The sequence below is a fragment of the Erithacus rubecula genome (assembly GCF_903797595.1).
Source record: "Erithacus rubecula genome assembly, chromosome: 10".
NCBI classification, from domain to species: domain Eukaryota; kingdom Metazoa; phylum Chordata; class Aves; order Passeriformes; family Muscicapidae; genus Erithacus; species Erithacus rubecula.
Genome location: NC_136662.1, coordinates 13041877 through 13254335, shown reverse-complemented (window position 1 = coordinate 13254335; position 212459 = coordinate 13041877). Strand labels below are relative to the sequence as shown.

General features: G+C 38.4%; 4 protein-coding genes across 12 annotated transcripts; 2 read left to right on the top strand and 2 right to left on the bottom strand.

The window, feature by feature from the left end:
* Positions 1 to 29636: 29636 nt before the first annotated feature.
* On the bottom strand, positions 29637 to 45499 carry ODF2L (outer dense fiber of sperm tails 2 like). 5 transcript variants are annotated; one of them, XM_079313418.1, is made up of 17 exons: positions 45114 to 45210; positions 44903 to 44984; positions 44398 to 44517; positions 43056 to 43118; positions 42753 to 42824; positions 41335 to 41451; positions 38999 to 39184; positions 37579 to 37688; positions 36382 to 36517; positions 35717 to 35827; positions 34428 to 34532; positions 33793 to 33939; positions 33208 to 33264; positions 31772 to 31857; positions 31525 to 31687; positions 30478 to 30603; positions 29637 to 29814 (listed from the first exon to the last, which is right to left on the bottom strand). In XM_079313418.1, the coding sequence occupies exons 3-17, from the start codon at positions 44503 to 44505 to the stop codon at positions 29686 to 29688; spliced, it is 1716 nt and encodes a 571-aa protein (XP_079169544.1). In that variant the 5' UTR covers positions 44506 to 44517; positions 44903 to 44984; positions 45114 to 45210; the 3' UTR covers positions 29637 to 29685. The 5 variants fall into 5 exon arrangements, with proteins under 5 accessions (XP_079169544.1, XP_079169545.1, XP_079169547.1 ...); XM_079313419.1 differs by lacking the exons at positions 44903 to 44984; positions 45114 to 45210 and adding an exon at positions 45420 to 45499; XM_079313421.1 differs by lacking the exon at positions 34428 to 34532.
* Positions 45500 to 52440: 6941 nt separating this feature from the next.
* SH3GLB1 (SH3 domain containing GRB2 like, endophilin B1) lies at positions 52441 to 75004 on the top strand. 3 transcript variants are annotated; one of them, XM_079313441.1, is made up of 10 exons: positions 52441 to 52633; positions 55359 to 55500; positions 58039 to 58167; positions 59859 to 59992; positions 60303 to 60395; positions 62362 to 62400; positions 67736 to 67825; positions 68262 to 68362; positions 73313 to 73544; positions 74532 to 75004. In XM_079313441.1, exons 1-10 carry the CDS (start codon positions 52562 to 52564, stop codon positions 74637 to 74639), a joined length of 1140 nt encoding a protein of 379 aa, XP_079169567.1. In that variant the 5' UTR covers positions 52441 to 52561; the 3' UTR covers positions 74640 to 75004. The 3 variants fall into 3 exon arrangements, with proteins under 3 accessions (XP_079169567.1, XP_079169568.1, XP_079169569.1); XM_079313443.1 differs by lacking the exon at positions 52441 to 52633 and adding an exon at positions 52962 to 53080; XM_079313442.1 differs by lacking the exon at positions 62362 to 62400 and having other exon boundaries at positions 52443 to 52633.
* A 13392-nt stretch (positions 75005 to 88396) lies between these two features.
* SELENOF (selenoprotein F) lies at positions 88397 to 111313 on the bottom strand. The gene is made up of 5 exons (XM_079313307.1): positions 110945 to 111313; positions 109409 to 109576; positions 98616 to 98679; positions 91037 to 91086; positions 88397 to 89385 (listed from the first exon to the last, which is right to left on the bottom strand). The coding sequence occupies exons 1-5, from the start codon at positions 111131 to 111133 to the stop codon at positions 89254 to 89256; spliced, it is 603 nt and encodes a 200-aa protein (XP_079169433.1). The 5' UTR covers positions 111134 to 111313; the 3' UTR covers positions 88397 to 89253.
* Positions 111314 to 111627: 314 nt separating this feature from the next.
* On the top strand, positions 111628 to 190507 carry HS2ST1 (heparan sulfate 2-O-sulfotransferase 1). Of its 3 annotated transcripts, none has more exons than XM_079313300.1 (7): positions 111628 to 112010; positions 165683 to 165921; positions 170924 to 171009; positions 174479 to 174617; positions 177757 to 177854; positions 178935 to 179092; positions 190361 to 190507. In XM_079313300.1, the coding sequence occupies exons 1-7, from the start codon at positions 111887 to 111889 to the stop codon at positions 190429 to 190431; spliced, it is 915 nt and encodes a 304-aa protein (XP_079169426.1). In that variant the 5' UTR covers positions 111628 to 111886; the 3' UTR covers positions 190432 to 190507. The 3 variants fall into 3 exon arrangements, with proteins under 3 accessions (XP_079169426.1, XP_079169424.1, XP_079169425.1); XM_079313298.1 differs by lacking the exon at positions 190361 to 190507 and adding an exon at positions 180616 to 182898 and having other exon boundaries at positions 111630 to 112010; XM_079313299.1 differs by lacking the exons at positions 111628 to 112010; positions 190361 to 190507 and adding exons at positions 118275 to 118345; positions 180616 to 182898.
* The last annotated feature ends 21952 nt before the right edge of the window (positions 190508 to 212459 follow it).

Below are 212459 nucleotides of genomic sequence, written 5' to 3'. Positions count from 1 at the left end.
GGTTTTTTGGCTGTGGGGAGACACAGGCCAGGTGAAGGGCTACCTGTGCCTCATTTCACACAGCTCACACATCACTGAATCATGTATTCTAAAAAAGGGTCAGGAATGTGCCAGGCATGCTCCTTCTCCCCTTCCCTGTGCCCCTCCACCTGGAAGCTCTTGCACTCCTGTTTGTTGAGAAGCAAACTCAGTTGCTTTCCTCCCATAGTAGGACCCTGCCGAGCAGCTTCTCTTCCAAGCTTCATAGCAAAAATCAGTGTTAGTTCTATTATAATACTTGCTTCTTCCAAGTGTTCTTACAGTCTAATAAGAAAAGTGACTATGTTTAAAGCTATCAGATTACATGTGTTTATTTCCAGAGCTGTATGTAGCAGCCTGTATACTTACACACACCTAAGACGTAGCTCCAAACCTATTAGCACTTATTGCAACACAGTGATGCTGGAAGTTTCATTTTCTATGGCAAATGTCCCAAGATCTCATCTTTCCCCTTCTGCTATCTCCTGCTTGTCCACAGCGTATCCCAAATTTATCATCTTTCCAAGTAAACTCAGGGATTACTGAAATACAAAATTAATTCTTCCGAGATATCACTCCTCACCTTTCTGATACGATTACAAGATTTCCTTCTGTCTGTTTACTCCTTTTCAGGCAGCTTTTTCCTCCTTTCATGATCTGACTTGCTCATCTGTCACTCCAGATTACAGCTGTTGAGTTCCAGCCATGCTTTGGTGCACAAAGCAGGAGCTACTCTTGAACAGGGTAAGAGAAGAGGAAAATGGTTCCTATCTGTGATTCGCCTTCCAGAAAATATACAGCAGAGTGCAAGGGTTTTGCTAGAGCCTGAAAATAAAGGGAAAACAAGGAATTTGAAGGAAAATGTGTGAAATTGGAATGTGAGGGCTTTGTATTGGAGACTGAACTTTATCCCCCTGGAATTGGGATACCTTTGAATTGAGTAGGAGCAAAATGGGACCCACACAAGTTTCCTGGTACTGTCCCAAAATTAGAAATTTTTGGCGAAAGGTCCATGCTGCTGTTGAGTTCTTTTTGGAGAGTGGATTTTCTCTGCACACCACAATATATGGTGTTAGGCTACGTACCAGAACTGCTGGAACCTAGTTCAGCAAAATTTTTTAGAATTCTCTCTGGCAGCCAAAAAAATAAAGTTTAACACAATGCTCTGGTTAAAGAAAATTGCTAAGTTATCAAATGTGATTAAGAAATACAAGAAATGGAAAGGATTACAGCATGTCTTTGGCAACAATTGGCTAAAATTGAAGAAAGGAGGGCTCCAGGTCTGAAACCATTAGACTTGCCTATTAGTAGAAAATTAAAGTAATTGTTATGACCAGCATTTGTCCTCTCTCTCTAGTTATGCCTGTTAACCTTCTGAGAGGTTTGAATATGCCAAAAATCTGGAAATGCCTTCAAAGAGCACAGCTGATGACTACTTGGATTAATCTTATTCCTTCTAATTTCCAACCAAGAAACTAAAGAGAAAATTAACATCAATTTACATTCTGAAGCATTTGGAATGGAAAGGATTTTCCTGCCTTGGAGACACAAAAACCTGTGATGGGAAGGAGCTGAGAGAGGAAAGGAGAGATTCTGTGGGTACAGAGGTCCTGGCTCACAGAAAAGAAAAATGGCGTAGTAGAGTCAGGACTGACAAAAAATGCCAAACCACAAATAACTAAATAGACTAGTGAGATTCCTTAAGATACTTAGTTAAAGCAAACAAGAGAATATATTCAGCCAGGAGCAAGAAATAGGAGAGAGTCTTAGTGAACCACAAGACAGGGTAGAGACCACAAGACTACAGCAGCTCGAGCTGAAAGGTGTCTCACTAAAGCCAAGATACTTGCAATTGCTTACAAGGCCAGGTATTATCCATTTTGGAAAGTCACTGCTATAGCACCATGAAGCATAAAAACTCACATGGAGAGAGCTCAAACGGGCAACTGAAGTGAAGCCTGTTAGAGGAATAACCACACACAGTCTCTGAAAAGCTGTGACGTCTTGTCCCAGTGATGGCACATAGTATGCCATACCAAGAATGCAGAGAAGCCTAGCCAAACACACAAGAAACATTAGAGAGGAGCCTCAGAAGCAGTTATTAGAAAAGTAATAAGGGAACACAAAGTACAAGAGCAAGAATGAGTGTAACTAGGGGATCATGGGAACAGCTTACCAAATGAGGAGACTCTAATTACCAAACAGGCCAAACTACCAAGAGAGAAACACAGTAAATTTCCATGTTAGAGGGTCTCTGGAGCCTAAGAACAACCAGTGAAACTAAAACCATGAGAAGTTAGAGAAAACCCAGTGACTGTCATTTTTGGTTAATCTTTATCCCATCATGGAGTGTTTTGCCATCCAGGCAGGAAGTGGAGACACCCACTCCTAGAGGCGTGAAGATGTGTGAGACGTGAGGTATTTTCTGGGATACTCATTGAACTGAAAAACCCCTTGTAGGCAAAGTCCATAAACATGACTGAGTTTGATTCCTTCCATCACTACTGTGTTGTGCTGAGAGAAACACAGAGCAAGACAGGCCTCAGTGGGTGTGTTAAAGGAGCATTTCCCCACCAGTATGGTGGCTGTAACCTCCTGCCATGGGCATTTGAAAACCTTGGCAGGGTCTCCTGCATCAGGGCTTCCTCAGTCTCCCCAAAGATTCCTGCCCATAGCAGGAGCCTTCCCCAAAGCATCATGGCTTTCTTGGTCAAGGTATAAATCTTGCTGTATCCATCACAAAAAGGAAGCAAAAGACTACTTTTGCAAAAGAATAAAATCAGTAGTTGGCTGAGGTAAAAAACCCCACAAGCTTATAGCACCCAAAGGCACTTAACCTCATTGGTAGTGCTCTGTAGTTCCATTTCACACTGGAAGGATGGGTCAAAAAACCCTTTGAGACATGGTATAGGACAACTTTCTGCAGGCTAAAATCTACAGGTATTTCCTGAAAATTTTCTCTGCAAAATAAAACCAGCCACACTCATCTGCTCTCAGCAAAATCTCATCAGCACTAAAAATTGCTCACACATCTGGAAGAACCAGCGCAGTCATCTGAGAATTATTTCATTCCCAAGCCACAGAGAGCCCTGCATTAGGCCAGTGCTTTTTGAAGACATTCCCTTCGTTCTGTCAGCAGCTATGGGAGATGCTTCATTCTACAGTTCATCAGTCCTAGAAAAGTCTTTCCTGATCATATCTGCTTCCAGACCTGTGGCTGCATGGGTTCTCACACTGCTGCCCTGCAGCCAACAATGTGTGTTCCTTCTGCAATAATTTAAATACAGTATTAGCTTGCTCCTGCTAAATTTGCTCCTGGCAACTGCAAGGGGTGTTTGCAGAAGCCTTGGACCTCTGCCTTCTCACCTGATGAGAGGTGAGATACCAATGCTTGGTGGCTTAACCCCATGTTAAATTTTGCCTTGGAATAAGAAGGCTTGTTCCCACATTAGAAATCTTATCAGAATTTTCTCACCAATTATAAAAGCAGAAAATTCCATGATAGTCCTGTTTATGATCTTGAAAATGATACAAAATATAATTGTTTGAGACAGTCCATTTCCCCTGCTCGGATTTTGGAACTGAGGAATATCATCATACCTTGAACAATTTGAACTCCATCTTCTGGAAGTAAAAAATTTAATGAAGACATAAATAATTTGACCACTTTCACCTAGTTGGCTCGACCATTTACAATAAATTGTAAATGTAAATTGCTCTGATGTCCCAGAAAGTTTCGTCCAGCCTCCCACCAATTCTTTCTAGTGGTTTTTAACTATCCTGAGTTTTTTAACACACAGCCTACCTAAATCTTGTGGAACAATGGAGTAATTTAAAGCCAACAACAATTGTTGATTACATTGAAGAAAACAGGAGATTCCAGGCTATTTCTAGGCAGGTGTTTACATTATCAATGAAAGCAGAAATTGTAGTACTTCCCACTTCTGATGTCTCCCACATGAGTAAGTCATCATTGGACTTCTTCAGTACTCTTTAACTCCCAATAAAGGAAAAAAATGTGACTTATTGTTGTCTGGTTTCTTGGAATCTCTGGATTAAAAAAAGCCAGAAATACAAAATGTCAATAACAATATGGTATTTTTGTATGAGAAACATTTAACTTTCAAATCAAGAATTTTAGAGCAGGCATGTATAATAGCAGGGAAAAAATTATACAGAGAAAGATTTTAGGTTAATTGCTTTTTCTGAAATACCAGAGAGATGAAGATGTGGAGTCCAAGACCAAAATACATTGGCACTAACTTCAATGCTGGTATTTTTACAATAGTTATATAATTAATTTTCATAAATCCTTAACAGCTGTACCACCAATATAGCATAGTACTTTTAATAGGCTGTTTCATCACTTTATTTTTAGAGATGAATGTGTTCCTCAGTGTTTTAAAATTGATAAGTGAGGACGAACTACTGTTGCAGGAAAGTAAAGGATTATGTCTTTCACCAGGCACAGAACTATTTCAGATAACTCTTCCCTCTGCTCCTCCCCACTCATGTCATAGTCAAGAAACTGAATACAATCCTCCTATAAACACTTATTAAAAAAGAAAAATTAGAAAAAATATTAATACATCTGAGAGAATAGACTTATTTTTTCTGCTGGTTTCGAAGAAGTTCATTAAGCCAGATGTACTTGGAATATTCTTATTACTGAGAGCCATAAAATCCTCATGGTTGTTTAGTTATCCAGTGTTGGCTTAGACATAATCAAATGTTGAACAACAGATGAGTAACTGCATCATGTTGACCCAAACACACATGCAACTGCTTAGTGAATTAACTTCTTCAAAGCTGAGAAGTTCAGAACTTGTCAAAGGACCGGCATTAATTTTTGTTTGCAGCCTCACATTGCACACTGGAGTCCTTACAGGGTCCTGGATTGCTTCTTTCAGGCCTCCAACCTTCTTCTGGTGCTCCAGGTCTTCCAGATGTGTGTTCCGCCCTAGGACCTCCAGGAAGTGTAGGGGGGACTCCTGCAGCATCTCTCCTGGATGCAGCTGAGCTGCTGCTCTCTGAAAGGCTCCTGGCTTGTGTGGGTTGTAGTGGCAAGGCAAGAGACAGCAGGCTGGCACAACCACCTGGTGCACCACCAGACTTCAGTTTTCCTTGAAACCTTACCTCAGCCTCCATTTCAGCCACAGTACACTCTACCTCTCTTCAGAAACTACTGAGGCTTCTTAAAGTTTTTTGAACTATCCAGCCTAGACAGCCATTCATGAATATCAAAATGTAAACATCTCTAAAACCAATAAGAGAGAAAAACAAAGTCTACACTTCATTATTTTTCTATCTTAGTGTTTGGGGATTGCCTTATCTTGAGTACTTATGGCAATAGAATGTGCATAAGAAAAATAGCATTTATAGTTATCAGATGTTCAGCTTTAACATGGTCAGCCAACATGTAAGCTGACTGCACTTTTCCAAAGATAAATAATCTCTCTTAATAGCACATTTGTAATGATTGAATGTTATGTATGCAAATGCAAAAGCATTCTTATTTATCTGTTGGAAAAAGTATTTTAATAAAAATTCTCAACAAAATTAATATTTTTGCAACTCAGAAATTATTTCTATAGTTTAAAGACACATTAAGTTGGGAAAATACCACTAAATGTTTTTTTCAGTATTTACACCGTTCTTGTAGTGACCCCAGGCTTAAGGAAGTAATTTTCTAATCAATAATATTTTTACAAGTTTTAAAACAAGTTTTACTTGCTTGTTTTTGTTTGGAGTTTTGGGGTTTTTGTCATTTACTGTTAAATTTGGGTCAGTTCATTTGGAGTGCTCATAGAGCCTAAAAAACTGTGTTTTTTAAAGCAGGCTCCTGAACAAAGAATGATAATCAAAATACGTTCAATCTTTTTAACAAAAAAAACCTAATAAATCAATAAAAGCCTTTCTTAAACCCATTTGGATATTTCAGTAACACTTCTTTATATGAGCATGACTTCCATTTTCACAAATATCATCTATACCAGGTCCAGTTTACTTTTGCAAAGTGCCAGCAATTGTCAAATGCACCCAGGGGTTTTATGTTGTGACATGGAAGAAGAGCATTTCACAAGTGCCTCTGACAGTCAGCTCCAGCTCTCTCTCCTCTTAAAGGAGACATCTTCTTCTCTTTGGAGGATGGAAAAAATTTTGAATACCTTTGGTTTAACAAGTCCAGGAGTAAGACTTGCTTTTGGGCTTCATGTGGATTGCTGGAAGAAATGCCATGCACTAGCTGCTGCCAGGCAAACACACTCTTGTCCTACACACAGAACTGGAAAAGATGTGTTAATCCAAATAAATGAAGGGATGCATTAAGATCACTATTTTATTATCCTCATGATACTTTTGAGGAAATGCTGCTGCCAGCAGGAGCACTAAAAGTCTGATCCCTCTCAGACCATCATCAAGAAGAATCCAAGTGGCACCAAAGTGCCCAGTTTTGGGCCCCTTACTTCAAGACAGACATTGAGGGGTTGGAGGCTTCAGAGAAGAGCAATGGGGCTGGGGAAGGGCCTGAGGCACAGGTATCATGAAGAGCAGCTGAGGAAGCTGGGGTGTTTATACTGGAGAAAAGGAGGCTCAGGGGGAACCTCATTGCCCTCTACAACTGCCTGGAAGGAAGATGTCATGAAGTGGTCATGGTCTTCTACCATGTCCCAAGTGGAAGCATAAGGGGAAATGGCCTGAAGTTGCACTGGGAGAAGTTCAGATTGGATATTAGAATAAAATTTTTCACTGAGAGCTGTTAGGGGCTAGGCACTGAAATAAATTGCCCAAGGAGATAGTGGGGGTCACTATCTCTGGAAGCATTATTTCACTTAAAATTCTGACAAGAAGAAAAATCATTTTGCATATCTGCAGGTAACATATTATTCCAGATCTGTAAATAAATTTAACAGAATAGTTATCAGAGAAAAAATTACTAGGACTGACAGTTTCTTCCTTGTTGATGTTAGGGGATTTATTTTCCATTCTTTCCTATGCCTCTCCAGTTCAGCTGCTTTCCTCATTTGACAGTCTTCCATAAAGATGCTGAAGAAAATGATATCACAAGGCATTTGGAAGAGGGAATGTTTACAAAGCATATAAATAGACTGTGCTGTATCCAGAATAATTAGCTGTAAGCAAAGTAATAAAAAATGTGGACAATTTACAAGTATGCCAGATGATTGAAAACCCAACGTTTACTCAGATGTTAGGGATAAGTTGCATGATATAAGCACATAGGATAAATGCCACTGCATAATCTGAGGGGGAAAAAGTAAGCAATGACTCCATCAGGTCTAAATGAATGTAATACATCTGAAATATCGACCAAGCCAGATGTTAATTTAATTCATGACCCTAAAAATGCATTTCTGCAATTTTATGCACAATGTGCAATGCAGGATGCATTTTCCAGACTATTTGCTGAAAATTGAATGATTCTGAAATAAGAGTTTAAAAGGCTTAGAATTTTTCAGAATTTTGCCATTGCAATCATAGCTTCTGGGGAGAATTATTTAGAAAAAGAAGAACAGTAAGCATTGAAAGTATATCTCATTTCTATTGTGTAAGCAGCCAGTTCTTGGTGAAAAACCCTGTCCCTCCTTGCCCCCTGCTGTTATGTTTTAAAAATTAATGCAAAGCTCCATCAGATCAATGTTTATTCCAGACAGGGAGTTTTGGCTGAGCTGCATCTAATGTCCTTGGTATGTTTTAAGTAGCAGTAGTATCAGAATGAATCATCTGCTTTGGTAATACCATATTATATTGCTGTCTCTTGTAATGTGCAACAAGGGAACTTTTAGGAATTCACTCTTCAGTTTGGGAGATAATTACCTGTACTCATGGTGTGATGTGTGACTGCAGTCCAGTAAACAGTGGCAAACTTGAACTTACACACTCCATATACACACCTCCTTGATTTACCTCCTATAGCCTAAAATATTAACTAAGCCTCTCACCTCATGTTTCCCAGAATAACAGAACACAGAAACAACCCTTAATGGAATAATTTAAACCATTTTGTTTTAACAAGGGTCTCAATGCACGATAGTGGAGCCTGCAGCACTTTCTAGCCATTTTCTAGGCTGAGGAGCCGGATGAAGTGGACCCAGTTCAGGGGGTACATCATCATGTTATCCTCCAGCCTTCAGCAGCACTTGGTAATTTCTAAACAGAGATTTAAATGCATGCAAAACATAACAGATGCTCTTGGTTGCCATAAAGTGTGGTGATCACCTCAAACTGAATGGCTTACTGGGCCATTGAGATCCCTTCTACTCTCAGAAATGCACTTTTTGCAGAGGCACATTCAGAGCTTGAGGCAAGTCTGGCAGCTGGAGATAGCTGCTAGCTGTGCTGTCAGTCTCTGCCCTGAACTGCTCACTCCAGTCAGGCACTGCCAGTAACATTGTGCTCTCAATGAGACGCAAGATTCCTCTCCTGCAGGAACCATTCTCCCCAGTAATAAGATCAGATAAATATAGCACAGCAGTCTGGCCTCTTGCAGCCTTTACAAATCTCTAGTATAGTAGCATGAAGTTTCTTAACACAAGACTGCTTCCTTTCCAGTCTGTTGTATAATTCCAAGTATTGTAAATTCAAAAAGCTCAGTGGATGGGTGGCACTTCAAATTGCATTGGGCATTTTTTCTTTGTCCTGTCAGTATTTAAAATCTGAAGAGACTATCCTCTCAAACAACACCAGCTGTGTTAGTGACATTTTAGTTGTCAATTATTTGATTGACATTTCTAACACCACACTGGAGTCCACAGCACAGGCTTGCTATCATCTGCCTGAGCTCACACATACAAAAGTTTGGCAAACAGCAGCATACTATACACTGATGATATTCCTGCCCAATTTTAAAACAAAACCAGGAACAGTCTACTAACAGGGAGGTATTTCGTTTTCCCATTTAACTCAGCTATACCTCCTGACCATGTCCCAAGAACTCCAGGAAACTCCATTCTTCTGTATTTCGCTTCTGCATGTGCCTTGTCCCTTTTCCTGCTCTTTTCCTCTCCATTTGTGCCCCGTGAAGCTGCAGTCAGTGTTTGGCACTTTTGTTCGGTGTTCTGCTTTCATTGACAGCTGTGCTTCCCTGTGTTTCCTGTAAGGGGAAGAGCAAACCCAGGGGTAATTAGGGAGCCAAACACTGCTGCACTCCCAACAGCAAGCCATAGAGCTCGGTCTTGTACGTGGCTTTGTTTGTAACTAATGTGGTTCTCAGGCAATAACCTTATTGAAACACTTTGATAACCTCTCCCAAAAGATTTCAGCATGATTGGCAAAGGTTTCCTTGGCAAGCCAAATCAGTATTTTATCTCTTGGCTGTATATAAGTATGGACTTATTTTCCATGCTGATTTTTCCCCTCTCCCACTCATGCATAACCATCTGCCATAAGGTTTCATCAATAAATACTAGGCTATATCACTGTATATAGGAATTTAAAACAGGAAGTTAAAAGAATATAATATAATATAATTTAATATAATTTTTGGTAATATAATTTAATTAAAATTTATTGGACGTACGTGCTACCCAACGTCATTCAGAGGTTCAAGCATGCCACAGCTAACTCACAGGGAATTATGACATAATGTTTAAAACATTTTCTTCAACCATCATATTGGGGGGGAAAAAAAAAATCTCACCCTTCCCCCAGTGAGCATACATAGAGCAGTTCAGCCAGCTGGATTATAGCTGCACAAACTGCTTTCAAAGTGTTAGAAACAGCTCTCTCCGTTTGCTGGTTCTCATGACAGATGATAAAATAGCTTTATCCTGCCCTTGTATTGTGGTTTTTATCATTTTTCCAAGATGTTCTGATGTTTGTTAAATTACTTATATATTGTTAGCTGATGGTGTAATTTACCTCATGAACTGTTATCATCAATTGTATGAAAGTCTTGAATTTCTTTCCCAACAGCAGGTAATGACATCTCACACCAGGGCTTGGTTTTGGTCTGCTTCCCTTTGTCAAATTTTCAGTTTTAATTTGCCTTGACTTCCTAAATGTACTACAGTAGGAATTCACAGTGAGAGAAATAACAAATCATTTAGAAATTTTCCACCAGAGAAGTTGGATACTGTTTCATAAATAAAGGAGTAAAATAAGTACTTACAAATAAGTACATTGTAGGGGATTAGTTTTGGTGTCTCAGTAGAGCAAGTGAAGCCATGCTCTGGAATGACATTCAGAAGTACAGCTCATACTTTCCATGTCTTATCTTTAAGAAGAGTGGTTAAGAAACCTTCATTTTCCCATTAAAAATGATATACTTATGAGTTCTTTGTTTCATATTCATACAGTATTTCAGCATCCTTAACTGAGAGAAAAATGCTGTCAGCTGTTGCTCCAGTTCCTGGTAAACACCAAGGCTGAAATTCCTTATCCTGTTTTACTTGATGTTTAATCAAGCTGAGCAAGTACATTCTCTTTTCTATAGAATTTCTACTTGCAAAAAGCAAAACCAATTATTTTTAAATATACAAATATATAAGGAAAATATTGCAGTCTATGTTAGTCTTCCCAAAGTGACAGATTTTAACTTGTTTTCTGCAGAGGCATCTCACAGGGACACAACTCTACCAGTCTCAAGTAAAATATTTACAATAAGGAGCAAAGGCCCATGAGGAGAGTGAGACTTTCCACTTTTTTTTTATTTTATTCAACCTCAATAAAACCAAGCAGACAATTGCTTTCCTTTGAGCCATCATGACTGAAGCAATATGCCAATATGTTATCAGCATCCACACCACCACACAGCATCATCTAGAACACATTTCAGGGCAAGAAGAGTCACAGATAATTTTTGTGTGATATTTGTGTGCCTGTGACAGGAAAAAAAATAAAAAAACCCTAAAAAACCATGGGGGGGAAATAGTACAAAGATGCTGCTTAAAAAGCTTTTTTGGGGACATCTTGCAGATCATCTAAGTATACATATTTACTGAAAAGATACTTTTCCTTCTCTGATTTTTCAGGTACTAAGACAAGATTTTATAGATGTTATGGTTAAACGTGACAGCTTTAGAGAACAGTTAACTCCACTGTTGGGTGTTACTCTGTACTAGAATAACTTTTCTGACCCTTTTATAGTCCTGTCATACAAGTGAAGAAAACATTTAGGAGTATGCTTGCCCCAAACCTTTGGAAGTTTAGTTTATAGACTCCACAGCTTCATATAAATTACTTAAATCCTTTTGAATCTGGAGGAAGATACATGCTTGACATGGAAGTTGCAGTCTTTTATGTATTTAGGGCATGTTAGACTATCAATCTCTTAATGGAGAAGGAGAGTTTCTCACCCTGAACACCATGCTATGCTTTTTCAGGGAGAAAGAAATGCAGGCAGTTTATTTCCAGGACCTTTCCAGGGCTGCCTTATGTGATGATCCACGGACTGATGGACTACACTCAGTAGCCTCCAGAGTGACTGGGTCTAAACCAGGACCTATTCTTCTCTGAACATTAAAGTTGCTTGTGGAAAAAAACATAAAGAAAACTCCACTAAGCCCAAAATAACTGAGTCTTTAAAGATTTAGGGGTACTTCAGGCTGACATAATATTGGGAATGAAAAAACTCATAGTGTCAGTCTGTCATACCTTATTATGGACTAAAGTGGGTGAGACAGATTTGGTGGGGGGTTTCCAATGCCAGTCTCAGCAGAATCCTATCATGCCATCCTCAGGCTAACACTGTCAATGAGTCCAACATCACCACCAGCACAGCAGTTCTTCAAATTCAGTGGCACAAGTCCTACCTGAAGGGCTGCTTTACCTTCCCCAGCACATTCTCCATTTGATCTGACCAAGCACCAAGAAGCTGTGCTGAAGCCTATTTTTACTGTTAGTTTCAAACCTCACTGCAATGGAGATGGCACACAGCATCTACAACAGCATCAGTCCTGATGGCAGAGGCACTTCAGACTCTGCAGACAGGTTGCAGGGCTGGTTCAGTGGACAATGTTCCCTTTGGACAGTAGAGTGAAAGGCAAATGCAATTGAAAATGCAGTCACTACTGAGGTCAGCTGCTTATAGTTCTCATGTACAATCAATCAATTCTGTCTTCACTTAAATTTGTTTTCCACTAACTGCGCCAATTTTCATGATGCTATCCTGGATTTACACTAATGAGAAGAATAGAACCAGACCTGCTAAATTCCCTGAAAGTTGTTCTCATTTTGGTTTTGGCTTTTTTCAGCTCCTCTAATAACAAGACATGTGACAGACTTACTCAGTAACACTTCTTCAGCCAACTACTGACAGTAACAAGAATAATTGAAGGAAGTATTACTGTTCTTCACAAAATATTTGTAAATGAACAAAAATTCTTTACATCTGGCATTTTCATTTAACAGCAGGTACTTTTCATAATTTTCTAGGATATTATGTCCATAAGAGATGGGTATTAAACGATCCAACAAAAACAGTTGAGATCTAAAATGCATATTAAATACTGATGTCTGGCTTGGGACTGGGACAGAACTGAACTGGTGACAAAGCAAAGAAACCATCTCCCAAGATGCTGCATAGTAAAAAACAGCATTAATTCATTTTCCATCTCATTTTCCATTCTGATTCAACAACCTTTTTGAAATGAGTGAATGTATCTCCTTGATGACTTTTCCAGCCTTGTTTTACAAGAGGAAATGGAAAAGACTGTGGTTGATGCATTAAAAACAAGGGGAAAGCTATGTCAGCTTTGTCATGTTTCCTCTTAATTCTAGACAAGGTTGAACTCTTTTTTGTAGGAAGCTTATCAGAATGGGCAATTATTTCAAATATTCTGGAAATTAACAGTGTGTGGCTGGTGACCTTTGATGGCAAAAACTGGTCAAAGGGCCAGATACAATAGGAAGCTTGTAATAGCAAACATTGTAATTGACAAAGTTATTAATTTCTACTGGTTTATGTTTTTGAGAGGTCTCTCCCCTTTTATGCTTCTTAAAACCAGGATAAACTCTATGTGTCCTTCACTGTTATAAACACAACTTCCACAAGAAGCTTCCCTGCTGGGGAGGATGGACATGGCTGCAGTGACTGCATTTCACAACAGGGCCATTACTCTCAGACATTGGTACTCTGAAGGGTTTCCATTTCTGCCAGTCCCCCAGCACTGCTTTAGTAGAAAACATCATCACTCAGGCTTCAAATTCCCTTTTGCATTCATGTAAAGCAGCTTTACCATAAACTAGAATCAGCCCCAGATGTCTTTACAGGAAATACTACATGAGAAAGAATGCATGGTGCTACAAAGATAGAAACCTTTTCTCTCTCTATCCATTTTCAAACCTGAAATTTTCCTTAGACGTAAAAAGACACATATAATTAAGGACATTGAGCTGGCTGTAGGGATGCAAATTTGTAGCCCTGCTCTAAATTAGGCCATTGAAGCAGAAGTGGTAAGACAGACCACTAATCAAGGAGGAAACCACTTATAGCAGGAAGGAGGGGATACGTCTGCCCCTAGATCATGAAGCAGCCTTGCACCTGCAATGCCCCCATTTCACAAGTGACACATTCTCTCCTTCTGAGCATTGCCACATTTTTTGCCTGGAACATGTCTTCACCCAAATGCCCTTGGCGAGGGTTGGGTGACAGGAAGAAACCCCTTCTGAATTTAGATAGTGTGATCAGGAGCTACTGTATGGCTGAAATGTCATATTCACAGCTTCCCAGCACTTGCAGTGAGGACATCCCAGATGGGTTCTAGGTTTAAGTGTACAAGGCTTCCCTGGGTTCATTCTGGAGTTTCAGAGTTGAGAAAGCTTTCTCTTTTACATAAAAGCCTATACCATGCAGCTCTTAAACATGTAGTTTATAATGTTGGATGGAAATATACTTTGAGCTATCAATTTATAAGTATAATAGAATAATATTATATTTATAAATAAATATAGAAAAAAAAAGAGTAGAGAGGAAACAAATAAGGTTCAAAGCCCCTATTCATTGTGCAATAGCAACTGCATTCAACCACCACTAAAAACTGCAGGATGAAGCACATTCATTTCTCCCCAAAAAGACAGAAACAACCCTAACCTCATTCTACAACAAATCAACTTTGTTCCAATGTATTGTCCATACTAAGCAGGACACTCCAGCCACAACACATTATAACAGCCTTACTTATACGTCCCTCCTTAGAGACACACCCAAAATAGCTCCCCAGAACCAGCAGTCACCCATGCAAAGAGCAGCAGTTCTACAAGAAAACATCTCATTAACCTCCCCCAGCAAAAAGGGGGGGTGCTTGGGCCTGGAGGATATATAGGAACACCAGGTGATTGTTTGGGGATGATCCTTGTAATTGGAGAAAGTACATCTCAGCTGGAGCCTTGTATGGAAGGCCATCCTGTATTTAATCATCAGTCTGTGTTTTATATTTTTCATATCTATGTTATTTATGTTTTTCTGGCTTATTGGACAGCAAGCCACATACAAAAAAGAGAGAGAGTACAGGTGTCATCAAAACCACATCACCTTCAAAAATTGCTGATATGGAGTTAAAGTTTTTACCCAAGCCGTCAGCTTCCCTTTCCCCATCTGGCTTTTTTGGAGGGGGAAGAATAGATATATTTATATTTCTTTTGAACTTCTAAATCAAACTGGAAGGAGTTCAAGTGCCTGAGAGCAATTTATTGTGAATGCTGGGGGACAGGAAATTTGCATACACATTCCTGTTAATATGAGTAAGCAAGAAAAGGAGGCACGAGCTCCACCTCTGGGTAAAGTATGTCCACCTTTATGCTAGAGTGATTTATGTGGTAAAACCATTTGCCTGTAAGCATCTTTTCAAGTAGAGTCAACCAGTGTTAGTAAACCAGCTATTTAGAGAGATTGCTTATACTCTTGTGTAAGCAGATGCAGCTCACTGTCTGTCCATGTCAGAGAGACCCTGTACCAATGGTGAACATGGGTCATTGTAAATGGCACCTTTCAAAGTAGGTTCAGAACTAAACCCAGTAGTGGGCACCACCATGTATCTTCCAAAATGATATATGACATTGCTGGTTTCCTGTGGCCTGCAAAAATCAAAATGCTTCTCTAAAATGTGGTGCACTTTACTTTGCTAAATGACAGCAAAACAAGGTTTTGCGCCATGTTCTCCAGTCCTGGGTTTGCTTAGTTAAACCAGATCTGGGGCTAAAATAGGACAATTGGTTGATAACCCAGGTTTGTCTCACTAGAGGTGACATTATTACTCAAAATGTAATTTACTGAGAATATTTCTGAACTGACAAGCCACCGTGTAGTGCCCAGAAAAGCCTGAAATACATGCTGTACATAGGAAGCTGTTCCCAAGCTTTTTTTCCTGGATGTTTTTGTGCTTGTAAACTGAAAGAACAAGAGATTATTCCATGCTGGGATGTTACCAACTTCACCAGACAAGTTGTGAACCATAACAGTGCAAACCCTCCTCCCTGTGCCTCCCACCCTGGGGTCTGGCATCTGCTGTGTCTACTGACTGCCCTGGGGGATGTCTTTCCAGCCAGATGCCTCTGAGCTTTACACCTTGTGTATATGACTTCCAGCTACAGACTTGATAATATCTAAACACCCACTTTTCACCTCTTCAGGTGAAATGGGTTAAGTCCATATGTTCAGCTTTTATTTCTCCACATTCTAGAGCACATAAATCCACACCAGATGTGCGTGAGAGGGGATGAACTCCTGTCAGGCAGAGAAAAGCTGCCTCAGAGCCTGGCTTTACATCTGCAGCTGCTTCTGAGGATGCTTTTGCAGGGGTTGGTACCAGCTGGTGATTCCATTCATGGGGCCCTGGGGGAGCAGCTCAGTGTCCAGACGTGATCAAGGGCTGACCACCATTTTCACATTTCAACACGGAGGACCTGAGAGCATCCTTCCTAAATATGATACTCAAAGGTGTGTTTCACTGCAGGCTGTGCCCTTTGGGATTCAGACTACTAGAATTAACATACCAGTAAATTTAAAAAGCCAAATACTTTTTGGAGATGGAAGTCATATGAATCTTTTAACCCAAGTGAAAAACACATCACAGTCTTGCCTTGACAAGACTCACATGGTAATTTCATGTACCATTCTGCTCTCAGCAATTATTAATTCATAATTGATCATTTTTTTAAGCTCTTCTTTTTCTCTTCATAGATTTTTCTCTCCCTTTACAGGGTACAAAATTCTTAAGGAATTCCTTCTGCTGTAAAGATTTTTTTTTTGTCAAGGGAGTATGTTTCTTTTATTTCCAGAACATTATATACAGATATATTGCCAAGCACTCGATTTTTTTCACGATAGGTAATAGCTTTAAAAAAAACCAAAACTGCTTCAGACTTAAAATTAAGTCTTTGAAACCAGTAAGAACATGAACAGGAGGTCACTTATGCTGTTAGAGAGATGTTACTAATACCAAATGGTTGGCAAAGATTCCACAAAAAATGTTCCCTAAGCATAGTAAATTTTAATTATAATTTTGCTGAAAATTGAATATATTTAGATAAAATGCCCAGTGGAGGTAATGGTTCTGCTTACCACAGGATACACTTAATCAAACAAAAGCACTCCAGAAACACTCTTAAAGTGCCTTTATTTGACTGAATCCATCTGGGAGCTCCACATATGTTAGGAATAAGATTTGCAGTTAATTGGCAAAACCTTTAAAGGTTTGAGAAAGGTTCTTCTGTACAGGAGGACATAATCCACATCCACAGAAAGTTATATTTGACTCACAGACACAGCTCCATCTTGAAGATGATCTACTATTGTCAGCAGAGCTGGAGCTGAGGTATCTTCAGCTGTCACACAACCCATTTGCTTGAAGCCTTTCAGGACTGAGGCTGCTCCTCCTGCACGTGAGGACATGCAAGAAGTGTCACTGCCAAGGAACCCCTCACAGCAGCCGAGTCACTTTTCTTACATGGAACTTCTAAACAAAACAAGCTCTTAGTAAAATAACATTTACTGGAGCCATCAGCTTATCCTAAGGACAGCAGAAATTTGCTAAATAGCTCTAACCCAAGAGGATGTTTATAGTTTAAGATTTGTTTAGCACTTATGGTACGATTTGTGCCATATGTTCTCTTCCTTAGAGTTTTCCACACAAAACATTTTTATTAGATGTGGAGCACAAGGAACTTGCACATCTTCCCACTTCACCACAGCAGCATCATCCTTCCAGGGATGTAAGCAAGTAGCATGTCCCTTGAGTTTTTTATCTGGTCTCTGTCAGTAGAGGAAAGTTGTACCTGAAGAGCCTGAACTATGGAAACCTGATCTGATAGAATGGAGAATGCATAGAATATGGAACATGATTGGGTTTTCCATGACAGTCTGTATTCATACTGGGAGAAAAACTCCTTTGGAAACTGTTTCCAGCAGATAGCCTGGGATACTCAGTAAAAAGCAGGATGCTTTATGTTATGAATCCTCCTGAAATTGAAGCAGCAGTGGTGCAGGAGTGAGTGTAACTGGTCATGATTACTCTGAAGTGAAGGGCTGAAGCTGTCAGTCACTATGGATGGGTTTTTACATTCTACTGAGCCTTCTTGAAGGACTGAGTGTTAATGGTTTGGCATGCAGTGGAAAATCAGAGAGTAAGCCACAAAGGCACAGGGAAAAAAAAAGATCTGAAATGAAATAATGTCAGATTGACCAAGGAACTGCTTTTCTTCCATTTCTGAGTGAGATTTCACTCCCACAGTACAGCAAGTACTTAAAAATCCTTCTTGTGTCTGAAGAAAGGCTTTTCCTTTACTGACAGAGGTATATTTGTGCTGGTCCTTTCTATTAGTTAATGCATTATCAAGAGGCATCCATGCAGGGAAAATAATGGGGAACTGAGGGTTTTTACACCAGCAGAATTTTTAATAATAATCCTGTAGGATATTTTCAAAACAATTGTGAGTACAGAAGCTGCACTTCTGGTTCACTGGGGGGAATAACAGGGCAGCAATTAGATTTGAAAAGTCAGAGTGAGTAAATCAGACATACAATTCAGAACAAACAAACGTGGAAATATTTTGCTATTTTTCTGATGTGGTTTTCAGACTACCCCCATGGGTTGATTATTGGATTGATCCCACTTAATGGCAAAAGTTTATACACAATTTCTCTTGTTTTGCTATTGTACCTGATGATTTTTTGCCATTCAGCAAGTAAAGAAGTGGCCCTTGTGAGGGCCAGGCTTGCAATGTTCCACTACACATTTCTGCTTACACTTTTTCTGAACCTGCCATTGCTATTTATGCATCCTGTCTTTGTGCAGAACCTGCTCCATCCACACCCTTCTCCACCAGAAAGAAATGGGAGACTGTTTGGAAGGGCTTTGCTTTATTTCAGATATCACTGACCATAATCAGTAGATAAGAAAGAGCACCTTTACTCTGGTGAAATGGAGTCAGCAGTGTTTGGCTCAAAGCACAGTTCAGCAACAAACTTGATAACTGTTATTCCTTTTAATTCTAGCCTATTCCTAACACCCTCTTGAAAGTGTACGTATATTTTTTGAGCAACTTCACTAAAAATAGATCAAGGGTGCTAATTTGGCTGTAAACATAATGCATCTGGCATATTTGAAGTAAGTTGTTTAATGATTTCACTGAAATCAAAGCAGCTTACTAATTGTTAATTAAGCATCTTCATTTGGTGAGTCACAGCCTGTAGAATTAAAACTGTGAATAGTAAAATGAAAGAAACACAAAAGAGTTTCTTTTGATCTGGAGATTTTCCCCAGAATGAAATCACAAATGCTTCATTGTGTTTCATAAACTGATGGAAGTCCAAAGCAAACATGGCACACACATTGATTGTCCTTATTAGATAAAATATCAATTATTCAATCAGATATAGTTAGTGGCTATGGTAATTCCATAAGAGCGCAAAAGTGAATAAAAACAGTAAGTATGGTAATCATACATAGTGACAAAAATGTTTAGACTTTCTTTGGAGCACAATTACTACTAGTAGAAAATAAAATTCACCATTTTACTATGCAAAGTCAGAAACAAAATATCTCTACTTACCAGGGCATAGCAGCAAATCCCATTATTGACTGCATTTCCAATCAGGCTGCAAAATCTGCCTGCAGAGAGGAGCTGGGGACTCAGGAACAAAGCAAAGCACCTGCACAGACCCTGATGGGATGGGGTCCCTTGGGATCCCATGCTTCAAGTGCAGAAACCATGCATGGCCGGGGTCCTGCTGCCACACTGCTCAAACTCTGAGACCTGAGAGAAATGAGTAAATAACAAGGAATTAGTCAGCATTATATTTCATTTGATGTAAATTTATATCCTTCATTGCTCATATACATCTTTAAAAACTGGGTGCTGCTGAAAATGCCTGCCAGTTTTGTAGTAGAGAATTTGCAAAAGCTCTTAAAAACGTAACACATAGATGAGTGTTGCTTTGAATACTAGTCCTAAATGGAGACCCTACTTCTCCCCCAATTATTTGATATAGTTGTATTCTCTGGACTTTTTGGGAGGATTTTTTTTCACATCAACCTTCTTTATTTTATACAGGGGGAAAAATGTGAATGAGCTCTGAATATATATATATATATATATATATATATATATATATAAAACTCCATATGATGGTTAAAGGAAATCTGTAGGAACCACACATTGATGTTAAGCATACAATTTTTTTAAATTAGCATCTGGTAAAAATGAATATGACACAAATCACATATAGTCTGAATTAGATTTACTTACTGCAGGAAAGGTATTGATATATAGTGTAATGCAGAACGGAGAATAACCAGGGTTTTTCCATTCATCTTGAGACCTTGTTACAGCTTCCAAACTTTTCACAGGTGAGACTTGTCATGGCCATTTTTGCAACCGCTAATATCACAAGTTGTTAATAATATGGAACAATAATTTGATTGGATGCTGTGATACAGCAGCCTAAAGAGTTTAATTGTGGTACCCGTAGGAGAGAAACTGGGGCATTTTGAAGAGACCCACTGACGCAAGCACATGGCTGAAGATGCCATAGAAACCTTCCCCAAGCATGCAATTTCTTAAGAAAAGTTGCGCCATTATAACATTTTCCAAGGTATAAACTGAATCTGGTGTATGTGCATTGCATGTCCACTGAACATCTAACACATGCCTATGATTAGAAAATGCAACGATTCCTCAAAATTTGGGCTTGGAAATGGGAAGGAAGTGACCAAGGTTCTGAGTTCAGCCAGGTGCTTAGTATTTATTTTTGAGGGCTGATTCTTGGTCTTACTGACTTCAATGAACTCTTTGTGACTGAAAAAGAGAAGATAGATATTTCCACTTTGTCTGGTTTTCTCTGGTTTCCAGGCCCTCCAGCCCTGAACATCTATTTGAAATTGTGAGGATAGCAAAGAAGCTTTTCAGATTCAAGCAAACTGTGCTTCCTTGAGAAAAACTTCCCAACCACCACTGATGATGCAAGAACAGAATATCCTGTGCCAAGGAAGACCAAAGGGATGCTCAAATGCTTCCAGCTTTTTTTGATCCTCAAGGCAGGAAGAAAGGCTTGGGTTTTTTGCTTACCATGGCTGGCTGCGCCTGGGGCACAGAGCATGTCTTTGGTGGGGCAGGACAGTTTCTCAAGGGTGAAACAGAGTTCATCAGGGAAATGAATGTTCATGTCTCTCCAGCACTTTTTCTGGACACAATTTTCTGGTCTTTTTGCAACATTCTTGTACCTTTTATTCAACTTGATGCCCTGGTAGGAAAGATATAGATATATGTGTTTGAGCTGCTAATACCGAAAACTGCCTTAGATGTAATTTTGCTAAAATTAGGATCAGTTCAGTGCAAGCATGACTTTACAAGGGTTCTTTGTCTGATGCATGAAACATAAGTAATGTCAAAGCTAATAGAAGCAAATGAGCAAAGTCTAATGTACAGTGAGGATTTAAGAACAATAAAGTAGAATAACAAGGAAGTAATTTCTTCCAGGGTATTGGCTATGAGTCTGGGATTTTCTGTGTTCCTTATGTAAAGTTTTACTGTTCAACAAAGTAAAATTTTTGTCTAATTTTACCAACTCAAATCATTGCCTCCTCTCCTTTATAAGATCAATATACTCAATAAGAATGGTTTCAGCTAATGAGTTCAATATAATTCAAAGGCTATTCAACATTCTTTTTCTTGAGCAGATGCTCCAATGGGTCTACCCCAATTCATCATTTGGTTTCACTGAGTTTAAGATTATGTTAAGAACTACAACTGCCCTGATTATTTGTTTAAAGAAATCCAATTATAGCCTCTTTGAATGTTTTAGTACCTAGAGAATAAAACAGCTGTCAGCAATATGTTCTTCTGCGTGGCTTTCAAATGAACACTCAGTCCTGTTGTAATTTTAGAAATACAGCCACAGTCAATTGTCACCCGCAGACAGGTGTGTAGTCCAAATATAAATTTTATGTTTACCAGTACATATGCAAATTAAATATGAAAACAGAAATACTAAATTTTACACAGTGAAACAGTAAGAGCTCTAAAATTAATATCAAGTGCCTTGACACTGTCAGATGGTTACCAGGTGCCTTACCCTATGAATTTCTCATTATTAAGGGCATATATAAGAAACACGATTTGTCGTGCAATATGTCACTGAAATTGCCAAATACAGACACTGGATTATGCAGGGTAAAATTTGTCATGCTGGACAGATTTATGGATATTTTTTGTCCCATGGGTTCTGTGAGCACTTAATACAGACATTTTGAAGTGAGTAAGCTAAGGATCCCTGAACAGGGTCACTGAGTAAAAAAGTGACACCTCTGTATATGTTTGGGTTGAATAGATCCACAATTGTCTATAGTTCTGAATAAAATGAAGTCTCAGCTTCAGAGAACAGGTTTTTTATTTTGCATACAGAGAGAAGAAAAGTATCTGGTAAAGTCCTGGCCATGTTGATGTCAGTGGCAAAACCCCTATAGAGTTTAAATAAACGCCTGTCCACTGACTCTAAAAGTAACTATCATAATGTTAAAAAAGGTTTTAGATAGAAACTGAGCATAGTAGTAGGAGTTACCTCATTTAATATAACACATTGTGTGAAATAAAACTTCCTTTTGTCTTTGTTTCTGCTTAACTAGCAATAATGTCAGAGGATGTGTGGAAGAAATGGTGTAGAACTTCCAAGTAAAGATACTGAAGTACCCATTGAGTCTCTTTTCTCATGAAATAATGCAAAAACATTGTTTTTAAAGAAGGATGGGAGGGTAGGTTGAGGAATAAAACCAAACGTTCTAAGATATTTCTGTATGAGAGTATGATTTCATTTAGCCAGGAATAGTGGGCATGCCAGACAAAAGGAGTGGATTTTGACATGAGGGCACAATAGCTGCAACCACAAACATCCACACTCTCACTTTGCTCGCCGCCCCCTTTTTTAAAGAAGTTTTTGTCCACGCCTGGGATTCATTACATGTCTGCACATTTCTGATCCAGCACACTCGTTATACAAATGTGGGGCTGGGAATCACCACCATGTGTGCTTCCATCTTTAAGCACTGGAAATATTTTCCAGTCACAGTGGCTGGGAGCACCTTCCATGAGCAACACCATCAAAAGCTGTGGCAGAGACAGAATAAACACAGCAGTTTACTGATAGCAGTTGATTGCTTTGAAGGAAATGCCTGGGACGGGTAGTGACCCAGAAACCTCTGTTATTGGCCTATGATTTTTAATTTAATAAAATTTTGATAAGGCCAAGTTAATCTTGAGTAATGTACTGGTATGGAAACAATCTAGTTCAAAGGATGATTAATCTGTTCCAGTGTGATAAATGTTAAGCAAGGATAATTAATTCCAGATTTTTAGATTCAAGAACTTAAGCTTCTGCATGGCTAATCAAATACATAAAATGGTAAGATAATGCAGGAAGTCTGATCACATCTCACATGCCCCACCAGAAGCCTCATCTATCATAAAAGAAATAATCTTACTCTTGAAGCAAATTGACAGGACAGTCAGACATTGCACCTAAAACTGTCCACATCCAGCCATTCATTCAAAGCATACTGGTAGAACATTCACCTCAGAAGGACTTCTGTAATTCATGTGTTCTTTCGCACAACTTTGCAAATGTATATGAGTCTTCATTTTGGTCTCTGGTTGGAAGTAATCAAAAAACTAGATCAAAGTAGATATCAAATCATCAAAACCTGGAACCAAACCTGGCAATGTTGGACACAACTCTAAATAATTAATCCATGTTTAGTGTACAGTTCTTAGATGCATCTCTTCATATTTTGGGGAAGTGAAGCCTGCCATGCAAAATGAATTATGAGGCTCACTACTATAAATCAATAATTATCCTGGAGGTAATAGCTACACTAAAGTACACTTTGCCCATATCTAAGTAAATGATACTCTGAAACTAATAAGATTTTAAAGTGTAAGGTTTTGGAAAAGAAGAATAGGAAAACTCTGAAAGTTTAGGATGATCCTAAATATGTAAGGAGATTGGTAAAGAATACACTGTGCAGGGGCAGTTGCTGCTGTCATCTACATGTAAGATCTGGGCTACTTGGGTTGAGGCAAAGAGGAAAATTATCACCTGAGAATAATTACTGAGTTCACCCTGAGGAATTTTTTGGCATGATTGCCTTGTTTCTGATACTTGATTGGCCAAATTACAACTGTCACTGAAATGTGCCATTTTTGAGAAAAATTAAATGGTTGCTTGAAACAAACTCTTCACTGTAGAGTCATATAATGCCTATGAAGTACATCATCCAGAGTTTCTGAAACTTCCACAGCTGATGGAAATAGCAACATATAGAGCAAAGACAAAATTAAAGTGAGCAACAAGTTTTGGGGCTATATTACATCTTCACTTGGAACAGACTATTCAGGTATTAGACTCTCATGTGTGCAAAGGTGACTCTAACATAACTCCAATCTGGCTTCCAAAACAGGTTTTAGAAAAATATTTAAAACTGATTTTTTTTTGGCCTGGAAAAAATTTAGAAGGAAGGAATCCACTTCAAGAGTTCCCATGTTGTTCAAAGCAAAACACATCACCAATGTGTCCTTTAGAAACTATGGAGAGGAATTAGACCAGGTAATGTGAGTTTCCTAAAAGGTTCCTATTTTAACACAAAATTGTAGTTCATTAAATACAGTGGCAAGACAAAGAGAAATTAAAGATTTTCTCTTCATCATTTAAAGCCAGATGTAACGCTAAGAACTGTAAAATTATTTGTCTGCTAGAAGGAGGCTTGTTTTATAAAATTTGCTCTTTTCCCAGACATTAACTTTGGTTAACCTGAGTCAGAAGAGCTAAAACCTAGCAAGCAGAATTTTATGAAAATTAGGAATTGCAGTTGGTACTACTGTCCTCGGTATCCTTAGCAGATGGAAGTAGTGCTTATGGGCACTAAGTTCATGAGTGGGACCATGCCAAGAATGCTGTCTGCAAACAGTACCCAGGAGGATTCAAAGAACATCTAGCACTACACAGCAGTAGTTTTTGTTTCTGTTGCGGGGATTTATTTCTTTCTGTTGAGTTTCTTTTTTGTTTAGATCTTGGGATGATGGGTCTATTAGAAACATGTCACTAGAAGACAAGATTTTCCCTCCATTTTTTTATGTGCACAATGAAAGAGAAATCCATAGGGCTGCCACCTCTGAATGCTCCTGTCTGGGGGAAGCTCCCATGAAATACAAGCATGCAAAGAAATACAGAAATGTCTAGTCCTGCATCACACATGCTTCATAATAGGTTGGTGCTTGACTGTAACTGCATTGAGTTGCTAAAGATTGGAATTGAGACAGTAAATGTCAGAACAATATTTGAACACTCAGAGAACTTGAACTCTATTCTTGTCTGTTCATAAATATCCATTTGAAGTTTCTCCTGAACCACAATCTTAATAAAACCAGACTTAGTAGAAGGAGGAAATTTATTTGAAATGGAAAGAAAATTGATATTTTTTCCACTCTCACAAGGGATTTCACAAATACTTGAAAGATCCTAAATTTGGCTCTTTCTTTAGATTTCTCCAGATTTTTTCCTCTAGAAAGAGAGTGAAATGTTGATACAAACCAGTTTGTGTTTTTTAATATACTGATTTTCTCAAGGAGAGAGAAGAAGGGGAAATGTTACTATGGAGGAGCAGCAAACGTCCTGAGAACAACCTGAAATGCCAACTTAGCATTTTTGCACTTCAAAAACGTCTTTGACTTTTATAAACAGCCATGATGTTAAAATTGAGGCTGTTAAAAATACATGGTTTACTTCAGTAGTTTATAATTCACAGTGGCATTTAGTGGGTGGAGCTGTAAATTAGTAAGTGGACTGTTGCCACAGCAGAGTAGGCTGCTGCTCTGCAAAGGAGAAGCTTTGCTAAGAATAGGAATGTGGTCACGATGATAATGAACAAGGGCTCTACATGCTTGAAACGCTGATGGGAGATTGGGAGATGGTTGTTGGATGTTTAACAGCTGCTCTAGAAATTAGATGTTATCAAAGATCTGTTTGAAAGATTGAACTGGGTGAAAAGCATGCCAAACTTAACCAGTAAGACCTGGTTTCAATTTTTAGTGGCAGTACCAAAAGGCAGAATGGCATATTAAATATTTGTGTTGTCGATAAATTGGAAGGTACAGTTTTATAGCCAACAAGATACTACATTTATTCTGCTGCAATAGGGAGGCAGGATTGCAGCAGTCTCTACACATGAAAGGACCTTTTCCCTATTGCTCTCAAATTAAATAGATTAATATGCCAAGAAAGCATTTCAGTATGTTAATCAGGTATTTGATCTGGTCTGTCAAATACTCAAAGAAAAAAGCCAGTTACTTCCTGGAAACTATATTTATGTTCCAAATAAACCCAGTTTTTTAAGGGCACTAGATTTGTCTGAGGGATGATGATATACTTACCGCTAGGATGATTTGCCTTTGGACTCTTGGTAGTTGTAACAGCCTTATGAAAGGCTGAAAACCAACAGCATTATACCAGAAATACTGAGTGAAGGGTGCTGATATTTATGGATGGCAATATAAAACATGCCACCTTCAACTTTTGGGAACTTTACTTCTTAGTGACAGCTGATGTATGATTGCTGTTCAGGCAGAAGAAGACAGGAAAATATTCTGAACCTAAATGCATGACCTGCTTGACTGCAATAATTTCATGGTTTTGATTGCTTAAATTTCCATTTGGTGGGCAGCAACAGAATACTCTCAATTTTCTGGCCTTAAGGTATGTGTTTGAGCTATGTCAGCCTTATAGTGATCCACAGGAAACTTTCACTGAAGAGCAAAAAAGAAAATCCGTATGAAATCATTGTGTCTACTTCTCATGCTGCACAACTCTTTGCTCTGGGGCTCTGCTTTGATCCCTGTTTGTGCTGGCCAGCTCCAGGCCCCCCAGAGCAGAAAGGGCTGCACACAGATGTCACACTCCAAACAGCCCATCAGCAGAGGAAACCAGGTCACTTCTTCTCATGGAAGATCATCAACAAAGTGATTTTGTCACAAAAGGTCTAGTCTGGCTGTTTTCTGAGTCAGAATACAGGACGCGTTTCTAGCAGAAGACATTTTGGGCTGCAGTCCTTCCCTAAACTTTCTCAGGTAGCCAAATGTGAAATCCATTCACTAATATATAGAAAAAAGAATTTATTGAAAAGATTGCTGGGCAAGTAACCTATCACATTCCACTGAGGACTCATCCATTAGGAACTCGGTGATAGCTGTGTATTTTCTATAAAGATGTCCTTAGGGAGCGATGTGTTTTGTACAAAATAACTGAATATCTCCACTCTTACTGGAAAGACTTAATCTTACAGGAGAATTTATTGCAGCTTTTATGGCATAGGCAGGAAACAGAAAAATATCTTTTATCAAAATTAAGCGACTGATAAACTAATTAGCCAACAGAATTAAAGGGTTAGGGTCCCAAGTAGCCCTAAGACTTATGCTCTTTTGTTTAAATTCTGTATTCACACACATTAACAAATCTAAAGCATATAAGATTGGAGTAGGGAGTAGGGAATCCAGGTCAGCTCTTCAAGATCTGCCAGTTTCAGGACTCTACATGCTTACAATTTAACCTAATTAAAACCATGAACTTATAATTGAATATGGAGATGTATTGGCTAGAAAACGAATCTGTCACAATCTCAAATCACTTCATTTATTATAACTCTGAAATCCTGTGCCCACTACGAAATGTGTGCAGCACAGTATCCCACACTGACAAAGGGGCACCCTATAGATTTGAATATGGTGTCATCTTTAAAATGTGATTTTGAAAGCTACTAGGAACAGTGGGATTTGTTTCCCAGAGCCTGACTCTTCCTGCTCAGCTGATGCCTTCCTGGCCAGCAGTAGCACATTACTGATGAGGAGCTTTGAGCACACTCACCCTAACAGGTTGTTAACTCCTGGCTACCTCCTGTGTGTGCACACCAGTCAAGAGCTGAAGTATCCTTTTAAATCGTGCATATCCTCCTGGCAGAGTGTCTCTTCACTCAGCTATCAATGACTGAACAAACTGATTTAAAAGCAGATCCATAGACATCACACTTAAGAAATCCCTGGAAAACTCCACAGCATTAAAAAAAAGTAAATAAAAATGAACATGTGCAGCAAATAAAGCAATATGCAGATATGGGGGAATATTGTAACACTGCAGATGGCTTTGATTTGATTTACAAGAACACTTGGCATCAGTTCAGCCATGGATTCTCTTACCTTGGATCATACTGAGCCAGCTTCTGTGAAAAATTACTACAAAATCCTTTCAAAATTGAAAAATTCTATGACACACACAATGTACATTTGACTGTGTACTTTAGTAAGCCTACAGTAAAAATGGCTTCTTATTAAGAAATCTAAATAAACTGGGATATAGAATGCAGTGTTTTAATCTTTTTTTCTTTCTCTGCTTTGTTCTTAACCTGCAAAAATCTTGTTCTTCTGGAAGACCTCATCACTGAAAACATGGTCAAACTTCTTTGCAGGATCTCTAGGTTTCACTGCTCTCCTGGCCGAGGACTTTCTCCAGAGAAGAAGAGAAACATTCCTGCTTGCCCTGAAAGAACAATATCTGACTAAAAATATAATCACAAAAGCAATCACAACATGGACCAGGAACTTTGGGTTTCATACTTTTTTTGTCCATACTTACAGCAGGAAGATGTTTCATCTAACTGTACTTGAAAACTGCAGCAGTGTATTCAGCTTTTTTGTTTTTTCAAATGGCAAAATCACATTGACAAAAAGACTGAGAGGTGAGATGCTGAAAACATCATCCTTACCAAAGGCTTCTAAAATTGTCTAGAGATGACAACACCCCCAAAACCAGGCATAATTAGTCTATTTCTTATTATGAAATGGTGTCACTTTGCTATGTGATGTAGACAGTAAAAATAAACTGCTTTAAAGAAAAACAGTAGAACCCCAAAATGAAGTCAGATGAGTACAGCTGTATTCAAAAAATTTGTCCAGCACACATTTGTGTTCTGCAAAATGAACAAGGCAAGAACTAATTTAGCTATACATTAAATAGTTACTAAAATACAAGCATCAATCTCAAGTAAATACCAGATCCTTCAGTATTTAGACAAAGTTTTATTATTTTCTTTGCTAGAAAGAAATAATTCACAATAACTATTCACAAAATAATTTTTTAAATGGAAAATATATGATAAGGTAACACCAAATCAAAAAGGAACTGAGTAAAAACAAATTATCTTTGTGACGATCAGCCCTATTTCTAAGGTAATGGAGAACCATAAAAAGAAACAAAAGCAAACTAAAAAGGAAAAAAAGCCAAAATCTAATTTCTTGGATAATAAAAATATAGCCTGGAATCAAGTTACTGTACATCCTTGCATCATGTCCCAATGCAAAGTTTAGCAGTATGAGCTTTGGAAAACCACTCATGCACTGGACTGAACAATTTATTTCTGAACCCTTTCCTTCATACATGAGAACTTTCAAAAAGGTTTTGATATTTTATAGTTAGCACAATCAGAACTAAATGGATCCAAATATTAATGCAAACCCCCTAAATTTAAAATAAATATTTGCTACCCACGTGTCATATAGAATAAACAACAATTTTATTTTTAAAAAGTGCACAGAAGCAGATCATTAACATCAATATTTGTTAAGCATTTGCAAAAAACGAAAGTCTATATACAATATATTACTAGCAACCAACAATGAAATACAATGGCTATTGTCTATGTATAAACAAACATATGTTTTTGGTCAAAAAACATGCATTACTAAAGCATTGTAAATCACATGTATTTAACCAAATGTACTATTTTAAAAAGACATATCATAGCATATATCTACAAAACTAATTAGAATTTAGAACTGAAACTAAATTCAGGACTCAGGTAAGATTTTATAGCCCAGGACATTCAGAGACCAATTTTGTGTGCACAGCCCGCACATGCACACCGGCTGCTGCTGACGTGCACTCGGCCTTTGCACTGCCGTGGGTAACAAATGGTTAATACAAGGAATATCAGCTCCATTCCTCACTGTGATCAGCCAGGAGGATATATGGTAATGACTGACCTGCTTCTCCTGCCCACAACAGATGTTTTCCTAGGAAAGAATTAACATTATGGAACTTAACCTGTCAAAATAGCTTTTGCCTCCAAGATTGGGAGCCAATCTTGACAAGTTTCTTTGCTGTAAAATAGATTAAAGAATTCAGTCAAACATTGTTATATATGCATCTTTCAAAAACTGCACATAATTCTGGATGCTCTGAGTCTTGTTCTCTGATTTCTGTAGGCTGTTCTCCAGTTGTTTCAAACGTACTTCATGATCCTTCTCATTCTAATGAAAAAAGAGAAATGCATAGAAAATTAGAAACAAAATATAAATCAATCAAAATAATAATCTAAGACACAAATTACCTAATTTTTTATAGCTTTATTTACCTGTAAAAGTTTTCAGAAGCTCCACAAAAGCAAAGGTGCTAAAAAAGGCCTCAAAAGATTGAAGATTTCATTTATGTTCAGTAAGGACCAAACTGGACATGTGTGGATAGACTTAAAATCAAAAAAAGGCCTACAATAATTTATAAAAATAGTAAATTCAGATTACTGTCATTAACTCAGGAAAAAAAAAGAAGGTATCACTACATCATTATGGGATTCTTATGCATATAATCAAATGTAGATATTCTTCCTGAACACAATTGATCTGAGGGAAATTGCAGCTTCATACTTTGTTTTAAATTTTTGTCTTGCTGCAAATACTGTACTGATTAAGACTTGTAAACTCAATACTATTCAAGTGACTTAGTTAGCCTGGACATCTGTTAGTTTGATGGGAAATGTCAATGTACAAAGTATATTATCAAGGTAAATTAATTTACTGTTTTGGAAAGTGTGCATTAACTGTATTAGTAATGCATTTTCAGTAAATGGAACTTGTTTTTGTAAATGATGACAAGGTAAGTGATTTGTTAAATCAATAACAGCACTATTTACTCACCTGGTGAAATAAGCAGAGGAGTTGGTTTTTTTCTTCTTGCATCTTTCTCACTTCAGCTTCAAGAAGTAGCAGTTTTGTCTCAAAGGCTTGCTCTTTGTATGACATTTTTTTCTGTTCTTCAGTTACCTATGAAAGTTGTGAGAGAAAGGGTATATATGTTATATATATATATATACACATATAATATATATTTATAAATTATATATAATACATATACATTTACTCTTAAACCCAAATCAGTTCCTCTTCTTATCTCTTAAGATTAATAGCTCCATTTGCTATTCTTTCATCTAATACTTATTTCCCATGCCCAGGGCTTAAATGAACCTTAAAATATTCTGGCTAAATTTGAAGGCTGTTTCAAATTGAAAAAAAATGCAACAAGGAGAACACTTTTCAGCTTATTTTCAAGTCAAAATTTTAGCTTTTTCAAAACCAAAGAAATATCCACAGGCAGTATTGTGAAAAATCATATGGTTATTTCTACATTATTAATCTGAAATTACAACTTCATACATTTTTTCTGATTAAACTAATACAATTCACTACAATCTAAATTCCTGCATTTCCTCTTGAATTTGATTAACTGTTTGCACAATTTCTACAAATGACAAAATTCAGCTTAATATAGAAAGAATGCAAACTCTTCCTCTAAAAAGAGGACTTCAACACCAACGTGGTGTTGTGGGCTTTTATAAGAAAGAAAATAAAAGGTAAGATTAAGCTTTTGTACAGAAAATTTTTGCTGTATGTGTGGGATTTAATATAAGGTGGTTAAAGAATTTTGATTTGTCATTTAAAAAAATAAAAAGATAATAAAATGTTGGTCAATTGAAACTTGTTATTTATTTCCATAGGATCCAAACTTGACAAAGAAATTGAATTGTTCCATCCATATTTAAAACATGCAGAAATTCGCAGTAACTTTTTTGTGTTTCTCCCTACATGCAAAATAGTCTCATCCCATAATTTTTCTCAAGCTCATTTTTAATGTTATTAAATAGAAAATAGCAAACAAGATTAAGAGATGTATTAAATCACCAATACCATTTTTCTCCCTTCTTCCAAAGCAGCTTTAAGTTGTGTGGTTAATGCATTATATTCTGCCATTTTCTCTTCAAACTGCAATTTACTGCTCTGAAGACTCTCATTTTCTTTTCTAAGCTGATAAGCAAGTTCTTCATTCTGATGTTTCGTCTCTCCTAATTGCCTTTACACAAAACAGATCGGTGCATTATAACTCACTATTGCAGAAAAGTGAACGAATTAATTTGGATTAGATTTTTCTAGTTACCTTTGAAGATCTTCATATTTCTTTTGAATGTTCCAGATCTCTTCTTCTAAGCAAAGATTGCCAGGGGAAGATACACTGCAGTTATCCTGTGAAAATGTCAATTTGTTCTCTAGTTGAAGAGGCTTTATACAGGATCTTACTGGCGTAAAGTAACCCTGTCTATTAAAAGCCATCAAAAATTTTAACTGTAATTTCAGAAAAATACAATGCTTATTCAGACAAATGCTATGCTATAATCAAGTAAACGTTATCTTGTATTATTTTACCTTGTATAATTATCATAAATTAGTAAAATACAGGCAAAGTTGGTGACCAAAATTTTTTGTGAACATTTTAAGGCTGAAAACCTGCTATGTAAAAAAGACTTAAAAAACTCCATGTGATGCTCAAGCAGGCTCCCTCACACTACAGTCACAGGAAGCACAAAAATAACACTGTATATTCATACAGGTAACATAGGAGAACAGTGCAGCACTGGCAAAGAATTTCAGAAAGGAGAGAATATCAAAAAGACAATCAAGTCCATGAGAAGAGATATATCAACAGCAGAAGATGAGGGAAGCAAGAAGATGGTTTTCTCCTGCCCAGCATCCAGAGTGCTAAACTTTCACATTTTCCTTCAAATCTCAGTAGTAATGAGATTACTGCTGCTTCTACCACCCATCGACAGCATGTTAGCAATAAACAGACACCAACAGCCTGTGGGTGCCATCATTCAAAGTGGTGACCACCACCATTTATTGGAGCACAATGAATGAACAATGAATGAACATTCAATGAACATTCAATGAACTACACTGGACCACAACTAGTCCCATCAGCAACTTGAGCTAATCTGCCTGATCGTGTTCATCAGAATTACAGGCTGTTCATGTAGCAGATTGGTAATAGCAGAAATCAGTCCAGCTGAACCCAGGAGAGGTTTTCTGCAGAGAGAGCAATTGCTTCAAAATGAATTTTCCTAAATTCTGGTCTGAAGGTCAAGAGTAAAGGACATCTATCACCAAGACTTAATGATGAAATTCAACTGCTGTTCCACCAGACTAGTGATTATATTCCCAATTATTTTGCTATACTTAGGGTCTTCTGCACTTTTTCAGGAAAACATGTAGTTAGATTAAAATTGCATACATCATTTTATAAGTATAAATTTTGCACCTCAAAATTAATTAATTAATTATTGCTTAAGTACTTGAAGATTTAAGAGTTTATGAACATTTCTGGAAGAATCAGAAATCAAGAGCAATTTATATTACGTTTTATATAAAGTCTACAGGAACACAGACATTCACTCAGTAGTTTTCCTACTGACACAGCAGGATGATTAAGCCCCTTTCCCACCCTACTAACTTAAAAACTTTTGATATTTGTGCTCTTCTAACTTTAAAGCACATTAAAAACAAGACAAAAAACAATAACAAAAATCCCAAACCTACCCTGCCATTGAAATTGACATCAGAGAAAAAACGAGTCAAGAAAAATCCATTTCCAGGCTTTAGAGAAAATACAAGTATTAATGTTAAATACAATTTAAAATTGCAATTATCCTACTAAAGTATTTTTTTAAAATACTTAATCAACTAAAACATTGCAATAATTAATATGTTATACATCATCAAGAATATAATTTATCTGATTAAATATTTTATGGCTTATAAATTAGCCATTAAAAGCAAAACTAATGTAGAATTGAATTATTCTACTAGATATAAACAATATCTGGACTTGCATTTATTTCCAGGCAAAAATTCTGCAACACATCTCAGGACATCAGTATTCAAAAAGATCAAGAATATACTCATTCTAAAAGTAACAAGTTTTGCCACATAATAAATTCACATAAATACAGTTGGCAACAGTTTTATTTGCATTGTGCTGTTTCCACAGAAGTTTTTATTTATGAAGAAAATAACAAAGGAAATCTCACCACTGTCACAAACGCCAATAGTAAAAAATGTCCCAGAGACTTTTTTCCACATAATTTTCACATTTATCTTTAGAAATCATCATGTTCTAATCACCTGAAGCTCCAGCTCCCTAAGGGTTTTGCATTTCCGTGCACAGATCCTTTCCCAGAACAGAAGCTTTTGCTGATTTTCCTCAGCTGCTTTCAGCAAGTCACAAACATGTTCTAACTCCTTTAACTCAGCCTCCATTTTGGCCCTCACCTGCATAGTAGCATCACAGGAGAAAAATGTAAGTGGAAAATCCTAAATTAATTATTTTCATACTTATTGGATTTTTATGTAGGTAGTAAAGCTAAAATTTTATACAAGTTACATATCACCTATTTTATAAAATGCTGACAAAGATACAAGTTCTGTTCTGATGCTTAAGAATGTGCTGTGTTCCATTGTTCAGCTCCATCTGCTGAAAAATGTATAACTCATCCCTGTATGGAGTCTCAATTTTAACTTAGTTTAAAAAAAAAACACTTATAGTAGGTTTGCTTCCATATACAACTTTCACAACTGTTCTGTCAAAAAGATAAAAAACACCAAAAAACACCAGCTTTAGACAGCAGTCAGGAAAACTCTCAGAAATCTAAAACCAAGAGACAGTACCTTCTGGCTTCTAATAAGATCACAAAAATGTAGAAAAGATCTGTATCCTACAGAATTTTTTTGGAAACATTCTTCATTACTGCAAACCTTACCTTATCTGCTTCTAAGTGTTTGTATTCTCTTATTTTTTTGTTTTCATTTAAGACTGCTTCATATCTGTATTTCAAGTCTTCTACTGCAATTTGTATTTTTTGTACCTAGGACAACATACATTTTTCACATACATTTGCAAGGCCCTTAGTTTAAATGTAGAAAAGATAGAATAATTAGTATGAAGCTTAAAGTAAAATATTTGACTTCTAAATGGTATCTCAAAGTTTGTCATAATTTGAAGTTATTTTCATTATCCTACTTGTCACAGCAAGTACAAGTTACCAGGTAAAGAGCAGTGTCATATCAGCAGTGTGTTATCAACAATGGAGAATGAGCTGTAGAAGCACAACTCCTCTCACACCTCTCTCCCCACATAACAACTATCACTGACACCTCCATTTGGAGTCACTACAGCTCTGAGCTAGAGAATTTGTCCACTCACTGCTTCAGGCTGGCTGTTACCTGGAGCTACATCTACCATCTTAAATCAGGCAGCAGCTCTAGTTGTGATGATGCATTCCAAAGACAAGACTCTCTGGCTCTACTCTAAATTTTGTATCGTGTCCTTCTTTTCTCTTGTCAGTGATTTAAAAAAAAGAAGTAAGTAATGAATATCAGTGAAAGAGTGTTTAAACTGTAGCAGAAAAAGACACATTTGAATCAATGTTCTAAATTTTCTGTGTGAATAAAGCCAAATTTAAAAAAATGAATTGATAAAAAGTCCATTTTAAGTTTGGTTTGTTTCACTGGTATTTATATGTGGACTTACCTACTGAACTAAAAGAACTTGTATGACACTATATAGAGTTTATAACCCTAAACCTAACCCTAACCCTAATATATATTTCTTGAATTAACTTGAATTTCTTGAACTTACTTGAATACTGATATGCTCTTAGGAACATGAAGATAAAATATGGCAAGGTAGAGGCAAAATATCAGTATATCCACTGAAGACATCAGACTCAAACTTTTAAAATATCTAGTTTACTGAGTCACTAACCCACTTTTCAGGAAGCAAATCTTGTCAAAGCAAGCTTGCAGTTGTTGGCTTCAATGAACTTCAAGTGGGATTCACACAATTCAGTACAGATAATGTGTACTTGTAACCGTGTGAAGAGTACTCTTTGATATGGAGCACTTTCTTCTTTCATACTCAATATTACTAAAGTATTATAATCCCCATAACAACAAAACAGGTTTCTTACAAAAAAAACCTGTATAATTTCCTCAGCATAGCTTACAGATTTAAAAATCGTACTTGAAGATTTCAAAGATGGTCAATCACCTCATTTTTACGCTGTTCCACAAGGTTTTCCTGCAGCTTTGCTTTTTCTTGCAGATGTAGCAACTCATATTCCACAGACAGTGTCCTTTTCTCCAATGTAGTAAGGAAAGCCTTGTCCAAAAATAGAAAATATAAAAATTTTAAAAGTGATACCAAAATAACACCTTCTACAATAAGACATTACAAGCGAGTGACTTGCTGGCACTAGGAAAAATGATGTAAGTATTTTTCCTGTCAAACAAAAATGATAATCCATAACTGATTTCTCAGCTCATGAGAACACTTGTATCAGAAGAGAAATACAATAAAAAACCAGTAAACTCTTTCAAAATTGAAATTAATGATTGAGGTGAGCTCATTTCTTTAATTTGAAAGTTTAACAATCATAGAAGAACAATTTCTACTTAAGCACTTATGCAGTTATTGACAGTAAAATAAACAGCATCCTGATTAAGCAGATATATCATCAGACAACCCTGTTCCTAGCCATAAATTTCCCCTGGAAAATTTTCAATATGTCATTTGTTCTTACTGTTATAAATAGATGGCTAACTTTATTCTTCAGGTCTGGGGTCTCTAGACAGAAGGTCCAAAGAGAATTAACGTGGTTGTTTCATTAATGTATGAGAAATGTAGAGCCATTCAGTAATGATTTATAATCTCACCTCTAATTTTTTGTTTTCAAGATGAATCTTTTCATTTTCAGAGTTAACAGAATTTAGCTTTCCAAGAATTTCCACTTGTGAATTTCTTCTCCATTCCTCCCTTCTTTCCATGTCTTCCATCAGGCCTTTGATCCGCCTTGTTAGACAGGCAAGAAGTTCTCTATAATACACAATGCTTCCAAAACTCTCTCTATGAACACTAAATTGAACCTTAATACATTCTCCTTCATTGTATATGTATATATATATGTATGTGCATATTTATATAAAAGGGGGAATGCATTTACGCATCCAAAGAAAGGATTATCTACTTATATTCTGAAGTAAACTCTCTGTAAGAGGAGAGTTTCTACTCCATGGAAGGGGTCTTATCTCAATTATAGAACACCAAATTATACTTCCAAATGAACTATGCATATGCACACAAAATGTAATTATATTGAATTTATAGAGCATATCGCATAATGTTCTACTAAGAACACCACTTAGCTACTTTAGGAACTTTACTTCCCATTACTAAAAGCAGAAAACTATGTTATGCCACTTTTTTTGCCTTTTTTTAGTTAATAAAGTTCACAAAATTTGTTTTGCTGTTTAGTCAGTCACACACTGCTTAGTAGAACAAGTCTGGTTAGAATGGCACATTTCAAGCAAAGACTTGTATTTTCAGCTGAAATGAAAACAGCAAAAACCATCTGGAAGCTTCCTTAAATGAGTGAATTTTTGGAAGGACATGTGAGAGGAACCCTTCTCTATCCTCTACTGAGGTGGGACATTAGTGGAACTGAAAAAATTTGGCCATCACTAATCTGAAGTAGGACCTAGAAGAGAAAGAACCTTTTTCTATTCTGTAAATACAAGGGTTAACACTCAAGTTGTTGAATCAGTTATTGAATAAGTGCTTATGGGGATGCTGCATAGAAGCTGCCAGCAAGTTCAGGCTAATCAGAAGTATGCAGGAAAAAGAATGTTTCTTACTGGCAAAGGGGAATAAAGCTTTTAAGGAACTGAAATGCAACAGAGAGGAGGCTAAAAATCTTAAATTTGTTCTTATTTCCAACTTCCAAACTCTGCTCAGGATTTAAAAATATTAATAAACTCAATTTCATTGTCAACACTGAGTATTGCACTATTAAATATCAGCACTCTGTGACTACAGAAATAAAATAAAAAAAAAAGATCAACAGTCCAACTTACTTCTCAAGGTCTTCTACTTGAACTTCTAACATTGTCTTTTCTTCAACTATTCTATCGTGCTGGCTTTTCCAGACATCAGAGGCTGACAGTATCTCACACAGTTTTACTTCCTAGAGGTTGCAGAAATTATGTATTATGTAACAAAAGAATGCCACTGAAGAATGCCATTAATTCTACACATTTTTCTGAGCACAAGAGCTATTTAATATAAAATGGTTTTATTGGATCTCTCTTGTACAAATCAATATAAATCTTCTCTCATCTCAAAATAAAATCAACAAAATTACCCACATTTTTAAAAAATCTAAGTACAGACTTATTTTCAAGGCAGAGACATAGTTATACACTGGTACTATATATCAACTGTAGAATATAACATTGCAAAATTTAAGATGACAATCTTTTCTTACCAAAAAAATATCTTCAATACATCTCAACTACATATAAATTACATAAATTAATAAAAAAATAAAATTGTACCAAGATATTTTAAGAATTAAAAACACTAGCTTAGTAAGAAATTAAACATTAGGTAAAATCCCTTAAATGAATATAGATAATTAACCAATACATGCTATCTTGAAAGTACACCAGGTTTTCAACAAGGAGGAAAACAAATGTGACTACAAAACATCATAAGTTCAGGAGGTAGTTGCTGTCCCTCTGAACTGCTAATTTTAGTTAAAGATCCACTACTGCCTTCTCACAAAGATCTGACAATATCATTATTAATCATCTCCTGGTACACTAAGAGGCAAAATATATCTTTAATATTGACATATCCAAAATGATTACAGCACATCTAAGAGTGTGAAAACATATTCTTCTTAAGAAATCCAAATAGGGCAATAAGCACAGTTCTGATGCACCTGGCCTTTTTTGACCAACTACAAACTATTGTTAGTCAAAGCAAGATTCTAAGGAACAACTTGGATTAAGGAAGAGTTTTATGCTTGGATTTTGAAAAGGTTCAGAGAAAACAGCTTAGAAAGAGAAAGCTAAGTAACCACATGAGACATTAAATATTAATAAGTAAAGAAAACAGTTCAAACTTCAGTCATGGATTCTCAGTTAGTACACTATATTTCTGAGATAGTCAATGTTTTTCCATAGAGGACTAACAGAAAGACCAGGAGAGGTTTAACCAAAAGCTGATAACTCTCCTCTTATTTCCTACAGCTTAAAATGTGCAACTTTAATGTTGTGCAATGAGTTAAGACAATCACTAAATTTTAACAAGACAAAGGCAGTTAATAGTAACAGCTCTCATGACACCTACAGCAACCTTTTCTTTAACAAATGAGCAACAAAACAAAAGGCATACAAGCACAATATAAAAAAAAATTTGTTTTCCACACGTGAAAGTCTTTCAGTTGTTCAAACAATACAACACAACATTGCTGACAGCATAGTCACTTACATGTTCTCTTATTTTAGAGGTTACATCTTTCACAGCTTCTTCTAAGTGTTGAGCTCTTTGCTTCTGGGACCTTACTGCTTTTTCCAGGGCAATTTTCTTTTGCTCGCTTGCTTCCTTTAAGGCTAACTTCTGGCGCTTGTATTCACCAATTTGACATTTCCACTCTGCTAGTTTATTTTCTAGAGTCTGCAGCACAAATAAAATTAACCCTTCAAATTCTATACCTTACAGATAATTTTGTGCTATAAAATAATCAGGAAAAGCTGTTACATTTATAATCTGTTTCCATATAATCTTGGTATCTCAAATCTTGTGGTTGATAAAAGGAGCTAGTTAAATGCAACAGTAGACAAGAAAAATACAGAGAGAAAGTAATTACAAAGATGAAAATAAGAGGTTGAGAAGGTGCAGGAGCAGGTAGGAGTAGGGGAAAAGACAGCAATCTCACCATGTCTGTTGTATTTTTCATCTATATACCACACAAATATGAATGGAACATAACAGCAAACACTAAAACACTAAGTTAAGAGCAATACCAGACTTTGATTCAAGGAAAATCTCAGATCCACTTATCAAAAATGACCAAGCTACCAACAGACAACTAGTTTCATGAAGACAAGTATAAATCCTGTTCATATCTCTTACTATTCTTCCATCAAACTCCAGCAATGTAGGTAAGACAGCAGTGTCAACTTTCTTAGTACAGTGATAAATATTCTATTTGTAGGAATGATTAATACATTTGTTTCCTTCCTTTTAGACTAGGTCTGACATTACATTATGTACCACTAGTTACCTAGTGAATATGTGAATGTGTCAGACTTCTTCAAGATACTCATTGCCAGTTGCTGTAAAGTATGCATGTTATGCAAGAGGGGATATCTCTCAGTACAGGTCGTGCTAATGGCCCCCAAATTTTTCCACAATCAAAGCAAAATGTATGTGGTTTTCCAAGTGAAAGATGGTGTCAGGTACTGGGCTTCACCAAAAAGCAGAAATACGTCTTCAAAAAAAAAAAAAAAAAAAAAAAAGGAAATTCCAAAAAACACCCAAATATGTAAAAAGTGATTTTCCTATATAAATGCTTACCTAATAAACAAAGATGTGACTTGAGGTGGTGGATAAATACCTCCAATAAACACAGCAAACAGAAAATTTCAGTCTATGTATGGATGTCTTTAACAGTTGGTCTAAGTAGACAGCTGCTATCCCCGATTCTAACCACAGGAGGTCAGAATCACACTAAGAATAAATACTTTGGGCATTAGTCAGTGGCTGAGATAAATTCAAGTTGAGAACTAATTTCATAGGAGTAATGCTAAGCTTTTGCAAGCTTTTGCCTAGTTATTAACAATATCATCTCCAGGATTTAAGCTAGCAAATGACTTCAGCAATTTCTGAAAGTGAACAAAGCTTTTAAATAGAGTTTGAATGGCAATACAGCTGTATATCAAGTTATTTTATCTAATGAAAATGTTGTTGGAATTCTTTAATTGTACTAGGTAGAACAAGCTAGCAACTTTTATTTAGAAGACAACATGAGACATTTGCGAAGACATAGATGTGATTTGAAATTGCCTTGATATAGGTTAGGTAACAATCAAATTATTCAATTATCAGGGGACATGTGATAGTAAAAAAGTTTGGAAATTAGAAATGCATTGTTTTCAGCCAACGTTTTCTCATTCATGCCTATATTCTTGACAAGTTTCGTGTACTGTGTTCTGAGGCCATATACAGCTCCAGCCTTTCACACATGACCTCCTCCTTGCCTTTTTTAAAGCCAGTAACTGACTCAAATGCCCAAATTTAACCTGTGCTTTTTAGAACAGAAAATGGAAATAATTTAACCTTCCTTAAGCAAAGTGAGATTAGGCACTAGCGTTAAGTGTTTCACTTCCAGTCAGTGTTAAGAGACTTATCGATTCTTCACAGACAATAAGAAGAAACAGGGTGTGGTTGTCACTGTTCCCTTAGAACAGAACCATAGACACACTTGCCTATCTCTTGGCCATATGGAGACTGTCTTATAGGCAGTGCAGTTAAGTGAGTGCAAACACTTCTATGCGTGTTTCACTTTGTTTCACCAGAACTTTGAAGTTCTACTGTGCCACACCAGAAGTGTGCACAAGGTGAGAAAAGAAGAAAAACCCAAACATCCTTTCAATTAAAATACTGTAGTCAAGCAGATCTTGCAAAACATAAATACTTACAATTTTAACTGGTTTGGATTTTTCCTTTACCAATAATTTGTTTTCAAAACAGGCCACAGCAAGGCTTTACTTTTTTTTTGCTTTTCTCCCAATAAACTGAAACATAAGTAAAAATATTTTGACCTGTATTTTCACTTTTAATTCATCATTTTCTGCTTCTTTTCTTTTAATCTGACACTGCAAGTGAGCTTGTACTTCCTGTACTGATCTTGACAGGTGGTTTCCTTTCTGTACGTTGATCTAAGAAAAATAAACAAAACCACAAATTTGTTGGACTATGCTGTACTACACTCTCTGTATTTTTTCTAGTATGCTGTAGTTTCTAACTAAAATTTGAGTGTCCTCAAAACCTAGAAAAGATAAAACATGGTCTACAAGTATAATCACAAGCAGTAACTTTCTACTAACTATATTAATGTTAAACAAAAATCACCAACTTAAAGCAATTTATATGTAATTATTGTATCATATTTATTCTGAGTTTAAGTAGCAGGAATAAGGCCTGGAAGCATGAGCTCAGATGTCCAGGCTAAGCAAAGGCATTCAGCTAGCAGGATGACTAACACTAAGCCACACTGATCAGCTGTGCTCTGACTAATTAGACCTGAACTGACCTTCATTAAATTCCAAAGACCATCACCTCCTATTAGAACTATTGATACATTTAATTCAAACTGTAATTTTGGGGGGCAAGTAAATCATAAGGGAATAGGAAACTTATGTCACCAGAATTCAGGTCAGATGATTCTATGAAATTTCCTTCAACTTGATTACTTTGTCTCATTCTAAATAAGAAGTAAGAAGGTAGAAAAGAATCATATCATCAGTAGAGACTGAAATAGACTAAAAGAATGTACCAGTAGAAGTGTTCATTCTAGATTATCATTAAGAAAGGCAGATTCAGTCAAGTATTGATGAAAATGCCATTTATTGAAATTAATGTAAAAAGGAACAAGGGGATAGCATAGAAAATTATTTATCCTTTCAGACATTAGGCACCCTAAATTGTTCAACATTAGGTAGTCTCTTGTCAGGGTATGGTATGCCACATAGATCCATCAACATTGAAGTCTGCTGGCATTGGGGTCTTCAGAATTTTTATTGGCTTTTCTGTTCAGCTTTTCTATTCTTAAGCAAAAAGATGTTTCCATGAAAACGTGCTCCTTCACTTCAAGATAAAGACAAGGACATAACAAGAGCCCTCACAGCTCCTTTATTTTGATCAGCTGGTTAAGTTTATCCAGCAGCCAAGTGATATGTTCATTATTCCTTATAAGTACTTTCTCCCCAGAATATTGGAAATCGATAAATGAAAAGTTAAAAGCCATCTTAGGACATTAGTGTTAGGGATAACTGTGTCCTTAGTTGGTTTGATTACACTTCTGATGATTTTAAGATAATTCTGTAGGAAACACCTTTCAGGATTTCACTTTTTTCCACAGGTCTTTGAAATAATTGTTTTATTCAAAATTTCTATTTTTTTGATCAGGAACCTAGTATGTTGGAAGAAAATACATGTTCCAATGGAAGTGGTCACTCACTTTTTCACACTGAAGCATGGATGAAAGTTCCTTAATCTGTTTCTCCTTTTCAAGTATTTTTTTCCTGAGATTCTTTATGGGGAAAAAAAAAGAACAAAGAAATTCTTCTAATGTCTGTGTACAACAAAGCATCAGTAATGCACAATGATGAACATTTCAGAAGTAAAACTAAGATTCCACTTTGTGGTAAATCACAAATACTCTAACTTCGCTACTCTTACTGGAAATTGTATGACTCTAAGATAGTAGCCAATTTCAGATATTCAGCATAGAACAAAGAGAATAAAATTTTAATTTACTTACAGTATTCTGAATTTCAATTTCACTTAGCTCCTGCATCCAAGTGTCGATGTTTTTACTGTTTAACTGCAACATAGGAAACATTAAAAATTTCTTCTGATTATAACAGATTTTGTATTTTTTTGTGGTTTTAAATTGGTTACATATAGTTTGCTACATTTTCAAACCTGGCATGCATGACTAGTAAAGCTCACATACTCACAAGCTACTTAGTTGGTGGTTAAAACCCTAAAGATTCAATTTAGGATAAAAGCCTGTGATATCACAGGATGTGTCCTCAGTTTGCTCACAGAACATACCTAATCCCCAAGGGAAAGGCAGACTACTCCAGAGAAGGTGAAGGAGAAGACCTGCCCAGAATCCAATGTTGCTGTTTTTCACAGCAGACAGTTTGGAGGCAGCAATGGCTTTCCTCTTTTCCCAGTTTGGAAAAGCTTCTCACCAGCTGCTCAAGGAAATGATGCTGCCCATGCCATGGCAAGTCCAGAGCCATATCACACCTGATGCCTAAATGAATCACATCCCCCCAGTTCCTTATCAGGCACCAGGAACTCGTTATTACCATCACCCCTTCTCCAAACACCTCTCTCCTGCCTCTGCCCTGGTGCTCCAGCATGACTGATGCCTTCACCAAGCACAAAGCTATCTGTTTGCTCCACTCCATGCTCCACTGACTACTCATTATTTTTTCAGAAGTGGATTGTGTTGCCTTCTCCACCCACCAGGACCCATTTCCCCTGTGCTCAGCCTGTGCCAGGTGCATCTCCATCAAAAAGGATTTGTCAGACTAAGAGTTTCAGTTCTTACACCCATATTGCCCTTCATACAATTGAGAAAATGAGTAACAAATTTAGGAAGTTCCCATCTTAAATGATCACTCACTGAATCAGAATGCAGATTGCTCCAATTGTTATCTTAAGGCAAATGAGTATAGTCAAACATCTAAGGTTTTTTTATTTTATATATGTGTATGTGTGTCTTGTTTTTATTCCAGGATTAGATATCCTGGCAGACCTCAACTTGTGTAAAACAGTGCAACTCTCTGTAGTTTTTTCCTGGATATTCAATCCAGTTCTTGAATTAAATTACTTCTAAGTGAAAACAGCACCTTGGAAGATTAAACATTATATTTCATTTATCATAGTCAATCAATATACGCAGAAAATATCAAATAAGAATTTTGCCATAGTTTCGTTATGCTGTTGCTAGGTCCAGCACTGTCACTTTGCTGTTTTTTGAAATATCACCTACTTCAGATCTATAACTAGGAAGCGTATATTTAACTTTGTAAACAAAACAAATACGGTTTTAAAAATCAGGCCTAACAGGAAGAGAATGAACTTGCCTCAACAGTGTGAAGAAGAATAAATTTTTCCTGAAGATCAAAGTCCAATGAAGGAGCAGTACAGTCATGCACAGGTAAAGATACGGATGAGTTTGATGATGATGACATTTGGATTTAATGCTGTGTAACAAGACAGTATATGTTAACACATATTGGTGTTCCACAAATCAATAAATTAAACATTGCTGGCATGACAGGGTGTTCCCACTACAGTGTGACTAGGACTGGATCAAGTAAACCCCAGTCACAGCAGAGATGCAACACAGCAAATGTGCCTGAAATTTCCACAAGAATTCACAACTTGCAATCGCTTAGCACTGAATTCACAAATACGATGCGCAGAAAGCAAAGCCTTTCACAGCAGCAAAGTGAATAACTCGAAGTACAAAGTAAAGTTCGCAGCTGCTATTTCCCATTTTCACGCTCTCCAGCACAGAGCGGGAGGCTCAGGGGCACAGGTCACTCAGCGCCAGCCCTCGCCCCGGGCCCACACTCGGGCTCTCACCTCTCACGGCCCCTGCGCCCGCTGCCGGCGGCTCCCGCCCCTGGGGAGGGCTCCTGTCCCTCAGCGCCGCTCCGGTGGGGCACTGTCCCCTCAGCACAGCTCAGCACTGTCCCCTCAGTATCGCTCCTGCACTGTCCCCTCAGCACCGCTCCAGTGGGGCACTGTCCCCTCAGCACAGCTCAGCACTGTCCCCTCAGCACCGCTCCAGCACTGTCCCCTCAGCACCGCTCCAGTGGGGCACTGTCCCCTCAGCACCGCTCCAGTGGAGCACTGTCCCCTCAGCGCCGCTCCAGCACTGTCCCCTCAGCACCGCTCCGGCACTGTCCCCTCAGCACCGCTCCAGTGGAGCACTGTCCCCTCAGCACAGCTCAGCACTGTCCCCTCAGCACCGCTCCAGCATTGTCCCCTCAGCACAGCTCCAGTGGGGCACTGTCCCCTCAGCACCGCTCCGGCACTGTCCCCTCAGCACAGCTCCAGTGGGGCACTTCTCCTCCGCACCGCTCCCGCCGATCCCCACCTGCGCCCGTCGCTCCTCGCCGCCGGGAGCCGTCGCCGGAGCAACGCGCCGCTGCCGTTACCGTTACCGTTGCCGCTGCCGCTGCCGTTGCCGTTGCCGCTGCCGTTACAGTTGCCGCTGCCTCTGCCGTTGCCGTTGCCGTTGCCGTTGCCGTTGCCGGTGCCGTTACCGTTGCCGTTGCCGTTGCCGTTGCCGTTGCCGTTGCCGGTGCCGTTACCGTTGCCGGTGCCGTTGCCGTTACCGTTGCCGTTGCCGTTGCCGTTGCCGTTGCCGTTACCGTTGCCGCTGCCGTTGCCGTTGCCGTTGCCGGTGCCGTTGCCGTTACCGTGGCCGTTGCCGTTGCCGTTGCCGTTGCCGGTGCCGTTGCCGCTGCCGTGCCTGCCCCTCTCGCGTGGTGCCCTCCCCGGGCCGGCCTTGCCGCTCTGTCCTTACTCGCCCGTGAGCACCCAACAGGTTACTGCCAGATCCAGATGAACAAGAAACCTGGAGACCTCCGGGGAGCTCTAGATCCCCCGGATGATTTCTTTCTGGGTATTTCCATTAATTTTAATTATTTTTTTTCTGAGGTTAGACACTAAGTATTCATGTAACCTGACCGTACGTGATGTTGTTTTGGCAATACATTGTCAAACACTGTAGGAAAGCCACATATTTTTAAATAATCACATTCACATGAGGTGACAATTCACAGAATATCTAAGACACTGCTACAGATGTATGGAAAGATCACTTTCAGATCATAAATTGTGGAAAACTGAGTGATCATGAGATACAAATATGATCATTTGTACGGGTGCATATGTAGATAAACATACACTCATACATAATGATCTTGCACATTTTGTTTAAAAAAATCATACTGATAGAAATGTTACTTTTAGTATTCTGAGTAATAGCAGTGTCAGTAGCTTACATTAAAAAAAGCTTGACAGAAATGAAATTAAAATCAAGCATATCCTTTGGCATCCTTTGTAAACATGCCAGTGTGTATTTTCTTCTGTTGCTGGCAATGGAATTTCAGAGAGCAGTTACCCACTTAATAAACTCTGGAGAATATTATCTAGCCATGTGTGCCTGGTAATAAAAATGAAATACTAAATCTCAACCTTTTAAATTCAAGTAGTCATGAAATCACTTCATTATCCATTCTGGAGTGAGTGCCCGATTGTACCTGAATTCCAAAGGAGATTTTGTCTTTGCATGTGCAAAAGGCTTTGTTCTGTATAGGACCCGTAGCCTCGAACTGAGAATTCAGCTTCTCTGTCAAACCTTTGCTTCAGCACCACAGTTATGAGGAGTGGCTTTAGTGCAGAATAGCCACATCAGACAAAATTCTTAATTATAGCTGCTCAGAACTTGCTATAAGATTGGCTTATTTTAAAAAAAAAGCAATAAATTTTTGGAATTTTCAAAAAATCTGGTCATAGTTTATAAAATAATGCAAGCACTATCCAGCAGTGAGGGTTAATTAGCATGATAATTAGCATTGCACTCTTTACCTCCTAAACAAAGAATGGATTACAAGTTTCAGTCCTTAAAACCACATTTTAATGACAGTGGCACAATCCATAGAGTGGAAAATAATTAAAGGAAATAGAACACGCAGTTCCTCAATGACATAATTACAGGCCTTGTTAAAAGAGATGTGCTTGAGAGAATCTTCTTTAGATATCACAGGAGCACTGCTGTGTTTGTCACAGTCCATGACTTCATCTGCTCTAAAGGTATAATTGAGCCTTTCACTTCCATGTCAGAAATTCATGACTCCAGTGTATTTCTTTGTCCATTGCTTAATTTTAGCAATAGCCTGCTATTCTGAAAGCTGCAGATTTGCTGTGACCCTGTTAATACTGTTTCTTCCCCATCCTTGTATGTACTACACTGCTTGGTGTAGTACTGATCAGATTTAGTTTCTCCAGCAATCCTTAGACATTGGCTGCCTTATACAGAAGTGGACACACAGTAGAGACAAAGTACTGTGTTCATCAAAGTTCATTTTCACAAGCAATAATCAATGTTGTAAATGCAGTTCATATCAAAGCCAGAATAGTTGTCACATTTTAGAGGACAAAGACTTCTTTGGAGAAAAGAGATGAAGCTTTCTTTGCTAGTACCAGTTCCCTCTAATTGCTTTTAGGTCAGTGTATGCCCTTACTATCAGAAATATCTCCTTTTGTTTCCTCCTGATAAGTCTTGTTATTCCATAAAGGAGTTCTGCTGCATACAAATTCTTTGACAGGAACTACATCACACAATCAGAATAAATAGGTCGTTGTAGCATTGTTTCTGTAATTATTTCCCAGAGTTCTGTAAAAATATGACATTACATCCCTGTGATCCCGGACAACTCACCAATTACTCTGGGACACTCAGTCACACCTGTCTAGCAAGCAGAGCTGCAGTCTCTTGTGTGGAGGCACTGACATCTAGTGGGCTCCAACTACATTTCCAGTTTTTCCAAATGTTCCAAAAATCTGTCATAGCATCTCTTTTTGAGATGCTATGACATTGATATAAATGGATATTTTAAAGTACAATAAAATATTAATAGTTGGAGGTAGAATTTATAAATTAAGGCTGACTCTTACTATAGTAGCAGGAGGAAGATTTGTTTTAATTAGGAGCTCACGTTCTCTGAGCTCTGTCCATAGCAAAAGCTCTGGAGTCAGATCAAGTAATGTAGGATTGAACAGTTCCCCAAACACCTCTGCAAAAGACAGACAAAATTTGCTCTGTATGCTTTCTGACAAGCAGGTGTAAAATGCCAGGGCAGGGCCTTTGATTTCCATGATTATGTTCACACGTGTACATATGTATGTAGGGTCAAAAGCTATGCGGGCTGCAGTCCCAGTTGCCAACACAACTGCCACATGCCAGGTTAAGCTAGCAAGAAAAGATGTGATAGTTGATGTCAAAACCATAAAAGCTGTGTTCTCAGTATGGTCTTCCTAATGCTCTTAAAATAATTCCAGTTTCCAGCTTCCTATAAAGACTTTATGATGTTCCATGAAGAAGGTAAGTTTAATTATTCCTATGCCATAAGCAGAGAAACTGTGGAGTACCATGTGATGAAACTACTTTCTCACAGTCACTACTAGGGAAGTAGCAAAGCTGCAAATATACCTCCAGTTACTAAACTACCATTGCACAGTAAAAGCAAGAAGCCCAAGAAGTGTATTTCTATTTCCACAGGGGCCACTTCCTCCAAGTATAATATAGCCAATTCCTTCTAAGACAGACAGCTGAGATGTGGGACTAAATTATTATCCTTCCTGCTCCAGAAAAGAACAAAGACCATGAAAACAACATATGATACACCTAGCCCAGTTCCCTGAAATATCAAGACTTTTGCCTACTGAATGTTTGGCAGTTGCTGTATGCAGTCCTAGTACAACTCCAGTCTGAGTGTTTAGGGGAAGGACTGCAACAGCTGCCACAAGGACCACTGGAAGGGTGAACTAATGTGAAAAGGAGCATTAATTCTCCTTCACATCACTGTAGTTTCTGGGCGGAAGTGTGCTGTTGAGAACAGCTGCTTTCTGCTTCTGTCAAATCCAGTCCCCACATTTTTCATGAAAGCCTGATTGTACACAGGCCAGGCAGCTGGCACTACTGATTTTATAATCTTTGCCTGGTTATTATTAAGCTAAGCTTACAGTTGTTAATGTTGGCAAAGAATCTATAGACTCACACACAAACAAAAGCCCTTACCTATTTTAGTAAAACAAGTTTCAATTATTAAATAGAGATTCTGCTCCTTTTATTTTTATGTCTTTTCAACATACCAATAAATGGTAAATCAAATTTACACACCTTTATCTGGAAAATCTGGTTCCAGGATTGCTACTGTTCTTCAAAGTAATAACTGGAGTTCTGCAGGGTTGTGACTGGTGCCAGTTGTGACTTTGCCAGAACTCTTAATTTCCCAAGCTGCATTAAATTATTACATAAATATGTTAAGAATTGATTAAAAATATATTATACAAATATATGCTTCAGTTACATAATCATGAGTGGGAAGAGAAGTCGTGTATATGCACACAGTGACACAAGATGTGACCCTCAGTGTATTATAGAATTTAATAGCTGTGAATTCCAACATTGGCACTACATTATTGGTATCAGATATGCTACCAGAATTTGTTTCAGTGTTTTCACAGGATTTAAACTGACTTATGAAGGCATTTATAGGATGCCAAAAAATTTCCAGAGTTTGACCTGAACAGTATGTAGTAGGCCTACAGCACATAAAGGAAGAGAACGTCAAGAAAGGGAGAAATTCAGTAGTGTTTTAAGAGCAATAAAATACTGTGGATTTTAGAAAGCATGGAGTTCCAGGTTGTGATCCATTAAATGAATTTATTTACACATATTACATTAAAGACAAAATGAAAAAAAAATTACCTGAACTAGAGTTTTATATTAAATATATAATGCAGTATAAAAGGTCCTCCTCTTGAATAAATGTAGTAATCACCAGATGAAGTGTTACTTTCTCCCTCTCACTCACATTCTGAGTGCTTGACTCATAAAAAGGGGAAGGATGTTAAAAGTGAGAACTGAAACACCAGATCCTGTGCCCCACACATGCCAAGCAGCCCATCTGCTAGTGGTGGAAATAGTGGCTACTGAAGGCATTCTCCTAAGAAGTACTACCACTCTGGGGCTCCTCAGAAAAGCAGCAACTAAAAGTAGGTTTTCCAAACCATACAACATCACTCTAACCCACGGGGTCTTAAAGGTTGGGAGTCTTGTTCCTCTTACATCCAGCCATTTTCTGATGGAAAAGCAATACCAAGGAAGTCAGACAATGTAACAGAAAGCAGCAGTTTCCTCTCTGGCAGGCGAGGCTCACATGTCAGGGGCGGCAGCAGCTGCAAGCTTCAGGGAACTAGCAGCATGCTGATTTGGGAAGAGTTGGACTGGCTTGATGGCTGTGCATTCCAGCCTGAAAATACACACAGTCAGGGCATTACTGGGGTACATCACTTCTGCTGCAAGCTCAGGCACCACTGCTTTCAGTGGCTGGGCATCTTTCTGTGGAAATCCATCAACATGCACTGCTGGAACTTGGCACCAATGGAAGTTATGAAGTGAAATTATTGTATCTGTAGATTCAAACTTAAAAGTTTTGATGTTGATGTCTTTTCACATATGCCAAATTGGTATCACAGTTAATTATAATCAGCACTTACATGACTGTAATTGGTTTTCATGAGGCAATATAGTACTGGGCCTTGAAAGAGAGACCTGTGGGACTTCTATATACCAGTAACACTAATTTTAGGAAAGGGAAACCTCTTATATGCAAACACTTTTACCCATGTATAAGCAAGACAATACAAGCTGAAAAAGGTGAATTGATTCAAGAAAAGGAAACACATACGCACAATAGCTTTCAGGCCCTGTTCTTATAAAAGGTACAATAGGAACTTTGCACAGCCTGGGTTTTGTTTTGGTTTTAATTCCTGGAATCTGACCAGAATGTAAGCAAGATTACTTTGATTGTTAGTTATTTCCCTTCTCTGGAATACACCTCTTGTCATAATGCCATAGGATTTCCTCTGACTTTATCAAATTCAGCCACACATTACTTACTATTTGGATTATGAAATAAATTACTTAACCGAACAACCAGGATAATTTGCAAGCTGGGTGTGTTAAGTTGTAGCCAATGATGCCACAATGTAAATATTTCTAATTCCTGGACTTGTCAAAGGTCCTTTCTTCTTGAACATTCAAAAATCATGATGACACATGGTAAAATAATGGAAATTATTAAAAGTAGCGACTATTTTCTCCTAATTTGCTTGATTGCTACTATTGGATTTTGCTACTGTACTCAAGGTTTTCAAAAACTCTTTGTGATTTTTTGGTGCTGATGCCTATTTGCATCCTAGTAGATGTTTACCCAAATATTTAAAAAAAAAAAACATGTAGTGACCCGGCCCCGCAGCAGCCGCAGCAGCAGCATTGGGGCCGCCGATAATGCCCGCGGCTGTCCGGGGTGAAAATTCTGCCGGGGCACCACAGCCAACCCTGCCAGCCCACCCCGCCCGCCGTCCCCTCACGCCGGCACGGGGCGCGCCGGGGCAGGAGACGGACCGGGGCAGAGCGGGGCCGGGGCGGGGCGGGGCCGGGGCAGAGCGGGGCTGGGCCGGGGCGGGGCAGAGCGGGGCAGGGCGGGGCGGGGTCGGGGCAGGGCCGGGGCAGAGCGGGGCCGGAGCGGGGCGGGGCCGGAGCGGGGCCGGAGCGGGGCGGGGCCGGGGCAGAGCGGGGCCAGAGCGGGGCCGGAGCGGGGCGGGGCCGGAGCGGGGCGGGGCCGGAGCGGGGCAGAGCGGGGCCGGAACGGGGCGGGGCCGGGGCAGAGCGGGGCCAGAGCGGGGCCAGAGCGGGGCCGGAGCGGGGCGGGGCCGGGGCAGAGCGGGGCCGGAGCGGGGCGGGGCCGGGGCAGAGCGGGGCCAGAGCGGGGCCAGAGCGGGGCCGGAGCGGGGCGGGGCCGGGGCAGAGCGGGGCCGGAGCGGGGCGGGGCCGGGGCAGAGCGGGGCCAGAGCGGGGCCAGAGCGGGGCCGGAGCGGGGCGGGGCCGGGGCAGAGCGGGGCCGGGCGGGGCCGGGGCAGAGCGGGGCCGGAGCGGGGCGGGGCCGGAGCGGGGCGGGGCCGGGGCAGAGCGGGGCCGGAGCGGGGAGGGACCGGGGCGGGGCGGGGCCGGGGCAGAGCGGGGCCGGAGCGGGGCGGGGCCGGGGCAGAGCGAGGCGGGGCAGAGCGGGGCCGGGGCGAGGCGGGGCAGAGCGGGGCCGGGCGGGGCCGGGGCAGAGCGGGGCCGGAGCGGGGCGGGGCCGGAGCGGGGCGGGGCCGGGGCAGAGCGGGCCGGGGCGGGGCGGGGCCGGGGCAGAGCGGGGCGGGGCGGGGCCGGGGCAGAGCGGGCCGGGGCGGGGCGGGGCCGGGGCAGAGCGGGGCGGGGCGGGGCGGCCGCCGGCGCCGCTCATCCGGCCGATCCGGGCCCTGGGCTGACGCCGCGGCCCCGCCAATCCGCTGCGGCCGGGCCCGGCCCGGCACCGCCCCCGGCGGCTCCCACAGGGACGGGCCGGAGCGGCCGCCGCCGCCGCGGGTGTCCGGGCTGAGTCAGCGCCCCCGCCCAAGATGAACATCATGGATTTCAATGTGAAGAAGCTGGCGGCTGACGCGGGCACCTTCCTGAGCCGCGCCGTGCAGGTACGGACCGCCCGCCCCTGCCGGGGCCTCGCCGGGACGGGGCTCTGCCGGGGCGGAGGCCGCGGGTGGCTCCGCTGGGCCGCCGCCGGGCCCGGCGCTGGCCGCTGGGCGCTGGCCGCTGGCCGGGGCGCTCGGCTCCGCCCCGGGGGCCGGGAGGGGCCGGGCCCGCCGCGGGCTGCCCGCTCGGAGGAGCGCCGGGCCCGGCTGTGCCGGGGGGCGAGGCCGGAGCGCTGGCCGGGCCGGGCGGCGATGGGCTGCAGCGGGAAGGCTCCTCCGGCCGCGGGCTGGGCAGGGAGGGGCGGCGGCTCGCCGGGCGGGGGGCTGGCGGGGCTGAGACAGACCAAGGTCGGACGGGCACAGAGGGGAGAAGGCGCCGGCACTGGGGGCACGAGGTGCGCAGGCATCAGCCGCCGGGACACACGGACTTTGTGCGTGCGAGGGACAAAGGTGTGTCTCGCCTGAAATGAGCATCTGAATTTTACTGGCTGATGGAAGCGTGTTCATATCGCTGCCTGATCGGTAAAAGTCGAGCTCTGATGTGACACATGAAAGTCCGATATGCTTGTGCTTAGGCTGTTTGGTTTGTTTTACCTTTAGTATCGTTTTTAAGCTTGTTTGATAGCCCATTGTTTCCTATTTGGTTTTCCCCTTTCTTCGCAGTAAGGGCACTATAGCTGTCTTTTGTTCCGTAGCGCTTGTCTCCTTTCCTTATATAATCAAACTTGAACAGATTTCCCGTATGGAGATGGGCATCCAAGCAGTATATAGTAATCCACTTTGGTTTCTTACGAGTTCTCACTGAGTCATAGTCAGGTTTGGAATGTGGTAAGCATTGTTATCTGGTCTGACCCAGTCAGATGTATTGCCTTAAATCTCAATATTCAAGCAGAACCAATGATCAGCAGCACAGCAGAGCTCTGAAAATGCAAACTCATCAAAAAATATTGTTCCAATTTAAATGAACTTAAAGCAGTCATTGTGGTTTCTCTTTATGATGGAGGCATTTCCATGCTTCCCCCACTACTCCTGGCTTCTTCCCCATCTATATGCTTCCCAGACTGATTCTTCCTTACCAACCTCCACTTTGTTTTCTTGTTGGACAAGGGAAAAAAAAAGTCATGCAGTTTCACCCTTCCTTGTAAAATTTTGTGATGGGACCTTGTGATTTCATTTAAATGTGTATGTGAAATCTAACGTCGTGGTCTTCACTAAGCAATCTTCACACTCCTGAGAGATTTATGGAAATATCGGAAATATTAATAATTTTATATACAAATACTCTAGTCTGTAATTAGTAAAAAAATACTTCCAGACCTGTTTTTACTGTATTGTAAAAGTCTGTGAGGTTTTTGAGAACACCGGGCATAGTTTTAAAAGCCTTTTAAACAGCAGTAGTGGTACAGCCATGAATAATTTACCTTCTTCCCTATATGGCAGCTGAACTTTCTCATGACTGCAGTTTGCTTTTATGTAGAACTGCAAATGCCAGAAGCATTTATCAAGATGTGCATGCTATCAAAGTTGGTTAATTTACATGTGACGGAAATTAAAACTAACTTGGACAATGCAATTTGCTTCTATTGTATTTTGTTTCTTACTGGCCGCCAAAAAACTTGTTAAGGATGAAATTGGACAATCAGAATTCTTCCAGTCCCATCAAGTTCCTAATTGGTAAATTTGTTAGTGACTTACATCATAAGTTAGATTCTCCTGAGAATGCCTGACTTTGAGCAGTGTGCTGTCAAGGGATGAGGTCATCATGTTGGGAGGAACTACTGCTCTGGGAGAGGCAGGCAGAGCCCTCCCTTCCGGCTGTGCTTGGTTCCTGGTGGGAAATGTGGAGCTTCTCCCTGTCTGGGATTGAAAAACAAACTGCTTGGAGATTAGTAAGACGTGGCATGAGTTTTGGATCAAGTGAAATGAATCATCTGATGGATTTATTTAGCTAAATGAAGGGAAATTGTACTTCATGGTCACTGGAATCACGGCTTGGGTGAGAATAGCAGAGGTCATCTTACTGTTTCTGTGAGGTGTTCCAGGATTCTAAAGTATTTATTGGACACTGACATGTCCTATTGTGAAAAGCAAAACACTCCCCACCCCCAAAGATGTATATTTTACAACATTCCAAGAAAGTTTGTTACAGCTTTTAATCCTTGTCGTTAGAAGCTTTAATGTCTAATTTTAATTTAAATCTTCTTATTGAAGTTTAAACTCCCTATTTTTGTCCTGTTTTCTCTGGACAGGACATATTTTTAAATATATTCAAGGTAGCTGCAATGGCAATCTGTTTTGTCTTCAGGTTTTACATGAGGATAATTGACAAACAATTACAAAATATACAAGATTGAAGTAATCTTTTAATTAATTACCTCTGGACTTTCATTTTGGTTAATGTTTTAAAGCACACTGTCCAAAATTGGACAAAATGCTTCATGTGGGAATTCTCAGTACCAAGTTTAGCAGAGAATTTCTTCATAATGTTATAAATTATCTTTTGCATCTTTGTCTGATTAATGTCCTCCTGCCCCCTTTTTTTACTGATAGTATGGATGTGTTGGTGAACTTAATAGCTTTCAAATTTGTCCTTAGATTTTTAGTGATGACTGGGGAATAGTTATATCTTTAAAAACAAAATCTTCAAACTAATATAAGTGACTATTTTAAATTTGTCCTGGAAAATTATTTCTATGAACTGAATATTTTTAACCTGACTAACTTGCAGTTCACAGAAGAAAAGCTTGGTCAGGCAGAGAAGACTGAACTGGATGCTCATCTGGAGAACCTTCTCAGCAAAGCAGAATGCACTAAATTGTGGACAGAAAAAATAATGAAGCAAACAGAAGTATTATTGCAGCCAAATCCAAGTAAGGAGTCCTTCAGGTTTTTGTTTTCAACTTTTGAATTAATAGATATGCCAGTGTAAATATTTACTGCAATAGCTATTTCATAAGTAATGACTAAATACAGCAGTTTTAAAATTTGAAGGCTGCAGTTATGGAAAGTACATTTTGAAGAGCTGGTAAGAATTGGAGACACTGCCAATTGCTGGTACTTCCTGAACCTTTCAAATGGAGAAAACTTTATACAGAGCTTTTTAAACTCTCATACTGGTTCTATACTCTGCTCAGTCTCAGATTGGTTTTTTGAATTGTTTACTATTTAATTGAATTTCCAATTCTAATTGCAGATATCTTGGATAGTTGTAAGAACTCTTAAAGTTTTTCGTGGGGTAGATACTGTGGCTCAAGAAACTTCATTACTGTTTCATTATTTAAACTCTCTGCACAATACAAATCAGTTTGAAGCAGGCAAGATTAACTAAAATACCTGTCTTTAACAATTCTATTACTGAAGAATTAGCACCCTACGTAAGCAATAGAAAAAGGTCAAATATGATTTAATCATTGTTGAGTCTCTTACTATAGCAGTAACAGGAAAAAAACACAGGCAGAAGAAATGAAGTTTTATTGTATGTTAATTTTACTTGTTTCTGAAATTGCTGCCATGAGTAGTAATGTTGAAGGGATCAATTTCAGACTCATCCTACAGTTGTGCTAGAGTTTGGAGCTATAGGAATTTGCTTAGTGTATAGATCTAGATTTTAAGTCAAGACCTGGTATCTAGTCAGTGGGTAAACTTCACTGAAAAAATCTAAACCTCCTTTAGGTTTGCTGAAATGATAATTTTATAAAACTGCTACTACCTCTGCACTGAAAACATAAATGCTCTCCTTGTGATGACATACTGAGCTAGGACTTATTACTAAAGGTAAATCATACACTGCTAACACTTCTCTAAGTAGATAAATTCTTTATTACAGAGATGTTTGAAATATTACTTTGGAAGCGTGTTGCATCTTTTAGTTCCATAAAAACAGTATTTCAAAAATAAACCAACTAATAATGTGGGAAAGGTTTAGTAGAACTTGCAGAATATTCTATCTCAAATTTCTGCTTTTGTCAATGCCAGAGGAAATAGTTGTCTTTTTCATTTAATTCAGTATTTGTAATATCTCTTGGACTTTTTCTGAAACTTGTAAGCTTCAAATATTGAAGCACTGGCTGGAGGCTAGTGGAAATGTATAAAGAAGTTTCAGTAGAAGGATGATATATGGTAGTGTCTCAGTTCTGCTCACCAATCCATTTTCTGATGGCTAAAAATACTCAGTATTGAGCAATGATCTTTTTGAATGTAACTTCAGCTGTTAGCTGGCCTACTTGGGAAAAGGGTCACATGCTGCAGAGAGCTGCTTTTGGTGGTTGTTAATGGAGTGACTCTGTCTGGGGGAGGAAAAATCACTTTCAGTCCCATTCATAATTGCACCTATAGATCATGCCTGTGTAATAGTCCAATAATTTTAGATTACTTTCCAGTTCTTTTGTGATCTAGTAAAAAATATATATTATGGCTTGAGTAAAAAAGAACAACAAATCACTTTTAATTATTTTTGATTCACTCTTGTTCCTGGGGAATGCACTAGTACCCCTAATGGTCTGTCTTAGATTAATTTTTGTGACCTTCATGAGAGAGTAGTTATTTAGTCCACTGCTGTTAAAACTTGTCTAATTAACAGGAGCAGTTAAAGTGGCAGGTTTGTTCACTGGACAGCTTCTTTGTAGTTGTCTGTACTGTAAATAAAGCCAGCTAGGTGGGAAATGAAAGCAGTTGGTCAGAGAAAACAGGTATTTTATCAGAGGAGTTTGCTTTTTCAAGTACAGAGTCCCTGTTCAGGTGTGTGATGCCTTTCCACCTAAAAGCTCCCTGTGGCTTAGTACTATGATAGATGGGTAGTAATGCTCACATAGTCTCAGCAGGTTTTTCTGATCATTTTATTGCTCAGACTAATAAAATAGAGAAACACAAAGTGAAACATTTTCTAATTACTTTTAATGATTTCTTTCAGAGTGTTTCTAGGGAGCATGGGGCATGGGAAAGAAGATATAATTTCTGGGGCTGTTGAACTTTCAGACTGTCTTAATAGGGAAATTAGAGTAGTTGTCAAACTTCCCACTGCTAATTGTAGTGAACAATTTTCACCTTTTTTCTGGAGGAGTAACAAAATACTGTTTTTTTTTTTTTTAAGGAGAAGTGTTCTGTCTTCTCTTACTGAGAAGACTTCTGATCAAAATTCTGAAAAGCTGTATAACTATGCTAATGGAGAAAAAAAGTATAAATTTTCACTTTTTCAGATGGCTTTAGGGAACACTTGAACATGGCACAGCAAACATGGAACATGGTCAGTTTACAAGAACAGGATCTCCAGCTTAACATTGTTCACTTAATGTTGAGTTTAATGGCTGGATATTGAAATTCTTTTTTTGTGTTCCTGTTTCTTCTTTGTTTGTTTCTCTTCCTAACTTGTGCTTTGAATGACAGTAATTGTGTCAAATAAATATTTTTAGATGCCAGAATAGAAGAATTTGTCTATGAGAAGCTGGACCGCAAAGCACCGAGTCGCATGAATAATCCAGAGTTACTAGGCCAGTACATGATTGATGCTGGCAATGAATTTGGCCCAGGAACAGCCTATGGTAAGAAGTGAAAAAATACAGATACAGGCTTTTTAACAATATAAAATTATATTTCTTGTCTTCCTCTAGATAAAGCAGTTTAATAACATGTATATCAGTTTGAGTTGACTTGCTATATAACTGAGCATTGGGAGATCAATGATGAGGTTTCTGTCCAAATCTGGAAATGAACTTGTTGTTGGGATGGTATCCATCTTCATGGATAGATAATTATCTTGCCAGAGCAACTACTTTTGGAATTTAGTTTCCCTGTTAAAGGAACACATCTGCATATATGATAGTCTTTACTGATTTTATTAGTTGTTTGGAGTGAAAATGTTACCTGAAATTGACTTCTGTAGTAAGAAACTTCTCTAACTGTACAGTGTTCCTGCTTTCCTTAATTTATAATAAGGATAGCAGTGTGGAACACAGTCTAGATGTTATTCCTCCTCTAGAAAATTTATATACCTGTAACAGGATGGTTGGGGGTATTACCTCTAATATTTTTACACTGCTGTTAATTTAAAAGTCTCAGTCTGTTGTTCTCTACAACTCTTAAAGTTGCCGATACAAATTCAGCTGTTAATTCAATTTAAACAACTGAAAAATGCAGGTGTCTGTATATGTTGTGTATGCAAAGTCTGATAGTTCACTCTCTTGAAGTCTTTCTTCAAAATTACTGTGGGAGGGAAAATTTGTTCTGTGAAGAATCAGTTCCTTTATATCTGCAAATAATGATGTTCCTTTTCAAAAAAGGAAAACCCAATTAAATGAAAGTAAATGTTTCATTAAATTCTTATGCCAAAATCTGTAATGACAAGCTTTGTTCCTCTGACTTGTGTGATTTTATCTATCTGTGGCCTTCCTTCTGATCATCAGCCACAGGTCTTACTTTTTAACATCCAACAAAGTTGCACTTAGAGGCACACAGTCCCTTGAGTTGCAGCATTTTTTGAATTCAGGCAAATAAGATAAAATGTTTGCATATAGATACACAGTTAGGATTTCATGTAATGTCATAAAGTCTTAGTTTTCTGAAAACTTAGTGTCCTTTCTAACTAGGCAGTGTCAGGCTGTTGAAGTTGCTTTTAATATACAAATTTCAGTTCCAATACTTGCAACTAAATTTCAAAGTATTGCTCAGTTAATGTACAAATGCATATTTAGAAGTTTGAGTAGATGGGGGCGAGGAAAAGCACATTCTTTTCCAATATCTTAATAAGCTTTTTCCTTCCTACCAGCTATTCCTGTCTTAAGAATGTTATATAGGAGAGGAAGTTGTTGGATTAAAATAAGTAGGTATGATATCCAGTTCTGAAGTAGGTGTTCACTGTGGAGTTGCCATTATTAGTGCCATTTCTACAATGTGGTCTCATTGAGATCTTGCCTCAGCCTGCGATTTTTCATAATAAAAATGGTTTGGCTTGTTGTTTGTGTGGTTGTTTATTTTGGTGTGGGGCATTTGTTTGGTTTTTTTTTTTTGTTTTTTTTTTTTTTTTTTTTTGGTTTTGGGTTTGGAATGGTTTTTGTTGGGTGGTGGGGGGGTGTCTGAGTTTGTTGCACATTTTTTTGCTTTCTTTTGAAGGCCCTTTTCATGGCATTGGGTTTTTTTTTTTTTCATACTGCTGGCCTAAACTTTCCTGACTGTAGCAACCTGTTTTGTTAACCTCCTGCCTGAAAAATATGATTAACGTATTTTTCCCTTGCAGGAAATGCACTCATTAAATGTGGAGAAACACAAAAGCGAATTGGGGCAGCAGACAGAGAACTAATTCAAACTTCTGCTATAAACTTTCTCACTCCCCTAAGAAACTTTATTGAAGGAGACTACAAAACTATTACTGTAAGTTGAATTGTACATTTTTCAGAATTTCACGTCAATTGTAACTGTCAGTCTTGAAAATATAGTAGTTTTTTCCCAAGATAAAAACAAAGTAATGATGAAAACACTTGTTTGGTAACTATTGTTCTAAGAGAAGTATGCATATTGAGTATAAACTGTGTGAGAATAATTAGGATCTAATTCTGATTCTCTCTTCAACTGAAGAACTTTTTTTGTACATGATACTTCATTAAAAGCATTTCCAAGTAGACAGTCTTCTGCTTGAGAGTGTGTGTACCCATTCTCACAGACTAACCTGACTCACTTTCAGAAAGAACGTAAACTGTTACAAAATAAAAGACTGGATTTGGATGCTGCAAAAACCAGACTGAAGAAGGCAAAAGTTGCTGAAGCTCGAGCTGCAGTAAGTAGAGTTTTTTCAGTTGGTCCATAACTTTCAGACTTATTAAAACATATTTATCGACTTGACTGCTTGGTTATGTTTCCAGTCCTGGCTTCTTACCCTGGTTGTTTTTCTAGGTACTTTTGTAAGAAATGCCTTAGTGGGACACAAGGAAACAGAAGTGAGTTACTGATCAAGGTGTTAGTCTTCTACTTTTAATATTCCATCAAGTTTGCCTTATTCTCTTCTTGATTTGTAGTAGATGAGCCTATTCTGGCAAAAATTTATTGATACAACCTACCAATATGGGTGTAAATACAAATACTTGAATCTCTGCACATGTTGAAGTGTGTGTATAATTGCTTTCAACTGATGAACCTATCTGTACTTAACTTGCCTATGTCAAAAATATTTGTGGCTTCTCTTTATGTATTGCTATTTTACACCACCAAACACAGGTGAGACTCTTCAACTCACATGACATAACCATTCTGATTCTCTCAAAAAATGCTTATTCAAGGAGCTTAAATTGAAAAAAGTTACTGCTTTTTAAACTCTTAAAATGCCCATAGTGCAGGAATGGACTGTTGACTGTGTGTAGTTTCTTCAGGGTATATTTACAATATTTTCATAGCTATATTTTGATTGCATTCCTAAAGGTTAACAGCTAATGATAGACAATGATATCTGCTATAAGGGTTAATGCAGTAAGGGTCACACAAATTAAGAAATCCAGACAATTCAAATACACAGGGACAGTGTACATGATGGAGAGGCAGAAGGACAGTCAGGTTCTGCTGGCTTTTCCAAGTGGCTGTTTTTCCTGAAGGATCTGAGAGACATCATCTTGAGCTTTGAAGTGTGTTGCATCTTTGGGATCGTGGTCCATCTAAAAACCAACATAATCTCTACCTGACAGATCTGCCCTTGTGTGTCAGCCCATGTCATGCACACTGTCCCTCTGTATTTAAGCCATCTGTATTTTTAAGTCTATGCATGCATTTTCTCTTATGTAAATTCTATGCAAAAACTTCTCTATTTGTCAAGCTTTCTTAATCTGTAAGACTAACAATGGACACCAAATAGTTCAATTTAGAAGCAATGGATAAAGGAGCATTGGATAGTAAACTATTCCTTTGCTTGACTTTGTTCGGAGTTAAGTTAAAAAAAAAGTGTTTTTATTATTAATTTCATTTGTGGTGTAGTAGCAGGTATGTATCTTATTTTCTAAAGCAGTGCAAAGACCATTAGGAATTGTTCCCCTTGAGCCTGTTATTAAAATTATATATGTATATATATTATACTGAAGTTTTAATTCCATCACCAATGCAATCATTCAGAGCTTGGTGCCAATTGCTACTACTTCTTGATCCTGAGTATTCATACAGAAAGTATGCAGTTTTATGCACATAATTTAGTGCTGGAAGAGCATGAAACTCTAAACCTCTTCGCTATTTTGCCTGTACTTTAATGTTAATTACAGTTTGACAGCAGTGTGCATGCTTAAGAAGTATCAGATTGTAGAATTCCAGCAGAAATAACAAAATTGCAGCTCTTCTTTATCCTCTGCAATATAGAAGTGAAAACTAACCTGGATGTAGGTGTGATGCAAATGGGTCACATTCTGCTGGCTCCCTTATTTATGAAGGAAGAAGGGCTGGACTGATAGGTTAGTAAAGTGTGTATTGAGGTACAGTGCAGATTATGCTTTACTATTTTCTGTGACAAGTTAAAGTAATAAATTTTATCTATATGTGATTACATATTTTTATAATTGGAGAAATCATTTCAGAATTGTTTTCCTGTGCTTACTGTACAACTGAAACAGCTTAGTTCAGTGTTTAAAATCAAAATTGAAACTGCTTTATTTATCTATATTCACTTCACAGTCTTAGCTTAAACTTGCAGTGCCTTGTGCTGATAATCTCTTTACATGCTATATTCACATTGTTGTAACTTGCTTTTGTTTTTTATCTATACACTTAAGCAACTAAACACCTCTCAGCCTGAAGAGAATAACATTATGGTAAATGTCTCTTACATGCTCAACTTGCTGCATGTAAAATGGCTAAAGGTTTGTTGGCCTCCTGTGTTCATTCATTTTCCTGTCAAATGTTTCCTCTTGCTATCCAGCTCATTTTGGTCTTGTTTCAGATGTTTTTCCATTCTAAAATGAATTGGTGTAATGCACTAAATACACTTATGTCAGTACAGCATTGGATGTTACTTTTATCAGGTTATTTCTGATAAATTGAAATATGCAGTATTATAGCCTAATTTATGTGATTTTATGAACGTAAACTTAGGGTACAAAGGAGTTACTTTTTCACTTCTGAAATTAGTTTCAACTATTGGAGGGAAGGAATTATTAACTTTTCCTATCTTCTTAATATGATTACATGTGCATTATGTGAAGTAGCCCCGAATACGTAGAAATTATTCCCTTCAAGCAGTGTGTTACAAAGAACTGCAACTGAACAATGTCACAGAAGTTAATGGCTTAACTTAAGAGTTAGCATGTATCCTAAACTTGTTGCTACGACTCCCTAGTGCATCTGGTTTTAGCACCATAGTTGTGAAAGTGGAAGAGAAAGGGATTAATTAGTTGTGTACAACATAGACTGTTCTGTCCAGCCTGTTTTGGTTGGGGTTTGGATCTGCACAGCATATTGGGTCTCATCTCAATTTAGTGTTCAGATTTCTCAGCTGTGATCAGATTAAAAAGGAGCAAATAAACTTATTTGTTACAGTTTTCTCCTACAACCTTTATACACATTTCTTCCTACCCCTGATTGTGTCATCTTAAAATGGCAGGAGATGAAGGTTAAAGAAGAGCCACATTGCAAGAGGGAATTGAAAGAGCAAGCTGAAGTAATTAACTTTTAGTCTAAATCCCTTGCAGTTCTATAAATTTGCTGTGCTGCTTGCTGCTACTCTTAATACTCAACTTGAGATACCTCTGTAGCATTTTTAATTAAATTTAGGTTTCAGTCAAAGTGCAAAATAGAAAACTGGTAATGAAATTAGCAAGAGAAAGCATTTATCTGTTTTAGTGTGAAAATGAGAATAGCTTTCCATAGTTTTCCATTATAACACATTAAGGTAGCTTAAATTCCTCCTAAGGTAATTTAGTTTGTCTGATTCATGTCATTTTTTAGAGTAGTTATGTCTTGTGTTGTAATAGCTTGTTTTAAGTAGATTCTTGCAATTTCTGAGTTCTACAAGTCATCACATTCTCTTCAGTATCTAACTTATTTCATAGATGTAATGCTGTCCATATTCATAATAGATTCATTGTATATGAAAGGCTCTGGGCAACTGACTTGTAGCACTCCTCAAATCCCTGTAAAGTTCTGGGGACAGAAAAGTACTTAAAAGCCAAAGTGTGATTACATACTGTAATGGAGTACCACTGATGTCTTAAGTCTGTATGTTTTTATTTTTGCCTCCCCCACTCTTAATGCTGACTAGATATGGGCTGAGGAAGTGACAAAAGTAAGTAAACAATTTTAAAATTGCAGAATTCTGCAATCATAACTTGTGCTGGTCTGTAATAAATGATATTACATGTTGTTGATTTCAGTCTGATGCTGGCAGCCTGATGCATTACATCAGAATACACTGGGCCCCTCCAGGGCCTTTTAGGTTTTAGTGGTGAAACAATGCCCCAGGCTTGTTTTGTAGTAAGCTGTTTCTGGCTGTCACTTAGTTCCACTACCATATGATTCTCATGGGGCAAGATACAATTGACAACTGCAGGACTTCTCTGAAAATTTACTGGTATGGTGTCTTGTTACAAACAAGCTTATTTGAAAATTCTCGGAAATATTTGGGTCTAGAATTCTAAACTCTTCTGAAAACACTGATCTTCAAGTTTTACTCAGAACATGGAATATCTCACCTTTCTCCCCAGTGTCACTAGATCTTCAGCAGCCCTGGAAGCTAGTTTGTAAGCTTAGCATTAGCCTTGTCTGTCATGCCATCCTTTGCCCAGAGACAAACTCAGAGGAGCTAATGGAATGTTAGGCAGTAGCTGCTGTGATGCCTTGAGAAAAGCTGTTCTTAGCCTCACTGGCTCTGGGAAACCAGTATTGGCAGCAGGCTCTGAGGAGATGCACTAAGAAATCCTTCCTTCCCTGTTAGCACATTTCTGTAGAGGAGGGGTAATTAAAATTAGGTCAAGAGAAGGATAGCAGGGGCTTTGGACTATGGTTTTTAATGGGAATTAGCTAGGCAGCTGTGGGACCTGTAGGGAGAAGCTGGGATATGCAGCTTCAAGTGAAGTCTTGGGAGTTGTGGGAATTGCTCTTCCTACTTACTTTGAGTTATGGTGTACATCATAATTGTGTGAGGACACACCTGCACAGGTGAGGATGAGTGTGAGTTCAGAGGGAAGGAGGCATTTAAAGTAAAAGGAGGGTTAACTGTAAAAGGAAGGTGAGTTCAATTTTGATCCCAAAGCTTGAGAACTATTTTATTAATTAAGTAAAGTGACATTTGAAAGCAGGAAACCTGTCTGCTGGTCCTATATTGGGGAAAATGGCAGGGAAAGAATATTGCTGTAATGAAAACTAATCTTGAAGCTATTTGCTTTTCAGAGACAAGGGCAAGCAATGTTAAGGGTAGTGAAATTTAACAGATTATGTGTTGTAGTATTTCTTCTTTCCAAAGTGCTTAACCATAGCATAAAGAAGACAAAAAACTTTAGCTCTTGTAATAAATTATTTAATTCAACATCTCCTTTTTTGTTTAGTATATAAATAGCAGAGACTATTGAGAACAAACTATAACATTATGTACAGCTAATAGAGCAGTAATCCATCCACATTTCTAAAGGCAATCTGTCCTTCTGTATTTGAGAGTCAGAGGAGGAGATTCAGAAATGTCTTCAATTTAAATATAAGCTTCCCAGCAAAGGTTTCAGACCATCCAGTTATCTGTGTCTCAAAGGGTTGTATATTTCTGGTTAGAATAAAAGATGTGCATGGTGACAATGCCAAACTTTCTTCAGCTTAGCTTCCTCTAACTCTGCATCTCAGAAGGAATATTAAATACCAGGTGCAGCTATATATCCACTACCAGTGTTTTACTAGAAGCATGTCTAGTAAAAGAGCATTAAGAAAGTGATTTTATTTCATATGCTTTTATGGGCATTGTCCCTTTGCTGCAGGATTGCACAGTACTTCTAAGAGGTCCTGTACTCCTGTGTGAAATCTGGGGAGATTATTTGCATATGAATACTCAGATTCAAAACCTGGGGTGTCATATTCTTTGGTTGCAGAGCAGGTGCCATTTTGAGGGGTCTTCATGAGACATACCTAGTGAGGCCTTTTAATGATCCTAAAAACACAATTCAACTGCAGCTAGGAAGTTTAGTCTTGTATTTTTGAGCTCTTCACTGTTTAGAAACAAAGGTGACCAGGCCATAAACTTCCCAGATTAAAATTCACCTGGTTTTCACCTTTACCACAAGGTGTAGAGTAGATACACTGTCCTGCTACTATTTACCTAGCAAAATAGGGATGGGCAAAACTGATCAAAGACATCATCACATAATTCAGTTCATGTACATCTCTAAAACCAGTACATTGGGCTTTTGTAAATACATTTTAAGTCACTCTGTACAGGCTAAGTCAATATGTGTTACCACATTACCTGTTTTTTTTTTTTTTTTACAGAAAGTAGTTGATTTGCTAGAATGTTGTTGAAACAAATATAATTATTCTAATGTATATGTCCCCTTCTTGTAAGTTCTTGTTCTCCTGTAATTATTTACCTGACAGGGAGACAGAAACATATTACAACTGCTGACTTCAGAGAAGTGAGAGACAAAAGTATTTCTCTCCAGATAAATTATTTACTTATTGCTTTGATGTTTTTTTTTTAAAGAAAATTAAGATGTTACATTTCTTCCCCTCTTGGCTATCAGATTAGCTTTTTTCATCTGTTTGTTCTTACATTTCTCCCAAAGACTGACAGATGGATTTAACTGACACTAATTCAAATTTAATCAGAAAATTCCAAGCAAAGATTCTTTCCTCAACAAACTTTGAAGACCTAATTAGTTTGAAACTTGATACAAACACTGCTATCTCAGTTTTGAGTAAGAAGCACACAATTGTCTCTAGGTACTTCTGCACTGTTTAATTACTGTGTAAGCCCTTGCAGCTGCAGTGACTTCAGATGGAAAAATATTTCTTAGAAAATCATTCTTCTGTGCTGTTTTCTGAGGATCCATGTGGCTTTTCATACTGATTAACATTAGCTGAATGCAAGAGCAGAATGTTTGAAAACACATGAAATGCTTTTGAAACCAGTGCTTTACTGGTACCACCTCATTAATTTTCCTGAAAATATCTTTCCTTCTTTGTTGAGAATAGTATTTGCTGCATCTTGAACTTAATGAAGATTTTTGCCCTTGGGTTTGTTTTTAGAAATAAGACACTAAATGACTATAAGCATTGAGGCAAATTAATCCAGATTCTAGGCTGAGGGCATTCTGTGTTGAAACAATCAATCTTAGAGCATTTATTCTGTATATGTGTGTTTAGTGTTCCTTTTTTTCTTTCCCCCCCCTCCCCCCAAAAGTATTCTGAACTAATTTTGTCTGTGCTAGACTGAAGTAATTTAAAACTAGTGACAATGATAACTTATTTAAAAATTGTTGGGAGCTATATGTAACGGAATAAATTTGAATTCTTGAAATACGAAACTTGTATTACATAATTTTAATAGAAATTTTACTCTAACTGTAGCACCAAGTGTTGAAATGTTTTGTATAGTTCAGACTTATTTATTTTCAAAGACTCCTTGATTACAAGCTCCAGTAATAGTTGTAGTTTGGTGGTCAGTATAAGACATGAAATGATGAGACATTCTGGTAAAACTTCACATCAAATATTTATTTATAGCTGATTGCTGTGCAATTACCTGGCAAAAAATACCCTGAATTATTTCATCAGAGACCTGTTAAGTTGATGTATAGAAGAAAATTCCATTATTCTTGGCTGCCACTGGTATGCTAACCAAACCCCTGATGCAGATATGGTTGTGCCAATCAACTCTTGGTTTGTTACTGGGAGAGGTGGGGTGGTACTGCTGGCAAAGAAATGCCTTTATTTTGCATATGTAGTAGGTGTCTGATAATAAATCTGCTTGCTGTGTACACAGTACCTCAACATTTCTGAACCCAGAATGCAATTACTTTTTACCTGGTAAAGATCTGCAAAGAAAAAGCTCATTTCAAACACCTGGCTTGTGATTCATGTCCTGTATGAGCAGTGCTGCACCAAGTGGGACTGCTGCAGTGGGCAGGGGCACAGAGCACTGTACCAGTACCTGATGTGCATTCTTACTTCTAGTCTGAACAGGAGGTGAGAATTACTCAGAGTGAGTTTGACCGTCAAGCAGAGATTACCAGGCTGCTGCTGGAAGGAATCAGCAGCACACATGTGAGTACCCAAAAGGTGTCCAGGGGGAAAGTCACTGTCAGAGCACCTTCTAAAAATAGCCCCACTTGGGAACTGTGGTCTGTGAGGTTTCACTTCAGTGCATTAAAGCATCAAACCACAAAGGTTATGTTTTAATTCTAATGTAATATCCTCTGAATTTAACTTTACTTTTCCATTAACCTTCAGAATGCAAGAGCTTTCATTTTCATTCTTTATACTCAGCTTGCCATTCATCAGATCAATTGAGTGTTGAAACCACAAAAATGTTTACTCAAGTATATTATTTTTTCTGCCATTTTATCCTGTTTACCCAGTAAGTGCAGGCACTTTGCCTATCTGGTGTTTATCCCTATTGGCACCTGAGGAGGTGCCTGCTCTTTCCAATGCAGATGGTGCCCTGTTAGACTGAACCCTGGATTTCTTTGCTGTGTTACAGGCACATCATCTCCGCTGTCTGAATGACTTTGTTGAGGCCCAGATGACCTATTATGCACAATGTTACCAGTATATGTTGGATCTCCAGAAACAACTTGGAAGGTAGTAATACTCTATAAATTTCAGGAAAAAGTATAATAAATGATTATGAATAGTAGGAAATTTTATATTGATATAATAGTGATAAACACACAGACATGCTGGACTGAAAGAAAATGTATCTGTTCTTAGGTAATTGATATGTAATTACCCAGTGCAACTACTTCCCTAAGCCTACACACAGCACTAATGCTTTTTGAGAGTTGACCTACTGAGATTTTATATATTGTGTAATTGAGGAAGGTGAGCTCTTGGTAGCCTCATTTAATGTGACAAAAAGGAATTTCTAGAGATTTATTAGTAATCATTCACTTGTCTTATGCTTCATGCTACTAAACACTGTGCAATGTGGGAGAAGTTTTTATACTTCCAATAAATTCCTGTTGCTCCTTAATTTGGTACAGGTCATTGTCTGATTTTCTGATGAAGGCCTGTTCTCCACTCTTAGCTGAGTTGCCAGCATAGATACTGTATAGGGAGAAATTACTTCATTCTGTCTATTATCCAGAGCACACACAGTGGAATGAGCAAGTTTGTCTTGTTTTACTGTTTCATAGTTTTAGCATTTTTAAAGCAAGAGAAGAAACTGACATTAATTTGTGCTCTTAATCCTTTTGGGATGATTAGTGGGAATGTAGAGAGATCTACATTCTTATTGTTAATAAAGATTCTTTATTCTAATTCTTCACAAATCACCCTTTCTTAGAGTTACACAGTTCATGTTATTTACATGAGTGTATGCACTCTGAAGAATTGTCTATACTTAGAATTTTACTGTAGTGTCTGTTCTAGGTAACTGTCTCTGAGGTATCTCTGTTTATGTTTTCTCTGACAAGGAAATAAAAACAAAAGTGTTCTTGAGTCTCATCCTTTTCCTGACTTGCAACTTCCTGTGGTGTTTGATTTCCTCAGTTTGTTTAAATGTGTAGTTTAAAGACCTTTTTTTTAATCTTGAGACAGACTTTAAACTACTAAACTGTAGTTTAAAGTATTTAAAACTTCAGTCTAAAAAAAAAAAAGCTACATCTTTGAAGTTACATCCCCATTCAATACATTCCAGATATTCAACTATAAAATGTGGCAGCACATAAATACACCTTGTGGAATTGAAAGCTTGAAAACAAACATTTACGGTATTACAGAAAAACAACCTAGGAATTAAAGGAAATACAGTTACATAACTGTTTTGAGAGGATATTTTTAAATGTGTGCTCTTATCCTAGCATGTTTATCATACTGAAAGCCTTAAATGTAATACCTTATTCTAAAGAAGAATGTGTTCCTCCTTAAATTCTGTTTTAGGATTTATAGCTTGTCCAGGAACTGCAGTTTTTGTTTAAAATTTGTGTAAACTGCCACCAGGTATTTAAAAAGTGTATTTGAAGAAAATAGTGCCTTTAGGAAAAGAGATGGATGTGGCTGTGATCTGATTAGTATTTTTAATAAAATTACTATGACTGGTAGAAGACCAAAAGCACAGAAGCTTTGCAAAATTCTAAATACCTGTAACAGTGAAATGAAGTTTCTAACTAAAATAGTTAGGGTATAGAGTTTTGGGTGTGTATTTTCTTCCTTGTAGAAGGAAATGCCACTGAAGTATAACAGAGAGCACTGGGACAGGGTCTCAGGCTGTGCTCCTTGCTTTGGCAGTGTCTCCATTTATAGGGATGTGGTGTGTAGCCCTTGCATTAAAGAAGCAGGTGAGTAGGGTTTGTGTTCTGTGCTCCTGAGGTTATGTGGGCATCAACAGACCAAATAAACAACTTGGGCAGCTCAGCCAGATTTTGTTTGTGTCTGCCAGTGCTGTGTTGGTTAACACATAGTGCTGAGTTACACAGCTTTTCACACATCTAAGAACAGTATTGTGCAATATTCTCTTATGAAAGCCAAGAACTGTGAAGGGCTGAGTTTCCTTCTGAGGCTGTTGATTCACCAGAGGCATTCAGACTCCAAGTGAGATCAGTTTGTTACTTGAAACAGAAACCTGGTTCTCAGAGGAGATGCATATTATGTTTTACCTGGGTCAGAATCTGGGGTGTAAACCTATTCCTGGTTCCAAAGCTGAGCATTGATCTTCCTCATGTACACTCCAGAGACAGCTGTAAGGAAGGTGGGTGTACCTTCCCAACAGGTGGGGGGAAAACTTGTACTCAATTCTCTTTAGATAAATAGACATGTTTTTATGGATGTTTCTCTTCAAGGCAGCACCAGCTGCTTATCTCTCTACTGCCTTCCCCTCCTGTGAGGCTGGATTGATTCTTTAAATCAAGTCTCCCTTTTTTATTTTCAGTTACTTAGAATGAACTAAACAAATGCATTTCAAATATTCTGGTGCTCTGGCTGTTTTTTTTTCTTCCTGATAACTGCTTTTGCTCTGAAGTTTCTCAGCTTCCCTGACAGACAAATGTAAGCTGTGGCATAATTTTTTTTCAGGTTATCTATTCCTAGTATTTTACTCTACAAGCTGTGAAATTCCTGTTACTCAAGCATTCAAAATAAAAACCCCTGAACCAGACAACCTCTGTAGAGCTGAAACCTTCCAGTAAAGTGCCTTACATATGGCTTTGCAAAAGGAGTGAGACTTAATGCCCCACTGATTGACAGAGTGGTTATAAAGTTTTGGCTTTCTGTTCCACTGACTATACAAACCAGTGACCCTTTGAACTGAGCAGAATGACTTACAGGTAATTACTGTGTTAACTGAGAACAGGTTTAGCAGTATATTAAACAGTCATTTAGCAATATTGAGAAACAGCTGATTGTCATTTAAAATTAAATTACTCTGGTTGAATGCCAGCTAATCAAGTAATAAATACATCATGAGGCACAGCTGAGTTGTACCTACAGAAATGTGGGGTCTGGTTTTGGTTCCTTTTGTTGTTCTTGTCTGATTTGTTCAGGGAACATGATGAACTAGTTTGAAAAACTAATCTAGCAAATGAAGAAAAAAAAATTGGTGGAGTTGCACTGTCTTGTTGGTGAGTTAACCAGCTCTTTATGGTCAAATGGGATCAATGTAAACCAGAGGGGGAAGTGGGACTTCCTCCTTTGCACAGTAGTAGTAAGCTGCTACCTAAATTCAGAACAGTTTCCTGAAAGTCTTCCCAATTTTGCCATGCATTTTGGTCTGTCAAGGGGCTAGTGGTGTCCTTCATGTTATACTGCTCTTTCCTTTCAGTCAGATACAATTGTGGCTGCAAGGTGAACATGTTTTAAAAGCTATTCTCATGGAAAGTTAGCAACCTTCCTGATTTTTGGTTAGTTCAGACTATTGAATTAAAAGCAGCAGATTGCTAGATCTGACTCAAATGGACATTTGTGCAAAAAAGGGGTAAAGGAATGGGTCCATCCTGTTTGGTGGCACTGTGCATTTAACAGGCTAAGTATAGTGTGAACCTGGAACCTTGTGTGCAGGACTGCTGCTGCTGTTGCAGACATAGGCTGCATTGTTTCCATTATTGTCACATGAACCAATAATAGTTGCTGCATTGTTGAGTTTAGTTTTTACCTGCATCAGCTCCATAAAACAGCTCCTCTTTTGATCAAATGAGCACCAGTAATGCTGTAGATGTGGTTATACTGATCTGGATTTACACAGGTAGATTTGCCACTGAACTGCACCTTCAGAAAGAATCTGACTGGGGAGCAGAGGTGGGAAGAGATGAGATGAGCTATTTTCTCATGGGTCCGCATGTGTGGCATAGATAGATCTTCCCTATGTCAAAAGAGCAGGCAAAAAGGAGTAGAGAGGTAATATGCCCATATCCCAGATGTTAATGAAAAAACATCTGTGTAGAAGGACTGATGAGGGAAATTCATGTAGGAATTCACTGGTCAAAAGAATGGAGGGAAATGCAGCTATAGTTCCAGGTCATTATGACTCAGTCTAACTCCTAGTTGCTGGCCCTTTTTTACTGCTCAGCTCTGTGACTTTTAAAAAATTTATTGACCTACTCTTAAGGTAGAATTGAGATGGATGCTAGAACCAAATAAGGCAGCAAAGGGTCAAGAAATTGTTACATCAGCTGATAAAGGAGTGAGTTTAGTCTGCCATGGAACTGCATCCCAGAATGTAGGACAGAGTGACATGAGACATTCTCAGAGCTCATCGTTGCTGGCCCATTCCTCCTACTCTACTGCCCCAAAATCTCTTGCTGCTTTGCTCTCCTTTTTGCTCCTTCCATTTTTCAGTCATGTTATTTTATGCTTTCCCTTGTATCTGCTCTGTCACTCATAACAGTTTTTGTGACTGAGCTCATTAACTAAGTAGGAGATTATAGACTTTTTTTCCCCTCTTTTTCAGTCAGGTTAATGAGTTTAATTGACTTCATGGGAGCGCCTGGCAAGCACTACAGCTGGCACTGAGCAAGTAGCAGCCTGACCTAGAAATGAGGAGCTTAAGTTGACATAAGTTAATTTTTAGTGCAAAAAATATTTTTTGCTTTACAGCATGAAGTTAGCTGAATCAATGAACTGATTTAGATTGCAGAAATAGTTGTGTGATTTTGCTTGCTTTCAGAGGGAGGCTGTGGTTTTAAGTTGTATTATATTTCCCTGATCTGGTTCGTCAGCACAATCTTTTGTGTAACCACATAATTGAGGAATGAGCAGGAGGAGGTGGAGGCTACTTTTCCTGGCAGAGCTGTCAAAAGAAATGTTTAACAAAGTACAGTCTGAATTAAGTTTGACCAACAGTGCTTTTTTGGTTTTGCCTTTAAGAGACAAATATCCAGGGTTTTTTAAGGTGGCAGTATTTCTTTTAAATTACCTTGATTTGATTTATGCTGCTTATCAGGAACAAGTATCTTTGTATCTCAGTTCTGTTCTCATACTGCTGTCTACTGGTGTTTATTGCTGATAAAAATAAGAATGCTAATTTAGGCATGGGAACATGTATAATGCCCTGTGTAAAATAGATTCACTCAGAAATCTTTTTTTATTCTTCTCTCACAGCTTTCCATCTACTTTCCTCTCTAACAACAATCAGGCTTCCACAACTCCTGTGCAGAGTGTTTCTTCTCCCTCAGTCTTGGCCTCAGCCTCTGCTTCATTGCCTTCAGTAAGCAATTCAATGGTTACTTCAGGCCTCAGTGAACTGAAGTCATCAAGTGGCAGCAGAAAAGCAAGAGTTCTCTATGATTATGATGCTGCAAACAGCAGTGAATTATCTCTACTTGCAGATGAGGTAAGATTTTCTATGCACCTTAATCACTTGAAAGTAAAATGGGAATGCTTGTGAGTAGCCAGTTCAAATAATGCTACATCAAAAAGTCTGTGTAGTTGATTTTTTAAATTAAATTTCAATAATACCCTTGGAGCATTGTCCTGTGCCTATATATCCTAATATTCTGTAGTGAGGGTCAACATCTGTGACACCATCTCAGCTTGCAAGAACATTTGCAAGATAGTCAAGATGCAGTTCTGCTTTCTACTTTCCAGCACACCTTTAGCACTGTTATCAATATGATTAGTCTTTCAAAACATTGAATATTGCAATTTAGGAAGGATATGAAAATACAACTACTTCTTGCTTTGATGGTGAAGGTTGTGCTGTGTTTATTCCTGTTCCAGTTCAGATGCAGTCATAAGTCAGAGAGTCTGTACAAAGCAGATGGAGATAGATGATGAAGCACAGTGCTGGAACAGAGTTCCACCTGGTAAAGTGAATGTAGCTTAATACTGAAGAAGAAAATAAAAAAAAAAAGAAGTCAGGATTTTTGGGTTTTTAAATGTTCATTACTTCAGTATTTTTATTTGACTTTTTTCTTATCTAGAGTGACTTAGAATCTGTGGGCTCAGATTTTCTGTAAAGATGTAGCACAACACCATCTGTCTTTCTATCATGCACTCCTCAGAAGTTTCTTTTAGATTGCCTGTTAAGGCTAAGGATAGATACACTAGATTTAAAGATAAAGCATAATAGAAAATAAACAGTAATGAATAGAGTTCCAACAGAAAAAAAGTACTTTAAAATATGACATGTCTATTCCTTTCCATGGACCAGTGAAATAATTTTTTTGAGCATTAGACTATGTCCCACGGATGCTCATATTAAATGCTCTGTTTAACCTGGTTAATCTCAATTCCAAGACACTGGAAATCACATGAAGACAGATATGAACTCTCTTCCCTGCAAACAAAGTTTATAACAACGTGTTTCTCTTTTTTGTAGGTGATAACAGTGTACAGTATCCCTGGCATGGATTCAGACTGGCTGATGGGTGAAAGGGGAAATCAGAAAGGCAAAGTGCCTATTACTTATTTAGAACTGCTAAACTAAAAGGTTGGCCTGAATAGAGACTGTCAATTATGGCAACAACATATTTATATACAATTAACATTATGTAAGCAGGTTTATGTGTCTTCCATGTTATTGTCTTGAGGGACAAATACCAGCCATTAAAAACTGGCTTTTCTGCCAGCATGGTTGCACGGTCAATACTCTATTCAAACTTAATGTGTTTAAAGCTTTTACTTCATGTGCCAAGAACGTTTCCTACAGATTTGTTTCTACTGAAGTTTTCACTAATACAAGCTTCTACTTTTGAGTAATCTAGATTGAAAGCAGGAGGTACTGTTTTCTACTGAAATTTTTCATTAATGGCAAAGCTTTTCTTCACATGAAATAAACTTATTGTGAACTGATGCAGGTGTAATGCATGTTATTTGAATAACTAAAACCAAATGTGAAGCATAAACCATGTGATTCTGTTCCCAACATCAGTGGAGCTCAGACGTGTTGAATGTCTTGTGCATTTAGTCACCTCTGAAAACTTAAGGCAAGTTGCCAGTATGCTGAGATTCTAAGCTGCACCAAGGTGGATTGGCACAAAGTAGGGACATACATTCTGACTTGCTTTTAACCTTGCCTTATATTTTTTTCCTTTAATTGCTTTCCAGAGAATAGTCTAATTCAGTTTGATTAGTAATTATAAAAATTCTTTCATCTGCAAATCAGCCTTTATGTTAAATTGAGCACTGCATTTTGCTAACCAAATATGCACTGTCTCCCTACATTTCAGTAGTTGTATAGATGAACATACAATTGTTCAGATTATAGGTTGTAATGAAGTTCTGCATACCCACTTCTTATGCAGCAGTTTATTGTCATGTTCTAATTGGATTCAATTAGTGATAGGCATTTTGCTTTGCCAGACAATCTCCTTTCAGTGTAGGAATGAAAAAAGTTTCCAGTCTAAAAATGGCTTTATCAAAGGTAATATTATTTATATATAAAAAAAAATTCCTAAACACTTCACCCTTTAGCATTTCATAAGTAACAGATTTTTAAGGCTGTAAGATGGTTTAAAAAGTGTAGTTGAGGGGAATCTTCCTTTCTTTTAGTTTCAGTATATTTAGTTAGTTGTGTTGGACTTGTAGAAGGAAACTCTGTCCATCAAGAAGGAAATTCTCCTTGCAGATGATGCAGTGTTAGCAGAAGTCCACTTTAGCTGTGAGGGGACACTGCTACCCATGCTTAGCTAACTGCTTCTGAGCAGCAACTTCGTTTGCAGTGACATTTCCTTAACACATTTTTAACATTGTCATTACAAGCACATCATGATGAAACATTCAGCAGTAGAAATTACTTCAGTGGGATGGATAACTATATTATTTTAGGTCTTACGGCTGTTTAATTAAAAACTGATGATTTTTATTTTTAATTTCACTTCCAAAAATATTCTTTTATTTTTTGAGTGCAGAAGTTGCATTAAAACAAATATATCACATTGTTTCCTTCTTGGGGTAACTACCAAGAAAATCCCAAATTTATTCTATTAAATGCCAGTATTAGAGAGAACAATAATAATAGCTACTGCTGAAGTAAAAATGCTCATGAATCATTCATGATGAAGTGAATAAAAATAATAGGAAGATAAAACCCTACAGTTGAGAAGCAAAAAGACTGAACCATTTAACCACAGGTTGATCTTCTGCAGTCCTCTCTAGTGTGACCTGCTATCAAGTATGTTTAAATTAAAATTAATGTTGGTCATTTGACTTAATTTGTGGAATATTCAAGATAATTTTTAAAAATGGCTCTTTGCTATACTGGACTGTTTACTTCGTATTTAAGTGAAATAAAATGTTACAGAGCAGCATTTTAAATTATGATGGCAATTTAGTGAAATCTGAGTAGTACATCTACGTGAAGGCAACATTTGGCAGCAGTCAAAATTACTTTTTGTTATATGTCAACAGCATAAGCTGTGTGTGAGAGAAATTGAAGCTGATTATCTAAAAAAGCTGAAAATCCATATTCTCAGCTCTCTCTGTTTTTGCTTAATTTCAGCCCAAATGTAATGCAAGTAAAGAAACTTGTTACTGTTTTCTCAAACTCACCTATTTTGAGATTCCCTGTTGTAGCCTGAGAAGGGGAGCTAGTAGAACAGTGCTTGTTTGCACTTGTGTTACACTGGATAGAACTTTACTGCAGGTAGTCCCAGAACTCACTCTGTGTGTCACTTTGTTGGCAACATTCAATTGAATAAAAGTTTTTGGTTTTGTTTGCTGATCAAAGATTTTTGCAACAAATATGATGGTAACTGATTTTGGCTTTGGGTCTCTCGTTTCTTTGGTTAAATTCCCTGTTTTCTTAGAACAAGCTTTACTGGTTGAAAGAAAGGAGAAAAAGTAAACCAGGCCACAAAAATCCTGTGTGAAAGTTGTAGACATTTATGAAATCAGATTTCAAACACAGAAAAAACATACAGAATATGCATTACCTTACATTTAATAACTGGTTTGGCAAGATAAGTGCATTCAGAATGGATACCTCAGGATGTGTGCAGGCAGGGGATAAATGCTTCCATGACTGTTCAGTGTATGCATTTTTTTCTGTATCCACTGACATTTTACTTCATTGTAACTAATGCTAAGATTTTGAACAGTTTCAAGTAGAATTATCATCACATTTATATTCTGTAACAAACCTGAGTGAGTCTTCATCACAGCTTATCAGTTTTTGTGGCAGATGGGATAATATACATCATTAATGCCAGTAAATTAATACTTTTAGAAAACTACATGCTAGTTGTATATATTTTCTGCCATAGCTGCTGGTTTTTAGTGTTTTCTTAGGCAGGCAAAGCTTGAAAATTAACTCTTACTGATTCTGAACAGAAATTCTGATATGGACCTATTGCAAACAGTGAGATTTTTATAATTTTTCTTACTTCTGTTTCTTTCTAAAGTAGTAGTATATCTTGGAGCAAAATTCTCTACCATATGGAAATTCTGACCACAGGTAAACCCATCAGTATGTAGTGTCTAATTGAGACACATGGGTGTAGGAAGGTGGAGGATGGAAAAAAATATCTGTGGAGTGTGTGACTGTGCAAAGATACTGAATTTAGCATAGAGCTCTGCCCAAACTAATTAGTCTTCTGAAATGCAAGCATAATTAGCTCACAAACAGCAGTGTGTTAGTACAGTTCTGTTGCTGCTGGGATTGGAGCTGGCATCTCTGATCTCATACACAGTACAGGAATTACTGTGCTGCCACAGTGTCACCAGTGCAGGTACCAATTCTCTGAATGTTATGGAAGTTGTAGGAAAGTATAGAGTTAAGACCATATATTCTAGTTGTCAGGATATTTTCAAAGACCACTCTAAGGAGAATGTCTTTCTTCTTACAATGCAGATGCTGTAGCAGCAGACCAAAGCATATGAAGATTGAAAAATATGAAATTTAATCACTGTAGGTGCTCTGCTAAAATGATTTGGGAAAATTGCTTACAAGCTGTTAGTCAAAGATCAGCAAGTCCATGTCCAACAGAAGCTACCAAAAGATGGTTGTGATGTTTTGGGAAGGGAAACAAAGTGGAAAATGCCCAAATGTGAAACCTAAAGGTATTTTGACAAAACTATGCAAATAATTGGATTTGATGTATATGCTTAGCATGGGGCTTACAGTGTGTAACAAATGAAAATGTGTAAGCGTGTTCTAAACATTGGCAGAGTGATCTAGATTAAATATTTACATGTGGTAGTTGTAGCTTGATTTTTTTCTTTTCATGCAGGTAGCTGTACAATTGAGCTCTAAGTTTGGCCACAAACTTAGTCATCTTCATTATTGCATTTTATTGTATTGTTCTCAGCAGAAGAAACATAGATGAAGTTCCACTTTTAAATCTGGCCCAGGGAAAAAGGTAACATTAAAACTGCTTTGATTTTGATATCAATAACACATTTAATCTGGGAATTAATTGTACATTGTTAGATTAAATGAGCAATTAGTTTGATTAATGATTTGAATAATGGCCTCTTGGATCTGAACTCAGTATTTGAAGAATTGTGCAAGAGTTACCTGAGGTATATTCTAGGAGCCTAGGTGCAACAGTACATAGATAAATAATTAATTTACTCTATAGTGGTTCAAAATAACTAGCAATACAAAACCTCAGTGTTCTACAAAATGTGGGGTCTCATGTGTTATATCTGGGCTTTCCAGTCTCCTCCTAAAAGAATGCTTTCTACCAAGCAGCTTCATCAAAGTTCAGTCTGGGACTTTGACAAATGGTTTTTGCTCATCCTTAATACTTGCACCAGTGCATACATTGAGCCACTTTAAAGATCAATAATAATTTTAATATTCAATGACAATGATTTTTACTATGGTCTCAGTCATGCCACAAAATAAACATAGGAAGTATGACATATGCAGCTACTTTGTTAGAGAATAATGATCTTTATTGCTTGGTTTCTGTGACAAGTTTCTGCTGTCAGCAGTCTCTCTGTGGCTTTTTGACTTGACAACACCACAAAGTCATCATGATGTTCCCTTTCAGGCACAGGCCTTTGAGAATTTTTGCTGACTCCAACAAGTACCAGTGCTAAATACAAAGCACTATGAAGGTATCCCAGCAGAACCCATGGGGATATGGGTTACTTTGTGAGGGTTTAGTTTTCTTCAGGAATCATTATATCTTCCAGTATTAAGATACTATGCTAAAATTTGAGGTTTAATATGACAAGAACTCTCCTTTGTATAGAACCTTTGTAGCATAATGCCAGTAATCACTGAAAGATACATTTAAGTTACAATATATTAACACTAAATTAGGGGCATGCTTTTAGATCAGTGGTGGCCAACGTCTCAGGTTCTAGGAATTAGTCTGGCCACAACATCTCATTTGTCTTAAAATAATTCTCCTGATTTTATTTGTATCTGGTGGTACTGAATATAGAGATGCCTTGAATTTATATTTTGTTTGTCTTCCTTTTTTATCTTGTTCACAAGGCTGACTCTTGCTATGAAATTGGCCATCGAGGCTTTCAGAATACTTCCCCCCTGAAATGAACCCAAGTATTTAGGAATAAATAAGTAGCTCCAAAAGGCAGGGATTGCTAATTCCTAAAGAGTCCAGTATTGGAAGAAAGCCTGAGTAGACTCTGTTGGAGATTTTTTATAGAAGGCACATATACCAGTCAGAGATATGGGACTGATACATTTCTTCTTGCAGTGTGTACAAAGTACTCCACTGGTCCAGGATATAGTCTCCTACATGTATACAGGTCTGTAGGTCAAACATAGAGGAAAAAATAATTTCTCCTTTGTTGTGGATTAAAGGGCTCCTGTCAGCTTTGGTGAGGGCTGAACAGGCCTGGTAGTCCACTGATAGTCTCTCTTTATTCATGAATGCAACATCATAACACAATCATTTATACATGATGACTTTAAAAAGCAAATTGGGCAGGATTGGCCTCGTCTTGTATTTTGTACAGTAAATATGTGGATGCTTTAAATTTTATGAGAAGCTGACATTGGCTTTGTGATTGTTACAACATACCAAGGACATATTGCAACTCAGAAAACAGAAGAACAAATATAAAACTTGTCAGGACCTGAGCTATGTCAGTACTATGTACACACCTTGTCTGGGATTTCAGAATCAAAGGTACTCACTGTAAAAAATGTTGGTACTGATGTCCACATAATGCCATCAGTATTGACTTCAATAGCTGAACTGTGCCTCATCCTACCTTGAAAGCTGGGAGGGCTCATAAACTGGCCTTGTGAAATGCATCTTTGGTCTGGGCTTTAGCCAGGGACTGCAGTCCTGCCAAGTTGTAGGGGAGCAGCAATAGGCTACTTCTTACTGCTTGCATTTTAGAAGGCCCAAAAATTCCCCACTTCAGTGTTGTACACAGGAAGGCACTTGTGACAATCCACAAAGATGAAAGGCTTATGAAGAAATGTTTTTTATTCAAAAGACATCATATTACTTCTCTGACTCAAATTTGTGGCAGGAGTCCTGTAAGTAATTTTTATGTTTCCACCTAGAATGAACAGGCATAAATATTCCCATTTGTATTCAGTGCAAAATACTTGAGCACAGACTTTCAGTTCCCCAGAAGTGTAGACTGAAATTGTCAATGGAAGGTAGTGAATCTGTGTGAAAATCTTCAGTGCAATGTGTTATCTTTTAATCCCTCTTTCAGAATTTGTGGAGTTTCTCCACCTAACCATGCAACTTCACATGAGACTTAGAGCAAAAGCATTTCATGTTTAAATGTCTTATCAGTAGTTATGTTGGTGGCTTCCCCTATTCCAATTCAAAGCTAGTCTTTCAGAGGGTCAGGTAGTCATCTGGTCTGAAATAAATACTTCTGGGAAAGGGAGTAGGCCTATCAAGCCCCATGAATTTCTGGAATCTTGTGTAACAAGAACTCCTGTGAGAGTTTGTACCCTATAAGAGGTGATGGGAAATTAGTCACTACCTCTGGCACTGTGGCTGCAAGTGCTGTCTAAACAAGGACTGCAGAATTGGGCAGCCTTATTTTCCATGGAACTACCAAAGGTATGTATTTATTTAGGCTCATAGTACTGAGTCCTGTGAGGCTGGTGTTGAATCCCTGTGTCTCAGACCTCCTTGAAACTCTTAGTTTTTTTCTTCCATTTCATTCACCTTAAGAATTTATGAACTGCTGAAAATCCTTGCTAAACTTGGCCTGCAGCCCAATCCTGATTCATTTTCTTTGAGCAGAATTGCTAGCTGTGTTCTAATATAATGGGCTGTAATCAATTAATCACACAGCTATTAATGAAGTACAAGGCAGTACACTGCAAGCTTGTTAGTTTGGCCATGCAGATTTGTGTTTGGGGAAGATGCAAAGAACATCAGTCAAGCTGACAGCCTCAGTTGTCTTCTGTGCTGCTACCCTTAGCATTGAACTGTGACAAGGAGCATTCAGGGTGGCATCTGAGGGTGGGAAACCCCTCCAAGCTGGGTAACTTGATGAATTCTGTAGCTTAGCTGAGGGAGCAGCAAGAGAATGTACCATGAAGGCAAACACTGAACTACTGTATGAATGTTACAACTTTTTAAAATAGTTTCCAGAAGTAAATGACAGGAAATACATTGCAATTAATACATACATGCAATTAATCATCTGAACTTTGTCTTCCTGAGAGCACAGAATTGTTTTATAAATTTTTTAAAAACATGAAATAGATGTTTGATGTGAGCAATTAAGGAAAGCTGTTTGGAATTGCAAAATTAATTAAAGCTTCAAAATGTCTTTACACAGTTATAGACAGAAGCAAAAGTACTGGAAATGGAGTAATGAGGGAGGAAATTGTTTCCTCATACAAGACAAGAAATCTTCCAGTTTTACTTCTGAATGAAATTGCTTTTAATTTTAGATGCTGAACAGTGATATTTGTATACTTTGGGAGTCTCACAAAAACAGGGAGGTTTTGTATATTAGAAGTCTTGAAAATGTTCAAATGCCCTTTTTGGAGATTTTGGGGAGTTATGTTTTATGTATCTTTGGAAAAGGGAAGGGCACATGTCACTAACTGAGGCTTAATTTCATGTTTCCTCACATCAACCTTTATAGGCCTTCTAGTGGGAAAAGCATTGATATTTCTCCATTGAGAATATTGAGCATCTAGGAGAATTTCTTGGTGTCTAATCCTGTTCCCTGTGCAGAGAAATAGTTCATTATTTTCACTTTAATGCCTCCATATTGCTGATTGTAAACTTCCCTTACAAAGGTGAGTGTCATTGTCTGTGTTTACCTGAGAGAATGTGCAGCAGAAATGGGGGATGATTCATCATCTTAGTGATCTGGTGATTGAAGCTCCTGTTTCCTGATGGTTGTGCCTTAATCATATCCTCCTGTAGAGGCTGGCTTGGGCAGGACCTCTCAAGGGTTCTGCTCACATTTTGTATTAATAGCAAGAAGAAAAAATTACTTTAGATAGAATTTTTTCTTATTGGAATGAAAAGAGACCCTAATATTACTTTTTAACTTTCCCAAACTTTCATTTTGCTCTGTTGTTTTCTTTAGCACAGTTATGAGAAGGTCTGGCAGCCACTCAAGGGAATACAGAAATAAACAGAGTCTAACGTGGATCAGATCAAACACGTTTTTGCCCTGTGCTAATAGAATCACTGCTGGTTTCAATAAGGATTTTCTTTGCCTTGTCACTTTTTTAGATCTTTAGATTTTAATATTAAGATACTTAGGCCAGAGTATTTCACTCCAAAGCAGGATGCAGTGACTGTAGTGTGTCAGGTGAAGGTACCCTAAGGTAACTGAGGCTACCCTAAGGCTTTTGCAAGTCACACTTGGCTGACCTCAGGCCAGTGCTGCTCCCCAGGGCTGGCACTGCTCATCACCAAGCCTGAAATTTCCCTGCCCACATGTGCCACAGGAGACCTTTCGTTAGACGAGCAGATTCTTCTGTCCTCCAGCTTCCCAGACAGGCTCAAACCCTGCCAATATTCATGAGCAAGAAGGTAAGAGCTTGTAGGGCTGTGGATGGTGGGAAATTACTGATTAGAAAATGGAAATCCAACCTCCAGCTGTCAGTGTGCAGCAGAAACCCTGTGGCTCAAGTTGCAATCCCAGCTGGGGCCATTAGGTAGCATGTTTTCACTAATATGCTGAGAAGTTTGGTGAAGTCACTGGTAACAAGGGAAGGACCTAAAGCTTTCCAATGATTATATTAATCCTATAGAAAAGTGTAGATCACACATTTTTTTGTTCTCCTTTTTTAAAATTTTATAATTTAAAGACATGGCTAAGAATAAATAGTGTTCAGCTAAATTTGGCATTAACAAGGAAACTGTTTAGAGATGAGGGGAGGCTGGTTGTGTGTGACTTCTTGGATAGGTGTGATGGGAAGCTTACTGCCTTCTACAGTATTGTACAGTTGGCTGGAGACCAATTTAAGATTGGGTGCCAAATGACTTTTGAGCAGATGTGCACACAGCTTCATTTAATCCTCACAGTGACTTTGATCACTGTGTATGAGGCTTCTCTAGATCACACATGGCCAGACACTTTCTGGCCCAGCAGCCCCTTTTCTAGCCCTATTGCTTCTCTGGCTGCAGAGGAATGGAGCAGTGGCATTAGTGTCTGTACTCCACTGAACTGCTCTCAGCTTATGCAAAATCCTGTACATTTTGAAGCTAACCTTTACTTGCTCCAGTTTAAAAGAATGCTGATGTCTCTGTTCTTTGCACTTGCAAGGGACAGCATTACCAGTCTGAGTCCAGCAGACCTTTAAATATGCCTTTGTGAGTGGGCTGGTTGTACCTCTAGATTATGTGTATTTGTAAGGTGGAATTAAATGCCAGCTGCCTTGCAGAAGTAAACATCTGGGGAAAGATAAGTGGAGAACAGTGTTATTTTAGCCACTCTGGCCCGGCTACCAAGTGCTGAGTCTGTGTCAATGGCAATTACTGTAGCAGGTTCCAATCAATCCTGCAGCAAATATCATTAACAAACATGCTAAATATACTTTTAAAGCCTCACAGGAGGATCCTGAACAATTGTGCCCTTCCTTATATGTGTATCTGAAGGGATCAGGCAAAATTCTTTGTCAAATGGTTGTGCTCAGGGAAGGGAGTCTTGGGCTGTGGAGCTGGGAAGGGAGTTTGATTGCCTGCATTAGTGTTTTGTGTGCTTTTGATGGGAACCTCACACTTGTCCTTGCTTAGTGTGCATTGGTTTGTGGCACTGTGCTCTTAGTAGGTGGTCCAGATTCCTTTATTTTGAAATGAAAGCGAACATAGGACAAGGAAATTCACCTTATTTAATTTAAAAGACATAAAGTTAAGGAAAGCCCACTCTTACATCCACTTTCTGATGTGACTGTGTCTCTGAGATGCCCTTAGGAACACTTCAGTGCAATCCTGACACAGATTCCCACCCTCTGCTGCAGTGGGGACCAGTCCCTTTGCAGAGCTCAGTGCTGAGGCAGGATGGCACAGCCAGGATGTCCCTGGGCATTGGAGCATGGAGAACAGCTGTGCTCTCCCTTCACACCTCACACACCTCCTCGGGTGGCTGGCACGTGTCCCCAGCTGTTTGACAGCAGTAAGTGCATTGCATGGTGGCAGGACCTGCCTTTTGTTCCAGTGATGCAGAAATGGATCTGTCAGGCTGATTTCTTGGCCTGGCAAATCTGTTTTGAGGGCTGGTGACAGCTGCCATGCTTTTCTTCAGGAAACCTGAATCTTTGCCACCAGGATTAGCAAGTAAAAGCTCTGTTTTGGTTTAGTTTCTCTGCATTTGCTGTTCTGGTGGGCTGTTACCTCTGGTGTGACAGGAATGGGAACCAGTACCAGCTCCAAAGGAAGCTGCTGCTCTGGGGTCAGAGGTCCAGGCTGAGCTGGGGGGTCATGTCCCCATGTCCTGTGGCCAGTGACACACCTCTGGCTACTGCATGCAACCAGGAAAATCAGGTGGACATTTTTTGTCACAGTCCCTTCAGCAACCTTTTGGGCAGGTCAAAGGTGGCACTTGGCCCCTGGGCCTTGCTGTATGTGGTGTCTCCACAGGGCCAAGTGTCCTGTGTGAGGAAAGGCTGGCCAGGCTCCCAGGGAGGCGTGTGCCACCGGGCCCTGGAGCTGGGAAGTGACAGGTCATAAAACTTGATACTGTGTGACCGACACAGATAATCTACTAAAGCATTAGCCAGACTCCACTCTGGAGACACAGCTGCTTCAGCTGGGGCACGCCTGGCTGAGCATGGCTGTGGCAGCATGGATGTGGGTGTTTCCTTACCGACGAGAGTGGAGGGAAGCTGTGGCTTGTTATCTTATTCCAGCTCTGCTGTCAGACCCAAGAGGGGAAAAAACCAAGTTGGCATTGTTAGAAATCACAGTGTGACTGGAAACTCCACAGGTTGGAGTCTGCCTGCACTGAGTACAGAGGCTCTGAGGTGTTTCACCACAAACCACCTAAAGCTGTTGCTTGAAAATGTGTCTGTCATCAAGACCTTTCCTTAACAAAGATCAGTGCTTTCTAGAAACTGGGCCAGATGGCCTAAAATCTAGAGTAACACTGAGAAACCAGGTCATTGAATGTAGGGGAGAAAGGCAGAGCAAAAATATTATCAAATGATACTGCTCTCTGCTTATCCTCCTGCACCAAACATCTGTGTTTGCCCATGGGATTTCCTAGTCAGGAACACTAGCCAAGAGATAGGTTTGATAGACATCCTGCCTTGAAATTACACATATTCTGCAGCAGGAAAAGTGGAAATTTTACTGTGCCCATATTTAGGATGAGGAATGCTTTAGTCTGTCCTGCAAGTCTCACATTAATTTTTAAGGGGGAGACAGAAAGGTGCCTAAGTAACCTAGTTAAATCCATCTTCACAAGATCATTGTCAAGAGAACATCCTGAATATCTTTCCTGATTCTCCTCCCCATCCTACTGTGGAAAGGGAATGAGCAGGAGGCCATGTGGTTACTTTAGCTGCCAGCTGGGGTTAAACCATGACAGCTAGAGAGCAGACAAAATGGACTTTTCGTTTACTATCTGTTTTTGTTCTATCTGTATGCTGAAACAATATAACAAATACAGAGTGGAATTCTTGCTTTCTTCCCATGATTTTAATGTCTGCTGGAAGGTTTCCCTTGGGTCTGAAATACAATCATGACATTCAGGTTCACATTACAGGAATTTATGACTAAACAAGTACCCAGGAAATCCTTCCGAGTGGCTTTGAACACTATGCTTCAACTTCCTCTACATATCATATATATGTGTAAAATGGAGTGTACCACACACTTTATTCTTAAAAACACAGATATACTCTCCTGCAAAAAGCTTGGCTTTTTCCTTCTTAAAAGACAGGAGTAGTAGATGGACAGTTCATGTTCCAACTCAGTCATGCATGCTTGCTGCTTTTGTTTGTCCTTTCATTAACTCTCAAGATTTGGCACAACAACAGCATTATATAAGATTAAATAATTCTTACATAAGTCTGAGTGAATGCCTTTCATGAACTACTGGGTGCTTATCATGGCTATAAGTAAAAATGAATCACTTCCTTTTTAAACTGGAGCTTTCAACCTTGTATTCTGTGTGGTTAATTGCCACAAACGAAAATAACCTTTTGAGCTCTATGAATTTTCACAGCTGCAGACTGGAGAAAAAAAACCTCTCACCAATAAATAGAAACTTAAGAATTTCCAAAAGAAATTATTCCCCACTCTAATTGCCTCTTTTAGCACAAAGCCCATCTCATTTATGCCAGAATGTTAAATGTTCCTAACACGTCTGTAGAGCCAAGAACCTGAGTATCATCTAAAGGACAGAATGGGAAAGAATAAATGCAGGACAGTATGAATTCCACACTTTAGAACAGCATGGAGCACAGCCAACAGGTCAGGAAATGTAGGTAATTAGCTTTTGCTAAAAGCTGCAGATTGAGTAGGATCAGGGCTCAGCAGTCCAGTAACAGAATCAGGGAGAACTCTGAACTTGTCCCCATATATAGGAAATTACAGGAATGTGCATGCTTTTGAGCTATGGGAATATGAATATGGGAATATGAATATGCTTTTGAGCTATGGGAATATGAATCCAAGGCCAGATTAGTATGTGGAATAGGAATCAGCAAATCAGAAACCTAGGAGGAAACTGGGAGAAAAGCTTATTTCCAGTGTCCTTAATAGAAATACTTGGGAACTAGTACTAGAAACGGTCAAAATTGCAGAAACAGCACTGAGACACAAAACTCAGTTATGCTGGAGAAGAAATTTTTTGGCCTGTCATCCTTCTCCACCCTGGGGAAGTCATCTCCTGGTATAAGAGTTCCTTGCTTCTCTGAAAGACAAGAGCAGCTGTGAAGGATCTGGTGTAGAAAGACAAAATCTGTGTAGTGAAGTACTGGCTGGCAGTAGGAAGACATGGAAATAAAAGGGAGGCTGAAGGTCAGAAAGCCTGGCTGTCATGTTAAGGAGGAAAGAAATGAGGAAAGCAAAGAGAATCATTTGATAGATATCACATGAAGCAAACAATCTCACTGATGAATGGTAAAGAGTACCTAAAGCTGGAGAGAACAAGGTTAGAACATTCTGCTAAAACAATGTGGTAAGTCATTCTGTGGTATTGAAGAAACTGAAATCCCTTGTTGGCAAACACAGGAATGGCAAGTATTGAATATAGTCAGTATATTAAAACATCAGTGGATGGCAGCATTTTTTACTACCAGAATACAGGGGTTGTCATGACACATGTTTTGGTTGTAGCTCATCTGCTGACTAACACATCACATGTCCCAAGAACAAATCCATGTTTGACTCTGGTAAGGCAGCACAAGCTGCAAAGACATGAACTTTTTATGTGCAGATCTGTTTCTCCAAAACAGTGGCAACCACTATTGTAGCTGTCTCACACTGAGTCATCTGGAATATCAGGAGCATATTCACAAGAATAGGAGTCAGCTGCACACACACTCTGTGAGTTTATAAGAATATTTTGGGAATTAAAGCTCCAAAGGCTATGCCTGAAGAATCCCTTTAGTGCATTACTTCTGATAGTTCAGTATGGTTGCAGTCCCAGGTTTATTGTTCTGCTGTGAAGCTGATGATTTCTTCTCAAAAGCTGGGAATAAAGTCTGTAAATTACAGAGAAATTTTTGGACATATAAAACTATATATGAGGACATAAACTGGGTACCACTTCAGGTCATAGCACAACACCCATCCAACCCAAATCTGGTAAGCATGAAGTAATTGCAGGGAACACTTATTGGCTAATTAGACTTCAAAAAAAACCCCCACATTATTATTGATTACCATATTTATTGACTCTAAGTGGAAAAAACCCAACAAGTCTTAATGGATTTGACTCATTACCATACATACTGTCTATATTCCCTGTTCACATAAATTTCAGCTGAGAAAGAAAAATATACATTTTAAAAGAACAGTTTCTAAATTAATTTCATAAACAAACTTCCAATAAACTTTTGAAAGTTGGAAGGAAAGCTTTTTCAAGAGTTACAGCTCATGTTTTCTGAAGTGAAAACACTTAATGTAAAGCACACCTGACATCTGACTTCATACACCTCAGAGGTTTTCTATGTAGTCTTCACTAAAGTGTACTTACTAAATGTTTCACAGTATCAGGGCATGAGCTCCTCCATCAGCTTTCAAACCTGTGAATTAGGTACTCACTGTAAACAAGGCTTCTATAAAAGGACAGTTCAATACAAATATAAGAGGGCATTAGTAGCCAAGTTTCTTTGGGAGATAGACTGCATTTGGTTCTAACTTCCTTAAGAAAGCAGCAGACAAAAAGCATGGTAATAACTTCTATTATTTGAAGCTCTTCAGTTTTAAGAGCATTTCTAAAAACAGACCTGATTATAACAAACTGAGATTTGCATAATTAACTTTGAAACAAAGCATTCTTAGTGATAAATGCATTAAGAGCTGAAAAATTGTTAAGCTATTGTTTGTCAGCTTGTCAGATATGTGTGCTGAAACTTTCCTTCTAATTACAAGATGTTTAGTACAGCACAACAGATATTTTAAAACTAACACAGATGCTGGAATGTTTCTTCAATTGTAGTGCACTTTGTCTGAGAAGATTACCATGACAAAATATGAAAAGGAAAGAGGACAGAAAGCAATGATTTACAGACGTTCTAATTTTTCACTTAGAAATTCTTCCACACTATCTGTATTCCACTTGAGGATGCTCAGCTCTTCTGCAATGTTCCCACTGTCGTCCAGCAGCTTCAGTACAGGGTCAGAGCCACGCACATACTGGGGGAAAGAAGAAAAGTCAGTTACCTTGGCTGGCAAATGATTCTCCATACTAACACTGCCCCTGTTCTCAAGTGATTTACATCAGTTCAGACTTCTGACTTGCATTTAATGTCAGAGAGAGGAAAGCAGAGGAACAAGTCAAATGAAGGGGGGTGGGTGTCAGAAACACCACCTTGCTCTCCTTGGTGCACCACAGCAGTTAATGCACATGCAGAGGGCAATGCCATTGGCCTGGCTTTGAAGGAGGGTATTTACTCCAAGTGTTTTAAGTTACCAAAGCTAGATTTTTGATATCAATGATTTTTCTTATATGATCAACCTTTTACCATTTTAGAAATTCTGGATCCCTTTAACAGGTCAAAGTTCTACTATCAATTTCTAATTTAATCACATTTTTTCTTGCTGTGTTGTATCTGTTCCTACTGTGCTTTGCTGGTGACATAATTCTTCAGTACTTCTTAAACTCACTAAGTCCCAAAATTAGTAATGCAAATAAAAGCTTATAACAGTATCAGAAAGCTTTGACCGTTTAAGTTTATGGGAAGATTTCCCCAGGAGTATTCCACTTGGCTCAGCTGAGATAACCTAGTTGGTTTTACTTAATGAAGCTAGTGGCAACTCTATTGAGTTTTCCAAAAGTCTTATGAAATAAACAGATTCATTTGCACTTTTTTTTTTCTTGTAGTACTTGATACCAATTGTAGTCTAGACTGCTTTGATGTTCAATAAATCTAAAAAGTTTAAAAAAAAAGAAACAGACATACAGAAGGAGAGAAAGCTTTTGAAAGAAACTGGAGGACACAGACATGAATGCGTGAGACAGACAGAGGGAAATCTGTTTTACAGAGAATCTGCTGTTGAGAAGACAAATCACTTATTGCAGCCATGCATAGCTATGAAGTGATTCCAGATGGTGCCATTTGGGCAATAAGATGGGAACACAAGATGTGAGAATCAAGATGTGCATCTTAGAAGTACACTTGAAGTTCACACAGGATTTTAAGAGAAAGGTGAAGTCTTAGATTAGATCTAGAAACCAAAGAATTGTTGCAACTTAAGGCAGAGCAGTTTATGCAACTTTGCATACATGCAAGTCATAAGAAAAAAACATTCAGTATATGCATTTCTATAAAGCTGGATGTCTGAAGTATATAGAGAAAAAACAGCACAATAGAACACAGCAAAGCAATTCTGAGAGGGAGAAGAAAAATCCTAGAATCACTGAATGCATGGAAATGGCAGCTCCACAAGATAACTAAGGGAGAACAAAACAGGAGAAAAAGAAACTATGACAGAATAGCTTGAGCAAATCCAAGATATCTATAAAGTAAGAACAGAATATAAACATTCCTCAGATTCTTTTCCCATCTGCTATAATAATAATTTTTTCTTGGATTAAAACCAACCAACCAACCAACAACAAAATAACCCAAAACCTCATAATCACCAAACAATTAGTACAAGTTACTGAGCAGTAAATAAATCAGTATTACTAGTAGGAACTTGCAGTGATTCACACTAGCAATGCAAATATATGTCCTCTACTAAAGGATTACTCGATCAGCATATGGGGAACAATCAACAGGATTGTCTCCACCAAACCTAGTTCTTCTCAACATCACAAACAAAAAGTTAAGCTACTACTTACCTTGATTTGCAGTCCCCTGAAGAGTTTTGGCTTATCACTCCTGACAAAAGCTACAATTTGGAGAAAAGAAAGAAAATAAAATTCCTCTCTAATTGCATAAAGTAGATTTACGTCAAATTAGTATTCCACAAATTATTTTTAAAAAATGATGCTTTAGAAGATACTTTAATGTTAAAATCTTAATACCTTCACAAAATTAATAATACTGAACTTATTCTGCCAGAGGAACACCTGCTTTTGCTGGTAATCCAAAGAAGAATTCTATCTGCTTGGATTTGCCTTGAGCTCTAGTACAACTGTGTAAGGCAGTTTCTGTGCAGGCTCAGCTGACAGCCTTCAGCAGACTGGCCCATATGCTGCTGCTAGGAACGTGAGGAAAAGCGTTGGAGCCATCCAAATGTGTCTGAGGATCAGCCTGTGAGGAGGCTGGGTGTGACACCCCATCAGCACACTCCACACTGCAGCTCTGGGGACAGCGCACACAGCACGCTGTGGGAGAGGTGCTCTGGGGAACAGCATGGCCAGTGCTGCCTTGCAGAGATGAAAACCAGCAGGAAAACAAGCTAGAAAACAGGAAGAGAAGCTCGTATTTCCTCCTCTCTTGCAGTCCTGAAGGCAGTGCCAAGGCTCTCTGGGCTGTCAGGCAGCCACAGGAGAGGAGGCCAGGTGGGGTGAGCTGCTGCTGCTGCTGCACCCCTCTCACTTGCAGCAGGGCCAGCACAGCCCAGGCCCTGCATTAACCTCAGCTCTGAACAGACAACATGAGGTATGACAGGACTAAGTGTGAGCATAATCTACTTCCAAGCACTTCACCCTAATGAATGTCTGAGTTCTAGAAATATTAAAAATTTATTTAGAAAATAACGGTCCTCATTCCTCCTTTTCACAGTCAGGTTGTGCTAAAAGCTGAATTTAGTGACATGAAGTGGATTCAGGATGCTCCCGTGGTACAGCAGTAGCATCTCCCCAAGGATGAACCCTGTCAGTACAGACTGACTCCTACAAAAGTGCCAGCTGCATTGCAAAGCTGCTTTTTCAAGGTTAGACAACAATGAATCTCTCACAAATTGCAGTGCATCCAACTGGTGCATGGAGATGAGTGCAACCTCAGGACTAATATTTCATACTGCTTGACAAAGTGTGTGCTCTCCTCAGTAATTGCAGAGATATCCCCTGGCAACTTTATACCTATCTTTACATTACTGCAGACAGTTACCTTAACACTTTCTCAGCACGGTTATACAGAATGCACTTATTTTCTTCCCTCTTTCACCAAGCTCCCAGTACAGATAGAAATCATACGCACTGCTTGCTGCACCACCTACTACACAATATAAACGAGGTAAAAAAAATACCAACAGCCCATGGAGCTGCCAGATGTATCAGGCCCCTGAAGAAAATGAGACTTGTCTTTATTCCTTCTACAGGACTATGCACTTATACCATATTGCAAGATGTGTATAACAATTATAAATAGCACAAAATCACCAGTATTTGCTCCACATACTGCAGTTCGATTCTGATTTAAACTGAAAGACGTATTTTAAACTTCAGTGTTTCCCATGCCCTTGTGGCATGTTGTCTTGGCTGTCATCAAAAGTAACACGCAAAAAAGCAGCAAAGACATTTCTTTTTCTTTGTTAAGTCCACAGACTGTTGAAGTGTTTCTGGAGGAATTTTTCCACATTTTTCTTCAACTTAAATCTAAAGCTTTAATCGGTCTCTAGGGCTTTATATAAAAAGAAGCTTGTAAGAAGCAGTCAGTACAGTGAGTAACTAATTGCACAATTGTAAGAGAGCATAGTAAAATGGATAAAGTTTCTAAAGCAAATCTGAACTCTGGAACTTGACTGTAATAAAAAATTGCCTTTGGGAAGGACCTCAGGTTACAGCATTTAAGCTTGTAACAGGTGTGAGGATTTGTTACTTGAGTGACAAATGAAAGTTTATTTGGACACAAGAGACTTCTCTGGCTGCAGTGCTGGATGAACAAGTGGGAACAGCATTAGGTGGAAGGAGAAATTATTCTACAGGCAGCATTACATTCTGCCACATTAAAAGTAGCTATTACACACTTGTATCAATGTCAAATATCTAAATCTTCTGAAAGCTGAAGCACTACAGAACATTTTTTCTGAAATTTTAGACAGCTGGAACAAAATTAGTTTCTGTTATGGATATTTATTTCTAATGCTGATCACAGCGACTTTCTGCATCACTCACTTGAATTTGCAATGCAACAAAGAAAAACACTCAATGTACAAATAACTTAATTTGTATATTCTGAATTTTGGAAGCTAAAATGGGAAACTCAAATACTGACATGAATTAAAAACACAGATTATCCCATCAAACACTTTTTTTTCCTTTCCACAAAATGAGTCCTTGAGTTGAATTAGCAGCCTTTGAAATGATGGGGTTAGGAAGTCAGATGCAGCTACAGTGCACATTTAGGGGCATATGACTGCTTGCTTACCAAGGGATGTAGTGCATGTACTCCACCTTCACATTGCTCCAACAATTTCCCCTCTATACCTGACATCAACATTGCTTCTTACAGTCCTATATTTAAATGGTCCTTGCACATCATCTCTACACCATTATTTAGTAGTTTGGTGTTTAATGTTAAATCCTATCCAAGCTATCTCCCCATTTTATTCCTTCTGTAGCAGCTTTAGGAATTTTACACCACAGAGAAACAAACCTTTCTCTAACCTATCTGTGGGTGAGCAGGAGACATTTTCCACCGTGACTTGTGTAAGATGAACTCTGAGCTTGTGCCATGACACCAGGTTCTGGTGGATTAAACACTGGACCAGAAGTCAGAGCTGACCTCCAGACAGCTTTGCAAAATCACTTCACCTTGTACTCTGAAAAACCATGAGCAGTACCAAAGCAATTCTGTTGGAATGCACTCCTGAAGAGAAGGCAGGATTGCCCCACAATCAACTACAGCTACAAGGTCAGAGAAGGATCAAGTGTGTACGAGCATTTTAAAGCCTGGCCCCCACTAAATGGTGCTTTTAAAGAGCTAAAAGCAGCCCTTACCTATGAACACAGAACAATGGAAAACTCTCTGCTATTGTTAAAATGTCCATTTGTTTCCATACAAAACATAGAGGTGTAATAAGGAAGTCTGTGAAAACAAGTTTGTTGGAATTCAATCCCAGAGCCCTAAGTAGAGACTGCAGGAATCTAAGAACTGTGTCCAAAAGGGCAAGTCTGTGTATCTGCACACACACACCTGCACTGTCCTCTGAGGTGCAGCAGGACAGCAGAAGAGAACTTCTGACCCAACATGAAACATCTCCCCAAGCAGAACAAACACAGAACACAACTCTGTTTATTCTGAGTTAACTTGAATAAACAGAAAGCAAGTGCAATATCACTTCAGATAACCTAAAGGGTAATCTGCTTTCTTGGCTGTGAATTACCAGACACAAGCTGTCTGAAAAGAAGGAATTTTACTGGAGACACAAGTTTGTGTGTAATGTTGCAAAATTTTACATTAAAAAAGGCACAAAGGATTTGACCATACAGACTTGACCATTTTGTACCTGAAATGAACTTGCATTAAAAAAAAAAAATTACTGAGGCATTGCCAATTATCAAGTGTTAAATCCATGAAAAAGAAAAGAAACCAAAACAAAAGGTAGAGTAAGAGAGGGACATTTTATGAAGATGGGAAATTCCACATTTAAATGCCACCAATAGCAGATCATTGCTAAGACAATTGGCAATATTTGCTAAAAATGTGAATATGTAAATCACTGGGCAAGATAAAAGCATTAATGCCTTCCCTCAGATATTTGTTTTAGGGACAAATACATGCTCTGCAATTTTGAAGATGGTATGAGTTTGCTTCAAAAGTTACCATGAAAGCTGAGCAAAAAGACTGAAATACAGCACACACCAAGCACTTATTTACATTTTAATGACTGTAGCTCTGTACCTTTTGGGGACTTCAGTTTGAGATAAAAATTTAAATTTAAGAATTCATATGGCAGATCAGTAACTACTATTTGTAGTCTCTTAATCAAGTTACAATGCAGCTGTTCATGATTTTATAAAAAGCACCACATGCTTTCAGAAATGAATCCAAGACAGAGCTCCAATCAAGCCTGAAGAAACTTCAAAAAATCCCAAAGACAGGATATTTTGTCTAAGCAGCTGGGCAAGAGACATTTCTGAAACTGAAGGGAAGTATTGTTTTATTTTGTGCCTCATCTGTTCACCAAAGATTATGAGAAAGCAATGCATGTCTCCCACTACAGTATCTCTATTTCTTAGCTAGAGTTTTAGTAATGCTTTTATCTGTGCAAGATTTAAGGTTAATATAATTTTCTAACTTTCTTTTGTCAGTTTTTATGAATTACAGATTAAAATAACTAGGAAATGAGTGATCTTACCTCATACAATACAATCCCATAAGAAATTACATTTGACTAGCTAAAAGACTCCCCTTAACTTGGAGAACTTGTGGTGTAACAGTGCTGACTGACTCTGAAATCAGAAAATTTAATGTAGTTGCACACTGCATGAGTTCAAGGACCTTGTTTCTAGAACAGATTTGCTGGGAGCACATCCATTTCTTAACTCACAAGGAGAGATGAAAATTATTTTATTAAAAAAAAAAAGAAATGAGAGAAATATGAAAGGAATGTTCAATGAAAAAACCCAGTCTAATTCAGTTTTTAAACAAACTGGAAAGAATGTAGGAGTCTAAACACCAATCTCCTATCTCATGGTGAACAAAACACAGCTGCCACTGAAAAGTCAACTTAAAACAAATATGCCAGATTAATCACTGATCCAGCTAATTCATTATTCTATTCCAGAGCCTGTTTTATGGACATCAGCCAAAAACCATCACTGTGTTACCTGGTATATTAAGATATTGCTTCATCTATGAATCTTGTCACTTAGGTTTTTAATATTCTACTTTGATGGAATGCTTTTAAATGACAAATATTTAAGAGCAGTTTTATACAGAACAATTTCAAAATATATGTAATATACAGGAATTAAATTTACAGTACAGCATTTATAATAAAGCAATTCATTTTTAAGGGAAACTTACCAGTAAGAATATTTCAGTAATGAATTTAAAAGGGGCATACAGAAATGTGGTCTGTTATCAGACTTCTCACAAGAAACTGTATCTGAGAAACCTAACAGGCATCTTTGGCCACTTTCACAGAAGTCAAATTTAATAGTTTGGTGTAACACTAAATAACATCTAGTTTGGTGTGACACAAACAACAACACCCAGTTGAAGACTGATAATCTTGCTGAAGAACAGACTTTTCCAACCTTTTGCTAAGGACTAGATTTTTGTCATCACTTCTTAGTCCTTTGCTTTCTGAGTATATACAAATATATTCTATATGTAAGCATTCTCACTTTCAGGCACACAGGTATATTGAGCAACTGTTTATAGCTAAAGATTATATAACCAGTAATTTTGAAAGAAACTTAAATAGAGAACAACTGAGCAACCACAGCTTCTTCCAACTGTGTAACTTCTACAAACTTTTATTGATTAAACTGATTTCAATCCTTAACTATTTTAATATGTGAATCTCATAATAAAAAATCCAACCACAACAAAAAAACCAACAAAACAACATTGTTAATCCTCTAGCCAAATATAACATAATCCAGATGTAGCCTGAGACACATCAAGTCTGTGGGACTAGCCAAGTGACAAAACAATTTACACAGCTACTTAAAGGTCAAGATTTCCAGTACCATAGAGGAGTAACATACACTAATCCATGTAATTCTAATATATACACAGCCCTGCAATTAACAATGCCATTTTGTGTATACTCTGGGGAGAAAAAACAAACACATCTAAACAAACTCTAACAAAACCCTCACAGAAGCTATGGAAAAGGATTCAGTTATTTGTGATGAGACACTGTCAGTGAGGCTACACAGTTCAATGAAGCCTACAAAGACACTGCTTCAAAAGCAGCAGCATCACCTTCAGGCAACCTAACTTCCATAGCAAATGTCCACATGAAAAGATGAAATAAAAACACTTCTTGAATGTAAATGTCTTAAGATAGAGACATTAAATATTGTTTCTGTTAAAAGTTAAAATACAGGAGAAAATCTGAGTATACTGAGATTAATATTAGTGTGAAAACAAATACAGGCTGAAAGAATATACTCCAGTGCTTTTAAAAATTTCTAAGTATGCTTCTAACACATATCCCATCTTCCAACCTCTTCTAATACCCTAGCTGTAAATTTGGTTAAGTTTAGATTGAGTAGCTGCAGAAATTGGTGATGAGAATGCAAAAGAGAAATTTAAGTGCACTACTCAGTTCTTACAGTACCAAATCAAAACTGGTGGTCAAAATAGATATCCTTTTTAAAAAACAATGAAATCTATCCAGCCACTTTAAAAAGTAAGAGATATGATTAATGGAATGTAAATATTTGAGGAGGTTTAGATAACCAAGAATTGAAAGGAAAAGAAACTAGTCATAATTTTCAAGTTTTCCTTTTGCACCATTCCAAGTCTTTGGAACACGTTTCAAAGTGTGCACACAGAAGGAATAGAGAGCCATTCCCTTCAAGACCTACACATGAAGATAACTGAGGACATGATGCAGGCTGGAGTCAGGCTAAGAGGTTAATTTTTCCTTCAAACCTATGGCTCAAATGAAATCTTAACCGTTAAAAATCCAGAACCATAAAGCAGCTGAGTGAATGGGCAACAACAGTTGGGAATGTTTATGTTTGTTAAATTTGAAAGCCACGGAGATAATATGGACTCCTGTGCTAAGGAGGTTAATCTCCTCAAGTCCCTCAAGTAGGACAAATCATATAAAGAATTCTCATTTTGACATTTTAAACAGTGGAAAAGAGCTTTGCTCTGGCCTTGCAGTCATCCAACTCAGCTGTGAGGGCAGAGGTGGCAGGAAAGGATATAATGCAGGACAGCACATGTAAATTGTAACCTGATTTAAAACCCCTTTTTTCCCCACTGTTTGTCAGCCAGCTTTCAAACAGGGAGGTATTAATACTTCTGACAGTAGATGGAGGCATGCAGTTTGTGCAATTTTAAATTCTAAAGCTAGATTAGTACTTATGTCCAACTATGCCCAAAATACAGTATTAGGGAGCATGGTATTAGGGTCCTCAATACAGAAAAAAACCCCAAAATAACCATAGTACTGCTACCACCTAAGCTCTTCCCTAATTTATAAGGAAGTCCCGTCTGAAATTTCTCAGAGATTCTTTTCCTGCAGCTTCCTCCCACCAGACACTGATGATACTGATTTTTCTTTCACACTACTGTATTCCATTCCTGCTAGTTGACTGTCATTATCCACTGATAAAACAATTATATGGCAGGATCTGTGAAAATAAAATCGTTCCATAAGTCCACAATATAATTTCATCTATCAGTTACTGGAGACCAGTTTATGAGCCTCAGGTCAATGCAACTTTACTGATATAATATACTGAATTTATGACTACTTGTAATGTACTTAAAAGTACCTTCTGTCATTCAGCTGTGACAGTATTTCATATTTCAAGGAATACTAGTGGCTTTACTTACCCTGGACTTGAGGGAACCTTCCCAATTTTCATCCACATACTTCTAGGACAGCTCCTGCATAAAGCTGTAATAATAAACAGATGTCATTAATGACAAAAATAATCTAAATTACTGGTTTATTTATAGTGTCTTATCTGTTGAGCTATTTTTCTCTGAGGAGACAATATGCTACTCTGTTGATACTAATTACAAGTAAGATCCTAGACAGAATCACAGATCCAGACCAGTTTCTGATTATGCAACAACTGACCATGCACTCAAGATACATGATAATTTTCATTCATTGTACTAAAAATGTAAAAACAACAAAAAAAAGGATCATTTGAGACATACTGTAAGCAAAGTTTAATTTTAAAAAATGCAATTGGACATTAGAATGGGAATTATGGATTAGTAACAGGAAAACTATTTCTTCCTTCCCAAATATACTAACAAAATCTGATTAAATGAAATTTTAGTTTCCACTTTAAACCTAACTTGGACAGTGAAATACTGATAATAAAGATAAGGCAGTGACTTTAAATTTCCTATTTGGGCTATTGGTTGATTTAATTAATTGTGTTTACAGAAAGAGGATAGATCACATTAACAGGCCTTAGGTGAAGTAATATGTACAGGATGGGCTAACTTGGATACTTGCACTTAGATATCAATCACTTCTATCAGTTAGGCAAGATACCCAGATTCAGTCTTCTTAAAATACAAGTTAATTTCAATTTTATATAATATCTAAATTTAAAAACCCTCCATCTAATTATCTTGCATACTGTCATATTTTTAGACTATTCTGTGATTTTATTTTTGCAACATGCAAATGATTCTATAGTTTGCTGAATCTTAAATAATTTAACAACAGATTTTCCAGCTACTAAAATAGAACTTCATACTCCAAAGTTAGGCCTTTTAATATTGCACATAGTATATATACTGTGTATATAATACTGCATACCAAATCACATCCTTCTAAGCCTTAAGCCCCACTGTTTATAGATAAGCAGAGAGAATGAGCTTAATTTTTAAAATTTTAATTTAATTCATTACCTTCCATAGACAATTAAAACCTCTGCTTTCATGTTCTTTTAGACAGTGTTTTCATAACAAATGTGCAAGTCTGGGTACAGAAAAATATAACTTTACTGAAATTACATAAATTCATACTTCACTTAAAATATGAACTGTGAACACAAGTAATTTAAACTAACCTTCATGAACCACTCTGAAAAAGCAAACCACACATGATATGACAGAAATCTTGAAGACAGTTTTATTAACATTCTGTCACCTATCATATGGAGGCATTATAGACAGCCAGAAATATATGTTCATCTTTGAGTATTCCAATTCTGACTCGGGGCCAGCTCAGTATTTGCTGAAATACTATGAATTAGAACACAAGAAATACTCTAATCATCCACAGGGAAATTACAACTTCTCTCTTGGCGTCAACTAATCAATAATCATTACTTCCATGGGAAACTGAAAAGAGAATGTTACACTGCATTATCTGTGCAGAATAGTATCTCAGAAATTTGCTTAACTACAGATACATTTTCAACTAAACATTGCATTTAAGATAAAAACCTAAGACTAGACTGCTAAAACCCAGAAATACTATGAAACAATACTCAAGAGACCATAAATACCAGACTTATAAAAAGCTTTTTCACCACCCAAATTAAGGTTTTAATTAAAAAAGGCAGTGATAAACACCTCAGATACTAACTTCCATAATTAAAATTCCTCTGGAATTAAAACATGAAGTAATTACAAAGATGGGGGAAACATGGTACAGGGGTTCATAAACTTCACTTACCTTGTCTCTCTGTCATTTAAAAAAATGCTCAACAGTTCTATTGGCAATCCTAGATTTAGATAATCCTTTACACACTCACTAACCCACTGAACATTTATACTGATTTCTCTGATACTCACAGCTATCTGCATTTTTATATCAAGAAATCAGTATAAAGAAATAGACAAAGGAATAAACAGCTATCTAGCTAGTTAATTAGCTATTTTATGTAAGTCTATCATAAGCTAAGTACACTCACATTTAAGACAACAGTAAAAGCATTTTTGAATTCTCATAACTGCAAATTATTCTTAGTACGTTTTTCCTTCCGAACAAGAATTTTTATGGCACAAGACCACTGTAGGAATCTAAAACATGTATGACATTTTCTAACTACTCATTACTCCCAGCTTGTAACTTCTGGCCAATTTCTGATAGAAATTTAACAAAGAAAACAGCTCAATCACTGATGTCTCAATTTTGAGCTTGTAATTCTGCCATAATTGAAACCCAACTGTTCTGGTACAAAAAGGTTTAGATTCATGCTGGGACAAACAGCTGCTTTCTCAATGGCTAGACCACAAAAAAAGAAGAATCAACTGGCTTCATTTATAACCCTAAACAAAGGTGTCTTTTGCAAAAAACCCAGGTTTATTTGCATCACTTGGCCTACCACAAAAGCCTAGTTGTTAATATCTACCATTTCATTGTGTCCAGAGCAGATGTTCTCCAAATTTCCTTGTGAAGGCAGTCACTGTGTTCAAGTATTCATAAGAATGACATGTATCATTCAGCATGGAGGCACACAAACATCTCGAGTCAGTTCATTACACAATGCTTAACTCATGAGCCAGTTCATTCTAAAGTAATGCTTCACTTGTTTTAGTGCTCATGAAAGTGAGTTTAGTACTAGAAGCAATGAAATAGACATCCTAAACTATTAGTGGTATCCATGTTAACATCCAAAACAAGTGCTGATTCATGTCTGCATCTCTATAAGGAGCTTAACTTTTTTTACAACATTCTAATAGCATGTTTTCTAAGGCTACTGTGACAATATCTGAATTTTTCCCTCATCTTTTCCAAAGCACCAACTTGAGTTCAGTTTTATTCAAAGGTTTTTGGAAAGCATCTGAAACTCTTGTAGCAGTTCATACTCATGAAATCAGGACAGCTCTTCACAAGTAAAAAGAGACAAACCACATTATTGGTTATGTCTGCTTTAATTATGAAAGAGGATGCTAATTAAAGTAGAATAACACCTTTTTGCATAAGAATTGTGCTAGTTAAAAATATGCACTGTAAAAATAAGTAACTTTAACTTTCATGAAAGAAAACATTTCATCTGCTATTAGGAAGAGAACTGAAGCAATTTCTGCAAGACACAATTCCAGTGGTGCTTCATTTATACATTGATATGGTATTGTTACCACAGTTACTCATGGTGAATACTCCAGGAGAAAAGTGACACTCCTGCTACATAACCAGGAATGTTTACAACCAAACAGGAATTCAGACCAAACTGAATTGCAAGAAGTGGTATTGAACAGAGATTGCTCCTTGGTGGCAATAAAATTATGTTAGATCAAAGGTCACAAAAAAAGTTTAATAAAATTCAGCAAGTTATACCTAATTTTACTTCCATGACATTTATATTTTGCATGCTGCTTTCTTCTAACTATTGATTGGGGTGACCCTGCCTGACACAGGTTACAAAGTGTCATCCAGGCTGGATTTGTTCAGCTGTTTGTAATCAGCTGTCAGTACCAGCATATCTTAAAACATGAAATAAAACAGGCTGTTAAGGCAGAGCCACAAAAGTCAATAGCTACTTTAGGGTACCTGGATTCTCTCTGATATATCCATACTGTCCTCTCCAAATATCAAACAATTTCTAAAATATCATTAAGTTCTGAGAACAAGCAGAAAAGCAAACTTATGACTACAGCTAAACCTCTAGAATTCTCACTTGCCTCAGGTACAAGATTATCTTCCACTAAATCTTTAGTAACAACTCTTTCCAATGTAAACAGTGTTTTAATGAAATTCACTGCAATTTTAATTTCATATTATGATATAAGCAGGTCTGCAGAAGACAGCTCCTCATCTCCTATCGACTTCAAAAACTTTCAGGAAAAATACGGATGTTATTATTCTTAATGGCCAAAAGTTCCTTGTTATATGCAAAATGGTACTATTGAAAAACCAGGTATATTATCTATTTTATGAAGGCATTCATCTTAATTTTTTACTGTGTTCCATTAACACACTCAGAAAGCAAAACAGGTTAATTAATATTTGTTCCTCTGAGAAATTTACAACCAAAAGAGATTTTGTTGAAAGTTTCTTTTGAATTTTTCCTGAACTCTTCTAACCAGCAGTTAATTTGTGACTTTTACTAGAAAACTGGTCTTCTAAACTAGAAAACTTTAGAATATACACTGAGCTACAAACTATAAAATATTTTCTATGGGAGAGAAAGCACTTATATAGACAGCTCAAGGTTTTCAAAATCACTCCTGTCTTTCCTTTTCCTGGAGGCATGAGTAAGAATCTGTGGGTTAACAGGGAGCAGTCAGAAAGCCTCACTGCCAGGAACACTATGAATTACTGCTCTGTAATACAGAAAGCCAAGAAAGTCACTGCTACACACACATCATTCTGAACTGATGTCATCAGTAAATTTAGCAACAAAGCAATTTCTACCACTGACAGCTCATTATCCTGTGAAGGGAGATACTAACTCTAAGAGTGTGGAAACAGAGCCTAACAGTCAAAAACCCGTTATGTGAATCAATGCTACTCCTGTGATTAGTGAATATGTATTACAGGCAAGTTGCTCTGAACAAAGCTGAGCAGAACCTTAGCTGTACTTTATTTGTGGGGAAGGAAATTCTGAGTATAAGGGTGAAAAAAAAGTCACAAGGATAGTGTTTAATCACTGAAATAATTTACTGGAAGACTGTATAGTCTGCATTCTTGGAGATCCTCAGAACTTTGAGGTTCGCTTTGAGTAGGAGACTCAAAGGAGACTTTTTATTCTGTACATACAAAATATAGTTTTGCATTACTATTGCATTCTTCAGCACACAGAAAATGTGTCATCCATCACTACTTCTGGTGTTAAATGATACTTGCCTTGCAGGATTCTATAAACATTTGTGCTGTTTAAATCCAATAACCACTGAAAAGCTCCAAACCAGCTTCTGCTCCTGGTAGGCTATTTTAATTAACTTTGGTCACTGCAATGTTTGGTGTAAATTCATGTGAGCAATCTGGCAGAAGGGTGACACAAAAAATGGAGAAGCTGAGCAACCACCAACTGTAGACCTCTGGAGCTGTCACTAGGATTAGGTGGTGTGAATACCGAGTTTGAGTGGGGGTGGAGAGCAGAGTGGAATGGAGAAGGGAGGCAGAAAAAGGGCTCCTGTGCACAGGCTCTCACTTGGACCTAGTGAGAATTATGCAAGCAAAAATGGTACAGACAGGAAATTAACAGGTCAAGTTTCAGTGCTGGACTCTACCATCTGATTCTATCTGAGCACCTACTTACTTCTAGAAGTAGAATCCCTGAACATATCTTTTATTCTCTTGTCTGTGCTTTTGTTAAAAAATGAAACATCTTAGAGTTGCAAACAGTGAGAACAGATCTGATGAGATATTTGACCTTGCACACTTCATTAATTTTGAGACTTCTCCTTTTTGAAGTTTCTTCAACAAATGCAGAGTCAAATGCCAGTACTTCATCTAGATGAAGGTCAGCCTTAATCAGCTAAAGCTTTTCCACTGACCAGCAGAGATGCCATCAACAACTGAAACTCACATTTAACAAATTTGCACTTATAGTTTCCCTAACCTTTTTTTTTCTACTGATAAGATCAGGTAGAGCTCTTCCATGGGTAAGGCTTACCCTATTACAGACAGATAATGTATTTTATCTTAGTTTATCTGACAGAGATGAACACTTGGTGAATCTGAGCCAAACAGAAGGCAGTAAATTTCTGTCTTAGGCATTGACTAGTTACCTGCACCTTCCTTATCTAGGACTTCTTGTCGACATGAATTTTCATTGCCAATAACATCATGTACAGAGGGAAGGGAAAAAGTGTACATGGTAAATTCTTGAGAAGGACATCCACTGCAGCACACTTTTAACACAAGGAATGCTTGTGACTAACATTTTGAAGCAACAGTACTGGTAAGAGACTTTCTCAATTAGAGAGTACAGTATAATCTCAGATCCCCTAACTTCCCTATCAATACAGCCCATAAAATCATTTCTGTATGAAATGTCTGGAACACTTAGTTAAAAGCAAACTTTGAAAGAAAATCATATGACATATTAGTCTTAATTAGAAAGTTCTGATTATTTCCTTGAATGTCAAATAAAATACATCACTAAGTCACACTATTTTTGAAGTCACACTTGCCAGAGAACCAGAATTTGAACCCCTTTTAAGTACCATGTTAGAAATAAGGAATATAGTGAGGTAAAAACACAATTTGATTTTTTACAAAGTATTCAAGACACTTTACAAGACACATCAAAAGACAGAAAAAAATGTGGGTTTTGAGAAACAGCAAGAAGAAGTAAACTAAAATTCTAATTAATTTCTGTAAGCATTGATATGACTTACACTTAGTTTACATCTCTGAAATGTCAATGTTCTCTGTTTTTAACCATTGAGTAGAAAACCAGAAGTTCCAATGAGAGTGGAAATATTAATGTTAAAAGCCTCTGGCAGAACAAGAAGGCAGTCAACAGTAATTTGAGTGTAGCACTTTAATTAGTGTAATGAAAAGAAAAAGAAACAAACTTGAAAAATGAATGTAAATTGGGTCACACAAGAGTAGCCTGAAGCATTTAAAGCACTTCAAGTTATTCTACTTCCAGCAATTATTGTGAGTTTTGTAAACTATCTTTGGAGTTTCAAAAAGTAAGTCCGAACAAGAATGTCACCTTATTCCTCCTTATAATTAGTAAGAGGACATTTAAGAATTCTGTGCATGTAAAAGGGTGGAGTTTTAAGAAAGCTTTCAATTTGTTTTGTTTTTTGTTATTTTTTAAAGAAGAAGCACCTAGCCATTACATCTGGTGTCATGTTTTCTAAGTCACCAAACACTAACATTAAGACAAACACTTGACAGTAGAAATTTAAAATGCTGAAGTTCAACACATATTAGCAGCAAAATATATTTTTCAAAGCTCCATTTGGATTGATAACTTTTATGGGTTGTAGCAACCCTGCACAATGCAACTGTGAAATTAAATGTATTACAAATTTTATCACAGAGTTGATTTTTAAAATCGATTTGGATTTTGACATGCATGTATTGTTGAGATAAAACTAAGATTACAATATACAATTAATGGGATATGCTTATAGCTATGTCTGAAATAATCACACAGCCTAAGTGAAGCTGCAGATGGAGTGCAGCTATTTTCAGCTACTGCAAAATATGGACAATCTCTGCTGCTACTACAATTTCATGCACAGTTAGCTTCACCTCCATTTCATCCTTCTATGTTTTACACACCAGCAGTACTCTGCATCTGACAGACTGAGACTTAAAACTTGCAGCTGTCTAAAGCAATACTGTTAAAGCTGGCTTCTGAATTAGTGTGAGATTGCATACAAAATCTCTAGAGGCAGAGAAAATAACTAAAACATTTTTTCATTTTACCCACAGTCCAATTATGAAGTAATTAAAATATTTCACTGGACAGGTGTCAGCAGAAGTTCAGAGCAAGAATATCTCACAGCTATTTTCCACAATGTCAATTCACAAACCACTGGACCAATAACAAGAGCAGGATTAATAAATACACTTTTTTCAAGGCTATGAAACAGTTCAAATCTGTAAGCATCTCATTTGAGGTTGCACTGATACTATGCAGCATGAAATATTTTTAGGCTGAGGATATTTCACAGATCATTTATGAAAAGCACAATTATGTAAAAATTCTCAGATAGATGCGCTATTACCTTTAATTTTAAATTCTCATTTAGAACACAGGCCCAAGTCATGCAGTAAACTAACTCTTGCTTTCCCTATTTCTAGTATTTGCCATGTAATTGCAAAGAGAATAAAATTAAAATCCTGAAGCATGTCCTGGAACTGCAGTAGCTGGCAGGTCTGTTTGTAGCACAGACAACCAGCGTGCTGTGTCACTTCATGAGAAGCAAACGATTCTGTACTCGAGGATGTTCAAGCTTGGAGTGACAGCTTTAGCAAAACCCAGAGCACCACTGCTCTGGAGCTCAGCAACATGCCAGGCTGCTAATCAGAAAGTCAAACATCTCACATTGAGAGGCAGGTTTTCAAAGTAAGATGAAAAATTCCACAAGCAAGAGGGTTAGAAAAAAAAAGCCTTTAAGAACTTTCAACATTCATTCACTCTTTACTATCAAATTTTCATCAGAAAGGTTTCTGTGGCAACAGAGAAAAAAAAGAGGGAAAAGGAAAAACTATACCAAAAGGCATCATTCAATTCTCATAGTCTGCCTATCTAGCATGAAATTCTTGTTCAGCAAGAAGCCACTAAAAATTATATTGTTAATTTTTATGTAATAGTAAAATCTCAAGCTCAATTACAGACATCTGTTACAACCAACACTATGTTAAAACACAAGTCAATTCAAAATGTGGTGATTCTGAATACAATCTGTTAAGATAATATTAAGTCTCCAAACACTAATTTTCCACTGGCTAGTCCTCAAGAGAAGTTACTGAGTATGAGCTAAAAAAAAAAGTAAAACCTCTGAACAATCACCAAATCTGAAATATGCATTTCTAAACAGCAATACCAGTACAAAAAATTTCCACTGTCTGAAACAGCATTCATAAGAAAATTAGAAATTATGTTATAATAAACTATATATTCATAACTTTAGAACAGTAATTCTATTCATACACACAATATGGAAAGCCTGCATTCAAACTCAGATATAAAAAATGCATGAAAATACTATCATAATCACTCCTATACTTCAAGCTGATGCTTACCACATTAGCTCCAAATCTCAAATATCATCTGTATTACATTTCATCAGAAATGTCACAGAAATAGGAAAAGATAAAGTAATAATCAAAATCTACATTGTTCACATTTACTACAAAGCTGAAGCTTTGAAACTGGGTAAAACACAAATAAATTAAAAAAACGACAACTTATAAAACACAGTTTCTTGCTTCCTGTGAATATACAAGGAAATCTGGTCCACTATGAAGGAATTTGTCAAACACCCTTGAGACCCTGTCCAGCTCTGTGCTATTTATTTTATTTCATTGATAATGACTAAAATAAAATAAGTTTTCAGACTAATAATATTTATAGTGTGAAGTCCTGACCACAAAACAGCATTTTCTTATTCTTACAAAGAAAGTTTAATTATCCACACAATGAAATCCAGGTCAGATGCAGGAAATTCAGAAGACTATCTATTAATTTAATTTCTGTTATTTGATCCAACTTTTATTAATGTGATATTTACAGTACAAACTAACTTACATCCATAAGTATGTTATTGATAAATTGTTAAGACATTTTTCACCAAGTTACATTGACAGAAATGCAACACAGCTCCTCTAGCTTATTTTCCCATCAAATGACAACAGAAATTATCCTGCTCCATAAGTTCCTGTGCTACATGTTATGCACAGAGGCAAAACTCTAAAAATATTACCTGAGCAAATTAAAGCATCCTCTCTTTACACCAGGACAAGAAGCCTTGCTGCTGCTGCTGCCAGCTCAACTGATACTGAGCCTGCTGGATACATTTTCTATTCTGCCATTATCTGTTAGTACATTTGGTTAGACTTTGTTCTGAAACTTCAGGTTTTGTTTGTATGCCTATGTATAGATATGTACATATTTATACATATATACATGTAAAAGAACTGGATCTTTCCCCAAACTTTTCTTTATAAGGTTCATGTATCTAGCAAAGAAAAAGCCTTACATATCAAGTCCCATAAGGATTGTATTGAAACTTTACTTTGTTAATGCATAAAATTTACAACTTCAAGTCTGCCACTATTAGGAAACTACTAATTTAATTATGAAATCTCTGCCAATCTCAAACATTTGTTTCTTGATAATTAATATATTGTACCTAACACTGTAATCAGGGTTTTTATTAAAAATTAAAGGCAGACTGGCAGACTTTCTTTTTTAAATATTAAGCTGAATTTAATTGACAGGACAAACTTGCTAGATTTCCTCATTAATTTCATTTGATCAATTATTTCACTATCTCCTAGCCATTAAAAATAATTTCAGCACCTCTCATCCTTGAAACCACTCTTGATGATTGACTTGTCTTCACTATATTCTAGAACACCCTTAAATTACCACATATTAGAAAACCCATATTCTTTTCAAGAATTCTAAGAATTCCTCACTGGTAACATACCTCAAGTAACAGATATTTACCTACTATTGATAAAGGGAATGTTTTGCCTTAAACAGATCAAAGCACAGCATGAGCTCTGAGAGAGATCATTCTCTCAAATAAAATATCCAGCTGCTCTCACTGCTGCAGGATGGAGTTGAGCAGTCCTGCTTCTATCAGGTTTGTGCCACTCCAGGAGCTGACCTGGAGGCTGCACCAGCCTTTTGCTGCCCAGGACTGACCTAAGCTATCCTGGCAGGAGCTGTCATCAAGCACCACTCTCCTTATCCTCTTCTTCTGCCCTCTTCCAATCCTGTGTACTTTCCTTTCAAAAGAAGCTGGATGTAGTTCTCAAAAATGGTCACGTCACACCAGAAAAGGGCTGCCAAAGAACCAAAGATGCCCCTGTTTGTACAGGGACATTATTTTACAGCAGTATGGCAAGTCTGCAGATCTAGACCCTGTAGATGTATACCAGACCATGAATAAATGCTGCATTCTCCTCTTGAAATGGTAATCCAGATTCTCATGCATTTTTTTAAATGAAAGGCCTCATAAATATGACATGTTAAATTATTCCACAGGGAATTTGGCCCAAAACTCACCTTTCTAGTTTCCAGCTGAGCTTCTTCTTGGCAGCACTCCCTGCAGAATGGATCCAACTGATTCAGATTGAACTGCCCAAGAAGATTGCAAGAACTGCACAGCAAGTTACTGGAGAAGCCCAGCTCTCTGCAAGCCTCTGATGACAACTGTGCTCCATAAACACTCACCTGAAAGTCAATGCAATGTTACACTCAGTATTAATTTATTTTTTTAAAGATGACTTTAAATGCTTTAATGATTAGAAAGAACACATTAGTATCTTGTGACTGTTTTATAGTAATGCCTAAATGGGCAGCCCAAGGGTTCAAACACCCCCCTACTGAGAAGGGTCTTAAACTAACAGGGAATTCCAGACACTCATAATATGTACATTTCAAGGTATCAGACATAAGGCCAATACTTTCCTTGTTTGTTTTTTTTTTTTTTTTCGGGTTGAGTGTGTGTGAGAAGGAACCAACCAAAACAGTAACTGTGTATGAAAGCAAGGAAAGGCTTGGTGCCTGAAGGGGTACCTGGAACAGAGGCCAGGCAATGTTAAAGGAGCAAAGTAAAGTTTATTAAAAAGCCCTTCAAAGGACACACCTTGGGCAGTACATCAGCCTGGCCATGGATACACCCAAGATGGACAAGGGGGTCACAGTTTTTCACACTTTTATATGTTTTGGTCCATTTACACATTGGGGTTAATTGTCCAACTACAGCTCCAGGTTATGAAGTTTCACACTCCCAGACTGCTCTCCCCAATTCACTGCTGTTTACACTTTTGGGGCCTGAAGCTGCAATTATGTCCTTGTTTCTCAGGCTGGAAAAGGATTGTTTTGTCAAAGTGAACTGTGAAGAGCACTTGCTAACACTTCATATGAGGTTCAGTTACACACTAATGCAGTACAGAATCTGGATTATATGAAAGCTAGAACTCAAGGCATCAGGGTCCATTACATGATAATTCCTCACTCAAGTGGTTTTCGGTTTATAGCAAGCTCAAAACACCTTGAGAATAAAACTCAGGAGAGGTAAAGGAAAAATAAATAGGAGAATTTTTTACTCAATTTGTACTCCCTCAAATTTTTACTCATTTTTCAGTATCTTAACTATCATATTTTCCTGAAACAATAAATGCACTAATCATGATAATTGTTTCTGACTGGGACTAGAAAAAACCCGTCATATTTCAGAAAGATAATTTCAGACACTTAGCAAGGGATGCATCTCATTTAATCAGCATTTCCTCTTTCAAAGATTTGTATCCAAATATAAACTATAGCGTTGCTTTTTTTTCACACCAAATAATTAACTACATTAAAAAAAAGGCAGCACTAATACAAAGTGTTTTAGGAAGAAGGCAGAAGCAGAGCCCAACCTCTGACATAGAAAGCAAAAGAAGCGGCCACGGCCGCGGAAGCGGGAGGAGGCGCCAGCGCCTCCCGCACCAGGACACGTCTCACGCCGCCTCCCCCGCCCTCACACCCGCTCTTCTCCCAGGAACTGCAGCCGCGCTGAGCCCCGAGAGCGAACGCGCCGGATCCGGCTCTCACCGCCTGCAGCCCCAGCAGCCAGCAGAACCAGCGCCGCCCCAGCGCCCCCAGCTCGGCCGCCGCCGCCATCTTGCTGCCGGAGCGCCCCTGCCAGCGCCGCCGGGGGCCGCGGAAGGACCCCGCCCATCGCGGGTGACCAACACACCGCCTGATGCGAGGGAGCACACACTTGCTCCCAGCCCGCGGCATCACAAGCGGAAACTGCTAACCCAAAGTGTCTTATAAAATTCTACAGCAAAGATATTTTATTCTGTTCAGAACAGTGCTTCGCAGCGAAGCTGTAGGAACTGCCGTTCCCCAAAGCTGGACGGGCATTGCGGAAACAACCCCGACTAAAGGCCTTTCCCCTTTCTCGGGAGCTGCTGCCAAGCGGCGCAGCGGCCCAAGCGCGGTGACTGACAGCCGGTCCAACCAATAGCACTGTGCTTTCGCCGCGGGCAGTGTGTCTGTGCCCAACGAGATTGGGCGGATGGGCGGGACTGCAAGCAGCGCCTTCCCAGCAGGAAGGGGCGCCTGTAGGCGGGACATCGCGCCGCTCCGGCGGCTCAGAGCGGCGGGGGAGGCGGAGCGGTTTACTCGCCGGGCCAATCGAACCGCGCGAGAGGCGGGGCCGCGACAGCACCGCCCAATGGCGGAGCGGGGGCGGGGCCCGCCGGGGGCCCGGCGGCGGCGGCGGCGGGGGGCGGGGCCGGGCGCGCGGCCGGGCGTTCGGTTGCCGAGCAGCGCGCGCAGGGCGGGCGGGGCGCGGCGGGGGCCGGGCCGGGCCGCGGGGCGGGGCGCGCGCGCTGCGGGCCGTGCGCGCGGCGATGTGAGAGCGGAGCGCCGGGCCCTGTCCGCGCCCCCGGCCGCGCTCCCTCCGTCCCTATCGCCCGCGCCGGTCCCCGCGGGCCGGGCCCCGCGTTATGTCGTGATCCCGGGCGGGCGGCGCTGCTGCTGCTGCTCATGGGGCTGCTCAGGATTATGCTGCCGCCCAAGTTGCAGCTGCTGGCGGTGCTGGTCTTCGGGGTGGCCGTGCTGTTCCTGGAGAACCAGATCCAGAAGCTGGAGGAGTCCCGCGGCAAGCTGGGTGAGCGGCGGCGGGCGCGTTGCGGCGGGCGCGGCTGAGGGGCCCGGCCGGGCTGCGGGAGCCGCGGGCGCTGCCGCCCGGGACCGATCGCTGCGGGCCGGCCGCTCCGCAGAGCGGGCTGTCCGGGCAGCCTTGGCCTCTGAGTTCATTTGTTTGTCCTGCGAGATCGGCAGAGCTGTGGGAGGTCAGCGCTGGCCAGGCGAAGGTGTGTGTGGTGTCTGGACGGGTTTTGGCAGGCGAGGCGCGGCGCTCCCGGCCCTGGGCAGCGGCCGGCCTGCCGGCGCCCCTCAGGCACCTGGAGCCGGAGCAGCGGCCGAGCTGCCCAGACTGAGGCGGGTTCCGCTGCTGCTGCAGCGAATTGCCATCTTCTGCACATCTGGTTTCTAATTCAGACGTTTTACCTACGCTTGGCACTGTAATGGAAAGCACGGTGTAAGAAAAGATAAAGATACTGCTCCTAATGACAAATGAGTAAATTATTTAACTCTCATTTAATGTAGGATGTTATTTTCTGCGTTTACTGAGTGTAGTGATTTTCTAGACTGTCACTGAGCTGTACTTCAGTAAATAGCGATGAACTAGAAATCTCTTGTGTAAAATTTCTCCTACTTTTCCTGCCTTAAAAGGATATTTTTAGAGTAATATCTGCCTAGCAGGTAACATCTTACTGCTTGGTCTGTTGTACGTAAGGCTGCAGAACTTGTAAAGATTTTACATTGCTTAATTAAGAGTCTCGAGGATGTGAAAAAACACCATTCTCAACCTAGATTGCGGTGCCCAGGAGTTGTGAAAACAGCTCTGAGACTTCTGGTGTATACAAGATAAGGAACTGGTTTGCAAACATTGTGGATTTGCTTTCTCCTATTATTTGACTGTACTAAGATATTTAGATTATTAACAATAGTTAATAGTGTAAGTTAGTTGGAAGGAAAAGTGCACATCGTGTTCCTTCTGGCGTTAACAGTAAGTGGATTTGAGTGACATGGGAAGTTTAACAATGAATTTTTAAGAGTCCACATATCTTAATGTTAAGCTGTATGAATGCCATTGGGATTTTACTTCACAGCATTTCTTTTCCACTTCACTCTCTCTGAGCTGCATATTAGCGATTAGGGCCCTGGAAATTGCTGTGGTTGACTGCATGAGTTGAGGGAGGCCCTTAGTCTGCATACTTCTCAACTGAAAATTCTTATTAATTATAATCGAGGCATTTTTTTTGCAGGGTCTCAATAACTCTCAATAACTGTAAAAAATCTTTTGAAGAAGAAAATGAATTAAATTGGAAGATAAAGTGAACAAGTGTTGCCGTAGTGCTGAAGGTTCAGTGGTATTTTGTGTACATCTGCTTTAAAGTGGTTCATAGCCATGGCTTCAATGCTTCTGTTGCTGACAGTGTGTGTTACTTTAGGGGAATCTACCTCCTGGCATGAAAAGAGTAACATAATACGTGTAAGAATGAAGAACTTTGCTGGTAAAACTTCTTGCTTATTAATATATGCAATGGACATGTTTGACTTACATATTTAGAGAATTAAAATACTCATACTGCTTTGGGACAAGAATCTAATGACTATCTTCTGCTAACTTTATTTCTTAAGGAGAAGGGAAGTTTCTTAAAAGTAAGATGGAAGGATTTGCTTTGTGTGCAACTTACTGGTGGCTCTCCAAAACCTGTGGAAGGAAGGGGAAAGGGACTTTCTGCAGCAGCTTTGAACTCGGATTCCAGTTTTTAGTGTGAGAGTATGTTTTGTTAAAAAGCTTCTAGCTGTCGCAATGTCTCTTATCACATCTTTGGTATGTATTTTATGAATAGCAAATATTAAGATTCCATTACAGCTGGTCTTTTACCATCATGATTGGTTAGATTTCTCCTGAGCTGCATTATGGAAAAAGGTTTTTTTCCGATCAAGGTAATTAATTGGCTTAATGCGTTTAAATGCTAATTTTTCTCCCTGCCCCCTAAAAGAATGGTGTGGGTGTGTGTGAAGTGATACTATGATTTGAGGGTAAGGATGGAGTAGCTGGAGTAGCTCCTTTGGTCTTTCAGTTGTGTTTCAGTGGGTGCTGTATGTCAGAGGTCTCATTGCAGGGCCTTTGGGGACTGGGTTTTGAGTTATAACACATGTTTGCATTGATACATCATATGATAAACTCATTTTGGAAAGTTCTTGTAAGAATTAGTATTTGTTGTGAGTTGGGTCAAAAAAATAATCCAGTTGGATGTAATCCATCCCTATCTCCTCTTCCCTCCCCTTGATTTTGTGATTTATTGGTGGGGAGAAGGAAGAGGGAAGTTCATATGTGTTCTAGTTCTTCTGTTAAAATAATAGTGTTTTACAACACCAAGAAGCACTTCAGGTTTGGCCAAGGAAGTGGGAGAAGACAGTATCTCATTTGAGAGTTGGAGTCTGTAGGACTGGTGAGAGAAGGTGAGGATAGGACATGGAGAAGGATTGCTTTTTGCTGGGGCGGGTGGAATTAAATCATAATGCTACTTTATAGCACTTCAGTGATGTTTACATACTGCATTTGGGAAAAGTCTGTCTGAGAAACACAATGTACCATAACAGAAAAAGCAAGGACTGAACCTGCTTCAGATCATGTTGAAAAACTTCTTAGCTGTTATGTGGGAGTGTTTCTTCTGTTAAATGATAAAATAATGGCTCATAACTGTTAACTCAGCACCTTGAATTCAGTGTATAGAAGTCTGTCATTTAAAATAAGTTCTTAATATTTTACTTTTTCTTTTTTTTTTTTTGAATACTTACATTATTTGAAAGGCTAAGGCTCTTTTAGTTAGCCCAGGAAAAAAAATTAATTGTTGATTTATTGCCAGATTAAAAAAAAATTAAGGTAGTTTCCTATCATATGTGACCCTTGTTAGGGTAGTATCTTTCTAATCACTGTGTGCCTAAAAAAACACTGTTCTCTTGAAGTTAAAGGATTTAACTTCTGATACTTTATGGGCATAAAAGATTTTCTGCTTTTTTGGGATGATGAAATGATAGGCATTTCATGTTTCCTTTATTTAAAAATAAAAAATCTCCTGACTGTAGGCCTGCCTGTTGCATGTTGTTGGAAAATCTCTCAGAAAACTTACTAAGTTGTCTAATATAGCATGCATGGTTCCTTAGCATCTTGTTATTTTTGTAATTGAACATTTATAAAGAAGGACATAGAACATTAATAAAGAGAAGTTTGTAATTGTTGGCAGGTCTGGCCACACACAGCTATGCAAATAATTTCCTAGATTTTTTCTAAATATTGCCCTGTTACAATTATAATTAAGGAATTATTATTTGCTGCTGAGTAGCCCAAGGCATTCCTTCAGAAGCTGTTTTATTGTATACTGGGTTTCCTGAAATAAGAGTTGGAATGCTGCTTCCTTAGTATATCTCCATCCAGTGGAACTTTCTTCCAGTCTGTCTTGCTGGTTTTATCATACTTTTTCACTTGGTTCCCTCTTACCATTCCTTTTCACCATGCCTCCAGTTGTCCCAGAAGGTTTCAGAATAAATTTTAAACTACTCTCATAGTATGATTATGCTTCCCATTGAAAACTGTGATATGGAGCAATTGTTCTACTTTTTATTTATGTTATTTGTGTTTGTATATTTCTTTATAACTTTTCGGGGAATAAATGTTGCAGCTGTTGGTGTTCTGTTTTCTGTGAGATTGGTAACATCTGAACTTTGACTAGTACAGACTCATCTGCATTCCCAAGCACACACCAAGGCAGCTCAGACTTGCTATTGTGGTCTGTGCCTTGATCTCACCCCCTTTTGCTGGTACCCCAACAGCTGGTTCTAACAGTGGAAATAAGGGGCATGACTTTCTAAAGTACCTTTCCCCTTCTGAAAGGTTGTATGTGAGAAATTGCAGTATTGTTGGACCTACTTTGCAGGCATTGTGCTTGTAGTGAAATAGCTTGGAAATTTGGTGATGTGCTGAGAGCTGTGCCTTTGCTTCTAATAGCAGATGCTGTGCTGAAGAGTTATTTCAGGGGATATTCTTGTTAGAGAAATTTTGGGGAAAGTTCTGAGAGATTAAGTGAACTTGAGAAAACAGATAAAACGCCCCAAGTCCCTCCCAGTCCCTCCAGCCATGGGCAGTGGATGAAGTAATCACTAGGTAAGGCACATTATCCTTCTGGATTCTCCATTGAAAAAGACCAGATTTGGGCCAGTACATCTCTGTGTTACTTAGTAAGGCACAAATTTAAGTTGAAGAGCACACAGAACCACAATACCATTCTCTATGGAAATACTGGAAAAGGGACATACTAGCAGTTACCTCTTTAGGACAGAAAAGATTTGTGGGACAGTCAAAGGAATGTGACTACCGTGTTCTTCTTCATTTTGAATTAATGCAATATTAAAAATTGGTGATGATAGCTGTGAGATAGTTTAGCTGTTAGTTCAAGGCTGAGACAACTTCAGGAGAAAGTGTTCAAATGAATTCTGCATCCTGTTCTTACATATCATTGTTTTTTTACTTAGGAAGATAGATTGGGTTATTTCAATAATGAAATACCTGGCAGGTTTTTGCACTCTGCTTAGAACTTTGAAATAAAAAGTGGTAACTCTACTGGAAATCAGAAAAAACTACATTTGATGCCTTTATTTTCTCTGTGCTAAAGCAACTAAAACAACAGCATAATGGCACACCAGTGCTCACTTTGTTTTTCTTGTCTGTTTTCTACTCTGAGCATGGCAAAAGTAAGTGACGTTTTCACATCTGCAATATACCTCTGAAATCCTATGATTGGAAATTCCTATGTCTTTTTTTTTTTTCATCCTTAGCTCTCTCTGAATGCTACTATATATATACTGCCTGTCCAAAAGAGACCTTGTTAAACTACATAAACCTTGGATTTATTGTAATAGATCAAACCACTGCTTTCCAGTTTATCGTGGTTGCCAAGGGAAGTTGAGGATGCTCCATCCCTTGGAGTGTTTAAGGACAGGTTCTACACCTCTCTAAGCAACCTGCCCATGGTGGGGATGTTGGGATTAAATGATCTTTGAAGTCCCCTCCAACCAAGCCATTCTGTGGTTCTGCATATGTGTGAAGTGAAATAAATTGTAGAATTTTTTTTTCTTCCAGGTTTCAGGAAACTGACATATTTGAAGCTGGTTTTGTTTTTTTAAGTTTTTTTTTGTTTTTTCCTTTATATAGCTTTGTATTTCCCCTGGCTATTGAAGTTAGGGACATTTGAGCAGTTCATGAAGAAGTAATTTCCATATCTACTGACTGGAAGCCCTGAGTCACTCACAGCTAGACTTATTGTGGCCAGACAGGGTCTTGTAATCTAATAATGAGCACCTCCCCTCAAATTCTTGCTTCTCCTTAGGAAATAGATAGCTTTTGCATATGGAATCCTCCATGTATTATCTCTTCAATGGATCAAAAGACTGTCTTTTTGTGTAACTCTGTGCAATCTGTAGTTTTTGTCACTTATCTAAAGTGTATTTAAACCTTGTCAAAGCAGTATTAAAATAGTGGTAAGAGCTTTGCTTGAAATCTGTTTATATATCTGAAATACTAGCCTGGCAAGCATAATGAGAGTTCCATGCAGTAGAAAAATAGCTGAACTAGTACATGTATTTGCATTATTTTTTCAACTGGAAATAAAAGATAAAAGACTGAGTGAAAGAACTCCAGTGTTGAGAGAGGGATCTGAAACTTGGCCAGCTGGCTATAGCCTTTCATAAATATCCACAGACTCTCAGCTTCAGTCTGGGGGACAGGCAGTATCTTTTTCAAACCCTCAGCTTCATGTGGTGTTCAAGCCCACCCATTATGTTAGAATCACCCACTCCTGAAAACCTGTGTCTCTGTGAAGTTGTTGTATTCAAAGCCCAGCATCTTGAGAGTGGTGGCATTCAGAGTATTCACCCACTTAGGAGAGAAAAGCAAACTTCTTTCCATGCTGGAATTGACCTAGCTGGTTCTTTATTCACCCCCCAGCTCCTCCCCACTTGACCTTTTAATTTCTGGAGAACTCAAGTCCCTTCATTTGGCATTCCTATCAGTAATTGCCTGTATCAAAATAACTGCTAATGCTGATTAACGTTGGTATGCCCAGGTGTAGGAGAATAGTTTGTCAGGACAGTGCAGAAGGCAGTCTTTCCCAATGAATTACAGCTGTACTGATTGCCAAGGAGTGGAAACAGCCTTGCCTGCCCAATGAGGATGGGTGTTCTAAAAGATGGGTCAGCGAGTCCAGAGTTGCAGTCAGAGTCCTAGAGACTGCTGCAGTTCAGGATGGAGGCTGCTGGCTGTGCTGTAATGGAGGCAGTAGGGGATGTGCTGTTGTGCAAGGGACAGACAAGGTCAGAAGATGCTGTGTGAGACACAGACAGGGTTAGGTGGCCAGGTAAAGGACAGGTTAGGGTTAGCCAGTCATGCAGAGAGCAATCAGTGCTGTGTGGAGCTGGCTGTAAGAAAAGAGTTACCTGAGGGAAGTCCGGTGAGAGAAGGCATGAAAAGTTTTGAATAAAGGAGTGGTGATGGTGCCAGTTGTGTCCCTCTCTACATAATTGCTACATCTAGGCACTTCCCTAAAGATACCGTGTGCTGGTACTTATGGAAACGTTCCTGTTGCACACATTTGCATGGCTCTGTGTTGGGAACATGCTGACAATCAGTACATCAGTACTGCAGGACATGTCCCTGCATATGTGCCTTCATATTGAGTGTATGTATGTTACCAAGGGATTATTTCATTGCTACAGTTAAACCTTTTGTGGCTGTAAATTAAGAGCATACTTTTACTATACAGGTATTGTTTGCAGATATGTCTGCAGAGAACCCAGCTGAATCCATGTGTCTTTTTATTGTCTTTAGTATTCAACATATTATTGCTGTCCTTACTTTGTAATATCCTTGTGTCATTGTGGTGTCAATAATATTACTGCTGTAATAATTATTAGTCAAGCTTTCTGGTACTGATAAAATTCTACATGAGTAGCTAGAAGTCTAGGGCAGTGGAAGAATTAATAAGATAATTAAGTTACAAGAAGTATTTGGAAAGAACTTTTCTATCACTTTGGCCTAGTCTTTGCCTTCCTTCTTCATGTCCACTTTCTTTATTTGGTTAGAGTTGAAAATGACAGCTGACATCCTTTTTTTTTTTTTTTATCAGCTTGCTGTTTAATTCTGAATACTAATTTGTGTTGAAACATATGTAAAACTTAAGTGCTGTTTTGATAAAACAGCTTTTGATGATTTTGAAGTGTTTATGCAAACCTTGTGCGTAATTGCTGTAAAACTGTAAAGAGTGTGGGGATGGGTTCTTAGGTTCCTTAAATTAAAATGCTTATATTCTCTCCTGACTTCTGTAGTGCCTTTTCTCTCAGATGATCTTATTTTCTTTTTTCCTAATATATAAAAAAATGCATAGAGAGTATGGAGTATATAAATTTATCATATATAATCCTATGAAATATAAATAAGATCTGTGTATATATTCCTCACCCTCATTGTCTATATTTTCTAATGTTGTAACATACAACTGATCTTTCTTGGACAGCAGATTGAAGGTCGGTAGCATTTCATTTCACTTTGAAAAAGGTGCAAAAAGACAAGCAACTGGACAAAGCTAATGCTTATGCATCTCACTTTCTGCAAAGTGAAGGGGGAAATCCAGTTTTGTATGCTGATGTTGAGTGAAGTGTGTCATTGGTAGAATCTTATTTCAGCTGCACTTCCCAGTGAGAACTTCAGAGCCAAGGTTTTTCAGCATCTCATTTGTCAGTAAACCTTCAGTAGTGTGCACTGTTAAAAAGTGTGAAAAGATATTTTCCTGGCAAAATACCTAAAATATAATTATATTCTAGATACATTATCCTATGAACTGAGATGACCATAGCACTAGAATGCTTTCCCATAATCAAATTAGTGCCTTTGAGAATATTGAATGTCTGAGTTTGCCCCTCTCCCCCCCCCTTTTTTTTTTTTTTTTTTTAAACCAAACAAAAGACCTTTACAAAGCCTTGCTCCTTATCTGAGAATAATTTAGTCTGTTTTAATAGATTTTTAGTCAGATTAGCAATTTTGTATTGTTTGTTGATTCTGCTAACAAGGCAAGCTTTTGAAGATAAGTACCTAATAAATAGTTTGCTGTTTTGTGATGAAGTGATTAGATCTTACTGTCCAATTTGATGACTTCAAACTGTGTGTAGTGGGATTGGACAGAATATATTTTTAAACTCCATTTCACTTAGTAGATGTATATTTGCTGTTTGAAGACTTCTTGTCATAAAAATGACCTTTTGGTGTATAAGCATTTAGCAGGAGTTGGAATGTTTTGTAAATTTACTGTCTTTCTATTTTTATCAAAACAAATATTTCTTAAAAAATACTTCTGAGTGTCTCTCCATTTACTGTCCACATTGTTATCCATTGTGCTAAATTGTACTGCTGCTGTCAGTTTGAGTGAGGGCAAAGCTTGCTCTAGTGTTTTCTGAGAGCCTCTTTAGGTTTAAAGTTAACTTCAACAGGAGTGCATTTAATATTTTTGTTTGATCAAGCTATAAAAAGAACCCCATAAAATTTCTGGCATACTGTTTGATTTATATCTGTATACAAGGGGTTATTGTCTGTGTGGAATGTGTATGCTGTAGTCAGGTGTTTTTGGCTAAAAATACCAGAATATCTTATCTTCTGGTGGGCTAGTAATGTTTATTCTAGTCCTTGAACAGCCCCAGAATTATGCATTTTGAGCCAAAAGCACAGGCTGAATGACCAGAAATACTTGTCTAAGCTTACAATTAAACACAGCAGTGTTCATGACCTGTCATGTCTGGTGCAGTCTTGAATTTTATCTTTGAAACTATTCAGTGGCCAAAGCAGTCAGGGTTACGTAAAACCTTCTACACAGAATTCAGTTGGAGCTGCTTTTATTAAAAATTTAGCATTTTGAGGAAAGGAAGTTTGGCATGATTGATGAAGTAAAATTTTTACCAGTCATAGAAGGGCATAAGAAGGCTGGAGAAGTCACAGAAGAGCTATTGAAGTTAGCAGAGGATGTGTGAAATATTCTCCCAGCAGTGTGCCTGGCACTCTGCTAGGAGAGTATCACCCCAGTGATAGCCAGGTTGGTAACCAGAGCTCCTCCACCAGCAGGAATCAGAGCTTAGAGCATGAAGTTAAAACTCTTTTGATTTCAGTTGAGTTTAATTCTTTGGGTCTTGAGCTGCAGAGATGGCATATGTTTGCTTCTGGATAGGAAGGGACAGCCATTCCTTCTCCAACATAGAAAAAAAAATGGTACAGGATACTAGTCTGGCTTCTTGGTTATTCCTGAGGTGTGTTAAGTGAATTTGGACTAAGGGCAAATTTTTCTTGTAATGACATGGTCAGATATAGAGGAGAACATTAAAAATTACCTTCTAGACAGGGTAAGAGAAGGAATGTGTATGTGAAGATCAGTGCAACTTTTGCATTTGTGAGCTACCCTGAGTCTTTCTGATCCCAACAAAAACCAGTGAGTATTGGGGAATATGCTTATTTTCAAGGCTGGCTTCACTAGTTTAACACTCTGAAAATGTACTTGCTTCTGACTCCTATTGTTTTGTCATTCACCCTCTACAATGCCATTAAACCCTTCTCTCCTTTCCAATATGAAAACCCAGCATAAAACTGAAGTATTGGTTTAGCACAAAGAAATGATAAATCAAACAGCAAAACATTTAAATGTTTTCTCTTCTGGTTTTCCTGTCTGTGCTTTCCAAACCATATTCTGAAAAATATGGTCTTGCTGACATGCTTGTGGGGGCATTTTTCTAAACATTTGTGGTTGCTGGAGCAACCCAAACCATTGTTTCTAATGATTTTTATGTACCTACTTAAGTGTGATTGCCTAGTGCAGATGGCAAGGCAGTATTAATATGAGAATTAAGAAAGAAAAATAGATGATAAATTTTTCACATATCAAGTTAAAAAAAAAAAAGTGTGAAGGAAGAATGAAGATATTGAAAGATGTCTGAGGGTTTTTTCCTTGTTTTAATCCATAATAAAAAGCCCTTGAAAACTGAATGACTAAGAAGGAGCATTAGTGATGATTATGTGGAGGTTTTAAACATGTGCACACATTGGGAATGGAAGCTTGTATCAAGGTTGCATTTGAAAGCACATATTGTTTTGCAGAAAGTAATGATATGGCACTGTAAAATATTCATACAAGATAATTGTTTTGATGGAAATTATGAGAAATGGTTTTAAATGTTAAGTGAGATTTGAAATTTTAGTTTTCAAGAATGAATCTAGAAAAATGGCAAACTTTTTTTAGACTTGCTTCTTCTCATTATATATCTTAAAACAATGTGGAAATAAAAATAACATTGTGCTTTTTAAGTATGAGAACCTGGTGAATGTCTGACAGCATAACGCATAAGCAACAAAATCTGTCAAGTATTCATATAGCAGCAAGAATATGAAATAAAGTGATTGTTCCTACATCTCTTTTACTTAATATATGTTAAGTGTTTGCATGTAAATATAAAGATGAGATGGCACTCTAGAGATAATACTGTGCAAAAGAAATGTATATGAACATCCTCTCAGCCAGGAATTGTTTGGATGAGTTTTCTGGCCTTGATGGAATTGCTTGTCTACAAACTCTGTAAACTCTCTTCAACCTTTGTTGCAACAGGTTCCACAATCAAATAGGCACCTAAATTAGCTTTTCTGTAGAAAAATGCCTAGTCCTTATAAATATGAATCAAGCAGGTCTACCAGGTAATTTAAAGTTTTACCGATGGATAACAATTGACTAAGTAGAGAATTAAACCATATAAAGAGATTGTAACAAGGTTTTGACCAAATGAAAAAGAACAATGAATTTGAGGAACTAAAAAAAAAAAGCCTATGATGTTTAAGGATAAAATTCATTGATTTCAAACTTGACTAATCTTGTTCTATTGTGTAATTTCAGTTGCATCCTTTATAATTTTCCTGTAGTATGTACTATATATGGTGATTTGATTTTAAGCAACTGCATTCTGTCCAGGATGGAATGTGGTGTATTCTAACGAATTGTCTCTGTGTCTTCATCCTAGTGAGACCCTCATAGAGGTTTTGAGTGTTCTCTTTGGTTTCAGAGCAAACTATCTTGGTTTTTGGCAATTTCAGTAAAAAGAACTTCATGATTTGAGGATAATTATTTTCTTAAGTTTATCACTGTTTGATCTAAGTGCATGGTTAAAATTAGCTAAAAGTATCACAGTGTTCCTTGAAAAGGGTGGCACTTAAATTATTACCAAATGCAAAGTTGTTAGGAGTTCTATCATCCAAGAATTGTTAGTGAGTGCCAAAGAGCATATGAATTACTTGCCAAAAGCATCCTTTCTAAGTGTAGCTGTTTTTCTCTAATAGTTTATTTAGAAAACAAGCAAATTTACTCTTTTCCAAACTATGACAAAGTTTATTGCAATCATTATACATCTTAGTGCTATTTTTCTATTGTACACTGCTCCTTGACAGCAGTTGCGATTTCACAAATGTAAAAGTTGCTTTGTTGTTTGTTTGTTTGGTTTTTGGGTTTTTTTTTAAATAGCCTGATCTAAACCAATCATTTTAAATTGCACTTCAGTCCTCACTAAGAATTCTGTCACTGTAACCTCGGTATTCATCATGAGGTGCTTGTTATATGAAATAGTTGTGTTTACAAACTATAATCAGACTCACATTTTCCATAGGGTAGTAGTTAAAGTATTAACTGGATTCTTAGCAATTTGGTTTTGAGATAGGCTTGTTTGATCTGCAGGCTTAATTTAGGTGAAATTACAGAATCACTGGGTTGGAAGAGACCTTCAAGATCATTGGGTTGAACCCATGCCCTGCACCTCAAGTAGACCATGGCACTGAATGCCACATCCAGTCTTTTTTTAAATACAACCAGGATAGTGACTCCACCACCTCTCCAGGCAGACCGTTCTAGTACTTTAATTTTTTTACTTCCAGTACTTTAGAATACTTTGGGTTTTGGGTTTTTTTTTGTTTTTTCTTTGGAAAAGGGATTATTATGACCAGAAAATGTCAGTGTAATTTGTACTTGAGAATTTTACATGGTAAATCCGCATATTGCTGATTCTGATGGCAATCTTGTGACTAGTGGGTTTTATTTTATAAGAGTTGGGATGAAACTGTGCATTGACACTGTCTTTTATGATTGGTTGATAAAGAGCTAGACTTTGTGTTGGTGTAGAAATGACTGTTGGATTTGGTGTTGTTTTGGGGGGGTGTTATTTCTGGGTTTTTTAACATGGATATCCAAGAAGAACATTTACTAATGTTACCTGCTGAAAAGTGATATTTTCTAATGAAAATTTAAGATTTCTTGCCTTGAGTGGTCTAACAAGCACTGAATCAACAAAGTGCACATGACTTTCCTTGTTTTCTTTTTATGCTTTGTGAGCCTTGGCTACGATGCTAGATTGCACAACAATTTTATTGAGCTTTTTTGCCATTTTACAGGTTAATTTGTGAACCTCTGACTGAACAGAACAACTTTTACAGACTATAAATGGCAGTCTTTAACATGGAGTAACAATCAAATGAAAGTCTGTTGAGCAGCATAATTTTTTCCATGTTTTAAATAGTCTGTATGTGAAGCAGGAGGAAGGTTGGGGCTGCAGGGCCTTGGGATGATTCACAGCAATACAAGCAATGATGTGGTGGCAGGAGGTTACTGTTAATGGTGTGGGTTGCTATAGGCCATCAAGCATGGCAGCCTTCAGTAGCTCTTCTGCCTCTACTCCCCTCTCTGTGCAGTCACAGAATGCAGCTGATCAGCTTGTGTATGTGTGGAAATGACAAAGTCTTTGTATTTGTAAAATACCTAAAAGAACCATCCTAATACAGTTTGAGGTGTTTGATCTGTGTCCTTTCACAAGTGTATTGCAGGTATATGACATTACAAACTTGTGTGTGTACAAAAAGCCAGTGTTTGTATTTATATTTGAGTTTAAATTTGGTATTTCTTAACAAAATTTGATAAATGTTGCTATGGACTGCATAAATGTTGCTATAAACTATATTGGTATCCTTGTGCCACCTGACACAACTGCTTAGTCTCCCTTACCCTGTTGAAGCTACATGAATTAGGTTAGAATGAGCCAGGACACTGGCTCGGGCCATCCCAGCCCCTCTGGGGGCAGGAACTTGGCTCCTGTAGCCTCTTGCTGATCAGCTGCTTGATCCACAGATCACTCGTGCTTCTGATATGCTGCATTTATGATGTAGGTTTAAGCATGAGTCTGTTCATGATGTGTTGTCCTGGAGTGACTACAAATAGATTTACAGGTCTTCTTTCTGTGTCATTTGTTCCATTGTGCTTCACATGAAACAAGGAGAATTTTCTTCCATTGAAGTCCTGTGGCCATTCTCGTGCAGAGAGAATCTTTATAGTTGGGCTTAAATGATTTAATGACATATTTTTAGTTAGTCGTCCATATGGATTGTTAATTATTTAATAAATTATATTCAGTATGCATTGAAATCAAACCTTTATAGAATTAGGTACTTTTTATATTAATTGAAAGTAAGCTTATTAAACTAACATTTCAGAGGAGAGCATACGTTGAGAAGACTGATGATTCTTTTGGGAATGGTGTATAATTTCTGTGCTGTACCTCATCATAAAGTCATGCTGTTAAAGACTTTGCAATGTTTAATGTCTATATAGACAAATATGTTATGCTTATTATTCTACTCCTTAAATAAGCAGTGGTCTGTCAGTCTTAGAAGCACACTGGCTGTTTCAGGAATTTAACCTGCTTTTGACACTTCCATGGCTTTTTCCTGTGAGCAGCTTGAATGCCACTTACTCAGCAGTAAGTAAAATAAAATCAGCTTAGGAGCACAGCATTTACTAAATGATGCTTGTAAAAAAAAGGCATGTAAAATTGCCTGTAAGATGATAACATTTCATAACCTTCTTGAAAACAACATCTCATATTGACTTTTTCCCATATTTTATCCCCCTGTATCTGCAGATATGAAATGTAGTCTATCAAGGAGTCTTATTTCTTCATTGAAGACTTGCTATATTGATCTGAAACCACAGAACTGAAATTGATCATATTTTAACAGTATTCCTTTTTTAATGACCATATATGATATTATGTTAAGTGGAAAACTTACTGGAATTTGTGGGCCAGTCAAGGAGGGGCTTCACTAAAAACCCCTTATGAGGTACTGCACATTGAATACTTCACTAACATCTCTGTGCATGGATAGCAAACCTTTGTAGAGAAGATTCTTGGAAGCAGACTGAAGCAACTTGCTTCAGAATGAAATGATGGGAGAGAAAAGATACTGAATAATCCTGTATGAATGAGTACAAATTTTTGTGGTTTCTTTGTGGTCTGGTGCTCCACTTATCACGGGCAACTAGTGAACACGCTTTTTAGTGCAACTTTGTTTCTTAGTAATGATACATGTAAGAAACTTAGAACAAGAGCCAGTTTCTCCTTCTCTCCTGCTCCCTTTGCCAGATGATAAAATTAAAAGTCTCTGTGTATTAATTATTCCCCATGATAACTATGTTGGGGTTGTTGCAAAGCCTTACTGCTGCTCTAAAAATGTTGTAGGTTTATTAAAGTCAGGACTTAATGAGAAATTTTCCCTCTCTCTGAGAAAAAGAGGGTGAAAATTTTTGTAAGAAAACATACACAAAGTCTGGTTCTGAAAACAAAGGAAGTACAGAAGGTCAGAATAACAGTGTAGAATTTTTTATGCTTTCCCATCTCACTTGTCCTTTACCTCTACTGTCATAAACCTGTTGCTTCAGAACATGGCAAAGTGTTTGTAATCCCTCAGAGGAAATGAGTTTCAGTTACAAATACCACCTTAAGCTAATTTAGCATGGGCACTCAAGTGTACAGCACTGTATATGCAGTAATACAATTACTGTATTTTTAGACATAACAGCCTGCAGGGTGAGGACAGACAACTGAAAGATGCCAAGGATCTGTGCAAGCTTGGCTTTAGGAAAGAATAGGAGCTCACTAGGTCCAAGTAATTTAGAGCCTCTTAAATTTACAGTCTCTGAACAGAGTTTTCTATTTTGGAAACTGCACAATATAAATTGAACATTAAATCAACAAATAATATAATTGCAGTTGTGTCTGCACGAACCATGTTTTTAAATTCTACTGTAGTGAAATTTATGCCAGGAAAGTGGGTCTCCAATCAAACAAACAGAAAACCCATTATAAAAAGCTGTTTGAAGTACTGAAAACTTTAAATGTGCAAAATGGTTGTTCTTACCCAGTACATACAAAAAACAGTTGGTTAATAATTTCACAAATGGTTGGGAACAAAATGAGTTCAGGATGATGTGCTCTCATGTGTCATTAATTCTTGCAGAAAGTGGTGTTATCAGGAGAATGTAAAACTCTAAACAGATGTATTGTTCCATATAAATTATAAAGGCAAGTTAGGCACAGATTTACTGAAATTAAATAGGAAGTGGACAGTGAATTTCATGTTCCTCTCCTCTCCCATTGCCTTTGTGATGATGCTGTGTTCTTTCCAAAAGAAATTGTTATTGTATGGTTTCACAGCACTTTCACTGAGGAAGGACAGTGTTACTGCCAGGCTGACTGAAGCTGTAAGGTCTCAACATTGTAACATGGCATAGTAAAAGTTTTTCTAGCTATAGTTTAAAGTAAAAAATCACAGTTGCTTGACCAGGCTTCAGTAAAGCCACATAGTAGGGTTGGTTTGAATCTGGGGGATTTGGTGTCTTGTGATGAATAGACAATTGTTAACAGTGAAACTGATTATCTGGAGTATCCTTCTGCAGTTACATTCCTTAAGTTTCTAATATAATCACACCGGATACAGTGGTACCCAGGGAGTGCTTTTGCATTTTATTCAAGTGTATATGTGCTTTTAAACCTAAATTCTAAAGAAGTCTGTTTAAAAAAAACCAAAAAGTGCTATTGTTTAGGAACAGTTTTAATGTATTTTTAATAGCAGAGTTTAAGTCATTGAGTGTTAGGGCTGTGTAGGCTTTTGAAAAATAACCACATAGTGTGACCTCTGCAGGTATCTCCTCATTTACATTTGATTTCTGCTCCTAATGCTCTAGAGAGAGGGCTGAATGGTAGCTGAATGAGATTTGTAATGTTTTTTAAAAGTCTCTCTAGGTTGTTAATTACCTAGGAAAAAGTATGAATCTTTGGAAGACTATGATTACAATTGTTGCTTGTGTATTTTACTGAACATGAATTCATAGTTTGAGCTTGTGATCTGTACTTTCCTGTTTGTTTAGAGATTATTGTGCATTGTTGTATGATAATGAGCTTTTCAGGGGAAGAATCTCACAATACCAAGTGACTGGGTAATGGCAGGTGAAACTGTCATATCTAAATCTATTAAGAGAAAAACAATCCCAAGTTTACATATTAAATTCTGAATTGGCTGTCCTCACTGAGGCAGGCTTTCTTGGTGTTTCAGAAGTTATCTCTATGGAAACTGCTGATCAAGTCTCAACAATGGTCAAAAATGAGTGTTAGAAACAAATGATGAACCACATGAGAATGTTTAGTTTACTATTGGATGCAGCAATTCTGCTGTGTTGGTCTTTCTTGTCCTTCATCGTGGAAAAGGGTTATAGCAGGCCTTGTGAAAGAGCTGTGAAAAGATCTGTGATAGCTGAGAATAATTAAAGAAATTAAGTAACTCCCTATATGGGGAATGATTAAGTAGACCAAGTAGACTTGGGAAAAAGTGTCAGGAAAGGAATGGTAGGAGTCTGTAAGTATGGATAAAGTGAGCAAGGAATCCCTATTATACAAGTAGTAGGAAACAATCAAAAATTAACTATTGCTTGATAGCCTCAGAAATGCTGAAACAAACTGGTGAACTGTAGAACACAATGCCACAGCATGAAATGATCACTGAAATGCTTAGAAGAACTAGGAGTAGAAAAATCATTCATCTGAAACTTCATTAATCTAAATGAAGTTGCAAGTAGGTGGGTGATGTTAAGTACATGAGGAGCATGTAACCTTGTGCTTGACCTGTTTTTGTCTTCTCCAGAGGTCTGTTGGCCTTTGTCAGAAACAGGGTGTTGGAGCCTTGGTCTGAACCAATAAAGCCCTTTAGGTAATGCATGCACCAGGACACTTCCTTTAATACTTTCCCATTAATCCTTTTCAGGGTATGCCTGACAACTCTTCAGCATTGTGTACATTTATAGCTTTTACCCCTTCAGAATGCAATTAAAGTATAGCTAAAAGTCCCAAATTTAAAGAGTTGATACTTGCAGTTTTTAGTAATTTATTTTACTGGTAGGAAAAATCTAGCATCTACTATCTATCAAATTCTGTGAATATATTTAATGTAGAGTTTCTAGTTTCAGGCCAAACTACCAGTTTGACTAGCGTGGAACCATATTTGTTCAACTGTGCTGCTTTTATTTTTGAGCTGTTTTCAGGTTTGTCCACACAATACTTAAGGATTCAGAAGGATTTCTTTATAGAAGACAAATCAGGAAAAAACAGATCTTAATTTTAAAGGTCTAAGTAGCATTTGGAGTGTGTTTAAATGTGTATGAATGTATTGTAGGATGGGTGATTAATTACATTCTTGGTGTCCTGGATGGAATAAATAACATATTAAGATAACATGTTTCTTTATTTCTTGCAATTGTACAGTGGAAGATAAAGCAACTCACACTTTTTTCTCAGGTTTTGCTTTTTTTTCCTGCATATTGGCATTATTTCCCTTAATTTTCCTTGGGAAAGTACTCAGGCTTTTTAGATTTTATAATTGACCAGTCATAATTCTGAATGCTTGACTATAGTAAGTATTTGGAATGTAATTCCTTCTTGAGAGCAGGGCAAGTTACTTTTCTGCCTCAGTGTTTTGATTTCTTTTTATGATGTGCTTAAACTGGAGAATGGAGTAATTTGTAGCTGTTCCATAGCTGGTATTCTCTCACATTAGGGATTGGAAACTCAGGTGGTGATATCTTTACATTGAAAACAAGTTGTGTATTGGAGTAGCTGCTTTACACTTACATTTGTTTGAGAAGTGAGCTCTTTTAAATTTTAAGAATTGTTCCCATGGCAAAGCAAATTGCTGCCTATTGTTGCTTCAAATGTGAATTTTTAGAATTATTGGTATCTATGTTCCTAGCTTTAAAGTCAAGAGCTTGAATGCAGTTGGGGAAGTAAGTACCAACTTGTTATAAAGTGCTCTCTTCTTTATAAAGAAATATTGTTGGAGTGCTCTTTCCTTGGGCTGAAATTGTGAGTCTGTATTGAGCACCCTGAGAGATGAGAGTGGATATGCTTTGTCCCTCTGGTGGCCTATGTAGATTTGTTGAATTATGGAGAAGTAGAGCAGTTTGCACTTCTGCTAATTTTTTTGTCAAGTTGAAAATATGTAAACACAGACAATCACAGTTGTAATGGCAAATGTGAGAGCAGTTGCACTGCTTTATTTATGTAATGGTTTTGTTAAAGTTAAGCAATATTTTGCAGTCTTTGGGTTTTTTGTTTATCTGGAGTCCAGACCATAGCTCAGTCCTCTGTCAGTGGCTGTTGAGGGTGTTTTTACAAGACCATGTGTATCTGATGTCTGCCCAGCAGTATCCCTGTGTGATTGGACTTGGAGCTCTGTTATTGTTGATGCAGGACTAATGCACAACAAGCAGTTTGCTGTGTTAATGAGCAAGATTAAGCCCAACTCATGGCTTTATCAGAAGAACAAAGCCTTAATTATTTGGGTGAAATTTTGTCGTAAATGGAACTGTTTGGGCTGGAGGAAAAAAACCAACCAAGCATACTCATAGTATCTTAAATTTGTGGTTATTCTGGATTGCAAGCATGTTTCTCCACAATGAGAAGTACGTGGCTTGCATTTTACTTTAATGCTGAAATCATTCAGTTTCTCTTAATTCTCACAGTTTTTAAGAGTAGGAATAGGTAGAGAACTTAAATGCATGCAACATATGGCTGAAATATCACATATACTAAAGATCTAAAAATCAAAGTTACTGTCTCTATGACAACTGTAGCTGAGCCAAAGAGTTCTTTTCATAAAGACAGCAGTCATGCACAGAGAAAGTTCAGAGTCTGGGAATCTGACTCCTAGGATGCTTTAGGATCCACATATAGATCTACAGGGAGGTGCTATTTATGTTTGTATCCACTTGGGACTTTTTTTTTTTTTGAGTGTCACTTTTCCCCCACTTCTGCCTACAAAACACACTGATGGGAGTAGAGTGTTTTTGTGATGTCTAATTGAGATGTCTGACATGTTGCAGATGGGAATAGCAAACTAAGAAGTAATGCAACCTTGGCAAAGAGGAGTTTTAAATGGAAAATGGGAGGATTTCTGTCTTAGTTTTGTGGGCAAGGGATGATGAGGGCTCTGACCTGTGGCTTTTTCTGATTGAAATTGTTTGTGAGTACTCATAACCAGAGTCTTTCTCTGCAAAGACTCTCTGATGTTGATTACTGGAAAAAATTGGCTGTTCAACTTTTTGGCTGTAGTGCCACTATATTTTAGTCGTGTCAGGTGGAAGTCTAATTTTTCTTCTCTCTGATGCTAATTGTCACAAAATAGGGAAAGTGAATCTTGCTCACAGATAGTAAAGATACTCGAAGTGAATGAACCAATATCCTAACTATGGTGAGTTTTGTATAACCACAGGATTGTACTGTTATATTTATTGTGCTTAACTTCCATTTAATTTGGGTTTTGGATTGATACTTGAACAGAAATTTTATGAGATTAGTTACTATTGACCCTATTTTGAGAATACAGACGTAGAGATAAATAAAATGTGGATTAAGCAAATCTGTCTGCAAGTCATTTTGCTTCATCCAGGCTACCCAGCAGAGAAGCTTTATTTCACCCTACTGAAGCAAATATTTCCAGTCATTTTTTGGCTATTTTCCAATTTAATCAAAATATGTTTAGATTGCCTGTTTTATAATTCAAAAATAGATAAAAGCCCTGTTACTTAAAAGGGAGGATAACAATGAAGGTATAGAATACCACATAGGCCCCCACTCCCCCAATTAAAAAGTAACACTTTTAATTCATGAAAACTCTTAAAAATGTAATTGAACTTTCAATAAACCCTTTACTGTAACTGGTTGCCATTACTTTGATTTGAGTAGTTCAAGCCTTTTCCACTGGGACAGCCTGTATAATAATAGAACTGTTCCTTTTTTCTGCTCTGGCTTCTCTATATTAATGTATCTCAGTGGCAGTAATGGAGTTTGATCATTGTATTTCTGGAATACTAATTCAAGAAAATTTAATCCCCTGGTGATATGACTTAGCCTTTCCAAATGTGCTGTTATAAATCCACGTGAGAGCTGAGCTGGTGGTGGTTGGCAGTCAATGTTAGCACAGTGGATGGAAGCTAAGTGTTTAGAAATCCAGTGCCTCTCCTTCATAAAAGAGCTCTGATTCATATTCCCAGATGGATTTTGCTATCTTGTTTTAACTGATTCTCTGCCTCTTGGGCCTGACCTTCCAATCTGCCAAAGGTGGAGCTGCTTGGCACAGATGGTAGAAGGGTTTCATGGAGCTGTTTGCACTCCTCAAGGAGTATCAAGGATACTCCTCAAGGTTTGACATGAACTTTAGGCTGGAGCAGAAGCAGAGTCCCAGCTGAAGGAAATGCACAGTACACGATCATCGGGATTGGCACTCGGGTCCATCCAGGCAGATCCATCACTGACTGCTCATTTGAGAGGATTGGGGATGGAGGTAAAGGACTTCACAGTTGGGGCATGGGCAGGTAAAGTGTCTGACTAGATTTCACTAGTCAGGAATTTTCAGATGCAATATGAATTCATAAATCCCTATTAAGGAAAAAAAAGAGAATCATTAAAATACTAGCAAAGCTTAGCAACAGATTTTTTCCTGCTTTCCACAACTTGAAGAATGTTTGTGGACAGTGCCACTTAACTCTGTTCTGAAGTCCAGTGCTAAGTGTTAGCTGTGAGGGCACCCTCTTTATTTAATACATAACAGGTGAGGATTGCCACAGAAGTTCTAAGTTGGCTTTTTAAGTGATATTGCTTTTGATGACATATATAAAAATGGAGCTGTATTTCCTGACAAATAGGTTTATGGCGGGTTTTTTTTATTACTTCAAATAACCAAATATACTTTAACTTCTGTCATTGAAGTCTTGGCTCATGCATCAGATTTGGAATTGAATTTGTGGATGGCACTCTTGGAAAAAATGCCACCCAAATGAAGCATTTTTCTTCTGTTCCTTAAGTGTTACAAATGTATCACAGGCTGAACATAAATGTCACTGAAGCAGAATTCTTAAATACCATTTTCAGAAGCAGTACACTGGAAAATATGATCTTTCACTTCAATTTTTCTTTACCTCCAAGTCCAGGTGAAATTCCTCAATTCCTATAAAGTACATGAGACCACATCACAGCAAGTTGCAGGTTTTCTGAGCGATGCAGGGTTGTAGATTGTGCAGGCTCCATCATCTATCACAATTCTGCAGATACTTGCATAAAAGAGCATAATTTTTCCTGTTCTTTGTTTTCAGTTTTGCTAGATTTCAAAATGGAGTTTTCATGACTGGTTTCCCAGGCTCTATTTTGCAGATCAAAAGTCTTTTGAGAATATCTTATCTCCTGTTTTAGCAAAGAATGTATAATTGATAAGCATCCATTTAAAGTTATCTTTAAACACAGAATTTAAAGGTCTGTTAAATGGTAAAACATTGATTAGTAAGAGACAAATCCTATGGTATGCAGACTAATTCACAAGTGAGAGGGGTTGCTAAGAGAAAAGTTACTGGCATTGACAGAACTGTTAGCATTGGATTGAAGTACTTAAAGCACAGATAGCCCTGAGTTACTGTCTTGGGTCGAACCCTCTATCCCTGAGGTTCTGCATCTGCAGCACTTTTGCTTTTCTGAAGTGTTACTCTACAAACTGCTACTCCAGCAAATCAGATTGTCTCCCTTGGGAAAATAAGTTTTTATGTATCTCTTTGTGCCTCTAAGACTTCCATACCCTTCTATTTCTGGGGGGCCTTTTTTGGGGGGAGGAGGGGATGGTTGGGTTTTTGTAATTATGAAAATACAGCTGTTTAACAACTCCAGTGTTCAACTGCCAATCCTTTTAAACATTCCAAAAAGTTGTTTTTTTCCTGGAAGAGGATGTAAATGAGAACAGCTCTTAAACCTTCCATATCCTCATTCAGGATGTTATTTAATATGAGGAATAATTTTGCAATTTGAAATCTATAACTTTCTAAAAAGCATTAGCGAAGTCTGGAATACCTAAATTCAAGCTAGATTTTTTGTCCATTAGAGGTTTAAAAATGCAGGATGTCTGGATTCCAGACCTGTATTCTACATTATAAACTGAAAGATAAGTACAATGCAAAAGCTTTCTCTTCTGTTGTTGTACATTACAATGCGAACATATTTATTGGTTATCTAAATAGTTGCAGCTTAGAATCTTATTTAGAAATGACAGTTACACATCAAGTTGCTGGTTTTAATGTAGTTCTGCTACCACCACTTTGTACAGTGGGGTCATGGTGCTTGGTACATTAGTACTAGGAACAGATAATTTTTTTTTTAAATGATGTGGTACTTTATATTTACAAGAATTCTTTCAGCAAAGTCCATCAAGCTTTAGTCCTGAGCAGAAATCTGATGATAATCTGGTTCATTAGTCTTGAAGCAAGTCAAGGTTAAGTGAACCATTAAAAAATAAAGTACTAAACTACAGGCTTAAATAGTGAATGCTATATGTTGATGTAAGCTGGCTGGAAAAATAATTGTTGTAATCTTTGGCTTTTTGCTAAAAGGAATCCTTTATACAGATGTAGACCAACTGCTTTATTATTGTCTGGTATAATTGGTACAATCTTGCCAATTCTATTTTGGAATTTGGAAGTCTGAATGGGACAGATACTTTGAAATATCTTAGAATACTTATATTATCTAATGCTGATTTTAAAAAGCAATTTGATCTTGGCAAGATTAGACTGGGGCTTCCTGTAGCTAAGCTTGAATAATGAAATATTTAATGCAGAGATAAATTGTGAGGTTTCTAACAATGGTCTGCATCAATCAACATCACCTTTTTGCTTAGTGAGTTGTTTTCTAGTGGTGGCCACTATCTCAATAATGTACTAACTTGGCCATAACCTTATGCTATGTGAGTTTATGTCCTGGTGGAGAACACTGAAGGAAGCTTTCAGCTTTGTGGGCAAGGACTCCAAACTTCCACTGCTTGGAAACCATGTTGGATGGAGCTTTGAGTAGCATGGTCTGGTGGAAGCTGTCCATGGCTAGGGGTAGTACCTAAATAATTGTGAAGGGCCCTTCCAACCCAAGCTTTCTGTGATTCTGTGATATTAGTTCAACCATTGAAACTAATTGCTCTGTGTGTAACATTGGGATCACTTAAGAACACACTGCTGTGATGTAGGATCCACTTGATTAAAAACATAAGGGTTCATGGCTCTGGTATTATGTTGTGTCAGTTTAAATAAGAGCTGTCCAAGGAAGAAAGAAACAGGAGAAAGGGGTGAAGATGAACACAGTTCATCTGAGGAGTGTTTAAGCCTTCCTTCACTAGTCTAGAATGTGGTTTTAATTGGTAAGGGGAAAGAAATATTTGTGAGCAAAAAAACAAACTCCTGTTAATAGAAAGAGGAAAAGGGGATATTGCAAAATAGTTATCCTGAAAATTATCTGCTGGATTATTTCCCTATCCTTTCAGAGTAGAAATTGAAAATACGAAGTTTGCTTTTCTATGGTGTCTGACTTGATGTAATATCTCTTTTTAATTTCTGGTTTAGGACTTTACAAATCTATGGTTTTAGAAGCAAAGAGATGAGGAAAACAGGCATTTAAGTCTGCATGTACACCAGAACAATTTATTAAAAACAAATTATTTGTATTTCCTACCATTGAAAAACCAACCCAACTCATCCTCTTGTGTCCACTTTTGCGGTCTTCCTTTGTTATTACATTTCTGGCTAATATAATATATACCTTATACAGTAAGTTTGGGCTTATTTTAGTTTATAAGATGTCATACTAATGATCTAGACAGTGTCTCCACTCTCACAGTCATGTATATTTGAAATAATCTTGTATAGTAAGGCATTAATATGCACTCATGACTCCTGCTTTTTTGGTGATACTCCCACTAAAATATAAGTGTAACTTGCATTACCTGTGGAATATTGCTTATCATTTGCATAAGCATGCATTTACCAAATTGTACCAAGAGGGAAAACGCAGCATAATCATATCATAATTGCATAATCAATTCACTGTGATTATATTTTCTCCCTTGATGCAATTTAGTAAATGGGAGTTTGGGTGAATATGAAAGAGACTTTCTTGCTTACTGTGACGTGTTCAGTTTGGGTGGCTTTTTCAGTTCAGAAATGGTAAGAAATATTTTTTATATTGAGTTTAGTTCATGACACATTTTCTTAATGACCTTTTCAGATTGTGCAGGTATTTTCATGGTGATTAGATCTGTTTCTGATGGTTTAAGTTAATGGATTCTCTGTTGTCTCTGTTGTAGAATCACAGAATGGTTTACATTGGAAGGGACACCTTCCACTAGACCATGTTGCTCACAGCCCCATCCAACCTGGCCTTGAACACTTTCAGGGATGAAGCATCCACCTCTTCTCTGGGCAGTCTTCTCTAGTGCCTCATTGCCCTCACAGGAAAGAATTTCTTCCTAAAATCTGATCTAAACTTATTCTGTTTGAGCCATTTCCCTTTGTCCTGTCACTACATGTCCTTGTGAAAAGTCTCTGTCCTTCTTTCCTGTAGGTCCCCCTTCAGGTGCTGGACAGCCACTATTAGGTTACCCTGAAACCTTTTCTTCTCCAGGAGGAACAATCCCCATTCTCCTCCTACTTTCCTCATAGCAGAAAGGCTCTGTCCCTCTGATCATTTTGGTGACCTTCTCTGGATTTGCTCCAACAGATTGGTGCCCTTCCTGTGCTAGGGATTGCAGAGCTGAACACAGCATTGCAGGTGGGGACTACTGCCTGCTGGAGGCTACTCCACATGACAGTAACCAGAAGAATACAGAAAAATTCCTTAGTCTAAAAACTTTTTTCCACTAGTATTACTTTGATTATTCAACATTGCTAGCATTCTTTTACAGTAGCAAGTGTTGTAGGAAAGCTTTGGGCAAAAAAGGTGGCAAAAGGAGTTTGAGATCTGAAAGTATGTGGTGGAAAAATTATTTCCTATTGTAGTGCAGAGTAAAACAAGAAAATAGCTTAAATCTTGGGAGTAGTAGTATGACAAAAAGGTATTTGTCAGGTAGATTATCTAAGTGTAGTTTAAATCTCAGTGTAATTTTCTTAGTTGTGCATGAGATAGCTCTGTTAAGAAATATGGAGTATTACTGGCTATAATAGTGATTCCTACACACTGTAGTGTATTTAGGACTTTGCAGTGTGCTTGTGTAGGATAGGGCATATATTCTAGCTGCAGTTAGTGTAAAGGGGATAGATGTTCTTATGTGGGCAGCTAGCCAAAAGAGCTAGAACCCTGCCATGAAAGTGTTTTTGCTATTTCAGTGAGGTGTAATCATGTGGAGGCGGAGGAGAGCAAGTAATAGATATGTAGGTATCACAAGTGCCTTATAAATTAACCAGATGCTCTTTACTTTGAACTGTAGTGCTATTTTAAATTTTCAGTTTTCACACAGGGTAAGATTCTAGGGCTTTGTATATGTCAGTAGATGTCACTGAGAAGTTCTACCATTAAAAGCAGAATACAAAGTCAGCTGAATATGGAGTAAATCACAAGACACTCGTAGCTTTTCTGCTCTGTTTAAGCAAGTGGGGAATGCAAGCTCTGCCCTGAGGAAGGTAGTGATTAAACACATAAGATCAATAGCTGTGCTCAGAATGGGTGGATGAGTGCTGAAATGATGCAGTCATCCCTAAGCAAGGACACACCTTGCTTCTCTTCATGCCCTTTGACTTGCTACAAACATACTGAAATGAAATTTGCTTACATTTCCATTAAAATGTGTGTAACTTAGGTAATGAAATAGTTTTCAGTCTTTGGTAAGGTTTTCTCCTGAAAGTTGAGACATACTACACTGAAATGCACAAGATTTTTTTTTTAAATCGTAGCTTTAGTTTTTTGTTTGGTTGGTTTTTTGTTGGTTTCTTTTGGGTGTGGGGGCAGTTGTTGTGTTTTTTTTGGTTTGGCTTGTTTTTAATTAGTTTTGTTAAGACATTTTAACTTCATTATACTCTATTTCCAGGTATCCAGTAAGTTACATTTAATGTTACAGTGAGGGAGAAGAGGGTTTGAGAATGAAAAGCAGGCTAAAATCCAGACCTATTATTTATTTATTCTCCAATGTTCTAGATGTCTTAGGGATGTTCTTTGACATTCATTGTTTCTGGCAGCAGTGCTGACTTAGACCCCACTACTCCTTCCCATGATGCTTGTTCCAAATCTGTATAATCTTTGTGGAATATAGAGGTAAAGTGGATCAGACTTGTTTTATCATGTACCAAAACTGGTACTTAGAGGTATAAGGACTGAAAGAGCCATGGAGGATGTGGATATTGCATAAATAGCTGTATATTGGTGGTTTGTTTTTTCAGTTTCACTCCTTTATTTCTCTGGAAATAGGTACTTGGACACAGAAGCTGGCTGCTGAAGTATTGTTGCTGGACATTGGAACAGGAAGTTACAAAGCTGATCTTACAGCAGGAAGACCATAAATATACCCTGAAAGTATTTTAAAAGTGTGTGTTCTTTAAGATTAGATTCCCCTTCATCAACCTGTAGAATTGAATTAAGGAGAGTATGGTAGAAGGTGTGCATGATACAGGAGCTCGAGTCAAGTGATTGATAGAGAGGATAGAAAAGTATCAAGGATTGATGTTTATTTCTAACTGTCCTTTGTCTGAAGTTGTCATGTTGTTAGTCACTGGATTCAAGACCTCATGAAAGCTGCAAGATTGCAGTTCAGGACTCAGGAAAAAGCTTTAATTTATCTACAATGTTTTCACTTCAACGTTAGATGTGGGTTATTCCATAGTCCCTGTTTCCTGGTCTGTGGAATGGTTTCATACACCTTGCTGTATTATCACAGCTGCATCTGCCATGGTAAGTGTTCTGTGGGAAGTCAGTAGAGATGCTCTACAAAAGCTTTCTTGTCCAGCTATTGGATGAACAATCTTTCTCTTCCCAGTATCTGAAGAAGATAGGGAGCTGGAAAACTGGCTGACATGCACTGCAGTTTCACTAAGGACAGTGATGGTTTTGGGGAAAAGGTGCAGTGGTTTTAGGAATTAGTTGGGCTGCATAATTAGAGGCCTAATGCCTTCATTTGGGAAGGTGGGCTGGAGTCTGAGTTGTGAAAGAGTGCTTGTTCTTTGGATAGCCTGGGTAGCCAAGAAAATATATTTGTATCCAGCTGGCCAAGTGATTGCAGCTTTTCTTTAAGGATTTGCACAAAACTTCAGGCATCTGTCTTTGTCATCTTTAGACTTGATTACTATAGCACATGTTTTCTTAATGTACTTTATGACTGACATTTTGCTCTAATCAGCATTTTCAAGTGAAACTGCTTATAATCAGGCTTGCTAGACTAACATGCTCTGTATTTTGCATTATTTACAAGTTTTCTTTTGAAATTGTTTCATATTTGATTATCTGACATCGCATATATATCCAAAGACTGACTTTATGGAGCATATGTTGAAATATATCTGGGCACACTAGCAGCCTACTCAAGTTACCAGAGCCTGAATCTTACTGTTTCTAGGTCTAGATACATGGACCTCAACTGTCTCTGTAGATTCATAATTTTTTAGCCTCCTTGCTCACTGAGATCTCTTCCATCTTTTATTTTTTTAGCTTGAACAGAATTTTCTTAGTTGTTGTTTTGCATCATGCAGCTGGTAGTTTCTTGCAATGACTTAGGATTAGAATCATACAGTTTTTTAAGCATCTGAAAATATTTGAAGTTCTGCACTTACTAATAAAAAAGTCTTTAGTTTAACAGCAATAAAGATAGAAGAGCCTAGGGATTGTATCTGATGCTGCTTGCATTCTTCAAAATTATATCCATGGATTCTTTATGCACAACTGCTTTCACCACCACAAACTCTCCCCACCCCACTGCCAAGACCCTCAAACCAGGGGTCAGTCTTTTCTCAGACTTCAAAATTTTGTAAGCTCTATGAAAAATAGTGACTAACAGTAGAAGAAGAAAACAGCCAATTTAACTGTTGATACTTTGAGTAGTACTTCCTTACATACATAACCTGAAATACCTTTATGGCTCTAGCAGGTTAAAGGGAAATGCAACAGTATAAACAGTGTCTGATGAAATAAATAAATATTGCCAAATAGTCTGCTTTATTTGTGGCCTGACAGCTTACTTGTGCAGTTGGACATACAGATTTAGACAAGCGTATTTGAGGAGGTACTTTAGAAATATTTCTCAACACTGGCTCTATAGAAAACCCATTGACCTGTAAAAGGATGCTGCAGAGTGCTGTATGTTCATCTGGATAGTAAATGTATTTTGTTATTCATTGCTGACCCTAGCTATCCTGAAGATATTTTAATGTGTGCTTTACTTAACTCAGTGCTTGCAGTCAAATGCTACTCAGTTTTCATCTATTTAGGGTAATGATAGCAAAGAATGGCCCTCAACATTTAGTTACAAGAATAAAGATACAGAAATTCTGAAAATAATCTGATGCAAATAGTGTCTGCATTTGTAGGACAGTGCTTTTGGTTTATGTTGGTAATGGGAATGTCCCTGACCTTGGCTAAAACTTGTTATATTTCTGTCATTGTTTATCTGCATTTTCTTTAGATGTCACATTACTAACTCTTGTTTTTAAGTCATATGAACTGATTCCCTCAGTCTCCAGAAGAAAGTATTTTGAAAAAAATTCCTCATCCTCTTACCTTGTAGCACAGAAACATCTCTGGTGCATCTATTGGTAAGAAACAATATGGGAAACAGAGCAACTATTTTTTGGTGGGGGGAAAACCTCCTAAAACATAATGGAAAACAAAGAAGAAAGAAGCAACTCCAGTTTATGGCTATAAATATCAACAGGAAATCCCTGGTTAGGGAGCTGCTTGGCCACTGCAAAGTCATTGGATTCTTAACATATCTATGAAAGAGGTACTCTGGATATTTGCTACAAATAGATAAGTGGCCTCTTACTCCTGACTCCTATTGCAGCTTTTTTCTTGTTGCTTTCTGTGACTAGAATGTCAACTTTTCCTGCTGACACATCCACAGCTGATTTGCCTAGAAAAAGTGGAAAAAAAAAAAAGTTTTAAAAATTTATTATTGAATATAAATGGAAATATGTTTGTTTCTATTGATGTGAGGGAAGAAGATATGAATAAAAACATTCAGATAATATTTGCTGTGGAGTAAGACTTAAATTCTTAATAGAGTTTTGGATTATAAAGTTAAATTAGGCTCTTGCACAAAAGGAGATGAGATGAGAAGAGAGACCTTTTGTTTTAAGATAAACTTTAATGAAATTCCAGAATACATTGACAGGCTCTTCAGTGCATCAACAGGGCTGTACTAAAACGCTTGCTGTTTTCCTTGGGGTATTTTCTGTTACTTGAAAATATGCAGCAAACTAGTCATAACAATATTTTCTCATGAGAATAGTGGTGAACTAAGGCCTGGTTTTTACATTGACATTACCAGCTCAGCTTTATTTTGCTGCCAGAGAAATTCAGTAGACTTTGTAGTGATATTTCAAACTATATTAGTTGTGCTGATTTGTTGGTATGGTGCATTATAATACCATTAAATTCTTAATAAAAAATTAATGTAAATAATTTGTCTATAATACTTAGAAGTCGACTAGGGCTGATTTGTATAGGCAGAGGCTGCCTGCTGATTAATGGCATTCATTCCAGTAATGCTGTATTTGTTTTAAACAACAATTGAGTAATTATGTGCAGACTGTTAGGTATAGAAGGTGATTCTCAGGCAGATAAATTATAGTCCTTGATCTCACTGATTGGGTCTGCTGTGGGCTTGTTGCTGCCTACTTGTAAATGTTTCCCATTAGATTTGTAGAAAAACCTGAAAATTGGGAAACTGGTCATAAACAGGTATATTCCTCTAAATATGAGGTATTAGGATAAAAATTTACTTTGGGGGTATGTAGTTCCAAAACAGTGATTTAGATTATCAAGCTCTTAGAGCAGTAATTGTTTGAGAAAGCTGAAGGGTTACAGCTTCTAAGGCATTGTAGTGAATGTGGAACTGGGAACAGGAGGGGGTTATCTTCCTATCACTAGACCCTAGAACATCTTGAGTGATGAAGTACGTAGTTTGAGAGAGACCATGTATTTCCAGAATCTAAACTTCTATGATTTAGTTTTATTCAAGTCTGATTAGTTGGTGTTGTATAATTAATTGGATAAAAGAGATTACAGATTGATGGCTTCTTTTTGTAATCAGCAAGAGAAACCTACTGATTGATGATAAAGTGTGGTCAGTGTTCAACGTGTTTTCAGATTTTTTATTAAAGCTCTTAATTCAGATCTTAATTCTGTGAAGGGGGTAATGTACAATGGTATGTGAGAATAATTTTTAAAAATTTACATAATGTTTAGTATATGATTTTATTCAATGCCATCAAGAAGAAAAATCACAATGTATATGTGACAGAGCAGATCATATTATCAGTCATGAAAACTGCAAGATGGGAAGAATTGGTTTAGTCTCCAAAAGCACAAAGAAGTGACTGTAGTGTTAAGATCAGTTTTACATTGAGTATCCAAGTGGAAAACCCAAGCAAGAACTAAGTGGATGCTTTTGAAGGCCAGCAAACCTACCTCTTCAAAACTAGTTACTGTCCACAAAATAGGCTGAGTAATATAGCCAGGTGCTTACTTAGCACTGCATCTGTTTTTGAGGCTAACATTGCTGACATTTTCCTTTGCAATTTTGGCATGACTTTCACCTGACAAGGGCCTCTTTCAGGGAAATAAAGCTTCTTTTAAAAACTAAATAAATTTACTGTTAAAGAGAATGTTCATCTCTAACAGTCATATACTTCCTAATTAAAAATACCTACAGAAATCATTATATAATTAGTACTTGTATTGGAGGGGAAACACGTATCTTGCATGGATCTGCCAGGGCTTCTTTCACCTACTCTACTAAATCTACCTACTCTACTGTGACTAATGAGGAGCAACAAACATCACATGGTGCCAGACCTTACAGAGTTTGCAAGTCTCAAAGGGCACTCAGAAAGGTACTTCAAAGTACATGAATTTGGTCTATGTACAGTCACACTTGTGTATTTGATGTAGTCTGCTACTCCATTTTTCCATATGGAAGCCACGTTTGTGGAATTAAAATAAGAGGATGAATTCTCACCTAATTGAGATAAATGGGTAATGTCTAATTGCAGGGTAAAACGGTAGCACTGATTTCTTACTCTCAGGGCAAACTACAAGATGTCTACGTAAGATTAAGTCTGATAATTAAAATTTAAAATTGTGTTGAATAAAATTCGTGCTTGGTGGAATATCCTTGTGTCTTTATACAGGTACTGGCAGCTTGGTCCCCTGCTAATATATTCTGAAAACCAGCTATCATTTTATTCTCAAGGGGCCACATTACTACAGTTAACTAAACACAATAATCTTAATCTGTAATTAGCTTGGAAAGTGTCATTTCTTGTCAGACTTTATACTGCAGAGACTGGATACTGGCTCACTTGTTTTTTTACCCCCAAGTGTATAATTTTGTGTAATCTGATACACACCAGAGAAATGAGTAGGGAAAGGTAAACTTTTAATGGCTGTTTTTTGTTTTTCTGATAGTTGTGTGTTCGTTGTCATCTTCAAAGGACTCTGGTGACTAAACAGATTTTGATAAGGTATTGTACTTAATACAGTAATGTAATTGAATTATCTACACTGAGTAGATAACTCATTGCTATCTTGACCCTCTGCAGTATGAATGTCCTTTTAATACAGCCACCTCAGTGTCAAGTGCCCAAACAGGTAATTTAATGCATATTAGACAATGGCATTAGTAGCAGAGTAGGGTATAAGATGATGCTGCAGCAAAATAAATTCTATCTAGCTATTTGACAAAATACTCTGGTGAAGAAGTAAAAAATAAAATGTGCATTCTAGTATGCAGTTCAAGTCTTTCTTCTGAGAAACAAACTTGAACAAGATTTCAGGACACCCTTCTTGAAATATCAGCTGCTCTTTTGTGTCAGTCAGGGCTACAGAGAGCTGTGATGCTGATACTGCAATTGAGGTCTGAGCCCAGGATTTATGCAGTCTGGCTTTAAATTCTGGCTGGGGGCTGCATGTGTGCATGCATGGGCAAATGGCTTCTTTGTGCTATGCTTCCATGTTTATAAAATAGAAAGATTCATTTTCCAGTCTCAAAGGAGTTTTGGGAGTTTAAATCCATAAATTCTGGAGGCATTCAGGTTTCATGGTAAATGTGATCATTGTGGTCATTCCAGAAAGTTCAAAGATACAAGAAAGCACCACCATGGACCAAATCCATCTACGTGATCACATTACAATTATGTTAAGGACCAGTGTATACTAGCTAGGTACTATTCAGAAATATCTTTCTTTTTCTTTATTTTTAAAAGTCTTTCATATAGAAAATACTTCCTTTTAAGAGTGTGCCAGCTTAGAATCCAGAAGCTATAGGTAAATGCAATGACACTTTCTTGGTATCAGCAGTGTTACTCTTTCTCAATAGTTCTGTGAAAAAGTTTCTGTTCAACAGTGCAAACAGTCTCCTTGCTAGGAATTCAGGTTTTGAGAACAATATTAAGTAAATAGTTGCACTAATTTCTCAGTTTGATAATTAAAGTGTGATGTAATTCACAGAAGTGAAAGAGAAATAACAAGACCAGATACCAGGGAGTTTAAAACAGCTCTGTTGCAACATTCCAGCCCTTTGTGGTACTCCAAAAGGGGAAAAAAGAATCACTGTAGACTTGGAAAGATTTTTTTAGTAACACTGCTGGGTGCCACAATGTAGTAAGAGGCCAGAGGAAGGCTATGAAGATGGTGAAAGGCCTAATTAAGCCCTGTGAGCTATCAGAAACTCAGATTTGTTTTGGAGAGAGTAAAGTTCTGACCAAGTACCTTCCCTCTGATTATTGCCCCAGTTATGGAATCTGGGAGGGTAGCAGGAGGAAGGAGCAGGGAAGGAATGACTGCTTTATGTTGGCCAAGCATGAAATCTTAGTGCCATACTTGTGGAGCTGCTTTAAGAAGTTCTTTTGATGTTGTAAATGGCTTCCCTGATGCCATCTATGAAGACTTTTATAAGAACAAACTTCAAACAAGAACATGTACTTATTTTTCTGTTATTTTTTTTTTTCTGCAACTGGCATTCTCTTTTAATGTTAATTTAAAGCTGTGATAAAGCACCTTGTGCTTTATAAGTGTATTCACTAATTTTGATTTTTCTTTTCTGGTGCAGAATAAACATTGGACTAAACTCTAGCAGTAGCACTTCTCCTGTTTATTGTGTAAAAAATGTAAATATGCAGAAGTTTTTTCAGAATGTTTTACAAACTTTTGACTAAGTTAATAGTGTTAGTGGGGAGCAGCCAAAAAGTTCTCTTATCAAATATGCTGTTTCACAAAATATAAATCTGGCCTTCACTTGTCACGAAACTTCATGTAGCAGTGTATTAAAGTTGCACATTTAAAATCACTCAAAATGTGAGTGTTCCCATCATTTCACCCCGCATTAAGTTTCAGATCTATGTGTATTTATTGTAATAGAAATTTGTGTTAATGTAGTGCCTGACTCCTAATGAATAATTAGCGAAATAAGTGGACTGACAGTTTCTTAGCATATTGTGTTTGCATCTTAATGAACATTTTCTGCTTGGTCATGATCAAAATAGGAATACATTTGCATAATGTTAATCAAGTACTTGTTATTAACATTTGGAATAGGGCAGGTCTTAAATTTCATTTTTACTGTGTGCATGTCTGTAACATGAATTTAACAACTAGTTTAAAGTACAAGCTGCTGTCATGGTGAACACTGATGTTAACTATCCCTACTACACGTTCTATACTAAATGTTCTTTTATGATGTTTTATAGATTGATAGTTTATAACTCATTCCTATTGCTAGCTCTCTAGACATAAATCTTATGTGAACTTTCCCTAATCTTTCTCAACCTTTTTAATTTAGAGGATCACTTTCCATTTTTAGATGTTCATGGAGTCATAGTTCTCTTCTGCTGGTTTGGTACCACTTTTTCTTTGGAACCAAAAAGTAACAGGTGCTTATAAAGATTTTTGAACTTGCATTCTAAAGGAAGCAGGTTGTTTTTGTTGGGTTGGTTTGGTTTCCTTTCTCTATTGTTAAAGTAGAAACCTAGTCAGCTTAAAGCTGAGACAACCAGAAATATATGTAGAAGTAGTAATAGTTATTTTTAGACAAAGTGATGCCAGACCTCATTTGTTTGCTGCCTTCTGTTCCTTGTAATGACATTTTGTAAAAAAAAAAAAAAAAATTATGAAAGTATACGAAAATAATTTGTGACACTCTTAATTAAAAAGAAAAAGTCAGTCACAGGCAACCTGTATTGGCTGTGTAATTTTGGTGGGGTTTTTTAGGGTGGGTTAGTTTTTTGTGTTTTGGTTGGTTTTTTCTCTTCATATTCAAAGAGTGTTGTGTATTTCATTGTTTTATTAATTGACAACCCAAAAGTTAGTATTCATCTTTCCAGAATCAAGATGAGATTTTGTGATAAGAGAAACATATCTTGGCTTCCATGGACTGTTTTGGCCTAAAGATGATGTGGCAGAGCACAGGGAAGTAGAATGGAAAAGCAAGGTGAGACTATAAGAATAAGAAGTAAGACTGAAAAAGCCCCCAAAGGATCACTTTCCTGCTTCTGTGGCAGTGTCTTTCATCCCTTAGCACTTACTGTGCCAGTTACAGTACTGCTGGGCCTGCTTTGAAATTCCAGTGCCATTCCTGTGCTCTTAGAATCAGGGCTCAGTTAATGCAAGTCTCTTAACTTTTCCCAGTGGTCAGTTGTCATAAAAATCATATGCAGGCAGTATGAAGCAATTCTGTCCCTGAACCTGGTTCATACAGATAGAAACCAGTTTTCTTTCAGCTTCTCATGAGGTAAGCCATCTGCAGTTAGTGTCAAAACAGACCTTTGGACTGCACCTTGTACAATTCACTTTCTTTTGGGTAAACAGCATGTCTGTGTGTACAGCTGTAGGACAACAGCAGGGGATAAAAAGGAACTGATACCAGTAACAGCAAAACAATGATAACTTGCTTTGTCTTTGTAATATTCATCTATATATTTATTTATCTATATATTTATATCTTTATATCTTTATTCCTGTGAATTGTTTGATTAAAGCCCATGAATTTACTGAGAAAATACCAATTTTTATTTCAATTGCCTTTATGCAAAACTAATAGACCACCAGTACAAGCGCCAGAATATTACATGTCTGGAACTTGAAAAAGTCTGTTTATTTGACATTTTTGTATTTTTTGTCAGTCAAGGGTTGATTTCATTTTACAGAATAGTTAAAATGATGATTGAAGTAGAAGCCATTTCAAGCACTAGTCTGTATATTAGTCATCTTCATGTTGCTATATCAGTGTTTTATTCTGTAAAATAATTTTTAATTCTCTTTTTTGTTTGTTTTTTTTTCTGTAGCAAAATATAGGTATAAAAATGCATATGACTAACTTGGGTTGAGAGATAAATCTCTAAAAATACAGCATGGAGCAGAAAACAAACGCAACTGAAATAAACCCAAATAGTTTCATTTGCCACAGCACAGTGATTACCTAGACCTTGACATATATGAGAGCTTAAGTACTTCCAAATGATTTGTTTGTCTAGTGTTCACAGCTTCTTCAGGGTGAAAGTGAGATTTTTTATTTTTTATGTTCAGGAAGCGTAGATGGATTAGCAGAGGTAAACACCTGTGAGGCATTGCTGTGTTTGTAGGGAAGGGCCGGAGTTTGCGCGCTGTTGGTGTCGGCAGGAGGCGGCCGGGAGCGCGGCGTGCGCGGCCCGGCTCAGCCTGCCGAGCCAGCCCCTCTCCACGGGAGGCTCCTGTTCCCGTTCCTCGGAGCTGCAGGGTTTGTGCCTTGGTGCTGAAAGACAGCGCCGCCGGACAGGGACAAGGAGCCCGAGCTGCAGCTGCCGGAGCGCCGAGTGTTGCAGCCCCGCTGCCGCAGCTGCTGCCTGGGTTCAGCCTGCGGGTTCTGCCCTGCCCCGCTGCTTTGGGGCCGGGGCAGCTTCAGCCTTGGTTTTGCCGTGTGCCGCAGGCCCAGCACCGCGCCGGTCACTTTTTGCATTTGGGAAACCACACTGGGCGCTGTCTTTGGGAAACTCTGTGGTGAATCCCCTCTTGGGGGTAAAACTCTCTTTTATTAATATTGTTGTGGTTATTGTGGTTTTTTCAGTAAATTGTGATTCCATTTTATAATCTCACCCAGTGTTTCCTCAACTATCAGAAGGATGTGGGGGATAGGGAACAGCTGAAGGGGTTTATTTTCCTGTTGCATTTTAAAGCAGAATAAACTTTAACAAATTAAAGTTGAGGTAGTAAATTTTGGCTAAGGGATAAAATTTGTGAAATGCAAAGTAGAATAAAATGCTTCTTTTAAGTGAAGTAAAACCATAATTTTTGTTTATTTTCTATATGTGTAATTGACCTGGGGAAACAAGCTGCCATTGTCTTAATCTGGAGAATGTTTCTGCATCAATTGATAATGTGGATCTTCTTAGATCAGAATAATAGTGTTTCTGTCCCTAAGTTGTTTAGCTTCATTCCCTGTTACTTTACTTTATTTTTAGTTGTTAATGGAAACTAGGCAACAGCAACTTGTATGTGGGCATCTTAACATTTGGGCCTGTTTAAGACAGGAGTAGGAGCTGCAGAGGGTTTATGAAGTACTGGGGAGATTTGACACTGGAAACTGAATAGCTGCAGGCTGGATGCTTAAAATGACACCAGTGAGAGGTGACAAGGTGTGCTTGAGAAGACACTGATAGTTGTGAACAGAACACAAGTAGGGCCATTGTAGCTGAAAACTCATAACTGTGAACTTCATTATGAAGTACTTGGCATAATCATGTACTGATCAGCAGTTTTGCATGTTAGTGGCAGGAACTTACTTTGGGTGGGTGGTTTGTTGGTTTTTTTTGTTGTTGTTGTTGTTTGTTTTGGGATTTGTTTTAGGGTGTTCTATAATTGAGTACTAGGTCTCCTACAAGAAGTAAGTGCTCTGTTTTCCCAGTGGCAGTGCTTTGAGAAGAAAGGAATTGGATGAAATGTTCTTTCTGTTTAGTTTACAGGTCTGCAATCAAAAAACTTGTTTGCTGTTACTCGTGTCTGCCACCACAAGTATCAAGAGTATTGAAAGATCTTCTGGTTCTTCTCTTGGATGCATTGCTGCATGCTAATAAACTTTCTCTGAATAGACCAGCAGCTCTCTATTCTTGGTTCCTATTCAGTCTCCAATAAATGGGCAAAGAAATACCTTGAGTAATTTTATAATAATAGGTATGTTCTGTAGAGCAGAAGCTTGTGCTTGGAGGGAGTTTAAGGCAAGCTGAAGTGATGCCTCCAGTGTTCTCAGCCAGTTCACAAGCCTTTTGTATGTCATGTTGTATTACCTCTGAGCTGGAAGATACTAAAACAAAATCCATTAGGACAAGACCTAACGTTATCTCAACTGCCTTACCTATAAAAAGACAGATGAAGATTACCATTCTTCTAATAGAGAAAACCACATGTCCATTCCCCCTCAAATTCCTGCGGCTTTATAAACAAATACATGTTTATTCTTTGATAAAGCAGCCAGAGAAGAAAGGCTGAGGCAATAGATTGCATAAGCCTAATGGTTGGAAGATGGGATCCTCAGGCTGCTCACTGCTTTCTGGCCTCAGTGTGTTCCCATTCAATTTCTATTAAAAGCTATAAAAAAAAACTTGTAAAAGCTTTTGAAACAGCTGAATTTCTTTTTGTTTGTTTGGAAGTAGCACTACTTCTTTACCTCTGGTGCATCTGGTTAACCATCAAGAGCACCTGGTGTTCTTTCATTCTGGTATACAGGGGTATATTTTTCTGCTTCCTAAGATGATTTCCCGCGTTTTTTAGTGGGTAGTGGTTTTTTTGTTTGGTTGGTTTTGGGTTGTTTTTGTTTTTTTTTCTTCTTCCCTGGCTATTTTTATTTTAACTTCACTTATTGGAACTGTGGTTGTGTTTTTATGGTGGTTTTCAATAAACCTTCAGACTCCTCCTCTCCAGTTTGGAGACAAGTTCTTACTCAGCTGCATAATGTAAAATAAAAGGAGAACATTGTTAATTATGAATGACTAGGTTTATTAACTGTGTCCAGACAAATATTGCAGAATTCTGGTGCCCTGCCCAAGGGTAAGTCTGAGATAGCTGTGAGCTGCCAGATTTACTTTGTGTAGACTATTCCCAGCTCTCAGTAAATAATAACGCAGACTTTAACTTTTATGCAACTGTATGTGAATTTATGTACAAATAAGAAATTCTGGATTCGGTGTTGGCTCTTTAGTGGAGTGTGGAATAACACAACATATTCTAATTGATGGCCAACTTACACATTTTCTTTCCAATTCTTTTCCTTCCTTCCTGTGTTTAATACAGTTTGACCTCATGAATTCACGACATGAAATGGGGAATTAAGTATCTTGTCTTGGTTGTGCTTGAAGCCCTAAGTGTTGTTAGCCTGGAGTAATTAATAGTAAGGCCCTCCAATACTCAAATCCTTTTGGAGGTCATCAGTGATATTGAAGGTTGGTTTGTTTTTAAGATCATTGAAAAGAAGGAAGTTTGTGTATTCCTTTGCTTGTGTTGTGTTTGTGCAGAAAGAAAAATGAAATTAAAGAAGCTGAATGTGTAGAAGAATATGACAAGCTTTCATTGGTAAATCCATGAAGAAAATAGCAACTTCAGTCTATGTGCAGACTAAAAATTTATGCTACTATTGATTTACATGCAAAAGGAAACCTTCATATGGTACTTAACATGTTCTGAAGTTTTATGAAATAATATTTTGGAGATCTTTTTAATTTTGGGGTAGCTGAAGTTATCAATTTTATCAGTTGTGAAATGCAGCTCCCACGACCCAGATGAGATCTGTACCTTATTCCCTATTCCTCTTGGATAGCTTGTTCAGCAACTGATGATCTCTGTATTGTGTTTTAATAGCATTAATATTTACTTTTCAAGTCCTGGCAGTGAAGCAGAAGGTTCTGATTAAGTGTAGTCCAAGAAAATACTGTATTTCAAAATAGTCATATTGATTGCAACAGCTGATATTACTTTGCCCATAAATGAAGGGAGCAGTTTATTTTCATACTAATTTTTTGTTATATACCTTAATCTTTGCAACCTGAGTTTCTTTCATATCTGAATAATATAAACAGTGTTTTCTGTTCTAGCCAAGACAGTTCATTATAGCTTATAATGGGAATGTTTAATTCATTTTTGGCCTGTGATACAATAATCAGTTCTGACAAACCTGTGAAGCTGTAAAGCACTTCAATAGTTTCTGCTGATTTTCATCCAAAAGTAAGAATTCATTCCTGAGAAGTCTTAATTTTTAACTGTAATTGAAATGTATATTCTTTCATGGGTAGTTTATTGGTTTTCATCCTGTATTGTGTGCCTAAGGATAAAAACATAGGCATAAATAAGATTATCTGATATGTAAGGGACATGAAAAGATGTGGATTAAAATAGGTTGCTGTTACATATATGTCTGTTTTTTTCAGTGATTTGATGTTGGCTAATGGAAAATGTTAAGCATATTTCCTTCTTTTCTTTTTATATAAGTTTCTGACAGGAAATCTGTAGCTAAATATCACTTTATGATTTCCATCTGTTCATGTATAATAGTGTCTTATAATGCAGTCCAGATTGGTGCCCAATGGAAATGTCCTATAGCAGGAGATAGGCTTTCAAGTGATTGTTGTACATACTAATTATTTTCTTAAATGAGTACTTTATATAATTTTGAAGGCACAGAACTCATTTTAAAGACAGCTTCCTTGGTGCAAAAATTCCTAGTAATTAGCAAAGATAGTGCTTCATCTTTCTAGTGACAGTATTTTTTAAAAGAAAGGTTTGCATAGTTGTACTGCCATGGTAGAACGAGAAAATAAAATGCATCCTTAGGTTCAGGCAGGCAACAGAAGCAGGAAAATTGCTGAAATACTTCTTAGTCACAAACTTCTGTGATCTCTGCAGTGTGTTCCTCACCTAGTGAGGACTAGATTGAAGAGAATTTATTGTAATTCTGAGAACTCAGGTGATTTAGACAAATTGATAAATCTGTTAAAACTCTAGCTTTTGCAAGATGTGTGTCGGTGTATGCTTTACAATGAATATTTCTGCCCTTCCCAGCTGGGAAGAAGGACTTGGTGATGGGAACCACGTGTTCTGTATGGTGAGAAAACAAGAGAGCAAATGTAAAAACCTCACCTGTGTTATTCATGCTCTTCGTCACATCAGTCTTGATCTTTGCACAATTGACTGTAAATCATTGCAGGGGATTGGGCCAGACCTTTAAAGGCCCCCTCCAACCAAACTGTTCTGTGATAAATGGTAAAATATTATTGCTTTTCTTTTTAAACTTTGCAATCAAGTTACCTTAAAATACCTGTACTGCCTGAGAGTTTCCTGTACTGCCTGAGAGTTTCCTGTTTTCACGTGATGATAATCTGAATAATAGAATTAACCTGACAAATAGTTTTAATATTTATGAATTTAGGACTAATTTCAGGACAGCTGTATTGTGTGTTAAATGAGCCAGGATTCTGTCTGTGACTTGCAAATTGAGCTGAAAAAGCCTCTGAGAGGCAGAACTATGGTCAGCCTAGTCTCTCACTTCCTGAAAAAAATGTTTCATATCCATGGTGAATTTCCTTTCCCCAAGTTTGTTGCAGTTGTTTTAGTGCCATGAATGTGAGTTTCTGTGTGATTTTGCAGCTCAGTTGTTAGCAGTTCAGAGCTGTTCTCAATGGTAAGCTGGTTTCCTGTGGTTTGCCTCCCTTGGCTGTGTGCTTTGCACAGGGTGACCCTTCATGGAGGAGCTTCTCAAGTTGGGAACTTGGAACTAGTCACGCTTGTAGTCATGTTTCTACGGTGTTGAGAGGCATGATTTAAAAACAGAGCCTCACAATGCCTAAACCAACTCTCTTTCCCCCCTCTGAACAGCTGGAAAGCACAAAAGCAGAGCAGAGCTGTGGCAGCTCACTGCTTTTTTGTTCAACAGGAAATGTGTTTTAAAATAGAACTTGCTCTGTACAATTGTAAATACAGTTTTTTTGAAGTCTAAATATTACAGAAAATGTACCTCAGCTGAATAACAGGTTGAAATACTTTATGGGGCATAGAAAATTACTGAAGTTCCAGATGCTAAGTGCCTCATGTAAAGTCAAGTGAAATTTCTAGTTGCAGTCTTGTGACACTGGCTACAGAGAGCCAAAGCCTCTGGAATAAATGGCTACTACTTCAACCAAATTACCTTTTTTTTGGGGATTTTTTAAAAATTTATTTGGATAATACATTCACATTTGTACACACAGAGGGTAGACCACTTGTACAGAATAAACTTTTAAATTTGACATAGTTTTGTGAAAGAAGTAGCTATACATATGTACTGTGGCACAGCCCTGTGTCTTGCTTGAGAGTTCTTATCTTCTCAGCTGGTCACAGGCTAATAGTGTACACAGATATACACTATCTGATCAACAGCAGTTTAGATACAGAATTTCCTTTTGGTGAAAACTGCCCTGTTTTCTCATTGATAGTATGATGTATGAAACATAGTGAGAATTTTTACCCTGAGTCAGTTTTAACCCTGCATATTGATGTCAGCCCAAGATATCCTTGCCTTCCTGAGAAGAAGATACTTTGGTATGAAGTAGTTGTCAGGAGAGGTGTGAAAATATTTTAAGGTGGTTGTTTGGAAACTAAGAAGTTACTTTAATCTAGGAATGTAGAAGTAGTAAGACTTTAGAAATTATTTTAATATAAGCAAGGGAGGTTGGTTTTTATAACTTACAGCCTTTCTGAAGGTAAACTGTGAATTGGAAAAGAAGATAAAAATTATAGATATAGAACAGTAATTGAGGAGTTGAAGGATGAGAGTATGCAGATTTTCAGTGTTTACTCATCATGGAGCTTCCTTTGCACCACGTCATACTGTAGAGGACTGTTGCCTTTTGTCTTTCCCTCCATCTTTTCTGCCCAAACTTGTGTATAAATTGTTCCTGCTGTAATATGTTGCCTTCTGAGCACTGTTTTCACATGGGTAGTTGCCTCTTTAACCACTGCAATTGAATTTGCTGAGTATCATAAGTATCAAAGTTCAGTTTATTTCCATTTATTTATTTTCAACTTTATTTTATGCAGTGATGTTGCCACAATCTGTATCATGACAAGTCCTTTCCAAATTTCCTTATGCTCACTCAGTCTGAAGAGCAACCTCACTGTTTAACATCTATCTGGTAGATGATGTGCCATCACAATTCACCAGTGGTATTTTTTTACTTTGAAGTATTCCAGATAAAGTATCCCAGATAAATAATGCATTTCTTAGAAAAACTGTATCAATCAGTATATCCTCCCACAGAAGTTTATAGTAGTGATTTTGTAGCCCCTCCCCCTAGTAATGGCTTGGATTAAAATATCTTTCTGATTTAAAATTCTGAAGTAGTAGCTTCCATTTCATATAGCAGAATGGAAGACTTGTATGTTTTTTCATACATGCTTTATTTGAATCACCAACACTTATTAATATATATATCCTTACATGATTGCAACTTGTTAGCATAAATATGAAATTTTGAACCTTACTATACATATATGCAAAAATAGTAACTGGGGCTTATGGAATTTGAGGATGGAGGCTTAGTGCAACAGCAGGGGAAATTTAAATCTTGTGTGTAGAAACCATCGATGGTCACTGGAGACATAAACCAAAAGCACCTCAGGAGAATTTGGGTTCATGAATGGAGGTGTGAAGAACAGAGGGGAAATGTTTTAGATTAATTCAGTAGTTTCCATACTGGCATAGAAAGGAAGTTTTATGGCTGTACAGCTTCTCTGGGGAAAGCTGAGTTCAGCCCAATACCTGCACCTCTGGTGAGGGCACAGGCTTCTCAGTGTCACAGCATCTTTGGGAGCTCGGGTTGTCAGGCTTGCACAAACCTTTTCTTTACAAGAGAGTTTTAGCATTGCTATTCACGACCATTTTGACCATGTAATATTTCTTTAAAATCAAGTTAAAATATCATCTGTGCCTTGGTATTGACAGCTCAAAACAGTTCTGCTCTCAATGGCGGCAAAAGGATTATTGCCTTATAGAGCTCTGCAGGTTTCATTATTAGAAATGGGTTAATGCTAGATTTTAGCCTATTGACTATTGTTGGAAGCAGCTTACTTTCCTTTTATAAAATAAAATCAGATCTGACAACTAGAAGTCTTAATGTCTGCAAAAAGATAATCTGACCAAAAATGTGGGTGTTCCTGGTGTTTGGTATTTTTCTCAAGACCAGTCAACTCTTTGCATGCTGTGCAATTCTGACTGCCAACAAAACAGTGTGTAAAGCTAAATCCACTTTCTTGTCATAAAATGAGTATTTTAATAAATTTGAAGTACCAAAAGAGAATCTAGATTCCTCTTTTTCTCTGGACTTACTGGGGGAATTATTTTTGACTTTTATTTCATTGGCATTGCCTTACCCAGCATAATATTCTGCATTTCTGACTTTTAGTAAGTTCAGTGATGGTATATCTTCTGATAATGAATAATTGTGCTGTACTGTGTTCAGGAAGCATTGGTAGAGATTGATGAATGCAAATCTGTTATATCCCTTACTGCTGTGGATCCAAAGTAACGAGCAAGGGGCTGGAATTGCTTTGTAGCTTTTTGTAACAGCTGCCTGAGATGCAGTTGAAGGAATTGTTTGCCTTTTTGTTCTGAATGAATTATCTTCAAATGGTCCTTCTTGTTTAAAATAAGATTTGGGAGAAGACCAGAATATTTCTCATGCATGTAGGAAAATAATTATTTTTAATTAAAAAGCTTAATCCAATCTAAATGAGGATTAACACCAAGAGGCTTTCAATGAGCCAGCTGGCTCTCTTGCCAAAGAGAAGGTTTTTGTACAAAGCTACCTTTACTGTACACATCACTAGCCTGGACTGTTTTCTTTTACCATGCCCAAGGAGCTCCTGATCACTCTGTCATGAAATGACATCAAGCTCTTGCTTGTATAATTTTGATTTTGCTAGTCAATGTCTGCTGCAAAGAGATTTATAGTATGATGTTGATATGCAAGTATTTGAAATATGATTGCCTCTGTTTCTTAGCATGGAGAAGATGGTGGTGGTAGGTTTGCATTAGCTGGTAGTTGTGTCACAAATGTTCTGTAATGCATGGTTTTGAACTTGTATTGAGGATTTCATGTGGACTTCTCTCATGAAAGTCCAGCTGAACTTCCAGAGTAGGATCAGGGAAGGTACATGTTGAGAAGGCTTCTTTGTAATGTTCCTTCTCTGGGCTCCTTGAGTCCCCAGGGCCTCTGCTGCTTTGAATCCTCTGAAAGTCAAAGGGCAAGGGCTCCCCTTAAAGCAGGCAGTTATTTCATTTGTGAAGGAACGAGGTTCATATTGCCTGTGTTTTTATTCCTAGTTCTGCCTGAGCATAGCTTGGACTTAGGTGTGAAGAGGGGAAGGATACAGCAAGAAGAGTTTTCCAGAGATAATTTAAAAGTTTTAATTTAATGTTTGTTGTAATTCTGGCATTTAATGAAAAATAGGGGGGTATTTGTACTTTCATATACTTAAAATGGCTTTGATGTTCCTGTAATGTATTTTTAAGTGGTCTATATGTTAGAGCTTATCTTTATTCATGCTTATCCATTTGATCTCCATTGCAGATGAGGTCTTTAGGCTGCAAACCTTAGATTGGAAAAAAAGCAGTATTTTTTAATCTATGTTGATATTCTAGCTGCATGAAAAGTAGCAAATATCGTGATTAACAATTCACATTATTGAGGGAAAAATAAAACTTCTGATTTCTATGCCCTGATATAAAGCAACCAGGGTATAGAATTAAATTGAAATTCTTAAATGAAACTAAGACCAACATAAATGGTTTATATAAAGAAAACAAAAAAAAATATAATCAAGAGCTTATCTAGTCAGTATTTTTAAAATGTAATTTAAATTAATTCTGTAATGACTTTATAACCATGGGGCTTATGCAGCATGCAGGCTCATTTCTGTTTTTTTAAAACTTCTTTCAAACCTTCTGTTTTACACAAGCTCCTATAACAACATTAAGGTTAGAAATCGTGTTTATCACTGTAAATTCTGAATCTATACATAGCCAGTGTCAATTCAGCAAATATCACGCTCTATCTGTTGGTGCTACACAGAGTTCTTGTAGGGTTATTCTTGGTGCTCTGACTTCCTAAGATTCCTAGTAAAATGTTTGGCTCTTCTACCTTAGCCACGTCAGCTGCTGTTCTGATCAGAAGGCAGTGCTGTTTGCTGTCTTCCTTTTTTTGGCTGTTAGACCAGATGGCAATAGCTTGTTTTCCAGATTAGTTAGTTTAGCCAAGATGTGTGAAGACAAGCAGGGGTATAAGTGCAATATGTTGCAAATAACAGTGTATCTTAGCAAGTAGTTTTATTAAACCTGATGGTGACTTACATAGAATGCAGCATTGTCCTTATATATATGTCTTACAATTATTTTAGCAGGTAGTTTAGTGATGCTTTTTGCTGTTTTTGCTAGTTAATACCCTTTTTAAAAAGTAAATTATTATATGGCTGCAGAAAGCTCATGTAGTAATGTAAATAACAAATATATATAGATAAGCACCAGTCTCTAGGCTGCCACTAAATAGTGTCAGACACTCTATATTGATCTTGCTTTTTTTTCACTGTTTGAATTGGATTTTTCTTGAAGGAGTGACATGCATGTTTGTATTGTGGAATGCTTGTGACAACTGCATGCCTATAGAAAGCAGTTCCATTAACTTTTCTTGCTAACACTGCAGACGTGCATTAAGGTGTTAAGGCACTATAAATATGAGCAAACCCTGCTGTTACATACTTAGCTGAGGTTTATTATTTAGAGAATAAATCCCTGTTTGCAACTTATTTTTCTTTGCTCGTATCATAGTCACAGTGTTTCACAGCAGTTTGCTGACAGTTTTGGTGTTCTGAAAAGCCACAAACCTTTTCCTTGTGTGATTACATCCTTCTCTTTACAGCTATCTGTTTGCTTGTCCTAAAGAAACAATAAATTGCAAGTGACTGGGAGAAAACAAAGATGAATGGTGACTGTTGTGTCTGTTCTCATGCTAATTCATCACCTTGAATTCAACACTTGGGTCAAGCAAAACAGATAAGTCTGAAGTTGAAAAGCTTATGGAGCTGCTTGACATGTGCTTATTTTTAAATATACTACTACATCATGGTGCCTAAAGATTTTGCTTCTGTAGATTTTTACCTAACTTTATGGTTAGCATTATGTGTAGTGTTCAGGAGTCATAGCAGTGATGCTGTGGTTAGAGCTGCAGGTGTTTAAGTATGAATCTTTTGTTTTAAAGCATGTGCAAATTTTTTAAAATTTCATATTTGGTCGAATTAAGTTCTCTTTTTTGTTTTATTGGATGCTGTTTTAACAAAGTATTTGCTATAAGCTGTATTATTTCTGGGAATAACCATGCTTGTTGGGGTACCTAAACTTTGATTTATATATGCAATTCATCTAACTTCCCATGGGATATTGTCTAGTTTTGCCCTCCCTGGGACCATTTGAGGTGCAGCCCTTACTGGCCTTATGTATTGCTAAGAGACAGGTTGACTTAGTGCATGCATGGTATGCCTGATCTTAAATCCAAAAAGAGCCACAGCATAGTCTTTAGTTAAGATTTTTTGTGCAGTGAAGTGCTGGAAGAAAAATCTATAAACAAAGCAAGTAGTTGGTCAGACCCTAATCTCCCTTCCTTAACAAAATTTACAGAAAAGTGAGAAATGCAGGTTCTGATGTTCAGTCCAGGTTAGATGTACATATGGGATGGTGATTTCATTGCAAAGGGTAAAACTTTTGTTTTTTTAGTTTAAAATCAAAGCCTTAACAATATTATTCACGACTCAGTATGCTTCTACCTACATGTTCAAAATAAAGTCCTGGCAAAAATGCTGTCTTGAAATCAAGTGACAGATATCAAATGCCAATGGAACTGTAGCAGGCTTTTCAGAATTGTTGCTTCTAATTTTCAGGCAGCTGCTGTGTTAGATTCCAGTTAACGATCTCATGCCTGCTTGGTTGTCTGTGTTGGGATTTCTGAGGGGGAGTATTTTTTCTTTGAACTAGTTCCAGTGAGAATTTGTTGGAGTTTGAAAACAATTCTCTTCTGTCTGGTCAGTTTTGAAGTGCAAAACAGTCTTTTTCTTCTGTTCTGAAAGTGCACTAACCACTATAAAAGAAAATGCTTTGGCAATATTAGTGACTTCTACTTGGCCACTAAGCTCCTGGAGTTTATTACAAAATACCTTTTACACCTCTTTCTTTTCATGCTTTACTTGAAAATAAACAAGGTGGGGTAAAATTTCTAAAATTAGTCAATAGGATTTCTTGCTGCTAAGGCAACTGAATTTTTAGAAGGGAAAGAAAACATGGGTTTTTGACCCGACTTAAAAAAAACTTTAAATTACTTCTCTGCTATTATTTTAAGCTTTGTACTCTTGTTTCCATCCTGGTTTGTGCTTTGCATGTGATCTTTGCTTGCTGTAGGTCAGAAATGGGTTCAGAGCACATATGTGCTAAGGCTCTCCTGAATTTGAAAACTTTTTCAAGGGAAATGTTAAATTAAAGGTTTTAGCATGTATTTGATGGGCTGTTTGAGGCAGCTAGATTTGCAAATGACACCAACAGTATTTTTTATCTAAAATGCAAATTACTAAAATACCTGAAGGGTTAAGATGTTTTTAATTAGGAGAGTTGTTCTGAACTATGCAAATAAATATGTAAGAAGAGAAGAAAGCAAAAGGTCCAAGTTACTCTAAAATGGAAGAAATTATGGCTACTGCATCAGGCAGTAGTAGCAGTGCTTTCCACAGGTGTCATTTCCTGAGTGGTATTGTTGTTAACCAAAGTTTCTGGAGCTGTGGAGTGATTGGTGGTAGTGTGTGTGCGTGTGTGTATGGCCTGAAAAAAAAATAAAATGAAATTGCAGTTTTGTTTCTTAGAATTTTTTTTTATTATTTTTGCCCACAAATACACATTGCTCTTTAATTTATGAAGTTTGTGGAGAAGCCGTGGTGGTTCTGCTCTTAGTAGGACTCAAAACTAGAGCAGAGTAGAGTTGTTTTTTATAAAAGTCTTTGAAAAAATTGGTATGTTAATATTGATACCTCACACAAATTTAATTTTTAGGCACTTTTTATTAATTCAATTGATATATTTCCTTCAGATTTAATTTGGTATAGTGACACAAGTCCTCCATGGCCATAGATTGTCATAGCACCATTGATTGTTTCTCTTCTTCTCTCCATCCCTGAAGTATTGATATCTTCGTGCAGCTCCACTCTGGTTTGTCAGTCCTGTGCAGCTGAGCAGCTCCCAGAGGCCACATTGCAGTGACAGATGAAGGCTCTGTGTGTGTGGTGGGCGTTAAATGATTCAGAACATTAACTTTGCTACAGAATTATGATTCAGTTTTAAGGTGTTGTTCAGTGTTCATTCTTCATCAGAGGAGAATGGAGTCCGTAGTGAGCAGGTTCACAGTCCTGGTTCAGTGTTCAGGCCAGTCCTGGTTTAGGCAGCTTTTGGGCAGGGGAGCAGCCTGGGAGCCGCTCGGTGCCTCATTGGCCTGGGAGCAGAGTGCAGAGAAAGCTGAGACACCAAGTCAGCTCTGGTGCTGTTCCCAACTGGAACTGCTTATTGCATTAGTGGGGCACCCAGCAGTGTAGATTCACAGCAGCAGTGTGCTCAGGGGTGCTGCTGTCCAGACCAGCTGTCCAATTCATTCACATCGAGCCAGTGTGACTGCAGTTTGAATCCACGTCTTTTTCTTCTGTTGGGCAACACTTGAAAGCTGCTGAACTAAAATTTATTTTAAGACTGAGTCTTCCCTCATTTGAGTGGGAGCTTTCACAATGAAAGCATGGCAGGCACATAAAACATATTGAAGAGAGAGCCTAAATAACATCTGTAGATGCATACAGAAGGAAGATAGATGTAGAGGACAAAGAACATAGTTTGGGAAAGTAGAGCAGTATGCTCTGAATTGTTCTTCCAGTTATTTGAACTTGATTTTGACAGCCACTAAGGCTCTAAATATGTCTTTCATTAAGTGGTAAGAGCTAAGTTAGAGGGTAAAGAAGAATTTCTGATTTTGATAGATTTCTTTGTTCAGAAATCCCAGGAGGTTCTTATGCTTGTGTGAAAAATGTGAGGAATTTGAAATGTTTGGTTTTGTTAATCTTTAAGTTGTTAAAATCCATGACACACTGTTTTCTTTGGGAAGATTTTGTATGCAGTTATGCAGTTAACACTTGGATTTCAAGTAAATGCTAATAAGCTTGTTTTGCCTAAGACATTCATCTGTTTGAATGTGCAAGGAATGTAGACTAATAACTACTTATGATCCCAGTCATTTGTTTCTATAATTGTTTAAATATTTTTCATTTGGGTGAGTTGTTTCTGTAATTATGGTTCAGCTGGTTTTCAAATATTTTTAGAAGTACGTATGGGTCCACTGCATTTTCACAGGTGACTTTATTAGCTGAGATCCTTGGTCTGTCCATTACTCTCCAAGTGTTTCTTGTTATTAACTCTTGAGCTCGTTGAGAAACTGCTTTGATTTGAAAGGGCAGTGACCTTGAAGTGATGAAGTACAGATGAAATTAGTTGCTGTTAGTGCTTCCACTGAAGAAGTCATAACTTGCCCATTATGTTATTTTGTGGTAGCATGTGACTGGCAAATGAATTTGTTGCTGGCCATGATATTTTGTGGTTTATTGCTACAAGACGATGTCTCAAGAAATGTAAGTCATGCCAAGAGACTGAGATGCAGAAATAGGATGAAGGCAGATTTAGAAGAACATGTAGGCAAATAGGTGAAAAAACAAACTTGTTCTGCTATTTACAAAGCAGCTACTTCAGCCAGCTAAGGACTTTCTAAAAGTAATTCACCTGCTGGTAAATAATCAGTTCAGCAACTGTTATTACACTGATCATATTGGTACTGCCTATGTGCAAACTGTCCTTGCAGTTGATGAAAGTTTGCTTTCAGGGCAACTGCAGATGATAGAACAGAGTTTACCCCAAGGGTATAGCAATTATATCGTGTTACACTGAAATCAAACAAGCAATAATAAAAAAGTGAGAGAATATCTTAAGCCTTAAAATTATCCTGTATTATAGTTTTATGAAAGCCTGTCTTGTATTTCAAGGTATCACTTACTTAAATCCTGCATATCTTTTTAAGGGGGTGTAGTTATGTAATGTGAAATTCAGAGTGTGTGATCTTAACTCGGTTTAAACATATGGTTCTTAATAATTTTGCATAGGTGTTTTTCCTACAAAACAAAGTTTAAGCAGAATGCAGTAAAAGCAATGAGATTAGGACATATTCTTCAGAGATCACTGGATCTCTGAGAGTAAAGAAATCACCCATCCTGATTTTTAAAAGTTTTAGAAGTTGGTTTCTGTTGAAATCAGTCCAACCTTATGTAGATAGGTTCTTGTAATCAAAGTTATATTTGCAGGTCTGTCACCTAAGGAGATTTTTGGTAAACACGATATATTTAGTAAATGCTCCTCCCTGTCTTCCACATGTAAAATGTCTCGAAAGCATACATTGCATTTTCTATCATATTTCTAAAAACATGTAAGTATAAACCATTTTCAGCCGTTACAGGGCTTCTACTTCCAAGATTATTAAAATTTGATAGAAGAACAAATGAACTAGTTAGCCAAATGCTCACTAACTCCTCAAATTCTCTAACTTTTGATTACATAGGTACCCCAAAGACTATTTTTAGTTGCATGTTATCATTACTAGATCTCTTCCCCTCTCCATATAATTAACTAACAAACCTTATCAATAAATAAAATAGATATCCATAATTTTAACAGTTAAACTGACTTCAGTAAGTATCAAAAGAGCTTCCTGACTTCATAGGAAAAACTGCCAGCTATTTGTGATTGAGAAAAAATTGTGCAAAAACACATTACAAAACTTGCAATTTTTGTTACTCATGGACTGGGAAATAGGCCCTTAGGATGGCTGACCAGGTTAGACACTTCTAGGTGCTTCCTCTGCTTCTCACTTCAACTTCCTTGCACTTTAGCAGTTTATATCCTTCACTTCACTTCAGCTTTTTTTTAACTATTGCAGTTATTTCAAAAAAATCATCTCAAAGATCAGCTTTTGAAATTTAAAGCCTCTCTTTCTTTTTTTTTTTTTTTTTTTTTTTTTTTTTTTTTTTTTTTTTTTTTTGTGATAGGACTGTCTGTACACTTCAGGCTTTTGCTCCTTACCTGAGTTCTTGCTTTCCCCTCGCCGTGGGAAGCTGAAGGTGGTTGGATGCAATATTGCATCCAATAGCCTTTCTGCTAATTGCATCCAATCACACAGATTTTATATCTTATGCATGGTCTTTAAAGTGCCCTTATCACACTCATTCTTGAATCATCAAGGTTTAAAATACCTCATTAGAGGAATACTTCTCATCAATCCTCTTGCAAATCATGTCTCTTCCTCACAAATGTTTTTCTCTTCCATGTAAAAGACAAAGCTCTGTGCCAGCCTTTATCAGCTCTGGGGTTCTGTGCAGCTATGATTCAAATCTAGTTTAGATCTACTACTGTGGTGTAGAAAATACCAATTAAATTGGTTTCATTTCAGCCTCTGTAGGTGGTATTCAGTATCCCTGTAGCCTTGAGCAGCCACGTGGTTAACTATGTGCCCTACCAAATGCTTCCTCTAATCTATTACTGGCAGGAAGGGGAGAGTTGCCAGCCCCATTTTGTTGTAGCCATCTTCAGAGAGGTGAAACCTGAGTCTGTTGCCTCATCGCTTTCCAAAATAGGATGTTTGCCAGCATTGATGGGAGAGGTAGCAAATGAGAAAGGAAGGAGCAAAAACTGTGACTGATGTAGTGGGGAGCAGCAGATGTCATGTGGAAAATTGAGATATACTCAATAAGCATTTCCTACAAACATTTTCATACTGAGGTAACTTAGTTATGGGGTGTGAGATATGAGCATATGAGAGATTGAGTGAGTTTAAGCATTGAAGCATTTCAGACAGATGGAAGTTTGTGGTTTAAGACAATTTATGTAGAATTACAGGGTAGGCTATTCACAGCTTGATGATTCTGCTTTAAAAGTGATTTTTTGTTATAATTAAAGAGATTTGGTGAAAGAATAGAAGGAGCTTGGCTAAAGAATCAAGGGAAGTAAAGGTCAAGAGCTGCTGCTGTTAAAGACAAGTCATCCAAAAAGAGCTATACTCTGTAAAAGAACACAATACAGAGAATTACAGGTTACTCTTGTGATAACTTACACTGTTGACAAATGCAAATTTCTTAGAATACATTATTAAAGGCAGTATCACTGTAAATGAATAAGGAAAAAGTGCTTTGACATCTGTATTATAAATTGTATTCAAGTACATACTTATCTGGAACAGAAAAAAACCTGAGTCTCAATCAGCATTTGATCTTCCACAGCATAAAAAAAGCAAAAGCTGTAATAATGTGAGTTTTATTTTCCAAATAAGCTTTTAGCAGTTCAAGCAGTGTTCGATTACTGAGTATTGCCCTTTGTATAAAAGGAAAGGTGGATTATTTGCAAAATATTTGCTCTGCTAAAGTGTGTTGTAGCCTGCCTTTCCATGTTTCTTTCTTTTTGATGTATTTCAGTATTCAGTGATCACTCACCTTTATGTTACCTGTTTTGTAAGCACCTCTTGCTTCTATTCTTGTCCAACTTCAGATTAATAAAGCTAATTGAGTTTTTGCAGCCCCATTTTTTGTAATGCTTTACTCTTGGGACTTGTATCAATTGAAATAAAAACCCAGTGGTTTCATCCAAATGACCGTGCTTCTGCACAGTCAGTTGGCTGTGGTCTCTGGTGTTAGTATTTCTGCTATTTCTGCATACTCTTCAAATTGTTTATTTCTTTCATTATAATTTTTAGCTAGGGGTATTGTTGAAATTGTGGGATATTTCAAGGATTGTCACCATTTTCATCGTGCATTATAGACTTTTCTTAAGACTTGATGACTCTAAAAACAGTGACATCAGTGTGAGTCACAGAGTATGGTCTATGTTCCCTAAGCATATTGTTTTCTAGGCTTTGTGTTCCGTGTTGGACTGTCTTTCATTCTTTTTTATTGATGAAGTTTTGTTCAGGTTTGTCAGAAATACATAGTACAGCAAGTGTTTCATTTATTGCTAAGGAATTACAGCTTTCCACCAGATTGTGTTCTAAGGTTTGAACGTCAGAATTGGTGACACTTGCATTGAAGTTTTGTATTTTTCTTTCTTAACAGAAAGGGCTATTGCAAGGCATGAAGTCAGAGAGATAGAGCAGCGTCATACAGTAGATGGTCCCCGACAAGATGTGACACTGGATGAAGAAGATGATGTGGTGATTATTTACAACAGAGTACCCAAGACTGCCAGCACATCCTTCACAAATATTGCCTATGATCTCTGTGCAAAGAACAAATACCATGTTCTACATATCAATACAACCAAAAATAATCCTGTTATGTCTCTGCAAGATCAGGTAAGCTGCTGAATTTAGGATGTCCCTATCAAACAAGGGAAGAGCACAGGAAAAAAAGTGTGCTATTGCAAATTTGGGTGATATCATGTATTTGGCTTTTTTGTCACATTTTCCAATATAAATGAAATCTAATGTTTTCATATTTTCTTTGCAGAGAATTAACAATATTTCTTAATAGGTTTAGGTTTTTGCTTGGCCACTGGAGGTGGTAAGTGTCTGTTTATTGGACAAAAACAAAGCTAAAAGGGGGCATGACTGGGGTAGAAATTACCTTTGTTGCTATAACTGTGGCTGTGTAATGCAACTTGCCTGTCATCTCCAGCTGCAGTGAATGCAGTCTCAGGCAATTTGCTTTCTGTGTAGTGCAGGCACTGTGCCATGCTGTCAGGGCTAGACTTGTGTCTGTGGTACTGGGGCTGGTCAGGTCTCACAGGTGATTAAAAACATACAGAAGAGTGCTTTTAAATAGCTTGTACTGCAAAGGATGGGCCACTTTGCTTCCTTTAAAAGTTTTCACTAAAATCACTGTAATACCAGACTAGAAATGATGACGGCTACTGTATTTAAAAAAGAGTATTTTAAAAAGGTGATGAGGGTTCAGTGCTTTGTTTTTGTTAGGTTGGGGTGAGGAAGTAGGTTTATTGGTTTATTTTTCTTTAATATTTCCTTGGCTGTCATGAGTGAACTTGCAGAGAATCCAGGTTAGAGATGTGAACCATGGCTGTCATCATGCCTGCCTGTAAAACGGATGTTCCCGGCCTCTCTACTGCTGGTTGTGTGCTGATCACTTAAGTTGATATGCAGCAGAGGCAGGAGCTGCTCTGCATTGCAGCATGTCAGCAATGAGCCTTCCAGCTCCTCTAAGTGCCTGTCTGCAGGCCAAAGCAGCTCAGCCAGCTGGACTGGGGCAGGGGGAAGCAGAAGCTCAAGGCCCTCCAGTTCTGTATGTGGGAGAAAGGTTGAGGTAGGGATCTCTGTGCAGAGGAAATAATGGACTTGGGTGATACTGGAATCTGTTTTGGTATCTCTGATACTATGTTCTTGTCCAAGGTGGTAAATGATGTCTTTTAATTAGACACTTGATACTGTTTTTCTTTGATGGCCATTTACTGGGAGATGCTGACAAATAAAAAACTTCATATATTTCACAGTTGTTCAAAGATGCAGAAATAATTTTTCATCTTTAATACATGGAGATAGCAGCTTGCCATTATAATTAATAGTGCATAATTATAGAGATGGCAGGAGTTCTGAGTGGTAGTTGATGTTTACTCTGTGTGGGCTTGGATTAGCATGACATATTCATATGCCACCTTCACCAGTATAGCTCATCTGGGTGCATTAGGTGTATATGCTCCAGTAGTAAAATATATAAACATATCAAAGAGACAAAATTGTTCTGTTCCTGATATTGTTTGTTAAAACTAATCTCCCTAAGCAAGGTGAAGATTGCCTTGGGCCTGGCAGAAATTTGTAAATTAGTGAGCATTCTTTTGTGCAGTTTTTCTGCTGTACTTTTCCAAACTACTGTAATTCTGTAACAGATTTTAAGTTCTCTGCCCATATGTGAAACCTTTACTTCTTGAATGCAGTATGAAAAGAATGATATTTAAAATCCACTCCAAATATGGTCTGTTTCTGCTCTGAGATAATCCAACCATAGTTCCTAACACCCATTTCAGTTTCAGGTGTAACTTGTCCCAGCAGTCCTCCTTTCCTTTGCAGCATCTCTGGCAGCAGGATCCTGGGAGCTGCCCCTCTTTCCCCAGGCTGAGCCTTTTCTTTGCAGCAAGCTGGGTGCCATGTTGCCCATATTGCATTTCTGACCTGTGTGGTCTGTAGTAGAAATGCCTGCTTTTCCCAATGCAATAGGAGGAGTTGCTTGGTTGAGTTTTATTTGCTGCTTGCATGTTTCAGCAGTGACACACTGTCCATGCAGGAATGCCTGTGTTACAGCATACCAGCCACACAAACGTTATTGGTTTTGTTACATGGTGAAGGTGTCATTTAAACATCTAAAATTAAATGACTGTTCTGCATTACTGCATGTGTTCTTGATACATTATTTAAGAAGTGGCTGTGAGAACGTTCTCTATACTGTTCTGAATGCTACAGTTATGCAGTGTTTCAATCCCTCAGCTTGCTGTTTTCTGTTTCTAGGATTTTTTTCTCTTTCAGTTTCTCACTCAGTTGCACACTCACACACCATCAGATACTCAGACACTCGTGTGTGTGACTGGGTGTGTGTCTGAGTGTGCATGACTTGATGTGTCTGTGTGGTCAGACTGCAGAGAAGAGGGACTGATGGTTGCAGTTAAGGGACATAGATCAGAACTTACAGCATCACTTTAATTTGCACACATGGCTTTTTCTCACACTAGGTATTCTGGCTGGGTTTTTCCTCCTTTTGGCTCACTGGGACTTGTTTTAAATTCCTACCGTCCTAGAAACTGAATGTGTTTAACTTACCTTTCAGGACATCTTATGCCCCTAGAGTATGTTTGATCAGGCTTTTTAATTCAGTGAACCTGAGCTGATTTCCCACTTACTAAAGGCTGTGAAGCAACTTTGTAGCTGATGATATAAAAGCACCATGAAACAACTTCACAGGAATTCCATTCACGTCTATCTGAACTTTTAAAGTCACCTCAAATTTTATTCAATTGGGCTCAGATGGAGAAGCTTGCTCTGTCTCTTGAAAGCTCCAGTATCCACTAAGCCCTGAAAAGAAAGATAAAATTGATCGTATTTAACAGTATGAAGCAGTGGGCAATATTCATCTCTGACCTAAAATGTGTGAATCCAGACTCATTAGGCTGTCCGTGACCTGGAACAATTCCTGGCTTTTGGAATGCTGCAAACTGTGGGAGGAAAAAAAAATTTCTTGCCTGCAAGCTAGTAATAGGTGTTAAAAACTTTAGTTCTCATGAGCTCAGCCTGTTGCAGGTCCATCTTATAACACACCTGTGACATTTACGTCTGCCTTAAAACCTTCCTAGCCTTCTCTTAGCTTGGCTGGTGTTAGAGGCTAGACTATCCACTGTATGTTCATAAAAATTATTTCCATAGCAGACAATAATACTGTAAGACAAAGGCAATAAAGGATTTTTGTAACTGTTACTGAAACATCTATGATTTGATACCAGATGCTGGCATGGGGATCTAAAGCAAAAAACTTGGGATTTTGTACTTAACATTACCTTATGTCTAGTCTATTAGCAACTGAAATCTAGATGATGTAAGATTTCAAAAAGCTCATTTGTGAAAACATAAATGTGCACTTTAATATGTGAGCTGCACTGCATAGCCTAAATAGCATAACCTGTTTACTTGCAGAGTTGCATCAACCAACCATGACATTTTGGGGTTTGTGGGTGAAGGAAGGAAAGGTGATATATATTTTGTATTTAGGAAGCATCTTTGCCAGGTAAAGAAATACTTATAGCTGAGGCTCTCCACTGAAAATATCTTGTCATTAATCTTGGAAAGATACAGACGGTAGAAGTGTGTTTTATTTCAGTAGCAGTAAAGGTGGTTCAACTGGATTCAAAGTCCCATATTAACAGTTTGTGCTATGGACAAAACTAGACAGAAATCCAATGCAGTTTATGAAACACCACTGTGTGATATTGTGCAGTGCTTTTCAGCTAGGTTTGCCACCATTTTTACATGCAATATATGATTTAAATTTTGTAATGCCACAGACTGTGAAATTTTTACACTGAAAATCTTAATGTTGCCTGCTATTAAAAAGTAATAAAAATTTCTGTTATCTGAGAGTCCAAGAGCCAGTGTTTAAAGAAATAAGTACAGGCTACCAACCTCTTAAATTGTAGACCATGGGTTTTGCACAATTGAAGAAACAGCAGCAGGCCAGTCTCAGCTCTTCAAATCTTCACCTGGTAGGTTATAATAAATAGTAGATGCTATGCTTCAGGACACTATCAATCCACTTGACCTTAGAGAATGTTAGTGTCTTGTCTTGAGCTCTAAACTTTCCTCTTTTTTTGTCTCTCTTGTCTCACCTCAGAATCTTTGTAGTTATCTGTGTCTCTGTATAACAGAAAAGATATTGCAGATGTGCAGAGAACACTGTCTTTTAATTCACAGCCTCAGAAATGGCCTATCTTTGTCAGACAGCTCAGGCAGTACAAATTTATCATCCTCTCTTTATTATCCAATTCACTAGTTTTGGAATAACTTTCAGTTACATGCTTTGATGTTAAAATATTCTGTTCATCTAGTAAAGCCAAGCTCTATCAGAATTTGCATGTCCCACTTAATTTGATCACACACTCTGGTTTGGGGCATGTGTCTTATTTTGTTCTTTGAAATGTAAAGCTATTCCCATTTTTGTGGAGTTTGCCAGCAACTGCTCTATCAGCCCTCATTTAAGGGCTACTTTAGCATGAAAGTTTCACTGAAATGTTAGGCTTAAGATGACTATTCAAAATAGCAAACCTATAGATCTGATTTACATTGCATGCATTTATAACATTTCTGGATTACTTGTGCATTGCATTTTGGGATGGAGGAGCAAATAAACCATCAGATTAGTTCCTTATGTCCCAGTAAAATAAGTCTAAGAACGAGCTGTAAATCTGGTACACTTCTGTTTGAGGGACTGAATATCGATCAGACAATTCTATTAAATATGTACTTGCACTTCTGCTGAAAGAATTCTGCATTCCTTTCCAATTGCAAATAAAATGGACTGACAAACATGTAGATATTTGTCTTGGCTGATATTTTTGCAGTAGATTTCCTTGAACTGTCCTTCTAATTGCTGTATTTTTTCTTTGTTTAGTTTCTCATCATCAAATTGTGATCCAAAATCAGTCATCTGTATGCTGCGAAAAGTCTATTTTATTTTAGGTGGCACAAATCTTTTGCTAGTAGACTTTTTTATCCCAATGCATTATAAGATTAAAACGCGGCAAACACAGAATACGGGGAAATGTGATGAGCCGTACATAAATTGTTTTTGTTGCCGTTTTGTCAGGTCCGATTTGTGAAGAACGTGACCTCCTGGAAGGAGATGAAGCCGGGCTTCTACCACGGCCACGTCTCGTACCTGGACTTCGCCAAGTACGTTGGGCTCCGGCCGGGCTGCCGCGCCCTCTAGCGGCGGGCCTGGACACTGCGGCTGGGGGGATCTTCACCCGTTCCCCTTTCTGTGCATGATAAAATTTAAAAAAAAAAACAAACAAAACCAAAACCAGCGTTTATATACTGCGATTGGTATTCCTTGTCTTAATTCCTAGCTTGTTTTGGTGAAAATTATGGCTTATTTGTGAAACACTGGCAGTTCTGTTTTAGGATTGGCTTGCCATTTGGGGAAGGTTAACATACCTGCTCTCAAAAATGCTTTATATCAAGAGTAACACCACCTGCTCTAGAGTTATGTAATTCTTCTCTACCTTAGTATTGCTTTACACTTTATGGAAATCTGAAAAGTTGTATTTTGAAGTAGTTTTCTGGTCTATAAGAGTTTGACTTGCTAGAAAAAGAACTGAAATAGTTCTTGAGTTAAATGCTACTTCTTCTAAAATTAAATTAAATAAAATACTGTAAAAATCCTCCTACTGACTTCAAAGGTTCAAGATCATTTCTTTATTCCCACTTTCATATGTTTCTTTTCTTGTCTTATTTTTGCTTCTGGATCTAAAACTGTGATCCTCAGTAGCTCAGTCTTATGAAACCTCCAATTGAACTGACAAATCAGTTTTGCTTAAGATGCTTACTAGGCAGTGCTTCATATTGCACTTGGAGCATGTGGAAAATGATTTAAAATTGAAAGTGGAGTTTTCAGATCTCATTACATTTGACTGTACAAATGAGAGTGCAGTCCACAAAAATTTGCTGCTTTTATGTATTGCTGATGATCCATCCTTAGTGTTTTTACGTTTCTGTGCATTAAAGTATTTATTTAAATTTTTTATGTAGTTTTTCCTTTTGTTTAGTCATTCTTTTTAATTACTCATTCTGTCACTCATTCTGATTTTTAATTCGAACTTTTTATTCCAAAGAATGAGATGGGGAAGTGAGACCTGTGCAGATTCCCAATACAATACATTATCAGAAAATGCTAAAAGCTACAGTTGTAGCTAAAAATGACCAGTGGCATCAAGATTACAAAAAGTAACAGGCAAAATCAAATCAATCAAATAAAATATTTCAAAATTCATTAGTTTCCTTTCTGCGAATTAAATTAAAATGCTTCAATATTAATAAATGCTTGAACTGAGTAACCTCTTTCTGGTGCAGTAAAGCTGAATGTTATTTTATACATAGTAGTTCATAAAGCTGAAAACATTTTCAGATACTGGAACTCCTAAAACAAAATATTTTACATCTAGAAAGCATCTAAGCAATTTTACAGATTTCTTTCATCTGCATCTTCCCTCCAAGACTGTGTTATCCTTGTCTTTGTTGTTTGTTATCCTCTCACCTGAGTGATTTTTTTTTTTTTCCCACAACAGCTTGCTTTCTCATACTTTGGGTTTTCATTATTAAAATAATATCTTGAATGCGCTGGTTGTGCTTGGCAAGGCCCACACCTTTAAGGCTGTGAGGTATGTTCTTGTAATGAACATTCTTGTAGTTAAGAGGTGTAAAATATTTCAGAAGAGTCAGTGGTTCCTTATACATGGACATCAGACTTAGGTCCACTGTCAAATATCAGAAGTACCTCTTAAAATAAGCTGAAAATTAAAGTACTGGATTCCATCAATAACTCACAGTATTGAGGACAAGTTATTGTAATCAATCCATGTAGAAATTATGGTAATAAAAGTTAAAATTTTTTCCCCCATTCCTTTTGTCTTCTAAAATTTTTTATCCACTCTTATTCCCTATTTTCTCTGGCCAATAGTTAGGGAAAAAAAAAGTTCTTTGACAATGCAATTGCCAATTCATTATCATTATTAATCAAGTTACATTAATAACTTATGTTACTAGTCGGTTTATATTACTGTAACTGACACTAGTTCTGCAAGCTCATGTGCAGGTGATTGTACAATCCAGCACAAGCATTTCTAAGGACTTGGGCATCTTCATTTAGGCCACAGACCTGTGCTGTTCAGCAGTGGAGTCTGCTGCTCTGTGGACGTGGTTTGTTACAGCTTCCTCAGCATTTGCTGTAGTCTGTGGAAGGGGACACATGCATGTCTCACAAACTTCAGTGGACCTTAAAGAGGGTGCAGTTGAAAGCCTGGACTTTGCATCAGAATGGTTGAAACATTCATGCCCTCTACTCAGCAGACTCTGGGAAGTCAGAGCTGGCATGCAGACAGATGTCAGCAATTCTGCCTTTGAGTGCTCCAGTCTGACTCATTGGTACTCTACTGGCAGCACTGGAGAATCAATTGCTCTTTCTGTAGTCTTTAACAATTTCTGTCTGTAGTGCTGGTTTTTGGCAAAAGCAATGCCTGTTAATTGGTTGGGTTTTTTCCCTAACTTCCTTCTTTTTCCCTTCCTGCTTTTGCTACATTTCTGTTCTTCAGCTTTTCAACTTAATGTTCCTCGCATGCACAGTATCTGGTAGTAAAATTTACCCCTTTAAAAATTGTAGTACTGCATCTTAAAACTGAGTGCTCTGTTTTAGCCAAGCTAGGAGGCATGAATGGCCCTCTTTTGATGCAGAGCACTTTCCCAGTTCACATAGAAACAGAACTTTTTTTTCCAGCTTCTAGCTTTACTTCAGGGCACTTGACACACTTGCAATTTCCATTGTGATATAAACTCCTTAACATTTGGATGCCATAATTATTTGCCATGGCATGTCTCAAATGGAAAATACAGCTGAGAAATGTATTGTGAAAGATGACTTGAACATAGATCACTGGAAGGTAGCATTTGCACAAAACATTTTGGTGTTTAATTTTTTCTCCTGTATTGTATGAGCTTACTACCTCATTTCATCAGGCTTCTGTTTAGACTGGAGTACATCAAAATTTGCTTAGGGTTAATGTCTAAGAAAAAATTTAATATCTTTAGACAGAGAAGTTAATATGGTAACAGATGCTATCTTAGGCTTATATTTAATAAGCATAGCTGTATGCATTCAATCCAGGCAATGGAAGGGCTCTGAGCTCTGTCTTCTTCCTGTTAATGTCTCTGACAACTGGAGACCTGCCAGGAAAACCACTCATAGTATTGCATAGCCCTCTTTATAAGGGCAGGAACTCAATATCCAACATCCTTGTGCTTATTATAAACATGCATGTGGCTGCTAAACTAGTTAAGGCATTTCTAGGGTCAGGATGGTTGTGAAAACATTTTTAGTATCTATTTGTGTGACAATAGGTCTGTTTTGTTTGCTTCTTTAATAATAAACCCTTAAAATCATAATCTTAGGCAAATTGAAAGTGAGCTTACTTTTGCATCCATGCAATTCAGTGGATATGAGGATGAAAAGAAGTGACATTAAACTTCCTCTCACTGCCTTGTATTCTGTGTATAGATTTCAGTTGTAGCAATAAACGCAGGCTTTTACATATTGGATGAGAAGCTTTGATTAATCCTTTGAAAGATGTTTTTTCCTCTTTTACTTTAGATTTGGTGTTAAAAAGAAGCCAATTTACATAAATGTCATAAGAGATCCTATAGAACGCCTAGTTTCTTATTATTACTTTCTGCGCTTTGGAGATGATTACAGACCAGGGCTACGGAGGCGAAAACAAGGGGATAAAAAGGTAAAGTACACCTAAGAATATATGCTGAACTTACTGAAATTAATGTGAAAACCATTTTTAAAATGCCCTCGTGTGAGCCAAATCATTCTTTTATCAGCCTTGGTGCTAATGGTGGATTTGTAAGTTACATTCTCCATTTCTTGTCAATACTGGAGTGGAACATGTACTCTTTGTACTCTTACAAATTCACTGTATGTTGCAATTCATTAAAAAAATCAATAAATTATTTTTTAAATGGTTATTAGATATCCAGAATTAGAAAATTAGGCTTATCCTCTTATGTAAGAAGGCTGCATCTCCTTGTTGAAGACTGAGACACATTTTTGCAGCAAAAGCTGTAGAACTGCTGATGCTTTGGCTTTGTTGTTTATTTTCATAGAATTAGCAACCTAATTTATTCAAATTTTTTAAAATGTAAACATTGCAATGTCTGTATGGAAACTGTGGAGCATGATACATAGATTTCTGAACTTCCTCCTTGTGTCTTAGATGAATGTAGACAAGTTCAGGTTAACACATTCAAACATTGACTACTAATACAATTTCAGGATGGCAGTGTCATTCAGGGTCCATAATGGATTTGTTCCAGGAGGAATCTGTACATCCATTCTCCTGGTTTGCAGTATGACATTTTTCAGGCATGTTGGTTTGGATTTTTCTCATATTGGGAAGAAAGGCAGGGTGTTAAATATATGAGTATGGTTTACAAAACTGTACATCCTATAAAACTGTGGAATCCTGTAAAATGTAATGAATTTTTGTACTTTACAGAGCCAAACACTTTATACAGTTTCAGTGATGAAATTTTCTTAAGCTGATGATTTTTTTTGTAGTGCTGACAATTTAGTGTTGTGCTGTATGCATACTAAGAGACAATGAAAAAATAAGCAAAACTCACACTAAGTGCAGCTTAGTCTATGAACACCATAACAACTAATAAACATGAGCAATCCCTTTTTGTGCTGCCCTCATCCAAATAGTGCTTTTTAAATACTGGGAGCAAACTATTCCTCTTTGCAGTTGGGAACTGACTGCTCCTCTGTTACTTAGGATTTAGCGCCATCTTCAGCTACTGCATTTCAGTTTGTATCCTGCAGCACAGCACCATAGGGAGAGGACAGCTTCAACAATAAATTGAAATTAAGCTTAAAAATTGTCTTTATGGAACTGCCTAAACAGATGAACAGCTGTTGTGATTTGATATCATAAGGGTGTTTTTAGAAGTAGAGATGGGATCTCATCTCTTGTAGCCTATCTTCTTCTTTCCTGCTGGAGATCAGTCACTTGGAAAGCTGAGCATGCTGCCAAGTCTGAGCTGTTTCTAGGACATAAAACTTACTAAAAAGAGTGAAATTTAGCAGTGTCTATTTTAATTTTGAATTATAATCCAAACAACCTGATAGGCAGTCACTGGGAAACATGCCAAAAATCCTTAGTATTGCTGTTCAGTAAGACTGCACTGTAAGCTTTGATTTGCTGGGAAAAAGGTCAAATGCAATCCTGTTTATAATGCTTGCAATGCATTGCATTATTAATTCTATGTTTTTCTGTTGAAGATGTTTTTTGCATTTTGTCACTATGATACCACTTTATTTAGGTCTGAGAGACTTAGTTGTTACGCAGATTTAATATGTTCTGTAAGCATTTCAAGTTCATTTGAAGTGAAATTGGTTTACTCTATCAAGCTCCTGGCTTCTTTCATTTAAATCAGGTAGTATTATTTTTCTAAAGTGTCCCTGGGGAACTGTCCATGTATAAATAATGCAAGTTTTGCATACATTAGTTATAAAATGATAAAATTCAGTAAGCTCAAAAATTGATTGAGCTAATTGTAGTGTCTTTATTCTAGTATGTGTTATAGTAGATTCATGAAAAGCTCTTCAAATGAAAAGCAGGGAAGGTCAGAAATTACTTCTAGTGGAAGTCAGTTGGACCTTTATTAGTGAAAAGGAATTTCGATGTATTTTATGCTCTTGTTCCTTCCTAGTCCATACTACAGCATTTATATAGAATTCTTAACTAGCTTTTTTTCTCTACCCCTGTGCTTCCAGTCATAGATAGCTTGGCTCCAAATGCAGAGTCTGTAAAGACAAGGGTTTCTTAAAATAAAATCTCTGGATGGAGCAGCCAAGGTAGGTGCATAAGAGGAAGTGTGGAAGGAAGTCTGTCCTATTTCAGCTTACTTAGAAAACAGCTTGCTTCCTTTTGCTTATTAACTGTAAAATAACCTGCAGGTACAAGCAAAGAAATCTTTCTTTGCAGAGATGCCAGTTCATTTTTAGTATAAACATTCATGATTTAAGAGATGTATTTAACAGTAGGTCAGTGCAGAATTTCCCTAGAGAACTATGCTAGAGAAAGCATACCAATGTCTTATTTTTCTGCTTCAGCTGCATTTTTATCTATGATGTGTGACATGAACAAGCTATTCTAAACTCAGAGTTCAGTGTGAACCAAGGCACAGTTTACTTGCTGCTTTGGCATAGTGTCAATAATTTTTTCATATTATCTCATAAACTTCACCTCAGAACAAAAGCAAATTGTGTTGTCTTTGTTGTTAACCCCAAATCATTACAGAAATGTGTTTTTACATAGTTGCTTTTAACAGAAACTTGTCACTATACTGAAGAAGCTATTTATAAAATTGTCTGTGTGATCTGTTATTTTTTAATATATCCTACATACAGCTCTTATATCTTGATTAGAAATATCATAAAATACTTCCTTTATGGCAGCACAGTAAAGCATTTACAAATTCCTTCCAGGGCTAATGGAGTTCCTATTGTAACTGTTACTGCAGTTGAAACACTTTGTATGTACTCAGCAATACTGTACGAAATATTCTGTTAGGCTCTGAACAACTTCTTTTCAGTTCTTCTGATTAGCCTCTGAAATGGCAGTTATTTGTCATAAGTAAAATGTAATAGAACATTGTTTAAGGTAAAACACAAAATGTGCAATGTTCTGTGTTACAAAGATCCAGCTGTTGCAGGATCACATAATTCCTGGTGGCATTTGATGCATATGAACATCATATATGTGTTTTTCTGTCCCCACTGCATTTAGCAACTAACCAGTTTGAGATGTGTGATACATCCATGAGATTTTAAAGCTTAGCTCAATTTTGTCTTTGTTCCAGACCTTTGATGAATGTGTGGCAGCTGGAGGTTCCGACTGTGCTCCGGAGAAACTTTGGCTCCAAATTCCATTCTTCTGTGGCCACAGCTCAGAATGCTGGTAGGGAGATAAATGTAGCTTGTTTGTCAAGTACATCAGTGCTGAAATCTAAACTTTAACAGATTTCAATATGTAGTCCATTTGATAAAAGTGTGAGGCACTGGGCAGAGTGAAGCAGTGGATACTTGAGTAATGTGTTTTCTGTTGAAAATGGATTTACTGAAACAATTTTGCAGTTTTTTAAACTAGCAGCATATTATAGTACTATATCAGCAGTGCTGTGAGGGAAAACATATGTTTTCAATTTTAAAAATAATTCTTGCAGCTTTAGAGTCTTGACATTTTTCTCTTATGTCAAATCACAGTATCCTTCTTTGGAATGGAGATATTTTAGTCCAAGCTCCTAAGTTCCTGGGGAGTACACAATAATTGACATCAGGATAAATTTATCTTTTTAAACCTTTACCAGATATCCAGTAGTCAATGCTACTTAGCAGAAACTGAAACGAAAGCAAATAGTGTCATGCAACATATTTTATAATGGCAAAGACTTTAAAAAACTCTTTAGCAGAAGAAAAACCCAAAAAACCCCATACATTATTTGAAAGATTCTGAGTGATATCAAGGGCAGTAATTTGTCGAAGGTATTGTTCATTCAAACACAAGCAAATACTTGGGAGCTCCTCTTTTGGTGCCTGTTGTTCAGACCTATCTTCTCTCTGGCCATGTGGAGAAGCAGAGAAAGAAAAAAGGTGCAAAAGTAAAGCTGTGTTCTTGCCAGATTTCTGGTATCTAATGTGAAGATGGAGACAGTATTAATATAGAGACAATGTAAATCCTCAAAAAATTGCTTGAATTGAGGCATTAAGCATACACACACACACACACACACACACACACACACACACACACACAGAGGGTATTTTTGTTGAGACTCTTTTAAAAGTAGAGGAGTCACATTTTTAGGTGAGAGCACAGATGAGAGAAACTGGAAAGGGAGATGAAGTTAGGAACTGTTATAACTTGGAATAAGTCCTGCCTTTCCTATACAAATGTCCTCTTGTGAAGTAATCTCCATCTAGGGACCAAGGATTGTTGGCTGACATCAGAACTTGCTGTAATTGTTCTCTGTCATTTTAGGAATGTGGGAAGCAGATGGGCTTTGGAACAAGCCAAATACAATCTGATTAATGAATACTTCCTAGTGGGAGTTACTGAAGAGCTTGAAGACTTTATCATGTTATTGGAGGCAGCTTTGCCCCGGTTCTTCAGGGGTGCCACAGAACTGTACCGGACAGGTATTTAAATACTTGATTTCCATGTTTTTTTTTCATTCACTTTTTGCATTTTTTTGGTGAATTCTTTAGATCTAGATGAATAGTTTTGAGTCTCTGCCAGGTTTATCTCAGCTGGATGATGCTCCTATAGAAGAAACAAACTCCTTTTTGAAGATTCACAGTTCTTTCTTTCTCTCTCCCTCTTTCTCTCTCCCTTTCTCTCTCTCTCTTTCTCTCTCCCTTTCTCTCTCTCTTCCTCTCTCTCTCTCTCAGGGATAGGTAGTCCAAGTATCCTTCTGCCTTACACAACTTGTAAATATTTAAGTTTTGAGTAAAGGCAGGTGTGTAGATACACTGCAGGTAACATTGTCATGTGTTTGTAACAGAATATTTTTGTAAGGTTCCTCAGTGGCTTCAGTTTTGTGAAGTGGCTGATGTGGCAGATTTCCATTTCCTCAGAAGCCCTGCTGGAATTAACTGTGCTCAGTGCAGCCTGGTTGGCTGAGCAGTAAAGCCTGGGGGATGCAGAGACCCAAGTAATGTGTATCTTCCTGGGCTCCTAGCTACGACAAGCAACTCAGTTTCTAGGAGCTGGCCTTGCAATTTATGATGAAGAAAAATCTACCTTAGCAGGGCTTCTGTCTGCAAATAGATGGAGAAAATAATCTGATGTACAGAGCCTAAATATGTAGTATTAAGAAGTTAATTGCAAAGCAGCAGCACTCCTTGGGGAAAATCTGGTCATCATTTTGGTCATCTTTGTCTTAGAAACTCTGTGCAACAGGGATGCAGCTTATGTACAATTTATGATAAGATTATAATATCCTATTTAGATGGGAGAATAATGGTTTAAATGCTATTAGTAGAGATTATGTTTTGATTAGAAATACATTTGAAATCACACAAAAATGAGATTTTTTTTTTTCCTCTCTTGTATGGAGAGCTACAGAGAGCTACACCAGAATGGGGGGTGGTTGGTTGTCTGAGTTGAATATAACCCTCCCTGGAGTTATTTAAAAGATATGTAGAAGTGGTGGAGGTATTTAAAATTGTGTAGGTGTGGCACTTGGGGACATGGCTGACTGGGACTTGGCAGGGTTAGGTTTGTGGTTGGACTTGATGACCTTAAATGTCTTTTCCTACCTAAATGTTTCTATGATTCTGTGAAAGAAACATCTCTGCAGTTTCTAAAATTCTTAACATGTGATACCATATTAACATCTAAATAATTAATTTTGAAAGACCAGTTTTGCTTCAGGTTGATTATATGGACTAATCTTATTTCTTAAATGAATGTTCATTTCCTGGATTTACTAGAGCAAACAGGAAGAATTGAAAGAATGGATGCAAAATTCATAAAGATTCAGTTAGAGAGGCTGCGGTTTTCCAACTCTGCATGTTGTGTTAATAAATTTTGGATTAAAGCCTGCTCCTTCTAATCAACACACTGAGAGTATAAAAATTCTATAAATAACAAAGGACTGTAAACATTTTTTGAACAGATGAACTTGAAAGTGAAGTTATTGCTTTCATTTTGCATTTAGGAAAGAAGTCGCATCTTAGGAAAACAACTGAGAAAAAACTTCCCACAAAAGAAACTATTGCCAAGCTACAGCAGTCTGAAATCTGGAAAATGGAGAATGAGTTCTATGAATTTGCACTGGAGCAATTTCAGTTTGTCAGAGCACATGCAGTTCGGGAAAAAGATGGAGAATTGTATATTCTGGCTCAAAACTTTTTCTATGAAAAGATTTACCCTAAATCAAACTAAGAATGCTATACTGTTAGATTTATGGACCTAAGTCTTTGGTCACATCATCATCTTAGTCCTCAGCCATGGAAACTAGATTGCTTGTAGACCTCCAAGACATTTCTTTATATGAGGAAAGTGGGTTGTGGATCACCTCCAGGGCTTTGGATGTAGCTGTGTTGGTAATCCAGAAGCAAAGGCTTCATTTCTTTTATCTAATACATTCAGTGGGAGTCAATATCCTTAACCTGAAGAAATCTACACTGTAATTCAGAGCAATTAATCCACGACAGTTCTATTTGAAAATATAAAGAATCACAAAAACACTTCTGTTGATGCTCTTTTTAATTTTCAGAGCAATTTATTTTGATTTATACTTCTGTGAAGAGGAAATCATTTTCCCCAGCTTTCAACATGGAAATTTTGGTTGTATACAGTATGAGTAGTCCTAATAACTGGTTGACATCTGTGCTTTGTTTTTTGTGAATCATGTCATGATATTAATTGGGATGGTTAATCATGTTCTGCTGAGAAATGCTGCTGCTGCTGGATTTGCCCATATTTATATATGTGGTTTTATTAAAAAAATACAACTTCTCATTAGTGTTAAAATGTCATTTTCACATAAATATTGTAAAAAGTTAAAGAAACAGACCAGTGGGGTTTTTATTTTCGGTTTGGGTTTTTTTTTTTTATCACCATCACCACTGACTGAGGTTGGGAAAACTACAGAGAGATTTGGTATTGTCTGCAGTTCTAGTTGATCCTTACAGTGGTATAAAAATTGTAAATTCTTAATTAAGTTTCTCCATGGATTCTTTGTAATAATTGTAAACTGAGGTATTGGTGAATCCATATTATGACTCTACTAGTGAGCTGTGGTATGGCTAGGGTTTTCCTACTACTTCAATACTTTTATCTGTAGAATATTTTTACTGAGGTGCTTTATAACGTGTTTAAAGCATTGCATTTACAAAAGGAGTAAAATGCTGTAAATACTGCTTATTTTATGTATTTGGACCAAAAGGTTTAAAGTAACTAGTTTAAAGTGGGGTTTTTTGCACCAGTTCTGTTATGTGTGAAGTGAAAAACATCACATCTACTTCCTGGTTGCATTAACTGTTGGACATTGCTGAAACACACTTCAGTGACCTCTCTCACTTCAATACAGAATGTTTTCCAGGGATTCTCCTTACAGAAATGTAGTCTTCATCCTTTTATTAGGGTAAGAGAACAAGAAGAAAAATGTCATGTGCAGTCTGGTTGGGAAAGATGCAGTGAACTTGATTGACATAATTGTATTTCTGTAACTGCCTTACGTGACTGTTGTAAATTTGTGAGTTGCATTATTAACAGTGTGAAACACCTGGCAGATGAAGTAAATTGAAATTTGAGAACAGATGTTTGGGGCCACTGCATTATAGTAAATGGCCGTGGAGCACTGCAAGAATTTTTCCTATTGAATTTTCTTAAAGATACGAGTATTTACACAACTTCCACCTGCCTTTTCTTAAAAGTGCTTTTCACAGGATTTGATTGGGAAGGCACTGAGGAGACAAAGAAAAGAATGGTGGGAAAGGTTCAAATTCTTAAGGTATGATGCTGAAGGTTTAGTTTAAAATTACTGAGTGGAGTTTTTTTTAACCAGCTTGTTCTTGTAATGAAAACAAAGGAAATGGAAAATGGTCTGTGAACTGGATGTCTGCAGCCAAAAGCAACAGCCCAATTACAGGGAGGATAACGAGAGCCTATCAAGTACATCTTGCAGTGTCTTTGTTTTCTTAGATTTTTCCCTTCCGATTTTAAAAATAGATCTCTCTTTGTTCTTCCCAAACAATCAGGGAAGTTCCTTCTCATCAGTTACCATTTATATAGCATGAACCATGCATAAGGCTTCCTGTTCTAGTTCTTGTCTGTTGACATCAGTAATAATGCCAGCATGTGTGGATATAGGATGTGTTGGGTCACACATGAAGACATGTTTCCTAGCTAATGAAACAAACTGAGGAGTCATACACAAAAAGTAGTTAATGGAGATCTAAAAGTTTTCATTGAAAAGCAGACACTTTTTTTTTTTTTAAGTAAAATAAATGTTTATAATTTCAGGAAAGATTTCCACTCAGTGATAGTTTTGTTAGATTTTTTTTTTACTATGTTGTTTTCTTTCAGAATAATTCAGATAAGTTTACCTTCTTCAGTCTTCTTCAGAATTTTCAGCAGAGCACCTCAAAGAGAGCTGAAGAGCTTGCTAAGTGAAAATGCAAAATATTCATCTAAGTAATGAAATAGGTACGTAGACAAATGCTTCTCTGTTGGCAAGAAAACAATAGACAAAACTCCTACTGATTTCAGTAGGATCTACAGAAACTTCTTCTATTCTTTAGGCAGTTCTGAAAGTTGTGTTTCTTTTTTTTTCCTTCCAGGATTTAGAATTTCTTAAATTACAAATCTCCAATAACAAAGCCAATAGAACAATGCAATTTTTTTTTACTTTTAAAAGAGCAATATATTTTTTGTAGTTCATGTAGGATAGAACACTTTATTTAATCAAATATCACTTCCTGTTCTTTGCTATGAACTGTCAAGGTTGAGACAAACAAGAATTTTAGGAATATTTTTTAGAAATGCTAGCAACAATTGGTACTCGCTCTAGATGTACTCAGAAAATGTGATCATCTGTCGAGCACAGAAAGAACCAAGACTGTCAACTTTTATAGGTAGTGCATCCATTAATGTCAACTGTGAACTGAGAATAATTTGAATTTAGAGCTATCAACTTGGATTTCCTAAAAGACAGTTTAGGAAAAGAAGCTTTACAGATTTTTATTTATCTGTTCTATCCATCTTCTGTTTGGAAACAGAAAAATCCAAGTTGTTACCATTAAAAATATTTTATGATATATAAATATGATTTATCTCATTTATTTTCCCTTAATGACTCATAGAGAAAAGCAGCAATATGTGAATTTTTGTTTTTGCAGGTTGTATGATCAGTAAACTACTATGCAGCCCCTTGAACACAGATCTTTTAACTGAAGTCACTGTACTCTCTAGAGGAGTGAGATTGGCTTTTTGCAGGGTTAAATTCATCTGAAATGTGCTGAAATGCTCATGTATCTACATATAGTTGAGAGTAGATTTTGTTACACTGTTCTGTACCTAGTGTACAGAAGTATGCCCAGATTTTGTGCAAAACTCTAACCCTGTGGAAACTCTTGATGTCAGCACGAGGCACAAGGTCCTGCTGTGCTGGTGGCCATACAACCCCTACCCAGGGCATGCCCAAGGCACTTCTGGTACTCTGGGCTGTGCTGGTGGAGAGCAGCAGTGGTTTTAGCTCCTTCCCTTAATGATTCTGCTGCCACACAACAAGAATTTCACTTTTATTTTGTTAGTGCATCTCTAAGCAGACCCAAGGCCAGGGTGCAGAATGTCCTCTATGCACATTCTTGCTTGTTCTGGGTGGATTTTCTAGCAATCTCTTTTTTTGGTATGCTGATCAAGGCTTCATTTTCAAACACACATTAAAATTTATAGCTATACCATGTAGGAGATGGAGAACCAGCCCATCCTGGTCATTTGCAATGCCTTTTCTGGGTATTTAGTTTTTCTGAAGATACCAAGCGATTTTTACATTACAGGAATAATCTTTTGCTTATTGATGATCTCAGAGTAATTCTATCTTATATTGGGAAAAATTCAGTTATTTTCTTTTACACTTCTGTTAAAATTTTCCATTAATCTTACCTGGCTTAATGTGTGTGTGTGTATCCTTACAGGTGTATGTGACAGGTGTGTGGATGATACTGTCTGAACTGTGCTGCTTAAGCAGTCAATGGGAAAAGCCTGATTCAAGTGCACTGCCAATCTAGCTCTTCAAAATTAGAGCATATTTTATGACTACTGGAGATTAAACTTAAAAGTTGAAGGCTGCTTAGTTGGAGATGCTTCCTTTACTGTAAGCCTATGCAACTGTGTAACCTTTGCAGCAGTATTTATAGAAAGAGCCTCTCTTCTGAGACTTTTCTGGAGCATAATTACAAATGTTCGTACACATGTACTGTCTGATACTTACATCAGCAGCTTTCTGTAGCTTCTGCAAAAGAGACAGGTTTGTGAGCATTTCTAAAGCAGTACTGAATGTAATTTTGAAAAACATGGATTGTGCTTCATGACCTTTTTCTTTTTAAACACACACACAGCTAAATAGTGCCTTTTTTCCTCACAATCCATGTTGAAGATGCTTGCTCCCACTCACCCTCCGTAAATTGATTCATTTGTGCAATACTATTCCAACTTGAAACAATTTTGTCACAGCTGTTTGAGAAATTATCTCCATTTTTCCTCACTGTGCTGCCAGCTTTCTGTTGTTTAAGTGTTTCAGTTGATTACCTAATGCAAATGCTATAAAATAAAACACCCATTGGGAAGGGGAAAGAAAAGAAGTCTGGTGTCCTGTCTTAATATTTGCACGTCACATTCTCATGGAATGCTTTTTTTCTGGAGCATGTTGTTACACAGTATTGTGAACTTTGTTGGCAGTTATTATGATTTTGGAGGGGAGAGACAAGCTGGAGTGCAGCTTGTCTGTAATAATTTCATACAGCTATAACCAAATATGTTTAGAGGCACTTAGAACTTGCATGGTTACTTGCTTTGTGACCAGGTATGTTATAAGTTTGTAGGGGGTATACACTGTGCTGAAGGTGACAATGAAAAGTTCTTAATAAAAAAAAAGCCAAGATTTGTAAGAACAGAAAACTGGCATTAAACCAGTGGATTGATACCTTTGTGCTTCCCTGCCTGAGGAAACAATGACCAACCAATTGCTGTAGTACAGGAACACCCTCAGTTACTGCAGTGCTCAGAGTGGTGTAAGAACTTGAGTAAACTAGAAATGTCATTTGCATTTGTAAGCAAAGACTTAGAAAAAGAAAATAGCATTAGTATGCTCTGTTTAGGATTTCTGAGGCATACTGTAACCACTGCCCTGTAAAGGTTTCTGGCTGTGTGTGCCATGGAGCTGAACATCACCTGGCCCTGGCGAGTTTCTTGATGCAGTAGTTCCTAAATATGTTGTTATCAGCCTTGACAATTACAAACCATCATGCAATTACTTAGCAACTTCAACTTGAGGATTTTGATGGCTTTTAAATCCCCCTTTTGTTGAAAATAGACTTTTCCTTGCTCCTGTGAATGGAAGTGATAGGTGTAATTGTGCTCAGGAAACAAAGTCTCCCTGTTTTTATCAGCCAGGGGAAGTGCAGGAAAAAAAATGCCTATATAGAGGACTTCCTAATGTCACTGTACCTGTCTCTGAAATGATGTAGTAAATAGAATGGCAGCCAAAAAAAAGTTGCAATACAACAAAAAGCTTTATTTAAAATGACAGTAGCTCCTCCTCTGAAATGAATGACTGTAGTGTATGTGGTAGGTATTGGTTAAACCATTTTTTTTAACCAATGCTGCCATTTGCCCATATAATTAATCTCAGCAGTTGGAATTCATGGGAGGGCAGCAAGAGAAGGGAAAAGTGGTTTTTGTTCCAACCATTTTTCTTTCCAGATCCTGTATTTTCATTTTATTTATTGTTTGCATCTTGAAATTGATTTCAGTATAATTTCCTTACCTTTTAATAAAATAAAAGAAGTTGCTAGTGAATGTCAAAGCAATACCCAGATGTTTTCTTCAAGCACAAGTCCCCTGCTATGACCTCCTCCCCCAGCTTCATTACCACATAACACAGATGTGGTAACTTTCAATAAGAGCTAATTTAAAGGACTAATAATACTCTTTATTAAAAAAAAACCTCTACAAAGAACACCTGTGGCCTAAAAATGAAGGCTTTGAGACCTTTCACCTTGTCATAATAACCAACTGCATCCTCATAAAAATGGAAAATACTGTGATAAACATTCTCTGCCCATTTTCTGCACACTTATGAGGCTGATCCTGAATCCATTCTCACGTTTGCTACACAGACATTAACCTTTTGTAATAAATATGACTGTCAAAATAATTGCACAGAGAATAATCTTCATATTGAAAAAAAAATTAAAATCTGGAAATAAAACAGGTTAAATGGTGATTCATGGGAATTGTGGTTATAGTTCAAGCATACAGGTATTGCATTCCTCTGATGTTTTAAGAAATTATTCACTACTGTGCTGTATACATGCATGTGTTATTTCAAACATAGTTTCAGTATTAATAACAAAAAACATTGTTCTGTTTTGAAAGAGAAACATTCCTAATTTGGTATGATAATTTGAATGCTCTGACTCCACCAGAACTCTGAGTTAGATGCAGCAGTTACTGGAAAATATTATAAACTGTCTCTTTACCAAAAAAAGAGAAAAACTAGTGTAGAGAATAATGGCCTAGAGGGCCTAAAGGCACTATTATAGTCTTGACAATTATTGATTGCTGTTTTTAGCACAGAATAGAATTTGGAATCCTTAATCTCCTTTATTTAGAGTTTAATAACTTTAAAAATGTTGTATGACTTGGAGAATTGGCAAGAGGAGAAGGAATGCTGGAGACTTGTGCACTTACAGGCTGTCTTTGTCCAGACTGCCTCACAGCAGTGTGTAACATTACACACTGGGTGAGTGAGTGTAAATACAGGCACACATCATGCAGAGCAGTTGATGTGGAAGGAGGTGTATTTATATCTGTGAAGACAGTCTGTAAGGAACAGAGGAAACTACAGGCAGAAATATAAACCACTATATATTGCACTAATTGCTTAAATTAACAGCTGTGATGGCTATCTGGCATAATTATCTGCTTTGGATCTTCAGTGCCTTCTCCTGACTAAATTCATGAACTCAAAGCTGCAGCCAGCGAGGCTGCTGCTATTATAAGCAAGGCCTGTGCACTACCAATGCAATGTCTCCTATTTATAACCCAGACCTACTTCCCACTCTTTGCTCCACTCCTACTTACAGCTAAACTATAGATCTGGAAAAGCAAATTACATTGACTGGGAGGCTTGTGTGCTCTGTGTTTTAGGTCTTCTCTTCTTGAAGGTACAATAATAATTGCATGATGGAAGTCAAATCCATTAAGTCTGGGAGAAAGCAATTTAACGTTCAGATTATGTGGAGTAAAAATGCTGCACTTTTTTGGTGTCCAGTCAGAATGAGTTCACTGGCTCAGGCAGATTTCAACAACACATCTGTTAATACTAAAGTCTACTTCAGAGAGATGGTTGGAAACCTGAGTTTTACTTTCAGCAAAAATGGCTGTAAATGTTTTCCACAAAACTTTTCAAAAAGGTTTTCGAGGGTTTTTTTTCATAAGACAAACAAGGAGTTTTCCCCATAAAACAGAGCAAAACAGGAACATATCAGTGCCCTCCCCACACCAGCAAACATTCTTTGTCAGTGTCCTTTTATTTTTTTATCCCTGAAATGCATGGAAAAATATGTATAAGCATGTTCAGTCTCTCTCTTTTCTCAGCTGGCTCTATGAGATAGTGTGCTAGTTTTTGTTCCTTCACAAGCCTTCAAAAGGGCAAGTCTTATCTTGTGGGTATTGTTGTGGGGCATGAGATCACGCTCCAGTATGGAGTTTATCAAACTTGGTGTTTACTCAGGGTCACCTTTGAGAGCCTGGTGGCAGTGGAGGTCCCTGTCCTGTGTGTGGGGCAGCACTTGTGTGTAGTGCTGCATTATCACGTGTGCTGCTGACATTTACCCCATGTATCTGGCAAGAATATTTCTCTTGGGGAGATATTTTTTCCTTTTTTAAACTTTGTGCAGGAAAAGTATCTGACAAGATGAGAATTTGGCTGCAATCAACAGGTATTGAGCAAGCTTTGCAGTAAGCTTATGTATGTCTTTGGTTCTATACTCCCTCCTCCCCAACATACCTAACCAGGAAGATTTGAGAAAAATTAGAAGTGAATTACAATGCCAAAGGCAGCTTTTGAAGACAAGGTTGAAAAACCTTGTAAGTAGTCAGAGGCACAGGCAGATGTGTGAATTTGCTTTCAAAACCCAGCCTCTTTGTGTCTTTCAGCATCTGAGTACAGTTGGGGCTGCACTTAGTTCAAGTACCTAGGAAACAAGTTTAGAAGAGCTTTCTGAATGAAAGATCCTGATGTTAAAGCTTGTTGCTCCTTTGACAACAGTTTTCCAAGGCAATTGTGTACCTTTTGACAGAGAGGAGGGAGAAACCTGATGTCATCATGGTTTATCATAGATGTTCACAGATGATTGTTCAAATTAATTTCATCATTTCGTGTCTGGCTTGTGTGTGGTAATTTAAACTCTTTGTTGTCCTGTATCATATGCATGAAAAAGTTGTGTTAAAAATCCAAAATAGATTCTCTCCCATGCCAATCTCATTTTGTTTATACAAATTCAAATAATAATTGAAGATTGGAAGTCTTCCTGTCTAGTTCCAAAGGTACTGCAGAAGACTAGGAAATGGAGACCTGGGTGCCACAGCCATACTGGATGTTCTAAAATTTCTTGAAGTCTGTGATACTCTATAGCTAAAAGCAGTGCAAGCTAAATCTTGTGATATTTGTCAATTTTCAGGTGTGGAGCCTGACTTTAGCTATTTATGATAACTGTAGTTAGGTAATAAATTGTTCATGGGTTGTTTTTTTCTCAGGTTGAGCAAGTATTGTAACTTTCTAGAAAAGCAGAATATTTAGTTTTGTGACACAGTATCAACATTGCAACACTTTGGCATCTGAGTTTGTAATTGTTGACTTTATTCTTTTAAAACCACCTAGAAAATTGGTTTCTGTTGTTTAATGCTTTGTTACAAAAAATATATATATACATTTCTAACAATTTTTAAAAAATCATTTCCTCTTCATGGTCTCTTTTGTAATCACATCTGCAAGAAAAATGTGCGTTAGAGACATTAATCATTTGGGAGCCTTGTGTCTAAGTCTTTGAAGACAAAGTGCTGCTTCTGCTGACTGTAGACTTTTTTGCCCAGGGTGGTTTCCTCTTTCCATATAAATCAAAAAACCCCATACTGCTGTTCTTCCCAAATCAGGTGGGGGCAGGGGGAACCCGCAAGGAATAAATATCTGGTTTTCATGTGATGTTACCACCACAAAAAATAGGCCATCAATAGAATCTTAAAGGATATTTGAGAAACAAAGTCTAAGCAATATAAATTAAAAACAAAGCCAAATTTTCAGCCTGCCTAAAGCTGGTACAAATCCTTACCCATATCACTTCAAAACTGATAGGATTCCACTCTGAATGTCCCTTCAGATTAGGCGTGTTTTTTAAGGTCCTGCAGATTGGTTTCTGGGCTTCATCTGCTAATGCATAAATTCTAAATAAAGGCATCAAATAATGAGATTTATTAGCATTTGCTAATGTCTGAAATCCCTGTGAAGAATATCTGGAGATGGTAAAATCTGACTGCTGGCTGAAGACTTGTCTGCTTAAAGGCAGGACGAAGGTTAGTTGTGGGATATTGGTGTCAGGTTTTAGGAATTATGATTTTCTAGTCTTTTAGATGACACAGAGCATAACTGAGAAGTTTAAATAACTCCCCCACAGTTACTCATCAGAGACAGATGTTTCACCCTGCACATGCAAAGCAAGTAGACAAACACAGGTGCCAGAGGTGAATTGCTGCATCTGGCACATCTCATCTTTCTGCTCATCTCTGGGCACCTGTTGTCATCATCATCTGTCCAGCAGAGAAAAGTTTCTCCATCAGGTAAGTGCTTTCTTTACCTATTTTGGGGCAATATAGATGCTTGTTCTTTGTAGATCAATTAGATAAAGAGCTGTGTTAGTATTATTGCACAGAAATGTTTTAATTGACACATAAAGCAATCGTGCTGCAGATCCAAAGGAAGCCTGTGTTGGTCAGAGGCATAGCCATGTGGCTGCCAGAATAAATGCTTATTACTGGGTAGTATTGAATAAAGTCCCCTTATCCTTTACAATGTTTTGGATAGAAAATCTGGTACTGTTTTCCTGTGTCAGAAGTAAGGCACTGAAACTGGGGGGGTTTACCTGTCCTGAGAAGCTGCATCTTCTGACTGCTGACAGGCTGCCTGTGTGCAGCCTCACTGCTCTCCCAGCTTCAGCCTCAGCAGGGCTGCCCCGTGCCCAGGAGGGAATGGCTCTGGATTCCCCTCTCTGCTGGCAGTGAGAGCACTGCTGCCAGCTCTCAGCTACAGCAGCCTGCAACAGTTTGGAGAACGAGGCCTGGACCTGGTGGGTCTGCCTGCTGAGCTGTTTTGATATTGATCTTTGGTGAGATAACAGCAAGATTGGGCTTTTCACTGCTCTCCTAAGCCAAGAGTGTGGTGTCTGCAAATAGAGCAGTGGTGTTGGGATATGAGAATTGCCTACAGCAGCAAAAACACTGCGGAGCCAGGAGTTCAGACCTGAGCCTTGCACAGGCTGCTCCTGTCTTTCGCTAATCTTCCCATATAACTTTCTACCTTGGCATGACTAATGTTCCCAATTAATGTGTACTAACCTCTAGCATTTTAATATAATAAAGTAATAATTTATGTCTTAATACGGAATTCAATTTTTGTTCTTGCCTGTCACATTTCAGGCACCATGAAGGGTCAAAGAACAGGTGTAGCTGTCAGGGCAGCACTGTATTTTGTAGCACTGCTCATAAGTTATGTATCCTTCAAAGTTGCTGTTGTTGGCCATATCAGGCAACAAGATGTTGTTATTTGAGACTCCAGAATGAATCCTAGGCCCTGAAGTGGGAAATAAGGCAACATAAAACTACGTTGTGAAAGTTGTAACTAACTTTTTTGACTGATTTGAGTAAGAGTCAGAACAGGAAAAGTTGTCTGTGCTGGCAGCGTTAGTGGATTGCAGAGCAGTAATTGTGCCTGCTTTTCTCCCCACAGGTCTGATTCTTGCTTCTGAAAAGAAATGTCACAATTACCTTCTTTGTTTGCCTACTATATTAACCACTTTTAAAAGCAAGGAGAAAAAGAACAGAGGTGGTGATCTGATCCTTTTGGACAGCTGTAGCTGTTGTGAAAGTGGTGTTTCAGAGCCCCATCTTTAAGCTAGCCTTGAGGTGAAGTATGCAGCTGGTGGAAGGAATTGGGGAGACACAGAAAGCACTGTACTATACAGAACTTGCCCACTTCTGTTCCCAGACCGACATACCTCTTGCCCAAACTTTATCAATATTTAACAGGGTACAAAGAGGTTATTTTACTTAATTTTGAAAAAGAAAGCAAACATCTTTCCCTGCTCTAACAAGGACTAGTCATACAAAATGACAGCACAAGGATACTGGATTGAGATCATGCCAAAAAACCCTTTTCACTTTTTGCTGTGCATTCAGGCCTATGTCTAACCAAAAACAAGCTCAAAAGCACCTGTGCCCTTACCATGAACTAGTCTTGTCAAAAGGAATGTTACCTCCCCCTGTACTCCAGAGTAATACCAGTGAGCCATAAATACATGCCTGTGCAAATTGAGGGCTATAACATCACATTTGTTTTAGACAGCAGCTCTTCTAGGGCTTTCCATACTTGTAGGACCACTGCACACTTTTTTGGACCTCTGGGCAAGTAACAGGTTTAACCTCTGCCCGACTGCTGCTGCAAAGGCCTCTGTAGTGTCCCCCCCATCCCTGACTGCCCACTTCACAGGGCACCCTTCACAGGGCAATAACTACTTTTTGCACTTGCTGCAATTATTTAGAAACCTCCTTGTCAAATGACCCACGTTAAGCCAAAGAGCATATTACTAGGGGTGTGCTAACAGCACCAGTGCACTAAACCACAACTGACAGCCTGACCCAGTGCTGTGCTTTAAAAGGGCAGGGCCACAGTGTTGGAGTTGGAATTCTGCTTTAATTAGGCCATTACCTGACCTTCAAAGCTGTATTTTGTTCCTCCTCTGCATGCTATGCTGGAGGAAAGGCTGCTGGAGAAGACAGGAAGAGCCCTATCTGATCGTTATCAGGAGCGGATGAAAGCCATGCATTGCCTTTTCCTTTTGACGTGTGCAATTAGTTTGGCTTGTGTGGAAGAAGCATGTCAAGGTAAATGGCTGTCTCTGTCCTTCCCCCTGCTGATCCCTGGCAAGGTCCATCATGCAAAAAGCTATTCAATCAGCTGTTGACAGTGGTATCCCTCTCATAAAACCTGATTATACACCATCATGAAGTTACCTTTGCCCAGTGGTGGCCTGACACTACCATGGGCTGTTTTACAGGCTGAGTGCACTCCAGCTCTCCTCATAAAACTTTGTTTGAACCCATTTGTTTCTATATCTCTGCTCCCCTCACCCCTGCCCCTCAAAATAAGTTTTTTTCCATTTTTATGGGAATGGAAGAATCTTTGTGTCCAGGGCACATGACAGCTGTGTTGCTCACCAGGAACATGCTGCTGTTACCCCCACTTCTGAGCAATCAATCCCCACCCTGCCAACCCAGCAGAGTCCTACCCCTCTAGAGCTGCCATCTTTGGCCTTCTTGTTGCAAATGTTGTGTGTCTCCTGAGTTTGCCCTGACTTCTCTGTTGTCTTAGGCAGAGATCTGTGTTAATGCACTTACCTTTTGGAAAACCAGTGAAATCAATTCCTGCCTGGAACTGCTGCTGGCTGCCACCAGCGCTCAGCACAACAGGGGACAGACCCTCCATGGCTGCATGTTGCAGATGACGCTTAAGAAAGGCAGAAGGCCTGTTTCATATTTGGGTTGGGTTTGGTGTTTTTTTAATGGGCATAAGAATTTATTTTCTTTTTTAAATTCAGTTCACTAGATTTAAGTAATACTCTAATTATGAGAAATGAAGTCTAAAGCAAAGAAATCCAGTGCAAATGCTGAGAGAGAGTTCACTTTTAATTCACCTCTTAGGCCAGTTGCAGCAACATTGCAGATGGGTTATGCCAAGGGAAGGCATTAAGCTCACTCTGTATCCATATCTCAGAAGCATGTGCATGTGCCTTTCCACCACTGCTGGCGGGGTGGCCCCTTGCCGTGCCCAGCGTGAGCCGTGGTCACAAGTCTCCGGTCATACCCTCCATCTCACTGCAGATTTCCTGTGTGGTCACGGGAAAGTCATTCTGAACTCGTGCTATCTCCTTTGCTTTGACCAGAAGTGCTGCTAATCCTTTTCCTTCTTGGGAGGTTGACTGTGCATGAACACCGACTGTGTGGCAGGCCAGTGGCTGCAGAGCAGGGTCTGCCCAGGATTGCAGGGATGGTTTTATCTGTCCCATATCTGTCTCCGTTTGGGTGCTGCACTTCAGCAGATGGTGATAATACCAGTGCTCCCCAGTGTCACTTAGATCACAGTGGACAATGTTTGACAGAAAAGTTTGAGAAAATCTTGTTTAGTCACAGAGGCTTTGTTTCCTTCTCTAAGCAATATTTGGAGGGTGATGGAGTAGCAGTTGAGTTAATTAGGGGACAGAAATTAGATAAAAGAAGGGATATTCAGAGATGAGCACAATGGAAACAGCACTGGATTTTTACTGTACTATTATGCAGATAAAAGAAGTATTTAGCTCTGGTTTATAAAGGGGGGAAATGAGGCATGGCAAGATCCAGTGGCTTCCTCGAGGTCAGACAGGAATTTTTTTTTGTTGGCACTAACATACGGAATGATCTGGCCAACAAATGACTGAAGTCCTGAGCTGCCAGAGAGCCCTGGAGGATGGTGTTGGAGTGGGATGTGGCCTCCCTGCAGCAGCAGCAGCAGCAGCAGCAGCAGCAGCAGCAGCAGCAGCAGCAGCAGCAGCAGCAGCAGCAGCAGCAGCAGCAGCAGCAGCAGCAGCAGCAGCAGCAGCAGCAGCAGGAGCCGCGCCGCGCTGCGCTGCGCTGGGCGGCAGGAGGCGGCTGCGCACGGCGGGCGCTGTGCTGCTGCTCGCTGTCCCGGGCTGGGAGCTGGCGGTGGCACAGTCGCACTGACATGGCTGGTAATCATTCACTTGTATCATGAAAAGGACTAGTCTTTAATCAGATGGTGTGCTAAGTTGACTATGCTGAATTCATTCTTGGTGAGGCTCTGAAGTGGTAGAATCACCACCCCTGGAAATGTTCAAGAAATGTACAAGTGTGGCACGTAGGGACATAGTTTAACGGTGGGCCTGACAGTTTTAGGCTAATGGTTGGATTCCATGACCTCAGACGTCTTTTCCAACCTTAATAATTGTGTGATTCTACGGAGCACTAGCGGACGGAGCTGTGGGGCCGGGGGGTTTTACAGGGACAGGGCACTCCAGCCCCTCTCGCCGTGTCCTGCGGGGCTCTGAGGGGCGGGCGGCCCGGCCCTGCCCGTGCGCGGCCCGTGCGCTGTGCCCGAGCGGCCGCGAGATGGCGCCCGAGGAGCGGCAGGCCCCGCCACAGCGCGGCCCCGCCGCGGCCTCCCCGCGCTCGGCCCGCGCTGGCCCGAAGGCGGCTGCTCGGGGTGGCTCGTTTTAGTGCTAAATTGAGCCCAATTATTATAGTTTAATGAAGGGCTGCTTCAAGTTAAATAATGACCGTGGCATTGTATTTATATGAATGAAGAATTAACCTTAAAAGGTTGCCCTTCTCAGAAAATGGATTGCATGCTTGGCTCTCTGTATTGATTAGTTTAGGTATTTAAAGTGCTGCATTTTATCTCTCTGGCCTCCCGGTAAATTTGTCATGATGATACTTAAAGGAGCAAATTGACGTTGTTTATTTTCACAAACCTTTTTGGCATATTTCTGGGGGTTCTTACAGCACCTTTGAGCTATACAGTATTGTGTGAAGGAACAGTGATAACCTTCTGCTTAAATAAGCGTGGCAGTCTAACATCTCTGTTGAGCTGAAATGCCACTGAGAAGGATGCTGCAGTGCAAAAGGTGTATTGCAGTGCAGCTGATGGAATGGGGTGAACAATCCTGAGGAAGTTTTCAAGAGGACTGGAGTCTTCCCATACTAAAGGGCTGATGGGTGGGCTTGTCAGAATTTCTGTTCACTCCAAAAATTGGAGATAATTTCTCCTACGAGGCTGCTAGACAATGGGAGCCATCCTAATAATTGCAAAGTACTTTAATACTGAGTAGCATTAGGGATTTTGAATGTGACATGCAACTAAGCAAAAAGGACGCATGCATGCATTTCTGCATTACAGATTTCTGAGGAAATAATAGGATGATGTAAAGTTTTAAAGTTACATATGGACATCTAGTTTTCCTGCAGAAATTTTTAAACCTTTTTAAATTTACTCCAAAAGTTGTGGGGAAGTGGGGGGGATTTTATGCTGTGATGCTGAAAGCCACTGCCCTGCGTCCTGCTGTGGAAGCACCACTAGCTGTGTTTGTGCCCCCTGACATGGGCTGTTCCCCACTGGTGCCAGGGGAGCAGCCTCAGCACTGCCTGACCCCATTGCTGTTTCTGGATGGGGGAGGGCTGGGCTGTGTCCCCGTGTCCCCTGCAGGGTGACCCCACGGGTGCTCCACAGTGGCACAGGGAGCGCGGCTGTGTGTGCCCCTTGTTGGGGAGCAGGGGGTTTGCAGGCCCCTGTGGTGCACAGCAGCATCTGCTCTCCCCACACTGGACCAGGGTGCAGCCAGCCTCCACCAGGGCTCCTGTTCCCACAGCTGTCAGTCTCCAGCCTGCTCCTTCAGTTACCCTCCCTGGCTTCTCTAGTTTACAGATCTGCTTTTGGTCTCTGAGTGAGCGATTGCCACCCCTTTCCTAACCCCATATCCTGGCTGGCAGTAGAAATATGCGCACCACTTAAATTCCCCAAACAAAAATGGAAATGGAAAGTCTTGGGTTTAGTTGAAAAGAACAGCGAATTCTGCTTGCAATCTGTAATGCAATTAGTGTTATTTGACTTGGCAGCCGTCGGAGGGCCTGCGTGGGCTGTAGGCTGAGAGGGCCCGGAGTCAGCCTCCATCTAGGAAGAGGACTTTGGAGGAACTCTCAGTAAATTTTACATCTGAAGTCTCTCAGTGGTTTCTGTCCCCCACGTCCCCTTCCCTCCACCCTCGGCATTCAGATGCTGCAGGCAGTGTTTCTTCCCAGCCGGGCAGGGGTGAAGTTGGCCGGTCCTCCGGCCGCCGCCCTGCCCCGCGCCCCCTCCAGCCCCCCCGAGTGTCTGCGTCCCCCCGCCCGGCCAAAGGAAAATAGTTCTGGGTCAGAACTCACTGAGCCATCTGTGTTTCTCAGGCTAAATTATTTCTTGTAAAGGAAATAGCATTAGGTCGGTGTATCTGGCTGCTAATTGCTTTAACTGGCTGAAAAGATTTCAGTCTGTTCCTGAACTGTTTGTGCAAACTTAACGGAATAGTGTTACCTTCAGATCCTGCCCCAGCCGCAGCCAGAACATATAAACAAGTCTTCTGGTACGAAAAGCAGCACAAAGTTTTGAGCTATGCTAGCAGAGGTTATGAGAGACAGGAAGTTATGGGCAAATTGATTTCACCACTGGGAAACTTGGGATTTTTTTGCCCACCCCAAGTAATGACTGTAAAGCATGCTAATGCTATTCAACATTAGTGCATTAAAGTGTGGCCTTATTAATTCAAGCCATAAAGGCAACAAAATAAGCTGTTAAATTTAAAATATAATACATATATAATGAGAAAAAAATGTGTGAAAGCTTTATTCAAATGAAAATGCAGAATTGTTTGAGCTAGTGAAGTATCTTTTGTGCTGAGTTTTGAACATATGTAATAGATTTAATTATTAATTTCTCCATTGTTCTATACACACAGACAGGGTTCAAGGCACAGTCATTCTCTGGCTTTCATGGATCTAATTTGTATAATTATTGTCTGAATAAAGAACTACTCTGATTCCTAGCTGGCTTTTTTCCTCTCCTAAGTACTACCTCACTGCTCCTTTCCAAAAGGAGAGCACCTGCCAATTCTTCAGGAATCAGCTGATCACTTCCAGTGATGAGACATGCTCCCAGTGACATTCCTTTTCAAGCCTTTTTCTCTAAATGAATTATTGTGCATACTTTTTAATTTTATTGAACAAATTAGATTTGTCAAGGTCTAGCTTTGTAAATAAATAGCTAGAGACACATGGATGCATATTGCTGCTGTTCAAGGTCTCCTGTTCTATTTATGGAAGCCAGATGAATATGAAACAAAAGAGAAACTTTTCTCTAAAAGCAATTATCTTTCTGCATTCCCATCAGTATAATTATATTGCAGGGAATTTTAAGAAGTCATACAAGTAGAATTGAATACTTAAAATCATGGCTGGATAGTTATGCAACAGCTGAGTGGAGCTTCTTGCCTTAAGCTAACAAAACAAACAGTGGCTGGCTGTTCTCTTATGCCTTTACACCTGACATGTATGTGGGTATTCATCAGAAGATAAGAACCTGAAATCTGTGATATACATGAAAATTATTTCTGGCAAGACCTTCTGAAATCCTCTCAATTTTGGAGTAGTAATATTAATGGGTTGCATTGTTTTGTCACTCAGGCATTTAAAAAGTCATGGCCCTTATCTGTGAGCATCTTTAATCATGAGTGTTTTCTTTGACTTTGGAGATACATTGTGTTGTTAAAACAGGGCATCTTCTTTGTTTATGGAAAGGTCTTCCCAGATGGCAAAAGGAATAAGACCAAAGAACACGTAGCAAGGTCCAGAGTGTGTTGGTAGAGGAGACTGGTAAAATAATTATGTTGACTGTGCTTAGAGATAAACTTTTTAGGAAGCTGCAGAACTGGCACATAGTTTGTAAAAAGTCACATCTTTCTGGGTGCAAGAGTAGACAAAGTTTGCCAGGAGAGTACTTTTTTGTTTTTTCTTTTCATTATCAGGTTTTGGAACCTTTTCTTAAAAATATAGTCCTCTTTTGTCTTTATTGGGAAAATGCTGTCAGATCACCAAAATAAAAATTATGGGGGTGTTCTATAGGTTCTTTTACACTCATGTTAGAGCAGAGCTCAGCAAGACCAGCTGCAGGGGTACTTCTTAAGAAGTACCAGCCTTAAAAAAAAGCCCAGCTAAAATCCTTCTTCCAAGACAAAGAAAAGGGGGTTCCTGCAGGAGGGATGTGCTGCGCTGCAGTTCTTCTATCACCTGCCTTTGCAAGGAGGTGCTTATGGAGAGGTGAGGACATGATAGTGCAATTAAAAACCATTAAACAGTCCTTGTTTTAGGAAGTGAAATAATAGGGGCACAGGATAAATATATTATGTTTCCAGATTTGAATGTGTAATCTATATTTAAGTGTATATTTGCATTTAATACTAGAAGCAGACAGATGTATTCTTTCCAAATAGATTTTTCCCCTTATGTCCCTCCACTCCTGCTGTATCCAGGGTTGCTGGCTTTTTCCTTTTCCTCTGCCACCCCTATTTTCCCTCTTCAAGGGTTTTTTATGTCAAACAGAACCATATAAATTAAACATTTAAAACTCAGTTATGAAGAAATTATATATTTAACCTGACTTGGCGAATAGCTTTAGTAAGTCAGGAAATGGTGGTAGCTGCCTGTGCCATGTCAGATGGCACAGAGCTGCACACTGAGAGGTGCCCATCCCACCAGGGCCAGCTCCATGCTGCACACCCACAGCAGCTCCAGCCCAATGTTTCCTTTTCTGTGAAAGCCATTTTGACTGCCATGTGTTTGCATTTATTTCCTTTCCGGCTCTGTACATGACTCATCCGCAGCAGGACGGAGGAGCCAGGGCAGAGCTGGGCTGCCCAGGAGCTGCTTTCCTTGTTCACCAGCCCTGTTTGGGGCTGTTTTCTGAAAGGCAGTCCCATGGAGAGGAGCAGTTCTCCAGGCTGCAGGAATTAACTTGCTGTGCTTGTGTCAGCTGGGCTCAATGTTGCTTTGCAGGGCAGGTACACAAGGATTCTCATACCCTTCCCATACAAGAGACTGAGATGCTTTTCCCACTGTAAAGTGATGGAGCCAGCTTTTATTTACTCTGGCTTTGAACCTTGCCATTCTCTATAGGTTACCCACTAAGCATCCTGCTGCAGGTCTGACATTCCTTGGTTATAGTTCAATCCAAATTTAATTTTTTCTTCTTTTTTCCAGAAGTCCTATTGGCACCAGAGTTTTCTTGCATTTGGCCATGGGCAGGGTTGCAGTAAATGGTTTCCTTTCTCTTCATTCTGGGACCCTGTGCCAGGGCAGAAGGTATGTTTCCATGTGAGGATTCCTCTTGGGAAAGACTCTTACATTTTGGAGGGGCTATACTTGAACCATGATGGTATTTTAACTGACTTTTGTTTTTAGTAAATTCTCCTCCCCTGTCCAATAATCTGCAAATCTGTTGCCAATCAGAATATGATACGTATCCTCAGCCAGTTTCAATGGGGTTTATTTCTATTACATCTGGCAGTGTGTCCAGAAGGGGGAAAAAAAAAAACTCAGCCAGAATTAGCTGCACTCAAATCAGCTGAATTTTGGATGTGTTCAACCTTTTTGGCCAGACTCATTCTGGTTCATGAGAAGTAATTATCTCTTGAGCATCACATTAATATTAAAGATCCATAGGCATTACCGTTTAGGCAATATACCTTCCCAGCTCCAAAAAAAATTATGTGGGATAATTGATCTGAACATGCTCCAAATGTGCATATGTCTTTATTTATGAATTCCAATGTGGATTATTTGGGAGGATAAGATGGAAAAAGGAAAAGCAGGCAAAAATGTTGAGACCTCTTCATCTCCCTGGCCATTTCTGTTAGGAGTAGTTATAGTCTGCTGAAAATGAGTTGTGAAAGCTAACAGTATGTAAATAGCATATGTTACAAACACTAAATCCCTTCAATTGGTACTTTTGATTTACACCTTTCTCTGTTTCTTAGATCAGGAAATTCATGGTATATGCAGTTTGTGTCTGCCTGCAGCTAGGCCAGTAACTGCAGATCTAGGTTTAGGCACTGATGGACCTACTTCCTAAGGATGGCATGAAATTGCACCCCAGCTTCTGCCTGCTGAAGGAAAAATTGCTCCTGAAGCTCCCAAAATGCAGTTGTCTGCAGGTTGTCCATCAGCTGGCAGGCACCAAGTCCCAGACATGGAGGTGATGCTGGCTGTGCCATGTCCCAGGCCAAGGTGGCCTCAGGTGTTGAGGCGCTGCTGGCACCGAGTGTGGCCGGGCCCCCTGCAGGTGGCCTCCAGCCCCTGGGCACCCCCATGCTGACACACTCCCTGCCTTCCATTGTGTCTGGGACACCTGGGCCATGCTCAGGTGTGCTTATGGGTACACAGCTGGTATTCCTTCGCTCTTCCTTCCACTGGAGGAAAATTCCATCATTCCACTCTAGCCAGCAATGTCATTACATTAAATAGGAGGAGAGCCTTTCCATTACTAAATTCTTTAGTGTGTTCAGCTACACTCAGTAGGGGAAAACAAGTCTATAAAAGTGCCACTAGTTTGTTTTAACTTCTGCATGTGCACCCACCTCATTTTCACGCCCTGGAGAGGGGTGTCAGACACAGCCTGGCTGCCTGAGCAGCCATGGACTGGCCCAATTTCCTGCAGAGTGCCGCGAAGGCCATAGATATCAACTTCAAAGGTAAACAATTACCTTTTATTATCACACATGGCTTTAGCTCTACCAGTTTCAAATAGCACATAATCACAAGTCTGTGATAACATTTACTCCTGATGAGAGAAAATTCACCAAGTACTAAATTGCTGCTGAGATGACGGGAACATGAGCCAGGCACGAATTAACTGCTATGATGAGTCAGCAGACGTTAATGCCTTGCACCATGCTGGAGACATCTGCTGAGCCGTCCACTGTTGAATCATCTTAAATATTTCTGTTATTACCCCTCCAGGAGGAAGCATCAGAGAACTTTTGTGTCTCAGTGTTATATATGCATAAGCTATTTTAAAATAAATATATGCAGGCACATAACAAGTTTATGCATTTAGGTATGTAGGTAATTTTCTGCTAAGGGAAGGATGAGCAAGTAGCAACTATTTAAAGTAAAACATGCATGGAAATGCTGATAGCAATTGCCCACATTTGGTGTTTGAAAAGTGATAGCTTTGCTTAGTCGTGGGTCTAATGAGCCTGGGAGAGTGACCTCATGTCTGTGCCATACACCCTGAACCTTCATGCAGACCAGCCTGTCCAAGTTCTCAAAGTAGGAATTACAAGTTTCTAAGGGCTCACCCCATATTTTGAAAATTAATCCTGCCAGAACAGCTGCAGGGTGCTATGCTTGAGTGTATCATCCCTTTGGCTTTTCCCAGGTTTTTTCCCATATACCCAGTATGTCAATATGTGTTTAGATAAATGTAGTAACTAGGCAATATCAAGAGCATCAGATGAAGCCAGTGGAGGGTTGCAACTACCCTCTTAAATGAGATCCTTTTTCACTGAAGGCCTTGCAACTGTGCCATAATGCACTGTCCTCCTTCTGCGGTGGATCTTCAGCAGATGCTAAAGGCAGTGATGTATTAGTGGGGGTGCCAAAGGACTGTACTTTGGACAATGTAATCATTGCACAAAGGAAGAGGCAGAGCTTTTATTTGGTAAATCTTTTGTTGCATTCAGCTTAACTCACTGCTGCAAAACAACACACGCTTGTTAAACTTAGAGTGTTTTAAAGTACATTGTCTGTTCTGGCCTTAATTTAAACTTTTGCATACATAATTACCCGATTGTATGCACATGAGAACTGTAGTAATTCAGTGCACATTGTGCAAAGCTGCATTTTTTGAAACTCCGGCTCTCTGAGGTCTAGAGGTCAAAAGTTAATTCTAGTGAGATGTGAGAGTTCTCTACGTTTGCCAAAAAAATTGTTATTTCAAGCATTCTGCTGTCTGAGTGTCACTGTTCCAACTTGTGTTTTTAAGGTTTCCCCACCCCCTGAATTTTCATATGCAATTGAAAAAAACACCACCCAACCCACTGAATGTGTTGTGAAGCAGAGTGAAAGCAGGTTTGGCTGTTGCAGAGGGGACATGAAAAGCACAGGCTGACAGTGGAACTGCCTCCCAGTGTGTCTGTGGGGCAGAGGGACCAGACAGCCTCATGGTGTCCATCCTCCCTCACTGCTGCTGCTGATCCCAGGCTTAGCCCCCACTCAGGCAAGCCCGTGGCTGGCTGCCATCTGATGGAGGTGCTCAGACACCTTGTCCCCCTCTTTTTGGGGCTTGGCATGGCTGCAGGTACCTGCTGGTCCCCACTCATGGGCCTGAGGACATCAGGTCTTCTGAACTGATTCATTGCTAAAGTGCTTAAAATAGCCCAAAGGAAATGACATGAATATCCACTGCATGCTGGGTTTTGCACTCAAACTCTACTTTTTCCAAAAATTAGCTCCAACCGCTGGTCTTGAGGTGCCCTAAACTAACAACTTAGTATTTAATGAACATTAAGGGGAAATTAGATTAATCTAAACAGTAGCTGTGTTTCAGACTTCTCAGTAGTGGCTGCACCAAACTAAGGCAGTGTTTTTAGAGCAAATAAGAAATCCATCCTTTGAGGATTGGTTTACAGTCCTCCAGAATTTTCCATGAAGTTAATAACCAAGTGAAATGTCCTGGCAGGAATGATCACATTCTTACTACTGCCCAGTCATTACAATGGTACATCAGGAGATTTCAAGTAAGTCACAGGATTTTTCTGCTACTGTGGAAGACAATGAGTCTCCATATTCAGTTGAAAAGCTTTCTCCCATTTTGCTTAGCATACTGAATTTCTTGGGCACAGTGCATTAACTCTTCTTGAAGTACAAAATGGAGAATAGAACTGCCAGAACATTTTTGTCAATGGTTTCCAAAAACTATGGAATTTCCTGCCCAGCTAGATCAGATCAGCCAACAACTTTGTAATTGCTAAAAACAGCCTGTTGATTTTCCTCCCAAGTGTTTCAGCTGGCCTGGCTGAGCTTTTTCTTTTCCACTGTCTTGAGATGTTTCTCTCATTGTGCACTGTACTGTATTTTTATGGTCAACATATCCTCTAGCAAACAATTTCAGGCTGATGGCGGAAGGGAGATTGGATTCAGGTTAGAGATTTGAGCCCAGGACAAGGAGCCAGGAATGCCTCAGTTCCTGAATCAGATCTGCCACTAAATCAGGAATCCACATAAAGCAAAGCCACATGATGAGCAATTGTATGTTGATTTGACTTTCTGTGCAGAGGAGGAAGTGAGCCTTTGAATGCAGTTCTCTCCTTGGCATGCCTGCTGCAACTGAAGCTGCAGCTACAGGTGGCCTGTGAGTGGGGAGCATGGAGCAGGTTCCTTCCAAGGAGAGGCAGAGATTGGTGAGACTGCTGTCTAACTGGGACCAGAAGTTTTTACCAGAGTGGTACTTGGACTGACATCTCAGTGGTAAATGCAAATAAATTAGTTAAGTACGCCTGCATGAAATTTTCCTGCTGAAAAACTCATTCTATAAAAGCATTTATACAGTATTCTTTATTGTCAGCTAATCCAGCCCAAACTCATTAAATAGCAGTGTGTGGGTTACTTGCTGTCAGTGAAATTATCAAAGGCATTTTTCAGCTGATGCACTGGGAAAGCATGTGCTCCAATGCCAACTAAAACAATAACGAGGAAATGTTATGATCAGACTTGACCAAATGACCTTTCCCATTTTAGATTAGTTCTTAATTTCAGCACAAGGGTCATCCTGTGAGAATAGTTACAATAAGTCACTGCTCACCTCTCACATGAAAAAGAAGTGACTTATTAGAAATCTCACTGTACTCATTGCAGTTAATGAGATGTGGAAAGCTTTATAATTTGATTTGCTGGACCATATGCTGTAAAGGGATACTGCTGATTTCATTCCTCCACATTTAATTTAAGCAGTATGCAATGGCTTCTTCGTATGGCTACTTATATAATAAAAATTAACTTGGAGTATAAAAAAAATAGACCATTGTGGGGTTTATTACTCTATGTGGTTGAGTTTCAAGTGTTTTTCATTGAAACATCTGTAAGTAATGTGTAGGTCTAATTTTAAATCCTGGCAAATATTTTCCATTTAACATTTGGTTTTACTGACAGACTTGGAGTGGTGGTTTTCAGAGCTTGTCAGTAACAGATACGCATTTTCAAAGATAAACAGTTTTTTAATTGAAGATAACTGTAACCCAATACCTGCTTTTCCTACCCCTCTTGTATTTTAGTGGTTGCAGGCAGCAACACAGACCCTCATCCGCCGTCCCCCAGACCCTGGCCGTGGCAGCAGCCCTGCAGTGGTGCAGGCTGTCCCTCGGGGCTGCCCAGGCACAGCATCCAGAGATGGGCTCACTAACCCAAGGGACAAGGTGGCAGTCAAGAACTCCCCAAGACTGTCTCTTTCAGAGATGTCCCCTTAGGTATATTGCAGGAAAAGTCACCCCTGGAGGGTGAATCGGGGCCCCAGGTGGGGCTTGGCCTCCCGTCGCCACTCAGCAGCACGAGCTCCACTCTCAGGGCCAAGTGTGCTCACTAGCACCGCAGTGTCTCACCGTCACAGCTTCACTCCAGCTTATTTGAGTTTGGGCTGCAGACAAAATGAAACAGCTCGAGTAGGCAGGCTGGCTGCACAGCCCATAAAAGTGGAAACTGCTCTGCCTTGTCAGCGGGCGTCGCCTGGCCCGGCGCGGCTCGCGCTCCTGGAGCTCCTGAGAGCCAGGGCTGCGGCTGGCCTGAAGCTGGTGGTGCAGATACCCAGTGTGAGACCATGAAAGGTCAGTTTGGAAATAAAAGTTAAGATCATTTTCAAAAAGAAGTCCTGACAGGCTAGAAATGTGGGACAGTCACTCATTTCACCTGAAAAAATTGTCGCAGCATTATTTGCAATTAGTGCCACAATGTCCACAATCTCTAAATGCAAAGACCATGTGTGCTTTAATCTATTCTGTTGGTAAAACTTGAGATCAGGCCAAGAAATCTTGTGTATTTGCTGCCCTGAGCCAGGCCATGGCCCTGCAGTATGGCAGGGCTACATCAGCCACTGAAACACCATTTTGTGAGGTGCTCAGTAGAGGGATGGCATTTGTTTGTGTCCCCCTACTCCTTCACTCCCTCCCTCTACTTTTTGCTGTTTCCTCACCGTGATTTTACAAACAAGTTTAATCCTGCTTTCAATGAGAAGTAATAATAATAGTACACGATTCCCTTCAGACCCAGGCTGTTGTCTTACTGAACTCTGAACTGCAGCAGCAGAAGGTGGGATTTTGGTGCAGGGGCATTTGCCATGGCGTGGGTCTGTGGTGTGGGATGCTGGTGGGAGGCCAGCGAGGGGCACTGCTGCAGCAGCAGGAGCACAGGGACCTCCAGGCTCCCACAGCCCTGTGCTGAGCCTCCAGGAAAGAGTGTCAGTGTTACCTAATTTAACAGCTTTTCATTTAGAGAGAAAAACATGTCTTTCCTACCAAAGACAACTCATTTAATTTAATTTGGGGACTGCCTTTAATACTTTGCGATGGTCTGTGGTGTGGATTCCACAGCTGAACTGAAGGTGTGTGTTTGAGCCAGCCCTGTGTCTGGGTCTGAGTCTTCTTGGTAGAGACCCTGACAGGGATTGAATCACAGGCCCTTCATGAGCTGACCTCCACATTAAAAAAATAATCGCAAAACCAGGTTTCAATTTTAGCACGTCCCTGTTTTCTTTCATCAGAAGTTCTGAAATGCTTCTGAGGAGGCTGGTGATAGCTATAATCTCAGCCACAGTGATTTCTCATAAACATTGGGAGAAACTGCAGTTTTACTGAATATAGCGTCTGTTTTAAATGGCTGGTGGTTCACTTGGTTTTAATATGAGTACAAGCACAGAGGCAAGTAAAATCTAATGAAAGTGCTTAGAAGATTTTGTTTGGATACCCCACAGCAGCCATGGTTTATACTGAAAGGGAAAAGATTTCTTTATAGCCAGGTCTGCAGAAGCCAGAAATTTAATTTTGCTCCACAACTTATTTTATTGCATTTTTAATTTTCTCTTGCATTACCCTGACCCTTTTCTATAGCTTTTGACGCCTGGTGCTTAATTACTTATCATTAGCAATGTACATGGGGGCCTTCCTGCATATTTATAAATGTGATCATTAGTACATGGGAAGACAAAGACTTCTTTAAGACCGTCATTAGTTATTCTGTTTTCATAGAAATGTTCATTAGAGAAACTACCCACCTGGTTAAATAATTATAATTAAGAATTGGTAATCTCCTTTGCATTTTTAACTTGATCTTCAGGATGCGTGTGCATAGCTAAAGGAGCCTTGTTTGGACATCTTACTATCTTTTGTTTTTTATTTGAATTGTCAAGCAGATTTAAATTATGTGTTTTGGAACTGTGCACCCTATAGAATGATTTATGGAAAGATAGGTTATTAAAAAAAAAAAAAAAGCAGAAAGAAAGAAATCAACCCTGCAATTATCTCTGAATTCATTAACTGTGCACTGGCAGCAAGAGGTTGTGTAAGCCATTTACAGTAATGCACAGTATGGAGTTAAAACAAAATGTCACTGGAGCCTGATTTCCCTTTCCTATCTGTGGTACTCTTGTAGACACCCAGACTGCGGGATAACACTTGCAGAAAGGTATCATTTCCATGTCAGGCTCAGGCTCTGGTGTTACTGGGGAATGCTGACAATAACTGTGATGGTGTCAGTAGTCCTGCTGCCTGCCATTGTGAGGAGCTGATGGGGAACCTGTCTGAAATGTGTGTGCCTGCCCATCTGCTGCACCTGGGGGGCAGGAGAGCATTGCCCTGCCATGCCCACCGTGGGGCACAGGGAGGGCTCACCTCTCAGACACCAAGGCTATAGGAAGAGCTTGTTAGTGGCATAAATATCATCTGTAAACAATTAAGCAGCTACTGCTCATTCAGGGCAGTTCTGAGAAGCAAAGGAAGTCTGCAATCAGTTATATCTCCAATTACCATAAAAATATATTAGCCATTCATTCATTTATTAATGATTCATCAGTTAACCACACATAATGAGCAAATAATTAGCAATGCTGTACGGTTGCCAAAATTGAAGAAGTGTTGGCATTTTAAAGATGAAAGGTTGCATTTATGTAAAAAGTCGGGTGGTGATAAAGTTAATACAGAAGATAATTATAAAAGTGGCTGTCCTATTTTAGAGGCTGAGGTCCCACAAAACTTGCCTAATTGAACCAAAATTAATATTCTTCAGAAGCACGCATGTTACTGGTTCCTCGCTGCTGCATTTAGTGGGAGATCTCCCTTCAGTAAGGTACATCACACAATACAAGTTAATAAAATGCCAGACAGCAAGACTGCGTTCTTTGTTTGCTCTGTTCAGGGCCTTGTGGAAAACAATAAATTGCATTCATGTCAGCCGAGGCCCATCCCTTTGCTAATTACCGTTTGGTGCTGAAATGACTTCTGTGAAATTGGGAGCATGAAGAAACACACAGCCGTACAAAGGGAGGCTTTTCAGGCAGCGGCAGTAAATGTGAGATAGGCCTTAGGCACACAGATGTTGAAACAGTGAATTCCCCTACAGATTACACTAATGGAAACCCTGTCAGTGTAAGTCAAATCTGGGGTCTGTGGTCAAAATCTAATTAATGTTCCTGTACTTAAAAAGAATATGAATGCCTGGAGGTGATGGAGAGCACATAAGAAACTTGCTTGTTTGTAAAATTGCTGGTGTGGATGGCAACTGCCACTGAGCCCTTCCTTAGGAGGTAACACCTGCTGCAGGAGCTGCTTGCACTGCTTGCTGTGGGGCTGTGGGCACCGGGCTCAACCCCTCTTGCAAGTCCTGCACAAAAATGGCTCTTGGCAGCTGGCCCACAGGGAATGTGGACAGCCATGGCTGTCATTGAGCACCTTCTCTTCATTCAGCATGGCTGCCCAGAGTGAAACAGCAGCGCTGTTTAGGAGGTACCTCAGCTGACAGCGTAAGAAAGGACCGGCTCCTCTTTGTGCGACAACAAAGGCTCGGCCATCGCTCTGAGCTTGAGGACATTGCCGGCTCTTACAGCGCTTTCACAGCTGCACTGTGCATGGCCTGTGCAATAACAGAGGAAATGAATTTATAATGCAACAATCTCTTCGTTTTCACAAGCACAAAAATTCCCCTAAATACTTAAAATAACACTCAGAGTGGGACAGACCTTAAATTTTGAATAAATGAAACCCTAATCCAGTGTGCTGCTGAAACAAGCATGTTATTAAAGAAATAAATTTGAAACAGCAAGTGGTTTGAGAATTTTGGATTTAATTATTTAAATCTGCTTAAGATAACTCTCTAGCAGTGTTTTTGGGTTTCCTGTTGAGAGCATGTTTTCTGGGAAAGGTATTCCACCCAGTGCCTGGAAATATTAACTTTCTCATGCAACAGTGGCTTAAGCAGTAGAGACGAATAATTATTATAATAAGCAAGATATTATTTGGCAGCTTGGTGGTAGTTCTTGGATGCAGCTTGTCATGAAAACTGCACAGAACCAATCATGTTTGGAGAGATCACCACTCTCCTTGGCTAAATGGCACATGGAGTGCAGCTCTGAATGCTCTTCAGGTAAAAAGTGATTCCCTCAGTAATGTTACCTACTCAGCTGTGACCAATAAAATCTGAACCAGCAGATTTGCAATTTAGAACTAATTTAAAGTATTGTATGTTATTTAATAGGTAAGTATTGCAAATCAGACTTCGTTCATTACTGATTGCTATACTTTAGTTAAAAACTACTATTTCATCTGTAGGATATAAGATTATCTTTTGGATATAAGATTATTTCTTGATATAGCATAGATCAAGATGGCAAAATCTGTCTTGTTTTTTGTGGGGCCATAACAGAAGCTACCTGGATCCTGACAAGAAATGTATTCAAGATGACCTGATCTGAACAAAACCTAGCAGAGGCATGAGAACCAGGGAGATGTTCTTCATCCCCAGCCACAACCCAGGCACGAGGGAATTCAGCTTCCCCAGCCTGGAGTGAGCAGGGGAAAAACCTCCAGCTCTGAGTCATATCTCCTTCCCCTTGGCTTGTGCTGGGACAGACATGCTGCATGCTGGCTCAGTCTCACCACTTGGATTGGCTCCTGCAGTGCAAGCACACTGTACAAATTCTGTGAAGATCAGGAAATGTGTTTTTGTGCTGAATATCCTCAAAAGTAATCATTTATGTCTTTAAGGCAGAATGCTTATCTTAGCCATTTTCTTTTGGTATTCTTTTCTGCATTGTCTGTTTGCAGTACAGTTCTTGCAGGGGGCTTACATGCTAGTTTGGGGATCAGGCTGTTGCTGAGCATTGCCAGCATTCACTCTATCAGTCATGTTGGCCATGGTGCCTCAAATGCCACTCTTAGTTACAGGGATGAAGCCTTTTTGTTTTCCTAATGCTACTGCATTGATGCAACTGAATTTGTCCCTTTTGTCATGCATATGACTGGGGTCTTAGACAGTGTTCAGGTGCCTAGCCAAAGTTTGGGGACAAAAAATGGGCAACTCCAGACTTGGTAGAGGTCTGATGGTCACTGATGGCCATGTCATTGTCTGATTGCAAGAGCACCAGTGATGACTCAGGAGCTGGTGCTCAGTTCAGCTCTGTGTTCTCTAAAATTCACAACACATGTAAGTTCAACCAAACCCCAAAGAATTTGCCTGGCTGTCCTAATTCAAGCATGCTCACTGATCTACCTAATGATTATGAGCAATATTTTCTTTTATAAATGTTTTTTATTTTCAAGAAAAGGTCCTACAAATACTTTTTTCTTAAGCAGTAATGTCTATGTTTATGTGTTACATGAGGCAGATGTTGATTTAAAGCTTATTTCTTGCTTAAGATATTTTTCAGTCCACTGAAATGGGTTGATTAGTGTCCCCTTGCTGAACCATTTTTTCCCTCTGTTGCTTTGACCCATTAATTTAATTAAGGTCTAATAAAGAGAGGGCTGAAAGATTGTTAAAAATTATTTTTTTTTTTTTTTTCACAGATCTGACCTATGCTGGTCTGTCCGTGCAATTTGACTCGCACATGCCCCCTTTAATATGTGAGCACACTGATACAGGGTTTGTCTTCTTTAGCGCCAGTTGGTTTGTTCCCTCAATGATAGGTCAGATTTAATTTTGATTTTAACCAAAGCAAATGCTTTCCTGGAGACCTTCTACTTCAGTGAAAATAAGTAATGAAAAAATAACCAAAACAAGTCACAGTATCAAAAGGAAAGACCTTAGAAAGCTTAGTTGTGACCCTTTCTTTGTCTGTTTCCTTTCCCATCCTCCTCTTGCCAGCATGGAGAGAGAGAAAGAGAAATGAAAACTCAGGGTCTGTTTTTCAATTAAGTAATAAGAATGACTCAAAGTTTAGGAAATGTGGCAGGGTTTTCATTGAAACTGCTTGCTACTTTTCGATTTTGTGTCTTGCCTAGGTCGGTGTTAATGCTCAAAAATATACTTCACAGTACTTGTCATATTGCCAGACTCCTGTTTTCCTTTTGCTTCTCCTCCTACCAGCTCTGCAGTTTGCTGCTCTAGGGTGAGAAGAGCTGTTCCCAGCATGCTAATTTTGCCACTGAGCAGGCTCATCTGTATCTTGTAAAAAGGAGATTACCATGAATGTGCACCCTCACCACACTCTGCTCCTGTGCTAGGAGAGGACTTTTGGCATTGACAGTGCTATCCCTGCTGATTGCAATGATGGTCTTCAGAAATATAAAAAAGGAAGGAAAGCCCCAGCTGCAGCTCCAAGGAATGGCTCAATGTGCTATTCATGGTTTGAAAGAGCAGCATTGCTATCCAGTGGCAGTTTGTGTCTGTGAACCTTCTTAGATGGCTCTCATGCTCTCATGGCCTGTGCTGCAGCTCATTAGCAGGAGAGCTGCCTGTGGGGCTGTGGCAGGTTGGTAGTACAGCAGGATGTGCACTAAAATAAAAATCCAGTTAGGAGTGGTGTTATCCCAGTGCTGCCTGGGCACTGGCAATTAAACCTGGATAAGAATAAGACACCTGGACTTTGGGACTCGTGGGATGAACATACTGCTTGCTGAGGGCCGTCCCTGCCCAGGAAAGTGCTAAAACAGGTGTATAAATCCTACCTTGTTCAGTGGGATTTAAGCACCTGCTTAAACTTAAGTGCTTGTTTAGAGAGTTTCCTGAATGAAAGCCTGACAATTGTGCCCGAGAGTAACTTTTAAATTAGTTTTAATTTGCTCATCATAACCAGCTGTCATGAGTGTGTGTAAAAAAGGGTTTGATTCTGGAAGATGAAAGACTTCCCAGGCCCTTTGCTTTTATGTAAGCAACCTTGCTGGATGGCCAGCATGCTGCTGAGCTGAAGCAGCCGTGCTTTTATTGTGACACCACCCACCTGCACCTCACCAGCAGGGCCCCATCAGAGGCAATTGCAGGCTGCCACAGAGCAGGAGAAGGTCCATGCTGTATTTAGCAGGAGAGTGCAAATGAAGGTTAGAGGAATGAGAGATGGGGAGAGGAGATTTGTGTCCAAGTGGAAGAGTCAACTGAACCTCCCACATGGAAACATAGCAGTCATTTTGTGCCACAGAAGTCAGAAAGCTTCACAAGCTTTTTCTTTTAGGATTTTCCCCCCACTCTATAATCCCTTCCTTGTTACAATAGAGTTTGAGGATAAACTCGAAAATAAATGTAATGTTACATTTACACCAATCAGTCTCAAAGGAAAAACAAAATCTAGCGAACTCAAATTACTGCTTAATTCTGTATGTGCACATGTTTGCATGCATCATCTACTTAAGACAAGTAGGACTGTGTCCATGTAGCTGAGAGTTATTTTTTTTT

What these genes read in the sequence shown, in the direction of transcription:
- ODF2L (XM_079313419.1), bottom strand. Translation starts at nt 44,505, where the DNA reads ATGTCATCATCATCAAACTCATCCGTATCTTTACCTGTGCATGACTGT. An exon ending in TTCTTCTTCACACTGTTGAG is followed by an intron (nt 43,119 to 44,397) that starts GCAAGTTCATTC and finishes CCTATGTTGCAG; the next exon opens with TTAAACAGTAAAAACATCGA. An exon ending in AACACTTAGAAGCAGATAAG is followed by an intron (nt 33,940 to 34,427) that starts GTAAGGTTTGCA and finishes GCTACTATGCAG; the next exon opens with GTGAGGGCCAAAATGGAGGC.
- HS2ST1 (XM_079313298.1), top strand. Translation starts at nt 111,887, where the DNA reads ATGGGGCTGCTCAGGATTATGCTGCCGCCCAAGTTGCAGCTGCTGGCG. An exon ending in GAAAACAAGGGGATAAAAAG is followed by an intron (nt 174,618 to 177,756) that starts GTAAAGTACACC and finishes TCTTTGTTCCAG; the next exon opens with ACCTTTGATGAATGTGTGGC. An exon ending in CACAGAACTGTACCGGACAG is followed by an intron (nt 179,093 to 180,615) that starts GTATTTAAATAC and finishes TTTTGCATTTAG; the next exon opens with GAAAGAAGTCGCATCTTAGG.
- SH3GLB1 (XM_079313441.1), top strand. Translation starts at nt 52,562, where the DNA reads ATGAACATCATGGATTTCAATGTGAAGAAGCTGGCGGCTGACGCGGGC. An exon ending in CTCCAGAAACAACTTGGAAG is followed by an intron (nt 68,363 to 73,312) that starts GTAGTAATACTC and finishes CTTCTCTCACAG; the next exon opens with CTTTCCATCTACTTTCCTCT. An exon ending in TATCTCTACTTGCAGATGAG is followed by an intron (nt 73,545 to 74,531) that starts GTAAGATTTTCT and finishes TCTTTTTTGTAG; the next exon opens with GTGATAACAGTGTACAGTAT.